At 37.5% G+C, this 288,358-nt stretch overlaps 1 protein-coding gene across 2 annotated transcripts; it reads left to right on the forward strand.

Moving 5' to 3' along the window:
• Window positions 1-82,944: 82,944 nt before the first annotated feature.
• CHRM2 (cholinergic receptor muscarinic 2) lies at window positions 82,945-227,027 on the forward strand. 2 transcript variants are annotated; one of them, XM_014839345.3, is made up of 3 exons: window positions 82,945-83,151; window positions 83,419-83,581; window positions 223,588-227,027. In XM_014839345.3, exon 3 carries the CDS (start codon window positions 223,635-223,637, stop codon window positions 225,033-225,035), a length of 1,401 nt encoding a protein of 466 aa, XP_014694831.1. In that variant the 5' UTR covers window positions 82,945-83,151; window positions 83,419-83,581; window positions 223,588-223,634; the 3' UTR covers window positions 225,036-227,027. The 2 variants fall into 2 exon arrangements, with proteins under 2 accessions (XP_014694831.1, XP_044634997.1); XM_044779062.2 differs by lacking the exon at window positions 82,945-83,151 and adding an exon at window positions 210,302-210,389.
• Window positions 227,028-288,358: the final 61,331 nt, after the last annotated feature.

Here is a 288,358-nt window from a genome sequence, read left to right on the forward strand (position 1 = left end):
AGATAAATAGTAAGCTAAAATTTACTTAAGAGCAGATGGAATATCTGGGGTGGAAACAAAACCCCCGAAGAAGCAAGAAGTGATAGGGTCCGGCATTTAGGGGAGGGAATTCAGCCTAGAGAAGTGAAAAACGTTAATTCTTTGAGAACCGAAAGGATATCTTTGGAGACAGTCATTTACTTTACTGAAGACAAGTGCTTAACAAAGCTCACACAGATGGTTTTCGTCTTCTCAGTTCAATACAAAGCTTAATTGTTAATTAAAAGCTAAGAGGAGAAAAATGGAGACGTTGGAGGAGAAAAGATCTGAAATTGACCTTTCAGGGAATGCTTTTTAGCCAAATAAGACTAGAATTATGAGAACAGCAAAATATTTATAATGCATCACGTGGGGCAGTCTGAGAGAGACAAAGAGAGGGAGAGAGACTGAAGCACTGAATATGAAGAGTAGCACAGCAGGTCCCAAAAAGGCTGAGGGAGGCAGGAAAATCTGTGGTGTAATATGGGAAACGCTAGAAGGGGACTATGTAGTGGAAGGGAACAAGAGGACCAGCGGACCAGTTACAGGGAACTGGAAAATAAGATAAGCTGATTAATATTAATTTAAAATAGACAAATTTAATTAATTAACTAACTAAAGTTGATTTAAAATCGACAAGCTAATTTAAAATAGGCAAAATTTTTCCTCATCTTCACAGCTATTTATAACAGGAAAAAAGAGTATTTCCATTTATAGCAGAGAAAAAAAAATGAGAGTATTTCCAATGCTGTGAAGATCTCTCTCTTTTATAATCTTTTTTGCCTGACCTCTTTCCATGTGGGTTATTTCTACTGCCAAGAGCCCACTTAGCGCTAAAAAAAAATCTTGACCATGGTCAGCGTCCGGTATATATCATTCTGACTCTCTAGTGATTTGTGGCTCTATTGTTGTGGTCCTAGAGTTCATATGCTTTCATGTCAATGTCTATCACTTTCATCGTCATTCTCAGTAGAGAAAATCGCAAATCACCTTTTCCTATATTTCATATCTTAGTTCCCCCTTACCTTTATAGAGATGACAATCCTAATTTTTCAGAAAACTTTGATGCCTCTTATACTTGAAGGATCAAATCTAAACTCTTCAAATGGGTACTTAAAGATTTGCCCTATTTTCTCGCTCAGCATCTTCCCTGTCTACTTCCCCAACCCGGGCCTCCTTTCCAACTTCATCACCTTTCTTTCACGTGAAATGGCTGTTCCAGGCACACTGGTTTCCTCCTTAACACCAGCCTTTCCCTGGTACCCCTTGCACTTGCACTTTGGTCATAAAATACTCTTTACCTCCACATAGCCAGATTAAGCCCATCATCCAAAGTACATTTTATCTCCTTCTCAATGACAACTCCCTGTCTATTGTGACCTGTACAGATTGCTTGTTTCTCTGAATTTTGACAATTCTTATATGACTATTATTAATTTTGTTTTCTAAATGGTAGAAGTGTATGACATTAGTTTGACTTATTTAATGAAACAATTCTTTGAAGTGACTTCATTCAACACAGGTCTTATTTTGTTGGGGAGGAAGCTGCTTAAAAAAAGCTTTTGACTTCAGTTCTCCCCAGGATTCACGGACTACACAACTCAAAGAGAATTCAAACTTCTTTAAGGATTGAAATAAGTCAAACAGTATTTTTCCTCATTCTCAGTTGAAGAAAAGAATCACAAAAATAACCATTTTAAAAAAAATAAGGAAGTACATTTGCAAACTTCTCCTACTTGAAAAACATTTGTAAAAGTCAGCCACTGTGTTTGGGGTTCTATTAATGGAGGATTCTGTAGGGTGGAATCTTGCTTTTTGTTGGAGTTAGAGGTATAATATAATTTCACTTCTTTCAGCCTAAAATTTCTGCACGTGAATTTGATGCAATGGATCAGTTGGAGCTAGTTAATTCAAAAGTAAAAAATATGTTATCTCCATATAAAAAAGAATCATTTGTACTGTTTTAAAAAATCATACAATATGTTATAAGGAAAACTGTACAACATTCGGGGCTATATGGGACTCAATTAATCTGTAAGCCATTAAGTAAATGAAATCTTAGACTGTTTCCATGCTTCTCTGAAGTATCAATACGTTACAGCAGTCTGGCAAGGCTCTCAGCAGCTACAGATAATGGAGTTCGAGTGCTCACATACTTATCATTCTCAGGGACCTCAGCCCTCTGCCTGACTCTTCTCAACTGCAGAAAGGAAATGATGCTCACTATTGAAATGGGGGGAGAGAGAGTGACAGAGAAATAACCTTTACCCTTTACTTCTTTATTCTCTTTACTTCTGGGAATTTGTTCCACAACAAACTATTGGGTCTGCCTGCTCCCTCCAAAATTCACCATGGAAGCCATTTGCTTTGTATGAAAATAGAGTAGCACCTTTTATACCCCTGTAAAGGGCCTTCTGTAGAGAGTAGTAGGTTGAGGAGAGGGGTCTTAAAGGTAAGAGATCTAGAGATGTTGCAGAGGCTGCTGGGAATCCCAGGGAAAGCATCTCATAGTCTGTACTCCATCATTTCATTAGCGATGACATACACTTCCTTCCCAATTTTCTTTTTTTCCTCTTTTCTTTTTTTAAAGGAAGTATACTATGTAACATATGAAGAAGAACTAACTCAATGAACACATTGAAGATGATTTGAACATGTAAGATACGTATATCACTTGCTTTCAATCTTTCAATAAACTGCCTGTGTTATTTTAGTATTTACCAAATCTGATTGAGAATTGGGAATGATAAGAGAGAAATGAAGAGAAACAAGAAGATTTCTAGCCTCCAAAGCACGGGCGACAATTGGCTGTGGGCATCTGAAACAGCATGACCATAAATAAAGCAGGTTATTTTTATAGTGTGCATTTAGGGTATCCAATGCTTTGTTATGATACTACAGAGGACTTATTATTAGCAATGGGAAAAACAGGTTCCCAAATTTAGAGACCACTCAGCATTTATGAACTTGGAAATTCCAGGTAAACTTGAAAGTTCTTGTTGATATCTGAGTAGATTTATCCTTGGCAAGAGACTATGTGTTTCTTTTTTCAGAAGGGTAAAACCGTTGCCTCAAACAAAACTTAAATTAGTGCTTTCTTCAAGTTGTTTTATATATATATATATATATATATATATACACATTTTTTGTAGAAGCTATATATAGCCATTGTAGAAAATTAAGAGGTACAGATAATAAAAACCATAAACAATAATAAAAATGCATACTCAGTGTTACCACTTTAGTGTACACAGTTCCAGATCTCCCCTCCACTTCCTTCCATCCTCCTCCCCTCTTTCTCCTCTTCTTTCTCTTCTTTTTCCTCTCTGTCTCTCTGTCTCTCTCTCACACACACACACACACACTCTCTCTCTCTGAGTTAGGTGAATAAATCTCTTTCACACAGAGTTAGATAAATAACACATACATAAATGTGTCTTTTTTCCTAAAATAAAATCACACACTCTATATATTTCCATAACCTGCTTTTTCAGTCAAAATTCTTCACCTTTCCAATTTATTAAAATGTTATAATCTTTGATAATCACAGAGGAGGTCTTGGAGCAGGAGAACAGATGAAGGTAAGGAGCAATAATGAACAATAAGTTTCCATGTTTAATGTGGTGAATGTATTTAACCTTAAACATGACAGAAACCAAAAGACAGACTGTTTGAAATCAAACGCATTTCATAAAGTGTTGAAAACTAGTTGAATCCATATATAGCTGACATATAGAGGTTTTCTGATTAAGTAACTTATTTTGAGTTTTACAAATGACTCATAAGATGGTTCCTAGAATTGCATACTATTTATATTTTTAAATAGAAAGAAAAGGGGAAGTGCAGAGGGGATTGAGATGTTTTTTAAAAATATTATCTAACAAAAACCAGAAGAGGTTGAGTTGATTCTTGGGTGGTATGTCAGGAAAACTCACTCTGAATATAATCTTAGGATGCTCTTCTCATTTTCCCTTGTGTGCATCCACTATAGTTAATGCTACAGAGACAGAAAGCATCAGTAAGCTACCTGCTTTGTACTTCTAAAATGTGTACTCGTTGGTATTCTCAAACTTATGGAGAATTTCATTCTTTCACTTTAAATACAAGGAATCATGGAGGAAGTATATATATATATGTGTGTGTGTGTATATGTATTTGTATATATGTATGGAAGTGTATATATGTGTATATATAGGGAAAGAGAATAAAATATGTTAGAATATGTATACATATATATATATTTCTTTTGAATTTTCCAAATGATTCTTATGAGACAGCTTCTAGCTTTACATAATATTTGTATTTTAAAAAGAAAGAAAGGAAAAATAAAAAGCGCCATTAGGTGCAGAGGTGACCATTCTTTTGGAGTGTAGGTAGGAATTTGAGAGGTTGCTACCAGAAGCAATTGTGAGGACAAGTCAGGGAAGGAGGAAATACCAATATTAGGGCATTTATCAAGGTTTCCACTGGGGAGGCTATGAGAAATGTACGAAACTGATGAGGGTGATCAACATGAAAAAAGAGGCAGGAGAGGGAAGAGAAGCCTCTGTGCATTGGCTCCTGTCTGCTTTTGGTCGACCCCAGGAGCAGTAACCTTCCTTCATTCCATGCGACAGTTGAACAAGGGCCTGACAAGCTCCTATTGAGGGCACACAAGCAAATCTTGGGGCCAGATGAGGCAAGAGGTTTTGTGTGCCTCTTGAGGTTTGTGCGTCTGAGGGGCGGCCGAGATTTCTGAGACATTTCGAGAGGACTGGAGGGAGAAAGGGCAAGCAGAGAGAAAGAGGGTGTGAAGATAAAAGTCGCAGGCTGGCAGCAGTGCATACACAGGAGCAGCACGTGGTTCTCGGTGCAGTGTGAGACTGCAAGACAGTCCCCGATCCAACACATCCCATCCCCTCCCTATGCCCAGGCTCCACCTAAAGGGTTCCAAGCTTTGGGAAAGAGGGGCTATGGTATAATTGGAAAATGTAAGCCTTTATCACTAGGAACCCAAACAGCTCTGTCGAGGAGCTCTTACCAAAAAAAGCTGGACATGAGTGATGTCACTCTAATAGCTGAAAAACGAGGTTAGTACCAGAGATACAGAGGCCAATGATCCAGGTGATGTCAGGAGCATCACTAGAATGTCTTCATGCAGTAGATTCTGAACATATGTCTGTTGAATGAATGAGTCAACCATGCCAATTTTGTCCAATAATGTGGAGAAAGCATTTATAGAGTGCTAAGCCAATGTGCTAAGCACTTTCATGTTAATTCTCATAATACCCTGTAGGTAATTAGTGTCATCTCTTTTTATCAACAAGGAGACTAAGGCACACGAGTAAACTGCCTGGAATCACACAGCAAGCAAAGGAAAGGCCAAGATTTGATCCCAGGTAGTCAGCTTCAAAGACCAAGAACTTAGAATTCTTCTATTTTATAGGTTGCCATACTCTTTCTTCATTGTATGCATTTGACTCCATGCTGCTCCTTTTGTCTACACTGTTCTTGTATGACTGTTCACTGGGCTGGATCCAATTTATCTTATTTTGTATTTCAGCTTAAACACAACCTCTTCAGAAACATGTCCCTTGATGACATGGTCTAGTCTGTTGCCCTTTCCCCTATGTACTTATTTGTAGCACCTTGTTCTTTCCATTCATAACATTTGTTGATATTTGTAATTTGCTTCTTTACTGGTTTAATATGTGTCTCCCCCAACCCCTCAACCCAGACTGTTAACTCCTTGAAGGTAGGAACCATGTCCATTTTGCTTACCACTGAAAATGCAAACTTGGCACATGTTAAATGTCCCATGAATATCTGTTACATAAATCAATTAGTACAGGTGGCTACTTTGCCCATGGTTTACAGAGCATCTATAAGGAGAGGTGTTGCCTGATTTTATGCATCAGCTTATAAGTTACATACAAGTAATAGTGGTAATGATAATAACAACAGTAAAATATCATTTAGTAAATCCCATATGTCAGACACTGGTATAAACGCTTGACACATAAATTCATTTTAAAAAGAAAACAAAAGGCATGTATATTATTACCATGCAAGGAAAATACTTTAAACACTTTTCTATTTATTTTAGATTTTAGATTTTAATGAATACCATCACTGAGAGGAAAAACGGGAGAAAGACAGCCTTTCTGTCCTTAAGGAATGTATAGTCTGGTTAGGGAAATGGAGTATGGCCAAAAAGTGAACAATGCTTCACGGGCTGCAAAATGCAGGATGGTGTTTATTGCAATCAGTGCATGCCAGAAGCAATGCTCAGATGGCATGCGTGGCAGTGGTCAGACAGGCAGAGGGTGCTGGAGAATGGGAAGGACAAGAATTAGTGGAGATTCTTTAGGTTTGAGCCTCGAGGCAAAGAGTTTAAGCCTCATACAAACCGTTAGTGTCTTTTCCCCACCACCGTTTCTTTAGTATTCCGTGTAGGCCCCTTTACATTTAGTGCTTGATAATGACTTGTTTCAGGGGAAGAATCAGTGTTTGAATATAAAGACTGCTCCCTAGGAAAGAGTTGAGCCGCTTTTTGAAAGTCTGTCATTTCTTTTACATCTTCCTCAAGCTTATGATATTGCATCTGATATTATCTGTCTTGATTTTTAAAAATCCACTAATTTTCCACTTCTCAGCTCAACCTCGATGGTCCTTTATGCATTCAACAATATACTGACTGCCCTCCACATATAACTTTTCTTCCCATCGTTTTTTAGTTTTATACATGTAATATTCCCAGTCTAAAATGTCTCAAGCTATCTTTGTCAAACTAACTCTGTCCCCCTAAAAGAGGGCTTGAAATTAAACTCTTCTAGATCTACCCAAATTAATCTCACACAACAAATGACCTCAAACAACAACCATAAAAACGATGTTACAAGGTGATCGTAAGGAATTGTTATTATTTTATTTCTGTTTTATTTTCTGAATTCCTGGTCCATCCATACTTGTTCATGACAAATAGAAATGGCAAGCGATAGGATATATTGGAGTATACGAGGAAGTCATCTGGTGTAAACCTAATTCAGCATGACTGTTTTTCCAAAAGGGCCTGATATGACCATTGAGCATGCACTGTATATCTGCTTTAAGCATTTCCTGTGTCCCAAAGACAAGGTGCAACTTCCCTCACATTGGCATTTCCTCAAGGATAAGCATCTCTCCCTAGGCTAGGAACTGATTGCTGCACTCACCTGTGACCACTCAGCTCAAGATAACAGACCTGCTCCCTGCTGTGTGCACCAAGACAGAAGACCTACTACCTGCTGTGTCCATCAATCACTGTGCCAACAGAGCAGTCTCATGACTATTGTAAAGAGACATTTCAATCATATGTGAAACATGCTCTTTGAGGTTATATAACTACTACCCCTCTTCTTTGATGCCCTTCCTTCCTTGGGGAAGAGAGGCCCTGGGCTATATGGTCCTCACATTTGGCTCAGAATAAACCGACCTCAATTTTCAGTTATAGATTGGTTATGGATTATTTGCATCAGCATTCAGCAAACAGATATTGGGATCTACTATATCTCAAATGACAGCACTCTGAGCTTGAAATATTAAAATAAATATAATACCTATTCCCAGCCTTCAAGAAGTCTAACATGGGATTTAGCCATATTCAATTTTGATACAAATTTCTTTGTTCGATGTAGTAGATAAAATACAATCACACATTTATTGCAACTCTTCCAGTCCAAATCTGGAGTCTATTTCCCTACTCCTTGAATCTGGGCTGGCCTTATGACTCCCTTTGACCAATAGATGTGGCAAAAATGAGGTTGTGTGAGTTCTGTAGCCTCAGTCTCAAGAGGACGTACAGATTCCATCTCTGACCCCACGGAATTCTTCCAGCATAATCATAAGAAGTTCACCTAGCCCATGAACGATAAAAAACCACGTAGAGAGAGAGCCCAGCTGATAGGCAGCAGCAAAGTCCAGACCTAGGAATGAGGCCATCTTGGATCCTTCCATTCCAGGCAGGAGACTGGCTGACCACATCCACGTGACAAGCCCACGAAAAACCAGCAATAGAGCTGTCCCGCCAACCGCAGAATCATGAAAAATAATAACTGTTGTTGTCTTAAACCAGCAGATTTGGGGTGATTTGTTACGCTGCAACAGATAAATGACATACTTGGCGTTTCCTTTTAAGTCTTCTTCAGTCAGGAAAATGAAGAATCAAATATTATCATCATTCTCCTTAAAGGTGAACTTACAAAGAGGTTTCACAATATTTCATTTTCCAATCTGTGAGCCAGAATATTAAAGTAATTCATTTCTTTTGATATTAATTCTATTTGCAACATTTCTGTATCTTAATGTTACTCCATGTTATTCTGAAAATATTTTGCCAAAATAACGAAAAAAAAAAAAAAAGAAACAAGGAAAGAGAAAGGAGACATCTGGGTGACATAACGGTTTTCAGCAAGCTTTCATAGTGCTCAGGCCACATTATTCACCATCTTACCTGTCGTCTGTCCCTCGTGTTCAAGGATTTGATTTATTTGTGCCAGGAATTGAACTCAGCCAGGGAAACCCAATTAAATCCTACCACTGCAGAAAAGCACAAAATAATTTATCATTTTGGGTTGTTTTCAAATAGAATGAAAATTAGTTTGGAGACGGGATGAAGGGAGAAGGAAACATCCATAAAGCAAAAACAGCCAGAATCACAGGAACCATTAACATTGGTTTCATTCCAGGACACTGGGTCAGCCAGAAATCATGGCGTGCTAATGAAGGAAGGCAGATTTGGTGCACTGGAAGATAACAACAGCAGACGTAGAGGAAATGGAAGGGAATCAAAGCAGATCACGCCAAAGGGGCAGCCCAGCCTATGCTCAGCAAGCACCATAGTTTCTTTAATTGCATTTTCATTTCAAGCTCCAGGTCATGTTTCTCAATTAGAATTAAATTTGAAAACTGAAAATAGAAAGGCCCACCCTCATTAGTTCCTTTCTTGCATCTCTTTCCCATAGTCTGACTTCTACTATGAGAACGGGAATGCATTTGCATCCTCTTTCCTGTTTCTAGTGGGGATTATGTGAGGGCTAGTGGGTGTTTGTGAGGTGAGAGGGGTTTTCTACAATGGTTGTATTCATCTTAGTACTTGGGTTACTTGATTGGAGTCTAAATTTGATTCAAGTACCCCATACGATCTCAAAATGTTTTACTTCTGCAAATGTGAAATTTCTTACCTCTTGCATAAAATCAGATTCACTTTGTAATAAAGTGTGCCAAAATAAATTACCAGAAATGTTCTGTTTTTTCATTAAATCAAATTAAATTAAATTTAAAGCCACATCTAGAAATTTAGTATAAGTTATCGATGGGGTAACCTCTCCAATCAACAATCATACAAAGGTCTTGATATCTGGTTTTGAACAAAATATTCCAGAAGGTGCTTTCAGACTTAGGTCCATATCAATTGCCACTGAGCAGCACATTTTCCAATGTTGAATAGTGCTAATCTCTGGCAACTCTCTATTTGGTGACATACCTAAGACATAGAAATTGTCCAGGCCTAGCAATGCCAGTGCTCAGGCTCCTGTCTTTCCACATGCTCCCTGAAGTCACTACCCTGAAGCCACCTTCTTGGGAACTGGCATAGAGCAGAATCCACCCAAAGTTGTAATTTCATTTCTTTCCCATTGTTCCTCCCCTCAGAGTCATTCTGCTTTCTCTATCCCCTTCTGGACAACTAGCGTAAAAGTTGCCAATTCTTTAGGCTTTTACAAAAACCACTAGAAATGTTTTTAACTGTACATTCTACTTCCTACCCCATAACACACAAAATGAGAAATATAATGACCTGGACATCTGCTTAGAGGTGACAGAAGTGAGGGCAACACAGGGAGAACAGATATTTTCTAATATCACAATGCTTTATCCTTCTTCTTTATTCCTGCCTTGATTATTTGAATTTTTAGAACCTTCTCACTATCCTGCTGGTGGTAAACTCTAAATACTGCTGATAGATTCTTTTCCTGGCTGTAGCATGTTGATAAAATCATTTCAATAGTTAGCATAGAAACAAAAATAGGAGGGTCCCCAAAATGGCCAGATTCATAGATGATTTCCAGCAGAACTTCAAGTCCTCAAAATTATATGTAAGAGTATGTATGTTTGAATTTTTCTGCAGATAGGGCCATAGCTTTCAAACTTTCTTATAGGACTTTTTTACTCTGAGAAGTTTCACGCTGGACTGTCAATCTGTACCTAGTCAAAATTAGTAAAACTGTTAATATAAGTGAAAACACCTACTTAGGGGCAGCATTTTGTCTTATAAAGAAATATTGTGGAGTTCTCCTTTGCGCCTTCTCATCTCTCATATCAGGGATGAAGAAACCCCCTGTAACTAGTTCTTCCTGCTTCCTTATACTCTATTTCCTTGTCTCCCCTTAAATTCTCCTTGACAACTGTTTTATGTTCTATAATTATAGGGTCTTATCATCAGCTCTTTGATAAATGTGTAGAGGTAAAGAGGTTAAGAAAATGGAACTTGGGTGTGAATCCTGCTCACCACCCACTTGCTGTGTGTTCTTAAAGGACTTTCTTAACTTCTCTGTGCTCTATTTTTCTCATCTACATAATGGGAATAATGCTAGTGTCCACCTCATAGGGTAATTATAAGAATTAATTTAATTAATATGTGTAAAGCCCATAGAATAGGACTTGGCACAAAGTAACCACCATATTTGTGTCAGTTATTTTTTATATTCTGGGAATATTTGCATTTTAATAATTAATTCATGAAAACATAATTATTTTTAAAACTCTCAAATTATTAACCAGGAAGTAGAGTTCACTTTTAGGATCTAGTGTCTTGTTCAATGCCCTCAAATCTCATCATCTACTTTTATACTTCCTCTACCACGTTACTGTGAGCTCCTTTAGGTCAGGAGTAATATCTTGATGGATTACACAGTGGAATTAAGCAGAGGGCACAGTGATGAGGTGGGGGGGCCACAGCTTCACCCTGAAGAGACATCCAATCCAGCTCAGGTAACTGATATTCATTCTTCAGCTATTAAACTCAATATCAATTCTTTGAGAAGACTTTCTCTGATTTCCGTGTTTGGTTAGAAACTTCACTAGAAACCTCCTAAAACAATTATTTCTTTACTATCTGTTTTCCCCCTAGAACATAAGCTCCATACAGGGAGAGACTCTCTCTGCCATATTCAGTCCAGCACCCAGCAGAACAACTTTTATGTTTCACCTGCTCAATCACTACTCCTTAACCAATAGATGCTACCTAAGTGTTGCAATGAGTGGTGACTTCAGCTCTGTTACACCTAACTTATTAGTTTGCTGAGAGAATTAACTTGAGTTATGTGTATACGGTGTCTATCATTGCAACTGGAACAGAGAACTCTTGATCTGTGATCACTTTTCATGAATAGTCATTTGTTTAGAAGACCCATTTTCTTTGGATAGAATTGTCAAAATTCCTCTCTTCTCATTTCCATTTGTTCTCATTTCCAGACATAGAAACTTTGTATCTCCTTTCTGAAATAATGCGCTAAAGCAGCCTGATCAATTTTTCTCTCTAGATCTTCTTACATCTGGGAGAGGAACAGCTATCATGTTAGCCCCTACTCCTCAACCAAATGAAGAGAATCAATCACATTGGAAAATGAATTTTATTGAAGTCTGAGTAATCCATTTTCTTCCATAGTGGGTCATGTCAGGATTTTCATAAAGGTGTCAAAGAGAACAAGAAAGAGAATTATAAAAATGTCAGCCTTTGGTAATGGTGGAGAATGGAGCTGATCTTTGCAGGTTACTTCAATAACCCTGCTGGATAATTATACAAAAAAGACTTGTGAAAGCATTTGCTTAAAAAAAAAGTTTATCTTAAATTTATTCTTTTCATTTCCTCTCTCCTCTGAAGGAAATGAACAAATATGAATATAAGAAATAATTAGAAGGGAAGATTTACAAATTTTTTCATCAATTCCTCATTTCCATTTTTACCCAGAATGCCTTTCTCTTTTCCTCCTATTATCTTATGCCAATTACCTGTGTACATCATGTTATATCTCGAGGTCACTTCATGACTGCAGGTATTTTTCTCTTTTGCCTGATAGTTTTCGCAGGGGCCAAGAGATTGGCATCCAAGACATCAGTGGTCCTCATTATAAAACTCATCTTTGCCTCTCCCCTCCACAGGACATCAGATAGAACCATTCCAGGGTGACTTTTATGAACAAAGATTCACTGCATTCTATAGGGGAAATTAAATTTCTGTCTCCTTTTTCAGATTATAATATCTTTAATTTATACTTCACATTTATAAGTGATTTTGATTGTCAGTAAACTGCCAGAAGATGAAACGTGCTGTAGGTGCTCTGGTAGCTGGAAATTCACAGGTGAAACAGATTATGACTGGAAAAACCCAAGAGAATAGGAACCAGGTTCTCATTAAAAGGACTTCTTCAAAATACTTGGAGTTAACGCCATCTGGCTCCATGATATTTTTTATTTAATTTATTCAATAGATGAAGAACATTCTGTGAATTTAGCACTATTGGGTTGCTATCTCTGACCTCTCAAGTTCAAAAGACATTTTGACAACAGGATATGCTGTGTTATTACCTTTGGTGCTGACAGAGGTAAAGATTTCATTTGATTCCTCTAATTTTAATCTTTTCTTATCTCTGTGAATGCTTTTTTTAAAATATAACTTTTTATATTAACGTACAATAGAATTAACTTGTGCATGTATACACTTATATGCGTATACGTGCATATGTATACACTTATATGACTTACAACACATGACAAGCAACAACTATAACCACAATCAAGATACAGAGCAGTTCTATCATCCTAAAAGTCTCTCTCTTGCTCTCCTTTTGTAGTCATACTCTTCCATCTCCTAAACCTGGCAACTGCTGATCTGATCTGTAGTTTCATCTTTATAAGAATGTTACATAAATAGTATGTAACTTTTTGAAAATGCGTTCTTTTAGTCAACAAAATGCCATTGACATTTTTCCAAGACGTTGCATGTATCAGTAGCTCATTGCTTTTTATTGCTGAGTAGTATTCTAGTGTATGAAGGTACCAAAATTTGTGCATACATCCATCCATTGAAGGCCGTTTTGGCTGCTATAAACTTTTGTGTACAGTTGTGTGAATAATAGTTTTCATTTCTCTGGTGTGAACACCTAAGAGTGAGTGGGTGTTTAACTTTATAAGAAACGGCCAAACTGTTTTCCAGAGTGGCTGGCTCATTTTTCATTCCATCCAGCATTGTCCCATTTGCTTCTCTTCCACACCAGCACTTGGTACTATGAGTATATTTTATTTCAGCCATTCTAATAAGTTGATAGAAGTATCTCACGGTGGTTTTAATTTGCGTTTCCCTTTGTACAATTTTTAGAGGTTTCTCTAGGTGTTTTAATACACGTATTTAACTTTACTAGTGTTTTTCTTACTTCAGGTAGAACCTTACTTACCACCATCTTTACCCTCAGCCCTTTGTATTGTGGTTATCTACGCATGACATCCACACACATTGAAAACCTCATCAAACAGTGTTATAATTTCTGTCTTCTGCTGTCAAAACATATTTTATACAACTAAATAAGAGAGGAATAGTCTATTATATTCACCCTGATATTTACTATTTCTGTTGCTCTTCCTTCATTCCTGATGTTCCAAGTTTCCTTTTGGTATCATTTCTCTTCTATCTTAAGAATTTCTTTACAGTTCTATTACAGCATGCCATCTACCAACAAATCCTCTCAGTTTTCCTTAACCTGAGAATGTTTTATTTCCTCTTCATTCCTGAAGGATATTTTGGCTGGATATAGAATTCTGCATCATACTTTTTTTTTTCTTGAGGAAGATTGTCCCTGAGCTAACATTTGTGCCAATCTGCCTCTATTTTTTGTATGTGGGATGCCACCACAGCACGGCTTGATGAGCAGTGAGTAAGTCTGCACCTGAGATCCAAACTCATGAACCCCAGGCCACTGAAACGGAGCACACAAACTCAACCACTATGCCACTGTGCCTGCCCCTGCTTTATACTTCTTTTCCTTTAGTATTTTAGAAAGGTTGTTGCTTATTTTTCTGGCTCTATGATGTTTGACAAGACATCCATGGTCACTTGAATCATAGTTCCAGTAAAAGTATGTGTCATTTTTCCCTGGGTGCTTTTAAGATTTTTTTCTTTATCTTTGATCATAAGCAGTTTAGTTATGATATGTATAGATGTGGATTTTGGGGGTTTTAACTTCTTTGAGATTTGCTGAGCTTTCTGTATCTGTAGGTTTATTTCTTTTGCAAAATTTGGAAAGTTTCCAATTTTTCTTTTCATTTTTTTTTTCTTGGACTGCATTCTCTCTCTTTCCCTTCTCAGGCACTGATAGCATGAATGTTAGACACATGGTATTTTCTCACATGTCCCTGAGGCTCTATTTAATTTTTTCCATCCATTTACTCTTTGTTGTTTCTATTGGATAATTTCTACTGATCTGTCTTCAAATTCACTGGCTCTTTCCTTGGTTTTACCCATTCTGCTATTGAGCTCATATACTGATGTTTCATTTTTTTTTTAAATTTTGGTTATTACATTTTTCAGTTCTAAAATTTCCATTTGCTTCTTCTTTAGATAGAAAATGATACATCTATGTCCTCTCAATGTTGAAGTCTGATTGTTCTTGTTCATGCAAGTTGCGATTGTCTTTGTTCTTCATAGGCTGAGTAGTTTTGGGTTGTATCCTGGACATTTTCAACATTATGTTATGAGACTCTGGCTTAATTTCTGTAGAGAATATTAATTATATTTTTAAACAGTCAATCATCCTGGTTGGGTTCAGGTTGCAAGTCCTGACCAACCTGTGGGTTGCGATTCCAATGTTAGTTCAATTTTTAAATCCTTTGCAGTACTATTAGGATCTGTGCCATGTGTGCACCACCCAGTGGCCAGTCTGGTACTTGAATGGTGGTCCATTCCATAGTTGGGTTATCAAAGTCTGTGTACTGTGTTTAGTTAGGGTCAGATTGATACATGCTCAGCTTAGGGATGAGCCTGAGAGTTTATAAAGGACTTTAGGAGGTCACATCCCCACATTCCTCCCTCTCTGTGATATCCTCAGTACTCCCTTTCAGACGCTCCATCGAGGAAACGAGGACTTTATCCACCCTGTTGTGCTGTGTACTTCCTTGGACTATGCCTGTGTCTGGGGTCAAGGGGCCAGAGGACAGAAAAACAGAAAGTAACAAGAGTTTTCCTCTGCCGCTTAGACCACGGCTTCTCTAATAGGAGGGAAAGTTTCTGCTCTTTCAGCGTTTTAGGCTTCTAAAGAATTTAGGAATTCTTTAGGATTCCCATTGCCTCTGCTGCTTTTAAATCATAGGATTGTTTGGGGCCTAGGATGTAAGAAAACAAAGAAAAGAAGAATTTTTAAAAAAGGAAAGTTGGGAATTTCCTCCATCGTATCTGATGTTAGATGACATCTTTCCTGATCTTTGAGCCAGAACTAGGGAGCTTCTCCAGAACTTCTCTTTATCTTCTCTGATATCCACTTCAGGATTTGGGGCTGAATTGAGTTTCATCTGGGAGATAATGGAGGAAAATCCTGGTAAACTCACCACTCATTTGCTGGAATGTTCTTACCATACATCTGCTGCTATTTTTTTCAATAGATTTTATTTTTTAGAACAGTTTTACATTTACAGAAAAATTGAGCAGATAGTACAAAGAGTTCCCATACTACCCCTCTCACCTCACACACAATTTCCCCTATTACTAACATCTTACACTACTATGATATACTTGTTATAGTTAATGAATCAATGTTGATATATTATTATTAACTAAAATCCACAGTTTATTCATATTTCCTTTATTTTTACCTAATGTCCGTTTTCTGTTCCAGGATCCATCCAGGATACTACATTACATTTTGTTTCCGTGTCTCCTAGGCTCCTCTTGGCTGTGACAGTTTTTCAGGCTTTCCTTGTTTTTGATGCCCCTTGTAGTTTTGAGGAGTACTGGTCTAGTATATTGCAGGATGCCATTCTATTGGAATTTGTTTGATGTTTTTCTTCTACTACTTTAATAGCAGTAAAGGGCCATTTTCATCACGTCATATCAAGGATAAATACTCCCTACCTGATTTATGATTGCTGATGTTGACCTGATCACCTGGCTAAAGTGGTGATTGTCAGGTTTCTCACAGGTTTTTCTGTCCCTTTCCATACTGTACTCTTTTGAAGTAAGTCATCATGTGCAGCCCACACTTAAGGAGTGGGGAGTTATGCTGCCCCTTCTTTCTGGTGGAGTATGTTTTTGTATACTCACCTTGTATATTTCCTCCTTCAGTCCTAGAATCAGTCAATTCTCCAATAAGCTCTGATTCCTTTTATTAGAGAAAGCTGTTAGAAACCAAGTCTAAGAACCAGCTGTGCTTGCTGCTACAAAAGAGCCAGAAACAAAAAAAGAAATTCTCTTTACTGTTTCCCACCAAGGTTCCATCCTACTCAACCCCTGAGTTGTCTTCAATTGAGAAAGGAGGACTATGAAAGGTGCAGATGGTTGTATTAATTAAGTATTACTAGAGCAAATTATCCCTTGGTGGAGGCAGGGGTCCCAGGAGAAAGCAGAAGTGTGCAAAATCTCCTAAGGCCTAATATCTCAGAAATGGCATAACATTGCTTCTACCACATTTTATTGGCCAAATTGAGTCACAAGGGCTGCCCAGATTCAAAGAATAGACTCCACCACTTGATGGGAAGATTGCAAGGGGTGTGGATACATGGAAGGGAAGCACTGTGACCAGGATACGCAAGATGGTTATATGTTTATATAAATATAATATATGTATTATATATAGTCATGCACCACGTAACAACATATTGGTCAACGATGGACCACATATGCGACGCTGGTACCATACAGCCTAAGCATGTAGTAGGCTATATCATCCAGGTTTGTGTAAGTACACTCTGTGTTGTTCACACAATGACAAAATTGCTTTACAATGCATTTCTCAGACCATATCCCCATCATTAAGCAATGCATGACTGTATTATATTATATTAATATATGCTGTATTTATATATTATGTATTATATCAAACTATAATAATATATAATATTATATGTTATATTAATAATTAATTAATTCTATATAATATAAACAATTTACTACAATATGACATATATAGTTATATGTTATATAATATATAGTATGGAAAAAGTAACTAATAAAATCTCAAATTTTCACATATATTAACTCAGAGAAAGAGGCTACTTTTAAAAATTATTTAAATGAAGCTACTTAAATACATTTAAGTAAAATTATTTGGTAAATAATATTATAGGTACTATCTGGGTATAACATGAATTGTCAAAGTTTGAAAACACATCTACTCTCTTATATTATTTTCTCTTTTGCTGTTGTCTCCATAACTATTATTGATAGTTCCTATGGCCCCTTCTACCTGAAGCTGTAGGATTTTTTGGAGATTGTGTGGCCTACTCTATGCTTTATAGTAAAGTGCTATGTTCTGATTGGTCCCTGCATTAGTTAAGTTAAACATACCAGGCCCCCCTTTCAGCTATATTCCAGCACTTCTAGACATGCTGCCATTATCTCTGGACCAGCAGCTACTCTACGAAAAGCCAAGGATACTTGGAAAACAGTCTAGATTTTCATACTTGGATAAAATATGAAGAGTGAATTGGAGTTAAAATTAATCAAAGATTTCATCTGAATTTCTTCAAAGTCCCCTTGATAATTTTATAAGGGACTCTTGAATTCTGTATTCAACGCAAAAGCATTGAAGAGTAAAGCAAAATTGGTTGTGATTATTTTAAAATATTCAACCTGGGTTTATTCCAGTCAGTGGATGTAGAAAGAAAAGGGTTGGGTTGTTGGTTCTCTTCCAAGCCATGTCTGTATGAAGGGAACAATTAAGAACTAAACTTGGGCTCCTGAGTTGCACCCCCATTCACATAAGAATAGCTTATTTCTAATGTTTTGAAAATGGATAAAAGCAGTCGTTTTAGCTTTTCCTGAGAATGGAGATCTTAAAGAGGCCAGTATTCATTTATCTTTAGGACTGAATCTATAAACAACATTTCAACCATTCACTCTTTCCTCTCATTTCTTTTTGAGTTATGAACAGATAATGATACGCCCTCCAAAAATGAACTATAAAGACATAGAATCATAGCATATGTGATCAGAATTTCACTTTGTAATCATTAGAACGTGATCATGTGCTTTACTGTTGGGGGTTCCCAAGTAGAAGGGAAGAGGAAGACGGACAGGAAAGTGGCCTCGGTATGGAGGCAAACCAGTGCTCAAGGCGCCAAGTTTAAGTGTCCTGGTTAGAAGCCAGTAACTCCTGGATACATGCGCCTCCATCTCTCCCCCACCAGCTCAGGGTCCTTGAAAGCCTTCCTTCCTATGAAGTTTGGAAAGGAGTTCAGAAAAATACAGCCACGGCTTCGGAGATTTTAGAGCAACTGATCAGGTTTTGCTCAGGAGTCAGCCTTAGAGGAAGGTATGGGAAGATTTGAGGAGCCGTGGGAAGGATTCTGCTGGGAATTTCCCCAGTTCTATGCCTACATACTGCCTTGATAAGGTAGTTACAATTATTTCAACGTTTTTTCCCCAAACAAACTAAGCTTGGACTTTTTTAGCTCTTTGTGAGAGTACGTTTTGATACTCTTCTCGATCATGGGAGAATGTTTTTGAGGATCAGCGTTCCCATTTATTCAGATTTACCAAAGCTTATCTTCAGCCTCCTAGGTGAGCTCTCAAATTCATTGCCAATGTTTTGCTTGGATTCCTAATCCTGATTTCCTAATCTCTTTGCCTAGATTCTGTCACTCTTATCTGCACTAAGGCTTGGTGTCATCATCTACCTTTGAACATTTTTTTCAAATCAACGTACAGCCTCCTGTACCTTAGAGAAGTTACCAATTACCCAAGAAATATTTCCTCTATGCTTACCAATGCCCACTGTGCCTTCAAAAATGAAGTGTGAAGAGAGGGTAATGAGGAATGCAAGGAAACTCTAATTGCCTGAAAGGGAATCTAAAAGCCCAGAAGAGACATGTTTAAACAAAAGTTAAAGAAGGTTAAATGAAACTTGGAGTACTTCACTGTTTTGCCTAAAGCTAGCTCTTTTTACTTTCAATTGTGAAGACAAGCTGGCACCCTGCACAGGAGTGTTTGAAGTCACGCGCGGCTGTGCACAGTAGCACTTAAGAGGCCACATTGCCAGTCAGGCACTAAATCATAAAATGTTAGAGCTGGAAGGGACTTCGGAAATCATCTATTCCAACTTCCTCATTTTACAGATGAGGAAACTGGGACCAAAAGAGGTTAAGCAGCTTGCCCAGTATCAGTCATAATGACTCTGCATAGAAGTAATCAGCCACATCATTAACTCAGTGCCTCGAGGACAAGCTGCTTCACAACTACCGCTTTGAAAGCTAAAACCATTTTCATTGATTTCAGAAGCTGAAGCATAAGTTTTTCCTCTGGATATTCCTTTCTCTTGCCTTAAAGGCAAAGCATTCCACTGTCCTTTGGACTTCTTGCTAATTCTCTCTGCCTGCCTTCCCTCTGCTAAGAAACTGAGAATCACCCTTTACTCACTGAGGTGTGGAAGCTGATTCAGTCGGCGGAGACTACAGAACTTCTAATCAACATTACCAGAGTGAATCTTTGGCACTAATTTCCCATAAATTTGTTTCCTTCCTTTTGCTTTATGATTTTCCTGTCACTTAATCAATACCTTTAAGTTCACATTAGTATAGAAAAAGATATAAGTATTTATTTCCAAAATGTATGGTAGCTTGGCAAAGAGCAGGCAATTGCTATGGGCTTCTGTCCAGTTTGTTTTCCCCACTTCATAATAACTCTTTATCTACGAAACATATTTCTAATTTTTTAAAGCTTTAAAGGCTAGTATTATCCACTTCTATCGTTGAAACCACATAGTTTACCTAACCCAGTAGTTAGTTATCAGTCTGGAGATGGAGGGTGGGATTGGGAGTGAGAGAGGAGTAAAGTGGAATCCCCCTAGAGAACTTTGCAGAATTACATATGCCCACTCAGATCTCAGCTCCACTCCTGGAGGATTCTGATACATCCTTCTTCCCTAAATCACTCTCTCTCTCTAAGGCGTACTTCTCAAGTGTGGTCCACAAACCAGCATCATCATTACCGCTTAGGTACTTGCTGGGAATGCAAATTCTCCAGCTCCACAGCAGACCCACTAAATCAGAGACTGGGCAGCTGGTGGAGGTCGTTGCGGGGCCGGGGTGGGGGGGCAAGCAATCTGTGCTGTAACAAGCCCTCCAGGTAATTTGGATGCTCACTAAACCTTGAGAACCACTGCTGCAGAGTGTAGTTCCCAAATTAACAATGCTAATTTTTATGTGGAACACCTGGGTTAAAATCACTTTTATGCCCATCAGGTATGTGTCCTGGGCCTTTCACTGGCACATTGAAAACTGCTCATTTAAACTCTTAAACAAGTCTATAGAACCAAAGATTATAGTTTTTATTGCAAAGAGGACATCATCTCCTCAGCATCTTCCAAGGGCACTAGGCAGTTCCCACTGCTGCTTCCCAGCAGCCAGCCCAGCACACTGCTGTAATGAGCCCAAAAGCTCATTACTTTACACTCTCCTAAAGCACCTATGAAATCATTGCATATAACATTAGGAGGGAGATGCAAAAACTAATTTCACTATATACAGTAGTCCCCTGTTATCTGCAGAAGAGGCATTCCAAGACTCCTGGTGGATGCCTGAAATCGCGGACAGCATCGAACCCTGCATATATTATGTTTTTTCCTATACATACACACCTATGATAGTTTAATTCATAAATTACGCAAGTAAGAGATTAACAACTACAGCTAATAATAAAATAGAACAAATATAACAACATACTGTGATAAAAGTTGCCGGTAGATCTCAGCAACCTCAGCATACAATTTTTTTCTTTCCTAATTAAGTCAAGAACTTTCACCTTTTTACTTAAAGGAAGCACTTTATGGCTGCTCTTTGGCATATCTGAATTGCCAGCATCACTACTCTTGTGCTTCAGGGCCATTATTAAGTAAAACAAGGGTTACTTAAAAACAAACACTGCTGACCCAGAAGGCTACTAAGTGACTAACAGGCAGGTAGCTTACACAGTGTGGATATGCTAGACGAAGGGATGATTCACGCCCTGGGCACGATGGAGTGAGACAGCACTGAGATTTCATCACATTGCTCAGAATGGCACAAAATTTACAACATACAAATTGTTTATTTCTGGAATTTTCCATTTAATATTTTCAGACCACGATTGACTTTGGGTAACTGAAACCATGGAAAGCAAAACTATGGATAACGGAAGGACTACTGTAAGGTTTATTTGTAACTTTAAAACCCTAAGTTATTTTAGTGGTGAGTTGGGATCTTTCACACATCTAGATTTACAAGTGCAAAAAAAAAAAAAAAGACAGCGGTACTTACAAAGTTTTAAAAGATTATTGTGAGAAAAACCACTCTTCCTTTCACAAAAACTGAAGAATTAGTTTCAGCTGGTGCAGATACTTCCCCTGAGTGTGGGTGTCAGTGTTTGCATGTCTGTATATTTGGAGGAATACAAATACAAGGTTGTATATGTGTCTATTCGATTGAACGGATCTCTATGTTTAGTGAGCACAAACCTGTGTTCAAGTGTAAATAGGTGTAGAGATGTACCTCTTTTTGGAAACATACCTATAAATATATTCATGACAGGAGAAGTATATGGTGAAACGTCTGGATATGCTTTAGGTCTGATTTTAAACAGGAGTGAAGAAATCCACTTAGCCTCTGCTCTTCTCTCTTCAAGAGCTACTTTGAAATTTTTAAGTACTTTTTTTGTACAATGATATATTCTTCCTTGTGTGAGTTATTTAATTTTCCTATTATGAACATAATTTTTGGTAAAAGACTTGGAAAACACAAAAATATAAAAATTCAAATTAAGATATTCCTTTTTTACATTATCTCTTTTCTTTACCTTTTTATCTCCTCTAGCTTCTAGACATGCTCTTTATATTGCTCTGTCTCCTCTCTCTCTTCACCCAGCTTCCCCCATCGTCTTTCGACATTGTCGTATAGGCTTCTTCTCAAGAATGCCACAGAGAGGAGATAGCAGTCAGGTATTTGGAGCAATTCATTATTTCAGAGAGCAGCTTAGAAGTTGTTTCTGTCCATCATATACTACAGATAGACACACAGCATATCAGAGAAATACAATATTACAATGTATCAGATGAAAATTTTGCATATAAGAGAAATATAATACCAAAGATGCTAAGCCAACTACTTTATTTAAAATGAGTACATTCAGTCTAGATCAATTACAATAATAGCTTTCATTTATCGAGCACATAGTGTGGTCCAGGTACTTTTTATATAGAGTGTCATTTAAAATCCTCAAAATGATCTTATGAGGCCATTCTATTTTCTTCTTCTATAGATGAGGTAAATGAGGCTTATAAGGAATTTTCCCAGGGCATAGCTTTCTAATAAATGATAAGATGTGTGTGCATTCTCAGCTCTGTCTAATTCCAAATCCTATACTCTCAACCTCCACTCTATACCCCCAAAATATATAAGGAGAAAAATTTATAAGTTGATTGTAACATAATGAAGAAAATACTAATTTTGGATAAGAGGAACTGAAAGATCTTCTGGTTCAATTCCTTCAGTCAACAAAGGACAAAAGCTAATGTATTGAGGGGTTAACTTGCCTAAGATCACACAACTAGTTAGTGGCAAAGCGGAGATCAGAACACCGAGCTGTCCTGAGGGTCAAGATCCTACTCCGCCATGTAGATCAGTGGTTTCTTTAATGCACATTTGCTCCAAATCTCCACAGGGTATTGTATCCTCGTAAGTCTACGTATGTATTATCAATGAAAGCTCTTTCAGCCTGGATGAAAATAAGTCCCTCTCCTACGCTCTTTTCCTACTGAGATTCATACTGATTTCTTCTTAGTTTTCTAAGTGAGTTGGGAGGGAGAGGTGGATGGGACAAAGTAAGACGCGGACAGACTTCTCCGAATCGGAAGAAGGCTACAAATTCTGCATGGGGTAGACAAAAAAAGAGACAGAAAAGGGAAGGTTAAGACTTTGACTTTGACTCTCCCACTAAACCTCCTTCAGACATATACTGAACCACCTCTTCTGAGTGGGGGGGTGGAAAGTGCAGCACAGATATGGTAAAAGATTCAGTGTTGCCCTAAAATGTGGCATATAAGCTATTTCGTTGATCATATAATTGCTATATTTGTGCTCATGAACTCCAAATTATTTCTATTTCTGACTATTTAACGTCAGAAAAAATTTATAAAGCTGGTCTGAGATGACCATCTTTCGAAAATGAAGCACCTCATTTCTTTCTGATTTTTTGACTTCGTCCCTCTTTCTAAAAATGCTCCACTATAAACGTTTATGTCTTATCTGAAACTTAATTAAAGTAATTCCATTTAGGACACAGGAACTGGGAATTAACTCCCAGAAATTAATAGGCCATACTCTCATTTTTCTAAATAAAGAAAATCAATGGAACACTGGTTACTGTGCTATTAATGCCATCTCCATGAGAACAGAAACCGTGTCTATTTTTCTTACCACTGTTTATGTGTCCTGCTCCCAAGACAGTGCCTGACACAGAGTAGATGTTCACTAAATATCTGGACAATGAAATAATGAAATGGATCTCTGTACCAGAAGCCATCATCATTTATTTGTTAACATGTCTCTCTCACCCAATAGCTCCTTGGGGGCAGGACTCATGCTTTATTTATTTTTAACAGCTTTATTGAGACAAAATTCACATACAGGTCATCCATTTAGTGTACAACTCAATGGTTTTTAGTATATTCACAGAACAGTATATTTATTATCACGATCAATTTTAGAACATTATCATTGTACTGCCCCAAAAACTCCACACCCCTTTGCCTTTACCACCCTCCCCCATCTCACAATTCTTTTAACTCCCCCATCCTGCCCTAAGCAATATTCTTTCTGTCTCTATAGATTTGCCTATTCTGGACATTTCATATAAGTGGAACCATACAATATATGATCTTTTATGACTGGCTTCTTTCACTTAGTATAATGTTTCAAAATTAGTCCATGTTGTAGCATATATCAGTACTTAATTTCTTTTTATTGCTAAATAATACAACATTGTATGAATATACCATTTTATTTATTGATTCATCAGCTGATGGAGATTGGATTGTTTCTGCTTTGTGGCTGTGATGAATAATGCTTCAATGAATATTCATTTACCAGTTTTTGTGTGGACATAGTTTTCTCTTAGGTCTATGACTAGGAGTGGAACTACTGGATCATATGATAATTCTATATTTAACTATTTGAGGAGCTGCCAGACTGTTCTTCAGAGTAGCTGCATTATTTTACATTTCCATCAGCAGTGTACAAGAGTTACAGTTTGGGGTGGTGTTTTATTTCTATCTACATCATCAATACCTAATACAGTATAAGACATAATGACGCTTAACAAACGTTTGTTGAATTGTATAGTTATTTCGTCTTCAAATTTTCTGGTTTTCCAAACTTCCTTGAAAATGAAAATCAAGAAGGCTAAACCAAATCAAAAAAATAAAATTATTTTGATGACACTGTTTAATTTCATATTTAATTTATTCTTCTCTATTGCCTTGATTGTTTGATAATGTAAATGTTAGGGGCAGGATTCGCGCATATGAGCAAAAACCTATCTCTAGTGCTTCGAAACTTGAATTCTTCGATTCATCACAGAGACTGCCAGAGAGTTTTCTTTAGAATGTGTAACATTACCTACACATGAAGGAGTGGAGGGTAACCTATACCTTTCAGTATCTACCGTCTGCGTGGCACGTAGTGTTAGGCAGTCAGAAATTATGTATTTTAGGAGTGATGAAAGTAAATTTGAAAAGACTAATTTGTTCGTGGTCATATAAACAGAAAGAATTGAAGCTTGGATTTGAATCCAGGTCTTTTTGCTTCAAGTTTGTGTGTGTGTGTATGTGTGTGTGTGTGTGTGTGTTTTCCTAGAGGACATTATTACAACTTCCCATCCTAAATAACTGGCTTTACAAGAATGCCTTCAGCATTTCCTGCTCAAGCATCCTCTACCTGATTTGTATTTGCAAAAGACTGGTGGCTTGCTTACAGAGAAGCGCCTATATGCACAGCACAACAGAATATTTGTGGGACTAAAAGAAGGAAATTTTCTTTTGGCAGAATACCTCAGATTCTGTCCTAATGTACCTCAAGGGTGAGTTTAGATTAGAAACAAATGTGCTGAGTTTTGTTCTATCTCTGTAATTCCATTTGGCATTTGTTATATTTAATATGTTAGAGGTATAAAATATCTCCTTAGAACAAAAGTTCATTATGGCATTATCTATTTGTAGAGCCTATGTAAGCAGAACAACACCTCCTGGGCCATCATTCAGAATGACTAAATAATTGCACTGTTTCCCACAAGCTCCTATCTTTAAAACACACCCGCCTTTTTCAAAGCTGCAATAAGAAATGGAAACACAAATGCACACATAAAAAAGTAACAACTATTTTTGATCCAACTTTTGTTGTTCTGACACGAAGGGGTACAAGAGCTGGAAAGGATAATCTTACTCACCAAGAATGACTGGAAGGAGAAGAACGTAATTGTCACATTTACATTTTAGGATAAAATTTCACAGATGTGGGATGAATAGACACTAAAACTAATACATATTAAACATCAACTCTGTACCAGTTCATATTATGAGGTTTATATTAATTATCTCAATTAAACCACCCAAAGTACTAGAAATTAAAAATCATTGTCATTTTCATTTAACAAATAAATAAAAACTAAGGAGGGAGAAGTTAATTTTGCCCAAGTTCATACAATTAGAAGATAATAGAGATAAGTTTAGATTGCAGCTTTGTCTAACATTAAAATCTGTTCTCTTTTCACTAAAATACTGCCTTTCAAGGTAGACTACTAAGTAAAGTATAATGATTGAAGTATCTTTAAAATAGAAGAGATTTTAGAAAAACAATCTCTAAGATACTTGGGGTTATTCTAGGGAACGTATAGTTGTTTCAAATGGGGGATAATTTGGTGCGTTTTTCTCCAAGAATTAAATAAGCATCGTTTGAAATTAGCACATTGTATGCAAACATCTGCTCCAAAATTAGTTTCTAAAAGAGCTTGAAAATAGCTTGTCAAATTTTTAGAGTAGATTACACCTCATATTCTTGTTTACCCTATTGATGCAAATTAGTTAACATCTTTTGTGAAATGTGATATCGAGTAAAATGAAGGTCAATATATATTGTGCTAGTGGCAAATTATCTTTAAGTATTAAAATTCAATAAGACTTTTTAAGACCAATAACTCCACTCACAACACTTTCTCTATATATTCAATTGAATCCTCAATGGTAAGTGTCTGCTTACACAGCAGTCCCACATCAGTCTTATTGCATAGGTACTGACTTTAAAAGATCAATACCTTGAATTGTGTGTGTGTGTGTCTTTTAAATGTGTATATAATAATGGTAGACATATTTCAAAATGGCAGAAAGAGTTAGTGAGAAAATTGCTTTCCTCTACATGTATAATTTATTGCACTGATAGATATGTTAAAAAACTAATATGCTCAAATTCAAGGTAAGTGTCTCCATAAACTGGAAAGAGGGTGGAAACACGAAGAAGTAAGCTTCGTCTGAAGCCATCCACTTCCTGAAAATAGTGAGTAGTGGCCTGGTGTTCTACTACTAGATTTAAGGACATCCTCATGCAATGTAAACCAAAGCCAAGCTTAAATTTTATGGAGATATAATTTACATAACACATAGCATTACTTTAAAGTGTACAACATAATGATTCAATGTGTGCATATGTTGTGAAATGACTAACAATAAGTTTAGTCAACATCCATCACCTCATATACTTACAAATTTTTTCCTATGAAGAGAACTAAAATCTGGTCTCTTAGCAACTTTCAAATAAGCAATACGGTATTGTTAACTATAGTCGCCATGCTGTGCATTCCATCCCCAGAACTTATAACTGGAAGTTTGTACCTTTTGACCACCTTCACCCATTTTCCCCACACCTCATCCCCACACACTGCCTCTGGCAACCACCAATTTGTTCTCTGTTCCTATGAATTCAATTTTTTTAGATTTTACATGTAAGCGAGATCATATTGCATTAGCCTTTCTCTGTCTGACTTATTTTACTGAGCATAATGCACTCAAGATCCATCCACGTGATTGCAAATGGCAAGATTTACTTCTTTTTCTTTCTTATGACTAAATAATATTCTATTGTATATATATATGTATGTAGGTGTAGATATATATATATATAGCACAGTTTCTGTATACATTCATCCATCAATGGACACTTAGGTTGTTTCCATGTCTTGAATATTATAAATAATGCTGCAATGAACATGGGAGTGAAGACATTTCTTCAACAAACTGGTTTCATTTCCTTTAGAAATATACCCAGAAGTGGAATTGCTGGATCATGTGATAGTTCTAGTTTTAATTTTTTGAGGAAACTCCATACTGTTTTCCATAGTAGCTCCACCAATTTACAATCCCACTAACAGTGGGTTCCTTTTCTCCACATCCTCGCCAACACTTCTCTCTATCTTTTTGGTGATAGCCGTTCTAACAGATATGAGGTAATATCTCATGGTGGTTTTCATTTGCGTTTCCCTGATGATTAGTGATGTTCAGCACCTTTCCATGTATTTGTTGGCCATCTGCATATGTTCTTTGGAAAAATGTCTATTGAGTTTCTCTGCCCTTTTATTTTGTTATTTTTTTCTTTAGGTCATATTGCCTTATAACATTGTAAATTTCAGGTGTACATTATTATGTTTCAGTTTCTGTATAGAATGCACTGCGTTCACCACCAATAGTCTAGTTTTAGTCCGTCATCATACATGTGTGCCCCTCTATTGCTTTTGCCTTCCCCCACCCTCTTCTCCTCTGGTAACCACTAATCCGCTTTCCTTGTAGATTTGTTTATCTTCCAGATATGAGAGAAATCATACAATATTTGTCTTTCTCTGTCTGACTCATTTTGCTTAACATAGTATCCTCAAGCTTGATCCTTGTTGCAAATGGAAGAATTTTGTCTTTTTTATGGCTGAGTAGTATTCCATTGTATACATATATACATATACCACATCTTCTTTATCCATTCATCCATTGATGGCATTTGGGCTGCTTCCATGTCTCTACCCATTTTTTAATCAGATCTTTTTCTGCTATTGAGTTGTATGGGTTTTTATATATTTTGTATATTAACCCCTTCTCAGATATGTGGTTTGCAAATATTTTCTCCCATTCAGTAGATTGCCTTTTTCATTTTGCTGATGTTATCCTTTACTATGCAGAAGCTTTTTAGTTTGATATAGTCTTGCTTGTTTATTTTTGCTTTTATTACATTTGCTTATGGTGTCGAATTAAAAATTTCTTTGCCAAGACAGATGTCAAAGAGGTTACTTCCTATGTTTTCTTCAAGGAATTTTAGGGTTTTAGATCTTACGTTCAAGTCTTTAATTCATTTTGAGTTGATTTTTGTGTGTGGTGTAAGATAGGGGTCCAGTTTCATTCTTTTGCATGTGAATATCCAGTTTACCCAACATCATTTATTCAAGAGACTATCCTTTCCCCATTGTATGTTCTTGGCCCCTTTGTTGTAAATTAATTGACCATATATGCATGGGTTTATTTCTGTGCTCTCTACCCTCTTCCATTGATCTATGTGTCTGTTTTTGTGACAATAACATACTGTTTTGATTACTACAGCTTTGTAATATAGTTTGAAATCAGGAAGTATGATGCCTCCAGGTTTGTTCTTTCTCAGATTGCTTTGGCTATTTGGGGTCTTTTGTGGTTCCATACAAATTTTAGTATTGTTTATTCTATTTGTGTAAAATGCCATTGGATTTTGATAGGGCTTGCATTGAATCTGTAGATTGCTTTGAGTAATATGGACATTTTAATAATATTAATTCTTCTAATTCATGAGCGCGGAATATCTTTCCCTTTATTTGTGTCTTCTTTGATTTATTTCATCATTTTCTTATAGTTTTCAATGTACAGATCTTTCACCTCCTTGGTTAAATTTACTATTAGTTATTTTATTCTTTTTGATGCAATTATAAATGGGATTGTTTTCTTAATTTCCGTTTCTAATATCAGAGATGTCCTAGCCTTCGGCAGACGAAACCTGAAGCAGAATCATTACAATCAACTTGCAGATGCATGAGTAAAATAAGCGCTTATTGTTACATGCCCCTGGGATTTTGTGGATGTTTGTTACAACCAAATAAGAGACCAACACAGAAACTGGTGCTGGAAGCAGGGTAATGCTTTTACAAAAAAACCTGTCTATGTGGCAGGCTGTAAGGAACTATTAGGGAAGACTGTGAAAGTTTGCCCTATGCTACGTAATAGCAAATATTTGGCAAAACCGTCACCTGGGTTAACTTGGGAGACAGAACATGTGAGGAAGCTAAGCCTACAAGAAGGGCATATTCTTCAGGGCCCTCTTCAGAAATGATCGAGGGGCAAGAAGGAAAGAAATGACTCTCACCCCCAGACAGTGGAGACAAGAGTCATGAAGAGCAATTGACTAGGAAGTTACCTCTCCAGAGAGAGAACTTTGTGAACATTTGCCCAGCAGGCTTTCAGAATTGCTATGACCAGTGATCCTATGTTTCCCCCATTTTATCATTTTTGAATGTCAGTGTTAATTGCAGCTATTCTTTCCCTAACTAGAGAATAATATTATGGAATTTACAGAATACTGCTCAGAGAAGCAAAAGATTGAAAATATGAAAAACTAATATGAAATATGTATGATAGCCTGAGATGTTACTGATATAAATCTAATAGGAATTCTAAAATTAATCGTTATAGAGGAAATTGAAGAGAGGCACTATCTGAAGAAATAATGATAAAATAATTGTTCTAAAATTTTATTCATACCTGGTAGGTGTATAAATAGGCACAACAATTTGGGAAAATGTCTCGTGGTGTCCACTAAAGCTCAACATATGCTTACTCTGTGACCTAGCAATTCCCCTTCTAGATAGACACTCACAAGAAATGTGTGCACGTGCCCATCAAAAACATGTACAAGGATGTTCATGATAGATAAAATTGGAAATGACCAAGAAGTAGGAAACCTCCCCTAAGTCTGGGACTACCAGAATAAAGAATTGGAGAGGAAGATTTAAGGATTTTAATTCCTTAGGACTTTGAATTGCAAAAGCAAGGAGATTAAAATTTCAGCCTTTAATTCTTCCTCGATAATTTAATAATGGAAGAGAGTTTATATTGTGCAAAATTGGATATTTTTATGTTGACAAAAAAATCCTTAGTAATTTTATGGAGTCATTTGTGTTCTTTGCATAACTTCTGGTGAGCTGTATTGTACAGAATGGCAGGGAAATGTTTGAAATGGGAATTATAATTGTGATGGATGTCAACTTTGGGGTATAGGGTAGTCTTTGTGTTACCTTAATTAATGTATGGTCCAGACACATGTCAGAATCCTGAGTATGGGAAATAAAATATTAAATACTTTAATAAATGTAAAAGTTCTTACAATAGAGGTTGGCATATGGCAACACTATGTAAACATTACTCGTGTATCAATTCTCTTTCTCTTTATCCCTCTACCATGATCCTTTAGGAGATTTGGGACTGTGGCCTTGCCACAAAGTGATCTCTCTGACAGACAAGCTTAGAGAAGGGCTCTACACATAGGAAACCCAACCAGCATTTCCCCCTCCCTCAGAGCAGCCTGTCCTTAAGATGCAAGGATTCTATGTCACTTCCTGTGGCAACTGTCACCTAAATGTGGGGGAAACTGCAGTTACTGAAGGATAAATTTAATTCCAGGGAAAGTAATGACTGGCTATAGGACAAGCCACAGTCTCAAAGTCAGTTTTACCAATAGCAAGTTAAATACTTTTATCATCCGTCTGTTTGACATCTGTATCTCTCAACGGATCTGTTCCCGGTGGTGGAGAAGCATGAGGAATGAGTATGATTAGTCATCACACTTCAATTTTCAAATAACTTATCCATTTATTATTCTATTTATAATCTTTTTATATTCTGTAAGGGACAGCCTATAAGGAAAAAAGCACGCAATAGAATCATGAACATATACCTAGATTTAGTTTTTTTTAATGTTAGGAGAAATGAAAAACACTGAAACTTTAGATCAATTAAGTGTTAAAATATAACTTTGAACTTCATGCCATCCAAAGCCAAATGCTAACTTCTCAGATAAACTTTCTGTTGTCACTTTGTAAAGCAGGGCGGGGAAGGACCAAGAGAATAGTTCCTTGCTATGATAAAAGAGAAAGCACTAGTGAAGATAAACATCACTGTTTTATATGTAATTTTAGAAATAAATTGTTACCAACAAACCCAGAGGAACATAGTTGTTATATTCCTGAATATGTTGTACAAAGTTGATACATATGCTGGAATTCATTATATGAATTTACTTGTACATACAGTGAAAAAAAAATCCATGTTTGGTTTCTTTTGTTTTTTTAAAGATTTTATTTTTCCTTTTTTCTCCCCAAAGCCCCCCAGTACATAGTTGTGTATTTTAGTTGTGGGTCCTCCTAGTTGTGGCATGTTGGATGCCGGCTCAGCAAAGCTTGAGGAGCGGTGCCATGTCTGTGCCCAGCATCCGAACCAGAGAAACACTGGGCCGCCAAAGCAGAGAGCGTGAACTTAACCACTGGGCCATCAGGCCAGCCCCCATGTTTGGTTTCTGAAGTGAATATAGTGAAAAAGAAAAATCACTTTTTCCTTAAATTACACAGCTGTGAAAATAAAATATTGATGCTTCAGGTGTCAATATCCACCAAAAGACATATAAAAGAATGTTCTTATCAGCTTATATAGGCAAAAACAGGAAAACACCCAATTGCCCATCAATAGTAGAACAGATAAATTTTATTATATTCAGTCAATAAAATACGATACAACAATGAAATACTATACTGGTACAAAAAAGAATTCAAGTAAAGACGGTAAAGAACAATTAAGAAATGATATTGAAACAAGTCAAGAAAAGGCAATTATAGCATATTATTTGGAAATGTGGAGATAAATACCACTAGACACAGCTCAAAGAGATAAACATAGTCGCTTGAAGGAATCAGAACTAAAGGACGGGAAGGGATGAGGCATCTAGTTACAATTTTTAATACAGGCGATCTTCACCTTACACAGTAAAAGCAGGCCATAAAAATGACTGTGCAAAGCAGTATTAATAATCAATGGGGAAAATCACAATTGTTCTATAACTTTTAAGAAAAATGTCAAAACATTAAAAACTCTGAGTGATAGATGTATAGGGAAATGACAAAATAGTACAATTATTTATTTAATAAATATGCATTAATTTTTATAACTATAAAATTATAGGTTTTATTAAATTTTAAAACAATTTGTTATACATCATTATAGATAATATATAATATATTGCTATATAGAATTATAAATTTTATAAATTTAATCAATAAATAAATTTAAAACATTCATTAAGTATTTAAATATTACATTAGATACATATTTATTTATTAAACTATAATTTAAAATATTAGAAACATTAAGAATTAAAGCATTTTCTTTCGTTTTTTCTTTTTTTTTTTTTTTGAGGAAGATTGGCCCTGAGCTAACATCCATGCCCGTCTTCCTCTACTTTATATGTGGGACGCCTACCACAGCATGGCTTGCCAAGCGGTGCCATGTCCACACCTGGGATCCGAACCAGCGAACCTTGGGCCGCCGAAGCAGAACATGTGCACTTAACCGCCGGCCCCTTAAAGCATTTTATTTCTTTGTAAAAAACATATCAAGAGTAATTTGAACCGTGCTTACATTTTTCTTTTCATCATATAACCTATACTACAGAGCAAGTATCTTTTTATGCCTTGGAAAACTGTCATACTCTATTCTAAGTTTGGATCAACTTCCAACATTTTATCCTTTATGCTTTCAATGTTGTGAAGCATGTCTGAGAGATCCTTTAATGTGAAGATTTTCACCGGTGGCACTTCTTCTGGGATGCCTTCATCCTTTTTTGCCATAAGCACTTTCCTCATTTATGACTAGAAGTTGGCCTTCACTATGCTCCTTTGGCTGCATATCTAGGGACTCTGGGTTGGCGGCAGTGTGAACATTCCCACGGTCTGCTATTTCTTCTATAACTCCACTTATGTTGGATTTGAGTTCCCCTTTTAGCATTACCCTTGTTCACTTCTTTGCTGCACTTTCATCTATGTTGGCAAATTCCCTCTTTCAATTATCCATTTTTGTATAATGTTATATGGGTTTATTGCTGGGAGACTGGGAGATGGGACTACGACACAACTGCATGGTTTGTTGTCTGTGTGTGAACTGAATAACAGATACACAGTGACCAATCACCAACAGATTTTGAAAGAAGTGACAGGATTGGTCACTGATGATAATGTGCACTTGTGATTTACATAGTGCTTCTGGACTAAAGAGCTGGCGGGAGAGTTTGTACTTTACACAATTACTCACAGTTAATATAGCATAGTAACTGAAACTTTAATCACACTGTTGGGAAGCTGGTGTTTAACTAAACCATCGAAATTTAACTACATAAATGTTCTGGTTGTGTACTTTCTATATCTCTGTTGTAAACACAGTTGCAGCTGTCTTTGGCTTCAGTGTTTTTCGAGTTTTTCTGTGAAGTTTCTTTCCAATTCATTTCTCTTGTGAAGAAATTACTGAAGAGACACAAAGGAGAGAAGCTATTTTTTTCAAAACTTACAAAATCTTTGAAATTCTCCGATTGAAATTCTCATGTAATGAGCTAAAGTAGAAATGCCAGTAGAGGGAGAAAATGTTTCTTCCTATAGTGTAAGTTGGAGTTCATGCTCCATGGTCGTACATGCTATTAAATAGCAGTTTTCTAGAGAAAACAAAATCCTTCTACCTAAACTCAATTAAATTGCTCTAATAATGGGAGCATGAGGTCAGGTGGGAGGAAATGTTAGACAAGAGAACAGTAAAGAGTAGTACTTGGAGTAGTAGATCTTTGCATTTACTTTCAAAATGATGCATCCAGTTTTTATAAAGAGAATAGTACTTGTATTGAGTAGATACTGCTGTTGATTGTATATGTCTAATACATCAGCTTATGCTCCAAATGTAACATTGATTTTTTTCTCCTATTGTTTGTGTAGATTTCCCATGCTTTGATCCACATCTGTACCCCCTCTCTCTTTTAAGGTTAGCAGCAAATATTTGCACTTTGGTATTTCCTTGACTTCCAAAGAGCTGTTTGTGTGTGCTATATAATGAAAATGGGCTAGATCTGTGGTCCTAATCCCTAATATGGCAACTGTGGTGCTATTTCCTGATTCAAATTTGGGCAGACATAAAAACAGAGCAGGTAGACAGCAACATCAACTTCAGCATCTATTTCACTCCAGATCCAACTTATTATACCTTTTAGAACAAGTTCATTAAAGGATGGCACAGTCAGAGAATATTTTAGGCGAAAAGAACTATAACATTCCTCTTGTTAAATCCTCTCATTTTACTGATGGGGAAACTGAACTCTGAGCAATTATGAACCTTTCCTGAAGTTAGTAGATTAAGCAGGACTACAATCCCAGTTATTTGACTCCTAGATCACTGATCATTCTGCCACATTGTGCTTCTATAGGCTGGCAACAATAAAAATAAGTCCAAAGACTGTTTTAAAACAGTCTGTAAGGCACAATGAATACAGTGTTGAAAAAATTATCTCCAAATAGATTTCCTCTAATGAGAAACAATTCATGTCTAATAAGACTATAGAAATTTACAAGCTCTTGAGACAATTGCCTTGTGCATCTCCCAGACATCTCAAACTGTGTCTATTGAGCTAAAACACATCAAATTGAAATCCAATTGAACCGATCTCTTGGATAACTACAATGACCGCAGAGGTTTAATTTGCCTGATCAGTTGAGTGAAGATGAGTTGCTGAAGAGAGCCAGATAATTTGCCTTGAAAATGGGTTCAGTTGTAGATGTGGTCATGGTTAAAAGACAGCAACTTTAAAAACTACTTTTAAAAAGTCTATTTTGAGTTCCAAGAAACTGTCTGAAATCAAGGTCCACCATTTATATATAATATATATATATATTCCCAACTCCAACTCCTTTGGAAAATCAAGATTATATGTGATTGTTTACCATTTGTAGAAATGTATTTATAATTAATCTCACACATTTCCTTGTGAACTATTTGTGTTTGGGAGTGGTAAGGACATAAGGGCAGAGAGATTCATATTTTGTATATCTTTCTTTGTCTTATAGCTAAAATAAGATAGAATCTTAGCAGGTTGGAAGCAAAAGAACCTTTGTTCTTTCTGAGCCCAGACTAAAAGTCATACCTCATAATTCCCAACTAAGTGCTCTTTCCACTACATTCTATGAATTGTTGGTTCTCTTTCATGAATATCCTCATTGATCAAACAAGAAAGCAATTGTGTCCTTAATCTTCTGATCTGTCTTAACATGGTGTCCTATTCAAAAGAAATGACGATCTAATATCCAAAAATAACTGAACAGCTATTTAAATTTTAATTAGAGTTTAAATGAAAATCCTCTCTAGAGTTCCATTCACACACAGTGTAATACTTCTTAACTCTTCTTTTTACCATCTGTTTCCCCAAAGCTCCCCTCATTAGAGCTCAATTGTCAATTGCTCCATATCTGACTTAAACCATTCTCCACTTTAAAATTCAGCAAACGAAGACTTTTGTATTTCTCATCATTCCCCTCTCATCTTATGGCCCTTTTCTCTGCAGAGAGTTACTATCCTTTTCCCCATATAAATCAGTCCAGCCAATCTACCCCTTATGCTACTTTGCACAAATTCAGGAACCAACACATGATGATAGAGACACTCCTTGCATTGTTTTGTTTTTGCAAAGGGAAGAGATAGGACTGTGAATGCTCAACATTGATGCCTTTCTCTTTCAGATATCTTTTTGACAATTCAAGTTCTTTTCTTGGAATGAGGCAAAGTATACATTCATACATAAGTTATATGATTCTCATTTTATCTGACATTTTTTGTGTTTTTTCGTGTCTTCTTCCAGCTATTTGTTCCATGGTATCAATACCTACACCCAGCAAACCTTGTGTGAAGAAGGACTGAATGAGTTCTGTAGAACAAGGTAAGATATAAATTCAGACAGAAATAAATATGATTATATATTTGAGTTTCTGTGTCTCTGTTCTCAATTCTGTTTTTCCCTACAAAGCTACATCTGTGCCCAGAAAATTCTGATTGATGAAAGTAGCAGGGTGGATGAGGACTGTAAAAATAGTCACTTTGTTTACATTTATACAAGTGACAATTCTAAAGCCATTGTGTGATATTACTAAGTGTATCAAAGACAAATATAATTTATTCAAATACAAGATCTGAGATGGACATGAAAAAGGATTAATAATTCACCAGAAACTATTGGTTTTATTGTTCAACCACCACACGTCTGTTATTTTACATATCAAAAATTCTTCCATTACATAACCTTTATTTTAAATTTGGAGTTCAGAATGATAGTACTGTTACCACATTATGTCCTATTGTGTTTAACTAAATGATCACAAAAATATCTCCCATATTACTTGCTCTTCTTAAGTAAGACAATGACAAGGTGGGGACTATGTTTCTTCCTCTTGAATTTGGTTAGAGTCCTTGACTGCTCTGACACATAGAAGGAAGAAGTGATACTATATGACTTCTGAATCTAGGACATCAAAGGGATATAGTTTCTTCCTGGCTCTCTCTCTCATTACATACAACTTTAGAGCCCTTAGGCTCCAAAGGAATCTGACTATCCTGAAGCTGCCATGCTGGAGAGACCATTTGGAGAGACTATAAAGAGATAGAAATCCTTAACTGCTGTTTTAGCTTCTGCATTTCCCCAAATCAAACATCAGGCATATGAGGGAATAATGCTTCTCATGACCTCAGCCCCAGGCACTGTCTGTAGAAATCAAACAAAACACCCTTAAACAACCAATGGAAAAAGGAAGAAATCACAAGGGAAATTAGAAAATACCTTGAGACAAATGAAACAAAAACACATAATATCAAAATTTGGGGATGCAGTGAAGGCAGTGCTCAGAGGTAAATTCATAGCTATAAATGGCTACATTAAAAAAGAAGCTATAAATGGCTACATTAAAAAAGAAGAAAGATCTAAAGTCAATAACCTAACTTTGTACCTTGGAGAACTAGAAAAAGAAGAGAAAAACTACATCCAAATCTAGCAGGAAAAAGGAAATATTAAGATTAGATCAGAGATAAGTGAATGGAGAATAGAAAAACAACATAGAAAACTAACAAAAATAAAGTGGGCTCTTTGCAAAGATTAATAAGTTTGGCAAATATTTAGCTAGACTGACAAAGAAAAAAGTGATAAGAGGCAAAGAAATAAAATCAGAAATGAAACTGGGGACATTACTAATGACCTTACAGAAAATAAAAATATTATGAGAATACTGTGAACAATAGTATGCCAGCAAATTTGATAATCTAGATGAAATGAGTAAATTCCTAGAAATATACAATTACTCAAACAGACTCAAGAAGAAATACAAAATCTCAACAAATTGATAATAAATGGATTGATTCAGTAATCAAAAATCTCCCAAGAAAGAAAATTCCAATGCTAATTAGCTTCACCAGTGAATTCTAACTAAGAATTAAAGAGATTTAAACCTGATCTTTCCTAAATTCCTCCAAAACATAGAAGGTTAAGGGATACTTCTTAACTCATTTTATGAGACCAGCATTACCCTAGATACCAAGCCAAATAAAAACATCAAAAGAAAAGAAAATTATAAACCAATATCTCATGAATACAGATGCAAAAATCATCTATAAAATACTAGCAAAGTGAATCCAACGGCATATTAGAACAATTACATAGCATGACCAAGTAGGATTTATCCCAGGAATGCAAGGGTGGCTCAACACAAAAAAATCAATGTAATGTACCATGTTGAAAAAAAAATGCAACATCTCAATTGACACAGAAAAAGTGTTTGACTAAATATAGCATCCTTTCATGATAAAAACACTCAGAAAACTAGGAAAAGAAGAGAACTTCCTCAACATGATAAAGGGCATATATAAGAAACCCACAACATCATATTCAATGGTGAAAGACTGAAAACTTTCTCTTTAAGATCAGGAATAAGACAAGAATGCCTACTTTCACCAATGCTATTCAACATTGCACAGGAAGTTGTCATCATATCAATCAGACAAGAAAAAGAAAAAAAGGAACCAAATTGAAAAGAAGAAGTGAGATCATCTCTATTCACAGATGACATGATTCTATATATAGAAAATTCTAACGAATCCACAAGAAAGCTACTAGAGATAATAAACACGTTCAACAAATTTGCAGAGTACAAGATTAACATGCAAACCTCAGTTGTGCTTCTATATATCAGCAATGAACAATCTGAAAAAAAATTAAAAAAGCAATGCCCTTTACAGTATCATATAAAAAATAAAACACATAGAATAAATTGAATCAAGGAAGTGAAAGATTTGGACATAACAATGACAAAACATTGCTGAAAAAAATTAAAGAAGACCTAAATAAAAGGAAAGACTCCCTACATTTACGGATTGGAAGACAATAATAAAAAAAAAGAATGAAAGATTAGAGTTGGGAACTGAATTGAATTGAAAAGTTTGGAACAATAGGAAGTCAACAAGAAATAAATAGAATTAGTGAGCATCAGCAAGAGTCCAGTTGAGGTTAGAAAATATAACTTTTGCCCCATATTTGATCTAAAAATTAATTTTTAAAAATTAGTGGACATCTGCTCTCTATCAGAAAGTTAAGTTCATGGTATTCAAAGTAGAATAAGATAATCTTCACCTTCAAGGTGAAGAGAGGTGAGGAGATATACTTAGGAATTTCTTTACACTAGTGATTACCAAAATTTAATGAGCATTAAAATTAAAATCAAAGGCTTGTTAAAACACAGGCAGCTGGGTCCCACCCTCAGAGTTTCTGATTCAGTTGGTCTGGGGTGGAACCCAAGAATTTACATTTCTAACAAATTCCCCAGTGTTGCTGCTTGGAGGAACCACACTTTGAGAACCATTGCTCTACAGAAACTGTTGGAAGTTGCTCCTGCCGGTGATCTGCAGACTCTTCTTTCCTTCATATTCTCTGTTATGTTCCTATGCTATTTATTACTCTCCCTCACTCTACCACCACTCCTTGTCTTGTCTGCTTGAAATACAACACCTGCTCCTCTTCCCCACTGCCATCCACGTGAATTTAATTGCATCCACTTGAAGCAGGAAAGGCTGGTGTTTTTCTCACCTGAGAAATAAGAAAAAAAAATTTACTGTTTTTCTCACTGTAAATTTTAAATGGCCTGTCCAAGATTACATACTCTGATTGTTGACACAATTAGAATTTGGATCTCTTTACCCCCAGCCTCAAGCCCTTGTCGGTAAAACACAGAGAGAGCCCATAGCTCTTATTCAGCTAAAGCTCTGGGAAAGGGCAGACATCACAGGAAAGCAATGCCTTATGAGTGCAAATAAGGCTTTTGAGGTTCTTCCCTGATTTTCTTCTCTTTAGCAAATGATAATTAAATTATGACACTTGAGTGCAGATGGACTGTGTGTCATAAAATCAGGCGGACTTCCGGATTAGGATGGTGTCTGACCAGCACTGCCTGACTTGGCCTGTCTGAGATTTCAACAAAATGCCTGTGAAGACTTAAAATAAGAAAATCTGTAACGTCAAAAATTGAAAGTGAAAAACAAGTTACTGATAGAATCCTAGAGGAATTAACACTAATATAAGACCTATAAACTGCAATAAGAAACCATTAATCCACAATTTATATTGACTGCAGTGCTGCTCAAGAGAAAATCTTCTGACCGGTGTGAAGGACCACATGGGGGTGCCTATTCTCATTTATAGTCTGACACTCAGATTAGAAGTCCAGAGCAGTATCAACCAGAAATCCAAGCAGTGGTCCCTCTGCTGCCTTATTAGCTGACTGAGTTAATTCTGTTCCCTACCTTATATCCTCCCATCATTCTCTCCCCACATCTGTTTCTGTATAAGAATTTCCAGTATCAGAACACAGATGAATGCTGAAGTGGGAAGTGCTGCATTGCATTGAGACGTTGAAGTCAGCAGCAGAAAGGGCAGAAAAGGGTTAGGACTGGAGAGGCTGAGTAAGCAATATCTCTTTGGAGGTTACAGCAAAACAATAGTCTCTAGAAAGAGAAAAATCACAAATAGCTTTAGATCATTCCCGAGAAAATTCTTTTCTTTACAGTAAAAGGAACATGTACCATATGATGGTTAATTTCATGTGTCAGCTTGCCTGGGCTAAGGGATGCCCAGATAGCTGGTAAAACATTCTTTCTGCATGTGCCTGTGAGGGTGTTTCCAGAAGAGACCAGCATTCGAAGCAGTAGACTGAGTAAAGAGATTTGCCCTCACCATTGTGAGTGAGCATCATCCAGTCCATCGAGGATCTGAATAAATCAAAAAGGCAGAGGAAGGGTGAATTATTTCTCTCTTCTTGTCTCTTCTTGAGCTGTGACGGCCGTCTTCTCCTGCCCTGGGACATCAAAACTCCTGGTTCTCTGGCCTTTTGACTCCGGGACATAGACTAGTGCCACCTCTTCTCCCTGTTCTAAAGCCTTAGGATCTTAGGTGTAACTGGGAGTTACACCATAGCTTCCCCTGGTACTCAGGCCTTCGGACTGATACTGAAATAAACCACTGCCTTTCCTGGTTCTCCAGCTTGCAGGTGGCACATCAGCAGATAGTGGAACTTCTCGGCTTCCATAATTGTGTGAGCCAATTTCTGTTACAATTTGCTTCTTATATATCTCTTTCTATATATATCCTATTCGTTCTGTTCTGCTGGAGAACTCTGACTAATGCACACCAGGTCCAGGATGCTCTGTTTCAGAATAGTTTTCACCCTAGTAAAATTTGTCTAGGCTGCATATTTATCTATTAGTTCTCTCGTTTGATTTCTGCCAAGAGAATTCTAACGACAGTTGAGGTACAGTGATAACAATTAAGAAGAAGCTTTGTTTTTCCCTTCATCTTTATCTCTCTCTTGGTAAATATTAAGCTTTGCTAGAAGGTAGCTCTTATGTGAAGGATAACTAATAGAGTGGATAACTATAACACAATCTGCAGCATAAGAGCAAAATAGCATGCAGGGTTAACATACTTTTGAGAAAGTATTTCAGGAAGCAAGATATAAAATTTAGAATGCATCAGTTCTTATCTTCTCATACAATTTAAGAAAATATGGCCTCTAGGATATGAGAAATGAACAGTGAATTGATAAGACTACAGTTTGAGATGAGAAAAAGCTATGAGAGGCAGATATAAATAAAAGTCTGATGAAAATGATATAGTAGCTTGAAATAAAATTAAAAATAAAAGGGCAGAAGTAAAATATGTATGAGAACAATAAGTGCAGAGAGGCACTACAGAAAATTAAATTAGTGAAGAGCAAGATGAACTTGAGATATTACTTAAGGAAAGGCAGAGGAAATGGAGGAGATGAAACATAGTATTAAAAAGTTGAAATACTTCCACCTTTGGCAGTATGACCCCAAAATAGAATTATATTTTGGATAGGACACATTTAAAAAATTTATTTCTGTGTTCACCATTCTACTCGGCCCTTCAGAGAGTAGGGGGATTTTGTTGGGAATGATAAACAACAGAAAGTCCAAGCGACAGGTTTGTGCTGAGGATACTTGGCTATAGCAACATTACCATTGGGATATTGAGCCTTGAGCCAGCTAAGAGGCACAGGTTTGAGCCAAGAGTCCTGTACTGAGCCCAGACGCCCCATGTGCTAGACTCTGGCTCCTGGCAGAAGCTGAAGCAAACTTTCCCGGGAGGAAAAGCATCATGAATTTAAACTCATAGGAGTTGCATAGATTAGCATCAAACAATGATATCCTATCAAAGATCTAAAATGCTCAAAGAGACAGAAATCATAAGTAAAAATCAGCAAAAACAAGAAATAACACGTATAGATGCCGGGAACGGAAGATACTGTAATTGTCAAATATAAATTGTAGACTTCCAATGTATGAAACATTTAAAGAAATAAAGGGTAGAAACAAAAATGCACGGGGGCTGGCCCCGTGGCCAAGTGGTTAAGTTCGTGCGCTCCGCTGCAGGCGGCCCAGTGTTTCGTTAGTTCGAATCCTGGGCGCGGACATGGCACTGCTCATCAGACCACGCTGAGGCAGCCTCCCACATGCCACAACTAGAAGAACCCACAACGAAGAATACACAACTATGTACCGGGGGGCTTTGGGGAGAAAAAGGAAAAAATAAAATCTTTAAAAAAAAAAAAAAAAGAAACAAAAATGCACGAGTGATGAGAATAATAAGGTAGCTCTTTAAAAAAACAGAACTTCAAAAAATGAGACATAATTGTGAAATCTAAAACTTGATGGTTTGGACATCAGGTACACACACACACACACACACACACCTCTGAGGGTTAAAATTTTAAAAAGCACTATATATCATGATAAAATAGATAACATTAAAGGCTGGAAGAAGATATTGAAAGCAGACAAAGAGAAATGATAGACTTAAAAAGAATGACAATTAGACAGACAGCAGACTCAAAAGCAACAATGGAAGTCAGATGACAGTGAATTAATAAACTCATAGTGTTTAAAGAAAATGACTGTCAAGTATAATTACATACCCAGCAAAATAACTTTTGAAGAGCAAAGGAGAAATTAAGACATTTTAAGCAAAACAAAATGAGAGTTTGCGAAGTACTGGAACTTCTCTAAAGAAACTTCTATGTATCAATGAGAAAACAATCCAACAGAAAAATAGGCCAAAATATGAAGAGACCCTTTACAGATAGGGATACACAAATGGTATATAAACATGCAAAAAGATGCTGAAAATTACTATCAAAGATATAAATTAGAAGTATTTAATGAGATATAATTTTGAACCAATTAGATTGACCAAAATGATAACCTTGAAAATTTAAAAAGAGGTGTGGATCAGCTTGAATTGTTATAAACTGATAGCGGAAGTATAAATCTGTATAAGCAGATTGAAAATAATTTGGAATTACTTTGAAAACATGAGTATTCGCATTACCTATGACAGCTATTACACTCAGGTGAAACTGTAGAGAAACACTTGAAAATGCAGCAGAACGCATTCAAAATGTTCATTACAGCCCTAATCTTAAAAACAAAAACTGCAAGCAACATATCTGCCCCCACTGTTAGGACAATGGATAAGTAAAATAATTTATCAAACAATGGATTATTTCACAGCAATGAAAATAAGTGAACTCTAGCTACATGTAACATGAAGAATTTTAGAAAACGTTATATTAGATGGTTGGGGAAAAAATAAGGATCCCAGAAATCTATAAGTAGGTTGATACTATTTTTATAAATCTTAAAATTAAGCAAAATTAATAAATGGACTATCATGAATATGAATGTATATACATATATTTGTGATTTTTTAAGACTATTTTTAAGATGCAGAGGGATGATGAAAACGAAATGAGACTGGCCCCTCCTTGGAGAGAGATACAGGATGGGATGATGGGGAGTACACAGGGAAATCCATTAGGATCATAGCGTTGGTCATGTTTTAGCCATGGAGTAGTGTGACAGGATTGCTAGTATTTGTATTATGCTTTATAACTGACACTCATGTCATCTATAGTTTTTTTGCATGTCAACTATTATATTAAAATATAAAGAAAAATAAATATAAAAAAGAGCAGTTGACAAATGTTTCATTTTGGATATAAATTAAGATAGTTTGACTTTCTGAAGAACAGAAAAGGACAAATGGAAGTGAGGCAGTAACCAGAATAGAAAAGAAAAAATATCCAGAGCTGAAGAAAACATGAGTCAGTTAAAATATAATAAAAAATTTTAAAAAAATTAAAATCGAAAATAAAATATGGTAATATTTTTTTCTCTTAAAATGTGCCCCAGTAAACAATCACAGAAACACTGAGACCAAAAAAAAAAAAAAAAAAAAAAAAGAGAGAGTAAAACAGAACATAACAAAAATAACAGCTTACTTACAAAGAAAGACGAATTAGATCCTGGATAGAACATAATTTATATTTATTTCTGAGTTCATATAAAGAGGGTTACCTGCCTAGCCTGAAACTTCAAGGTGGGAAGATGAATGAGGGTGGAGTGTAACAGGTTACTAACAAAAAGAGAGCTGGCTGACTTTGAGTTATCCTCTGCAGTCAAGAAGACAATGAAGCAATTTTTTAAACAAAATTAAAATTTTAATAGTGAAAAAATGGAAGCAATTCAAATGATCAATAATAGAAGAATTGTTAGATTTGGCTATATCCATACCAGGAACATCATCTATGCCCTAAAAATAAGATTGCAACCTGACTAGTACTCCTCAAAACTGTCAGGGTCATCAAAAATAGGAATATATGAGAAACCGTCACAGCCAAGGGGAGACTTAACCCCAAGCAATAATCAAAGATGTGAAAAAAAAATTCAAACACAATTGTTTATTCAACACTATTCATAATACTGAGGGTATGAAGCAATCTAAATATTTAGTAATAAGATACAAGTTTTAAAAATTTTGATACATGCATACTATGAAGCACTATTCAGCTATCAATATAATTTTGTGACATTATGAATTAAATGAGATAAGAACATTATCAAGTAAAAAAGCAGATTACAAAACAATATACTGCACAATTTCTGAACAAATCTGGTCTCAGAATATCTCACATCCACTTTTAAAGGTTTCTTTTCTCCCACCTAGGTCCCCAGGATAACCTGGATACAGCAGATAAGACCAGAGTGGCCATCTGGCCTAACCACGCTCTCTGCTAGCCAGTGGCCTGGGATGTGGTTGGGTAAAAATTTTGGCCACTCAAGGATAATGGAGACTATTCAGAACAACTGGATTCAATCTATTAAGGAACTGGAATTTTTTTTTTTAAGATTTTATTTTTTTCCTTTTTCTCCCCAAAGCCCCCCAGTACATAGTTGTATATTTTAGTTGTGGGTCCTTCTAGTTGTGGCACGTGGGACGCTGCCTCAGCATGGCTTGATGAGCAGTGCCATGGCCGTGCCCAGGATTCGAACCAACGAAACACTGGGCCGCCTGCAGCAGAGCTCGTGAACTTAACCACTCGGCGATGGGGCCAGCCCCAAGGAACTGGAATTTTTAAACAGAGAAAGAGTTGAGCAGTTTTTGGTAGATATGTAAGTCAAAAAAACAAAACTAACACCTGGAAAAGAGCCTTGATGTGGAGACACCATCCAAGCTACAGCAGTGATAGAGCTCCGGATCAGGAAGACACAACATTTGCTACTAAAACCTGATGAGTAGACCTGCTTTAGAGTCTGGATGACTTTCCGATCCCCAATCTATATTCCTGTCTCCATAAGGACAAATTACATTAATATTCCCGAGTACCTGCAAGATGTTGTTTTTTCCATATATATCCTTATGCTAAATCCTATATTACCTCAAGTCATTTTGTTCCTTGTAACGGAAGAGCCCCATTTTGTAATTGTCCTTTTTTTGGATGATAAATCTATGTACACATGTCCATACACACTAAAGATAAACAAAAATGAAATATAGCAAAATCTTAACACGTTTATTGAAATATGCACTGAGTGCTTACGATGTGCCTCACATGATCCCAAGCACAGGAATATAGCAAGTGAACCAAACACCTGCTCCAGAGATTGCATGGTGGTGGGATTCTGCCAGTAATTGTTCTTTGAATGCTGGGGCTTTGGGAGACTTTGGTTTTATACTTCTTTATATATTTCCAAATTTTCTACAATACACGTTTTTTTTTGTTTTGTTTTGTTTTACCATGAATCAATGTAAGTTTAAAATATATGAAATATGTCTTCCCTAAGATTTGCTTCTGATTTCCACCTCTCAAGGGAAATGCACTAAGAGGAAACAAAAGCCAGAGAACTAATATTTTTTTCCCTTGGATGAAATCAACAAAGAGAATAGCATCCTGTGAAGAAAAGATTTTATTCCTCTGATACAAAAAGGCAATAGAAATAGTTTAAGAAGAACAACAGCATGGCTTCTGAACGGTACACTACATTCTGATTCCTGCTATCATCACTGTCACACCAAACATTTACAGAAATTTGCTGTTTTTCAAAGCATTGCCTTCTCTTATTCTCCCCAAACTTTGGGAGGCAGGCAATAATGGCAGATACCATTATTTCTAGCATGCAGAGCCATCATAGGTTAAGAGAAGTTAAGTCACTCTCCCCTAGTGACACACTTTAAAAATGGCACAGACTCGATGGAACCTTTGAATTCTCACTTCCTGTAAGTGTCTTTCCGCCACACCCCCATGCACCTTGTCGTGGCGCTGGCCTTTGTTATCATTCATCATGATTATACTACTTCAGGGAAAATCATAGTTACAGTGTTAAGAATTACTTCCTAATGAGGTTTCAGACTTCAAACAGGCTCTCTGAATCCCTGAGTTTTGGTGGAATACAACAGCGAGTACATTGAGAGGCACGCTTCCTTAGGGTGCGGCAAAATATAACTTTACTCCTTCCTTTCATTGTTCTTCTAAACCCACTATTTGGGCTCAACATTTTTGTTTTCACTGTCTTTGGGCAGATCTAATAACTCTTTTACTCTCTGGAATATTAAAAAATTCCTCTAGTCCCATTTATCACAAGAAAATCTCCATTTCTGTAATTAAAATGCTCAATCCAGTCTAATCACAGCTCCAAATTTGATGTTAAATAGTCACTCCTTCCCAGCGTGATACGCTTCAAGCCGGGCAGCCTTCAGTGAAGAAATAGGCTGTGCCCCACAACGTCTCCAGTTCCTTGTCTTTTGCTGTTTCTTATGCTGACCTGCTTCCCCCTACAGAGTGTTCTTGTTGGCCCCTGGCTGGATGTATGAGCGGGGCAGTATGGAGTAAAATGGGAACAGAAAAGATTTTATTTAACGTGTCAAACTATGGTCTGGTGTTGGTGTTCTCTGGGTTTACGGAGCGTTTAAAGCTGACTTTCCTGTATGGTACTTAATGGATATCTTAGAGGTTCTCCATGGGAAATATTTGGTTGTATCTCTCTCCACATGGGCAACAATCCCTCCTCCCACCAGACACCAATGTGGCCATTGGAGACAGTCCCATCTGCATGTGTATCTGAGGGTACACCTTCAGCTTCTTTCTGCTGGGATAGCGTCTCCCTGGAAGGAAGCCCTCTTGGAAGTGTTTCCTTTAAAATAACCTGCAGACCAGCTCACTGCTGCACGGCTGTCACCTATCCAGAGGAAAGACACAGTCTGCCTTGCTGCTAGTGGATGCTTGCGTGACTCCTGTGGAGACTTCGTTTTCCCTCTCCCATTAGCTCCAGCCACAACTTTTGCCTTTAAATTTCTGAGACATGGGACAAAAATCTGTCTCTTGTGTTCCTCCAAATTGCAAGGGATATATCACAAGCTCTCTGAGTGACCCTCTTAAAACCCCTTTCCTTTGACTAGAAGTGAGAATGAAATACCCTTTCCCCTTTCTCTGGGGGTTGGGGGATGCGGGAAAATATCACAACTCTCTCAGAATTTGACCCCTAAAGTCCCCTCTCTAAGAAGAATCATGACTTCTCTTCTATAGCCTGGAGGTAGGTGAGTGTCATGAAACTGTCTTTGTACATCACTCTTGCAGGTCCTCCATGAGTGGTCTAACACTTCTTTGAATGGTATAATTAATTGGCCCTTATTGTTTTCTTTCCGACTTTGGGGCCATAATAAAACCTAGATGGAAAAAGCCCTGCTTTTTCTGTTATTTGGAAGTTCAACTGAAGACTTGAAGATGTAGCACCTATGGGTTCTAACTCAAGAGTTTTTAGAAACTGTCCAAGGGAAGGTAGTGAACTCAAAGACAACTCTCAATAAAACTGAAATATGTTCACCTGGTTCCATCTACAGCAACTTGCCAAAATGACACTATTGAATGTTGCTAGGCATTTCAGTGTAATAATGTGACTTTCTTTGTAAAACGTAAACACATGTCTCTACCTCTTCACACATCACCAACTGCCTCTCCACACGTTTGCTTCTGCTCATTACCATTTATCTAGAAAGATAACTATAAGCTACCTATAAACCAGTGGTTCTCAAACCTGGATATATTACGTGAGGAGCTTTTGAAATATACCTATGCCCAGGCCCCTCCCTAGACCAATTAAAGCAGAAACTCTGGCGATTGAAACTAGTCTTCACATTTTTAAAAGCTCCCAGCTGACTCTAATATGCATTTATGGTTGAAAACTGCTGCTGTAAGCTCTCAAAGCTGGAATGCCACTTAGAGCTAATCTGCATTCAATCTTTTCATATCCATACATAAGGAAGGATAAGCTACTTCTTTCTTAAGTGATTCTGGTTCTTCTCTTGACCTCCCAACCCAGATGGGGTCATGGTTCAGTAAAATACAGAAGCGTGGATAGACAAAGAGGGAAGCACCCCAGCTGCCTGGCTCCTGGCACTTCTACCTTTTCACCTGAAGATTTGCATTTGACCCCTGCAGGAGGAGAGGGACGACAGAAATCAGATTAATTTTTCTGAGTTTTAGCCAGTGGGATATGAATGCCTTTCATATCTGAGCTGTAAAAAGCAGACGTTTGCTGGATCCAGGTCATAATAGCTCAAGAGAGACAACTGTTAAATTTTCAGGAATTTTGGAAGCCAGTGTTGTCACATTAGTAGCTTGAAACTGGCCGTGATGGGAATATTTACACCATAGAAATGAGCGAAAGCAACAAATCAGGGCTCCTTCCTTTGCCTCCAGAGAACCAACTATCAAACATTTACCAGCAAAGCACTGAATGTAAGCATTGAAAAGGTGCTTCTCAAACTTTGTCCTCACTATTGAAGTTCAGGGCAAAGGATAGGTGGCTTTGCAGCTCAATCGTTCTTTTCCTCAACAAAACTGATAGAATTATCTCAATAAGATATTATAGGACTGGAGAAGAGAGGACCATGAACCAAAGTCCGTTCTAATAAACTGTATGCTAGTTTATGTAGATCTACTAAAGTGTATTTAACATAATGAAGATAGAAATGTACTGTAGGTGTTTCTCAACTTATTAAAGTTAATTGGTGCCCTTGCAACAGTTCAGCTTTGCTAATTAGTACCCAACTTGTATGTTTTTCCAACCTATGCATAAGGAAGCAGTGTTTTTGTTTTACTAAATGCCATGTTTATTGCCTTATCTTGATGTGCGGATATGTTTAGGTAATTTAAAAAATTGTTTCTGTAAATTATGGATAAATAGCATCTCTCTTTCTCTATAGAGTAAGGATTCACTTTAAGTGGAAAATACTTTATGCAGGATTGTATTACTTTGCAAGAACATGTTACTGTCATAAATAGGTGACATACAATGAAGACTATGGTGGAAATATCCTGAGATAGCTGATTTTTTATCTACTATCTCTGTATCTTCTCTTTCATCAAATAAACTAAAATCTTAAACTTAACCCAAACATTCATGAAGACCAGCCCAGGTAGTATCAGCTGTTTAATGTGTAAGTAATGTTATATATATGAGTAGCAGATTCTAAATAAACAAACAAGTAAATATCCTGACCTTGACTTTATTAAACTTGAATGCTTCATAACTCCTATAATTTTCCACGTCTAGCAAACCTCAAGCAGCTTCCATGTCCACGTCCTCCCATCTACATGTTCCTCTCTGCATGACATACAGTCTCCTTCTGTCTCTATGTGTCCCATATGTCCAATTTTCAAAGGACTACCCATGACCCCCGCTTTCCTGGCCCCCTCCTCTTAGCTAACCTCCGTGATTCAGAACTCCATTATGAACTGTACTACCACATCCTTTATTCCACCTTTCAGGCTTCATTAAAATGCATTGTGCCTGTGATTCCCCCATCCCTTCAAGGACTTATGTTGTGGTACTTACATTCATAACCGAGGACTTCCTGGAAGAGTCAGTGTCCAATCCAAAACATCCATCTAAATACTGAGAGTTTCAAATAAAATGTAGAAGAATGTTGGGGCAATTTGAGGGTAAATGGTCATTTGCCAGCTCCCGGATCCAAAGTGGAGAAATGCCTCTCACTTTTCCCTAACGGAAATCCTTGGTCAACCCACAGCTGGGATGGCAGGAACTTTGGTAAGATTAACTCTCACCAGTAAATATTTTTTGGCAGTTTATCTAAACCACTACATCTGTAGCAGTATTTTCAGCACTTGAGCTTGGCATATGATAGGAGAGAGAAACTGGCATCTTGTTAGGTAACCTCACCCAGTCCCTACTCATCACATGTATTAGATTGTGCCTAGAAACCTCAGAAAGGTTTGAGTCTTTTTTCTTTTATTGTACATTCAGCTGATGTACTGTTGTACACCCAATCCCTTTTGATGTAGGAAGACTCATTCATGATATTAGAAAATTCTTAAGATATAGTAAATGAGTTAATAAAAACAATGTTGATAATTGTTCATTGTGATTATAACTTAAAAACATGCAGGAAGAGAAGGGCTTCTTCCTGGGTGGTGTAATTATAGGCCAGTGATGTTTATTCTCTCTGCTTTGTTTCTAAACGTTAACATAGTATGCATGCGTAAATGTCTTTTTTGTCGAAAAATACGTTTATTGGAGAGAAATTCCTGATCATAGGCTCTTCATAATCCATTTAACAGGACTTATTAAATGAGTCAAAACTAGTCATACAAGAGACCAGCTGAGCTTTACAAATCAGGGGAACACTTGTTATTGGAAATTTTTCCTATCAGCTCATTAATACCTGATATTCTTCTAATTAAGAACCAATTATTTTGATCTCTATTGAACAACTAATGTCCAGTAACAATCCCACAGAGAGTCAAATAACAAAAGCCACATGCATATTGAGATATGAAGAGTCTATCCTGAGTGCCAGAAGGAAGCGAGTTCCTCTACTCCTTCCCCACCCCCCACAAAGGAACTTTAGCTACCTCAAGAAATTAAATCAACATAGAGGACTCCCATTCTCAGTAAGTTAGCCCCATGACAAGCGGCACTTCAAAATCCAAGCCAAGAAAATGTTCGCATCCCTTCTCTTCACACTTCTCCGGCTCTCGATTCCCTGGTGCAGGTTTTAGTTCCAAACAGCAATCTTTCTACTTTTTTTGTTGCCTGTGCGACAGCCACTTTGTTATCTTTCCGGAATTCATTTCATTGTCTCCCTTTTTAACTATGCTGTTCCATCTGCTGTCACTGAACTGGAATGTCCCCAAAATGTAAAGTGAGTCCCACAGGGAATTGCCTCAAAGAATCATTTGCCTGATAAACAACAAATTGCAAAATGGGTTTTAAGTTCTTTCAATTAACAAAAAAAAAGGAGAGTAGAAAAAGAAGAAAGAAAAGAAAGGGAGACAAAGCCTTGCTCAGCTGTTGCAGGAGCCCAAGACTTCACACTTCGTGGCAGAGTAGCTTGAAATTTTTCTAGGGTGGGGGGTTGGACAGAGAGGAGGATAGGAGTGCTGTCACATTTCTGCTTCTTATTATGAAGGAGCTCAGAGCACTTAAAAGCTCGCCCCTTTAAGGTTCCTCCCCACACAATATTTACAATGAGGATGTTTCGTCTGCCAGCTTGATGCTTGATGCTCCATGCTTGATGGAAATGGAAGTGCTCCCTCCTCTTTTTGTGGGAAAGTAGTAGTACAATTTTGGATGCTTCAATATGTACAACTAGATCATTGGTTCAACAAGTATTTATTGAGTGCCTAATGTGCAGAACCTATGCTAAGCACTGGGTAAATTAAAGTATATACAGTCCCTGACAATTGAGCTTACTGTCTGGCGGAAGAGACTAATACTAATAGATAATCATACAAACAACTGAACAATTGCAACTGCGACTAGGGCAATGAAGGAGTGGTACATGATATACGAGAGTCTGTAAAAGGATTTGCTCTAGCAAGGGGTGCCAAAGTGAGATGCTTGATCGGAGATCTGAAGGGTGAGTAAGTACACTCAAAAGGCAGGTAAGGGCTTTAATTAAAGCCAGAGGAAACATCTCTGTATGCTGTGCAAAAACCCTGTGGTAGGAGGGAACATCCCAAGTATTGGGGGCTAGCAGACAGCCATCCTGACTGAGGCAGGAAGAGTGAGAATGACAGAGGTAGGTGGGGTCCATATTTTGCCATGTAGACAAATATTAAGGAGTTTTGCTTTTGTAGTTTTCATTTTGAAATAATTTTAGTTTCATAGAAGAGTTCCAAAGATAACACAAAGAGTTCCTATATTCCCTTCACTCAGGCTTCTCTAATATTTACATCTTATATTGCCATATTATCTTGGTCAAAACTAAGAAACTAACATTGGTACAATAGGATTAAGTAAACTACAGACTTTATTCAGATTTTACCAATTTTTCCACTAATGCCCTCTGTCTATTTCAGGACCCAAATCAGGATGCCATGTTACTTTAATTACCATGTGTTCTTAGTATCCTTAGTGTCTTTGACAGTTTCTTAGGTTTTTCCTTTTCTTCCATAATGCTGACACTTTTAAAGAGTACTGGTCAGGGATTTTGTAGAGTCTTCCCTCCATTTGGTTTTGCCTGATGTTTCCTAATAACTGGAATGAGGTCACGGATTTGGGAGAAGCATACTACGGAGGTGCAGTGTCCTCATCATTACATCATATCAGGAAGTACGTGATATCACTAGGACTTCGTACTGATGGTATTAACTCTGATCATTTTGTTAACGTAGGATCTGTGAGGTTTCTCCACTGTAAAGTTACTATTTTTTCCTTTCCATACTCTATTCATTAGAAGTGAGTGCTAAGTCCAGCCAAATAGAAGAGGATGAAACTCCACTTCTCGGAGACAGGAATAGCAAATATCTATGGACATCTGTTAGAACCACCATAGAAATGAATATATACTGGGGGGACATACTTTGAAGCTGCGTAAATATCTTGCTGCTTCTTGAAATTTCACCCATGAATTTTAGCATGCATTATTAGATCATGCCTGGAGCAATTATTACTGAGGTGAATTTTTATTTCCCTCATTCTTTCTATTTTTAATATTTAGAATTCTTCTGTAAGGAAGATTTGTCCCTTCTCCTCCATTTATTTACTTATTCAATCATTTACTTATATCAGTACGGACTCCTAGATATTTATTTCATTTGGGGGATTATAATCCAATGCTATGATTCCTTATTTTGTTGTTCAAATGGTTCTAGCTTTTAGCCATTGGGAGCTCTTTCAGGTTGGTTCCTATGTCTTTTGACATGTTCTGACATTGTTTTTTGAGTAATCCTTGCTGTCTGGCCCCAGAAATGTTGAACCAACTTTGCATTTCTGAGAGAAACTCCATTTGTTTGTGAACATATCAGCCTTTTTCTACGTTGCTGGATTTGACTTCCTAATATTTTGGGGTGGCAAGGAAGTGGGTGTAGCTATAAAAGAGCAACATGAAGTATTCGTGTAGTGATGAGCTGTTTTGTATCATGGCTATGTCAACATCAATGCCCTAGTTCTGATACCGTACTATACTTTTGCAAGATATCACCATGGAAGGGGAACTGGGTAAATGTTACACAAGATCTCACCATAGTATTTCTTATAATGATGTAAATCTACAGTTATCTCAAAATAAAACTTTTTGTTTAAAAAAATGACAATTGTACAATGACAAAAGGAGGAACAATAGAAATACACTGTTGTAGGATCCTAGCACTATACCTGACGTAGTATATTAGAAAAGAATACTGTAAACTTTAAAGAATCTACTAAAAAATTAAACAGTCACACATATGTGTGTGTGTATCTATCTATATATAGTCCCAATTAAGGATATATAAAGCTAATTAAGGATATGAAACGAAATCATGAAAGATAATCAATTAAAAAGAAAACATACAAAGAGGAGAAGGGGAACAAGGAATAGATAGAGAAATAGAAATCAACTATTAAGTAGGTAGACTTTCATCTTAAAAAAAGTACATTAATATAAATTATCTAAACTCACTAATAAAAAGGCAAAGATTTTCAGACTGGATGAATAAGCTATACTTCACCATAATCCACAAAAAACCCACTTAAATATAAATATAAAGAGTATTTTTATAAGTATATTATGTATAAAATACAATTAAAATATGCAAATGTAATATTTTATTAAAAATAAAAGGATGGAAATGTATGTTTTGCTAATATTAATTTCAAAAAAGCTAGTCTAGTTTTGTAAATTTCAAAGTATAACTCAGAACAAGGAATATTACCAGCGATAAAGGATATCATTCATAATAATAAAGTCATAAATTCATCAGGAGGACACAACAATTCAAATATTCAGGCACCTATAACAAACTTTCAAAACGCATGAAGCAAAATGAATAGATCTGGAAGGAGAAATAGACATATCCATAATTACATCTGGAGGTTTCAATAGCTCACTCTCAAAAGTTGACAAGTCAAGAAAATAGACAATCAGTGAAGACAAAGATATAGGGAACAATAACAGATTCATCAAGTAAATTGACCTGATAGAGAGTTGTAAAAAATTACATCCATCTTCTTTACAAGTACACATGGAAAATTTCCTAAGATAGACTACAATCTTGGCCATCAAATCTCAATAAATATGAAGTGATTAAAATCATACAAAGTGTGTCCTCTGACCACAAAATAAATTATAAGTTAATAACAATAAGATATCTGGAATACCCCAAATATTTAGCACATTTTTATAAAATTTATAGGTAAAAGAAGAAATGTTATAATGAAAAGATTTTGAATGTAATAAAAACAACAATGTAACATTTCAAAATACATTGGGTGTAGCTAAAGCCGTGCCTCTATCCAGTGAAACTTGAGAAAAATCCACTTTCACACCAGTCTCTACATTAAGCACAAGATGACACAAAAGGAATTTGAAGCCAATGGTGCACTGAAAACAATCATAAAGATAACAAACCCCAAAACAGAACAACATTTGTCTTGATTAATTCAACCCTCCACACTGAAGGTCTGGCAGCAAAAGAAGCATGTGCATCTCAGGCATAAATACTAATTATCTCAGTTATACTACCTTACAAACTATGTCCAGTAATCAATCAAAATTATAAGACATCCAAAAATGCAGATAGAAAACAATACATGGTCAAGAGACAAAGCCATCAACACAACCAGATTGAGGAATGATTGAGATTCTGGAATTTCAGACAGGCATTTAAAAATAACCATGATTAATGTGTTCAAGACTCCAGTGGAGGAAATTGACAAGACGTCGTAATATGGGACTTTTCAACAGAGAGGTGCAAACCATAAGAAAAAGTCAAAAGGAAATACCAGAAACAAAATCCGCAGTAACAGAGACGAGAAATCACTTTGACAGAATCAGCAGTAGACTCAAAACAACTGAGAGAAGAATCCGGGAATTTGAAGATTTTCCCACAGAAATTACCCAAACTGATTTCAAAAATCATAACCAAGTGGAATTCTCTCTGCCTGATTCTCTCCCTCTCCTCACCCCTTCAATCCACGCTCCAGACCCCTGTCTCTCACTCAATAAAACACATCAGCCATCAACAGGGAGGGTGGTCGTGTGCACCACGAGGCCGTTACAAAAGCATCACAGTTTACCTGTTGATATCGAATTCTGATTTTAGACAAGTGAAAAGAGGTGGCAGTGTTCTGGAAAAATCAATAAAATAAAGCAAATGCAGGACTAAAGCAAATTTCTTTCTAAAAAATTACATATTTTAATTCTTATACTTTCTTGAAAATTAGTATAATAAAGAAAGAATATCCCACCACGCCACCAAAAAGGATAATCACAGTCACTATTTTGGTATAGCTTTTCAGACATTTTCCCATGTAATTATGAAAACGAATATGAAACACCTTATAAAAATAAAATCAAATATACATATTGTTGATTTTTCCCTTTTTTTGCTCCAGTGTTCACTTTTAATTACAATTTTTTACTAACAGTTTTTAGTTCATTTGTTTTCACTATTTGCCTTGTTTTTCCTTGGTCAATGATCTTTCATTTAGTTTTATGATTATTATTGAAAATACTTTTGTTGTATTTTAACATGTTGAATAATAAGTTAAAAATGTTACATTAAAAATACGTTATTATATGTTTAAAATGATCCACTCTAGATGTTATATAAATATATGATATATTCTCATTTATCTGGCTACTTTTGCTCAGAATTATATTTGGGAGATTCAATAATGCTGTTGCTGTGTATATCAGAGCTCATTTCTCCTTGTTGCTGAATAGGAGTCCATTGTTGAATGTTCCAGAATTTTTTTATCTTACATTTAATGTTTTGATAAATACTTTTGAAAGACGAAGAGGAAACTGGAAGAAAAGTCATTACTACTTATTGGGCATTTGTTTGACAAGCACTGTGCTCGACAATTTACATGCATTCTGGCAATTACTCCTCACAAGGAACCTGTAAAGTGTATCAAATTGCTAATAAGTGACTGATCCTGGACTTGAACATTTACCGTATTTATTCAGCACCCTAAATCTTCACAAACATGAAATGTTCCTTCTTCACCTACCTCCAAAAGTATGTAAAACTGTTTCCTTCTACAGTAACCACCACTGTGGTAACAAATGGTTAAAATTCTGCCATATTTGTAACATCAAATCTTACATTGATAGCAAAAATCATAAATCTGCAGAGTGAAGCCATATTTTTCAAGTGTATCTAAAAAACACTTTGAAATTCTTTGATATTTCTAGGGTGCTTTAGTTTACCTTTCTTCTCTTTTCTTTTTATCTTTTAACTGTTTATATCAGGAGTTCCTTGCTTCTTACAATAAGGACTTGTATAAAATTCCAGAGACAGAGGAATCCACAGTTGGTTCAATATTGATATCTAAAGTAGGGTTGCCACCGTTAGTAAATAAAAATATAAGAATACCCAGTGAAATTAGAATTTCAGATTAAAAAGTGAAGGCTTTTTGTATTTAATGCTGCTGTGAAATTTTTGGAACAATTCGTATTAAAAAATTATTTGTTGGGGCCAGCCTAGTGGCACAGCAGTGAAGTTCGCATGTTCCACTTCAGTGGCCCAGGGTCTGCCAGTTTGGATCCCGGGTGTGGACCTACACACTGTTTGTCAAGCCTTACTGTGGCAGGCGTCCCACATATGAAGTAAAGGAAGATGGGCGCAGATGTTAACTCAGGGCCAGTCTTCCTCAGCAAAAAGAGGAGGATTGGCAGCAGATGTTAGCTCAGGGCTAATCTTCCTCAAAAAAACTTATTTGTTGTTCATCTTAAATTCAGATTTAATTGGGTGTCTTGTATTTTACCTGGCAAGTCTGATTGAAATTAAAGCAATGTAGTTTTTGAGATTTTCCCCCCTGATGAATGATAATCCTGTGTGGCCCAGGCAAATAAAAACAGAAGACATTATCACAAATGTTGCTTACTGGGTTTGTTTGTATAAAAACAACATCTAAAGTCTACAGTTAAAAATGCTTTCTCCCCTCCTCCATACTAAACCCCTCCCAAATACTTTGAGGGAAAAAAACAAACAAAAAGCAAGGCACTGATAGCATGCGTGAGGTGCCTTAAAATAAACAGGGTCCACTATTTTGTTCAAGGGACGGTGTTCTCATGGAAGTAAGAACTCATAAATACAGGCAAACATTCCTGTAATGAAGATGATTAGTTGGGGAGGCATCCTCTTCTCCCACTTCTGTCCCATTTCCCACTGTATTGCAATCTTGAAACAAATCTGGAGACAGCAGCTTTGCAAATCCAGTGAAATCATTTGCAAGCAGCTATTATGAAGCACCTAGAGTAGGGAATGCCTTCTCCTTTTCCCAACCATAAAACTGGTGAAGATATTGAGGGTAGGCAATTGGAGACTCAGACTCCATTAACTTCCTCTTTAGCTAAGAGCTGGGCAAGGACTCTGAGAGTTATCGGCTCCCTCTGGCACTAGCCTCAAGCCCCCATCTGCCAGAATAAGAATGAGGCTCTCCTGGATGGCACGGTTATTATTCAAAGTTAGCATGCCATTCAATACAGTCTATTTAAAACTTTGTGAAGAGCTTGGATTTTTTCCTCCCTATAATTTAGAGGGCAGAACAGAGAGGCAGTTTGCTCTTAAGACAATGCAATTGTGAGCTCCTAAGCTGTTGTCAGACCGACTTCTCCTCCATGGAAAGTAAGTCCCTTGACGTGCGCCAGAGACCTGTGTACCCCTAGATTAATGAGACAGGGTTCATGTAGCTTGTGCTTAATTCTGGACCTTAAAAAATGGTGAAGCGACAGTAGTGGAAAAAATAGAGGAAGGAATCTAAGTGGCAAGTGGGAGACTCGAGTCTAGTTAACCTTTTTCTCAATCTTGCTACCCATTAGTTGTATGACCTTAGGTAAACTACTTGTCATCTTTGAGCTGCAGTATCCTCTTATATAAAATACTGAGGCTTGACTAGATTATTGTAAAGATCCTTTTGAAGCTAGAGGTTTATGGCATTTTATGTTGGCTTTTTGCTTCCCTGGAGATTCTTGTGTTTTGTTCAATTCTTCCAGCTATGCCACTGCTTGAGCAACAGTCATAAATCACAGAGCTCACTGGCTCCCTAACAACTCTTTTAGAAACCTTTATGTAACAAACTAGCATAAGAAATATCAAGGGCTGCAGCCTAAAGGGCCTCTGGGAAGAAAGGTAAAGATGTATAATTCTTAAAAACAAAATGAAAACAAAAACAACCAAAGCACTGAAGTTTAAATGAGAAAAGGAATAAAGGGAAAATACATCTGAGGTGGATATTCAGATAGTTGGACAAAAGAATGAGTAGGAGAAAAACACAGGGGAGCAATCTAGTAGTACAGGGTTAGAATGAGCTCCTGTTGTTTCCATGGGGTGGTAAAGATATTACCCAGGAAAAGAGTGAAAGAGATTGCAATGCAAAGGAAGGAAGAAGTTCAGGCTGCAGAAGCAGAACTGTGTTCGTTCTTCTGGGGAGTAGAAGGGCTATAAACCTTTCCTAAACATTCTTGAGAAATAAATAAAGCATGTAGAATCACACACACAACTACCAATTTCTATCCTTGGATTGTTGGGCTATATGACAGAAAGGGGCCAGTGAGGCAAGGTAATGAGTGGGGTGGAGTAATTGGGTAGTGGTTCGTATTATGGAATGGAAGAAATTAGTCTTGTGGGAGTGGGGATGCAGAGGAAATGATGGGGAAGAAGAGCAGTGATGTGTGTCTATATTGCCTGAGAACACTGAGAAACAGCATCCTACTCAGGAACTCTTGACAGTGTTGGAGAGAGCTCTGAAAGTTGAACACTTAAGGAAAGATGGAAATTTCTTCAAATTCTTCCTATACTTTTCATTGAACAGTATATAGTTCAGTGACAGAACAGAAAGAATATTTGATTTGACAGACACTTAAGTTTAGATTTCATGGATTTTTTCCCTTGGGCAGCTGATGGGTAACTGCTTCCTCAAGCTGACTAAAAAAGTAGGTTTACCCTGAGCAGCAGAGGCAGCTGGCACCATGAGACTAAGTCTCTTCCTGAGATGGATACAAGCTTCACAGGAAAAAGATACACACTATGTTCTTCCCCCTCTCTTTCTACCAATTATGCCTATCCATTTTATTGGTTTTTTTTTCATTCACCTGGATGTAAACAGTGGAACATAGTCTCATCTGATCAACAGAATGGAAATGGATTGAGTATATGTCTTTGACTTTTACCAGTTGATGTCAAGCGTAGTTCACATTTTCTACCAAAAAAAATGATATGAATTTAAAACATGAGGACACAAAATAGAAAGGAGCCTTAAAATGTGCATGACTTTTGAGTAAAGAGGGATATAGACAGTGGAATAAATAGTGAAGTGGGTTATTGTTTTCTAAGCAGCACTGTCTCACAGGTCAGTAAAGGAGATGACTATCCCTAATTCCATGAACCTTTTAAAGCTGACCTCCTTCTATAGCCCATTATGTCTATAACCATGGTATCCAGTCAGTAGGCTCTGCACTCCTGGATCTACAGCCACCATGTTGGATTGAAGAAAGACTTTGTCACAGACATTGTCCTCTCAACCCCATCTTTCAAATGTATCTGTCCTCAATTATCTCTTGTTTCTGTTTAATTTAGTTTTCAAACTAGGCAGCTAGACAATATGTCATAGAAAGCCAAATTGCAGTTACTGAACACTTACTATGTGCAAGCTCTGTATTAAAAACTCCCAAGAAAACAAAGATGAAAAGAAAAATCTCTGCCTAAGATTCCCCTTCTAGCTTTAAATAAGGGAAAAACACTGAACAAAGCTAATTCACAGCAAAATATTTTAAAAAAACAACCTCAGAAAAAGAATGGAAGAAGTGTTGAAAATGAGGAAAAGACAGGAAAATGTACAGAACAAGAAACATGGCTTAAAAGCAGCTTAAAAGATAATAAATAAATAACAAATAAATGCAATGTATGTACACACATACATATTCTAGTAACGTTAGCATTTTTATCGATCAGATTGGTAAAAAATGGAAACATCCAGATTTGTTAGTATGAGGAAAAATAAATTCTTGTATATACTGTTGGTGAATTTTGGAGGGGAACTTATAAAATTTTATCTAAATTTTAAGCATATTTACATTTAACACTACTAATTACTTTCTGATAAATCTTTTCTATAAATGTTATGTAAGTATTCTATGTATGAGCAGAAACATTCATCATCAAGTTCTTTGTCATAGTAAAATACTGGAACAATCCAAAAGATGTACATATATATAGATAGATATAGATATATGACCACATTAAAAACGTGTGTGTGTGCACATGTGCATATGCTCACTTTGAGAAGAGAACAAGAGAGAGATAGTGAGGGGGAGGATTGAATGTGAGCTCTGTGGAGCAGACTGATTCTTTTTCTGGGTACACTCACTACATATGTTATTAGATGAGTAAAAAAATAAGTCTAAACATTAATAAGTTCTTAGGAGTTACTACTTTGGGTGGGGAGCTTGTGGGGAAGTTAGTGGTCTTTCCATTTTTTCTTTGTCCATCTCTGTGCAATTTGAATGTATTATAGTAAGTAGGTAGAACTTTTGTAATTTAAAAATCAATAAGAAAAATTGAGATATCACAAAGCACCATATGGTTAATATTCAGGTGAGTTACAGAGACAGTAAAAGTGATGTAGGGATTCAGAAAAGAGAGAGAATGTCCAAATGGCTTAATCATGCAGGATTGACAACAAGGGTCACATTTAAGTTAAGTCCCAGAGGATACTGCATTAGAATCCACGGAATCTGAGTATTAGCATCGTCTTAGGTGCCAACTCACTGAAAGTTGCTGAGAACAGTGGAAAAAGCACAGATATCAGATTTCTGAGCTGTGGATCTAAGATATGGAGCTTTCACTTACTGAAGGAATTGGGTCTGCCTAATCTCTCTGTATCTCAATTTAAAATAAATGACTTTAGGTATCTCTCAAGATTCTTTACATTCAAGAATCAAGTAATATTTGGGGAGGAATGAGCATTTCTAGGGAGGAGGAACAAGATGGCAGAAAGATGCAATTGTAGTTCAGAAATTAGTGAGTAAACCAACTTTTCCCACAGAAAAAGGTTAATAGAGAAGGATAATGGCAAATATTGCTGAAAAGGTAGAGTGTGAATCAGATTGTAGATGACTTTGAATGTCAGGCTAAAAAGGATGAACTTCACCTAATGGGAAATCACTGGTGATTTCAGAGTCGGAGACTTATATTGCCAAACTACTGCTTTAGGAACTGTATACTTTAGGAACTTTAGGCAGTGATATGAAGAAATAAGAGATTAGAAGTAGGGGGCAGGATTTTCTGGATGTCCTGTCAATAGACAAATGTGACGTAAAAATAATTTGCTTTGCACACTGGCCATAAGAAAAGAAAAAAGGAGAAATCTTTGACCTGGTATTAGAACAGATAACAGAGGCCTCAGGGTTGGAAGATGTAATTTTGTTGCTGGTATTTCAGTTTGAGGAATAAAAATATTAGACAGAAACGTGAATGTCACTATTGGATCCTGTTGTGGAAAAAAAAGAAAAGGGATTCAAATTTAAGCTCTGGGTAATATTCATTAGGGCCTTGGTCACTGACTTATAAACTATAGGGGGTACATTTAAAATCTTTATTCTTGCCTGTGAATGGAAGTGGGATGATCTACCCAACATTAGCTAACACAAACGCAGTGCATTAAGATTTGAAAACCACAAGGGACGTGTGCCACACATAGGACAGGGCACAAGGAGCTCCCCTCCCCCCGTATTTAAATTGTACAATTTTTATTCTAACAAGTGAAATACTGGGAGGTTTAAATTTTGCCATTTTATGATGCAGACTTCTTTTGTAAAGATAAAAATATATTTTATTCTTGCATACCCTTTCTAATTTACATAGCCCTTGTAAACTCTTTGACTTTACTGGATACGCACAACCCTTTGAGCAAAGGATGCTGGTGATTACAACATTGTTTGCATGAGGGGACTTTAACTCAGAGAGGCTATGATGATTTACCCAAAGGCCAGGGGCTGATTAGCGGTGGAGCTGAAGTTAATCGCCCAGGTCTCTTTCACTGCAGTTACTCTGATAACAATGTTTCCTAAGGCGCAGTGGCTACCAAAGGGTAGTTTCTCATACATCCTTATACAGAATATCAGAGTAAATATAGACGATTTCAGAAAGAAAAAAGATTTATTGATGACTGCATTTTAAAGTTTATAATGTAACTAGCTATATATCAAGGAATAAAGCTGTTGCGTGTGTCCATCACTGAAGATGAAGATTGTCACTCAGAGGAGACATTCCTCCCTCCAGCATGCTCAGTAGGGACAGCTGTCTGGTGGTCATCACAGTTCTTGCAGACTCTAACAGTGGACGTGGACTCACCATTCTCCCATATCTTCTTTCACTTATCTAGAGCTCAATATCGTTTTTTCCCTCTCAAACTGAGAAAGTTTACATTACTTTTCTCCATTTGGATCTATATCACACAACAATTTCTAGAAATCTCAGCCACAGTTATTTTTCCTATTGTAGCCATCCCAAAAATTAACCGTGGAGAATTGCCACATTAGAAAAAGTATCCCTTTTGCACATCACGAGGATGGATGTAACCTGTGAGATTCCACTGGCGGGATTTTGGGATATCTTGTGGACACTTAATGAGGAATTCTTAAAACTTCGGTTATTTTGAAAGTTATGTTGAATCTTGTGTTTGAGTATAGTAAATGGTGAGATGGAGGTGGAACATTCTGCAATACAGAAAGTCTTTATCCTTTGTATTAATTTGAATCTGCTGAGAAGCAGATGCCAATATGGCTTTAGATATGCATATGAGATTTGTTTAGTGGAGGAAGGAATCGTACAAGGCAGGGAGATCCTTTAGACAGCAATATAAATCTAACATTTTTGGAAGGTGAGAAGCAAGGTAGGAGGATTGGGCAAAAAGAATCCTGGACTGTAGCACAGTTCCAAGAACAGTCTAGCCAGGTTCCTATAGAGTCCTTGAGCCAAAGCCACTAACTGGAGAAGTCCCACATCTCACCAGCTTGGCCTACCTTGGCACCTTGCCAGGTTTAGTCATTCACTGGGAGCAATCCGTGGGAAGTATGGCTTCCATGGATCCAGAGGGATGGCAGCTAGGGTCACCAGTCAGCTGTGCTCACCACAGCAGGAGATCTGGGCAGGGCATTTTCATGGCTGCTACATATTGATATTATTCATGTTTCTCTAAAACAGCTTTGATGTCTTAATACCATTAGATGTTCTTAGCTTGATTTGCCATGAGATTCAAGTGGCCCATTGTGAAGTCAAAACTACTGAACGTATTGGGCTTTTAAAAAACCACTTAGCTGGAATTATACATGTCTTGGTTGAATCTATTTTTTGTTTTGTGTATTTATGCATGGATGCATAAAGACAGTTTTCTATGTTAAAATAAAATATATATGTAGTATATTAAATATTTTGTGCATATCTCCTATTCAACTTTAGACTTTATATAAGAAAGTTATATTGACAAACCATATTGATTTCTCGGTAGTAACAGAACTAATTGGTGGCTCTTAGAGGGAAGACTTCTGAAGATCAATGGCATAATGACTATATTCCCCGCAGTGTGTGTTAAGATCTTCACAAAAGAATCTTAAAAGCAATAGAATACTTTCTATTTAATTTTCTACTTGTTTCAACTCTACAGAGGAATTTGTGAGTTTTAATCAAAGAGGAATATCTGGTCACTTAAACAAGGACATTAAATTTTAAATAAAGCTTGGGCAAGTCACATGTGTGTGTGTGTAAATGTTTATACTTATATGAAATTAATATAGTCATTAATGGCTGGATTTATTCTTAACGAAAGAATGAAAAGGAACATAGGCCAAAAATTCAGATGACCTGAGTTTGGGTGTTAGTTCTGTTGTGTCCTAATATCAAGTGGCCTTACGTAAGTCACTTTAACCTTTCCAATCTTGTTTCACTATTTAGAAAATAGAGATAATTGCTCAAATACCTTCTTCATATAGTTTTTAGGAAGGTCAAACGAGCTTTGAGCTCACACTGGAGTGGCTCTGGATATTTCTGTGAAAACATTAACAACTGGAATTGTGATATGCCGGATAAATTATCTATAGGAGTTGTTGATAGTGTGGCAGCATCCTTCTTCAAAGGAGTTTATTAAATCTCCTGAAAGCTGCTCTGTATTGTCTCCCAGTAAAAATATAGAGAGTCCCTCCATGTCCATAAATTCTCCTCCACGAGGAGAGATGAGTGTCTTCTCATTCATTTATTTGTTCAATAAGTATTAATCAAGCACCTTTCAGGCACTGTTCTAGACACTGAGGGATGCAACAGTGAATAGGAGTGAGTCAGATGTTAGACAGAGTCCCTGTTCTCATAGAGCTTACCCTCCATGTAAATCCCAGGAAATAGAGATTTGCGTACAGGAGGTTTATCGGGGATCAATATATATCAGAGAGTGAACGAAGCAAGTTTGGGCAGAGGGAAAGGCTAAACTGAGAATCAGTTGCAACAAGGGCCTCAGAAAACCCCAGATGCAACCTGGAGCTGAGGTGGCATTCACACTGACCATGAGCTTGATGTGGTTGCCCTTAGGGAGGGACAAAACCTTGAGCGAAACAGCTTCCTTTAGCTAAGGGCAATGTCGAGGGGAGCGGGTTTATCACACGTGACCTGTGAGCAGGCAACACTCTCCACAGCTTGGAGAATGAGTGTCTAGTTCCTGAGGGGCTATCTGAGTGGTTCATCACAGCATCTAGTACAACCAATAAATGTGTGCTGTCAGGTGGTGACTGGTGCTATGGAGGAAAATAAGGCGAAGCAAGGCATTAAAGTCCTAGAGGCAGAGGGGGCCTTTACACATGAAAGACAATAGAGTATATTGAGAAGAGACATGAAAGAAGTGAAAGCATGGGGCATGCAGATTTCTGTGGTCAGAACTTTCTAAGTAGAGGAAAAAGGAACTGCAAAGGCTCTGAGGTAGGACATGATGGTTGATGTGTTTGAAGAACAGTGTGGAAACCATTAAGGCTTAACTGGCATGAATAGAGGGGAGGTGGGTAAGGGATGAAGTCAGAGAGCTGGTTTGGGGACACAGGGGGTCATACAGAGTCATACTCACCAAATGTTGAGTTTCTACTCTAGCCAAGCCTGATGAGTAAGATATCAGTAAGCAAGAATGACAAGGCTCCTGCTGTTGTGGAATTTATATTCAGTTGCAAGGCTGGGGAGTACAGAGCAGTAGATAGCAAAAGATATAAAAGATTATATTCACTGGTGGTCAGCACTAAAAAGAAAATTTCTAAAAGGATATAGTTATAGAAAATGAATGAGGTAGAGAGATATCTTTAGATTGCATGATCTGGAAATTACCTCCAAAAAGTGATATTAGAACTCAGACTTGAATCATCTAAAATGACATTAGAACCTATACATAAACGAGTGAACAATGTAGAAACTATACACAATTCACACGTATTCATACTTTTTCTCTCATTTCAGCTAATAGCGTGTGGCGTTTGCGTAAATTCTATCAGGTATGATTAACTTTAATTGTGCCAACCTCACTAGCCGGGTACAAGACGCCACTGGACTGACTTTTGAAGACAGGTGGGCCACCAAATCCTTGGATTCATTGTTTTAGGTATGAGACCAGAGTCCTGATCATCCCAACTCATTAAAATCACTCCTGGAATGCAAGGCTAATGAACGTCCGGAGAACAAAATGGATAGAATTGGTCTAATTTAGCCACCATTTGTCAATTTTTCATTACCTTATGTAATTAGAATGTGGTGAATGAGACTAAGGCAATCTCTTATGTGAGTCAGTTAACTTCACACAGTTCTATAGTCACTTAAATTTATTATCTCAACTAACACTTCAATTCAATTCACCTCAGAAAATGCTTATTCATGACTGATCGTGTACAAAGCACCATGCTAGATGCAACAAGCATACTTAGATGATGAATGTATGGTCCATGCCCCCAGGAAGATGACAAGAAAATTAGAGGAGGTGATATTTATGGAAGAAGAAGCACCAGGCTGACTGTGATCAGTATTATGAAAGCACAGTGGCTAATCATTAATTATTAAACACTGCTTTTGATCATGAAGCAGATAAGGCAAGTGAACTTAAAGCAACCCATCAGCAATACTAAAATAAACTTTAAAGAGCATGCCTTTGACCAACATTAGCAGCGGGTAGAAAATAGAACATTTATTAATTTACTTATTCATTTTTCTCAGATGTAATATGTTATGGATTATATTGTGCCACCTCCCCATTCATATGTTGAAACCCTAACCCTCAGTACCTCAGAATGTGACCTTGTTTGAGAAGGGGTTTTTCCAAGTTAAGAGAAGCCATTAGGATGAGCTCTAATCCAATATGCCTGGTGTCCTTATGAAAAGGTAAATTTGGAGACAGTCTTGCCAAATTTGGAGAACGCCATGTGAACATGAAGACAGCATTTTACAAGCCAAGGAGAGAAGCCTGGAACAGATCCTTCTCTTGTAGCCTTCAGAAGGAACTGACCCTGCCAACATCTTGTTTTCAGACTCCTAGCCTCCAGAACTGTAAGACAATATTTTTCTGTTACTTAAGCCACCAAGTTTGTGGTACTTTGTTATGGCAGCCCTAGCAAGCTAATACACTAAATTTAAATATGCTCTGAGTTAATGTTTAAAGATGGGAAAGACGATAGCTAATACATTGATTAATTCATGCTTATGTATTTATCTAGCTTACCTGGAAATTAGAGGTTTGGAAAATGTTTATTTTTAAGATGACTAAAGTTTGCTCACTCAAGTGCTGCCATTGTTTTCCTGTCAAAGAAATTAATCTAAAATGTGCATAAGCTTTTCTGCCTTTTTAAAGAGTGGAGTTAACATAATTCAACCACAGGATCATCAGGATGACTCAAAATATTTAGCCAACTTGTAAGATAGCAAAGGCTTCAAGGGTTGTTAGGGTGCACGTTCTGGCTGTGGCTCCAGAAAGCTCTGCTTCTTGAGGTCTTAGGATGATTTTTTATTATTTTTTCTTCCTTTTACTCTTGCCAGATTTCTAGCCATCCATTCTCCTTAGTGTCTGAATGCATGTTCCTTAATTTTTATAATTGGATACAGTTAATCTTCTGTTGGTTGAGAAATCAGATAACGGAGTCCATAAGAGTTATATAAAAGAAAAAAAAATTGGATCTGTGTAAGTGTCTGAGGAATTCCCTCACAAAACATATCTTGTAGTCTTTTTTTTTTTTTTAACATCTATTTTTAAAGCAAAGGAGACGTCTGTTTTCTTGTTTGCTCGGAACATATAGATATGTTCCAAGTACTGCATTTGGTGGCAGTCTGTCTTCTGACTAAGTAAGTGATTGCTTTATTTTAGTCTTAAAACATAAGGCTTACTGCCCTGTTCTCACGGGTATGTTAATCATCTGCACGTTCCTGAGTGCACTGTACTGAAAGAGTCATGTTCTTAGAATGAGTCTCTGATTTATAAACAGCTAACTTTGGGACAATTGTAGGGAAAAGATTAGTAGCTGATTTCAGAGAAGAGAACTGTCCTTTGTTCTCTAACTCAGATGATCTGAATGCTTAATTTGTGAAGTAAATATTCTTATAGAGAACTTGTACTGGAAACTCTTTAAACACTTGTCACTGGACCAAGGTGGACAGAACCCAGATTTCATGATATTTTCCCTGATCCAGTTCTAGTTCCAACCCTGCATCTTCTGCTCCTTCTCTGCTTGCCCTGCTAATTTTCCATTAGTCCCCTTGCCTTCCCCCCATTTTTCCTCCTCATCCTACGATCTGTCCCTAGGCAGTCTCAGCCTTGCCGATGGTTTCAATTACCACCTAGGAGCAAATGACTCACAAAGTTATATATCTAGCTTAGACCTTTATTTGAGTTCCAGATCTGTTTTTTCAACTGTCTATTTGTCATCCCCTATTGTTTGTCTCAAAGTTCCTTCAAATTTAGTATGTGCAACATGAAACCTCCTCTGAGAGCTTTGTTCTCTTCCATTGGTTCCAGTTTTAGTCTATAGCATGATCACCTCAGATTGCAAGATGTCACCCTCAAAACCCCCCTCTTCCTCCACCATATCCACTCTTCACCAAATTTCATAAAATTCACCTCATCGAATACTTTGGAATTCATCACTTTTCTTTATTCCAACCACAATGCTCCTAATCAAAGTTGTCATCATCTGTTAATTGGTCTTAGGCAATGGCCAAGTTGACTTATCCACATTTACTCTTGCCTACCTCCAATCCTTTCTCTTCTCTGTGGCCAGAATTTTTTTAAACACATTTGATTATAATCATCTTTCCCCTCCAATAGTCTCTCACTACTTTCATTATAAAGACATTTTTCTTAAACATGGCTATAGTTCTGTGCATAGTTTCTCTCCACAGTGCCTGCCCAACATATCTCCTCTCATGAAAGACATCCCATAAATCTCCTCATTTCTCCACACTGGGTTCCTTTCATTTTTTCTATTCTCCATGCTCTCTCTGACCACAGAAGATTTGACCTGTGATTCCTTTTTCTTAGCAGACATTTTGTTCCACTCTTCACCTGATTAATTTCTCCTCATCTGTGAGATGTCAATTCAAGCTTCACTTCCTCAGGCAATCTTCTCTGACCTCCCTGGGAGATTCAAATCCCCCTATTAGGTACTCTCAGAGCAACATGACCTTTACTCCCTTACATTTATTGTAGTCCTCATTTTCTATTGAATTTGTGTGATTATTTGCGTAATATTTGTCTCCTCCACTACAGTGCAAGTTCTATCTTTGTTCACCATTTTATCCCAAGTGTTTTGCCCTGAATATGGCATATTATAGTTGCTTAATAAACATTTATTTAATAAATGAATGAATGAAAAATGATTACATTGCAGTGATTCAGAGGCCATCCTGACTCCTAAGCATTGTCCCAGGGTTACAAAGAAAATTATGAGAAGAACTTGGGCTAGGGTATAAAGATAATGGCAAAAAAAGTGACTGCACCTAAATAGTATAATTGTATAGGTAAGAAATAAGTTAGGTCCTTAGCTATATTTTTGGGGTTATATTTTTAAGAATTGGAGATACTGGTTCAAACATCTACTGTGTTTTTCAAAATAAATATTAACATGTGAAGAAATAGACATTATTAGGCAAGAAAAAAAGTTGTCATTGTTCAGAACTATGATCTACGTCCAATCTTGGTTCAGAGTTGTGTAGCACTTTCTTGGACCCTGGCTTATGCCTATCTCAAAGTCTTTACACTAGCTGTTTCTTCCAGCCGAAATATTCTTACTCCAAAACATAACAGTGCTCACTTCTTATCACCATTCAGGTTGCCACTGAAATTTCAGCTCCTTAGTGTCATGCCTTCCTTGACTATCTTTGTCAGTCAGACTAGGATAGATTATGCTGTGGAGAGAATGACAAATATTTGTGGCATAAAACAACAAAGTTTTATTTTGCACTCCCACTGCATATCCATTTTGGTTAGCAGGAGTCACTCAGGGACCCAGGCTGCAGAGCTGCTACCATCTTGAATATTGCCAGTTGCTATACTAGAGAGAAGGAGAGTCCTGGAGGTTCTCACAATGGTAACTAATGCTCATCTTTGAGTCACATCAATGCAATTCACATCTCATAAGCAGAACTAATTGCATGACCCTATCCCACCACAACTGCAATCTAACCTTATGCCTGTAAGGAGAGAGAACTATAAATATTTGGCAAATGGCACAAGATCTTTTTACTTGCTTTTGCATTTTATAGTAATTATCTTTGTTTGATGTGACTATATAAATCTTATCTACTATTTAAATTTTTAAAAAATTTCCTTTTTTCCCCAAAGATAGGCCGTAACATCTGTTGCCAATCTCTTTTTTTTCTTCTTCTTCTTCTCCCCAAAACCCTCCAGTGCATAGTTGTATATTCTAGTTGTAGGTCCTTCTGGTTGTGCTATGTGATACACCACCTCAGCACAGCTTGATGAGAGGTGCTAGGTCCATGCCCAGGATCTGAATTTGTGAAACCCTGGGCCACCGAAGTGGAGCATGCGAAGTTAACCACTCGGCCACAAGGCCAGCCCCCATATCTATTTTTTTATTTCTGTTTACTGCCTGCTTCCACCCTCAAGATGCCCATGAAAACACGATTTTTGTCTTAGTCAACCTTTATCTCTAGTACATAGAACCATGCATGGCATATTGTAGGCAGTAAATAAATATTGTTTGTTACATGAATGAATAAACAATGCGTGGTGGCTTTTCTTAACCCATACCTTCTTCTATCCAAGGCTTCTAGTACTGAGCTCAGTTTTTCTTTATTATAAGTGAAGAGCATTACTGGACTTCAATGATGGGTTATAAGCAAGGGCTGTGAGATTCAAGGCAGAGATTGAGACTAGTACATGCGCAGACAAAGGGAAGGAAATTCAGACTGAGGAAGTTCACAAAAGCTGCATGAGAAATGCAGCATTGGGTCAGAGAAAATCTGACATTCTGGCTTTGCCAAAACTTGACTCGGGGCACTTGATGGTGAGGCAAGAGCTACTTTAAAATGGAGGCAACTTTATACTTCTTTCTCAGGTTGTTATCATCCCAATCACTCCACAAATCTCAGAAATGTCAATACCACAGAACATTTGACCATTCAGACCTATCCTGATGATCAGTTACGAAAGAATGTGTTCTGTCCTCTCTCCAAGGTACTGATTCAAAACTGGTAAATATGGCTGAACTGTCCTAAGTGCTGAACATTTAGAATCAATAAACTGCTTCCTCAAAACTTTTGTACTTCTCCCCTCCTCACCCCAGGTAAGTTATTGTAGCCACTACACTTGACTGAGACGTTTGGGAACAACACTTGGCACAATTATATAGCCACTAACATAAGCACCCATCTGGAAATGTGGACAAGCTAAGTTAATGCTATACCTACAATACCTAAATCACTTTCTTTGACGCTAGTGGAAAACTTAGTATATTAGTTTCTTAAGGCTGATGTAACAAATTCCCACACACTTTGTGGCTGAAAACAATGCAATTTTGTTATCTTATCATTCAATATTTCAGAAGTGCAACACAAATGTCAGTGGGCTAAAATCAAGGTGTCCGCAGAACTGCATTCCTCTAGGAGAGAATCTATTTTCTTACATTTTCCAGCTTCTACAGACTGCCTACAGTCCTTGGCTCATGGTCCCTTTCATCTTCAAAGCCAGCAATGGCAAGTTGCGTCCTTTTCACATCACATTACTCTGATACTGAGTCTTCTGCTTCAGTCACCCACTTTTAAGGACACGTTGCATTGGGCCCAACTGAGTAATGCAGGATTATCTCCGTATCTTGAAGTTAGCCAGTTAGCAACTTAAATTCCACTCCCCATCTAAATTTATTTTTTGCCATGTATGATAACATTTTCAGAAGTTCTAGGGCTTAGGATGTGGACATCTTTGGAGAGGGAGGCATTGTTCTGCCAAACAAATTTAGTACATATAAACATTGAAGATTATAAAAATCACCATAAAATTGGCCAAAGGTGTATTATATATACCTGGGTTTCTCAAAATATAATATAATAAATATTGAAGTATTAAAATATTTTTTAAATAATCTGGAATCATTAGGAATTAGGATGGACACATTGTCATTTTGCAGATAAAGAGAGTGAAGCATGGATGAGTTAAATTACTTATCCAAGGCCAAAACCTTGGAAGAATTGGGATTAGGATCCAGGGCACTTTCTACTAAGACATTACTGTTGTATTCCATTTAGGAAGCCAGGTTATTTTGTAATACATTTTACAGCAAATCTATCAAGTGGCTAACATTTGTTCTTAAATTCATGAAGCCAAAAATCCTAAATTTACATTACTAGGGTAGTTTGAAAATATAGAATGAGTTCATCCTTTGATGTTGGCCAAATGATCATTCCTCTAAGTACATGATGCAAAGGGGTATTCTGATGCTTATGGTGACCTAGTTACAAGAGGCTGATGTTCCCAGATGTAGCCAGGTGCTTATTCACTCAATTCATTCCATAGTGAGAGGGCAATATTGTGTACAGGATACATCCTTTCCTTGACAAACTGAAGTTTGCCATTTGCTGATCTCACCACATAAAATTGTGCACGTAAGTAGACAAACATTTGGCAAGTTATTTTTAAGTGAGTCAAGATGGTCACTATTAAGGAAAAGTATAAACATTGGTAATGATGGGGGCAAACTTAGGAGAAGGTGAATGGAGACTTGAGATCGACTCCAAAAGAACTATTCATCTACAAATTCATGTTTAAAATTGTATTACGAAATATTATCTATACTAGAGAGTCACTTTTATGTTTCAGGGCTAGCTGAAAGCTAAACACTCTGGGTGTTTATACATAGTCACACAGAGATTCTTAAAAAATGCTGTCTCCCTAGCACTGCTGTGCTTTGTAAAACTGGCATAGGAGATGCTATTTATATCTTTAATAAAACACTTAGATTAATTTTTCCGGTTCACCACGGATCCATTTTAAGAGCCAGAGTGGCACATTGGTTTTGGGTATTAGACTCTGACCCTGATCCTTAGAAGCTAGATTGCTATACATCTCAATTCTTCCCTCCACCCTGTCACCACACCCCCGGTCTCTTTTGAATAGTTCTTTTTGTCTATGCCATCAGGTTTTTAAAGAGGCTCACAGAAGACTGTCACCACACAAGGGAGAAAGCAAGCAAAAGCCAAGAAAAGAAATAGAAGCTTTCTCCAACTATTTTTGTTTTTGCTACTTATTTACCTTAAGAGCTCAGTGGAGTGCGTTTATAAGCTGCATTTGAGAAGCTGAGAACTTTCAGCTTACTAGGAGAGGCATGCTATAGTTTCTAGCAGTTTAGCAAAAGAGCACAAAACCGTGGCTTGCTGCCTTTTTCTGACACTGCTTGTTTTAGTGTCTCATCCTCACGGGGATATGTTTTGTGCTGGACATAGGGAACTAGCTCTTGGTTGTCTTTTTTAGATTATGAGCATTGGCTCCATTGGGATATCTAATTTCACTAGGTAAGTGCCTTTTTCACATTTTTTTCCCCACATTCCCTCTCTCCATCTTAATCACTTTCCATCTACAGCAATCATTTTTAGAATTTATTCCTATTTTTCTCTCTCCTCATTAGTCTGTTAATTTGATGTTTTCCTTTTAGTTCACAAGTTAAATTCACCAGGGATATCTCCAGATTATAACAAAAAACAATAATCAGGAGTTCTGGAGAGGAGAGAGAATAAAATAAGAAATTTTGCCACTTCTAGTATTGCAGAAATAAGTCATGGTCACTAAGCAGTCACAGTAAAAAAATGTTTTTAATGTGTTGGGATTACTTTTAATAATATACAGATAATACATTTATGTTAATATGTATATTACTGTTCTGGCCAAAGATAATAAGCTTAGTGTCAAAGACAACTCATATTTTAATACGTTTTAAAATTCTTTCATGAGAATCATCATCATATTCATATAATAGCATCCTGAGAAATGATAGTTGTTTAAGTTGTGTGCAATTGATCACATCAAAATAAAGTTGAGATTAAATACATTTAAATGAAACTGACTTGATAATTGGAGGAAGGGTCTACTATGCGTGTTACTCAGCTGCGGTGAAAACACTGATTTTTACAAGAAATGTTGTCAGGTTTAAAAGAGACAGCAGGAGCATGGGTCAGGCCAGAATTTTTTTCTTTTTTAAATATAAGAAGGAAGAGTCCAAATCTAAACTCACACAGAAGCACTAGGCAGTAGAGAGTTTGGGTCAAGATTTTCTGGTGAATCTCAACCCAATCTGTATAGGATGCATAAGAACAGAATAATTATTGGGCCTGGGAGAATGTTTAAGGACAAGAAGCCTTGGAATGAAAGAACATTTGTGAATTTAAGTGGATCAGAAAGAAAATCTGAGTTTCTTGAGGAAAGGCATAGATTCATAGGGAGTTTGTCTGTATCATTTTACTATCAGAAAGTATTTATGGTCTAGAGGATTAGAAACTAGTTCCTATAGTTAAGAGATATCACTGCTCATAGTTTTAGAAGCCAGAGCAAAACAACTGTTGGAGTCCTATAATTGACACAGGGCAGGGCAGGCGTCTTTGTTTCAGAGTAGAAATTTCATCTTTATTTATTGAGAGCCGTATAAGGAGAAGGGGTACCTAGATTTGATATTCCAAACCAGGAGCTGATTGACGAGACTAAGAGAGTAAAGAAAAAGAGACACAGTGATTTCCTCATCTTTCTGGTAAGGATACACATATATTCTTTTTCTGGTGTAATGTGAGTGGACAAGATTAACACCTGCCCAAAACTTTGCCTGTTTCCAGCCATATATTGGCTAATATTCTCCTAAGTAGACATTATTTTTAATTAAGAAGGAAAAACTTGCCTGAGGGAGTTGGAATTGGGCAAGGAGAAAAGAAATCAGTCATTCACATCACAATTTAATTACATATCCATAGTCAATAATAATTCACTTTTTACAAAATGATTTTCACATATAAGATTTCATTTAATCATCATGATGACTCCGAGGCAGAATTTACACATTATTTACATATGAGAGAACTGAGGTGTAAAGGGATGAAGCATTTTGTCCAAGGTCACATAGCTAATAAGTGGTGAAGTGTTTGCTCTGCTGTGTGGAGAGTTTTGGACCCCATCTTTCCCACGTTTTGGTCCTAAAAGCAAGTCTACTGTTTATACTTTAGCAATTTTCCACCTTCTTTGCTCTCCTAGTATTGTTTAGGTCATCCCTGCTTCTGAGATGATGATAAAGAAGCTTCTATAAGGCATTGCTCTTCTTAGATACTGGGTAGCCTATTCTCGCTTTCTCCTTGAAAGCTTACATCCTTTGCCCATTTTCATTCTCTCATTCATCACCCTGGGCCCACTCTAGGGAGAGATATAGAAACAGAGAGAACATTCCCAGGGATATGTCTAGTATTATTCTGTAAATTGAAAGTTTAAACTATGGCTCAAAACAGGTTTCCATTCCTTTAAGTCCATTCTCTGAACAGGGACTGCGTTCCAGTTCTTAGTAACATTGCCCTCATCCCCAATGCCATTATATAATTAGAATAAGCTGTAACAACCATGACTAAGAGTCTTCTTCTCAAGAAATTATGGAAATTTCCATGTGCCAGAGATACTCATTGCTAAGTAAATTTGTAGTCACCTTATTACTTCCAAAACACAAAACAAAATTAGCAAAAGAAAAAGAAAGAGCTACAGAGAAATTGGAAGTACATCCTAGAACATAGTGCCCTAGACAAAAAGTGTATAGGGATGCTTCTGTCCCATTCTAGCGTGAAGGTATTAAAAGAAACCTCAACTAAATTGGAATAGGGAAGGCCTCTAGGAGGAGCTCTCGTGCCCTATCATACCTTGTCAGTAAGTCCAAATAGGAAGAGACCTGTGCTTGCATCTCTGACAGGAAGGTGTCTACTACTTTACTACACAGCAGAAGGAAGATTTCTCTCTTTGCTGGGCAACAGTTCGGCCAATGAGAGACTGTGGCAATCCAACCAAAGAGAAATCTTTACACTTTGGACTCATAGTTTCCTCCAATGGACTCTTGGTTTATTAGAGCTTGTCCCCACTCCCCCTTTTCTTCTTTAAAAGCAAGCCCCTCCTTTTGTTCCTTTGGATTTGCCTATGGTCCACCATAGCCTGCATTTCCTGAATTACAATTCCTCTTGCTATTCCCCAATAAACTCATTTTGCAGGTAAAACAACTGGCCAATTTGCTTTCTAAGTTGACACTAGGCTTCTCCATTAACTAACTTTGGAAATTAGACATTAGTTACATTTGTCCACCTTGAAAACTATAAAATATGAGTCTGAGGTTTTAGTAGATGGTATGGGAAAGGAAAAATAATTTTCCCTCTACCCTTCTAGGTTCTGGGCTGAGATCTCCCTGTAATAAAAGATAAATTAACAGGAGAAAAACAAATAAAAGTTTAAGAACATGTATAACTCCAGTATACATGGGAGAGACCCAGGAAAACTGAGTTACTCTCTGAAATGGCCCAAGCCACCACCTTTAAAACATTTTCAGCTAAAAATAAAAGAAGATATTGGGGAAGAGGTGGGAAGAAACCAGTTATGGGAGGTTTCCAGGAAAAGCACAGTAAAGAAGGGAAAAGTTGTTAGGCAGATTTAAGCCATTGCTTTCTCTATTGGTAAGAGTTTCTAGAGATTTAGAGTTATTCTTCCTTTCCTGGTACATATAGAGAGGGAGACACCCTTACATATGTAGATTTCTCTTACAAATGTAAATGTCTCTTACAAAAGGGTAACTTCTACTCAGTTTTCAGAGCTTCTCCTGTGTCTGCTGTTTCTTAAAAACAACCAGCTCAAAATAATCAATGTGCCAAAGAGGCATAGTTTGGGGTGGCATATTCTGCTCTCAGAATATGGTCATTAATATGTGTCTTCAGTTTTGCTTTCCTGTACCTTCTGGTGATGGCTTTAAATATGTTAAGTATTGTTTCATCATCCAGAATATCTAACTCCCAAGACCTAACTTGTTGTATGTACCTTACAAATCCCAGGTAGAGTATCCCTTAGGCAGATTCCTCCTCTGGAATCAGCTCCCTGATTTAGTGCTAAGGCACTTTCCTGAATTTCCAATGGGTTATGACATCCAAGATTTTATCTCAGGTGCCTAAGAACAACATTTCTGTTTATTTTGTTCTCTCCAGCTGAGTTAGCTTGGGGAGGACAGGAATCTTTTCTTATTTTGGTGGTTGCCCTAATATCTAAGAGAATATTGAATGATATATAAATATTTGTTGAGCCAACCTCTAAACTTCAAATTCAGTTTATGGTAGGCTTCTGAGAAACGCTCAGCTCTCAGAGGTGCAAGCAGGCCTTCTCTGAAGCGTCCCTGCAGTTTACAGAGCTGCAGAAGGAACCACGGCAATGGCGGCTTGTTTACATGAGACTTGCTCAAGAAAGAAACGTTTCCAGTGAATTACCATCACGTGGGAGAATTTGTCTCTTCATATCCTGGCATCAATAAAGGAGAGCACATTGTGTCAGTTGTGGAGCTCTAAAGGTAGATTTTGAGTGGTTACTCTTGAAGACGTTCAATGATTACCAATACACAGTTATTGGGCATCATTTTTTAATTTTTTTTGAGGAAGATTCGTCCTGAGCTAACTGCTGTCAATCCTCCTCTTTTTTGCTGAGGAAGACTGGCCCTGGGCTGACATCCATGCTCATCTTCCTCTACTTTATATGTGGGTCACCTACCACAGCATGGCTTGCCAAGCGGTGCCATGTCGGTACCTGGGATCTGAACCGGCAAACCCCCAGGCCGCCAAAGCGGAACGTGCGCACTTAACCCCTGTGCCACTGGGCATCCTTTTTAAATTAACTCACTTTCTAGGAAAATATTTGTCAATAAAAGCCTTGTAGGAACGTAGGACATGTATTGACTTTGCCTGGGGTCTTGCTTCCTTCCTTTCTGCAGGGATTTATAGAACACTGCCCATGAGATTTTGCAAATGAGGGCCTTAAGCCCAAACGCAGTCACCTTGCTGGGTAAATGAGGAAGAAAGGACAAAATGTCCAGGATCCGTCTTATTAGGCACAGTAAATCAGGGAATGCTTTAGAAAACGCTTCTTTGGGCACACTAGTAGGAGAAAGAATCTGTTTTTAAAGGGAAAAGGTCTGTAGGGGGTGAAAGGATCAAGACACATTCAGCTGAGTCTTGCTTGGCAAAACACCTCTTTGTGTATCACAATTACCTCAGTCACTCTCAAGAAATAGAGGGTAGATCAAATTTAGTGAGGAGGCTGTCCTATGTTGTGGTGGCTCCCAGGATATGTTTCTTTGGAATATGTTAGCATTTCCACCTGTCCATTGAAAAGCCATTTCAGTTAGCTTAAGAACCAGGTGGGTATATGATCTGAGAAATTATGTGAATTCCTAGGGGTAAGTGGTTAATTCACTCTTAATTCTAAGAAATTAGGTTTCCCTACAGACTAAAAAGGTTTTGAGTATTCCTAGACCACTCTTTCCTGCACAAGCATCATAGATTCAAATAATTTGGAGCTTCCTGTGCAGAGAAGAGACTGATAAGACTTCCAGTTTCAACTTGACAGAATCTTATCTCCATCTGAGATTCCAGCTTCTAACTTGGGGTGTGAAAAGGGGAAATCTAAGCTGTTTGTCAAAATACACCCTGAGGTAGATGTGCTTGAAGTGTTTTTGCTTTCGTTCTCCCAGTCTAAGAGATTCATCTCTAAAGGGAAGCTGGGCGTTTCCTCCTGGAAGGAGGAATGTGCATACAATAAATGCTTCTCTAAGTAAACGTGTGTCCCCTGTGGCCTTTTTCTCCTGCTTTCTTAACGCTGATTTATCACCACCATTGCAGCTGCTTAACATTTTGCAGGGCGGTGTTTCACTCCTGCCCCCCCCCCACCCCAGCTTCTTTGTATTCCCTGTTTGAAAAAGAGCTCTGTATTTTAAATGTTTTAGACTCAGCAGCAGTAAATGTTTCAAGGCTTTGGATAACACCATCACTGCTAGGAGGGGATGAGTTTAAAACAGCTGTGATGCCAAACTTCAAGAAAGAGGAAAAGAAAAAAATAGCAAAGCATTGTTAGACTGTCACCAAACATTATCACTCAGAATCAGTCTCATTTGTGTATGGAAACTCCTATGGCAGGCTCTGAAAAAGAAAAGCTTAGGATTTCCTCAGAGAAAAAGAGATAATCTTTTTTGGCTGAAGAATAGAAGCATTTAAATGACTCTCAGGGAAGGTTTGTAGGGAAAATAAGTAACTCTAAGAAGAATAGTGTGTCTATTACAGGGCTGTTATTAAGATTTCAAAACAGTGAGGGAGACTGAAGAATCCATTTTATGCAGTGACTGTAATCTAGCTGAGGTGCACTTTTAACCCGGGATTGTTACATTTCAAACTGAGGTCAAGGAAAAGAACAGTTCCTTTGGCCTACATCAGATAAGTCAGCCCACCTTTTCCAAACCTCCTGCTGATAAATGCTGTGTTTCCGAGTCCAACTCTCAAACCATTTGTGTGAGTGGGAGATGAAGAACAGGCAAGATCTTCTGCTCTTGGCTCATCTTCCCCATATACGCAAAGTCCTCGTCTTCATTTTCTTGGTTCTTTGAAAGCAGAAAATTAAGAAAATGTTATGGCTGCCATACCTGGTGGGAGATGACTCAGGTTGAACTTGTTACCCTCTTAATCCACTTATGATGACAGAGTGCTGATTTGTGCATCTAATTATTGCTGCACTGAAATTAATGTGACACAGTACCACATGCACTACCTTCCCAGGAATGAGACCCCTCACTCCCCTTCTCCTCACCTTAGCGGTGACCTTATTTACAGCCTTGTTCAAAAGCAACTTTCTCAAAGATTCAGAGCTCTTCAGTGCATGCCCAAAAGTGGCTTTATGAGGTTGCACTAATGAAATTTGGCTTCACAAGTGGAAATTACTAATTTATTAGTGTTCTTTGAGGTGGAAAATAGGCTTGTAGATAAAGGGAAACCCATAGGTGCATTCTATAAAGTCTTCACAAAGAACTTTTGAAAGTGTTCCACACCATGGGTTACTAATAAATGTAAAGCTATATTCCTGGGATGGGGGAGTATTCTTTTATCTCAGAAAGTAAACTGGCTTAAGACGTAAAAATAAATGCCAGAATATGCATGATCTTTTCTTGTATAGAAAGAAAAACTAGAAGGGGAAAAGAATGGGGTTTCTTGGGGTCAATATGATGATGGATGTTTAACACGCTTCTTGCATGATGTTGATGAGCAGTATGGTTTTCACCAGCAAAATTCACTCCTAAATACTCTGATTCAATAGGTCAGAGGTCTGGCCCAGGAATGTGTGTTTTTAAATCCTCACTGACAGACTTACAACTATAGTTAAGTTGCTATCTGCTGGACACTCTTCTGAAAAGTTTACATAAATTAACTCTGTTATTCCTTACAACAATCCCAGGAGATATTACTATTATTATAGCCCTTTTATGGATGAAGAATCTGAGGCACAGAGCAATTAAATAATTTCTCCAAAATCACACAGCGAGTGGCACAACTACAGGAATATACATTTAAAAAGTCTCTTCTGTGATGACCTAAAAGAAGAAGACGCACATCATTGCGGATTGTTTGCTGAAAACGCTGCTTCCGTTTGCAGCTTCTCTCTAAACGGCCATAAGTATAGTGATTTCTATTGAACATAGCAGTTCAATTACTCATGGACCCTGTTTTATTCAAGCTTAAGAAAATAGTAGTTAGTTTTCATTGGCTTTATGCCTTATTGCTCTTTTTGGAGTACGCAGCCCTGTTGGTAAGAAGGCACTAATAGCATGAAAGAACAAAATAGCAACAGATCACTGGGTTTTCTTTTTCTCCATTGCTGGTCCAGGCTCCATTCCTGTTTCCTCTTCTGCTTTGTTTTGTGTGTGATTGTGTGTTTTCAAAAATACTCAAGAAACTCCATGGGTTTATGGAGGCTAATAGACAGAAATAATGGAGTAAGGAAGGACAATGTGAATTTATTTTCAAAAGAGCACCTAAAGGAGAAGAAATGCAAAATCAGATATTTAGTGTAATGGCCCAAGTGCTGGGGGAGGTAGAGATCAGGACAACGCAGAGCTGTCTTGATTCTCTAAAAAATATCTTATAATCTCCCAGAGATGGTGGGATGCAAGGGTGTGGAGGCTGAAGGCAGAGTCACAGTATTATAATGCATTATTTCAGGATGACTTCAATCAGGCAAAATCAAGTTTGTGCTATGTCCTGCTTGGTGATAGCTATGAGTTATCAGACAGAGTAGAAACTTCCAGCTACAGGATTTCAAGTTATCAATGAATTTATATTTCTGTATAATTAATTATCTTGATTGCCAACTGCTGTATAGATGTTCCATATGAGTGCCTTTCCCTGCTAATATGCTTGGAAGCTTAGAAAGAACAGGGGCAGTGACTTTTTCTATTTTGTATGCTCTTTGACAACTAGCAAAGGCCTGGGCATTGAGAATTGAACTGAATTTAGTTGGATATATTAAACCAATGCATGTTTAACTTGCTTTTTTCCTGTCTTTGTGATCTAAAGGTGATGGATCTAATTCTGTGTTATTCAGTTTAAGGTTTTAAGTTTTTTCATCTGATTGTCAAAGGTGGATGAGAGAAAGTGAAGCCTATACAACATATCATATATTGATGTTATCTTCTTATACTTTCACAAAAGCAAGTCTTGCCCTCAGCTATACTTTAGAACCATATCATTGCACCTTCATCAAATGGGTTAGTACCTAAAACTAATGAGTACTCTTGTTGGAAAGAACTTAAAATGAAGATATAAAAACCTAAGGCTGATCAGAACACAAAACGTTTGCATCCTAATTTTTTTCATAGCTCAAATTCCATAAAGCACCATAAATATTTTATAATCCAACGCCTGTTAGTTGAAGAAAACATGGTCACTGACCTTTATAATAAACCAAAATTAACTTTCCCTCTAACACATTTGCCGATGTACCCAAGTAACAATCAGTGAATGGTTCAACACGATTATATGTTTACAAAGCATTGTGAATTTATTCTAACATTTTCCCACCTGGAAAGATTGAGTTTAAGCATCTTCGGTAATCGAAAAGCAACACTGCGTTCTTCCCAATAGTCACGTCACCTTTATAGCAATCATATACTTGTAGGAATGGGACTGAGTAGTGGCGGTGGTAATTGTATAGGTTCTGATGTAGAAATTGCAGATGGAGAGCTGGGCTCTGGGGATGGCCATGGAGAGGAGCGGAAAGGAGCCTGGAGAAAAGGCTGTCATGTTTGCTCAGAAGAACCGCCAAATCAGAGAGCAGAGAAGATTTCATTGGAGGAGCGCCTTCAATAGCAACTAATCCTGTCATATTGAAAGAAAATTGTAAATGTTCTCTCCAGAAAGTGTCCGCCCATTGCAGCTAATCGAACACACACGCACCAACACAGACACGCTCTGCTGCGATACCAAAGGCGCCCGGGAGCAGAGACTTGCTCCAGCGAGCGCGCGCGCGCGCACACACACACACACACAGGAACACAGACACGCGCGCGCGCGCGCGCGCACACACACACACACACACACACACACACACACACACACACACACCAGGCTGTGGGTTGACCAGAGGCTTGAAACTGCAGATCCCACTAGGAAATTGCCAGAGGCATAGAAGTAGGTGTTGCCTCCCACACTGATTACTACTTCCCCAGCACTTTGGTGAAGAAATGAATCCCGCCCAGCTCGCCGGTCCATCCAGGTCTCGGTTCTCTTTTGCTCTCCAAACTCGTCTTCGTGAAAGACAGGTTTGAAAGTCCTTTTTGCTTCTTCTTTGGTGGTTTGGTGTGGAGAGCTGGGGCAGCGTGGGTTTAACTCCAGTCCAAACCGCGAAGGAGATACAGATCCGCCAAGTGACTGGGACGGGTGTTGGGTGAGCGACTCTGTTCGCGCGCGCGCGAGCCCCGCAGCTCTCGCCGGAGCCTTTGGGTCCGCTCTCTCCCCGCCCCCCCCCCCCCCGCCCCACCCCTCCAAGTGTCGCGGCACCAACTAATCTTTTCCCTTTCTCTTGGAAGATCAAGGGAGAAAGCGAGCCAGCGGCTAGCTTCAGACACTGAGCGGTGCGCAGCTCGCTCCCGGGCGGGTCAGCCCTGAACCCGCGAAGAGCTCCGCGCTCCTGCCAGCCTTCACCAAGGAAATCGCAGCTCGGGGAGGCAAGTGGAGCTAAACCGGCGGCAGGTAAGGGCACCGCGCTGCCCAGCTCTCAGCTTGCCCGCGCCAGGGGCCCTGGCACGGCGGGGTCCCTCCCAATCCCCAGAACCCGGGGCCGGGAGGTTGGGAAATTGGAGGATGGTCCTCCACAAGTGCAGATTCTCAAACGGAAACTTTGGCTCCTGGGGCTTGGAGGGTTGAAGGCAGCGATGGCGGGTGGGCAGGATGGGGCAAGTGAGGCACAGAGCGGGACGAGGGCGCGATTGCGCGGGTCACTGAGTCCGGAGGAATGTGGCGAAGGCAGCCTGGGAGCCGCGCCTGCCGAGGCATCGCTCCCTCTTCCAGCTTGCCATCCCCTCCACTGTCACCCGACCTCCCTCCCCCTCCCCGAGATGCCGTCATGGAAAAGACAGGAGAGCTTCTCCCTCTCCTGCCTCTCACGCTCCTTCCTGCCCGGGGTCTGGCCCCGTCTTCCAGGCGTTTGGGGTGGAGGCCCGGCCCTCTCCGGCTCGGCGCGGTCCCCTAGTTTCGCCTTCCGAGCAGCCCCTCAGGTTCTTGCGCCGGGTGGCTGGAGGGAGGCTTGGTGCCGCGCTCCGAGGACTATAGCCAAGAGGCAGGAGGGATAATAATGAAGAAAGGGTCCCAGGACAGAGGAAGAGGAAGCCTTTTGCAACCCCATCCCATTTCGTCCCCGCAAACGAGGTCGGCTGTCCGCCTCGGCTTGGGAACTGGGTCTCAGCTCGGGGCTCGCGAGGTCCTGGACAGTGCCTGGGCTTCGCGGACACCCACCTCGCCATGGGCCCTGAGCCACCTCGTCGGCGCCCAGGGTCGTAGATAGGGGGCCGCTGCACCCAAAATGTCCCTCGCCGTCCGCGCTTGCGGACCTGGGCTACCGCCGCTAACTTGCAGCTCTCGGAACCCGGGAGGTGCAGTCCAGGGTAGATCGCGCAGAAATTCCACCTGTGCACCTGCCCTGCGCCCCTGGGGCGCCCCCCGCGGGGTAAGAGGAGGCTTGTCTAGGGGAGATCTCAAGAGGTGAAGATATTCCCCCGAATTATTGACACAGAGAGTGGCACATCCTCTCTGCCTCAGTCCCCCTCCAGCGTCCCCATCCCTTTCTCTATCCTCCTGCCCGTCGCCGTCCTCAAGGCTGCTTTAAACCACAAAATCTTCCAAGGGAGGGTCCACCGAGCTCCCCAGTCCCAGGCCATGAGACCAAGGCTGTTGGCTGTGTGGAGATATGTGGCGAGTCGCTCGGCATGGAGAGGCAGCGGGAGAGCAGAGAAATGGAGGTAAACACCTAAGGCAAGAGGAGCCGCCCGCTGACTTCTCACCCAAGCCGCCCTCCTGTGTCCTTATGTCAGTTCATGGCCATGGCACGTCTGTGACTGAGGCCACCAAGGGTTCTAAGTCTGCCAGCCCCGGCGCGGTGAGCCCAGCAAGAGCACGGCGCCTCCCAGTCCTCAAGCTCTGGAATCCCCCACATTGACTTTCTATTTCCCTTTCATCTTCTCTTTTCTTTTTTTGGTTTGTTTTGCTTTTCTTGCTCTTTTTCTTAGCACTGGGTGGCAGTGGGTACGTGGCAGCCAGCCGTATGGTTTTTCCGTCCCCTAGTACACGCAGCCAGCAGCACAAACACAAGTCCCCACACTCTACCGCGCACTGGCCGGCGCTCAGGCACGCAGCCCCCCTGGACGGCCCCAAGCTCCTGCGGCCCCGGTCAAGGGCAGGGCCGGAGGAGAGGGGAGACAGTCCAGTCTCCTGAGACAAACCGTGGGGCGACAGGAAAGGCCTGCGACAAACTCAGATTTGGGTTGGACGTGGGGTGGGGGGAGGCTCAGGGCGAAAAGTCCTCCAGAGCTCAGGCTCCAACTGAGCGGAGCTTAAAAGGGCCGAGGTTGGGGCGCCCCAGACCTCCGCCCCCGCTGTGCCTCAGGCCAGAACCCACCCGTCGTGCGCAGTCTTTCTTCAGCCCGCCTAGGGAAGTCCAGACGGCCGGGTCCTGGGGTGTGCCAGCACCTCACTTTGCTCCAGACATTCTGATTTACCGGGATTGAGAGGGTTCTGAAAGTGAGGCAGCCACAAACTCCTGATGGTCAACCCCGCATCGTGCGGCTGTTGGCAACCTGCATGTTCGTGTACACTGTATTGAAAAACATCTGGCAGAGCACATTTTCATTGATAAGCAAATAATAAGGATGATGCTACACTTTAGAAACTACAAACAATTAGGCGCGTGTGTGTGCGATCTTTGGGGCCATAACAACAAGGGCATGGGTGATCATAGAAGTAAACCAGTTGATTTGGTCGAGAGACAGTTCCCTCACCCCCCACCAGGAACTGTATTGGGCTGCAATTCAGAAAGTGGACTTTCGAAACTCTTGTCAAATGGATGGAGGAATTTTGTGCCAACAATGTCGCAGCTTTGCAGGATTTGGCAGCTAAGGACTCAAGAAGTAATAAGTTAAAGTGAGATGAATGTTTATTGTTATTACTATTATTAGTAATGTGTCCCAGTTGTGGCAGTACAATAGATAAGCAACTTCTATTGACTGTAAAAGCTTTACTAGGCTAAACAATTCTGCCAGTAAAAAAGGAAAAATAAAGCTTGAGCCTAAAAAGGAGTGGAAATTCCAGCCAAATCAGCTTACTGTTTTAAATCTCTGTGAATGAGGTGGGGTGGGAGTTGGGGAGAGTCCTGGGACCTGAAGTACAGGGTGGGCTTCCTGACAGATGCTTGGTCTTCCTATAGAAGAAAGAGGTGTGTTGTTTATTAAGTGTGCCTGAGGGTGTCTGGAGGGGGTTGGAGTGAGAAAACAGGCAGGTTGTAATATCCCTACCATTGTTCAAGAGAGCCCAAAGCACATGTTTGCAGCTCTCAACTGACGTCAGGTGCAGATGTGGAAGACACTAGCAGTCAAACTTAGGTAAAAGTCCCCGTGGAATGAAGCCCCACAGTCTCTCAATTTTGGGGTCAGAGATTGCTATCTTCCCATATGTGACCCCATCCCCTTCTTTGCCCAGATACTCCCCCGGGCACCAACATCAGGATGTACATTCAGTGGCAATTTTCCAGGTCCAGCTCCAAGGCAGGCAGCCCCCAGGCCGAGGGCACAGGAAGGAGGGGCAGCATCAGAAGTTTGGTGAAAACAGCAGTCCCCAGCCTGCTGGCTGGCAGGGAGGCATGGCCCCCGCTTCAGTGGAGGAGGGTAGGCACACTGATTAGGAGGCACATGGCTCTCTGACCCACAGCAATGAACAGAGGTAAAGCAAGTACAAAAAAGGAAGAGAGGACAAGAGAACAAAGGAAATGAAGAGGGAATAGGAGAAAGAAAAAGAGTGAGGGCAAGAATCTGTGGGTATGCCTTTAACAGCCCCCAGAAGTGTTGGGTTCACCCTACGTGACCTGTGTCAGTCTGTGTTTGGAGTCTATATGCCTGTGAGAGAGTGCCTGTTCGCAATTGTCTGAACACCACCACGCAAGCCCCACTATTCATCTTATCTTCATCTTTCTTCACTTTACTGAGTAGTTTCAGAGACTAACAAACATTTTGCCACATAGTTAGCTTGAAGAACTATTTTTCTTCTTTAAACTAATAATTGAGTTAGTTGAGCATTTTGTGATGCGGACTCTGTGTCATTTTCCTCAGTGAGTTCCTGTATGTTAAAGACTGTCAACATCCTCCTTGTGACTATTACCACCACCTGGCTGTCATTCCCTATCACCTGTCTCCACTTGGTCTACCTTTGGTTCATTAGCAGGTGTTGAGGCTGCTTGCATTAAAGGGTATCAGAGCAAGTGTGCTGATTGCATTCTCCAAAGCACAGCGGGGTCACGTGGTGGTGGTGGTAGCGGTGGTGTGTGTTTTGTTTGGGGCAAAGGAAGCAGGTCATTTTAGTTTGGGATGGAAGATAGAGTCTGTCACATCCTAGGAGCTTTAAATGTTTGTTGCATGAGTGAATAGACGAATCCATTTTCTCATTGCAACAATTCTATCAAGTGGGTGTTATTTTCCCTGTTTTACAGATGAGGAAAGCAGCATTCAGAGAGGTCAGGTAATGGCCCAAGATCACACAGCTAGTAAGTTGCAGTCCCTGGATTCAAACACAAGCCTGTTGGACTCCAGTCTTTGTCTTATGCTGTGCTGATGGGCTCTCTATGAATAGTCACAGTGCTTGTTTTCCTGTGTTTGGGGAAATCAAAACCGTGGTGTTCGGAGTTTAATCATGTTCTCCTCATCCTTTAATTCAACTCTGCATATTCTTGTTGGATCTCCCAAACAGTAAGCAGGGAAGATTCAGTGCCAACTAGGTTCTTAGTTGGCACAACATGCTTGTTCTGCTTAATCAGTGATGCCTCTGGCAGAGGCAAACAAAGGCACAGAAATTACCTGATATTTTGGCAGATGTTATTTCCACCTATAGCTATACCAAGATTCTCTTTCGTCTGGTGCAAAAGGATGGAAGAGAATTTTGATATCTTCTGGTTTAACTCATAATGGGTGTTGAAGTGGATCAAGAGGCTTTTACAACGTGATTCAGCTCACCAAGAACTGCCTAAGGACACACGGATCTCCCTTCCAGTCTACTTGTCTCTTCGTTTCGCCATGCTGAATGAGCTGCACTTTCTTTCTTAAGATTGCTGGCACTGAGGTTCTAAATTTCAATGGAAACTTGTAACTTTAGTTATAATGTATTATCCACCTTGGCTCTGAAAGGCATAACATGACTTTGCGAAACTATTAGCCAAGGGTGAGGTAGGTTCTGGCTGGTTTGCCTTCTTCCACACTTTATATATTCTTGTCTTTATTTCATTTCCATTTTTTTCCCCACATGTTCCAGCTCCTTCTTTTATACTGTGACCTAAATATGCAATCATCTTAACTGGTGCTGTTACCATGGGAATGTTTCATGGTGGATAAGGTTACATGCTAAAAAATCGGTTTCTTTCATTAGCAATGGAATTCCTTCTCTCTCCTCCCTCTCTCTCAAATCCAGGCTTCCACTGAGTGATGCCCTCTGGTGTTCAATAACAGAAAGCACATTACTCTGGAGCACATCATTTTTAAAACTTTGAGAGAATTTCAATTTTGATTGTAATTTGAAATGGACAAAACAACAAAGACTTTTAATTAGTATATTTTTAAGCAAAGAGATTAATAGAAGATGTTCATTGCCTGGGCATATTGACTACTGTTTGCTATGAAGAATTCTAGAAAGTTATAGGTGAGGGGGGATATTTATAGCCTTATGTGTTTAACGTTGTTGTGAAAATGTTCCTATAGGAGACAAAGAGATTCCATTGAGATATCTCAGGAAGAAGAATCTAATAGAGGGGCCGGCCTGGTGGCTAGCAGTTAACTTCATGCACTCTGCTTTGGTGGCCCGGGGTTCGCTGGTTCGGATCCTGGGCTCGGACCTAGCACCACTTATTGAGCCTTGTTGTGGCAGGCATCCCACATATAAAATAGAGAAAGGTTGGTGGCAGATGTTAGCTCTGGGTTGATCTTCCTCAAAAAAAAAAGAAATCTGATGGAATCTTCTACATGTTTAAGTCTTTAAGACTTCAAAATAGAAGTTTTCAGTCTTTAGAATGGGAACATTTTCTTGCTGGATAGGATATATAAATATTATATATATTATATTAAATTATATATATAATTCCTTGTTGTGTTATGTGATAAACTTGGCAGTTTTACTCTGTATTATTATGTGAATAGTAATATCAATCTGCACATTATTAGTAATCAGAAATTACATGACAAATTAGAAGTGAGGCTGATATGCTACAAACGTGCCTTCTTTCCTTCTCCAAATTCTACTGTCACCACCTATTGGTGTCACCAAGACACACCTGTCTCTAAGACTTGTCTAGAATTCATCCCCTCCTCTCCATCCACACATCTTTTGCAGACCTTTAGCATCTCTCACATGAACTATCACCAGAACCTTATGTTTCTAACTAGTCTCCCACCTCCAATCTTTCCCTAGTACAATCCATGCCTCACACTGCCAGAATGACCTTTCTGAAATGCAAATCTGAACATGTTATTCTCTTGTTAGAAATTCTTCCCTCTCAACTATCTAGGATAAACTCTAAAATCAAACCCACATGAGATCTTCCATAACTGATCAAAGCCTTTTTGCCAAGCCTTACCAGCCCTTTCTGCCTTCCCCCACAGCTCAAGGACGTAATACGTAGAAATAGCTTAGTGGAATGACTAGCACAGAGTAAATGTTATTAATTTGTTGGCTAACGTACTTCTTTTTCTCTTTATTCTTTTGCTCCTCTTCATCTAATTTACTATTATTACAATACTAAAAAGCAATGATAAGCACGACTTACACTAGCTATCCACCAAACTAGTAATAATAGCTAAGAAAGGCCATGATGTGGCAAATGTTTTGCTGAATATTTTACATCTTATATCATTTAATCTCCCACAGTCAGGGACATAGGCTGATACATTCTAGGTACTCAATATATGTTTGTTATTGTGGTATGCACAGTCAATATAACAATAAAGACATTTTTGGCACTTAATATTCACGGCAAAGTTCTTTGAAAGGTGAAAACTTTGTTTTTTCATTGTAAAGAGCTCTATGGGGCTGGCTGAACTGTTTTCTTGGATATTAAACTAAACTGTTTACAAAAGGGTTAACCTGTAAAAGTGCTAAGCAACTTGGATGATCTTACCCAGTCCTGGTAGTAGAGTACCAACTAGAACTTGTTAGGGATGCTGATGAGGTCTGAGATGAGAACAAAGGCCATATTTTTTATAAATATATACAGTTCAAATGTATTGGAAATATGGAGCTTTGTTTTCTCTAATATTTTGCACAGATAATATGTTACCCTGTAAATATGCCTAGTCCCCATTCCATTTTATTGTATCAAAGAAGTTGTAAGCATCTCTATAGGCTAAACACCAATTTAAATTCAAATTTCCAGTCCATGGATAATATGTAACAACAAACATAATAACAAAACTAAGGATCTATGTTTTTAAGATCAGTGAAAATAAATAGCAAAGAGTGTGGTAGCAGGGCAGTATTTTGAAGTTGCCTGTATATACTGGGTTCAGAAAAGCAGAACTTCTCTTTTCTGAGGTTGAGGACCCTATATACTGAATGTTGATCTCATGGCAGAGATGAACCCACTTTTTCAGCAGTCAATATTCATAGTCATGAGGTAGAGTGCTTTGAATAGCCAGATTCTGAATTAGTTAAGTCACTACTGTCTTCTAAGAAGTCTCTTAAAAATGATTCATTCACTGGCTGAGTTCTTGAAATACTCTACTCCTCTTGCAAAGACTTTGAGTCAGCAGGTTTGGGGTCAGACGTAGGAATCTCTATTTTTAACTAGTACCTCAGGTGATACTGAGGTAGATAATCACGGGACAACATTAAAATAATACCAAATTGAAGAATAGGCATATAAGGGGCATTGAAAAGGAACGAAGATAGGATGCTCAACCCACATCTTGCTGCCAATATCATCACATGAGCTTTCTACTTTGTGTGGGCCATCGAGACTGAGAGCTTAGCTGTGGCCAGAGACTTTTTGATTGTCCAGTGTGGGTGATGAATAACAATTCAGGAGGACAGCCATGGATAAAGATGCTTCTCTTCCATGTCGTATGATACCTGTACCTGTTTGTTTACATGGGGTAACCCCCATCTGTGTAATTAATGTTCTTAGAGTTAAATCAGTCCTGGCCATTTAAGAAATAAGCATGTGATTTCTTTTCTATGCCTTGTTTCATTTTTCCCCTGTCCACAAGTCCTCATTCTCCCTGATATCTGCCTGGGAAGATAGCTTCATGAGTCCAAAGTTCCTCTGTGCTCCCTCCTATCTAGTGTTCTGTCTAGGCTTTTCATTACTAATCTAGTGGGACCAAGAGCCTGGCATTCTTCCACTCCCTCTCTCACGGCCCTAGTGGAGCCGTTCATGGGAGTGAGGGAATTGTCATGGGGATACATTTCACTGTTACTATTGCAGAATGTTGGTGCACTGTGCTGATCCCCAGTCACTGACTGATAGAATACCTCTTCTAGAAATTGGAAAGTTCTAACGATTTTTCCTGATGCTATTCCTCACCCTTGGTCGTGAAGATGATTCTTCCACTTTGAATAAAGCAAAGAAGCTTTTTTTTACCTCCACAACTATTCCAAGTCGACAAACAACACAGAATAATATAGAGAGACGAGCCCATTTTTTCTTGATTATTTAATTAACTACTGAGGAGCTCTTTAGAAGGCATGAGATAGAGAGCTAAAGAATTACCTGAAGGCTGATTTTTCTCACTCTTCAGAAAAGTTAAGCATATAATAATTTTATTGGTAGAGGGAAGAACATAGTTTTCACACGCAATTTCGTATCGTTGAACACAAGGAAGCTTTTCTAATACTCCCTGCCTTCCTCGGGACTGCTACGCGGAAGAGGCTTCCACCACACAACTGGCATGAAAAGAGGAAAACGCTACATCTTTGTGTTCTTTGGAGAGCATCACGGCATTTGGTTTCATTTTTAGGGAGAAGGTAAAGAGCAGCCTCAGGGCCAATGTGTTTCCCAGATCTGTCAGCTGTTTTCTTGCTTCATCCTCAAAAGTACTTTTCTATCCGATTTTATCAGCGGAGTGGCCAGTTATGTGTTCATATGTAAGCCCAACTAGTACAGACTTTTTTTCACCTTCTGTCTTGTGTTCTGGGAGTACTGAAGGCGGGGAGAGTGGCAGATGCTGTAGGTTTAATTTCTGTTGTCTCTGAGCACTGGGTGTCATTCAAAGGTAAACAAGAAGTCACCATTTTTCTGCTATTTTAAAGTGAGCATGACTGGATCTTTTCCACGACTGGATATTTCCACATTAAGGAACGTTTCAGAATTTTGGCTGAGATACTCTTCCGTGGCAGTAAGAACAACAACAAAAACAATGAAACAACAGCTGCTCTTTCTTGAGTGTCTACCAAATTTTAGGACCTGTGCCATTTCTTTACATATATTATTCCTATACCTCACGCCAACCCTATGTGGTGGATGTTTGTTGTTTTTTCTTTGAAGTGTAGAAACTGGTGTTTCTTGACACTGAGTAGGTTGCTCTGGGTCTAAGAGTGAGTTTATTCCTTTGGGCATCAGTCCATGTCTAAAATCGATGAGTTTAAAAATTTGGGGTTTTTTTGTTTGTTTTGTTTTACTATACCGTAAGCACTTTCTTTAAGAGAATATCCATTATGTTATTTGGCATCTAATTCTGATAAAGCCAAGGAGAAAGAAATAGGGAAGAAAAAGAAATAGAGGCTCATCACACTTTGAGTCACTGTTCAGAAAAGGGAATCATGGAAACAGAGTTTATGTTAGAGAATCAGTCTCAGATGAGATGGAATCTGTCTTGGCCACTTACCTCCTGGCTTAGCCACATTATAACCTTCACGTTTGAAAATGCTTGATCCTTCACAGTCCCCGGGGAGATCTTTTTAGGCACAGAGGGGGAAAGAGTCTCAGCAAGGCTTCCAGGTATAGAATTTCTAAGGCATGATATGTAACTTCATCAATATCTATAAAACATTGATATGTTGGCTGTGAAAACACTATGTGTTAGTAAAATGTTATTTTTTAATCTGCTTCTATTCATATTGTTTTATCTATTCCGTTCCTCTGTGAAACAATTGCTGTTACATTAACCTCTGCATTGCAGGTAAAAAACAAAAGGCCAAAGTAGTTAATTATTCCAAGGGATGAACCATCAGTGGATTAATTCTGTTCCTGTTTACATGTCCATTGTCAACTCTGTTTGTATGTCTCAAGTCTCCTGAGAATCATTAGTGTCTATTGGTAAATGATAATACCAGCTAATTTTTTACAATTAATTGAAATTTCACACTCTTACATTTTAATATCAGTCAATATTTTTATATACTGACACTTTTAATCAAGGATTATCTTTCGCAAGGGAGCTACAATAGGGCTCTAATTAATTAAAGTGATAATTGCTCCTCTCCCTTGCAATTTGTTAGTTACATAACACATTCTTCAGGAAATTCACATCCTCAGCATTCTTCTTTAAAGTTCCTCCATTTATAAGGAGATTCCTTGGCTTCTATCTCTGTTGGAATTTACTAAAAATGCAAATTACTTTTATTTTCAAGCAGTGATACAGAAAGGAGGTCATATTTATTTTCCAGCAAGTTTCTATATTCAAACAAAATAAAATGACATCTTTCTATCATTGAAGTGTTCAGATAGAATCCCAGGGGTCATTTTCATGGAAGAAAGGTTGTCAGATGTTTCCACTTTGATGTGCACTGGCTTATTTTGGCTTCTTTATCACAATGCAAGTTCCCATGGTTCATTCCTCTTGACTCTTTCTTCCATTTCTCAATCCTCAGCTACGTAATTGCTCCTGCCTCTCTGCAGCGTTGTCAGTGCCCAAGGTTTGTTATATTTTTCCCTCTGGTTTAGTCCTGTTATTTTAGTAGACATTGAATCTAGACTGTTGGCTATAATTGGCAGTCCTGCTCTCTTCTCCTTTGATAGATATTGCTCCAATTTCTTTATTTTGGCACCTCTTGGTGGGAGATGCATTTTCAGAAATAATTGATGGTGGCTGTAAATCCTTTAGCTGATTTCCCTAAAACTTAGGAATTGCAGATCATGGAAATCATTGCAACATATACTGGTCAGATCTTCTAAAGGTCATTATCCCTATTTGCTTCTTTTAATTAAATTAATGTGACTTATTCACTCCACTTGCAGCAAATATTTGCCTACTTTTTAAAATTATTTTTTCCTCCCAAGCTCTCGTGTGTTCTTACTTTACTTTCCCAATATAATTGAAAATGAAGTGATATCAACAGTTCAATTATTTAATATTCAAACTTATTTTTTCATTACTCTGTATAATTATCAAAAGATAACTTTTCTTACTGCATTAGTTTGGTTTTTTTTAATGGATTTTATTTTTTAGAGCAGTTTTAGGTTCACAACAAAATTGACTAGAAAGTACAGGGAGTTCCCAGATACCCTCTTCCCCCCAAAACTGACAGCCTTCCCCACTATGAACATCCTGCACTAGAGTGGTACATCTGTTCCAATGAGTGAACCTACACTGACACATCACAGTTGCCCAAAGTTCATAGTTTACATTGGGGTTCACTCTTGGTGTTGTATGTTCTTTGAGTTTTGACAAATGTCTAATGACATGTATCCACCATTATAGTATCATAAAGAAGAGATTCATTGTCCCTCAAATCCCCTGTGCTCCTCCCAACTTATCCCTCCCTCCTTCCTAACCTTTGGCAACCACTGGTCCTTTGACTGTCTCCATAGTTTTGCTTTTTCCAAAATGTCATATAGCTGGAATCATACCATGTGTAGCCTTTTCAGATTGGTTTCTTTCACTTAGTAATATGCACTTCAGTTTCCTCCATGTCTTCTCATGGTTTGATTTCTCATTTCGTTTTAGTGCTGAATAATATTCCATTGCATTAGTTTTTCTTTGGTATTTTCATTAAATCAGTAAATGTTTTCCCTTACTTCTTGAAGGTAAATTTTAGCTACACGTTAGAGAAATAGTCTTTTCATTTTGTCGTGTATATTATTTTACTCTTGTATTGGATTTTCTCTACTCTTACGTTTCCATGTTCTTAAATTCTGGAACTTTCCAATAATAGCCAAAGAACTTATATTCTGAATATTTTATTTCTATCTCTTTTTTCTTCTTCCTTTAACCCACCCTACCCTTATTTCAGCACTTAGTGAGAAAAGAGTATCATTACTTGGCATTTGTGGGTTTTATTTAACTATTTTTATTTTCCCATTATTAACTTTTTCATAAGATGCTTTTTTGTAATTCAGGCCACAAAAATCTTCACCTCTTTCTTGAGAGATTTAAATGGTTTGCTTATCCATTTTGGAAACGCTCGTGCTCCCTTGAGTCTTTAAATACAAGGAGAGGGAGAAAAGGACATCCCAGAACTGTTCTTTCCCATTTCTCATTACCAATTGGTCTTCCAAGACTTAGCAGTCATGCTCATGATGAAGCTAAGTAAAAAAGCTGAAAACTTATTCAAGATATGTCTACTGACCCCTAAATGGAACACTATAAGCACTAGAAGTAAGAGAAGTCTGAGAGGTTGTTTCGTATGCCTCTGGGTTGTGTGCTTTTCTCTGTTCTCTGCTTTTAGGAAAATTGATGCTGTTCGATATATTGGTCTAGTCATTCCAGCCGCTTAGATGTGGCCTTGCACTGGGCAGCTAATAGTACCCACTTTTTTAACTTGACTTTTAGTATCTTTGCTTGGACCCACTCTTCTACTTACACACATCTTATATTCAGCTTCTTCACACGATGAAATTGTCATGGATATTCTTTGGTTTTATTAGAAGAAACCTGCTCTATAGGGGCAAGATTTCTTGTTTGTTTGTTTGTTTTAATTCTTCTCGGCATTGAATCTTATGCCTGGCTCTAAGCTTGGCTCATAGCAAAGCTCAATAAATATTTTTTAGTGATGATTTTATGCCACTAGTCTGCTAAAAGTCCAAAGTTTCTTTCAACCCTAATCTCCTTCTCTTGGTTTCATAACAGCAAGTCATCATTGTCTGAAATATCTCAAAGAAACTCTCTTTCTAGGTAAAGTTTTCCTTTCAGTATAAAGCTTCCCTTCTGACAAATCTTCTCACTTTTGAAACCAACCCTTCATTGAAGCCTAAACAAAATGTCCTATGGGCTATCTTTTTAGCTATATAGTATTATTACTTTATTTCAGCTGAATCTAATTAATATCTAGCACATGAACTTTTAAAAGGACCCAACTTGTTTGTTTTTATATGTAAAATGATTGAAACAAATTTTAGCTAGGACAGATCACATGTGATTTAAACAGATCACTTTTTTTCCCCGACTCTAGGATGGATTTACAGGACCACTGACTCTTTTTGTTTGATGCTATCTACAAGATATATGACCAAAGATGGAGATTAATTTACATCATGAACCTACATACCATTCTGGATAATTTGCCACACTATAACTTTGGTCTTACACACAGAATTGGAGTATTCATTTATTTGTTCTTTTATTCATTCCTTCATTCAAGAGATATTGGCAGAACACCTGTTTTGTGCATAACACTAACCCTTGTGCCCTCGCTATCCCTCTTACCTGACTCATTGTTATCATCACACAGGAGTATCCATGGGGGAAGGAGAGGTACTACACTCACATGCCCACTTTCCCCCTCTGTTATGCAGACTTAGCATCCCTCCTAACAGCACTGCTGCAGTCTCCGCAGTTATGGTGGAACTGTGCTCCCCGGAAGTAGGAAGACCACTGACTGACCTTCACCACCTCTTCACCACTAAGAAAGATAAGGTTTCAACCTTTTCCCCTGATTTGAGTTTCTGGTATACTCCACTGCCAGGTAGTATAAAGTAGTGGTTAAGAATATACACTTTGGAGACTACTGTACCATTGTCAGTTTGCCTTTAGTTCCTTCGACTTCACAGATTCAAGAATTTAGTGAAATGTTCAACATCATCGAGTCTGACACCTTTATTTTGCAGTTAAGGAGACTGTGAGCAAGAAACAGTAGTGGTTGTCCTGTAGGTGATAATGAGTTGAGGTGATAGAACCATTCAGCTTTGGGGTCTGAACATCCTGCCCCCCAACCCATTGTCAATATCATTACCCTACCATGATTACTCCTATGAAATGTTCCACGTGATTATTTTTAATCTTAGAGTTTAATTCCTTCTAAGAAAGATCTGAGACTATAAAAACCCCCTTGTTATTCTTCCTCATTTGTATGGAACTTCTGATTCTTTTTCCACCTCCCTTCCTCTGTTCTCCTGACGTTTTACAAAGGGGTCTCATGATTTAATGGTAAGATTTTGTCGGAAAGCCTGAGGTTCAAACATGAGTAACCATGAAAACTTTAATGACGGATACGACATGGTGCCAGCCTGTCAGAACAGAGATCAACCATTATGTCGTTCTTCTGGGTCCCTGCTGAGAATCAACTTTGGTTCAATGAGCTACTCCAATCTTGAGAGTATCTACTCTCCTGATTTCCAGAAGTTTGGGAGACCTCATCCATTAATTTTTGTTACTGAATTGCATGTAGATAATTACGATTTTACTAATCCTTGCAGTATCTTTTTGGATCAATATTTATATTTTTAAATAATATTGATACTTATAAAAAGATATCAACTCAACCTTTTAATTTTATGTAATACAAAATAATTGGAAATAAATTACACAATGTATTTGTTCCTTAGAGATGTATGACAGCTTTTAAAAAGCAGAAGAAAGTATGATGAATAAAGCCTTTTAGAAATAGAATCAAAATCCACTTCTTTCTTTTGCTTCCCCATTTCCTGAGGTCATTGGCAAACTCTGTTGTCACCTCTACTGCCAAATTGGCAAACATTGTCCATGCAGTGTCTTCAGAGCAAAAAAAAGAGACAAATAGAAAAGCTGTATTTTGATGTCATCTCTCCTAATTCTGTCAATGTACTTTTCTTCCAAATAGCAGATTACTTCATCCTGAAGTCCTGATAAACATAAATGTAATTAGCTTTGCCACAAATGTTTTCGGAATGAAGTGCCCATTTTTTTTGGTTGTCTTTTTGCTTTGTTTTATATCAAAGGAAAGTGGAGAGGAGAAGCAATTGGTGGCGAGTTGAGGAGCTGGTGTTGCCTGGGACACTGGGCATTTCGTGGTCCAGAGAAATTCACAATGAGGTGACAGAATGCTCTCTCAGACCACTGTCACTTACACTGGAATGTGATGTACTCCTGGGGAACGTGGGAAAGGCACTTGCAAAGCTATTTTAAGAGGCATTTGCAACTATGAGAGGACAAGGAAGTACAGGAGAACATCCCAGAAGCCTTGTTTGTAAATACTGTATTCTTTTTAAGGGTTACTCAGTGGCCAAAGCAAAAGGATGTTTTGCCAGGAAATAAAGCTGCTTCTCTTGCCTAACTAGAAGAGATTTTTACACTAAATGAAGACTTAAAATTAAAATGGAAACATTTCAACAAAAATCACAGGAAATTGTTTGTTTTGTGTTTCTCCAATGTGAGCTCCCAAGCTTATCAACGATCTGTTGCCATTAGTTAGTACCAGTAAGCAATCCATCAGAAGATGGATAGGAATTTGTGTTCAGAGAAACCGTATTTGAGAAGGCTGAAGGCTAATTTCCCTCCACGTTTTTAGAAAATGTTTCATTCATCTTCATACAGGCTCAGAGAAAATAATTTGGACATAGATGACAATCTTTCTTTGGCAGATGGCGCCTCCTTAATGATGGAGAAAAGGGAAAAACAAATTGGACGCCAGTGTTTCCCACCTTCTCTGTCTGTGGAACCCCTATGGATTCCCAAGAAAGCTGGAGTACAGCTTGCTCCCAAAGATGAGCAGGACTGGGGAAAATCCTTCAACTCCAAATTCTCCCAGAAAAAGAACTCAAATTCCAGAGATATCATATATACAGTAGTCCCCCTTTATCCACAATTTTGCTTTCAGCGGCTTCAGTTACCTGCTGTCTGAAAATATTAAATGTAAATTTCCAGAAATAAACAATTTATAAGTTTTAAGTTGCACACCATTCTGTGTAGTGTGATGAAATCTCCTGCTGTCCTATTCCATCCAGCCCAGGATATGAATCATCCCTTTGTCCAGCATCTCCATGCTGTATATGATACCACCCATTAGTCACTTAGTAGCCTTCTTGGTTATGAGATCAACTATCATCAGATAGACTGTCCTATTGCAGTGCTTGTGTTCAAGTAACACTTATTTTACTCAATAATGGCCCCAAAGCTACTATTAAAAGCCATCACAAGAATAGTGATGCTGGCAATTCGGATATGCCAAAGAGAAGCCATAAAAGTCTCACTTTATGTGAAAAGGTGAAAGTTTTTGACTTAATAAGAAAAGAAAACATTCTAACTTTTATTATTGTACATTGTTATAGTTGTTCCATTTTATTATTAGTTGTTGTTAATCTCTTACTATGCCTAATTTATAAATTAAAATTTATCATGGGTATGTATGTATAGGAAAAAAACATAGTATATGTAGGATTTGGTACTATCCACGATTTCAGGCATGCACTGGAGGCCTTGGAATATATCCCCTGCAAATAAGGGGGGGGGGGGCTATTGTATATTCACATTATCCATATTTAAAACTGAGAAAAAAAAGCCACTACTCCTGTCAGTATCATTCTCATCATTCTGCATTTTAAAGTTTACCTTGCTGTCTCCCTGCAGTATTCAGTGGGTTATTGTACAGAAGGCACATGTAAGTGCTTTGCAAGGGATGGACTTGGGTACACTGCAAATACTTGTTTATTCATTTATCCTTCAACATTGATTGCTGCAAAATTAGGTCCAGCCAGGTACTCTGCTGGACATCTAGGACGCAAAGATGATTAATCATAATCCCAGCCCTCCCAGTCTATCTTGGGAGGTAAGGTGAAGAACAAACAAGGATTCACAATAGACTCCAGCAATCACAGAAGCAAAGGGTGGGAGTAACCCAGCTGAAGCTTGGTTTAAGAGAGCCTTTAAAGAGTGAGTAGGGTTTACCAGATTGATGGGGGATGTCTTAGTCAGCTTGGTCTCCTATAACAAATAAACCATAGACAAGGTGGCTTCAACAACAAACATTATAACTGAGTACTTATATGCATATAAGGTGTTTTGAACATATAAATTTATATACAATTCTAAATGTAAGTGCATGTAAAGTATGAAGAGAATAACTACACTTTACTATAACTTAGCAAGCAATGGCAGTCTCAATAGAGTAAACAAAAAGTATCAAAATATGTAAAGTACACATTGAGAGGTCAGAAAAACAATAGTGCGGATTTGAGCAAATAACCCCTTATATTTGCATGTTGCTTTAGAGTTCCCAAAGCCCATCATTGCATTGTTTTAGAGCAGGGGTTGGGGCCAAGTACAGCCTTTGACCTGTTTTTATATGGCTTCTAGTCAAAAATGTTTTTTGCATTGTTAAAAGGTTGTTAAGAAAAAGAAGAAGAAGAAGAAGGTGCAGCAGAGATCGAATGTGGACTCCAATATGTCTAATATATACTACCTGGCACTGTGCAAAAACTTTTCCCGGCCCCCCTTCAAAAGAAGCTGCATAGATAATTGTAGTGGTTCTCCCAGTGTGACTAGTTCTACCCAGTTCCACTCCTCATGGAGCTAAGGCAAGATGGGTAAAGCATAATGGCCCCGCTTCTTGTAGTTTAGGTTAAAGACTTAAAACTCAATTTGTTGTGGTGGTTCTAACTGGCAAATTCTGTATTCTATTCTCTCGTAAATGTGCCTAGTGAATCAAGTGTCTCAGTTTGGGTTTCAGAACTGTCGACGAAAATAATCCATAACCAATCTATAAATGAAAATTTGGGATGAGTTTATTCTGAGCTAAAATCTGAGGACCATGGCCGGGGGCCTTTCTCCCCGAAGGAAGAAAGGGGACCAAAGAAGTGAGGTACACAGAGTGGTTGTATACCCCCAAACAGGATGTTTCACGTATGATTGAAATGTCCCTCCCACAATAGTCACAAGATTGCCCTGAAGGCACAGCGCTTGATGGACATAGCAGGTAGTTGGTCTGCTATCTCCGAGGGCGTAGCAGGAGGCAAGTCTATTGTCTCGAGCTGGGTGGTCACAGGTGAGTGCAGCAATCAGTTTCCAGCCTAAGGAAAGATGCTTAATCCCTAAGGAAATGCCAACGTTGGGAGGGGAAGAGAAGTTGCACCTTTATCTCAAGGGCCTTTGTTCTTGCCATAGGGAATATCTAAAGCAGACATACAGTGGGTGCTCAACGGCCTCCATCAGACGCTTTTGGAAAGACAAGGTCAGGCCAAATTAGGTTTACACCAAATGGCTTCCTCATAGTCTCCAATATATCCTATTGCTTGCCATTTCTATTTGTCAGAACACAAGTCCATCTCTTCATCTTTGTGCTTGATTCCCACTCTCTTGACATCATATTTGTGGATTATTTAATGCTTGTTTAAAATAAATAATATGTTGTTAAAAAAAAACTTTACAATTTACAATGGATTCTCAGATCCATCACCTCATTTCATTTTCACAAAAACTCCAAAAGGATGATAATAACAAGTTGAAGAAATTCAGAATTAGCAATCTCAGATGACTTGTCTAGGGCGATACAGCCTGCAGGAGAATTCAGAATGCCCCACTCCCATCCAGTTGTGTTTTCCATCCTTCTCTCAGAAAACCCATTGTCATTGCCAGACATGCCCTTGAGTGTGCAGCAAAAGTCAACTGCAAACTCGTCTGTGATAAATCCTCTAGATGGGTTACAGAGAAGTAAATTAAGAATGATGGGTACAAACTTTTCTCTTGAATCAACTCACCCTCAAAAACAGGCAATTCATTGTGGAACTCAAAACCCCACTCACCCTGCCTCACAGGAATGACTCTGCCTCTCTCTTGAGGAAACCAAGTGTTCCCTCAGGGGAGATGAGGAAGAAGTCTGGATGCTTGACCTCTGTGGAGCAGCTCCCATTTGCAGGACACTTAGGATGTATTTATATTTTAATTTTACTTGGAAATCCCTCCTGACCTGACTGTGTCTTCATTTTACTTTTGAAGAAGCTGAGGTGGAGAGGAAATGTTCTCCGTCCTTGAAGGTGCTTTGACGGCCACGCTTGATTCACTGAGAGACAACCGCAGCTCCAGAAATTTTGGGAAGACAGATCTGAGAGAAAGCTACCTATAGGAATTTAAATCCTCTGGGTGGGACATAAGGTTTCTCCTGGGAGCCCTGAGGAGAGCATTCCAGGACTCCCTGATACACTACAATTTCCTCAGGGATGGATTAACATCAACAATCCTCATTCTCTTTTCTTCCTTGTCATGGCTCTGCTGGATGTCTTGCTTTGCCCTGCTGTATTTAAACATTTGAATTTTACCCATGCACCGCCATTCGCCACAGAGGACTAGAGCATCAAGTCATAGCTTAGTCCATGGGCCCCTAATACGAAACCTAAGAAAGGTCTTCCTATCTTAAAATGGATAGGATCCAAATTCCCTTCTTTCCTGTGATGTCATGCCCATGTCTGCACTGAGGAGAGGAGAGATATGAGGCCTCCAAGAACTTTCCTGGTCTAATCCTTGCTTCCGCCTAAAGTGAACAGTGGATCCGTGGTGTTGGAAGCTATGGGAATTCAGTGAGAAATATTTTAGCAGGCTTTCAGAAAGAAATTACATATATGAGTAGGAATAACATTTTTCAAGTCACACCAATCATCAGCCCTCAATCTTCAGGGCAAAAGGTCTCTCTGCTAGTGAATGATTTTTGAGAAATGAGGAATTAGCATTTCCTGCTCAGACTGTTTGTTGATGAGACTTATGCCTCACACTTTCCCTTAATTCAACCTGGGGCTAGGATCTGATTTATTTCCTCCAGTGGGAAAATCATAAGAACAGTTATTCTTCTTAATAAAGTGACTTGGGAGCTTCAAAGAAATGTTGCTGTGATTATTCCAATTAAAAGAGATCGCCTATTCAAAAAGGAACTTTTTTTGTCTCATAGCCCAATTTGCACTGTCCTCATTTCCTTCAGAATTATTGCTTTTGAATATTGATAATATTCAGTGCTGGTGGGTAGGTGTGTTCTGAGATAGGCTGGTGTGAGGTTGCATGCTCAGCCATCACTGAGTGCTAGCCCTTTTCAGGGAGCTCTGTGAGTGCACAGGGAACCACTCCTCCTTCCGCAGAGGGCACTTGACTTCAAAGCACGCCTAGCTCTTCTTGGGCTAAGGAAAGAGAATAACCCGTTTATACTTGTTTAACATTTACTGTGTTCACATTTATGTTTGCTTCTATTGCTATCCTTACCATCTTGTGAGGTGGGTGTTATTATTGATTTCTAGGTGAGCACTGTGAGTATTTTAAGAGTTTGCCCAATCTCAACTTTAAGTATATGACAGAACCAGGAAAAAATTAATTTTCCCAACTCAAGTGTGCCACGCCTCTTTTCAAAAAAAGTGACTCTCAGGACATCATCCAAGCCTGCAGTGTCTTCATTTCTATAATGGATATTGCTAATACCTGTACTTCTGACTTCATAAGATTATTCAAGAATCAGAAGAAATAAATTTGGAGGTATTTTGTAAACACTTAAAATGTTATATAAATGAAGTGTACTAAAATTGTTATATGCAGACATGAGAACTTGGCTACCTTCTCAGTCAACTAGGATTATCCAGTGAGGATGAAAGACTTCTCCTTGCCCTGGCACACCTTATCATATCCAGCTGTTCATAACTGTTTTCTGTCAAAGTCCAGCATGAAACTTACAATTAATTGTCCTATGGGAATTTTTTTCTAACCTGGGGTCATAGGTTCAAGTTATTGCCAAATTTTCAAGGAAATTCCTTCAAAACTGATATAATATATTCCTAATCTTGGGGAGAGTTAAGGAATATCTAGTTTGCACTTAAATATGGTTTTTGAAAGTGCTGACTTGTATCCTGCCGAGATGGATTGGGAAGGAGGTAACTGAAATATAATCTAAGGGAAGGTGTGGGCACATGGAATTGGAACAAAGCTGTCACTTCAAAGCTCTCTCGTGTCACTGCCTCTAATACAAGGCAATGTACTGCAGTGCGTACACAGCTAAGAATAACCAATGATATTGATCATATGGTCTGAGAAAAAAGGAAGGTTCTGAACGCAGTATTTTGTGACCATTAGCTACCTTTTAAATTAAGCAGTTTTCCTTTGCAGAGTCCCAAAAGGATGTCAGTACTCAAAAGAAAATTGCCATGTTCTGCAGTAGTGAGAACTTGTGACTCAGAGGCAGAGAGATCATGAATAGAAACAGTCTGCTTCTCAGGGGTATTCTAGGGAGAAGCCCCAGAGGACTGGCTTCATCTTAATAGCCAGAAACCATGGCTTCTGCTCTAGTGAGTAATAGAAGCTTCCAGCCCAAAGAGGGGGCAGGGTTTGCCACTTTGGCTTTGCCAACTTGAAGTAGACTATGACAGTGCCCCTATCCAAAGATGCTTTGTAGTTATTAAAGCTGCCGTTTACTGAGTACATCTTCAGATCTAATTGCCATAAACGTATGCGTATATATATATATATGTATACACATATTATATACATATGAAGCCGTATATATGCATACATATAACCTTATTCAGTCTTCACCAAAACCTTCAAGATAAATATTATCCCCATTTTACAGATAAGGAAAAAGAGGTTTAGAAAAGTCGAATGACGTAAACAAGGTCACAGTGCCAGTAAGAGCTGGAGCTAGGATTTAAATGCAAGCCAATGTCTTTGTCTCTAGATCACATTATCATCCTTAGAAGTTGTCATAGAAGTCATAGAGGGGTCAAGGGTGTTTAAAGAAAAGAGGTTTTGGGAAAGACATATAGAAAAAAGTCAAGCAACTGAAAGTCACCCCTTCTGAGACGCTCTCCTTGACCTTCCATCTAGAGCAGGTCCCCCTCTCAACCTTCAGTGTTCTTTTCAGCACTTTTTGTTTTCGTGTGTACACTGGTGTTCTTTATTATTGCATTTATAATACAGAAAGGGATAATAAAATAAGTACTTGTGTTCCTGCCACCCAGAAACGTTTACTTTTTTTATTGCAGTAAAGTAAAATATATATAATATAAAATTTACCATATTAACCATTTTTCAGTGTACAGTTCAGTGGCATAAAGTACATTCACATTGCTGTGCATAATTACCGTTCTTTATCTCCAGAAATTTTTCACCAAACCGAACTGAAACTCTGTACCCATTGTTCTGTATCCTCCGCCATCTTCTGGCAACCACCATTTTACTTTCTCATTCACTTGTTAGGTATCACCTAGACATCCATTCCCACCTACCTAGCATCTCTCTTTGGATGTTTCACCACATCTTAACTTAAAGTACTCCGAAGTAAAATTTTGCAACCTCTTGAAACTTGTTTCCCCTTCTTCCTGCATTCATCCACACTGTCTCCCTATCTTCCTCATTTTAGGAAATGGCACCACCATCAACTAATTTGCCAAGTCCAGAAATGTAGAACTCATTTTTTTAAATAAACTTTATAAATTTTAGCACAATTTTAAAATTAACAGAAAAGTTACAATGATAGGACAGAGAATTCCTATATACCCCTCAACTAGTTTCTCCTGTTAAGACCTTACATTAATATGAAACTTCTGACCCAACTGATGAACCAATATGGACACATTATTATTACTTTATTGAGATTTCCCTAGGGTTTTTTTTTCCCTGAGGAAGATTTGCCCTGAGCTAACATCCATTGCCAATCTTCTTTTTTCTTTTCTTTTTAATGTGGGCTGCTGCCACAGCATGGCCACTAATAGATGAGTGGTATAGGTCTGTGCCCAGGATCCAACCTAGACCACCAAAGCGGAGCATACCAAATTTAACCACTAGGCAACTGGAGGTGGCCCAGGATTTCCTTAGTTTTTACCCAATGTCTTTTTATGTTCTGAGATCCCCTCCAGATACCACAATAAATTTAGTTGTCATTTCTCTCTCCCGAGACTATTTGACACTGTGACAGTCTCTCAGACTTTCCTTATTTTTGATGACTTTGACGGCTTTGAGGAATCCTGGTCAGATATTTTGTAGAAGGTCCCTTAATTTCAGTTTGTCTGATGTTCTTCTCGTGGTTAGACTAAGCTAAGATTTTCTGGGGGGGAAGACCACATAAGATCAAGGGTACGCGCTATCAACATGACATCATTGTTGATGTTAAGCTGGATCACCTGGCTTTTTAAATTCTTCCCTCGTTACACTCCTTATCATGGTCTTCAGTGCATGATCTAGAAAATCTCACCTCTCCAGTCTCATCTTGAGCTGCTGTCTGCTCCAATCAAGTCTTACCCACATTTGTTTGTCTTTCATTATTTTGAAAATGATATGCCCTCTTCTGCTGTAATGCTTCTGCTTAATGTATGCCATATACTGTTCCCTTCATGGAGGACCTTCTCATACTTAACATGGAAAGCATCTTCTCATTATTCAGTCTGATTATCTGCCACTCCTCAGAAAGCCTTTCCCTGTGAATCCAGTCTAAAATAATGGCTTGGATTATAAGCCATTTTAGCACCTTATCTATTTCCTTCCTAGAATTTAATGCAGTCATTTATGTAACTTTTACTTTATGTCTTTAATATCCCACTAGAAGGCAGGGACAAGAACTCACTGAATCACCAGGGCCTAAAATGATATCTCATATCCAGTAAATAGTAACATTGGTTGAACAAATGAATGAATATATTGTCTTAGATAAACACCAAGCTTGACTTTGAAAGATGAGGGGAAATTATCCACATGCATTAGGTAAGTCTAATGACAATTTATATTTAGAGAAATCTCTTTTTCTTAAATTATTGGTAGCTGGTAAATTGTGCTTCATTTAATTTATTTAATGTTATCTTCCTTGCTTTGATACAAGAATTAAGAGTATATTTTAAGAAGATTGAAAGAACAAGATTTACTTTCTGTGATGAATACAGGAAAACTTTCATCTAAGTCTTCAGTGAGATGATATTGGTCTTGTGAGACCCTAGCTGTGTTATCATGCTTAATGGTCCCTGAATATCAAGATCGTGCAAACCAATGGACAAAGCTCAAGGGTGAAAAAAAAAAAAGATCCATGGCATGAGCAGAATGGAGAATTATGGCTTAAGCCTAAAAAACAATCAAGCAATCGAACAAATAGGTGTCAATGAGTTCATTTGGGCCCAAATATGATAAGGGCTTAAGCACCAAGATGGAGAAAAGTTGTGCATATCTGAAGATGCCTAAGGGTGATGGCAAGGAAGAAAAAATAAGGTACTCACCAAAGTACTTTTACAGTGAAGTTAGATTAAGAGTGCATGTCTCTTCTATCCTCCATACTATGAAACAATAAACAGAAGTCCCTCTATCCTGCTCTTCTCTCTTCTTAAAGCTGCCATTCCACCGACCTCTTTGAAATTGCCATCAGAATTTTGGGAGTAGTCCTCCCCTCTGCTCACCACCCCCTTTCTATCTGATCTCTCCTTCCCCACTTTACTGACAGTGGCACCCACATTTTCCCTAATCCTGTGGTCTTTCTAGGGCTGGTCCTTCTTGACTGGGGAGGGGTGCTGCAAAGACTTGCAGCAACGATTTGTTTGAGGATGTAGGAAGCAAATATCATCCTTGCATTATGCCCCAGCACATCTAGAAGGACTCATTGGAACCATCAATTTGCCTGAATTAAAATAATCTTACCATTGGTTGATCATAATGACATAGAGTCAAGATAATGGTGCAAACTCTGTCTTTCCTTCTACCCCTGGTTCACCATTTAGGCCACAGAGTCATCAGTTAAACCAAGGTTACATTGGGCTACCTTCCATTATCCTGAGCTGCTCCCTGATAAGGTTTTAGATTCATTCTTAGGTTTTGTCTCACAGTCAGGCTCATTGAGGTTACTGAAGATCATGGCTCCTGGATCCTACCTTGAAGCCAGATAGGAGGATCTCTGCTATATTGGAGTCTTTCATAAGAGGAAGTGTAGACATTTCAATGAAGCCTTTTACCTGAGAATATAACCATATTGGATTAATATCCAACTGTTAGTATGCTGATAGACTGCCTTCCTACCTGAGGCAAATAGGGGATGGGCTGAGGGGTTGTGTTGACCTGGAAGCGCCATCCTCCATTAAAAGAAGGGAGATCGTAGATAGAGAGGAAAGAAACTCTTGGGAGCACGAGAGATGATTGTAATTGATTACTAGGCCTGAAGCACTCCTCTGTAAATACGTCTCACATTTTATTCTGCCCTTCTTTTATTTCTATGTCCTCAATTTTTCTTTTTTCATTTTTTGTGGCTATCTGCTCCCTTTGCTCTTGACCAATTCATTCCACCTTTACTCTCACTCTAAAGTCAGAGTATTTCCCACCCAAAAGGCCTCTTGGCTCTTCTTGGTTCTATCATCATGGAATTATGCTCAGCTTGGAGGTGACACCCGTTCATATAAATCATTATGTAAAATCATAGGAGATTACAAAGTATTTTATAATGATAAAAACAGAAGCATCTCATCTCAAAATATCCTCTCTGATCACTCTCTATATGAATGATACCAACGATGTCACTATTATCATCATAGAAGGTATATAAAGGATAGCATATGAATAAAAACAATCCCAAAGGATAAGTAGAAAACGCAATGTTGGTTATCCCTCAGAGAAAAACGTAGTGAATTTTTATTTTTATACTTTATGGAGTTGTATTTTAATTTTACAATGTGTATACATTTATTTTTCAATGAGAAAAAAGTTCTTAATGCTTTCAAACGATAAACAATATGTAAGCTACTATATTCCATAAGCATCCAATGTTTAGCTGTGGTCAGTCATCAATCCCCGAGAATTCTTCAGAAAGGGCAGTATTTCTTCAAAAGGACCTGATTGTCATTGCTGTCAATGGGGCACAGCGTAACTAACAAATTGAAGGCTATCGTTGAATGGTTTTGTACATTTGCACTTGAGCTTGCTTGAAATGGTTTTTGTTTCTTTTTCTGAGTCAGTATTCCATAGTTCACAGCGCTTTGGAATATCTAGGCATCTCTTTGCATCTTAGAGTTGGAAAATTTTTCTAGGATCAGCAAAGGAAATTAGGGCAAAATGTTTTATCTGTATGAATTCAAATATTCCTGGAAATAATAACAATATATTTTCACAATGTTATAGAATTATACAAAATATTTTCACAATATTATTCTTTATTTGATCTTCATAATGTGCCTGTGGGTAGAAATATAAAGCTGTGTGCTTAAAATAGCTCCATTTCCAGTTTGATGAAATTTATATGTGTCCTATAATGTATAATTTTGAGCCTGTATAATGAGAATCTAAGTCTTAACTTTGCAGAACTCTCTTAAAATAAAATATAATTTGAAATCCTCCAGTTTTTAGCAAATCAATACCCCAATTTTTCTTTTTGATGTATGCTTGGAGCTACAGCCTTTTTTTCCTTGTTCCATTCCCATCTCTCCATTAGTCCAGAAGTTGTATTTAAAATGCAGAATTTGGGGGTTGGCCCATTGGCATAGTGGTTGAGTTCACACATTCCGATTCAGCAGCCCAGGGTTTGCAGGTTAGGATCCCAGGAACAGACCTACCACCACTCCTCAAGCCACGCTGTGGCTTGCAGGCATCCCACATAAAATGAAGGAAGATTGGCACAGATGTTAGCTCAGCGGCAATCTTCCTCAAGCAAAAAGAGGAAGATTGGCAACAGATGTTAGTTCAGAGCCAGTCTTCCTTACACACACACACACGAAAGCAGAATTAATAGGCAAGTTCTATGAACCTTTTCTGATGTTTCTGCTCTTCTGGCCATGCTGTTTTCATCCATGACTCAGATTACACTTCTTAGCATAGATTCTCTGAAATTAAATTTAATACCTCTGTTAGTAAACAATAGGAGTTTTAGTCTTAATTTGCCCATTTCCCCCGTCTCCCTTGGTTTCAATGGCAGGATTCACCCAGTTTAAACTTTCCTGCTACTAAACTCTCCTCATCCTGCCCATAGCTCCTGGCATTCCTTTGGTAGATCTCTTCTTCCCTTTTATGGAAAAAGTCTCAAATGCCAAGTTGTATTTGATGGATTAATATGCCCTTTTGCTGGTGCATTCTATTATTGATGTGATTCTGTTTTGTTGCAGCCTTGCTTTGTTTAATGAAACGTACTTGAAAACCTCTTTTGCACCTTTAAAAAGTAAAGAATCCACTGGAATGCTCAGGTACCTGTAAACAATTTTCTCAACCTATTAGATGTTCAAATAAAGAACTAAATAAAAAGAAAGTACAGTTACCATCACACAAACGTGGATTGGATTCCAGGACATTTAGGAACATAAAGCTCTGCTCCTGGCCTTGCAAATCTTGAAGGTGTAGACTGTCAGTGAGATCAATTAATGTGAAACACATGTCAGGGGGCTGGGAGAATGTGTGGTGTGTGTCAAGTTGGGAGGAGTTCTTGGGTGGACTGTCTTTTTGAACATAAAATTTCTGTTACCTGTTCCATGCTTCAATAGGGTAATAAAGATTCATCTTTCTATTTATTCACATATAATGCAAGAGGAAAATGAAAACATTTGAGTAGTCGGAAAATTACCTCTAAATCTTTTTAAAAGAAAAAACCCTCCAAAACAATAGTAGACCTGTTCAGAGAGAGTGTCACATCATCTGGGCGTCAGTCCCCTCATCTGAAAGTGAGAGGGCTGAACTAGATGACCACTGAAAGATCTGTGAGATGATGTCCATCAGAGGCATTTGGAAAGTCAGTCTTAGTTTCCTATTACAAAGAAAGGCCTTGCCCCACAATTCTCTGAGAGACGGAGCATGATTTCTAAATGATTAAGAAGGCTTAAAGTAAACGTTGCTTTCCTGAATTCTCATGAGTTCCCTGAATTCCTTCTCCTCGTCTAGGTCTAGGAAAGCATTATAATGCAGTCTTCTAGTGTATCTAAAGGCAACATTACTTTTCTCACTAGAAGGGATTATTTTTCTAAGTAGAATGTGGTACTCTCCAGGCTGGAAGATTGATTATTCAGTAAGTTGTAAGCCCATACAACCCAGAGAGATATAAGGCCCGACTGCTTTTTGAGTTAGTAAGTTTGCCTTGCATACGTGTGCATGTGTGTGTGTTCACGTGCACACTCATGTGTGTATTCAGAGTGGTTGTAGCTAAAAATGAAAAGTACGCAAGAACATCTTTAGGGTCATGGAATGAATCTCAGATGAGGTTGAAGAATCACCAGAGAGGAGAACATGACATGTTTGCTAAATTAAAGTAGTTCAGAATGACAAGACTAAAGAGTGGTGGGGAAGGAGTGGTGAAGATGTGGCTGCCTAGGTTGGCAATGACACACTATCAAGAGCCTTGGATATTGCCTTAACAAGGCTGAGTTTAGGAAAGTGAGGCATCATTAGAGGGTCAATCAAGGGAGAGAAATGGCTGATTTGTGTTTAAGAAAAATGAATGAGATTGAAGAATGCAAGGTGATTTAGAAAGAAGAAAGACTGAAAAGAGGGAGGCCAGATAAGTGACTCAGATAAGAAAGGGTGATGACCTCTGACCCAAGTCAATGTTGATGCAGGTGGCAAGGAGGGGACGGATTGGAAGCATATGAAAGAGGCAGGGTAGATTAGCCTGGGTGATTTGGCATATATGGTGGCGGTCGGTGATGGTGGTAGGTTGGCCCAAAAGGATGAGGCCCAAAGAGCAGTTAGCGTTCTAGGTGCGTAACTGGGCAGATGCAGATGGAACCAGTCTTATAAAATTGATAATTAGTTCAGTTTTGAACTTCTGAGTTTGAGGAAATCAATGCGTATTTAGACAAGTATAGGGGTAATGCTATTGGATATATAGGTTTTAGTAGAGTGATTTGGACTGAAGATATACATTGAGTATTTACCAGCATATTCATGGCAAACTGTTACTGCATATGTATATTCACATATAAACCGTTTATTTTCAACTCAACATTTGTTCCCGACTCAAAAGCTCTCTTGCCGTATCCCTTTATGGAGTAGAATTGCCAAGTGGCCATAAAAAAGGTAGATTTGTAATAAATGAGTACCTAAATTGGAAAGCAGTGTTAGGTCATTTTTCTTATTAGAAAATACTTTATCTTTTATGTATTTGCTTGCTTTTTGTTTTCTGTTTGCCTTCTGAACACCTAAGTGTAACTCAAATTATAGTTAAAGGGTCATGGTTGCACCACTGTTAGAGCCATTTTTAGTAACTGTTAATAGCAGTCATTAAAAGTCAAAACAGATGTGGCTTCTGTGTATTTCACAGAGGACAGCTCATATTTGCACACCTGCGTGTCTTCATTTTTACTTTTGTGTAAACCTAATCACTATTTCTCCCCACTTTTTGTCTTTCATTTTGTGTCTCCCCTCAATGTGTTTTTTAGCAGGTTTTTAAAATAAGAATGCTGGCCAAAACAAAATAAAATTTTAAATGTCTTCTCTTTCTAAAATCAACATCCTATCTGATTTTTATGCCTGTTTCTGTAGTGGAATCATAAAGGCCGGCTTATACTGGGTATACATTCCTCTCTTGAATACTTCGAGATTGCTAATGATGTCAGCAATGGCCACATCGTGATGGCAATAAATAAATTCCAAGTGATCATATTTCTTCTTATTAGATACTTCAGCTAAAAAGTTGAAAGTGAACTTAATGAAGAGCAAAATGTTAAAATTAACATTGAAGACTGTGAAATATTTTTCCTGGGATTTATGTATTTCTCATAGTCCATAAAAATGGTTTCTTGGAATGCTTCTGTGATAAGCTCATGTTAGCATCATGTGCTTGTAGAATTAAAAACAAAAATTTAGCAGTTGTTAAATGCTTCGTGTAGTGCTAACTGGAGAATATTCTTAATTTGATGACAAGCTATCTTTATTGACAAGCACTAGATATAACTAGTAGAAGAGATAGTTTAGGTCCTATCAATAACCAGTTTTTTGGTACATTGATTTTATCATTCATGCAGTTAATTATTTCACATTGTTAAATCTCTGAAGACTATGGATTGAATATTCAATAGTGTGTGTCTGTGTGTGTATGTTTTAATTAATAGATTATGTGGAGCCCTTTCTGTGACTCTGTTAGAGAAAGAATGAGACTAACTGTTCCACTGGCTAATTCGCTTTCAAGGTTAGAGAAAGAAGCTGACCAAAGAGGATGAGCCATATCTTGACACACAGTAAATAGAAAGTAGGATAAAAGATGTATTCAGTGTACACTGAGTACAGTAGATCCTAAAGGAAGAAAGATTGATGCCACGACATGGCTACACAAAGTGGTAAATTAAAAGGCTAAAATGAACACTATTTGTTTTGATTTGTTAAAGAAACCTAACATTGTTAACTATCAGGACGGACACAATAGTGAAAGATTTCAAAGGGCTTCAAATCTTGTTGCTAATATAAGAACACACGTAAAACAGTTACAGAAGAAGAGAAAATTCTAAAGAATTAATAATCAAGAGTTAAATTATCTTGAGCAAATCTTCTTGTGCTAAAGTGGAGTTGGCGCTTTATGGCTTATGGTGAGTGTGTTGTGCTGTACAAATTCATTCTTCTTCTTCGGAAACTTACCGCTAAGGAATATTATGTAATTCTGAATTTCAATATTTTAATTATATTTCTAGTGATTTCTCATATCTTATAACCTGTAGTTTCAATACTAAACTAGTGGGCATATTCTATCGCCCTCAAAACAAGCAATTTCATTTTAGGAAGTTCTCACGCATATGTTGCTTATTTATTAATTTAAAAGGAAAGCTAACTCTGTACTGAAATCTCATCATTTAGCAAACTGAAAATGACCCCACAATTAGGCACCCTGAGAGAACTTCCTGTTACAGCATAGAGCACAAACGACTGTTCGTTAACTTTGTAACGTGAATAATTGACTTCACCCCCAAAAGAATCTGAGCCACTGATTCTAAACTGGGTGGGTGTTTGTAGGGCTCTTGGGGGATTCTTACTAACCTGCCTAGTTTCCGTCTACTACCCAAATGAGATAAACAATACGAAACTTGTTTTTAAGATGTCACATCTTTGCATATCTGTTGGTTAAGAAGTATATGATACTTAAACAGCTAATTCATGTCACTTAGAGCCAGAATATATGTCACTCAATCAAATTAAGAAATTAAGGAGGCATTAATACAGGAGGCTTAAGAAGTATTTCACTATTCCCTCTAGAAAGAATGCAGTAGATGTACAGAGAATGTTAAATTCTGCATCCTCCTCCCTGATGTGTTTATGTGCATTGTAGATGTAGCAATCCATTTCTTGTTTTACAGTTCCTTCAACTAAAAGACCTATTTTTGAGAACATCAGAATCTTCTTCAGAGTTAATATTTGGAAGAAAAGATACAGAGTATTATGAATTAGCTGACACACAGTAGATGTGGGTGCACTTCAGAGTTTAAACAGCATGTTTTCATGCAAATATCTATAGCAAATTCTTGAGGGAAGATAAATACTGAAAAGTGTATGATCAAGAAAAATAGTTTCCTCTAAACAGCAGTGCTAAGTTTTTATTATTGTCATTATTTTTCCTTTTGTTTTCCAGGAGGCATTGAAGACTGTTTAAATAAACAAAAACATGCACAGAAACCTAGTGAGCCATGATTGTGTTTGCATGAATTCATAGGAGAAAAGCAATTTCACATAAACAGAGGCAGGGTTGTTTCTGATACCATCATCTCCACCCACTGTGATATCTTCCCCATCCCTCCACTCCGAACCTGAGAACAGCCCAGTGTGGACATGGAGATACTGGTGAAAGGAAACAAGGACCCTTCAACAAGTCTCATACTGACCAAAATGTTTTGCTCCCAAGTTCGGGTTTTTTTTGGGGGGGGGGATTATACCACATTGCAACTACACTACAGCACAGAGAGTGGTAAAACAGGACTGACTTTGCTGTGTCAGTGATTGGGAGCAGATTGCCTTGAAAATCCATAAAATAGGGCCATGGTTTGGAGCAGTAGCATCTGAATGACTCTGACCCCACACTTGTTCTGGTTTTGGTTCTCCCAGAAACAAGACCCTACTTCTGCTTGGAAAGTAAGTGCAGGGAGCTATGCAGGGAAGAGGGCATGTAAAACGGGAAAGGACAGGCAGCCAACAAAAGGTTTTCTAGTAAGCTAGGCACCTCGAAGTGTTACTGGAGCTTGAACAAGTGGGAAATTCTAAAATATGGTGACAAATCACTAGGCTCATAATTATCTTGCCTGAAGATTGAGGGAGCCGGAGTATTTATATACCAATGGCTGAAATAATCATTATTTGAAGGCTGCTCCTAGGGGCTATAAATTCCTGGGGCATTTCCAACTTGACACAAGGGGTGGGCAGAGCAGACTTCCTAGGTTCCTAAAAAAGCTTTCAGACACAGAAGCAGATATGGGCATATGGAAGCCAGCAGGAGGACGCTGAAAGACGTGAGTGATGTGGGTGGGTACTGAGAATGTCAGCTACATAGCTCTAATAACAATATTTTGAGCTCTGATCAGTGTATGGATATTTATTTATAAATTATATGGATGAATGCGCTATCACTTCGTTATATATTGTAATGGTAACATGCACAATTTTTTAAAAGGATGAGTTAAAAATAAATTCTTCCTGTAAGCCTGTGGATAGCCTTACACAGCCCCTGGAGTGTAGACACCGCTGTATGAAGATCACTCTGCTGGGAAAGTGAAACGTCCTTTCGAGATCCAAACAATAATGAATTGCACGAAATTAAGGACATAGAGTGGTGAGCCCTAGTTCTTGGAAAAGTAGAAAGGTATAGTGGGTTTGCAGCAGTAATCAAGGTAGAAATGGACTGAGGCAATTTGGATACAGAGGCCCTTGACAGGCAAGATTCCAATATCACTGTGGTTATGGCACCTAGGCAGATTTGAAAACAGACACACTAAATACTGACCAAAAGAGAAGAAAAACAAGTATTTCTTCATTCAGTGGATACTTATGTTGCATCTCTCATGTGCTGGGCCCTGTGCTAGAGTGAAACAGACAGACCAGCAGCTGCACGCTTGAGCTTGTAGTATAGTGACAGGAATACCAATGATCTTCCATCTTGAGGAACCCACTGTGGCCATTCCCTTCTGTCCTTTTTTCTCCTTTCCATTACTATTGTTAGACATATATGGATGCTTTCGATCCTTTTGTTGTAAGGACCTAGCCCTGTAGTTTCTTGATCATTGCACTTATTAAAATAAGAATATTAAAAATTTCTTAAGTGTGTAAGCTTTACAACTTACAAAGAACTCGCACACACATTATCTTATTCATACCTTACCAAACCTCCTGTTATTATTTCCAAACAGTACATGGAGAAGCATGGAATTGGGGTCTAAGTGACTTGCCAAGATGTTGCTGGTCATAAATTGTTAGAGCCCTGAGATGAGATGAAATCCAAGTTTTCGGACACCGGAGTGTGTCCGTCTCTGATTATGTTAATCTATTATATTGCTGGAGAGGAAGAACTGTCAATAGATGTGGTCATTCTCTCCTCCTATAATGAAATGGTATTCTTAGTTAAACTAGATTAGATAAATTAAGAGCTATCTTTAACTCTTCAGCCTCCCCTTACCAGATCATTATTCTTTCCATGGCTGTCAACAGGCACCAGGGTCCTCTCTGATCCATCAAAGCCTATTCACAGATCAAAATATGAAAATATTCATTGACAACTAACATTCATACTATGATCTTTCTTTTAAACTCAACTGTCTATCTATATATCCATCTATCTATTTTTGTAGTCAGTTGCCAGTAATTAAGATAATTAGAATCATTTTTGGAATTAATAATTGATATAAATTTCAGAAGAGTTTGGGTTTGGATAGCAACTTCATAACAAGTGAGAAGTTAACCTATAGTGTCTTCCAAGAGTATGCACCTTTCAATTTTTCTCTATCTCTCTAGTTGAAAAATACAGACATAGCCCCAGTTAAATGCACCTAAAAATCAGAAACAGGTAGGATACATGTGTTTAAACACAATCCTCCCCTGGTCCTATGACCTTGCACTATATGTGCCAGCACTTTCATTGCCTACACCTCAGTTCACCCTGGGGACAGTGGCTATGTTTGCAGAAGATATAACTGCAAGGCTCCGGTGCAGCCAGTGTGCCTACCTGTGAGGAACTGAGGAGCACAGTAGAAGTAAGCAGGGCAGAAAAAGATTTCAAGGAACCCATAAAATGTAGCTCCAGGGGCACCAGAAGCAGACCACAAGGAGGATGGAGCAGCTTAGACTGGGGACAACCATGAATGGAAAAGGGAAAATCACAGAAAACTAGGCCCTTAAAAGTTGGTTGCAGTTCCAAGTGATATCGAACCTGAAGTGAGTTCGCTCACCCGTTGCGCAGCAAGCCAATCTCTGAGACCGAGGGTAGTGGAAGAAAGTAAGAACTTTATTATTGCACAGCACTGAGCAGGGAGAGAGGGCAGCTATTGCTGAAATCTCAAACTCCCCAAACAGCTAAAAGGAAGGGTTTTTATTTGGGGTTTTAGGTACGGGATGGAGAGCCTATGGCCTTGCTGGTCAGAGCTTTCCCTCCAGCCTGTATCTCTTTACAAGGACGAGATAATGAATCCAGGTGATTGTCCTTGGCTGTGTCTGTCTCCCTGGAGGATAATGGATTCTGGAGCCAGGAAGCCAGCGAGTAAGCAGGGAAAGAGTGTTTGGGTTTTAACCCCATACATGCTGGGTTTAATGTTGGGAAACCAATATTAGTGTCGGTATCACAAGCCCAGGACAGTTTTTACATGACTGTTAGCTGACCATCCTTTCTCTGCCTTGTAAGTATAGATGACAACCATAATCAGAAGCACTGTCATTGAACTTTGAAATTCCACGGCAACATGTAAATACGGCCACCAAGCACAATTTAATACGTTTTGTTATACAGCAACCTAAATTTTGTACTCTCTGGACCTTTAAGATAAGGCAGACACAACGTGCAATCTTTTGCTAGTTTACTTGTTCATTTTTCTTTATCAAAGGCAAAATGTCCACGCCTGGGATTACTCTGGAGTCTAAAAAGTATGCATCATGGCTAAAAGCTTAATAATGGGCCAGAAATGGAAAATGGATGGAGAAAATCCTGACAGAGAAGACCAAGGACAGAACCTAATGTGGGCTAGTGTAGATCTAGGTTGTGAATTCTCCAACCAACGATGGTGAAGAGGAGCTCCCTTCACTTTATGGAGACCTTGCTGGTTTGCAAAGTTCATTGTTCGACACCATGGATCTCCAGGTGGGTCACGTTTAGAGATACACCAACCTGGAGGACTCCATGCTGTTGAGCTGTTCACAAGCAGCGGACACTTCTAACCCGCCTTCCCAGGAATTAAATTGGTGTCTTCCATGTATGTGCAAATCTTCTTCATAAAGAAATCTTACTCTTCCCTCTTTCAAAACTGGAGATAAACTTCCCAACTCTGCGTCAAAATATGTTATTTTGTGGATGTTATTAAAGCTGGTGTCTCAATGTACTCTATTAAAATGGAAGCAAATATAAAAATTTATTTTTGTAAAGGCTAATTAAAAATAAGAGAGTAAGTAAAATACTTATTTGTGGATTTTAATTATGTATAGAAGGATTTTTAGTGATAGGTAAGTCTAGTATATAAAACATTGAATTTTTTCTAAAGTTTGAATTTATTGGACTTAGGTTGTATGTAAGTATATTAGTCATAAATAATGAAAAATTATCCCTTGCTTTGCAATAAATTAGTTCCTTGTTTTTATTTAACATCTTTTTGAATTGGGTAGATGTTTTATATTAATGTTATAAAATGGTCAATATAACTATATTATTTTTATAAAAAATAACAAGGTTGAAACAATCTTTCATGTTATATTTTAATAAGAATTCTGTTGTCTTTTACCAGTAATATGGCACTGGGGTTTGGTTTAAAGTAAGTGTTATGTATGGTAGTAAGGAATTTAATTTTATCAAATATTTTCTTTTTAATGCATTGGGATTATTTTATATGCCTATATTTTATTTATTTATATAAAAATAGGTATATAAAAAATATATACTTTTATTGGGACTGTTATATGATGTACCAAATTTTAGTTTTCCTAATATTAAGACATTTCCAAATTCAATGGCTTTAATTGTCATGATATGTTACTCTTTTAATGTACTGTTGAATTCTATTTGCCAATATTTTATTAATACTTTGGGCATTTACATTTATAACTGAAATTGATTTAAAGTTTAAAAAAATTTTTAAGTTATATTTGTCTCATATTTATATCAGAGTCACACTGATTATATAAAATTAATTGGTGGCTTATTTTTCCTTATGCTGTTGAAAAGTTTATATAGCAGGAGGGTTGTTAATTCTTTAAATATTTGAATGGCCCACCTGTAAAATATTTTGTACAAAGCTCAGTCTTTTTTACAAAAATTTTAAAAATTGATTATAACAATTTTAAGCCATTTGCTTATTAATATTTTATGTTTCTTCATTCATTAATTTTGGTAAATTATGAATTCTCTATCGATTATCTATTTAATGGAAATGCTTACAATTTTTATCAAATAATTGTGTATGATTCTGTTAAACTTGATTAGTCTTCAAATCTGTTAGTAATTTTCTTTTTCTAATTTTAGTTGTATTTTTCTCATGCTTTTTGGTAAAGTTTGCCAGGTTTTGTGAATTTTAAACTTCTTAATTCTCTTGGTTTTGATTTTATAATTTATTACCTATCTTATTTTTGCAGTTCTTTCTAATTCCATGGTGATTTTTGTTTTCCTTTCGTTATAATTTCTTGACTTGAACACTTAGGTCCTTCTTCTTTTTAAGAAATCCTTCTTATATAGTATTGAGAACATTTATGACTATGAATTTGTCTCTAACAAATGCGTTGGTCTCATCTAAAAGTTTGATACAGAGTCTGGTAAATAAGAACATCGGGCTAGAATGAGGCCGGCTTAAGTGTGATTTCTGCACATGTTGTGAAAGGAGCTTGAACTCATCAAGAACTTCATTTTAATTTATAGTAAAATTACTTACCTTACAGTGCCTTGCAAGATTAAACGAAATAATATATTTGTAATTGTAGAGAAGAAAGACAGCAAAATCAAATGCTCAACACAAATAGTAGTATTTGTTGAAAATCATAGTTTGGTTTTTCTGTTGACTAATAATCACTTTAATATTTAATAGCTAAAAACTGTTGAGTATTTGTTGCTCTTGTTCTTCTTGTTTAAAATTTCCTTATCAATTTCTAAATTTATTACTTTTTAGTAACAAATGTAGTCTTATAATATCTATTTTTTGAAATTTTCTGTTTTTCAGTTTTTGATTACTTGGATAATTGAAAAGAAGTTGTCTTCTTTATTGAAGAGGACCAGTTATATACACACACATATGCACACATTTTATTTATATTCATTCCCCATATTCACTCTATTGTTTATTTCCTTTTGTTCTTACTTATTTTTTTAAATCTACCTGATCTATGGCTGAATTTGCATTTCTTGCGCCTATTATGTTTTGGTCAAATTCTAATAGCTTTTTTTAACACATTTTGAATTTTATAATTCAAGTAATCATAATTCATAATTATCACTATTTTCTCTCTTCCATTTAAAATATTTTCCCTATTATTCTAATTTATATGAAACTAATATTGCTACCTCCTATTTCTTCTCTTTTACTTTGTCTGAGAAACATTTGCTGTACTTTTATTTTTAAATTCTCTGTGCCATTTTGTTCAGGTCAGTTTCTTTTAAGTATCATATAATTGAATTTTATTTATTTTTGATCCTCGAGTATTTGCTTTTAAATTGGTAACTTAATCCTCATATTTTCTCTTCTCACATTTTTTCTGCTTTCATTTTATACTTCCTTTATGTTTCATTTCATCTCCATCTTTTGCTTTCTGAACTCTCTTTCTCACAAAATAGTGATTTGGAGAATATATATGTTTTCAAGATTTAATTAGCCCTTAGTTTTACTTAGAAAAACTATATTTTATCATTATTTTATAGTAATTATCAAAGCCAATAGTGGAATGTAATATATTTTGAATTAGCATTTGCTTATTTCAGACTCAGTTTCAGATCTTTTGTGATATAATGTAAGGATTTAGAGTGAAATTATTGCTATTAAGTTTTTGTATTTTCATTGTTTATTCATATCTATCTATACGTATTCTCTTTTATTCCAATGTTTTCAATCAGTTGTGCTGTACGGTACAATCATTACTTTACTACTTCTTGTTTCACTGGTTTCTATGATTACAAGTCCTTGTAGAGCAGGATCTCTCTATTTCTAAATTATTTATTCTGATTCAATCTCTTGGAAAATTGATTTAAATACTTAGTTTTGTTTTAATGAACTTAATATTTCTTGAGCCAACACATATTTATGTATATCTTTATATTGCCTTCACACATGAATATCTTAGGTGACTATAAAAATCTCAAATTCAAAATCTTCTATCCCTCAAGACTGTAAGTGCTTCTTAAACAGTCCATAAATGTGGAGGCAAGAACAACAGTTGCATCACCTCCCTGGGTGAGAACTAGGATGCGTTGCCTTGATAGAACCTGAGAACCCAGCCCTCAACTGGATGGATATTTTTGTGAAATATTCTAAGCTCTTTACTTATTTCACATTCATTCCGATTATTAAGAAACACAAAATCAGGAATGTTCTAGTACATTCTAGTTATGTTTATATTGCTAAATTTCACCCTGAATCCCTAATTTTTTCATATTCAGGAAAGAGCAAATTTTTTAAATGAAATTCACATTGCCCCTTTGTGCCTTTCTCTTGAGCGTATTGACAGTCTGTGTAGCATGCTTGTGTTTTGTACTCTGTCTCATCCCAAGGTACCTACAAAATAGGCATTACCAAGCCAAAGAATAAAAGAGAGAGGGGAAGATTCAAAATTTCCAACAAAAAGATCTCACTTCTAAATTTTCTGAAGTTTTGTAAACCCCTCATTTCCATCCTCGAAGTTTCATCTCCTCAGACTGTGAAGGTGCCATCAGGGATTCAGGAAAGAGAAAGCAGAGCTCGCCAAGCTCTCAATCCAGGGCAGGATGGAGTCCATCTCTTACCTAGTTTTTCTTGTTTCTTCTGCCAGTATCCTTCTGCCTTCCCAGAGTGCTGCTTCCCTGTTTCTCCATCAGGTAAATCTGCTTGACTTCCTGGGAGATGCCATGAAGCATTTACAAAGGAATCCTTTACATTCATGTTTGAAGTATGAGTATCAGTTTCTACTGGGGAAATAGGAAAAGAGCATCTTCAGCATAGAGAATAGGAAAAATAATAACTACTAAATGTTTGAGGACTTAATATATGCCTGTAACTCTAAGCCCTTTATATTCATTATCTCATTTAATTCTCAAAACAACTGTATGAGATTAAAGTTTTAATTATCATCCTTCTTTTAGGGAGCAAGGTAATTGAGCCTTGTGTCATTTGCTCTTGATCAAACATACAGGAAATGAAAGGACACGGTTACAACGTGCTTATTCTTAAGTGCAGTGCAATATAGCCTCCATGCTTTAGCATCTTTGGACTAAAGGCAAAGTAAGATAGGGCATAAGTAATTGCATTTATTCATAAGCAAATATATTTTCAGATTCTATTATGATAGCTTTTATAAATTGGTGTTTGTTTTGTTTTGTTTTGTTCTGTGAGGAAGATGGCCCTGAGCTAACATCTGTTGCCAATCTTCCTCTTTTTTACGTGGGATGTCACCACAGCATAGCTTGACAAGTGGTGCTAAGTCTAAGCCCAGGATCTGAACCCATGAACCTTGGGCCACCGAAGTGGAGCATGCAAACACTACGCCACCGGCTGGCCCCTAAATTGGGGTTTTTAATATAGACTGTGGTAAAGACTTTACAAGCCTGTAAATTAGAAAACTGGGGCAGTCGGGTAGCAGAGGTGAGGTTACTTACCCTGATACATCGGTAGAGTCGAGCATTCTGACTAACAGTTGTTGAAGAATTTTCATCTCTTCTCTCCTCTTTGGCCGTAGCAGTATGCTTACGTGTATTGACAAAATTGTGAATGATCATGCTTTTTTTTTTTAACGAAATGAACAAGCCCATTCTGATTTTCAAAGTGGAATTTTTGACAGGATCAGTATGTTTATCTGCAAATCTAAGTTATTTTGTTGATGAATATCCTGTAAAACATCAGCAGAAAATCTATTTTGACTATCTACAAATCTTATGATATATCAAGGAAAGGAAGAGGTGAAATATATATGAGAGAGTAAACTTGGAGGATCAAAGAGAAGTCGGCACCTCTAATATACAGGAGATTGCCTTAACATACGCAGAATTTGAAATGCTAGAACCACTTATACGGGCACTGAGCAACAGGGAAATTTTTAAAAGATTTTGAATTACGAGTTGTCGAGTTGACGTCTGCCTAGTTTTCTGCTTTATTTTTATGTGTGCTAATTGTGTGCTAATATGTTTAATTATGCTGATCGGCGAGGGTCACACATGCTTCTCACTGGGATTTCATCTCATTGACTCAGGCATTACTCTGGGCTCAATAAATGCTTCCAATTATTCTGAATATTACTTTATTCTAATGAGAAGCCATCAACATTCGTTGGGGGAGAAAAGGAGAAAATAATAAATACGCACAAGGCATAGACAGTGTTGTTCTCTGACACGGAGTCGGCAAGCACAGCTATATTTATTGGAGCATGTATCCTTTCTTTGTAGGGGAGATAATACTAGACAATAACATTTACTGATTACTGTGTACCAGGGCTATGCCTTTTGAAAGATTCCTTTATTTAATCCTTATTACAACATGAGGTAGGTACAATTTTATGCCCACTTTGTAGACGTGGAAACTAAGGCAAGGAGAGTTCAAATAACTTACTCAAGGTCACACAGCTCACAGCTTATAAACGTTGGCCTTAGGATTTGAATTAAAAAAATTCAGCTGCAGAGTTCAGGTTCATAATTATGCTGAATTGCACCCCCCAGGATCTTCTATATGTATACCTATGCATGCACAGGTATATACACATATACTGCACATGCAGAATAAACACCTTCCTAAAACACACACCGTTCAAGCATGTCTACAGAGACTCTCAAACACAAACCTGCCTCAGTGTACCCCTTTAGGTGCACTTCCTTCTTCAATTCACACACACATTTATACCTATTTCTCACATAGCTGACACAAATCTATACAAATATGCATAGATAAACAACCATTTTTGTCAAAGTTGTCAGAGAAGGGCTGACTTTAAGGTACTGAAATCATCTTGTACTAGGTCATTTGCAGAGCATACCCAACAATGGATGAAAGAAGTGTTACTGATTGAATAAACTTTCTCTCCAAGATAAAATCCCTCCAATATAAAAAACATATATATTATATATAACATACTCTAAGAGCCATTTATCTTTAGTAATTGGGTGACTAACAGTAAGTGTGATTTTTAGCCAGGTAATAGGTTGGGTTGGGGCTAGGGCTAGGAGAGCAGGTACGTACGTGGGAAAGAGAGCAAAGATAGCATTACATTCAGATTATTTAGTAATTCAAGCAGACAAAAAGATGCCTCCCTAATTATTTTGTTCTTCATATTTAAAGTATTGCCCAGTTTTGTATATAGTATCATAACTTTATAAATACTCAGCAGATATTAATTAGTTATGATTTTCACTAGCATAGTAAACATACGTATTGATTCTTTTAGTAACATTCTATGTCCATATGATCTTAATGCTTCTTTGTTTTCTGGAAGTTTGAAATAAAGCCAAGTAATTATTGTTGGAATAAGATAGACCCTCCAACAGGATTTTGAATCATCTTTCAGAACTTTAAAGTCCTTCTATGAAGGCACCAAATGCTCTATTGGCTCAGCGACTACACCTGTCACCTTTGTAAGATATGAAGACTGCAAATCTCTTTTCATCACTGAGATGCCCAGAATAAAGCCTTTCATGTTTACTAAGGGAGGACATACAAAGGAACGTGATTGGAGGTGTGCAGATGCTTATGCACAGCTAAATCTGCCATCACTCTCTCCTCTCATCTTTCAACAGCATGTTGCTATCTTTGAAAATTTGAATCTGACTTTTTCATTATTGTTACTATTTTTCTGTGTGACTGATGTTTTGCTAATGATGAGTAGTTTCTCACTTCTGACTGTATCATTCTTAGGTTTAAGTGTGACTAATTAAAATTAAGTGGGGTGTGTGTGAGTGAGAGAGAGAGAGACAGATGATGTCAAATTAAATCATTCAAATTTTAGTCACTCCGCTGTCTTTCCAAGTAATGTGTTTTTAACTTAGTTTTTGCTTAATAATTTAATTGTTCCAATATGCAAGTTCTATTCCTGAGTAGTGGAGCTAATGTTTCATGGTTTCTGTCACTTCCAGAGAAAAGTTTAGCTATTTCTGATCAATCTCTTCCAAATAGCCTTGGTTTAAGAGTAAGTGACAGAACTAACAACCTTACTGTACAATGATGTTAAATTATTCATTTGGGGAATAAATTATTTTTTATTTACTTTTTTGCAAGGAAAGATTAGCCCTCAGCTAATATGTGTTGCCAATCTCCCTCTGTTTTTTTCCTCCCCAAAGCCCCAGTACACAGTTGTATATCCTAGTTGTAGGTCACTTTAATTCTTCTATGTGAGCCGCTGCCACAGCAGAGCAACTGACAGACAGGTGGTGTGGTTCCAAGACCCAGAAGTCAACTTGGGTTGCCGAAGTGGCAAGAGTGTGGAACTTTAACCATTAGGCTATCAGGGTTGGCTCAGGAGTAAATTAGTTTTATTTAGCAAACAAAATGTTGGATTTCAGCAATGATACAGATTAAATATTAATATTTTTTCATTTGACATCACTAAAATCATAGCTGAACATATAATACCAAACAATATATCTAATATAATATCTTAGATTGATAGCTCCTAAACATTACAGCAGCAAAATCACAACAAAAAGAAAACTTAACCTTTACTTAATTCTTACTATACATTTAGTACTTGCGTAGGTATTCTACATATACAACCTCTGTGTAAATTAGATGCCATTATTTTTTTCCAATTTACGTTTGAGGAAACTAACGATCAGAGAACTTATGAAGTAACTTGCCCAAAGTCAGACAACTAGTTTCTGGCAGGGCTGGGACTCAAAGCTGTGCCCCTCACCACCACACAATGCTGACGCTAATTTATTTGCATCCTCAGGCTATATCATCACATACACACTAGTGTGTGGAGGAGGGAGCAAGTGGAGTGATTGCATTTGGTTACAAACAACACTTAGCAGCTAGTTACAACCTAGCTATAAAATGTCTCACTTCAATCAATTGCCTTCTTTTCAAACCAGTTTATGTATTGAATTTTCTCATCCTTTTTCATGTAGGTGAATCTGATTTTCTTCTCTTTTTATTTGCTTTTTTTCTCTATCCAGATTATGATATTCGTATCAATGTGGATTAGAATAAATCTTAAGGCAGCTTTTTAGACACTGTGGAGAGGGGATCTGCTTTATCAATAGATCCAAGTGAATTCTCAAGGGATCATCCATAAAATTCTTCCATTTCTTTTTTACATATTAAAACCATATTAAATATCTCTTCTTATAGACAATGCTTTCAAAAAATAAATTAAATCAAGAATAGTAGGCTAATGGCCATTTCTCATTTTCTTTATAATAATATATTTGACTGTTACGATTTTGTCTTTGCAATAAAAATGTGATTAAAACACAGTTATTACTTTTTATATTTTCCTATGAAAGTCTCTTTATAGGAAAAGGAATTTTTTAATATTAGAAAAAAAGATAACTAAATGCTTCTGACTCCCTCCTCCCTCAATAACATTATGGTTTTCTTTAAGCAAAATATGCTTAAATATTTACTTCTTTAATATTGGATGCTATCAAAGAATAACATAGTTGTTTCACTTCTTTCCTCCTAAATGTATTCAATTCAATAAATATTTATTGAACACGTACCACAAGTTACCTTAGATTTCCTGTTGTGTTTCTATCAATTTTTGACATGTTTTACAAGTAATTTGTTCACAATAATATTTAAGGGACAAAAATCTGAGAATGGTTTATTTTCTTAATAAGTTAGAGCAGATCTATTTTAATCTTAGTCACTTCCACTTTAGTGTACTCACTTGGGTGAGAGAAAAAGAAGTAGAATTTTAGTTATTGCTTGTTAATTTCCGAGTATGCCCAAGGGAATGTCCCTTCACTGCCGCATGTATATCACAGCAGGGAAAAATATTGGTTTGAGAGATATAAAGATGATAAATCCTGCTTCTTGTCCTAAAGGAACCCAGACGCTGTGCCCACTTCCCATCCTTTCCTGCGCTCTCTTCATCACACTTAACAATACTGTCACTCTATTCTACTCTTAAGTACATGTGGATCTTCTCTTTCTCAGCAGTGGAGAGCACAGCAGAGACTTGAACCCAGAACTTTTGACTCTTGGCATAGTTTATTAGGAGGTAAAGAGTTTACCACCTAAAGTATTGCTATTTTAAATGAGAAATAGGACTGAAGCCTAAATCATCCCATGGAAATAACCATATTAATTATAAAAGCATAACTAAAATGGATAAATATTTGTCATTACTACCACAAAGCTGCTGACTGACTTTAAATAAATCTATTACCAACATACATAATATTAACTTATCTACACCTTAGTTTCATCCTCTGTGAAATGGGGTAATAAGAATACCTGTCTCATGGGGTTGCTGTGCAGGGTAAACATGGGAATTCACCAGACAGCTTGCTGTGATGCTTGGCACATGGTAAGCCTCAATAAGTGTTATTATAGTATTGTTATTATAGTTTTATTTAGTTCCTTACTATTACATAGAAATGAAAAGAGGGGAAAAAACCTAGAATGCAAGCGGAAAACTGACATTTATATATTAATTTATGATAAATATAAATTTGTAATTAATACATTTTAACAAATTAAGCTCACGATAAAATGTTTAACTTAATGAGTAGTCAATATCTATCCAATAAAACAGTATTTTATTAATTTATATGATAAATGTTTTTGAGTTCATACCTTCTTCATGGCTGGCATCATTCTGATCGAAAGATTTAGAATAAAAATAAAATAAATTATGGATTAGTCTATTTATTATTCAAGGTGGCAGAATATCGGCTTTCTGTTTCTACAAAAAGGAGTTAAGGAATCATTTTTCAGAAGCAAAAAAAAATCTTTGGAAATCCTGCTGAAGTAACCTCTCATATTCTGGAGGAGGTCTCCAGAGCACATTTACCTATTTTGAGGAAATATTCCTTCTCAGCTTATGCCCACAGCAAGCAGAGCTGAACTGTCTCCGCTCTCCAAGACTGGAGACCTGAAATACAGAGTAGCTTTACTGAAGACCTAACAACCAACTGCCATTTATGAGTGCATACTAATTGTGTATCACTTTGGCGACATTTAATTTTCAAAACAATGCTTTGAAGTGGGTATTATTTTTTAAAGACAATGAGGCTGAAGCCCAGAGAAATGACAAACCATGTAGATAGCAGGTCTGGGATTCTGAGTGCAAACGCCTTTCATTTTCCATTATAGCGTATTGCCCACTTTAGGCTATTTCCCAAAACTCATTTCCAAATGCAGGAACTATTTCCATCCGGATTGGTGGCACATTGTGCCAAGAAGAGTGCCATACTCTTCATTTGCTATCTGGTCATTCATTAAATGCCATTTTGGTATATTGAATGAAAAGTCTGGACCTTATTGCAAAAGATCACACAAACCATGAGAGTGAAACCTAACTTTAATGCCTTCCCTCTCATGCTTCACTCAAGCTCCTGTCTTGCATCAGGATTCCAAAAATACACATGCAATCGCTTACCTCCGCTTCCTTTTATTTCATTTCACTATTGTTCCGATTGTTAGTCTTGTTCCCGGTTCATGCAATTTTTCTCAATTGATTATGCAATCACTGAAGTGGCAACCTCAGACTCACCTACCCTCCAGTTGATTGCAAAGGATTCATACAGCAGTGTCTGAAGAAAGGTTATATTTGGAAGAAAAACAATTACAGCTTTCATTCGTTATTGCATATTATAGTGGTTAGTAAAAGAATAAATACTGTCAGCCTTCTTGTTTCAGAAAGGCAGAGCTGGGCTCTTTGGAGGGTGCTACAGGGCTTTCACTTTCGGTCCCCACCTGGGAATGACTTCACCTCTCCCACTTCTGGGAGGAGGATCACTTAGGAGCATCATGACCTGCACCTGGAGCAGCCCATGAAAGGAATCAGGATAAGCACCTTTAAAATATGTAAAGAAAAGAAAGCAGAATTATATAGGAGAAGGAGCATGGCATTTGCTGATTCAAGTGCCACCTTGATGGTGTGTTGGGTAGCTCTAATAAGCAGTGGGATTTTGAGCCTCAGTTTCTTCATTTGTAAAATAGAAATATTAATCAAACCTACGTTATCACTCATATAGAACTATTGTAGGAGAACAAAAAAGGTAATGCAAATGACAAGTTTTAGTAAATTGTAAGTTACAGCCACATGTTTGTTATTATAATGAAGTAAACTCTGTTGAGTGAATGGCAGATTAAATCCTTGGGCACTTTTAGTTTTTAGATAATTGCTGATTTCTTTTCAGAACAGAAAGAACTGAGGTCCTGTGTGATACCCTAGTGGACTAGAGGGAGGGGTTAATGCATCCACCAAAGTGTCCACACTGTATCCAGAGTATGACTTACAGGCCTTTAAAGAGTTAGTATTGTTAATTAACTTAACAGACCTTCACTGCAATGCTCATATCATTCCTATAAGAAATATACTTGGGGAGAAAAGAAACGTATTTGGAAAGAGAGATGTATAGCTATTGCAAGGCTCATTTTGATAATTTAGGGAAAGCAGAATACAAGGAGATATGCCTTAGTAAAGTTGTTATATTACTTGCTTAAAGTCACAGAGTACATTCATGCATTAGCAATCGCAGGTTCAACGGGACTAATTAATTAAGGCTGTGCGTGCACACCATAAGATTAATTTACTGAATAATTCACCGAGAAAAGTCTGTTCAATTTTCAAGTGCTGAGACTATAATAAATCATTGATGTGACTAATTTACGTTCCTTGAATTGACTGGTAGGTTTTAAATTGAAGTGATCAGTAATTTGGACATATTGATCCCACTTCATGTCATATATATTTTTAAGAAATCTCAAGACTTTTGAGGAACTGGAACATGTTTTTCTTTATAGGGAGATTGAGGAGTCTCGTAACTTTTCAATTAGGAAATTCTTCTTTAGACCCACATATATCAACAAGTTCCAACTTCTGGTCACAATTGATAAATCAGGAGAGAGAATGTTGGTAGTGATATGCAAAATTCCCAGGAACTCAAGGAGAGAGGCTGACAGAGAAATGCTTGCTATTATTCTTTGTGACAGAATTCTCGTCTATGCTGCCAATGACTAGCCTCGGTGAATTCAGTACAGCATCACACCAAACGATAGAAAATGTGGCAAGCACAATTATGTTTTCCAAATCAGGAGACATTTTGAAAAGAAGAAACTCATTTTTTTTTTTGGTCCTGTGAGACAGTCTAAAATGTGTATTGGACAATCACACTTTCTTACTTAGAAACAGAAACCAGGCAGAATTGGATATATCTTAAAGGCTGTGTCATATTCATCTTTATAGAAGTTCTGTCCATCTCCAAGCCTGGCCCATTGTAGTCGCTTGCAGATTGTTGTTGTATTAATAGAGTAATGATCTAAAAAAAAAAAATAGAATAGTGGATGATCTAACTCAGTGGTATAGGTGCTATCTACAGGAACCATTACTGTATCATTCTCACTATTTTATCAGACTAGCACCTCCTATTGGGGAGAATGTTCTAGCTTTCCTTTTACACCATCACTACAGTTGCCATCTTAGTTTTCATATCAGAATTATTATGATTGGGAGCGATGTAAACATATAAATTAAAAATGATCTTACTTCTGTAGTATCTCAATTTGAGAAATAGCTGCATAACTTTGGAATCTATTTTTATATTAGAAAGAAGTATAAATGAAAATAAGAACACTTTACTAGTCTTTGGCTTGTGTTTCTTCATGTTTTCTAATCCTCATTTGAGATACTATACTATTCTCTACAGAGAAGAATTCACTCTATATTGGGTTGACCTTGGACTTCATTGAAGAAGGTTTGTTTTTTTTTCAAGAATTGAAAGAATTTCATCTTATCTATAAGGTTCCCTCACAATATGGATTCTGAGAATCATATGACTTTGTTCAACTGAAGATTTATTTTTTTGTGCTATTTTCTTTCTGTTCTTTTCTTTGAGTGGGTATTGCTACATTTCAAGTTCTCAAAATATTTTCTTCCATATTTCTCTATTTTTTTCCTCTAAATGTACGTTCCACTTTAAAGTTTGTCTTTTTATCATATTTTTCCCTTTTATTTACTTACTCCTTTTCTCCTTAAATATTCATTTCTTTAACTTTCCTCATTTTTAATATTATAGCATATTATGTACCTGTGTTTTTTTAAACAACCATTGAAAATGCTATTCACTATATTATATAAGGATCTTCCTATATAGACACAAAAGCCAGATTCCTATTACCGTTTAGAATCAAGATAAATTGACAGTTCATTGTATTGTTGCCTCTGTGTGTGTGAGTGTAAATGTGTACATATGTGTAGTTTCTTCAGCTATCAGGAAGCTCAACTTTAGAGCCAAGTTTTGATTTCAGTTTAGAAGTTTCCTTTGTTAGATACTTCTTATGTCTCACTTCTGCCCTTTTTCTTATGAATCCTGTTTGCTTGACCCTTGTATTGATGGTTCTAGTATATACCTTTGGTTTATTATAAAACGTCACCAACTGCTTTTCAGAAATAGGTATGTCATGAATTTAAAAGAAAGACATGATAGCTTCTACATACAAGTCAATCACATTCACTATTTTTAACTTTCCTCATCTTTTCTTTGCTTTCATTTGAATTTTTATTAGGCTTGTCCACTTATTATCCTCTTGTCTTCCTCTTTCCTTACATCCCTCTTCTCCTCTCTTCCTTTCTTGGATGTTCAAATCTTTTCTCTGTTTGGCATTAGTCACCATATCCTTAATTACTTTATCATTTTCCATGATCTGATGTGTGGAAATGTGTAAATAATAACCTTTGTATGTCTCTTTGCTCCTGTCAGTTTATAATACTAATATAAGAAGATATTACTGTTTGACCCATTGAAAGGAGAGGCTGGTTGCTGGCTGTCCATAGACTCAAAATCGTAAAGGGATCCTGGGAGTTTAGTTGGTTGTGCCTCCTGTGGTTCTACTCTGCATTACTAAACCCTTAGAGCAAGTTTGCACACATTTATTACTTTTTACACGGAGAGAATAAGATAAACATGCATGGATGGTGGATTCCTATTAGCTTTCACCCTAGCTAATGGGCAATCTTCAGCATAAACCAATCATGAATCAGTGTCACCATCTTTCTAGAACATATAGGATAAGCCCAGGAAAAACTTTGGTGTAGAATTTTTTTAAAAACTTTCATTTCATCTTTCCATTGGAATATTTCTCCCTTCATAAGAACTCAGGTAGTCAGTAAGATCAGGGTTAAGGTTAGGAGTAGGTGAGTCCAGCCGACAAAAGGCAAGTAGAGTCATATTGGATATGGATTATTTTGGTTTGTTTTCCCAGGGTCTTAAACACGTGCATAATCTACCTAATGGAAAATCCATCTTAGAGTAGAGGTGATCAACTTTGGAAATTCACTAAAAGCAGACATGTAACATAAAGGCCTTTGTTTTAAAATAACTGTGATTTCTGCTGAGAAAGAAGAAGAGAAAGCTTTTAAGAAATATGGAAAATGGATGAAGGGAACAGGAAATAAATAGAAAGATCCAGCGTGTGCATGCGGAACAAAATGCCTTGTCTTTCCACCCAGGTTGTAAACCACTGAAGCGGGGCATTGTTCACCTTAAAGCTTTCTGTCCATTGGTGCCTTGGAAGGGTTTATCAAGCAAAGGAATTAAATAATGATTATTTACACCTCAGGAGAGAGAAACCTGAAATTCACTAATGCATTATGCCCTCTATTTAACATAGATATTTGATGAAATTTTGACCTAAAAATTACTAGCTAATAACAACTGGTGTTTTGTTTCATCCTTTTTAATACTAAAAGCAGTAAAAAGTTAGGTTATGGAATTTTAAGATTACACGGAAATTCTAAGATTTATATACCACCTTTTAGAATTCGTACCCTGTGTTCAGTCATGTCGCTGTTGTTATCCTCTAACTTCCATGCTCATAAAGTGGGATTCCTAATCATTTGGTGAAAATATTTCCCTGAAATGACAGTTTTGACATTGTCAGCAAGACTGTTGATTCTCAAGGCTGGTGTTACAGAGATGTTTCCAGCTGCCCAGTGACCTATCTTTCTGTGGGAACTTTATGACCCTGTGCTTCATTCCTGGTCAGTGGGAAACGCATGACTTAAAGCAGATACCATGGGAAAGGTATCCTAGGCAACGCTCACAGCCCGCGTCACTGCTGCTTCCTCTTCAATGATGGATGAATAGTTTTCGTCGGTGGTGGTCATTTTTTTTGGGGAGATCCACACACTGAGGGCCTCTAATGTCATTGTATAATGAGATACGAATATGAGAAAATCATGTTGAGTGGCTTCTTAATAAAGTGGAAATCTGTAGGTATCTGGAGAAATAGCTATTATGAATGGTCCAACTAGTTTTCCCAGGCAATGGACATTTACAACTTCTGTGTAGCTATCTGTTTCTAAAGTGCAATGTGGCAGAAAACAGTTGGCCATTTCCTTTATATTATGCTGAATGGATAACGTTTTGAAGACCCCCTAGGACATATCATAACATTTTATCTTACCTGTTCTCAGTTCAAAGCCCTATATGAAAACAATCATCTGTCTAGCATTACTGGGGAAAAAAGGTGCTTCTATAAGTGAATTTTCACACAATGGTAGTACATTCCTTTAAACTTAAAATTTTAAAATGGGATCATTTTAGGATCAAGATGCTTTCATTAAAACTTTCAATCAGATATAAATACTTCTTTAAACATCATACATTCCCATATGTTCTAAGACTCTAACAAAAATGGTTTACCTTAATTAAAAATCATTATGAGAAACATCAATTAGTACTAAGTAGATTACTTCAGATCTCATATTAATATTCATAATGAAGCTAGTGTGTTCTTTCCAACTTGCAAATCTAGTCAAGTCATTCTGCTTAGAATCCTTCAATAGTCTCCAGTAGTCTCCATTACCTATAAGATAAGTCCGTATTCTAGTAAGTTCTTCAAATCATGTCTCTTTTTACCCCTTCGGTTTGTTCTCTCTCTCTCCTCACCCTTAATTCTGGACCCGTAGGAGACTACATACAGTTCCCCTAATGTACCACAGTGTTGCATGGCCCTGGTCATTGATGCTGCATTTTTCCAGAGAGCCCGTTCTCTCCATTTCTAGCCGGTGATCACCCACTCAACTTTCAAGATTCTGTTTCACCTCCTGACGTGTTGCTCACTTCCACTCTTATTACTTTGCCACATTCAGCCCGATTGTGTTATACAGACATTTCAGTCACAGTAGTCATCAATTTTTGGATTGCTTATTTGTCTAGATGTTTAACTCATGGTGGCTTATTCACGTTTTTTGTATTTCTCAGTGTTCCTCAATAACTGGGGTTTCCTAATGCTTTATACATACTTATAGGATCAGTGAATGTAATGCAGTGGTGCTCCCGGGGGATTCAGAGACATGTGGGACACACTACCGCTAAATAAATGACCCCAGGTGTTCTGATAGTTTTATATTTTGTGCCTGATTTTTATGGGTTTTTTTTTTTTCATTTCTTCCCATTTTGTCAGTTCTTGCTGCTGTCAATGTGTACTCTTAGCTGAGATGCTGAAACCTTCTGCACCTCAATTCCTTCCTTTTATAGTGATTAATAAAATAAATTGGAGGAGCATAACAAAGTGATTAAATGGTTGACCACCAATGTTTGCAAGTGACTCAGATTTTGAACTTCAATGAGACCTCACATCCATTTACAGAGCTTGAGAAAATAGTGTGTTCGTAATCACTGCGATGAATGGAGCTCATCAGCTCCACATTGTAAATCCACACTGACCACATCTGTGAGGCTCTTCAGAGCATTTCAGACCTTCATCTTAGAACATTTCTGGGGGAAGTGTTAAGGTGCTGCTCCCCAGGAGGCTGTTGCCCTACTGCCTTTTGCTCTTATTGACTAGAACACACTCCTTTCATTCCCCAAACCCTGAGCATAGATAAACTATCTTCGCATATTAATCATTTTGGGAAAAAGTATCATCACCTTAAATCTAACATGCTTGAGATCCTATTGTTCCTCAAAGCCCAAGCTGGAAAACCCTCTACCGACTCAGCTTTCCCTGTGCTCTCCAACTCTTGGCACCCAGTGTTTCCCCTTCCTGGACACAAACTCCTCATCTACCCACTTCTACCAAAACTTTCCACCATCCCCTCCACATTTCTCATCTCTATCATGAACAATTTTGCTTCCCCACAGCTTCTTCCTTGAATATCTCTCAATCTTACCTGACACCTTATCTCCCTTGGGGGTTCCTCTTTCCCTGCAGCCATCCCAAATGGGAGATACTTACTTTTGCACAGCCCAAGAACCTCAGGATCTAGATGTGGGTATTGGAATCCTCCAATCTCACCAGTGAATGCTTCCAGACCATTACTCCTACGCAGTGACATAAAAGCCCTGCTCTCCTGTGGCTCATGCTGCTGCTATATCCAACCTTCACCGTTCTCATTTCTTTTACCTACCAACCTCCAGGTCACCCTGTCTCCTTCAATGGAGCTTCAACGCCTGGCCTACACTCTTTATTTCCTCTTCAAGTCTTCTAACCATCCTGGATGGCTTTAATGCCCACCTATCTAGTAACTTAGTCTTTCAGTCTCTTCTCATTGTCTCCAATGAAGTTTGCCTTCACCTGTTTCAGTTACCAAAACCCAGAAGATTGTCATCATCTAGAGCAGTTCCTTCACTTCTTAAAGTCCCAAATTCAAACATTCCACTGTCTATCTCAACTTTCTACCCTTATAGCTCTCTTATTCCAATTACATGCTCTCCTCAATACTATAAGCACTTTCAAACGTGTTGCCCTCTAACTTAACTGTATTGTCAACCTTCTCTCTTCACTTCTTTCTCTCATTGGTTTAAATTCCACAACCCATCACTTCAAATACTCTTATCACTACTTCAAATCACTTTCTTTACTGCGTTCTAGTCACACTCATTCAGAAAACCCCCTTTCCTAATAAAAACAAGTCTGCCTTCTCTGATGCTACATCCTGCCCCCCAAGTGATGCTGTAGATATGTCTCCTCCTGTAGATTGGGGTCACTACAAAGTCATGGTCTCCAGCTGCAATGGGGCCCTCAGAGATGCTCAGGAATCTTGTTTCCAGAGTCAGCATTGTTATCTGTTCTGTACTCTCCTGAACCTCATTTGCTCAAGCAGCAACTTTGGTGTCATCCTTTACTCTTTGCTTTCTTTCATGCAACATATCTTATCAATCAGAAATCCTATAAATTTTACCTCACAATTTTACTTCTCAGATCTCTTTGCATTTACACTGCCACCACCTCAGTTCAGTCCCACATCATATTTCCTCTAGATTGTTATAAGCACTTTTTTTTTTTTTTTAACCAGGCTACCCCTCTGGCCTTGTTCTTCTCAATATAGTAACTAATAGGATCACTTGATCACTTGACAATGCAAATCTGTCCACTGGCTTAAAGATGTGCTTATATTTCTTAGCAAAAAGCCAAAGCTCCTTTATGTAACATTCAACATTCCGTGGGGTCTTCTGCCATAGCCTATTATCAGTTTATGTCTTTCCACACTCTACTTCTACACACACTCTCCATCTACAGTTCCTTTACATTCCTGCCCTCCTTGAACTCTACAAGCATCACATTCTGGCTCCTCTCTGTATCCTGGCTACTCTCCATCACTGCCTCCGACAGGCCAGAATAATGACAATTTATCTTTCAATTGTTGAATTTGATGTCCCTCCTCTGGGATGCAGTCCTTAACTCTCTCCTCAGCAACTGGGAGCAGTTAGGGAGTTTTACTGGTACTCTGATCTGATTAACAAAGACCCCATATGTTGAGTTGTTGTTTCTTCTTTCCCTGCATTTGCATGCTGAGGTATAACCTGACAGACGACTGTTTTGGGTTTTTTTCAGAGACAAATACTTTACAAAGGGATAAGAGAAAGTGACCCTCTCAGATACTTGCGAAATCCTCTGAGCCTCAGTTTACTCGTCTGTTGAACAGAGATTACAATAGGACTTTTGGAAGAGGAGTACTGTTATGATCAAGTGATTAAATGAACTATCATATGTTAAATGCTTGGACAATATTAGCCCTTAAGTAAATTTTAATTACAATGTCATTTTGTAGATTTATTAGAGCAGAGGGGTTTTAGATCATTAATGCGAATCTGATGCCATATTTTATGTAAGATGTTTCTTTTAAGTGATCTACCCAAACATCCGGCAAACACAAAGAAAATACTAATGCATCTTAAAAAAACAGAGGTCCTAAATGACAAAAAAAAACCCAAAGCCACTCAGGTAAACCATTTTTTTTAAACTATAATCAGTAAACATGTGAAATTTCCAAGCCAGATTTTGAGTTATGGGATCACAATAGGCAGCAGGGACTGTGTAAGCTCCACACGTTGTCCCAGGAACTTGCTCCTTGCTCTGTCTACACAAACTGATTGGATGAGTCAGTGTGAAAGCTCCTTTTCAGTCAAGTAATTTATGAGTTGTTTCAATCTAATCAATTGGCACCTTCATTCAGCCAAAGTTAGGCACTGAGAGATGAGTGGCTTCTTAGAAAGAACTGGTCATGAATATAGATTCAACACAAAGAGACTTGCATTGTATTAAGGAACATCCAAAGAAACATGGTAGGACCTATATGCCAATATCTCTATCAGCATGTGTATATACCATGTATTCTAATGATTTTTAACTAGTGTTGCAAATGACTTTTTAATGTTTTCACTAAAAATGGTTTTCATAATTTAAAAAACAAAATGAAAGGGATTGCAATTATTTTCTTCTCATCTCTTGCAAATAGGTAGGGTACAAAAAATTTCTCATCTGTTCACCTGAATACGAGGTCTCTAAAGGACAAATGTGTGTATGTGCATGCATGGGTGTGTGGGTGTGGTATATACACATTATTTCTGAGATCCTATGGAATTCTGCCCCATTGATGCCCTAGCAAGAGATTCTAGGTTTACAATTACTTTCGCATGTTGAGATCAGTTATCATAACATCATAGTTTATCAGTGGAGTAACCCAGTTATTTTCGCAGACTCCCCACACTCTGTCAACTTTGACCTGTGGTCATTCCTGCTTGACACCTCCGATGCAGTTTCACCTCTGCCCATATTCTGCTTCAGACAGCTCTAATTGTTATGAAGCCCCTTTTTACAGCAAGCCAAATTTTGTTTCTCAGAACTTCCATCTATTTTTTATGGTTCTATCTTCTGTAGTAACACAGAGACCTGGAGAAATAGAATTAATATTTCACATACTCTTCTCCAAAACCAGCTCCTGTATTTGCATCTACTTTGTTGTAGTTTTATAATCATTTGCTCACTCATTCGGCCAGCATTGATCAAGCTTTTACTAAATATGGGTATTGTGTGTGGTGCTATAAGGGATGTAAACATACATAAGACATGATCTCTTCCTTTAAGCAGCTAATGTACAGCAATTTGTTAATGTCTCTCTTAAAATGTGACTGGCTGGATGGGACATAACCCTCCAGATGTGTTCTGAACAATGAAGACTACAATCAGACCACTATTTCTCATGGTCTGAACTCCATGTTTCTATTAATGACGTCTATATTTGTTTTGGCCTTATAGCTGTGTCAGATATTGGGTTTCTGGTCAAACAAAAACTCAAGTCTTTATCTCAGCTACCTGAGCTAAGTGCTATTCATAATTGTGTCTACTCAGGTGTTACTAGCCCCATGTTACATAGGGGAATTTAAGGCTCAGTGAAGCTGTGTAACATGCTCAAGGTCACAGAACAATTAAGCGAGAAGTAAAAGGTTTAACTTCCCAATGAGTATGTTAACTGATGACTCTTATTTTTTCCCTAAAAGCGGTACAATCTGAAAACATAAACAGATTCAAAAAAGTTCATCATTGATAGATCCTTAATAGAAAATAGGGGTGTTTTGAGATACAGCCTTTCATGACCCTCTAGCATCTCCTACATACGGCAGGATCCCTCCATTGGCTGTGTGTCGGGAAGCTAATTATTGGCACTTCTTGTATCTGCAAAAATATTCAGGGATTTTTATCCAAGACAGCCTTTGTTTCACTCTCAATTATCCTTGTCTTTGGCTCATTGCATCTCCTTTTCCTCTCTCGATTGCATGCCTGGTACTGAGTATTTCCTCATTGTGATGTTTACTGACTTCCTCTACATTGACGCTTGCTAGATGTGGCTACACTTTCTATTGGCCTCCTGGGAGGAAATTGCCTGCAATTTTTAGATTCCAATTCCAGACTTTGATCTGGTTCATCTTGCTCCTGCTTATAACTCAACTCAGATTAATCTGTTCAACACATTTCTGAGCACCTACTATGTGTCAGGGAGGGATAGACTGCTGCTCCTTGACAGGTAAATTTGTATACACTTTGTGCCAGTATCTGGGATGGAGTACTAAGTAATATCTGTCCCAGCATGAAAATCCATACATTTTATCCTGTCACATAAATCTATCTTTATAACTGTCAGATCTTGAACTTTGCACATTCGAGTCCTTGAAACTTGAGATTAAGGTAAATAGGTTAAATAAGGAGCCCCATTATTCCATGTCTCTTAACTGAGGCAGTCAACTTCAAATTGCTTATGAAAGTTGTAGGATGAAACATTTCAAAGGAGGTGATGGGAATGGATGGTATGAAAGAAATGAGCTCTTTGTGGAAGAGAATTGAGTCCCAGGAGTCTATTGTATCTGTCTCCATTCTGCTGTAGACTGTAGTTTTTATTTTGCTATGAGAATCCAGGAACAAGGCAGTTACTGCGTTTGCAATGCCTCCTGATGGTGTTCCTGCTGCAGCTGTCAGATGTATGGAGACATAATTGATGAAATTCTATTTATATCCAGGGATAAACTTAGAAAACCAAGCCATGCCTCTTAAACTGGCATATTCAGTGGATCCCCTTGCCGCAGTCTCTATCATCCAAGTGTCAACAGTACACATTTTCTGTTTGCCTTAAAGTCACTAATTGGTTCACACCTTTGAATACACTAATCTTGTAACAGGAGTGCAGCTTCTGATGTCAGAAGGCCTGGATTCAAATTTTGGCTCTATTCAGGAATATGTTCTCGAGCAAGTTTATCAACTACTTCATCAGTAAAATGAGAATAATGAAAAGTGTCCACTTTACAGTGTTGTACCGAGGATTAAATAAGCCTCATTATATAAAGCTCTTAAAACAGTGCTTACGTTTACAATAAGCACTCAAAATTAGTTGCTATTTTATCCTCATTATTACTACTTTACCTCTACTTCAGACAGAGGAATAGATTGTGTGCCAGAAGGTGCTCTGGACCAGGAGCCAAAACACCTGGGTCACAATATCAGGTGTGCTACTAGCAACCTATGTCACTCTTTGATCTTGGACAAGTCACTGAACTTCTCAGAGACTCAGTTTCTTGGTGTGTAAAATGGGTGTATGTGGGGAGAATGTTGCAATGTTTTAAATGCAGATTTCTTTTTCTTTTTTTTTTTTTTTTGAGGAAGATTATCTCTGAGCTAACTGCTGCCAATCCTCCTCTTTTTTCTGAGGAAGAGTGGCCCTGAGCTAACATCCGTGCCCATCTTCCTCTACTTTATATGTGGGATGCCTACCACAGCATGGCGTTCCAAGCAGAGCCATGTCCGCACCTGGGATCCGAACCTGCGAACCCCGGGACGCCAAAGCGGAACATGTGCGCTTAACTGCTGCGCCAGTGGGCTGGCCCCCTAAGATTTCTTTTAGCACCAAAAGTGATCATCATCACCATCAATTGATGGATCCCTAGAAAATACAGCTTAAAAAAGAAGATAAGTATTATTGAGGAAATTATATTCTTGAAGACTCTTCAGGGAACCATTAAGGCCTATAGGAAATGCTTATGCCAGAATATACAAATTATAGACTAAATAATCCTACAATGCTCCACCTAAGGACAGAATTTCTAAAATAAAGTTTTAACTTAGGTGACAAGCTATTTGAGGTCAGTGTGGAAGCAGGATCAGTAAAGTTTTATTTCTCAGAGGAATCAGGTACACCCTCATTTTCATTCTCATCACTGGTAGGGAATTTCAATATGGGTATAGGAGTGGAAATTCTTAAATTCTGTTCAGAGAGGTTCACCAAGTCACAAGGATCTTACTCTAAGTTGGTTACTCCTAGGAAGTAAGCTCATGATATAGACCTTGAAAACAGACTTAGAAGTTTAAGGTATTTCTCTGATATGCTATAGTGCTGGGGTAGAGAAGATTCTCATTAGTCTGAGTAGGAATTAAGCCTTACATTTCATATCCCAGATCTTTTCTCAGAAACAAAACTGTTGGGGCCGGCCTGGTGGCGCAGCTGTTAAGTGCACACATTCCGCTTCTCAGATGCCCGGTGCTGGTTTGGATCCCGGGTGCAGACATGGCACCGCTTGGCACGCCATGCTGTGGTAGGTGTCCCACATATAAAGTAGAGGAAGATGGGCATGAATGTTAGCTCAGGGCCAGGCTTCCTCAGCAAAAAGAGGAGGACTGGCAGTAGTTAGCTCAGGGCTAATCTTCCTCAAAAACATTAAGAAACAAAACTGTTTCTTGTTCTATGATGTTGCTGAACGAAACCTTGCACTGGAGAATGGATCAGAAAAGGGAAAAGCAAATGTGTAAGAATAAGAAAACATGAGCCAAAAAAGATGAAGTAGGAGGAGGAGAAAGAGAAAGAAAACGTTGCTATAACGGTGAAATCTAGGAACAAATCCCAGCTTGCTGACTGTGTGACCTTAGGAAATTTATTTAACCTCTCTGAGACTCACAATTCTCATGAGTAGTTTGTGGATAATAATGTCTTCTTTGATGGATTTTAAAGTAAATGAAATATGGAAAGTATCTAGCATAGAGACTGGAAGGTGGTAGATGTTCAATGGGTTGTAGTGATTACTATCTGAATGCTAAGGGGGGAGGTTTGAACACCCCATGCTATGTTGATCCTGGAGCACAGTCACATGCTTTGTAATTCTTCAAAACATCAGAGGAAACAATGTTTTTAATATTCACCCACTTTACTTGTATTCATTGTAAATAATGGAACTGATTGAGTTAGCAGGGTGGCTATTCCAGCTGCTATTTCTTTCTAAATGAGATTATTTAGTAAATATTCTTCAGAGAAGAATTCACTCATGATTTCAAGACTATAGAGCAAAGAGGCTGCAGCTATACCATTCTTGACTATGTTATAGACCGTATTGGAAAGAGCTCATGATTTTGAATCAAACATTTTGTTTGAATGCCAACTAAACCACTTATTGGCTTCTGTTTCAGGGTAAAACATTTAACCACTGAGAATAAGATTACGTAACTTGAGATGGAAATGGAAACAAAAATAGCACCTATCTCAAAGGGCTGCTATGAGGATGAAATACAGATGTATATAGATGTATTTCTTGAGGAAGTATAAAGCACTGTAAAAGTTAATGTTAATTATTGATTGTATCTGTTACAGAACAACAAGGCAAAGAGCTTCCCTTCCTCTTAGATTCATTATGTGAATGAAACACAGGATGAGGTGAAGGATTTCTCTTTCCTTTTTGCAAATGTTTTTACTTCCAACATCTTGAAACTAAATGTAGTTGGGGATTTTCCCCCACACCACTCAATTCTCCAACTCTCCAGACACCAACAAGGTGTCCTATAATTCAATTCAATTCTGACACTAACTACCCAGAGTTAGTACAGACCCCACAGGTTAAGGGCTCAGTCTCACAAGACTTCCTCCCACTTGAGATGCCAATCGCAAGTCCTGGGCCTCCTGTATTTCTGACTGGCCAGCTATAAATTGGAGTTCTCATGGCCCCCTCCTCAGGTTCAATAATTTGCTATAGCCACTCACAGAACTCAGGGAAATACTTTACTTACTACGTTTGGTTTTATTATAAAGTATATTATAAAGGATATAAATGAACAGCCAGATGAAGAGTTACACAAGGCAAGATCTAGAAGGATCTCAAGCACAGGAGCTTCTGTTGCCAAAGAGTTGAAATAGGCCACCCTACCAGCATGTGGATGCATTCATCAACCCATAGGTTCCCCAAACTGTGGTTTAGAGTTTTTTAATGGAGGTTTCATCACATGGGCATAATCAAATATTAACTCAACCTCTTGACCCTGTCTTCTCCCTGGCGCTTGGGAGGTGGGACTGAAAGCTTCAAGTTTCTAATGAACATTTGGTCTTTCTAGGTACCAGCCCCCAGTGTGAAGCTATCTAGGGACCCAGCGAGAGTTGCCTCATTAGAACAAAAGATGCTCCTGTCATGTCCATCACTTAGACAATTGCAAAACTTTTAGAAGTTCTTGTGCTGAGAACCAGACACAAAGACCAAAACTATGTTTATTATATCACAATATCATATCTTTTTCCAGGATCAATAGATAGAAGTATAGAACCCTTAGTCATTTTACTTTTTTTCCCCTACCAACTTGTTCTGTGGAAGCAGCTTCAAACTTACTAATTGAATGAAGGCAAACTTCTTAATTTTTTTTCAGCTTTATTGAGATGAAAATCAAAACCATAATGAAATATCACCTCACACTTGTTAGAATGGCTGTTAACAAAAAGATAAGACATACATGTTGGTGGGGAAGTGGAGGAAAAGAAATACTTATGTACTGTTGGTGTAAATGTAAATTGGTCCAGCTGATATAGAAAACTGTATGGAGGTTCCAAACTTCTTAATTTTAGACCAAATTAAAAACTTGGAATTCTTTCTTTGCCTCCAAAGTCACAATAATTTTTCTGAATAGAGCAAGAAGAAATGTGCATCTATCTGGCCTCTTAATTTTTGTAGACACAGCTATTCATATGAGAAGGAGGTTATATGTTCTGCCTCAGTCCACCTAAGTTTTCATTACCAACCCAAGGAAGCTGGTGATAAAGATATATAGTAGCCATCTCCTCACCTTTACCAGGTTCCAGGGTAGCCTCCTCCAAGATGTTCAGGCCCGAGGAAGAAGAGGCAGTCCCACTTTTGACCACTCCTGCTTTTTCTAATCCCTTTATTTTCTCCCTCCTTCTTTCCAGTCCAAGACTTGTCTCTCTCCCACAAGAGTTGGATGAGAGATGAAAACCTGTGGGTTGATTGAACTAGGAAAGGCTGAATCGTAGAGAGAAGAAACATACTCATGGAGAATGTAAACAATTGTAGAACTGATGAGCAGAGCAAATTGAGGGAGGAGTGGAATATTTGGTACTGTGTTTTCAAATAATAGTGAAATAATATGTGTCTTTATTGAGGAAAAAAGAGTTACTAATTAGAAAGATGTAATGAACCTCTAAGTTAACAAAGACAAAAACAGAATGAATAAAGTACTCATCAAATCAGCAAAAATAAGAAAGAAGCTAAAGAAGAAATCACAAAGGAGAATAAATAATAATAAAGTTAAATGGAAGGATTAATATCAAGTCTGTTAGTCATTACACTAAATATAAATGGACTGGATGTTCCATTAAATAACAGAGATTATCAGATTGTATGTTAAAGAGAAAGCTCAATACATGCTATGTATGAGAAACAATTAAAACAAAGAAATAAATGTTTATAATAAAGAATGGGCCCCAATGTCAGTGCTAATCTAGCTGATTTTTACTTCTAAAAAGTTATTTCTGTTTTTATAACATAGATTTAAAGGAATACAACCCTGGATTATCTGGTCTGTACATTTTCTGAACTATATGTTCCATATTTTGCATTGATTTATTTACTTTTTATCCAACAAAGAAATAATGACTTCTGCCATTCAGTGATAAAGTTGCATACTGCAGCTAAGTGAAAGCTTTATTTTGTCAGTCTAGAATATTCTTGTGATTGGCTTAGGCTTTCAAGCCATTGCAGTTTTCCTCTTTGTCTGCTACTCTGGCTGATAGATAGAGCTGCAATCTATTGGTTTGAGTTGATATAATTTTTTATGTGGCATTCCTATTGTCTATTATTTTTTTGTACTAACCATAATTGAAAATCTTATGTTAAAGACTGAAATGCATTTTGAATGAGAAGAGGCATTATTAATTCTGTAATTAAAATTCCAGATTATTTCCTTGTTGCTTTCTTTTTATTATCTTTAATTTTAGAGCTACATTTTCCTTTTGTTGTTTAAAAAGAGAGACAAATATTGCTATTGTCCTTTCCTGATTTGCCACATGCGTGTGTCAGCAGTAAAGGTTTCAAAAGGATTATATTGTGCCTCAACTTCATCCGTGATCTAATTGAAAATGCCGATGTTCAGGCACTGGACATTCTGAATCATAATGTGCATTTTAATAAGATTATTAGCTGATTTGTTTGCATATTAAAATTTGAGAAACACTTCTCTAGGAGGTTCTTTTTTGGCTTATATATTAATTCTGCAACTAAAATTATCATTGGTCATACAGTAGAAAATAATGGCCAGAAAAGTCTTCATCCCATATTCCCACTTTGCTTTATCTGTAGGAGTTTGGGATTTGATAGGGTGTTTAGTCATGAGAATTATCCTATCCTAATTTTTCTGGTATAATTATTTCTTTATTTGTATTACTAGGATCGTTTTAATTCATTCTTGGTTTCAGTGGCTTAGATATGTGCATGGTTAATGTTTATAAACATCTTCAGAAACTTTCTGGAATTGTGTATAAGTAACAAATAGAAAAAAAATCAAAAATGTGTCTTTTCTCATAAGAGCATTTATGTTGGGAAGTGATGACACTTTAGCTTTCAATTCAGTGGAACTACTTTGGGCACAAAGACAGAAAGGGATTTTTGTTCCAGCAAATGCACAGCATGAACAGCTGAAACCAGGGAGAGATAGTGCACTAAGTATAGCAGTTAAGTGATAAAGATTTTGATTCCTAAAGTGGCAAGCTCCAGGCATCAAAGCAGCAGGAGCAGCTTAAGGCAGCAAACAGAAATGGCAAGAAATTCCTGGAGCTATGAAGATGCCTTTGGGTACTGTCAGAGAGAAGGCCAAGTGAGGAACATCCTAAAAGGACAGATAATTACAATTGCTGACAGTTGATTCTAGATCGTACAAAGCACCATGTTTTACTAAGATACCCAAATCAAAGACATTCTCAAAATTATTTCTTGTTTTCTTTATAAGGATGTTCATTCCTGCACACTCTTGATTCCCACCCCCCCCTTTAACTTTGCATACCTGCCTTGCACTGTCCAGACTTGCCTCCTTGACGTGATCCTTTGAAGATTACATTTCCTTTCTTAACCACTTAAATGTCTTGCTTCAATTTTCACTTCCAGAGAAGTGGCTGAAAAATACATTTCAAGTCCAGATATCCAGATCCCAAAACAAGAATATCCTGATAGACCTAAAATTTGATAAATCTGAATGCAAAAAACAAACAAATGTATGACATTTAGTCCTACACACAAGACTTTCAAATTGTGTTCCATAGAGTCGTGGTTTTTTTTAAGGATTGCTTTAGGAGCCCACACAGAGTATAAGGAGATCAAGCCACTGAGATTTTTGGAGGAGCTCCCTCTTTATCAGCTTTATACATTGGTGATCTGTGTGGGCTGCATTTGGTAAAATAAGACCACTACTAGTAATAAAAATAAAACAACCATAGAAATAATAAACTACTTCAAAATTTACATTATAGACATTATAGAAATAAAAAGGACTATAAAGGAGTACTGTGAACAACTGTATGTTACCCTGTTAGATAACATAGATAAAAAGGACAAAATCCTAGAAATACAAATAATGAAACTGACTCAAGAAGAAATAGAAATTTTGAATAGACATGTAATAAGTAACAAGAAGGAATTAGTAATTTAAAAATCCCCACAGAGAAATGCTGAGGCCCAGATGGCCTCACTGGTGAATTTTACTGAATGTTTAAAAGGAGATTTAATACCAATTCTTTATCAACTCTTTAAAGAAAACAGAGGAGGAGACAACACTGACCAATACTTCTTATGAGGCCAGTATTATCCTGACACCAAAACCAGACAAAGACATCACAAGAAAACTATACCTAATATTTCTTATGAATATAGACATAAAAATTCTCTATGAAATACTAGCAACTGAATCCAATAACATATAAAAATGATCACACATCATGATCAAGTGACGTTTGTCTCAGGATTGCAAAATTGGTTTAACATCTTAAAAATCAGTTAATGTAATACACCACATCAAAACAATAAAACACACAAAAAGCACATAATCACCTCAATAAATGCAGAAAAAACATTCGACAAATTTCAGCATCCTTTCATGATAAAAAACACTTAACAAAGTAGGAATGCAAGGGAATGTCCTCAACCTGATAAAGGGCATCTATGAAAAGAATGCAGGTTACATTAAACTTAATAGTGAAAGACTGAATGTTTTCCCCCTAAGATCAGGAACGAGACAAGCATGTCCATTTCTATTCAATATTTTATGGGAAGTTCTGACAAGGACAATTAGGCAAGGGGAAAAAAAAAGGGTATCCATTGTAGAGGAAGAAGTAAAATTATCTCTATTTAGAGAGTCCATGACCTTTATATAGAAAATCTTAAGGAATCCACTGAAAAACTATTAGCTCTAATAAATGAGTTCAGCAAGGTTGCAGGATACAAGGTTAGTATGCAAAAAAATTACACTCATATATACTAGTGCAATTTTTTTAAATGAAAAACCCGAAATGAAATTAAGAAAATAATCCATTAACAATGACATCAAAAATAATAAAACACAGAATTCAATTTAAGAAAAGTGCAAAATTTGTACTGTGAGAACTATGAGATATAGTTGAAATAAATGAAATGAAATAAATGAAAGAAGGTCTGAATAAATGGGAAGATAACCCGTATTCAAGGATCGGAAGACAATATTGTTAAGATAGCAATACTTTCCAAATTCATCTACTACTTCAGTACAAACTCTGTCAAAATTCCAGGTGTCTTTTTTCAGAAATTGACAGGTAATCCTAAAATTCATAGGGAAATGCAAGGGGGCCCAAATAGCCAAAACAATACTGCAAAAGAAAAGAAAGTTAAAGGAATCACTTTTTTTAATTTAAAAATTTATTATAAAGCTAAAGTCATCGAGACAATGTGGCGCTGGCACAAAGATAGGCACATAAGATCATTGGTAATAGGTTTTTGTGACCTATTAGTTAGGCAATGGTTTCTTAGATATGACACATACAATCCATTTCTATCATTTTCTCAAGGCCCAAGACTTTATTTCTTATCTCTGTTATCCCATTGGCACTTAAGTTGTAGAGTCTAAAGATGGGAAATGTCTTAATTTATATGCTCAGACACCCTAACTCAGTGGTTCTCAACCTTGCCTGCACATTGGAATCATTGGGGAGCTTCAAAAAAATACTCCCTACATCTCACACTCATAGCTTCTGGTTTCATTGGTATGGGGTTCAGCCTAGGCATCAAAAGATTCTAAAGTTCTTCAGGTGATGTTAATATGCAGTCAAGTTTGAGAAACTTACCCTAAGTGAGTAGTAAATTCCTTATAACTAAGACTTATTTTATGATTCATCATATCCCTAGCACTTGTGAGAATACCTAAAATGAAAACGATGATTAGTTAATCATTGCTGAGCAAGCATTCTTTTATTATAATTCTTTATCCTATGTTATTCCTACATTCATTTCTTGAAGAAATAAAAACGATCAGAGTTTTTCAAAAATTATGTTGATGTAAAAGTAAAGTCAAATGTTCTAGTCTTGTATTACTCTCCTGAATCCATTAATAGGAAGACCTGAATAGCCACAGTTCTGTCAATACTGGAGGCACCACCGACATTGGTTACCCATGACTCAGTTTGGAGACATCATCACTGCTACTGGACATTACTGGCTTAGAGGTCATGGCTGATTCTGTGAACTCTTTTCCCCTAAGCCATGCAATGTAGAAATAAGAACACACAAGAAATAGCAGTTGTCTTTAAAGAGGGTGCAGTTTAGTAAAAGAGATAAAACTCAATGAGCCAGGTACCTGGTGACATTCTATTTCAGAAATGATGTACTTAACACTAGAAGTGTTTTCCTTGATATCAGAAATTAAACCAGGATGTCCACTATCATCACATTCGCTTTAACAATGTATGGATGTCCTGACCAGCATATTGAACAAGATAACAGAAATCAGAAGGATAAGATTTGGAAAGGAGTAAGTAAAACTGCCATTATTTACCAATAATATGATTTTTTTACACAGAAAACTCAATACAATCTCCATATAAATTATTACAAATAATAGAATATTTCGTAGTAAGGTGGCTGAGCAAAAAGATCAATATGCAAAAAGGAAATTGCCTTTCTATGCCTCAGTAACAAATAACCAGAAAATACAATTGCAAAGAGGGCATTATCTACTGTAGTATCAGAAATTACCAATAATCTAGAAATAAATTTTAAAAAGTAATTGCAAGACACAAATAAGAAAAACCATAAAACTGTAAGAAGCGTTAATGACCTAAATTAAGTGGAGATTGGATTTATATTCAAGATTGGGGAGACAGTATTTTGAAAATATCAATTCTCCCTCAGTTGTGCTTTAGATTCAGTGAAATTCTAATTAAAATATCTAATAGGAATTTTCAAGGAATGTTATAAGCCAATTCTAAAATCTTCATGAGTAATGAAAAGCCAGAAAAACTGCTCAACCAGATGTTGAGACTTATGAATTTATATTAATTAAGACACTATGCTTCTATGCAAGGATAAACAAATTGGCCAAAAGAATAAAACAGAGACCTCAGAAAGAGACCTGTACATATATGGAAAACTGTTCTCTTATATAAAGCACACAGCATCACTTACAAAAGAAGTCGGGTAACACAGAGGCTAGATGAGATACAGTCGGTTCTCTGTATCTACAGATTCCCCATCTTCAGATTCAACCAACCACAGATAGAAAGGCCTACAGTGGTTGCCTCTGTATGGAACATATACAGACTTTTTTTTTCGTCATTATTCTCTAAATAATACAGTATAACAGCTATTTACATAACATTTATATTGTATTAGGTATTACGAGTAATCTAGAAATGACTTAAAGTATATGAGAGGATGTACATAGGTTATATGCAAATACTATGCTATTTTATATAAGGGACTTGAGCATCCACGTATTTTGGTATCTGTGGGTGTCCTGAAAATCTCCTCCTTGATACCAAGAGACGACTGTACCAGAATGGGGTGAGTGCATAGCAGTGATGTGAAACAGTAGATCAGATGATCATTTGAAATCAAGCTGGATTTAATTAAAATAGTAGGTAGTACCAGGCAACTGAAACTTAATGGTGAGGTTTAAACACTCACAAAGAGGAAATTCAACTATAGGGACCAAGATTTACAGATTGAGTCTTTCTTGAACTCTGAGTTGTCCTCTGAGTTGAATTAGCAGCTGTTCCCATTGAGTCTGAAGTCCTTTGGGATGCTGTTCCAGAATGTACTGTTTGCTTAGGTGACTCCACCCTGCAGTTCTCCGTTACTTTTATCAGGCTGTTACATTAGAGGCAGGCAGCCATCTTCAAGCTTATAACATCAATTGTTATTTTTATCAAAAAGTAGCACTACCCCTTTAAGGCTGGCTCAGGTATCCATGTCAGTGTTCACATCCTGGGAGAATACAGTGGCCTTGGCTAGATTAGGAAAGGGAACAGCTCATTTCCTCTTCACCTAAACATTAGTCCTCTGGAAACTTTGCCTGGGGAAAGCAGAACGGACCTAACCCGAAGTCCAACCCTCCACTGTTAACCCTTAGTGAGATTTACATTAAAAATACTTACCCTGTGATTGCTCCCTCTGTGCTGCCTTACCACTGACCCCACCTCTCCTCTACCACTGGGAGGGTGGTGTTAATTTCAGTAGATATCGCACCTTCACATTCGGAACCCCTGACAAAGAACTTGTTTTCAAGATTCAAATTTATGTTTGGGTTCAGTGAGGACTTTCCGTCATCAGTCTAGCCACATGATAGAAATGATTGGCTAATACACTAACTTATATGAAGTAACATCCCTTGCCAATGCTGTTTACTCTCCTAACAGCAAGTAAGTGATTAACTACTATTGTTGAGGGTCTGAATGATGCCCTTGCCTATGATATATTTTAGATAAAGATATGTATGTACTCACATGGAGACAAGTAGAGAAATGGAACGCTTAAAATGCCACCCAATCGCTGAATTTCCCATAGTCAGGAACAAAGGTGGAAAGTATAAATATCACAATGCGTTGTACTATAGCTGGATGTCACAGGTGATTAATAAGCACCTACTAATAGGTTTGTTCAATGTTAATGTAAAAATTACCTTAAAATGAATGACATAATTCAAACTATAAATCAGTCATCACAGATTACAGATCAATCGTAGCTAAATTGTTTAAGATCCTCTTCTGCATGTGTGTCTGAGTTTTGTGTGTACACAGAAATGAAGAACTGATGTAATACAGGCCTTAAGTGCAATAGTCATTCTTTGTTTTCCTTCTCTGCATTTTCTAAGTTTTCCCCAACTACCTTGTAATCAGAACCAAATCAATTAATTTTCAAATATGAGTAACATTTCTATACAGGTTCTAATAGGACATTTGGCATTTTCTTCCATATTACCCCTTTATGTCTCTACTTGCTTTCTTTATAAGTTGAAAACGCTCTAAATTGAGGTGTCTGGATATAGCTGGTGACTTTATGTTACTGCTCTCCTATAATCTGCTCTATTTCAAACAGATCAAGGTCACATGTGCCTTCAAGTCCCAAGATCAAATGATTTCTATCAAACTAGTCACCATGAATAGAGTTTCTTATAGGCCCCCTGATATAAACTAGGAGTACATTGTACTTCATTACATTCTGAATACTAATATACTCCAGCTTTTCTTGCTGTCTCTTGGCCTAGAGCATAGGTTTTGACTGGAATGAAAATAGGTAGAATTTGCTAATTTTTTTCTGATTTATTCAGTGTTCTATAGAAAGAATGATCATGGTTTTCAATGGCCCCATAAATGAAGTTACAATTCTCAGTGACTCAAACATACAGGTTCAGGACAGCTAGAATAACTGTAGGTTAGGAAGAATTTTCTCTCTTGTGAAAATTCCTTTTTTCTCGCTTTAATTACTATACATAAACAAGAAGCCAAACTGAAATAAGAATTAATTTCAGAATTTAGTAAGACTGTTTTCTTTCTCAATGATTTTTGAAAATATCAGTAACGTTTCTAAGATCTGTCTTGCATGCAGATGCACTATATTATAGTATGTTCACCACTTGGTCATCCTTTTTATTTAATAAGCTAAAAATAAGAAGCAAGGCAATGATGGTGATGGCATTGGACTCCAGCTCCCAGGGTGGAGTTTGAGAAGTTTGAATTGACGTTGTGTCATTGTCAAAAACCGACTGCTTGCCACATCCATTGGTGTTAAACACAACATCTGGTTCAGTATAATTAGGTTTTCAAGTAAGTTGATGAGAAAATGAGTCTTATGTGCTTATCCAAATGGAGAAGCATGAAGAATTTTCTTCTGATTGACATAAATATACAAGATGGGGTTGAAAAAGTAGAGAATCAGTTCTTAAAATCACACTTCTGACATCAAACATGACCATGGCACATCACTTGGGAAGGGGAAATAGAGCCCAAGTTTTCTCTCATCACCAAATACGTGGTCGATGATGACTTTTCTTGCATGAAGTGTAATGGGAGAAGATCTCCTGTGATTGTTCTCTAATTGAATTTGTCCCCAAAATAAAGAGGAATTGAGCCCAACAGCTTCATGACAGTGAGTGCAAAAGCATTGGCACTGTCGCGAGCAAGGCTATGAATATAACTGGATCACTGGACTTCACTTTTTCTGAGAGGAGAATGGAAGGCATCTCCAGAATTGGGAAATGGCCTGCTGGGTGGTGTGGAGTTTGGTGGCCTGGCCCTTGCTTCCTCATCTTGTCAGGATCTGAATACTACTCTGGAATAGTCCATTGCTTGGAAGGTTGCTTCTCCCTCAGAGTGGCAGTGTTATTGGGTCTTTGGTTAATGGCTTTGGAAACTTTTAAAAGAACAGAGCTTGAGAAGCTGTTTAACATTTAAATAATTACAATTCTAAGAGCAGGATCACTAGAGATCATGATTTTAGTTTAAGGAAACTTCTTTGCTGGTCTCCTTTCACGACTTCATTCTGAAGTTACCTCCTAATTTCAACTCCACTTAGCCATCACAGACAACAACCTATTTCTCCCCAGGAGGAAGCAGCAACAAAGGGAAACTGCCACACAGGTCTTCTTACGAGACAATACAAATCCCACGACTCTTCCCTCTCAGAGAAGTAGTTCTGTTTCCCTTTAGGAAAAAGTGACCATTGTGTCTCTCCTTTTCTAGGCTTAGACGGGTGTGGAGCCTATTTAACTTGTAATTCATTCAGGGCTTTACTGGTTTTAATAACAATAATATGTACTTGAGTTAAACATGCTGAGATGGGCCTCTTTCAAGTTTCGTGGATTTCAGAAATTAACCTCTTAAGTTTCAATGTTTTTTTATCTGTAAAGTGAGAGCAATTTATTTCTTCTACCCAACTAATGAGTTGTTGTGAAGACTAAATGAGAAAAAAATATGCAAAAGGACATTTTATTTGTTAGCATTCTATGAATTTTATTACATTTTCCTCTTTAAAATAGAATTATGGGATTGAAATATCAAGTAAATAATGTTAGATGTTCTTTAATCTGACTCTAACAAAAAGTAATAAAAATAAGTGTAGGGAGACTTACTTTCTACATTTTTCACCAGAGGAGACAGTTTCACATATGTTAAGTGAATTGGGGAAAGGTGACACAACTGGTTCAAAAACTCACATTTTAGGATATTTTACATTGACATTTGATAAAGTTACACAGGAGAAACTATATTTGCAATGAAGATTAAATATTGTGAAATGTAAGAGGAGTTATTTAAATGAGTTCCTAGCTGGTTACACAGTTATATCCAGTGAAAGTTGATTGTGTATCAATGTTTGTCTAGGAACAGGCCACTAGTTGTGTTTTATTCGGTACTTGGTTCTTACACTTTGTAATACATTTATTAATGGCTCGGATGAAACCCAGAAAAAATACTTAACATATTGTAGATAATAATAGCTGAATAGGATAGTTTTAAAATTTGGAATCAGAAATTTAAGCAACATCAATAGGTTTAAATAATGAGCCAAAACTAACTAGATGTTATTTAAGAGAATAAGTACAATATTATACACCAAGCCTCAAAAAATAAACCAAATAGAAAGAAGATGTAGTTTGTATGAAAGAGTGACTTAAGTTGATGACAAAATCAGATTACCTGTGGTGTAATTCACATGCTATAAAGCCATGAATACAATCTCAGGAAGTGACCTGAACCAAAAGCAGTAACAGTACCACCCTCTTGGACAGCCCATTCCTCGAGAGGAATCTTTATATAGTGGTTGAAGACATAGACCAAGGTACTAGATTGCCTGGTTGAATCCTGGCTTTGTGACTGTCTTCAAGTTGTGTGACTTTGGGAAAGCTACTTAATTGTCTGATCCCTTGGTTTCGTCAACTCCAAAATGGAGTTAATCATGGCTTATAGAGTTATTATGAGGCTTATTAGCACAGCCCAGGTGCTCAAAACGAGGCCAGGCACGAAGTTAGGTATCCATTATGATTATCACTGTTAATTCTGAATCACAAACTAAGAAAGGCAATCACGACCTAGAATATTTCCAGAGGAGACAAATAGGATGGCATGAAGATAATAATGCATCCCTATTTGTTCAATATTTATTAAGTTCCTAACCATGAACTAAAGCATTTATATTTAATCCTTTTAAAAACCTTGGGAGTTAGGTACTATAACTTTCATACTGTATATGAAAAAACCTGCAAATTAGAAAGGTTATATATAACACAACCAATAAGTGATAGATGTCTGCTTGACTTTGAAAAACCTTTACCCATCAATTAATGCTCATTTCAGGATCAGCTAACACAACTGAGGAAGTTTGAACTGGACAAGCAGGGACCAAGTAGAAGCATATTGTCCCCTAACATTTGAAGGACTCTCAAGTAGAACAGAGATTTGACCCTACCCAGCTAATAATATAGCCCTACATAAAGATTCCAGGACAGAGTTCAGGTTCATCTCCTTATCTGCTCAGGCCTGCGTTTACTGCATTAACCTCTTATCTGAACTTCATACCACTAAGCTTTTCTTAGTACAATTCATCCTGCATCCTGTTATGAGATTAATCTTCCAAAAATACTACCACTGTTATATCAGCCTCTAGCTTAAAACCCTTCAGTGCTTCCTCCATGGTATGTAGGATAAAGTCCAGATACCTTAACTTGACATTCAAAATCTTGCATGACCTGGTTGCAACCAACATCTAGAATCACTTACTTTTAAGACCAAATGGTGCCTAAGACATTATGTAGTTCTGCCCCATCATTATCATATGAGGAAAATGAAGCTCTGAAAAGTTACATGATTTATCAAGAGCCTACAGCTAGTTAAGAGAAGGTGGATCAATATCCAGAAGTCTATACTACTCTTGCAAACAAAACAGTCAAACCAATGACAATAACTGAAACAAAGTAAAGTATGTTGTCCTGGACCGTATAGTAGGCTTCCCATGTACATTTCTTCCATATACTCCAGAGAGAGGTTTCTCTTTCTTCCCCCAATTTTAAAAATTTCATATTTTTAGAGAAGTTTTAGGTTCACAACAAAATTGAGACGAAGGTACAGAAATTTCCCATATATTCCCTGCCCCCTCACATGCATTGCCTCCCCCATTAACAACATCCCCTCCAGAGTAGCACATTAGTTACAAATGATCAACCTACATTGATGCATTGTAATCACCCAAAGTCCATAGTTTACATTAGGGTTGGTTTACTCTTGGTGTTGTACATTCCATGGGTTTGAACGAACATATAATAACATGTCTCTACCATTATAGTGTCATACATACAGAGTATTTTCACTGCCCTAAAAATCCTCTGTGTTTTGTCTGTCCATCCCTTAACCCCATCCCCAACCCCTGGAAGCCACTGATCTTTTTCCTGTCATCATAGTTTTGCCTTTTCTGGAAAGTCATATACTTGGAATCATACAATATGTAGCCATTTCAGATTGACTTCTTTCACTTAGCAATATGCGTTTTACCTTCCTCTATATTTTTCTCATGACTTGAAAAGTTTGTCTTTTTACAATTTGTTATTAATATCTTCCTGTAGTTTTTTTTTGAATCTATAAATATGTCTGGACTGATTTGTTAAAAGCACATATATATGTAACTCCAGTTTGCCTGTTAAGTGCCATGTTGTAGTCATTGAGGTTCTTTTGCTTTTCGTTTTAATTTATTACTTGTCGTTGTTAACTTTGAGCCCAGTGTGAGGTTGAAAAGATATCCCAGTAGTCCTGGATGCTCCTGTGTAGTTGCCACATTTGTGGTTTAGAAAGAAAATTGCCATTTCTGGAGTCAAAACGTCTAGTACTGACACCTTGGCTCTGTCCATTTCTGGCTGTGTGACCTTAGGCTAATAAGCACACCCCTTTGAGCCTCAGTTTCTTAGGCCTACACATGGAAATCTGTATCTTACTTTTGACACTTGTGAGGTCTTGTTGAAATAACGAAGTGAAAAAACTTTGTCTGCCTTTAGAGATTGAGCTGAATCTCAAGAGGAGGTGAGGGTACAAGGAGTCCAGCTATTCTTCATAGCAGTCTTTCTTTTGAACACCTCGTGTAGGTGTTTGCACATTAACCTAGTAGAATAATGACATAATAAAGTGCAATATATTTCTCTCATTGGGACCCCCTGTCATCTCCCTGAAGGTCCCCAGCCTCTGCCAGAGCTGGAAACTTCCAAACCACAACCAGTGTTTTCTTCGCTTCTGCTTTGTGCAACGGGAAACACAGGCTTTTGTGTCCCGGCAGCTCCTAGAAGCTCATCTTCCTCCATCCCTCAGGAAGTGCTCCTGGCCACTGGTCCTAGAGGACCAACGTCAGTCTTATAATTAAAACCCAATAACAAACAGGGCATCCCTGCAGGACCCAGTTTTCAAAGCACCTATTTTGAAAGATAAAACACATTTTTGTCGGGAGGCCCAAAGTGCTGCTCTCTCATTCTTTCAGAACGCACATCCTTTCTCTGTGATGTCTGACATTTTTAGTTCTCTTGTCCCTTTACCCTTTCATTTAACACGTCACTCCTTGACAGAGGCTCACCTTCACTGTCGGGGAAGAATAACCCCAGGGTAGGCTGTTTGCTCATCATACTCTGTGATGAAGAGGAATGCAGAGCAATAATTTAGTTTTTCCCAAATCTCTTTATCCTCTTTGATTTTTCTCATGCTTTCCTGGTTTGCAGGCACTCACTGGGGCAGCCACAGACAATACACTAGAGACTTTTTTTGTTTGGTTCTTTTCTTCTCTCTCTTTTTTTTTCCCCACTCCTTTCAAAATCTGTCTTTGTCCTTCACTTCATTGTCTAACCTCTTACTGTCAGAGTCTTCATTCCATCCTAGGAGATGTGATGTATTCACATTTCCATTTTAAGCATAGCCTCTAGGATTAGAAGGGAACTTAGAGGTCACCAAGCCCAGCTCACACAGGGGCTCTGTCTTCAGCTCATGTAACAGACAGCCATTTAGCCTTGCTGTGGACACTTCCAGTGCTGGGAAGCTCCCTGTTCTGCAGTGCAGCCCATCCTGTTATGGGAGCACAGCCATCATCAGGAATCTTTCTTATTTTTAGCTGTCATCTGTCTCCTGGTGACATCAAACCATTGCTGAGGTTGTCTCTGGAGCTGTACAGAATAAGTCTATCACCTCTTAGACATGTTATCTCTTCTCATGTACTCCTTTTATTCTATCTATGGCTTCAGCTATTCCTAATAGAGTGCAGCTTCCTGATTTGTTTCTTTAATCTCTGGTGGAAACAATTTAGCTTACAACTGCTGTTTTCTCCCTAAAACTGAAAACAAAGAACACAAGAGGAACATAACTTTCTGTCACTGGAATAACATTTTTGTTTCCTTTACTAATGCAACCTAAGACCCTTTGCATTATATATGAATTCTCCAATTATGTTAATTTATTCATCTATGGTACATGCTGTTCTTATTAGGCTGGTAACAGATGCCAAGCTAATATTTCATTGACCAAAAGTCAGGTCCTGACTCAGTGATTCTTTAACTTGTTATTATCCTTTGGGAACATTTTAGGGCAAGAGAAAAAGAAGCTCTGGCAAAGAACAAAAACTGAGGATAGGACCCAACAAGATTTTCAAGGTAGGATCATGTTTTAAATTGATGTAGTGTCAGATGGTATCACAAGACTCAGCAGAAGAATGGAGCAGAGATCAAGACGGTTCATAAATTCACTCAAGGAGAACACTAAGTATCTTGAAAATACCACAAAAGGAGAGAATGTGCACCCTCGTAAATACAAACAAAAGCATTGATTAATAGACTTCTTTCAGAGAGTTGAATACATATAGACACCGCCTTCTCATATGTACAAAAGGGGATATCTGAACACATATTCATAGACAAGGGCAGAACCAAACGGAAGATCATGCCCAGCTCTCTGGCAGGTGGAAGGACTCTCAGATATGTGAACGTGCACTTACTGACCACAGAAACAATAACAGGACAAACATGACCTTGCAAGTTGGTTTTCTAAGTGCAAACAGGGGCATCTGTCAGCAGGGAATGAAAGAAGCTGGGAGAGAAGCAACTACATCCACCAGGCCATTGAGTGGGCTATGCAGTGAGAGTTACCTTCAGACGGGGATATTGGGGTACAGATAAGCAAGCCCTGAGAGAAAGATGCATAGGGTTGAAAGGGCAAGAAATGGTGTATCGGTGGCTAGGGAGGGCAGGGTAAGACAGATCAACTAGAAGAAAGGGGAGGATTAGGGGAAAAAAATTAAAACTTGACCTTGTTATCAGTCACATAGATAGTGTGGAAAATGTTCCTGGAGACTTTCTCATCTCAATTTTTGAGAGCAAGTTTCCTTAGTTTTACTAATATTAACTGTTACGTTTCAGCAATCATTTATTGCGCAGTTACTATGAGCCTGTCTAAATGCTATTCATTTCCTGTAGTATCTCAGCTAATTCTCACAACTTAGTAAGATGGATATTATTATTCTTTTGTTAGTGAAGAGGAAGACAAAGATCAGAAAAGTTAAATAACTGTCCTAGATTACACTTCTAGTAGTTCAAGATTCAAACCCAGCTAGATCAAAGGATTTAAGCACCAAGACATTATGATGGATGGTTATTCTTCCATATCGAACCAAATGGCCTCCAGGAGTCAGCTCAATTCTTCTGATCTTGTATAGTTTGTAATATATGGAATGAAAAATAGCAGTATGTTGAAATGGAAAGAGACCCAAACTGGGAACTTAAAGGTAGAGATTCTTGTCCCAGGTTTGCTCCTAGCTAAATTCATATCATGCAAATCATTCAGCTCTTGTGATCAGCAGCCTCAGCTGGCAAATAGGGATAGCAACCTATCTCAAGGGTTATTCTGCTTTGCTTGTGAAAATATTCTTAATATAAAAAGTAATGTATAACGCAAAGTATTTGGATCATATAATCAGAAGGACTTCAGAGACTTTGATGTTGGAAGCAATATCAAAATCCATGATATAAACTGATCAAATTATATTAAATCATTTCTGTATTAATATGAAAAACACTTATGGAATGCCAACAAATCAGGTATTGTGCAGAGCATTAGGAGACACAAAGATATATAAGACATAGCTCTTCCCTCAAATGTTTACTACCTAAAAAGTTTTTACTTATGTTACTTGCTATATTTCAAAAAATGTAATTTTAATTCCAGTGTATGATTACTTGTGTGACAATAAACTATACTACTTTTCTTGGATCTCTTGTGACTGAAAGCACAGTGGAGGAAATCAAGATTTGTGGTGTTGGTTTTGTTTTGTTTTGTTTTTATTCACTCCCAATACTGAGTGAATACCTTTGCTTGGTACCCCTATTCTCTGTGCTATATTATATTCAAACTTACTGCAAGTAGAATGATGTTCCTCATTTGTAAATATATTTATAAATCACCTGAATCTGGAGAGGCATAGCAATTTTAAAATGCTCACATAGTGATCTGTATCTAAATCAAAGGCAGAAAGGTATGAAATTGTTTCTGGAGGAAGCATTTTCCTCTAAAAGGACCATTTCCTGACTCAGTAGAACTTTCTGGTTCAGTCTGTCCACTTCTGGGTTCTCAGTTACAGACACAGGGAATGGCGATTATTAGACCTATTGTAGTTACTTTCTAACCAAAGTGGACTGTATGACTGGGGTAGCAAAAGGTTTAATCACTGGGTTTGTTCTATAGAAATTTCTGCCTCAAATCCTCAATTTTATGTTAGCCAAATTGTTTTTGCTTCTCATTTCCAGTTGATCAAACCATCCTTGTCTCAGTAGAGTGAGGAAGGATTTGGCCAGTCTTATGTCTATGACCAGCAAGTAGCTGGAACATCACGAAAATACCAACTACACAAACAGTTTAGGATGATGTGTTTTTCAGATGATTTGAGAAAGGGAAAAAGTAAAAAGAGACACATGTCTGATCTAGTAAAAAAGTCTATGTGTGCTTCTCTAAGTTATCCCATTTTCTTAAGATCTAGGGATGGGGAGTTTTAGAAGGGTAGAAATAATGTTACAAATAGTGTGTGAAATTAAGGAGAAAACAATACAGTAATTGAAGTAATTTGCTTTTTTTCTACTTTGATAATAACAAAGCTTAGTATAGACCTGCAGTAAAGTGATTATTATGGATTTTTATCAACTTAAGTAACAACACAGTCTTCTCTGTGGAAAATTTATTATAGCTCTTTTATCATGGCTGGTTTGGCCATCTGCCCGGGAGACGTCTTCAGTTATGTCATGTACCTGTTAACCTGATAAGGATTCTTCCTGTCTGGACTTGCTGCTAAGAAGGTTTGCTTCTTTAAAGAGAATGATTGTCCCCAGTAACATTATTATCATTCACAATTTACAGATCAAGAAACAGAGGTTAAGAACCTTAAGGAGGATGGAGGTGATGGGTCTGGTGGTGGGGTTAAATGCAGCCAAGAGAGGTTGCCCTCTATAGAGTTAGGAGAAAAGATTGGGTACAGCTGGAGAGAAGTCAATAGGTGGCAAGGATGGGTGGTTTCTCTCTTAAAAGCATTAATTCCTGACAACGTAGGAGACAAGAAACAATTGTGAGAGTTGGGGAAACTTGAGAAGAGTAGTGAAGGTTTGAAATAGCTGTTGAGGGAGTTTGGATAGAGAGATGACTAAAGAGGACACTTGTGAGGTTGGGATCTTGTCTTAGTTATGGTTCTAGTCCTCATGGCCAGGAGATTTTATGTAGCAGCAGGTAATAGATAAATCTGCCACCAGAGCAACTAGAACGGTACAGTTCACAAAAAGATTCCTACAGGATGGCAAGGTTCAAGAGATCTGAGTCTACCGATGGGTAAAGTAATGGACTATGGAGTGTGGTATAGATAGGAATGGAAATAAGAAAATGACATTAGGGAGAAATTATTAACTAACAGGAAAATAGAGGGCCTAGTAGAGAGACTTTCTATAGCTAAGAAGATAGTATATTGGAAATAAGAAATGTAGTGAGCCAGAATACTAAGTTGGAGTCAGAGAGTAGAAAATTAAAGTTTAAGACTTCAAAGATGGAATAATTTGAGTTATAACAAGATTAAACTTGTGTCAAATGGGATTGGATCACTGAAATCTAGTGGAAATGAAGGCAAATGGAGTTGAAGAGGTCAAGGAAATGTGAATCTAGGACATTCAGTGGGTTAACTGCGTAGACATTTAAATCACCCAAGTGGTTAGTGGGATCAGAAATGCAGAAGATCATGAGTCAAGAGCTAAAATCTTCTGAGAAAGTGAGTGAGTGAGCATGGATTTGGCTAAGTGGCAGTGGAGGTAGGATTACATGGCAAGAATGTCAAGTTGTTGTTTCTTGGTTAAGGGGAAAGAGTTTGAACAACAAAAAGAAGTGAGAAGACTCTCCACTACAGGCTCTGTGGTGCACAGAGAGGGGAAAAATTAGCAGCCTCCAATGTGTAATCCAGGAAGGCAGCATCCTTGGGGATGGGTAGTAAAGGCAAGTCAGTTCACAGTGGATAGACAGAGGTTGCAGAGCAGGAAGGGAAGCGGGGGCAGCCATGGGAGGCAACCAAGGTGGAATGAAAGAAGGCAGTAAACAGAGAAGCTGTGATTTGGGGCAATGGTGAAGGACATCAAAAACAAGTGGGAGGATAGAATTAGCCAAGTGAATCAAAGAATTAAAGATACGTCCATACTTAGTCACAGAGACACTGAGCTGTGTCCTCGGCAAGACGGCTTTGTTCTCTGTGGCTCATTGCAAAGAAGCCTGTATTACAGAAGGTAAAGAAGTCAGAAAGTCATACTTATCACACTGCAGATAAATCATCTTATTTAATCTTCATAAAAACTCAAGAATGTAGACATAATTATCCTCAGTTTTTAAAAGATGAAGACAGAAACTCAGAGAGGTGAAATAATTCCTCCAAGGTTATTAATGCCAACGAATGCTTAGTACAAAAATCCAAATGCAGATCTGTCTGAACATTCTTCCTCTTGTACCAATTTAGAATAGGCACCCTGCTCTGTGTCCACAATTGCTTTGGGTAAGTCACCTAATTTCTAGGTCTGATACTTTATCTAAAAAAAAAAACATAGCAATAATGTCAGCTCTGTCTAATACTGATTGACTTTTCAAATGATCAAGTGAGATGTTTGTAAAAGCAGTCTGAAATAAACATATAAAACTATACATGCATATATTAACTCCATTCATGAGTCTACTCTTTTTTTGTACTCTTAAATCTCTACAAAGACAGGTGAGTAAATTACTCATTTATTCATTAACTTTAAATGTAATCGCGTTTCTATAGTATAAACCTATACTATAAGGAATCACTAGATGCAGAAAAGGGAAATATTCACCTTTATAAGACCAGATTGTTTTCTATAAGGAAAAATTTCCCCAGAAATGTAGAAGGGATCATGCTCACTCACACTCTTTTCGCCACATGCTATCACAATATTTTGTTGTTGTTGCCAATCTAGTGGGATTTAAATGGTATCTCATGGTGGTCTTCACTTGCATTTCTCTGATTATGAATGAGGCCGAGCATCTCTTTATTTGTTTATTGGTCATAAATGTTTCCTCTTCTGTATGTTAATATTTTTTGCTTATTTTTCTATTGGCGTTATTGCCCTTTTCTATCAAGACCCTCTCATTTTATAAATGTTGAGTTTGCATCAAGATGAAGTAAGGTGCAGAAAGGCACACAGTGAGTTGGTAAAACAGCCTGAACTAGGACTGAGTGAGTCCAGTGCTTTTACTCTATAGGCCTGGCCTCCTTTCCACTGAGATTCTTCCTGCTCAAACAGAGGCACCGCCTGGGTGAGGCCATTTGCACGAGACCATGTGGAATATTCAGCTGTGATGGTTCCTGTTACTTCAGCTTTAGTCTTCCAACAGAAATGAAACAAAATGTGGCAGACACATCAATTACAAGGGAACCCTGTCAATTTTGATGATACATGGAATTTGTTGTAAAGCAACCGCTAGCACAGAACTCCCAGTCTGGAGAAAGGTGGGGGTCAATGTAGATATGATTTGAAATCTTGTGTGAGATATATGATAGGCATTAGAGGAATGACAGTTGGAGCAGAAAATAATAAAATGTGACTTGCTAGAGAGGCTGGCTGGCTGGTCAGAAATTTAGGAGGTTTTATCACTGCAGCTTACTTCTCCTATGTTTCATGGTATTTATAACACACTTGATAGTTTCTCATTCTTCTCCCTCTGCACATGAGAAAAGAGGGAGTGGGGGATTGGCATATGAGAAGAAGAGAAAGAGAAGTGATTTTCTGACGTTTCTTAATGATATCCTCAGATAATAACTTTAGATCTGAAATGGGAGAATACTGTACAAGCACGATATTTTAGTGGATTCATTCATTCATTGATTCATTCATTCACTCATTCCTTCCTTCATTCTCTCACTCTTTCCCACCCCCTTCATTCATCGTTTTAAGCACTGAGTCATCTTCCTTAAACAATACGCTGAGCTGAACTACTGAGGAAATTATATTTTTCTATGAAATGGTGTCCGGTGGGCTACATGAATTCTTTGCCTCTCCTCCTCCTATCAGTGTCCCAGATTTTGCCTCCTCATCTTTCCTTCTTGTTCTTTTCTTTCTCCTCCTTCTTCAGTGGCACTCAGATTGAGGAGAAAATAGTGTCCCTGGAGCTGTTTGTATGCAACTCAGATTACTCCCTGATCAGACTCACAGGATCTGGCGCCCTAACCCTTTAAACATTGAACTGAAACCCTAGATCTTTAGGGTGGGTGGGAGCAGAACACTGATCATTGGTTGGTCCCAACATGTGTTCTGTGAGATGAACCCTATGACTGGCGGGCTGATTGCCATGACAACGGCATAAGCAGCTGGGAGGGCTTGTGGGGATGTAGAAAGGTAAAAGAGTGGACAACTTACAAGTGAAATTTTGAAGACATCCAATGATTTCTTTCCAACATTTTGTACGGGACAAACAGTTCTTTGTTTCTAATATGACTATATAAAGTATTATATTTGCAACTACATCATGTTCTATCACTACAGAGTGCAAAATGTTCTTTTAAAAGCAATATTTTAATTACACTCTTACTTCCCTTGTTTTTTCTCCCCCTTCCTTTTTTCTACTATTATTCCCATATTCACTTTATTGATTTATACAATTAGTTGAGCTATTATTGAGGATCTTATAATCTCTAACCCTATCATTTTATAGAAGAGGAACATTGTTTAGCCCGCTTAAGTTCTTAAATCCTGAAGCTCTGGTCTTCCGTCTTCTAGACTAGTATCCTCTATTCATTCTGACCAGAGGTTATACTCTAGGAAAGTCCCTCTCAGATATCTTTTGACAGCCTGTAGACCAGCCCCTTTTTGTTTTGGTTGTCAGTATCAATACAGCTGACTTTGTGCCATTGACAAATGGACCTTGCAGAGACCTTGTAGAGTTATCCTTTATGGTAGCTTACCAAAATACAATTCAGTATAGAGATAACTTTTCCAGTGCATTTGTTTTCTAAGATTCTCCAAGATCACAAATATCTTGGTAATATGAGTGGTTTAATTTATTTTACCTATCCTTAGGAACCCATATTTAATAAAATCTCACATCAAATGGGACATTATAATTATGCCACATAAACAATAATTCATTCAACAAACATTCATTGAATACCTGTCAAGTGCATCAACTGATAGGTAGAGAAAATATAGAGGACAGATATGATTTTTGCCTTCAGAGAGCTCACAGGCAGTGGCAGAAACAAACATGTAAACCAAATATTTAAATCCTATACCAGAGCAAGCGTTGTATGCCCTAAAGAAGGAGCCAATTTTTTCAGGATGACAAAGCAAGCCAGGAGAAGGCACAGCAGAATCAGAGAGACAGTGCCTGTTGGCTCCTAGTTGTACCCCTTCTTCCCCCTCAATGTGGGTCCATCAACATTGCAGACTGATGGTGGAGGCCAGAGATTTATCTAAGCAGCAGGATACTGCCTTAGACAGGCACAGGCATTCTGTTTTCCCTTCCAGTGTCCCTTCCAACCTCTCACCATGATAATGAGAGGGGAGCTTAGCCAAAGCTGAACTAGTCAAGTGTATAACAAGACATGAATCTTGGTGGAGAAATAGCCTTTCTCATGTGGGAAGAGTCTTAAGAGCTCAGCTACTTATATCAGTCAAAACTCTGTGCTCTTCCTTTATACTAACACAGACTGAGTGACATCTTGATAAGCTACCAAAATGGGGGAGGAAATGATCCAAGGCCAACCATTTTGTCTCTGCTATTTTTTACTTTATTACATGCACGTATATATTTTCCCCCAACAATGTCATTATTAAAAATTGATGACCTGTTGTCTGAGCAAAAAACCAGGTACACATGTTTAGCTTTGTGTGAAATCTCAATCTTTCACCATTCTCTCTTTCGTGTATTGTTCACCTTACTTCTAAACTTAAAAAAATGTAAGCCATTCCACAATTCTGTCAGCTTCTCCCTCCATATTGCCTGTCTTTCCATGAGGTCCCATGGACTTTATTACTTGTATACTATCTTTTATGCTTTCATTCAACTTATTTTGATTTCTTTTGACTAACCTTTGCACATTTTCCTCTTCATATTCATGGATTTCCTATCTGAACTCCCTTTCTGATTATTTCTCTCCCCAAAACAATAAGTTCGTGGAACTACAAATAACATAGGAAGACTAGAATATAAGAAAAATACAAAGGACTTTTGAAAAGGTTTGTGTGCTGGGTATATTCATTCTCCACTCTCTCAGCATGCTTAGTGCCCCAGGAAGCTGACCCAAATGGACTACAGTCACACGCTGCATAATGATATTCCAGTCAATGACGGACCATATATATGACAATTGTCCCATAAGATTAGTACCAGAGAGCCTAGATGTGTAATAGGCTACACCATCTAGGTTTGTGTGGGTACCTTCTCTGATGTTCACACAACAACAAAATTGCTTAATGACACATTTCTCGGGACGGTATCCCTGTCATTAAGTGACACACGGCTGTGCATCAACAGTTCTCTCCTCCTTTAACTGCCAGTTGGGTTCAACCAATAGGAGGCACCAGAAGATGATCAGAAGACAAGAGGAGAAGTAGATTAGAGTATTTATCACCTCATCTCTCCTTTGGCCAGGTCACTACAGATTGCCGCATCCCTCTAAAGACCAAAGTTCCTGTTAGGCAGCCCTCACCATACTTACATTCTGGTTCTAGGAATCTCTTTCTTCTCTTCCCCCTTCAGGCCTAAGATATTAATCACCCCTGCTGGTCTTGTATGCTAGGTACTGCACTTTCCTTTGTTGGTCCCTTTAGGGCATTCTCGTAGATTTGTGTTGGGTGGTAGGATATACGAGCCTGAGGATCAGAATACAAATTCTTAGGATAAAAGTATAGATTCGTAGTTGAAGTTGGGGGTGATGTGCAGAACGAGAAAGGAAAATGGCTGAGGAGGGATGCTTAGAGGGTGCTCATAGGTACCCCAGGCGATTTTTCTCTTGGCGTTCTTGCCGTATTATCCTCTTCCTTTCTCTTTATCCATGAATATTTCCTTCATTCAAGAATATACAATGGTTAAATTATAGCCAGGAAAGGAATGAGTGATTCTTTAATGGGCAAAACATAAGTAAAAATCTTTTCAAAAACTTCTGATATGTAACAATAAGTCTGTATAATAACAAGTTGCACTATAAATTCTTTTACATGGGCTCTGTATTTATAAAAAGAAATGCTTTTGTTAGGCTTCCTTTTCGCTAATAACATTTCTCACTGGCTCTTTCAATTGCTTTCTCCTCTTTACAGCACATTAACTTAAATGGAGCAGGTCTTGATCTCTAGGATAATTCTCATTTTGTTGGATGTTAATTATTTTCACAAGTAGCGGAACAGCAGGATAAACCCTTTTTCACAGTTTCCCTTATTGCTCCAGTTGTCCCAATTTCCATCTAGCCGTAAAACAGTTTTAAATGTGTGCTTTCTTTAACACTAGCAACTCATTTTTGAGAAACGCATTCACCTTTCCCTTCAATTTCTCATGACCGAATTCTAAAATGTGTCCTGACTGCTTCCTTCACTAGCCAAGATATTTTATTCTCCAGTCATATCAATACATTATTAATTCATTTCTTATTAATTTTCTTGCTGATCCAAATTATAATAATATGAGTGAAAATGGCACTTTTAGTAACTATTCCTTTGATGTGTCAACTTGGTATTTGTTTACTTCCTGGAATATTCCTGCCTTCACCTCCTACTTGACCCCTTAGTACTTCCCCCATGGTAAAGTCTCAATTTTAATAGCAGAATAAAATGGGCAACATTCTACTGTATGCATTATCAGCATATTATTCATCAAATTCCAACCATGAGTTGCATATCCACAGCTATGACAGAACACGGTTTGGCTTACCATTTCATCTCCATGAGGAGTCTCTTGGCCTTTTTCTTTCTACGTTCTTAAGGAGACAAATTTGGCCCTGTCAAGCTGTTAGGGTCCTAGAAAGCATGGTCTTTAGTCTGACCAGTTTGTTTTGCACAATTTTGGATTAAGTACTGTCACACACTGATATTTGGGGAATTGTCTATGCCTTTTGGGGCTCGTTTTTTTTTTTAATACTATCATAAATCTAAGTTGATAATAATTAACGAAGACCTATTCTCTTTGTGCCTGAATTTCAACTTGGCACATTCAACATATGTTATAAATTACCATATGAACACTAACTACACTTGTTGTCTGCATACATAATGGTTTTTTTTTTTTATTAATGTTATGATGGATTACAACCTTGTGAGATTTCAGTTGTACATTTTTGTTAGTCATGTTGTGGGTACACCACTTCCCCCTCTGTGTCCTCCCCTCACCCCCCCTTTTCCCTGGTAACCACCGATCAGATCTCCTTATCAATATACTAATTTCCACCTATGAGTGGAGTCATACAGAGTTCGTCTTTCTCTGACTGACTTATTTCGCTTAACATAATACCCTCGAGGTCCATCCACGTTGTTGTGAATGGGCCCATTTTGTCTTTTTTTATGGCTGAGTAGTATTCCATTGTGTATATATACCACATCTTCTTTATCCAATCATCAGTTTCTGGGCATGTAGGCTGGTTCCACGTCTTGGCTATTGTAAATAATGCTGCGATGAACATAGGGGTGCAACGGACTCTTGAGATTTCTGATTTCAGGTTCTTAGGATAGATACCCAGTAATGGGATGGCTGGGTCATAGGGTATTTCTATTTTTAACTTTTTGAGAAATCTCCATACTGTTTTCCATAGTGGCTGTACCAGTTTGCCTTCCCACCAACAGTGTATGAGGGTTCCTCTTTCTCCACAACCTCTCCAACATTTGTCGCTCTTGGTTTTGGATGTTTTTGCCAATCTAACGGGTGTAAGGTGATATCTTACTGTAGTTTTGATTTGCATTTCCCTGATGATTAGCGATGATGAACATCTTTTCATGTGTCTATTGGCCATATTCATATCTTCTTTTGAGAAATATCTGTTCATGTCCTCTGCCCATTTTTTGATCGGGTTGTTTGTTTTTTTGTTGTTAAGCCGTGTGAGTTCTTTGTATATTATGGAGATTAACCCTTTGTCAGATAAGTGGCTTGTAAATATTTTTTCCCAATTAGTGAGCTGTTTTTTTGTTTCAATCCTGTTTTCCCTTGCCTTGAAGAAGCTCTTTAGTGTGATGAAGTCCCATTTGTTTATTCTTTCTATTGTTTCCCTCAACTGAGGAGTTACAGTGTCCGAAAAGATTCTTTTGAAACTGATGTCAAAGAGTGTACTGCCTATATTCTCTTCCAAAAGACTTATTGTCTCAGGCCTAATCTTTAGGTCTTTGATCCATTTTGAGTTTATTTTGGTGTGTGGTGAAAAAGAATGGTCAATTTTCAATCTTTTGCATGTGGCTGTCCAGTTTTCCCAGCACCATTTGTTGAAGAGACTTTCTTTTCTCCATTGTAGGCCCTCTGCTCCTTTGTCGAAGATTAGCTGTCCATAGATGTGTGGTTTTATCTCTGGGCTTTCAATTCTGTTCCATTGATCTGTGGACCTGTTTTTGTACCAGTACCATGCTGTTTTGATCACTGTAGCTTTGTAGTATGTTTTGAAATCGGGGATTGTGATTCCGCCAGCTTTGTTTTTCTTGCTCAGGATTGCTTTAGCAATTCGCGGTCTTTTGTTGCCCCATATGAATTTTAGGATTCTTTGTTCAATTTCTGTGAAGAATGTTCTTGGGATTCTGATTGGGATAGCATTGAATCTGTATATTGCTTTAGGTAGTATGGACATTTTAACTATGTTTATTCTTCCAATCCATGTGCAAGGAATGTCTTTCCATCTCTTTATGTCATCGTCAATTTCTTTCAAGAAAGTCTTATAGTTTTCATTGTATAGATCCTTCACTTCCTTGGTTAAGTTTATCCCAAGGTATTTTATTCTTTTCGTTGCGATTGTGAATGGGATTGAGTTCTTGAGTTCTTTTTCTGTTAGTTCATTGTTAGTGTATAGAAATGCTACTGATTTATGCATGTTAATTTTATACCCTGCTACTTTGCTGTAGTTGTTGATTATTTCTAATAGTTTTTCTGTGGATTCTTTGGGGTTTTCTATATATAAGATCATGTCATCTGCAAACACCGAAAGTTTTACTTCTTCGTTACCTATTTGGATTCCTTTTATTTCTTTTTCCTGCCGAATTGCTCTGGCCAGCACCTCCAGTACTATGTTGAATAGGAGTGGTGAAAGTGGGCACCCTTATCTTGTTCCTGTCCTCAGAGGGATGGCTTTCAGTTTTTGTCCATTGAGTATGATGTTGGCTGTGGGTCTATCATATATGGCCTTTATTATGTTGAGGTACTTTCCTTCTATACCCATTTTACTGAGGGTTTTTATCATAAATGGGTGTTGGATCTTGTCGAATGCTTTCTCTGCATCTATTGAGATGATCATGTGGTTTTTGTTTTTCATTTTGTTGATGTAGTGTATCACGTTGATTGACTTGCGGATGTTGAACCATCCCTGTGTCCCTGGTATAAATCCCACTTGATCATGGTGTATAATCTTTTTGATGTATTGCTGTATTCAGTTTGCCAAAATTTTGTTGAGGATTTTTGCATCTATGTTCATCAGTGATATCGGCCTGTAGTTCTCCTTCTTTGTGTTGTCCTTGTCAGGTTTGGGGATCAGAGTGATGTTGGCTTCATAGAATGTGTTAGGGAGTTCTCCATCTTTCTCAATTTTCTGGAACAGTTTGAGGAGAATAGGTATTAAGTCTTCTTTGAATGTTTGGTAGAATTCTCCAGAGAAGCCGTCTGGTCCTGGACTCTTAATTTTGGGGAGGTTTTTGATTACCGTTTCTATTTCGTTACTTGTGATTGGCCTATTCAGATTCTCCATTTCTTCCTGATTCAGTTTGGGGAGATTGTAGGAGTCTAGGAATTTGTCCATTTCTTCCAGGTTGTTCAATTTGTTGGCATATAGTTTTTCATAGTATTCTCTTATGATCTCTTGTATTTCATTGGTATCTGTTGTGATTTCTCTTCTGTCATTCCTAATTTTATTAATTTGTGATTTCTCTCTTCTTTTCTTGGTGAGTCTGGCTAGGGGTTTGTCAATTTTGTTAATTCTTTCGAAGAACCAACTCTTTGTTTCATTGATCCTTTCTATTGTCTTTTTTGTTTCAATATCGTTTATTTCTGCTCTTATTTTTATTATTTCCCTCCTTCTACTGACTCTGGGCTTTGTTTGTTCTTCTTTTTCTAGTTCCGTTAGGTGTCGTTTGAGGTTGCTTACGTGAGCTTTTTCTTGTTTAGTGAGGTGAGCCTGTATTGCGATGAATTTCCCTCTTAGGACTGCTTTTGCTGCATCCCAAATGATTTGGTATGTCGTGTTCTCATTTTCATTTGTCTCCAGATAAAATTTGATTTCTTCTTTAATTTCTTCAATGATCCATTGTTTGTTGAGAAGCGTGTTGTTTAGTCTCCACATTTTTGCACCTTTCTCTGCTTTTTTCTTGTAGTTGATTTCTAGTTTAATAGCGTTATGATCAGAAAAGATGCTTGATATTATTTCAACTCTCTTGTATTTATTGATGTTTGCTTTGGTTCCCAAAATATGGTCAATCCTTGAGAATGTTCCATGTGCACTTGAGAAGAATGTGTAACCTGCTGTTTATGGATGAAGTGTTCTATATATATATCTATTAAGTCCATCTGGTCTAATTTTTCATTTAATTCTATTATTTCCTTGTTGATTTTCTGTCTGGTTGTTCTGTCCATTGGTGTTAATGGTGTGTTGAGGTCCCCTACTATTATTGTATTGTTGTTGATGTCTTCTTTTAGTTCTATTAAGAGTTGCTTTACAAATTTTGGTGCTCCTGTGTTGGGTGCGTATATATTTATAAGTGTTATGTCTTCTTGGTGGAGAGTCCCTTTTATCATTATATACTGTCCCTCTTTATCTTTCTTTATCTGTTTTGCTTTGAAATCTACCTTGTCTGATATTAGTATAGCGACACCTGCTTTCTTTTGTTCATTATTAGCTTGGAGTATTGTTCTCCATCCCTTCACTCTGAGTCTGTGTTTGTCTTTGGGGCTGAGGTGTGTTTCCTGGAGGCAGCATATTGTTGGATCTTGTTCTTTGATCCATCCTGCCACTCTGTGTCTTTTGATTGGGGAGTTCAGTCCATTTACATTTAGAGTGATTATTGAGACGTGGGGGCCTACCACTCCCATTTTGTGTCTTGTTTTCCGGTTTTCTTCAGTTTCCTTTGTTTCTCGTCCCATGGTTTAATCTGTTCTGATGTAGAGCTGCTACTCTCTGTTGTTGTCCTTCTACTTATCTCCTCTGCTCTTGGTTTTGTAGCCCCTTTCCTTTTTTGGATTTTTCAGGAATGAGGGTTTTCCTGAGGATTGCCTGAACAGGAGGTTTTGTGGCAATGAACTCCCTTAATTTTTGTTTATCTGGGAAAGTTTTTATTTCTCCATCGTATTTGAAGGATATTTTCGCTGGGTAGAGAATTCTCGGCTGTAGATTTTTGTCCTTCAGATTTTTGAATATATCATTCCACTCTCTTCTAGCCTGTAAAGTTTCTGCTGAGAAATCTGCTGATAGCCTGATGGGGGTTCCTTTGTAGGTTAGTTTCTTTTGCCTGGCTGTCCTTAGTATTCTCTCCTTGTCGTTGACTTTTGCTAGCTTCACTACTATATGCCATGGAGTTGGTCTTCTTGCATTGATAAAGTTTGGAGATCTATTGGCTTCTGTCACCTGAAGATCCACCTCTCTCACCAGATTTGGGAAGTTCTCAGCCATTATTTCTTTGAATAGGCTTTCTGCCCCTTTCTCCTTCTCTTCTCCCTCTGGTATACCTATAATCCTTACGTTGCATCTCCTAATTGTGTCTGATAATTCTCGGAGAGTTTCTTCATTTCTTTTTAGTCTTGCTTCTCTCTCCTCCTCTGCCTGCAGCAATTCTATATTGCCATCTTCCAAATTGCTAATTCTTTCCTCCATATTATCGGCCCTACTGTTCAGAGCATCTAGATTTTTCTTAATCTCCTCTATTGTGTTCTTCATTTCCAATATTTCTGTTTGGTTCTTCTTTATCGTATCAAACTCTTTTGTGACATAGCTTCTGAACTCGTTGAGTTGTCGGTCAGAATTCTCTCTTAACTCATTGAGTATTTTAATGATGGCTGTTTTGAAGTTATCATCATTTAGGTTATATATCTCATTTTCTTTGGGGTTGTTTTCTGTGTATTTGTTACTTTCTTTCTGTTCTGGAGATTTAATGTATTTTTTCATATTGCTTGATGTTGTTGATTTGTGCCTCCACATAGAGATAGAGTTTAGTTGCTGCTTTCACTTGTTTCAGCTGCTGCGGTGGGGGAGCAGCTGTTTATACTGCACCAACCAGGAACCCTGTCCAAGTTGCTAACTGGGCCTGGGCCCCTCGTCGTAGCCACAGTGGTCCTTTGGATTCCCTCCTCTGCCGTGGGGGCCGTCACAGTGGGGCTTCAGGCTGCTGGTGCCTACTGTTGCAGGCCACCTAGATGTGCTCCCTCCTTGGGGTCTGCAACGGTGTTATGGGCTTTTCCAGCGGCCAGGGGTGGGATCACTTATATTTGTCGCTCCGTTGCTGTCGGCACTCACAAAATCTCACTTGTGCTCTATGGGTCACAGGAGAGCTATTGGCATCTTCTACAGTCTGTGGTTAGTTCACTTAGCTATGCTGCTTTTGCCCTGGGGTCTTCCAGCCTTGTGGCTGCCGGCTGGGTGCCTTCTACTGGTGCTGTGCAGAGGCTTTCCCTAAGGCTGCTGTGAGCCTGTAGGGTTTCCCCCTAGGCTACGGAGCTGGGTCTCTGGAACTCCCCCCAGCCCCAGTCCTCTCCGAGATCTCCGGCAATCCCTAGTCCCACAGGGCGGGCAACGGCAGCTGGGGGTTGCCCCGCCCTCTGGGATTCTCTCCGGGCCTCTCCCGGAGCCGTGAATGCTGGGTGTGGCCCGTCTGCTAAGGGCAGACAGAGAGTTTTGTCTGCTGCCCGGGCGGAACTCCGGAGCTTCCCCTCCGGGTCGCAGAGCCGGCCTTTGAAACTTCCCCCAGCCCCAGTCCTCTCCGAGATCTCCGGCAATCCCTACTCCCACGGGGCGGGCAACGGCAGCTGGGAGACCTCCGTACCCTCAGCGACTCTCTCTGGGACCCTCCAGGCGCCGCGAACACCAGGCGGGGTCTCCCCGCCAATGGCGGGGAGAGACTCTCCCCGCGGGCTCAGGTGTGCAACTCCAAAGTTTCCCTCTGCATTTAGGAGTAATTGCGGGGGGTTTAGGTAGCGTTCTGGTCACCTGTTTCCACCGTCGCTCCTCTGTTGTGTGCTCGCTCCTGCCCTAGATGTGTGTAGATCCTCTGGGGGGCATCCGTTGGAAGAAAGCCGCTTGCGGGTACTAGGCTGCTCGGTCGGGGTCGGAGAGTTTTCACCTATTTCCACATCCTCCCGGAGGAAAGTCCGTCCGCCTTCCGATGTATAGTCGCATGGGTATCTCAGACGTCCTGAGATGCTGTCTGGATATCCTTTGTCAAGTGATAAGTGTCCAAATAATTGTAGACTCAAAGGGGGAGAGACAAAGAGGACTACTCACGGCGCCATCTTGGATCTTCCCCTGCATACATAATGTTTTTATTTTAATTTCTTTGTTATATATTTTACTTGAATAAATGGTGATAAAGCATTCACTGATATTTATTGAGCACCTTCTCTCATCCTTATACAACTGTTGATGTTAGAAGTAAGTCAAAAGGAAAGATGTTTAGATTCTCATTCCACCCTGATGTAGATTTTTGGTGGGAAAAGAAGAGACACTATAATTGTCATCATAGATAGTAGAATTTAAAAAGAATTTTGAACAAGAAGGGTGATCTCGTGTAAAGATGGAGTCTATTTCAGGATTCTGGAATGGAATAGAACATAGCATATGGCCTTTACGAGAGAAGAAAGAGAAAAGATTGTTAGTCAGTGGGCTTTTTGTTTTGATTCTTCTTTGGTTTTTATGCATTCTTTTTTATGTACTATTTTTTTTTTCTGTTTGAACAGTTTTCTAGATGATTCTTAATATAAATATACTGTTTAAGGAGAAATGCCAACTCTTAGTCATCTAGAAAAGCTGCTTCACTCTGACCTAAGATTAATGGGTATAGATAGTAACAGGAAGCCCAGATTGGAAATAGATCTGGTTTTGGAATCCTCCATTACTGAACAGCAATATGTAAAATATATGTACATAGAGCTCATCAGTTGCAAAAGGTGACAGGAAGCCTCTACCCACATGCTCACTCCCCCTCTGCCCAGAGGATTTGAAAATTATTAGTATACTTCTTTTCTGTTGTTAGAGCATCTTCATATTACCTTTCATTATTAAGTAAATGGCAACTGCTGACACATGAGCCTCAACTCAAGTCCCTTTGCTCGTGGCTATATATTCAGTTGCCAAAAAGGTTGTTTAATGTAAACTTAAGTAACAGATCAGTGCAGACAGTGAACAGAGACAGGGAATGGGAACGTAGGAAGATTTTTGCTTTTGCTTTTGTTATTATTATAATATCCATTCTACCAGAGGATGTGTGCAAGCAGTAGATTGATGAGCTCTTTTTCCACTGACCCCTCAGCAAACACTGAACATGCACTCCTTGGAGGCTAGATTTGAGGTGATATGAAGTTAGCCCTGGGACTCACTGCTCAAGAAAGCAGGGGAGACTCTCCCTCCTCCACGTCTCCTCAGGAATGCCTAATGAAAAAAGTAGGCATTTTGGCCTGGGTTGACAACCATCTTGGCTGGCCCTATAGACCATGTGCCAAGACTACACTTCAATTTGTGTTGGGTAGGCAGAACAATAAGCCAAGAACTCAGCCAGGGCAGGAAGGCAGGGCTTTGAATGCCCATTTCTATGCCTTTTCCAGAACATCTTTGGGGAGGCAGCCCATTCCTAGCGGGCTGGGCAGAGTATTTGGGCTCTAGCACTCGTAGCTCTGTATGGCACAGTGGGAACAGACGTTTTCTTTAATTCACCTATATTTTCTCATTGTAAGAACAAGGAACAAGGTCATCTGCTGAGACTGAGCATGAGTAAGTAAGTGTTGAGGATTGGAAGAGACAAAGATGACATGAAATAGTCCTGTAATGGAGATAGGAAGGAAGTGGGCCGCCAGCCCTGTCCTTAACATCTCTTCAGTTGACAGTAATATTATTCCAGAGTTTTAAGAGTTTGAGTGTATCTCTCTGTATAGTTTGCCAGAGGCCCACCAATTGTTTCCTTGCCTTCAAAGGGTGTCCGGAAAAGATGGCTGAGAGACTTTTGATGTTTGTGCCCTGGAGACTCTGAACCTCTTCTTGGATAGGCACTGGTGTCACGTGAACGATGGTGATCCACGTCATCCTCTTCACCTGTCTTCCCATCTCTTTCCTCTCCTCAAGTCCCCTCTTCTCTCCCGAACTCTCCACGTATAAATGACCAGCTCTTCTCCTCTGAGGTCCTTTCCTCTTCCTTCTCTTCATATTCTCTTCCATCTACCTTCCTCTTACCATCTTTTCCCAGATTTTTTCCCTGCCTCTTACCTCTAACAGTGTTCTCTATACACATCCTTCAGCTAAAAAAAAATAATTTGAGAATTTATCCACCAATAAATTTATATAATTTATAAATAAATAAATATGCACCTACTACTGGACCAATTTTTACATTAAAATATATCCCAAAGTATAAATTTTAAAGGGGGCTGTGCCCTTCTGCCCAAGATAAGTGATTTCAGTGAGGGAATAACAAGAAATTTGCTTATTGAGATAAGGGTGCCTGAGAGACGTGAGTACCAACATCCAGTTCCAAGATTGCCAATCTGGCAGGCCCATACTGAGCTCCATCAGAGTGGAAATGTGGTCGTGGGTGAGAAAGTTGTTAGGAGCACTTCACAATATCCCTAGAATTTGGAGGGGGTGCTTAAACATGGAGACAGAAACCAGTGCCCATATTTTTCCATTCTGATAAAGGACTGGGTGAAAAAGGACTAGGACATACACTGAGAATTAAATTAAGGGTAGGGGGCTACCCCACCCCAGTTCCTAGTAGCCTCATACAGTACAGATACCATCTCAGTGGTTTCTGAGGCTCCAAGTGAAGGAGAACAGACAGCAGAGGAAGAGCAGGGGCTGTGTGGCGGTCCTGGAACCTGGTCACAAAGCAGCTGTGCCCCAGCCTGAGACGAGGTTGAAGGAGTGAGCTGTTGCCAGTGGCCAAAGACAAACAAAACTGCTTCTCTGTAACTGGGTCTTAGGAGATAGAAAGGACTGGAATAAGACTGCTTACCATCCTAAAAAACCATCCACATTATCCATATAGAGACTGCCATGTTGACATAGTGGCCAGCAGCCCATGGAATGAATGAGCTTGCACCTAGGGCTGCCTATACATAATAAAGATGTAAAAAACCCTGCCAGAGGATTTCCTCCTTCCTTTTTCCCTTCTCCCTACTCCCAACACCAGAAGTGCTAGACCCTGGGCAAGGAGGGAAACAATGTTCCAGGGCCAGAAGACCCCACTCACTCACTCCACAGCACTTGAATAGGAGGAGGGGTCAAATAGACCAGGATACATCTCACTCAGGAACCAGAGAATTAGTCCCTGCTTGTGATGGGGGATGTCTTAATGTGGAGTAGACTGCTATAATAACTAATAATGGCTGGGATCTCCTCAAAATAACATTAAGGAGTTATTTGACCAAACATAGTTGAAGCCAATGGTTAATAAAATATTTACAATATCGTGTTTGTAGCTCACTGTGTTAGATGCAATAAACCAATCTCACAAGAATAGAAATAAACTGAGCTTAGAACCAAACCTACAAATTACTGTATTTTAAAATGTTACCATAAACATTTAAAACCATATTTTTAAAATGTATTCAATACAATTCCTCTCACTGAAAATATTTTTAATTGTACATTTTTAATAAAAACAAAGAAGTTTCTGTTTAATTAAAAAAATAAGTAATCTTTTAAGATATTGTTTCTTTGGTTTTTTGTCATTCTTTGAAATTTCTACTTTGGGGTATATATATATATTTTTGAGATTTTAGTTTTCCTTTTTCTCCCAAAGCCCCTCGAGTACATAGTTGTATTTTTCTTTCAGTTGTGGGTCCTTCTAGTTGTGGCATGTGGGATGCCACCTCAGCATGGCCTGATGAGTGGTGCCATGTCCACGCCCAGGATTCAAACCAGCACAACCCCGGGCGGCCGAAGCAGAGCACGCGAACTTAACCTCTCTGCCACAGGGCCGGCCCCTTTGGGGTATATTTTAATGTAAAAATTAAGACAGCAGTAGCTATATGTTTATTCATTTATTTATAAATTGTGTAAAAATCTTGGTGAGTAAATTCTCAAACTTTTCTTTTTAACTGAAAGAAGTATCTAGATGTATTTTGTTAGCAGAAAGAGGTAGGAAAAAGAGATCCAGATAAAGAAGAGAAGAAGGTAGAAGGAAAGAAATATGAAGAGAAGGAAGGTAAAAGGACCTCAGAGAAGAAGGGCTGGCCATTTCATGTGCGGAAGAGAGGAGAGGAGAGAGAGTTACAGACAGGAAGGGGATGAGGAAAAGATAGGTGCCAAGACTTGGGTCATCATTGTTCACATGACATCAGTGCTATCCCAGAAGAGGTTCAGGGTCCAGGGAACAAACAAAAATAGCTTCTCAGCCACATTTTCCAGACATACAAAAGGTAATGGAACAGCTGGAGGGCCTCAGACATACGACACTGATGGGCATATAGCCAAATTTTTATAGCTCTGGAGTAACAACATTATTGTCAACTGAATGGGTGGTAGAGGGTGGAGTCGTGGGGTGAGGAGAAAATTAAGTAAACTCTAAATAAGAACAGAAAGCCATGCTGTGGTCTGTGAGGTCATCTGCTAGACTTTTCATATTCAAATACGGAAACATCCTTTCAATTCAATGTTAATGGAGACATATAACTTTTGGAAAGAGTGAAAATTTCATTTACTTAGAATTGGTTTGGAGCAAATCAGCACACACTTAAACGATATGCTTCACCTGCTGGAGAATAGCATTGTTTTGGGAATAAACAGCAGCATTCCCATTACAAGAGCCAGGAAAGGTCTAATGAAAATATACATTTATGCAAAGTACTTTCTGTATTACTAAAAACCACCTCAAAGTGACTTAGAGTTCACTTATAGAAAATAATTAAACCCCTGGAGATCAACAAGTATTCATTAAGGGCTTAAAATATGTTCTATACTGTAGTTAGAATTATGGTGGATATAGATACAGTCCTTGCTTTCAAAGAACGTATCCACTGGTAGGTAAATTGAAGATAGGAATTACAATATAGATTTGATACAGTTATAGTTAAGCACTTATGTTAGTATTTACAAAAAAAGAATGCTAGATAAATTTAATAGAACTTTAAATTAAATTTCTAAATTTAAATGTAATAGTACTGGATTTAATAGAACTGGATTTAATTTATCTAAAGTTTAATAGAACTGGATTCTGTTAATAGAATTTAATAGAAACTTAATTTAATAGAACTGGATTTAATAGATTATTTAATTTAATCTATTTAATTTTAATAGAAATTTAATTTAATAGATCTAATAGAAATTTAATTTAATAAAATTTAATAGAACTGTGATATTAAATGGAAGAATGAGAGGAGGGAGCAGATGTGTGAAGTGGAGAAAAAAAGAGAGAGAAAATTACTTTTGAGGCAAAACATTGTCCCAGAGTTCAAGAGGAGCAAAACAAAAAAGAAACAGAAGGGAAAAGAGCAGGAAGTTTAGACCAGAAGAAAAGAAAGACAAGATAAACTGAGGATAGCCAGAGTAATGGAGACCACGGTGCCTGATTGTTTACCCATTCCATTTTTATTTTCTATTAATTCATACATTATTGATCAAGTGTTTATCTCATAGGCAGCAGGCATGGTGATAAGCAATGAAGAAATAAAGAAGACATGATCCTTCCCTTGAAGAACTTGCAATTCAGGGGGAACCAAGTAGTGAAGCATTGGTTACATTACAGTGGGTCATGGCTGCTTTACCAGAAAAAGAAGGCGTTCACAGGAGCTCAGGAGGAAGTTAATTTACCTAGAAGAGCTGCGTGCTCCAGGATCTATGATGTTCTGTCCTCAAGGATGAAAATTGAAGGAAGAATATGCTGAAATTAATGTATGACACTGAACTTTCTTTATTCAAGCCATACTTCTCCACTAATCTAATTTAGTCAAATAAGCTCTGATTCACCTCTTCCCACCCAGAAGCAGGTTTGGCTAACCAGCGATCTCAGCTCTGATTTCACACTGGAATCCTCTAATACTGATGCCTGGCTCCCAGGCTGGAACAATTAAATAAAAATCACTTGGGAGGAACCTGGGCAAAGGAACTAATTAAAACAACTTCTCCAGATGATTCTAATGTGCTTCCAGAGTTGAGAACCACCAGCGTATAGGTATATATAGACTTGGACCAACTCCTGCATAGCAGAAGCTTGTCGAATGTCTCTGGCTTGGTTCCAGATGTTATAACGGAAACGGCCTCTTCTGTTGGTGGCAATTATGTTCTCTCATTGTGCTTTGCATTTGCACACTTCACTGTTTGGTTGAGCTCATATGACATTTGGACATTAATGAAATAGATTTTATTGCAGAACATTCTTGTTTTGAAAATTTGGCTCTTTGCTGCTGGGCCATACATGTTGGCCAAAATGTAACTAGTCAAATAATTCTTTCCCAGGTGTATCTAGTGAAAAAAGTAAATTCTGACAGAATACTACTTTCATGAGAATATAATTTTCTAAAAATATATTAGTATTAATCGCAATCTTTAAGAAATGGGCATACATATATATATCAATATATTTTAAAAGAGAATTAGAAACAAATTAAGAACTTTTATATTAAATACATTTGTATATTATTGCTATTTAGCACAAAACTTCTACTTCAGCTTGTTCTCATGCAAGTTTTAACTCTTGCTCTCCTGCAGATTTTGTAGGCAATGAAGACTAACCCAAATCTTGACATTCTATGACGTCTATGAGCCTTTTGAACGCTGCCTGGACTTTTTGTATTATGGTCTTCAGTTGGCCTTGGCAGTTTAAGGACTGAGAGCAGAACAGTTTTCAATTGTCTGCCTGCAAAATATCAGAAGATATTACAAGACTAGTGAGCATTGCCAAAATGCTTTCTTCTTTCTTTGTCCAGTCTCCCACAGGAAGTATTGGATTCCTACATCCTTTTCTTTGTAGTTAGAAAAAAAGGAGCTGAAATGCCCATTAAAACAGAATTGCCCCTGCCTTGATAGGCTCTTAATCAAAGCATACTGTCCATAGGTGTCTGTAGCACAGGCAGCCATATGCCTAGTCTCTCTTCTCTCTGTGACATCTACTCAGTTTTCTTACTCTCTTTTCTGACCAACGGAACAACTAAATTTAATAAAATAATTGGTAACTGTTTATTAAAAGTGACTAAAAGTAACCAGAACCTTCTACTTACCTTAAAAGGAATTAAGTTCTTTTCCCTTCTGAAGCTTTAACATTTATTTATTTTTTTTAACATTTATTTTTTTAAACTTTTTTTTCCTTTTTCTCCCCAAAGTCTCCCAGCACATAGTTGTATATTCTTAGTTGTGGGTCCTTCTAGTTGAAGCATGTGGGACGCCGCCTCAGCGTGGCTCGATGAGCAGTGCCATGTCTGCGCCCAGGATTCGAACCAACGAAACACTGGGCCGCCTGCAGCGGAGCGCGCGAACTTAACCACTCAGCCACGGGGCCAGCCCCCCCTTCTGAAGCTTTTAAACACAATTTGAACAAATTATTTTCTGGGTATTATAGAGTCTTACAGATATTGGAAAACTATAACAAAACAGATGTAATATAAATGGTAAAATTTCTATGTCAAGAATTCTATTAAAATATGTGCAAATAGCAAACCATTATGTTGTACTACAGAAATAACGTAATGTTATATGTCAATTATATCTCAAAAATAATTATGTTGAAGTATAGAAATCTGTAAATTCATGCAGAGAAGCATTGTCATAAGCTTAAATTATGACAAATTAATAGAGAAACAGAAGCAATGGTGTTTAGGGTGATTTGTTCAGACCGTCTTGTTACAATGCTTTCTTAAACCAGGTATCCAAGCTGATGCAGAAACAATGTGTATTAAGGGTGAGGGAATTCAAACATCTACATATTGCTTAGGAATCCATTTTTGCTAAACAGAAACAATCTAAAAGGAAATGTCTTGTTTTACTGTCAGTTTCATTCTTCAGAAGCTGAGGAAGTAGTCAATGGAATTGCTACTATGGATTTACTTCTCATTGACGAAAGCAAGTTGATAGGTGAAATTAAAGCAAAAAGAAATTGTCAGAGAGAGTGGCCACACCATTTTATTGTGCACAAAAGTACATTTTGCGAAAGAAATTTCAAATCAGAAGAGGAGGCATAAGTAAAATTACATGTGCAGATACTCTAAAAGAAAAAATAGCTCAAAATAAACGGAAGGGTTCAGAAAAAAATTAGAACAATAGAGTTAAAACAGTCATGATGAGCAACCTAGGTGCCCATCAAGGGAGGAATGGATAAAGAAGATGTGGTGTATGTACACAATGGAATACTACTCAGCCGTAAAAACCATGAAATCTGGCCATTTGTGACAACATGGATGGACCTTGAGGGTACTATGTTAAGCGAAATAAGTCAGAGAGAGAAAGTCAAATACCATATGATCTCACTCATTAGTAGAAGATAAAAACAACAACAAACAGTCACATAGAGACAGAGATTGGATTGATGGTTACCAGACAGGAAGCGTGGAGGAAGGAGGGTGAAAGAGGTAATTAGGCATGTGTGTGTGGTGATGGATTACAATCAGTCCTGGGTGGTGAACATGATGTAATCTACACAGATATCAAAATACTATGATGTACACCTGAAATTTATATAATGTTATAAACCAATGTTACCAAAATGAAAAAAAAAAAGAAAGTACCTTCCCATCAAAAAATAGTAACCATCCCCTCAGGACTCCCAGAAGTATATGGGAAGAGAATTCGGCAAAAGACTAGAATTAGTGCACTCAAGCAGGAGCGAGGCTGGATCCACTGTATGTTTGGTCTTTAAAAGAGAATGTGTCCTCATTTCATCAACAAAATGAGACACACCTGGAACATTTGACTGTATCCTTTTCTAGGTTGTAAGCTCTTTCAAAACAGGGACCTAGCATGTAAAGAAAGATTCAATGATTATTTCTGAATGAAAGGCTAAAGACATCCTTGAATTAAACCTTTTAATTCAAACCACTCAATTTAAAGCACCACCAGATCACACGTCTTGAATTTTTATACCGTGAATTGTATTGCTGTTAATATTATAAGGTAACCACTTTTCTATGTAGTCGTAATTGAAGAAAGAAAGGGGTTCTATGTGTTTAAATCACTTAGTTGAAAAAGATGTTCACAGGCTGTTGTTCTTTACCAATCGTGCCAGAAAGAGCCAGCCACGGGGGCCCAGAGGCTTTCTTAATACAATGCAATCGTGTAGCAGGGTTGTGCGGCTACCAAGAATGAGAGTCAAACTACTTTAAGCAGAGTAACCCAGGGACTAACCGATGTTCCTTTTCCCAACGAAAAAAGTAGGGATCGTGATGCTAGATCTCTAATTACTCTTAGAAAGATTAACAAGAAAATAATTTTAAAACCTTTGTCTTTGGGAGGAAATTTAAAAAATAATTTTACAAAACTGTCTTGATGATGAAGAAAGAGAAGCTTCTACAGAAACAGAAATGAATTCAAAAAGAGCTTTCATCTGAGTTGATACGGCTGTCCTCTAAGGTCCAGCTCCCAGGGGTCAGCTACAGAAGCCGTTATCACGATGAGTTCATGTGTTCAGGGGATACACATGCACAGACTGGGATATGAACCACTAGACAAAAGCATATGCAAAAGAAGAACGTGTTGGAAGGGTAGGAATAATAGTTGGGGGAAAATACCTAAATGAGCTAAAACATGTTTAAAAGAAGAGACTCAAGTGGGTGGTAAAAATAATCTTAAGCCTTCATTTGGAGAAAGAGCTCAAGAAAAAGCTGGGTCGCCCGCCTTTAGAATATGGTATAATTTTAAAGATACCCAAAAGGCAATACAACGCAGGAAATGTTGTTTTGCTTCCACATTTTTCTAGGAAGAAGAACATACCGTAAACGAGAAAGGGCAGAATAATCATTGATGCCCAAAAAGGGAAAGTCAACATAGAAGAGTCTTGGTGTTTTAAATTACAGGCTCTAAATGTTTGTCTTCTGCAAACTAAGAAAAATAAAAACAATTTAGTTGAATTTATTTTATAAAACTCTAATTTAGAAGTGCATCCGTTATTCTATTATTTTTTCATTTGTTTTGGCAGCTTTCCCATATTTTTGCTTTAGTTTTTGTTTTAATGAAATGATGGCGATCGTAGATGTAAATTAGTCGTCATGTCTTTATGTAATGAAATAAAAAGTTGGCAATGTTATGTTAGTTCCTGTTTTTAAGTTTTGTTGGCTCACAAAATTCAAAAACCTGGGAGTCACTAGATTTTATTTTTCAGTTTTCAAAATTCCTTTGAATAAGGAATAAATGCACATGATAAGTACATATAGTCATGCATCATTTTGCCTGCTCTTGTCCTCCAGCCTCTTGTCCTCTCAGTTTCTCTCCAGAAAAGCAACTATTGTAATTAATCCTGTACGTAATTCTGCACAAGTTCTGGAATTTGCATAAGAATTGTCTGTGCTTTTTAAACAAATGGCAGTGTACACAACTCACCTGTAACTTGTTTTTTTCACATAAACTATATATACCCCAGGACATGGGCACCTTTAAATTGTATTTTGAGTTGAAACTAAATCTAGATGTTAAAATAATTTATTGATGTGTTTGTGGAATCAGTGTTAAAGTTCTTGGGAAATGCTGTTGGAGGAAAGGAATGTCATAACACAGGAAAGATGAAAATGTTGCCTCTGTATTTCACAAAGCAGCAAAAGAATAATTTAAGAACTTATATACTGGTGAACTTGACATCAGTAGTGAGCAAACTTTATGTTTAGACCGATGGCTTAGGTACATATTGAAAATTAGCATCTAGTGATGACTGGGAATAATCCTGAATTCATAAGACTGTATAAATAAAAACTTCATCAAGGTTTCTGAACTGATATAACAGAAGATGTCATGTATTTTTGTACATTTGGATTATAGCTAACCATTTGACAATATTTTTCGGGATCTGTTTTGGGCAAAACTATAGACGGTAGAGACAATAAAGTGCAGTTCAAACCTCATTGAACAATTTCATCCAGAGGAGATTAATTGAGTACTTCTTAGAGGGACCTTAAAGGTTAACTTACCCAACTAGAGTGTTGCAAGGTTTTTTCTATTAGCATTTTGTCAATCCATCGATGACAAAGTTGGCATGATTAGCAAATTTGTGAATAATGCAACCATGGAATGAAAAATATTGAAGGATATGAAGGAGTATCATATTGGAGTCAGAATTCAAAAAGATCTTGACATTATGGAACAATAAATAAATTAAACCAAAGTTAAATTTTAAAGGGGTTCAAAATATCAACTATCGAAGTACAGGGAAGTAGATCTGGCTTAATAATTTATATAAAGAAAAGCTGAGCATTTTATAAGTTAACTTCAAAGACATCCTTCTTAACACACATTAGGCCCTTCCAACTTAAAGGCAGGAAACTTATTTAGATCTAGGAATCTTTTTTTTTCTTTTGTTATTTCCTCCCTTATGTTATTCCTGTTCTCTGTTTCTGTAGTATCTATTACGTTTTTGTCTCCAACCTTCTCCCTTTCTGTTTCTTGGCCCCATTTCACTCCCTGTACCCGTGCTTTAAGCTTAGTGTTCCCTGGAAACTACACTGACGTTCTGAGTAATTTGATCCAGTGATTTCCTTTCTTTCATAATCTGATCCCAAATATTTCTGTCTTTTAAGAATTTTGTAAAATGCTGGAACTACTGCTAGCTTTCTAGCTCTGTTGTGGACTTCCTTCACACACACACACACACGCACATTTATGTTACATCATGAGAGTTTGAAAGGTATAAAGGGTAAATATTGTGTTCATTGATCTAGCTTGATCAATATCCATTCACATAAACCAGTAATACAAGCGTGTTATACAATCATATGAGCATTAATGGAAATCTGCTCAGGGAAAAGAGCAGTAATAATTCTACTCATCAGAGCCTATTTGAATATTATATGCAGTTCCATGTATAATAATACAGAAACCAAGTTACATGAGGAATGTTTGAAGGAAGTAGAGATATTCTTAGAAAAAGGCACGGGTAGTCATCTTCAGTTATTTGAGGAGATGTTACGTAAAAGTTAAACATATTTTACAGATCTGCAGAAAACAGACGTAGGATCAATTTTTTTTTTGAAGGATGGGTCGTGAAGTTCATTTTAGAATAAAGAATAACTTCTTAATGTTTAGGCCTGTACAAAAGCAGAATGAGCTACTCTCATAGTTGGAAGTTCCCCAGCACCAGAAATGTTCAAAGACTAAGGGATGACTTATCATGAATATTTTAAAGAATAAAACATTTGCTTACCTAATAGTGCCTCCTAACTTTTCAATGTTTCTTTGGGATCTTTACATTCTATCTGACCCTCACTTAAAGTTTATTTCTCTTCTCTGGATCCATCTGATTCCTAATTATCTGCCTGGTAACTACCCTGCTTTGAACTCTGATTTCCATGTGTCTCTGAATTCTTGACCCACTGCTTATCCAATTTTGACCCTGTGCCTTGTTCACTTCTAGACCTTGAAACCATCCCACCTCAGATTTCCCAGGTTGTTTTAAAATCTCATTGCCAAACCACTTATCCGGTTTTATGTGCTGTTTTGACTAGGCCTTGCTCTCATGCTCATCCTGTGTTCAATGCTTTCTTTTATGTCCTGATTCCCACAAATATTACATCATAGCACTTCATCATTACAAGAGTCTTCTACCTGGGCACTGCCACCAATTTATCTTCCTTCGCTTTGGGCCTCCTCATTTCCCAGAGACTAACATGCACCCTTCCAGCACATTAGTCTTCAAAATGCTACTTTAATTATTGCTTATCTTCCCAAAATTATTTCCTCAAAACCAGTGTTTCCCATTAGCTGTGGGATGAAGTATACATTAGTCAACTTGGGCTGCTATAACAAAATACTGTAGACTGGGTGGCTTACATAATATAGTTTTTTTTCTCACATTTCTGGAGGCTGAGAGGGTCAAGATCAAGGTGCAGGCCAATTCGGTCGCTGATGAGGGTTCTCCTCTAGCTTGCAGACCGCTGCTTTCTCACTGTGTCCTCTCACGGCAGAGAGAGAGAGAGAGAGAGAGAGAGAGAGAGAGAGAGAGCAAGCGCTCAGGTGTCTCTTGTAAAATCACTGATTCCATCAGCAGAGCCCCACCCTCATGACCTCATCTAACCCTAATTGCCTCCCAAAGGCCCCATCTGAAATACCATGATTTGGGGGCTAGTGCTTCAAATATGAATTCGAGGGGGACACAAACATTCCATCCATACAAAGTGTATGTTTATGGTCTGGTTCCAAACCCTATTTCTAGCTTTATTTCTTTGTCTTCCTTTACATAACCCCTCTCCTTCAACTAAATCTGCTTATTCCCCTTTCTTCATGACACCATTTCTGCCCTCATGACTCCCTTACACAATATATCCCTCCCCTCCTTTTCAAATCCTACCCATCTTTAGCTTATTGTATTTCTTCTATTATTCTCTTAAACTGTTTCAATTCTATATTTTATTTAACTTTCCATGACTACACTGTGGGGGGTAATTTTTCCACAACTACCTTGTAATTCTTGCTGAATGCAGAGACCATGTCTTAAACTTCTTTGTACTGAGTACACAGGTCTTTAAAAAATGATTTTTAGTTTGATTCACCTTCACTCCTTCATTCATTCAGCAGCATTTAATGACCGCCCACTTTATGCTAGTAGGCTAAATATAATTCCCCACCATGTGATCTGATTCTCAAAACTTGTTACTCACCCTCAATCTTCCATGTCAATCCCTTAGAGGAAAAAGGCCATTCCTCTTTTCACCTTTTTGTTGATAACTTTACACAGTTAGGCTGCCTCACTGATGACTCTCAGAGATTTTGTTTGTGCCATAAGCCTAAGGTGACCATTTTTCTGAAAGTTGCATTGCAAAACAGAGAGAGAAGGTGAATTCAATGTCCTTTTAACTCAAATTTCAAAACATCTGAGGAAAATAATTGGAAAAATTGGGCAAAAGAAATTGATTACTCTTCTTCTCCATCCCCTCGGTTAATCTGAAACTTAGCCCAGTGTCTGGCAATAATAAGAACTGAAGAAATAGACTGAGTATTCAATGAAATAATCCTGAAGACAATTGCTGAAACCTGCCAGCATAGAAACTGGAAACATTAGAATTAGGACCAGATCTCAGAGATCATCTAGATCAACTTGTTCATTTACTAGATGATGGAACAGAAGTCTGTAGAAGCGAAAACATTTGCCCCCAAGTCACACAGAAAGTAGCCACCCTAGATTAGAACTCAGATTGTCCCACTCAGCACCAGCACTCCGTCACGTCTATCTCACACTTTAGACCACGCTACTTCAGTGAGTTTGGGTGGATAATTTAAAGATGTGCTGAAGGAGTTTGGGGAAAAGACGACAGAAAAGGATAGTTATAAGAAGACTCAGGAAGAAAAACACAAAAGGGAAGAAGACAGATTTACTTTTAAAAAAGCAATTGGTGATTGCTATCTTTTTTTTCATGACGTTGGTAAAGTTCTGCGTTAGAACCAAAGGACAAACTAAAAGAGTCTTGTGTTCCTTACAAGCTACAGGATCTGTTTTTTGCATCTACTACTGGCATGTGTATTTTTGGTGTTTATCTCTAAAGGGAGGAGACAGTGGTAAAATCTTTGAACTCTCTGTTTAACTATTTGAAAACCTCTGCTTTGTTTCTATGATTCTAAAAAGGGCAAAATGATTTGACTGTCTTGGTACTGATTGATCTGATATTTGGACATTATGCATACTGAGCCTTAGAGGAATAGAAACACAACCATTTTGGGAATGTCAGCATGACTCTTTTTTTTACCCTGGCTTCTCTCCTAAAGTTCAATAAAGGCCATCTTTCAAAAGCACATAAATCCACTTACAGATAAAACAAAACCAAAGGATTTACTTCCTTTATGTGAGGGTAAAATCCTTATTTATGTCTTAAACATCTCTTCTACCTTCCACCTTGGGGAAAGCTTCTGGTATCTGTGTTCATTTCAAGCCTGTCTCATCTGTCCTCCTTCTTTGAATCTCTGCCTTGTTTTGTCCAACCTGGAGGATAATAGCGTCTATTACTTTATATATCTTGTTTCCAGAAACAATAGCCTGTGGCGCTTCCATTATTTATTCTCTCTCCTTCTGTCAGTGACATAACGGTCTGCTGCTTGCCAAGAACTCGGCTTTTCCAGGCCAGTGATTCCATTCCCTCTAGCATTTTCTCAGATTTAATTCTTGTGAAAGAAAAAAGAAAAAAATTATGACTGATAGTGCTACCAAATGGAAACTCAGGTTTGAATGAATTAGGCTGGACTTTAATATGTGCTTATGGCCAGCATTTGAATTATTGATGAAGGTGTGGTGATGGTCATAATGGTGGTAGGTAATGATGATGATGCTGGTGGTGGTGGTGTTGTGGTGATTGTGATGGTGGTAGGTAACGATGGTGATGGAGACGGTGGTAATGATGGTGATAATGGTAGTGGTGGTAGTGATGGTGGTTATTGTGATGATGGTGGTGGTGGTGATGATGGTGGTGTTGGCAGTATTGGTATTGGGGGTGATGGTTGTGCTGCCTATTTGTTGATCTGCCTTTTTTTCTAAAAAGTCATGTGGTTTTGGGGATGATTTGATCCCATTGTAGAAAAATGGATAAAAAATACAACAATAATTTAATAGGCTAACATGACAGTAAATAATTAATAATCAACGTTATACTGTTTGATTCTCAAGAATGGAAAATAGTTAAATTGCCTCTCTTAAGAGTAAAACATTTCATAATATTGTCATTCTCACTGCCTCCTTGGCTGCAATCTCATATTTTTGTTAATTTTTGTATGGGAGATCCAAGATAAATATAAGAAATAAAATTGGAAAGTATCTTATGTTTATGTCACCTGAATAAATCAGACTACTTACCAGAATGTATTTAATACGCTTCTCCCAAGCACTCAGGACTGATTTTTGGGGGGCCGGCCCAGTGGCGCAGCAGTTAATTTCACACGTTCCACTTTGGCGGCCTGTGGTTCACCGGTTCAGATCCCGGGTGTGGACATGGCACTGCTTGGCAAGCCATGCTGTGGTAGGCGTCCCACATATAAAGTAGAGGAAGATGGGCATGGATTTTAATTCAGGGTGACTCTTCCTCAACAAAAAGAGGAGGATTGGCAGCAGATGTTAGCTCAGGGCTTATCTTCCTCAAAAAATAAAAATAAAAAAATAGAAAGATTGATTTTGGCACTGAGAGGTTTTCATGGTCTTTGTTATCAGGTCAATATATTTTAGGTCAGAAGATATGGTATTTATTTATCTTATAAATATTTGTTGAATACCTTTTATTCACGAAGGTAGGACATGAATTTCTTCTACGTCCTAGACGCTGTGCTAAGAAGAGGAGATACAGTGTTTGCCCTCAAGCTCCGAGAATATAAAATTGTAAATACCATTGCATAACAAGAAATTTGTTAGAGTGGAAATGGAAAAGTGTACTGGAAATCAGAGGAAAATACACCTACATTTCACTGGAGTGGTCAGGGAAGGGTTTATTTGAGAAGGAAACATTTTAGCTAAGACTTGCAGGGAAAATTTAAGCAATGAAGCATTCAAATAGAAGGAACAGAATGCAGAAAAACACACCAGCTTGAGTGCATCTGCCTTACTACAATAACTGCAGCTAATTCCGTGTTGCTGGAGTATATTATTCAGGTAAGAATGTCGTGTGGGAGAATACAGTACCAGCTTGAGACGAGGCTTGGCAACAGGCGGAAGCCACTGCATGGAAGATCTTGTAGGCCATTCCATGTGAGGAGTTTATTCTCTGTTGACTGATTTTCAACAGCAGATTGCCATATTGAAGTTTGTAAGTTAGAAAGACCATTGAGAGGTCAGAGTAGAGGGTATATTTGAATAAAACTGAAGGCAGGGAGACCAATTGGGCGGCCTTCAAGGGAGAGAACTGAGGAGACTCCGATCTGATATAGTGATGGTAATTGTGCAAAGGTGGTGACTAGTACACAGTATAGAAAAGAAGCAGTATCTTAGGGAGTTAAAAATTTTTTTAAATGTGAGAAGATTTAAGGATGTTTTCCATGTGTGTGGCCTACAACACAGGACTGAACAATGCAATACAGTGTATAATTAGAGGCTAAAGTATGTAGTTTCAAAAATAAGTACTTTAAAGCTCACAGGAGTGAGCAATAATTGAAGATAACTCCTTGCAGAAGGTGTCAGGATGTAAGTTGAGAGATCAGAGAAGTGGTAGATATAGCACTGTAAGAAAAATAATTTTCCTCAGTAACTTTGAACTCACTTTCCTGTTTCCTGCTGGTGTTCCGTAATCATTGACTCCCAAAGAAGAAACTCTCCCCATCTCCTTACTCTGAAAAAGTAGGGTAAGTGGGTTTAGAAATGGTTCACAGCCCTTTCCCAAATAAAATTATATTTCTAATTGGAGAAATATGTAAATTCTCTATCACAGATCCCAGTAGAGAGGGACAGAGGGGGAGGAAAGGAAGAAGAAAGGAGCTAGTTAGTAATTATTTTAATACAAGAAGGGGAAGGCGTTAGAGAGTAAGATTTTACTTTTTAGTTTGGGAAAAACTAATTTGCAATGCCCCAATAAAACAAAATAAAATTCAACAATAAAATAATCACATTGGCATTCTAAAACATGAAAATGCCATTTTTCGTTGCTTTCAAACAAGGTCTATAATATCAAGGAGCAGATATTTGCTTCTTTATTGGCAGTGCTATAATATTTCCATTTATTCTATCTCTTCCTATAGACTTCACTTTTGCAAGTTGAGTCAGTGTTTGTAACAAAGCGTATAAGATCAGTGCCTGTAATATAAGACAAAATGACAGAAACAAAACAAGAAAATAAAATAGGACAGTTTATTAACTTCTCCAACCACACTGTGGGTAGATCAGGAAATTCCAATGTTCTCAAGAATGATGGTGTTCTTGTTCATGTTTTCAAGGCGAATGTGTTGAGAAATATCTGAAATATACCTCAGTGTCCGTGTGTGACACAGTACTGTTTTATTTTAAAATAAATTATCATAACTATACAGATGGGAGAATGATCTTCCCAATGAAGTTCCATTGGAACTAGACCCTGAAGAATGGTTAGAAATTGACTAGTTGGAAGAACATATTATGAAAAGGGAACCACATGTACAAACCCGCAAGGTTGGTCTAAGGGCTAAGCATGTTTGGGGTATACTCAGGACATCTCCAGGCTGAAATTTAGACTGAATATCAAGGAACTGTGGGATATAAAGTATTACATGAGAGAGAATATTTTCAAGGTTAGGAAGTTAGGTTTGGGAAGACCTTAGAAGACTTGGAATAGGAGAAAGAGCGAGTGACATTACTGCTTTATGAGTGATAAAATATTAACATTATTCACGCTAATGAAATTAATAGCTAACACTTAGTGAGTGCTTATTAGTATAAGTGCCAGACCTTAATAACTAATTTAATCCTATCATACCCAATTATGTAGATGATCTATTATGGGTTCTGATTTTCCAGGTTTGTAAACTGAGGAAGTGGCCAGGGAATGTGTGCAAGTAACACAAGTAGCACATGAGAGAGCAGGTTTGTGAACTGGGCACGGTCTGGGATCTTAACCTCTGAATGCAGTTTGTTATTTGTAAGACAAGATGAAGAGGAAAAGGAAAGCTGAGAAACTGCTTAATAGTCTAATGTCATGTACCGGATCTGAGATTCTGAGATACTGAACATTAGTGACTACAGAGGAGGTCCATATGTGAGCCTTTGGTTTTACTGAGTAAGATGTCTATTCAGGCCAAATTCAAGCTTATGTAAAGAGAGAAACTCTCAGTCCCTGTTGCAGAGATGGATCTTACAACCAGGCCTGAAGCTACTTGGCCCCTGGAACAATGCCCCTAATTGTCTAATTGCAACCACTAGCCATAGTTTCTTAGTTTCTTTCCCTCAAGGGCAGTCATCTCCTTAATTCCATTCATAGAGTTTTGTTACTGAAAATGTTGCAGTCTATTGACTATTTAAGTGGTGTGGTTGCTTTTCCATGAAAAGCATGAAATTCCTGTTGTACTATGTGTACTACTATTGGCTTTTAGGAAAAAAAATGTAAGTAGCTTGGCGTCGTTGTGGGAGACAGAACATCTGTTTGCTTTGGAATCCAAGAGAAGCTCTCCACATGGCTTCCCTCTAAAGCAGATTAGTAAGCAACTTGTGAATAAATTATCCCAAGGGCTTTCTTGTCCACATGACTAAGAGTTTGTGTCCCCTAGAACTGATTCCATCGTTTTAATGGTTACATAATCTCCGTTCTCTCTGGGATACATTTCTAATGGTAAAGGGACGTCATGGTTTCCTCTGATTCTCCAAACCTCTCTCCTTTGGATATTCTGTCTTTTCCTGATCAGCCAAATCTCTCTGCGAATATACTTCCCTGAAACTTTTTTTGTTTTCCCCACTTATCCATTTACCAAATATTCGCTTACCATTTCTCATATAGAAGGTCTTATGATAGGCACTAGGTTTACAACAGGGAACAAGGCATGGCCAATTTTTTCAAATAGCAAAAGGAGTAAAAAGAGTTGTCGGTGTTAATATAGAGTTAGTTAACAGTGTTAGGAAAGATCAGAGGAAGGATACCTCATGCATCTCGAGGTATTGGGAAAGGCTTCCCACAGGAAATTACTTTTGGGACTTGAAAGGTCTTGTCCAACACGGTGACAGGGCAGGGGAATGAATGGGTTGCTAATGATAGACTGTCATTCCAGAGAGATGGAAAAGAATGTGCAAATGCAAGGAGGGAAAAGAACTATTGGAATGTCTAGGACTTCCATTATTTAAATTCAAAGGGCCCATCCATTTCGTGATTCAGTTAATGTAGTATTCCCAAACTGTGTTCCATGGCATATTTTTTTTCTATAAGATATTAATCTATATCCTGTGAGAAGTGTTCTCTGGTCAAATAATTTTGAGAATTAACTGAAATAATCTAAGTTAAAATGGTTTCTTTACTGCAGAATTTTTAATACATCAGAGTAAACGGTGATTTACCAAAAGTAGAATTGAGGGTGCTACTTTTCCCAAACTTAATTTAGAGCGAAACGGTTTATTCCACAGAACATCCTTTAACAACTTGTGGAGCTAGTGTTCTATAGAACAAACTTCGTAAACGCTGGTCTAGAATCATAGCAAGGTGCTGGAGACCCCGATTCCAAATTTTCTCTATGCAGTATTGTGATGAAACATGCAGGTGTTAAAACATGTGCATTTCAACCATATTATTTTTGACTAGCCACTGAGATTTTAGAGATTGCCAGAATTAAGTTTGAAAGCCACCTGTAGTATCTTCAATGTCCTGAGTCATGATATTGAAGAAACCAATGGAGTTTGTGCCAACCTAAGCAGGATTACATTTCAGTCTTCTGAGAATGTTTCCAAGAAAGGACCTAGATGAGCATCTTAGAGACAGTTCCAGTGTAGCCTAAATTTGCTTGTCTTAGATTCAGGACATATTGTAACGTGAGCATTTCCTCAAGCCCCTATGTGGTATTCCACTGGAGAGGGCCAATGTTAGGGTAGGTTTGCTGAGTTATATGGAACTCAGTTGCTCTGCAAACGTCTTTGGGTGAAGGACACGTATGGTTATGTCAATACTTCCCATATTCATTTGGCAAAGAGCAGCTTTGACACTGAGCTAATTTTTAACCAGTGAGCGAGGCAAACAAAATCTTCTAATAGCTTTTCCATAGCACAAATGGTTAGAGGGGAGGAGGATCTTGAGGACAGATGACACCTCTTGTTTGTTCTCTTTGATATAAATGGACGGATCCTCAATAACTACATCAAGTGGCCTGTCCCTTCACTATTCTAGAAATAGATGAAAATCCAATCAGCTGATTCAAGACTCATTTAGGCAGTGATGGAAATGGAGAGGATCGCCCATTTCAGCAGGCCTGGAACCCACTCCGTAACTGTTTTTTCAGTTGAATCCATGTCTGTGGGAGCACCAAAGCATGTCCTTCTTTTGGCAGTCTTTTTAAAAATCAGTATGAAATACCTTACTTTTTAAAAAAATTTCTCTAGGTACTCCATCTTTTTTCCCTCAAAAACTAAATTATTTATATTGATATTTTCCTACTATGACATTCATTCATTCTCCAAAAAAGTTTAAGTAATGTGCATATGGGCTCAGTCCTATTCTCAAGAGATGCTAAGCTGCAAGCTCTCACTCCAATAGAAGAGCAAAGGAAAGCAGACTGTGTATACAAATGATGCAAGGTCCTATTAACAAGTTAGTTCAAGTCATTGTAAACTGCTCAACTGCCTGCCAGACACAGGCCTTTTTCTTTCTCGTGTCTTTAGTTCACCTATCAAGATATGTTTGGCCAATTAGGATCAGCTGTTTTATTTTATTATTTATTTATATTTTTGGTGAGGAAGATTGGCCCTGAGCTAACACCTGTTACCAATATTCCTCTTTTTGCTTGAGGAAGAGTGGCCCTGAGCTAACATCTCTGCCCATCTTCCTCAATTTTGTATGTGGGTTGCTGTCACAGTGTGGCTTGATAAGTGGTGTAGGTCTGCGCTCGGGATCTGAACCCGTGAACCCAGGCTGCCGAAGCAGGGTGTGCTGAACTGAACAACTACTCCACCACCCTGGCCCCGAGGATCGGCTATTTTTGCCCTTTCTTGATTTGCCTGATCATAATTTTGAAAATGTTTATCTTGTTAAAAATTTGGTCTGAGGGGCTGGCCCAGTGGCGCAGCGGTTAAGTGTGCACCTTCCCCTTTGGCGGCCCAGGGTTTGCCAGTTCAGATCCCAGGTGAGGACATGGCACCGCTTGGCACGCCATGCTGTGGCAGGCATCACACATAGAAAGTAGAGGAAGATGAGTACAGATATTAGCTCAGGGCCAGTCTTCCTCAGCAAACAGCGGAGGATTTGCAGCAGTTAGCTCAGGACTAATCTTCCTCAAAAAAAAAAAATTTGGTCTGAATGTCTAAAGACATTTAGTTAAGAAAATGTCAAATAATGCTTCCCTCAATCCCTGGGGCAGACCCATCCTCGAGCAGGTTCAATCAGAAGCATCTGCATAATATATACCTTACCTGGGCCTCCCTTATCTGCAGGGACCCTTTCCAATGGTAGACTGAATAGAGGTTTTATGTTGCTCAAAATCACTGATTGTATATGAAATGTACCCATCCTATATTAGACTCCATTCGCTTATTAGGATATTCATTCTTTCATTCATTTACTAACTCAACTTCCGTCTGTAATCCTATGCAAAATATCTCACACCCTTGAATTGAGTAAAACCAAAATAAGCAGGCAAAACCAGAACAAACCAAACAAAAATGGTTTGCTCTTCTACTTGAGAAAATGTACCTTCAGTGTCCTTGACACAGTTTCTTACTGCCTTCAGGTAGCCTTTCTTTTTGTTTCTCTTTCTTTTTCTCCTCCTCCTTTGTCCTTTCCTCCTTTCCCTGAAGTCCAGGTTCACAGCCCCTTTTCCAGAGTAGCATCAGGGGTTTGTGTTAGAAGAGCAGCAGCCCACATTCAGAACTTCTTTCTTCTGCCGCGGACAACCATTCAGGCCCCTCTCTCGCTTCAGACACAAACCCAGCCCCATCGCCACTTGGCTTCTGCTTCTTTCCTCACCTGACCGGGCCTGTACTGGCGGCCTATCCATTGTGACCTGCACTTGCACATTCTGAAACCAAGGACTTCCACTTGCCATCCAGAAGTAAAGGTCAGAAAATGGATCTGGAGAAAATTGTCTCAAAGCTATGCCGAGTCTCCTTTCTGGCCATTTATTCAACTTAACACCAATTATTGCACACCCAATGTTTACCTCACATGGTCCTAGAAGTTGAAGATATAAACACTCAAAGCCTCTTGAATGAGTACATTTACCACTGCACTTCACAGTGATGACAGCTGTGCCAATGGACTGGGGTAGGGCAAATGAATAAATTGTACGCAGGCAAGGACTCATCAAGTAAGCTACTGATGACTATTTCCAGATGACTATTTCCAAGAGATTGGCCTTTTAAATTTGCATCCTTCCTTTTTTAGTCACAACAAAATTGCCCTCTCTGGGGCCACTTAAGTACTCTCTTAAACACATTCAGGCTTTAATTAAGTCCTTCTCTCTTTCAGGGACTATGTATAACACTTTTTATTGATCCTAGGATTTCTAACATTTTCATTTTATTGCATTTTTTAACAAGAAAACAGGTAGGGGAAAAAAGGTGCATAGATTAGTATTGTATTAGTATTTTTCCATTCTAGAATGAGAAAGAATATTGTGTATGTAAATCATACTTGCAAAAATATGTACACAGATATATCATCCTCCCTCAAATTCAAAAAAAAAAATATACAACATTATATTGTGTTGCAGGAAAGGCTCTTTTTATAGACAGATATATCCAGAAAAATTCAAGTGTGGACAGTCAGAGTGGTTCCTCACTAAAAAGGAAAGGAAATTGAAGGAAACTGGAGGAAGGGAAAAATGGGAAAGAGAAGGAAAGTAAGGTCAGAAAAGGAAATTAGGTGTATGCCCAAAAACGTAAAGCGATCATCTGTAGAAAATGGGATTTAAGTGAATAATTAACAATTTGTGTACTGAAAGCTAACATTTTGAGTGCTCACTATCTGCTGACTTCTATGCTATGTGCTATACATACATTATTTCATTTAATACTTATAACAATTTTATGATTTCTTCATTGTATAGAGGAGGTAACTGAGGCATAGAGAGCTTAAGTAATTTGTCCAAGGTTAGTAAGTCTAAGTTAGAATTCAATGGTCTTGTCTGCCTCAGCCTGCACTCTTTACTGCTTCTCTTACAATTATAACAAATAGAGGAGGCAAACAGTAATTTAGCAGTCAATTAATCGAACTCTTTTCTGAGCCATTGCTTGCCTGAGAAGATGAGCAAAAAAGAGAGAAGAAAGCAACTAAATACATGAATTTATATTTTATACATATGTTAGATTAAATATTATTATTGAATACAGTCCTGTGTCACTTAATGACAAGGATGCAGTCTCAGAAATGTGTCTTTAGGCAATTTCATCATTACGTGAACATCACGGAGTATACTTACACAAACCTAGATGGCATAGGGTACTACACACCTCGGCTATATGGTACTGATCGTATGGGACTACTTTCATATGTGCAGTCTATTGTTGACTGAAATGTTCTGTGGTGCATGACTTATTTTATATATATATAGATGTATAGTTCAATTATATATACCTATATAAATTTAATTCAAAATGGCTGAATATTGACAATTTCATGTGGTTCAAACACACACATGTATTTTATATATGTAGACATAAATTTATGTATTCATGATAATAATTAACACATTCAGTGCATATTAAGTTTAAGGGAATATTCTGAGTGCTTTACATTTATTATTTCACGTAGTCTTCCTACCAAACCTATGAGCTTGGCACCATTTTCTCCATTTTATAAAAGAGGAAACTAAGATGTGAGGAGGTTATATAACATTGAAAGTCACACAATTAGGAGATGATACAGCCAGGATCTAGTCCTCATTAGTCTGATTTTAGACCTCATTCTCTTGACCACAATGCTATGTTGACTCCATATTTCACATATTTATTTCTATATGTGTTAGGGGAAAATCCATACTGGAGTAAATTAATTATTAAGGACTCAATAATATTTACTTTTATAGCTTTCACTTTTTGCATATTGCCTTCATCTATCTCCTCCCATTTAATAGATCTTTTCTATTTTTATTTAATATTTGAAGAGATGAAGTTCAAAGTAGTTAAGTAACTTATTCAAGGTCATACAATAATTAATGACTGAAGTGGGGCTCAAACTTAGGTTATCAAGATCAAAGGGCTCCGATTTTTTTGAGGAGGATTAGCCCTGAGCTAACCTCTGCCACCGATCCTCCTCCATTTTCTTGCTGAAGAAGACTGGCCCTGACCTAACATCCACACCCATCTTCCTCTACTTTATATGTGGGATGCCTGCCATAGCATGGCTTGACAAGCAGTGTGTAGGTCTTCACCTGGGATCTGAACCAGCGAACCCTGGACCGCCGAAGTGGAACGTGTGAACTTAACTGCTGCGCTACCAGGCCGGCCCCTCAAAGGGCTCTTTCTATCTCAGTGTGATGGTAAACACAAATCTATGCTAAGCCAGATGCTTAATTGAGAAGCAGTTTACTTAATGAGAATAAAATCTATCTTGTTTTGCAAACTCATTGCTAGAGATGTGCATCTGTGATATCCACTGTGGTCTCAATAACCTTTTGTAAGGGGTTCAAGTCCCTCTGCTGTTGAGAATTCACCCTAATGACAGAAATGTGTATGTTATCTTGACTCCTCCTCCTTCACTGCCCACGTTCAATCACACATTTTAAAATTAGCATCTCTTTTCCATCCCTATCATTTTTTCCCTAGGTCCATTCTTTGCCACGGATCACTGCCGTGACCTAGGTACTGGTCTCCCTGCCCCTGGTCCCGACCCTTCAAATCCATCCTCTACACATTGGTCCCAAAGATCTACTTAAAATACAAATTTATGCATTGTACCTTGCTTTTCAAAATCTCTCATCAGTTCTCCATCCACTATAGCATGAAAGTCTGAATTTCTTAAGCAGGGCTCATGAGCATTCCACAATTTAACTTCTTTTTGACTCTCAGTCACCTGCTTTTACCTTCCCAGACTCAATTGTGTATTTCCAACACCACTGAACTTAGATGCACTGCAGTTTCTGGCCTTTCTAAATGTGCTCAGATTGCTCCCTACCACATTACCGTGATTATCACGATCATGTTTAATTTTTACAGCAAATTTTTGAGATGGGTACCATAATTATTCCATTCAGAATATTGCCAGGCTTGAGTTAGCTTTCTATAGCTACCGTCTAGAGGTCTGAAGACGGGTGGTACTTTTTCAAAGATATTTATGCAAATCAATAGTCTTCTCCTGATTTTCTTTTTCTCTGATGGAAACTCTTTTTTCTGCCACGTCTACAGCTGATAGAATTACAAGCATAATCAATATCCAATGATGCCATGTGAGGGGAATTTGGCAAACACACTGTATCATGAAGGCAAGACACGGCTGCTAAAATTAATAGATTTTATAGACACAACTTTAAGTTGCTGTGAAGTCACAATAATCCTTTGGAAAGGTAGATCTATCAAGTCAAATTGTACATCAGATACTGTTATGATTTTAAAAATAGCAACTAATTAGTTGTTATGTTAGGACATTTTCTTAACTTCATCCTAAGGAGGCCAGCCATAGAGCAGAGACAAGCTGTTTGTGAGGAGAGGCCTGCTATTCCAAATCAAGTTAATTCAACTTCTCAAGAAGGGGGTCCATACTTTACTTTAAGCACCTTGTTTAGTATGTCAACATTTTCTGAGTTTGGACATTCTTCCTGATATCCAAAAACAAACCTCTATTCTGACTAGTTCATAGGCTCCTCATCCTTATACTTTGACTACTTAAGAAATATTTTATTTCAGTCCTAAAGAAGGAAGAATCATGGGGGAAGAGGAGGCCAGAGGAACACATAGCAGAAACTATCATTTCTGTAAGTAAAATGTAGAGAGGAGGGAATGAAGAAGAGGGTAAGGCTGAGACTGGGAAAATATTTTAAAAAATTATATTCTTGGTTACAAAATTGTAGATCACAGATGTATAACAATATGCATATATTTAAGTTCTAGTCTACGTATAATAATAATATCTGTGCAGCCACATATATAAAGCACAAAAAAAACTTTCAGCATGTTAATGCTTACCTTAGATGCAATGCTCACAATTGGTAACAGAACTAAGAGAAATGAAAGAAGCGATACAAATCCATTTATCAGTATGTGTAGTGTCCATAGGCACAAGCCAGTGTAAGTGGATTCAGTATACTCAATGATTAAATGCAGCGTAGCAACCAAGATTTTGAGCTTACATCTAACAAATAACTTGAAATGTTTTCCCCAAATGATAGATTGAGGCATAATAAACACAATCTCAGTCTCTCTATATCTTGTCTTAATTCAGGCACACATTTGCAATTATCAAATTAATTCTAATAAGCTCTACTCTTAATCTGGGCACAATACTGATATTTTTTAATAGCTTTTAGTTTCATTCTCTATCTGGACTTAGTTATTCGTAATTAATAAAAATGCCAGTTTCTTTGGGGTGGTGTTGATATGGTCATTGCATCAGTCATGGTTCTCCAGAGAAACAGAACTGAGAGGATATATATAGGGATATACATATACAGTTGATATTCATTATGTATGGATTCCACATTTGTGAATTTGCCTACTTCCTAAAATTTATATGTAACCCTAAAATCAACACTTTCTTTGGTACTTTCTTGGTCATTTCCAGACATGCATAGACCAGTAAAAATTTGAGTCACCTGACATACATGTTCCCAGCTGAAATCAAAGAAGGTGATGCTCTGCCTTCTTGCGTCCTTTTTGTGGTCCATTTAATGCCACGTTTTCCACTCGTGCTTTTTGTTGGTGATTTTGTTGGTTAAAATGATTCTCAAGCATAGTGCTGAAGTGCTGTCCGACATTCTTAGGCACAAGACAGTTTTGATGTGCCATATGGAGAAGATACATGTGTTAGGTCATCATTCAGGCATGAATTACAGGCTGTGAGTTCATTGTTAATGAATCAACAATATATATGTGTTAAATAAGAAGTCTTTAAATGGAAACTCATACATACATAAAACAAGGTTATGGATTGATTAATTCACAAAAATGTAGTGACCAGAGGCTTCCAAGTACCTAACCCTGTAATTCCCCTAGGAGCAATGGTTCAGTATTCACTAATTCAGTGTTCATGTGGACTTTAAAGAATATAACTACTATGAGTAACAATGATGTACTGTATCTCTCTCTCTCTTTCTCTCGATTAATTTTAAAGAATTGGCTCATGCAGTTGTGGGGACCAGCAAGTCGACATCTGTAGGGCAGGCAGGCTGGCAGGGAACTCAGACAGGAGTTGATATCCCAATTTTGAGGCAGAGTTTCTTCTTCTCCAGGAGACTGCAGTTATTGCTCTTAAGGCTTTAACTGATCAGATGAGGCCCACCCGAATTATTGAGAGCGATCTCCTTTACTTAAATGCAACCAACTGTAGATGTCAACCTCATCTACAAAATACCTTCACAGCAACATCGAGATTCGTGTTTCATTAAATAACTGGGTACAATGGCCTAAGTTGACCCATAAAATTAATCATCACAGTTTTGGTAGATTTTGATGAGCTTATAGTGAGCTGAGTTCCCTGAGTGGTGTTTTTATTTATAGAGGCAAGTTGTAACCATATATTCACACACATACACATACACAAACAAACACACAAAAAAAGAGAGAAAAACAAAATATTCCTGCTCCAACAGGTGAGAAGTTAACACAATTAGGAGCAAAAGCTTTGCTACCAGACACCCTTGGCTTCAAGTCTGAGCACCACCACTAGCTGGCACTGGAAAACTTACTGACCTATAAGTTTCGTCTATCTGAAAGAGAGGATGACAATATTGATTAATATTGGGCCTATTCTTTTCAGATATTCAAAAACTGTTAGCTCTTCTGTGATGGCCCCATGGCCTAGTGGTTAAGTTAAGCATGCTCCATTTCACTGGCCCATCTTTGGGTCCCGGGAGCAGACCTTATCACCATCACCAGCCATGCTGTAGCAGTGACCCACATATGAAATAGAGGAAGATCGGTACAGATCTTAACTCAAGGCAAATCTTCCTCAACAAGAAAAAAAAAATTAGCTCTTCTCGGCACTAGCTCCCTGGGGAATGTGGAGAGAGATGTAAGGCTGTGCACATGCACAACCTCCCTTGAAGAGGAAGCTGCAGCCCCTTGGCAGGCATATGGAGAAGCGTCAGGGATGGCCAATGAGGGAAAGCAGCCAACTCTGGCCCAGTGGCTTTCTGCTTGTCACTAAATAAGCCCAGCTAAGAAGAGCATAGACACAGGGTAGTTGTAAGGTTTTGATCCTATTTCATTAATAAAGAAAAGCTTTCACATACATTAGCCGTGGAATTCTTATTCCAAACTTCCATGATCAAGGAACTAAACCCGAAATCAGAGGGAATAGGTGAGATGGGTAAAAATACAGACCCCACACACTTTCCATTCCTGATCTTTTTTTCAAACGAAGAAAGCACTAACAAAATCTGTCCTCATAGATGTCACAGCCACCAATGGGAAAGTGAAAAATTCAGTCAACTAGCTCACAGACACAATGCAAAAAATGAGCGTGCCCATGTTGCCACTGTTTTTTTTTTAAGGGTTACTTGCTTCTGTGTGATTGTTGAAATGCCATGTAAATGCAGAAAACTCAAAGATGAAGGGTGAGATCAGGACCTTGCTGTTCCAAATGCTCTCTCTGGTTCTCTGAGTGTACCTGCTGCCAGGCTCCAACCCCTTCGCTCACCTCCCCATCACAAAGTGACAGACCTTGGGCAGCTTGAGGGGACATTCTCAAACAAAAATAAACCTGTCGTTTTTATAGTCAAAAAAGTGTCAGAGCTCAAACATCAATGGTGATTTGGAGGAGTCAGTAATGTATTTCATGTCCGAGCTTGCTGACATTTAGTGGTTACTCCATATGAAAGTTATTTTCGAGATGCTCTTGCATTGTAATCGAATCAATAGATATCTTTGGCTTAAAAAATGTTATTTCCACTTTGCATTTTACTCGCTGGGCCACACTACATAAGCCACATCAGTTCCTTACTCAACACAGAGGTATTTATTTGGTTATACAGTATTCACTTTCCTAAGTACCTTCTGCTCCTTTCCAACAAAAAGACACATTGAGATTCATTGTCTTTACTCAAATAACTGCCACAATTATTAGGTTATCTTTCAAGTTATGTGTGATTAAAGCAAATATATTAAATATTTTGGCTATAAATTTTTAAAATTGATAAGTATCAAATTATGTGATAAAAAGTAGCTACGACGAGGGGCTGGCTCCGTGGCCGAGTGGTTAAGTTCGCGTGCTCCGCTGCAGGCGGCCCAGTGTTTCGTTGGTTCAAATCCTGGGCGCGGACATGGCACTGCTCATCAAACCACGCTGAGGCAGCGTCCCACATGCCACAACTAGAAGAATCCACAACGAAGAATATACAACTATGTACCGGGGGGTGTTGGGGAGAAAAAGGAAATAATAAAATCTTTAAAAAAAAAAAAAAAAAGTAGCTACGACGACTACTACATTCTCTACAATCTCAGCTAATTATAGAGTGAGATAGTTGGTTTAATCAGGAAGAGGGGCTGTGCAGATTGATGCACTGTATTCATCATTTTGGAAAACTTTCATTACTATACAGGATAAATTTGGAAGCAAGAGAATAGCCACCAAGTTATTGTAATAATCCTCATTCGAAGCCGGGAAGGCGGTAGAATAATATGAACTTTAATAAATATATAAACATACTTTTTAATCAATATAGCAATTATTTGTACATGGAAAGTGGCCACATGTAAAATTGTTTTCACATAAGAATGTATCTTACAGACATTAAGTAGAGGTGGCCAAATACAAAATTAATAATTTTATTTTATTAGCAAATTCCCTATAGTCTATGAATTGCTTACATATGCATCTATCACAATTAGAAATATAGTGACAAAAAAATTTATTCATTGTGAAACTAAAAATAAGAAAGGTCAATCTTAGCTAAATATATAGAAATATACATAAACAAACACATATCTATAAAAATGTCACGTTAGATATCTATGAAGAAAACTAAAAGACGTCATAGAGGGACAAAAGAGAAAACTTGAATGAATGGACAACATTCCTAGGTGGGAAGACTTCAGGCAGTCATTAATTTTTTCCAAGTTAATTTATAGCAGTCCAAAAAAAAACTGCTTAAGGATAAAAGGGTTCACAAAATATTCTAAAGTTTATATTAGTATAGTATGAAAATATAATAAAGATAACTAAAAACAGAACACTAATAGATTGGATTTACAATTAGAGCTTCTAAATATATTATAAAATAACTGAGGAAAGATAACGTTACTGGTACAAGAATAAAACAGATAAAACCATGGAATAGAATGGAAAGCCTGGAAATAGACCCATGTTTATGGAAACATTTAGCTGATATGAGAATTACTTTTCCATATTTGTGGAGAAAGTGTAAGTTGCTCAATAAATGTTCCTGGGTGATTTTTAAAGTATTTGGAAAAAAGTAAATATTAGATCTCTTCAGACATTATTCTAAAATATAGGCCATATAAATTACATTTTCAAGTATAAAATATGTGAAATAGTTAAAGGAGATTATCTTAAATATTTACTTATTCAGAGCGGAGAGTCTGAATAGTTGAATGATACCATAAAGTTAAATATTAATAGATATACACATATCCAAAAAAATCCCCTGTAAAAAGGGAAAATAAAAGTGGGTCAATGGTCAATAATATTAAAAATGTAAAACTTCACAAATCAATACAGTGATGGTTAAAACTTCAAACAGAATATTTTACTTATCTGACAAATTTTTTTTTTTAAGATTTTATTTTTTCCTTTTCCTTCCCAAAGCCCCCCAGTACATAGTTGTATATTCTTCGTTGTGGGTCCTTCTAGTTGTGGCATGTGGGACGCTGCCTCAGCGTGGTTTGATGAGCAGTGCCATGTCCGCGCCCAGGATTCGAACCAAAGAAACACTGGGCCGCCTGCAGCGGAGCGCGCGAACTTAACCACTCGGCCACGGGGCCAGCCCCCTGACAAAGCTTTTTAATGATAATTCTTATTTTTATTAACAGCTGTAGGAAAAGAACAATCATCCATTGATGGTGGGATTTTACAATCAAAAATAGCAAGTATGTATAATTTTGGCCAATGTTTCACTTTTGGGGGATTTATGCTAAAAAGCAACCAGAGATCTATAAAAAAAATTATGTACAAGAAAGTTCACTGCAGGATTGTTTGTTAGAGTGAAAAACTGGAAATGACCTGTGTCAGAAATAGAGGATTGCTTAATTAAATTATAGTGTAGCCACAAAACTAAATGTAATGTACCCATTAAAATGATGCATTAGAACATTATCTAATGTCAAAGCAAAATGTCCATGATTATCTTTACTTGAAAATGTTAAAAGCCAGTAAATGCCAAAGATCAGAAAGTGGGGGCTTACAGGCCAATTCTGTCCACACACACAAGTTTTGCTCACTTATCAGTATTTTATAATGTTGAACCAAGATTTAAAAAGTAGGAGAATACACATAAAAATCCAGATTTCCTGTGTATCTTTACAATCCTTATTATCTGACAACTTTGCATCCACGTTCCCACCTCAGTGGGAGCTGAATGCACTTATACCCAACCTGCTTCTGTCACTTTTCAGTTCTTGCCTGACCTCAGTGAGACAGTGAATTGATGGATACCCTGTGATCTAAAACTTTTAAAGTTTATAGGTGTATATATAGGTGAGTGCATTTACTGTGTGCTCATATATATATGTAGGAAGACGTATAACAAAATTTTATTACCAGTATAAGTTCGCAGGTGCCTCTAACCATACTGTAAGGACTTTGACAGCAAGAAACAAGTCAATATTGTTCACTACTTTCTCCCTTGAAGTTAGCTCGAAGAAAATTATCTGTTGAATGGCCAGGTAAAGCGCATAGCTCTTGTGAGCCAGGCATAAATGATTCAAAATCTTTTTTCTTTTGGTTTACTTTTCTAATGTTCTAATGTGAAAAATCAGAAGAAAATTCACGATAAATTTTACTTTTTTAATGTCCAAAGGCAGAGGGAAATGTGTAAGCAGAGCGAAAATGTATCATTACTCAATGCCATGTGTTTTTAAATAAGAAAAACATACCGTTCTTGGTTGAGACCTGACACAGAAATCCCTGGCACTGAATTCTGCTCTATAACACAAATCATGATACAAAAGCCAATTGCTTCCTGTCTGATCTTTGTAATTTTGTTTAGATTTTGGGCCTCCATTGGAAATTGTCAAAATACCCTTCCTTACGCTTTGCAAATTGTTGCATATCTCAAACACACTTTCTCCAGGAGCCTTCCTTTCACTTCCCTCCCTCCTTGCAGTGATACTTAGGCAACGATTGTAATGATGCTATAAAACCAGCATGTAAGTCACTGAGAGACTATTTCCAGTCTGTCCACTAAATAAGTCCAGGATAAAATCACTGGCACAGAGGTGTCAGTTAATTGAAGAATCAGACAGCTGGAGAGACCAGACTAGGCAAGAAAACTCCCTTATCCCAAGGACAAACCTTTGCTCTGACGTTGGCAAGAACACGCAAATGAACTTGCCAAGTAAATTGCTTTCCTTCCCTAATACATGATCTCTTGCTCCAGTGCTAAAGCCCCTTTTTAATGAGTTGGTAGGTAAACATGGAGCTAGATTGAGAGAATTAGAGTATGTTTTCAATATTGAGGGTGAAATGAAGATACAGATAGCAATTTGAATCTAATTTTCAAGCTTGCATGGATGAAGGGTCACAGAGGGAAGCTGAGATGTACCAGGATATTGGGGGTGGGAGGCATGGTGATAGTGACAAAGAAAACTAGCTGACACAAAGCAGAGGCCTCTTCAGTAAGACCAGCACAGCCCAAATAGTATGAATTCAAGAGATATGAACAGTTTTCTCTCTGCAGGTGCACGCAGTACAATAGTTAGGAAAATATAGATCTAAGGCAGAAGTCAGTGACGGTCATTTCTGACCTCTCAGTCAGTATCATATGGATCCTAAGCGAATTAAAGTAAAATTAGAATCCTAGAATGCTTTTAGAGCTGAAAGAGACGTTAGAGTTGAACATCCTCACTGCCGCAGAGGGCAAAAATCAAACTTAGGGAGGTTAAATACCATCTCCTGGAGGAGAAGGCAGATATTTTACCATCACAGACCCCTGCTCTTTGCATGAGTTTATACCAACATCCCTCTTCCAAAACAAACAGATCCGCAAGAGAAACGGAGTGGATGGAGTGATTCTGTGTCTACCGTCCGTAGGCTTGAATTCCTGAAGATGCAGCCGTCTTGCATAATTAAACATTTTGGTTTTGCAATGAAACAGATTCAAAATAAAAACCCCTGTCAGATAGCATCTCCAAGTTCCCAACTTAAAAAGAAAACATGAACATTTGCTCAGAAGGAGAAAACAATAGAACCAGCTACTAGCCAGCTAAAAGAGAGCAAAATAGGTGGTTTGCATGAAAGTAGGCGCAGCAGGAAAATCCCCTCAGATTCATTCAGCGGCTGACATCAGACGGTATCAAATCCTGAAATGAGAGGAAAATGCTTCCTTAGAGAAAGTGATAATTTGGGAGCTGAGGCTTATTTCACATGGTAGGTTTGTTTAATTCAGTCATTAAATTGTCCCATGAACAATATTTTATATTTGTATCCCCCTTTCTTTCCCATTTATTTGGTTTTCATCGTATAGCCTAAAAATGGAAAACATTTGAGTCATGATTAATAATGACATTTTGGAGCTGGCCCCGTGGCATAGTGGTTAAGTTCCTGTGTTCCACTTCAGCGGCCCAGGGTTCTCTGGTTCTGATCCCGGATGCAGACCTATGCACTGCTTATCAAGCTATGCTGTGGCAGGCGTCCCACATATAAAGTAGAGGAAAATGGGAACACATGTTAGCTCCGGGCCAATCTTCTTCAGCAAATCATAATAATGCAATTTACTGTTTATCATCCTTCAAAATATATTAATAAACAGAAGTAATACATGGTATATTTTTGCTCTGAATATTTATAATCTGATTGCTCTTCTTAACAGGACATGTAAACAGAACACATAGCACATGCTGCCTTCCCAATATGCACACTGCCACTATCTGGCAACTTAGGATCCATTTCTGGTTAATGTTAGTGAAGAGGAAGCAATTATTTACTATAAACTTGTACAGAGTTTAGTACTAAATGGTGATTATTTAAGAGAGATTGTGACTCCATGAACATTGTGATCATATGGGATATGTAGAGGAAATCTATGCAATTCACTTGAGCTTAAGAAATTAAAGAACATACTTTCCAAATAACAGAAAGCAGTTAAACGACAGTTCCAACAGATCTATTGTACAGTTGACAATTTTACAAAGTATGAAAGTAATTCTCTTTCTGTTTCTACTCCAAGCCTAGCCAGAGCCAACTTTAAGCTTTTGCTTAAGTCTATGGATAAATGTTGCGGAGCCTGGACTGGGAAGCTTGGTTTAAATTCCTTTGTGAGTATTATCTCATTTAATTCTTGAAATAGATCTGCTGAGCAGGTGTTATCACTACATAAGTAATGGGAAAATGTATTCCTGGAGAACTTAGAAACTTCTTAAAATTTGGAGTGGGCTTACACACCCTGACTAGAGTTTGCGGTTGTCAAAGGGAAGATACTCAAACAGCTTGTGGTCAGAAGATCAGGTCAAGCCAGGGCCGAATTCAGAGACAGAAAATGATTCAGGCAATTGAGGATGGTTGATTTGAAATTGAAATCGAGTTAAAGATCCTGCTCAATAAGATGGCTCTTGATACCAGTTTGGTCAATGACATTGATAGTTTATTATAGTTTCTGACTTTTAAGTTGCATAGAGTCTCCATTCTTCAGCCTCCATTACTCATGAAGTCCTTTGCCATACACTACCTTGCTCATACTCAACACATGGCCTTTAGGAAGTTTCCTGAACTCTTTGTTCCTTGATAGCTCCAAAACTAATTGAATCTACTCTCATCTTTAACCCCTTCCCTTCTGTTCGTGAGATTAACCGAGGCCATTCTCTCTCCATGTCCTCCAAATACCATCCCGATACCATTCTTTTCTGCTTCCTTAAGCTCTTGCCTGATCAGTGATACCTCTTGCTCTTAAATGTTTAGATCCTCACTCAGCAGAGTTTTTTCTTCTTCAGCTTATGTCATCCTTATTTAAAAAAACAAAAACAAAAACAAAAAACAACTAAACCAAGTATTTTCAAAACCTCACCTAACCTACTTTTCCTTCAAATCACCTTTTTTTCCACTTTACTTTACCCTCAAGTTACAAATAGGGATCTGGCTGTCCACCTTGTTGCTCTATTATCTATCTCAATCCTGAACATGTACAAAACTACATTTCATGACTTCTTATTCCCTGGCTTTTATATCCAGAGGATTTCCATTTTATGGATCCAATTTTCTAATTCATTTAAACTCAGGATAGGAAAATATTATTGTTTGGGTTCTGTAAATCCACTGAGCCTTTTAAAGGAGCCATTTAAAGGTTTGTCTCTGTTTGAGAGGGAATGTGCAGTTCACTAAGAATAAGGAAGCTAGTTATAGGTTGGGTGCTTCTAAAACTTGGAATTATACCCATACAGAAATTAAACTTTATTCAAGTGGCTCTTAACATTTATTTTAAAACACAGTTTGGAAATCTGAGGATGTACAGGGCATTGTGCCAAACATAAGGAAAAATCACCCCACCCCATTTCACGATCCCTGCCCCCATCATGCCTGTTTTTGATATTTCTGTAGTCCAGCTACTTTCTCCTCCTCCCTTAGACTGGGCTATACCACTGTGACTTACTGCTTTGTGCACATAGTCATTTGTTATTTTAACAACAATACCAAAGAAAAAGAAAAAAAAAAAACATGGAGCAAAGCAGGTCAAGCTGTCACCTTTCAGCTTTATAGTGGGCTTTGAAAGCAACCAAACAAGGGAAGAGCCAGAGACAGGCTGCTCCCAAGTTACATTCCTAAAGGCAGACACAGAGCTGAGGATGTTATATCATGAAGAACAGACTGACGCGGCCTACAAATGAGTCTTTCCTTGGAACACTTTTAAGTGTTCCCATCCTGATAGTCACGCATGAACCAGAGTGGAGGCTGACTGCAAGATGCATAGTCCTCATCTCCAGGGTTAGGATGCAAATTGGGCCGTGGCACACTGGAGAGAGCCTGCTGAGCAGGATGTGGTGGGCCATCTGATCCCCAAAGGACTATCAATACAGTAGGTCTGAATCCCTTGTCTTGCTATTGGAGTTCGGTTCTAAAATGATCATAACCTCTGGATTCTAAGATGGTGAGGCTTTGTCTGCTGTCAGTGGAATAGTGTTTCCAGATACACTCTAGAGTCACCATATTATAAATAAAGTTAAGTTTCTCACTCCTAGCCAGTCATGATAGAAGAGTAATCTGACAGCAGAGATTGGGAAATTGACCTCTTGTGGTGGTTCCTCAGACAATCTATGTCATCTCCTACAGGCTACACTGAAGATAGAATGGGTGAGGGAGAGAGTGAATAAATAAGTAGAAGATAAGGATTTGGATAAACAGTTTGGAAAAGTCAAGAGAAGTAAGCAGGGGCCTGAAATAACTCACTCAAGAAAACTAGCGTTTGGCAGAATGAATGCCCTATTTTTTTTATAGAGTATTTACTTTCAATTCACAGAACTTCTAAAATGAAATTTTAAAAATAGTTGTTTCGTTGAAAACAGCATTTAGAGTAATATGGTAAATGTAAGTCACAGATTAATTTTATGCATATTCACAGATCATGTAACCATATTGCTCTAAGCATTCACAATTTGACACAGAGTGGAATTTTGCTATTTTTATATTTAACAACAAATCTCTCTCAGTTTCATTATTTGTTCTAAATTTGTGTAGAGGCGGAAATTTTTTTAGTTCCCCAGAAGGATCATGTTTTCCTCCAAAATAAACTGAGGTTCTTTCAGCTAAAATGTAAATATAGAATCACTAAATAATCTTTCGTTATTCTGTAGCCTAGGAATTTAAAATGGAGGCTTACTTGTCTGTGACCTTCTGACGTTTTGGTTAAGAAGAGAATTAGTTACTATTCTTTAGATGGAAGTTTCTTGAAGTTTAGACTGAAGATTCTTACTATCTCAGTGTAAGAATCAAGATACCATAGAATGATCATGGGGTTTCCCAAGTCCTTAAGATGAATGGAAGCAAATAATAAAAGCAGCATAGAATAGACTTATATAATATAAAAATTACCTTTTTATTTTCTTGGGATAAATACAGAGTGCCTGCTTCGTTCCCCTTTCTTTTCTTTTCTTTTTGTAATGCTCTACTTTTTGGTTAGAATCACTTGGTAATTATAATGAACTTAACAGTAGCGACTACTTAATGAGCACCTGATAAGAGCCTTATGTATTATGTATATTTTTTTTTTAAATTCTGAATGATAAATTTTATTTTCCATATTTTTAAGATTGGAAAGGGAGTCAACAGACTTATGTTCACACAACCAGAAAATAGCAAAGATAGGCTTAAGTCTCAGGTTTAACTCCAAAGTTTTGTCTACTGCATCCACAGACAAGTCATAGTTATCTGTGTACAAAAGTTACAGAAAGAAGAGCAAACATCCTTATATAGCAGCAGACCAGCCCTCTGCTGGTGTGTCTCTTAGAAGGACATCCAGACCCTGGGGGCCTTTGCTACTCTTTCCCTAAACAGGAAGTGATATTTCATGAAAAATTTTCCTTGGACTATTAAGACTTTCCTTGGACTTAGAACTTTTTAAGAGCAGAGACATTATTTCTTGCCTTTCTCCTTCAATGTGTTGTTCTCCCTTCTTCTTCAGCTAATACTCTTGGCTCACACTTTCACTCAAGATGTTTAGGTGAAGGAATCCAGGGCAAATTCTCTTAGCCTCCTATTTCCTTTCATTTTCCGTTGTTTGGGGGATTAGTTAATTACTCACAGAATCCTTCTGTAACATGTTCTCCTACAGGTCCAGTTATGAATATTCCTGTCCCAGCAGAAAACACAAACTAAAACTGCTAGCTGATGGTGCAGTTGTGCTTGAAAGAAAAAGCATCCTGCCTAGCAGATTTGTGTACAAGTCCCAATCCACTTACAGTCTATCTATTGGAAGGCTTTCCTTTCTCATGCATTATTTGGGTACAGAAATTAAATTTAAATGCCTCTATAATGTGAACTGGTCAAAGTTTACCACTTTTTACTAGATAACATGGTGAAGAGGAACGCACATAAATTATGCTGGGGATATTTACCAACCAAGATGGTATAGTTCCAGAAGGGAAGTGTCATTTTTGTCATAGCTTTCACTCTGGGCTCAGTGAACACAGAATCTGCCTCCTGGGGAAAGGTAAAGACTCACATTTGTAATTCTAGCTCAGTTTGAATGAGATCTGATTTTTTTAAGTGTTTGGGGAGTCTGAAGGTGAACAGGAGTTGGAGTATTTAAATATTTAAATAGATTTGAACTAACAGTATAGGGAGGCAGTTGAGGAAGTGAAAGTTTGGTGTAGCGTTTGATGACATTTAGCACATATATTAAATTATGTTGTGATTCCCCGTGGCTATCACCAAGAAAGTGATTTTATTTCAAGCAGATAGGAGAGTTGATTGTCCTGATTTACCACATAAAGCTCTTCATTTTCTCTGACCACTTGCTTTATTTTAACTCTAAATTAGTGCTTTAGATACAAAAATCTTTGCTGAGTTGATGCAGCTTTTTATGTTTCCTCATCTCAATCGCCATTAGATCATTTAGTAAAGACTTTAATCTTCTCGCTGCTCTCGTTTTTCACGTTTTAGTGGGATAACACTGTGGTCATTTTGCTCGGTTCCAGAAATAGGCTGCAATCAGACTCTGAGGAAACAATCATTTTGTCTTTCAATTGGAAACAATAAAAATAGTTGCTGCCCATTACACTCTACTTCATTACTATTTTATATTTATAGCTTCATTGAATCTGATATGAATCATAAATACATGAGGCCTGTGTCATTTCTCGCACTGAAAAGTTAAAGGACACAAGATGTACTCTTATGCAGGTGAATTAGTTTCTTTGGACTCTATACCTACATTCTAGATATTACTACCAGAAGAATGATGGTGTCTGTTAAGCTTATATGTATGGTTGCATTTATTTTAAGAAGTGATAACCAAGAGAATTATGTCTATAAAACACAATCCACATATGTTTACATTTTCATATGTGTATTTTTATGAAAAGAGCAGCACATGGATTGATTAATTTTTCCTTTCTCTCCCTAAGCAATGCAACCTTAAGTAGAGACATGCTTATAATAAGCATGGGTTTCTAAGTACAACTAAGTGTCTTTTTCTCTACTTACTGTTTATAAGATATATTAATTTGTATTTTATACTTACTCAGAAGAAGAAATCTTTTCATCGCATTTATTCTGAACTAATCTGGTTACTTTTCAGAGGAAAAATATTAACTTACTCTTTTTCAGCCTTTCTCTGAGCCTTAACTGAGTTTCATTCAAAGCTGTCCTTGGTCTGCCTATCCAAAGTTCCATGCTGCCTTGTGCTCTGTCTCAGCTTCCAATGGAAGGCACGTGCACCATTGAAAAGGATTCCTAAGGGGATGCATTGTTTGGAATTGCTCAGCTTCTCTAGAACAACAGCTTTCATTCTAGAATTTTCTATCAGAGTCATAATGAGCCTCAATCTCTCTGCAAATTTGATTCACATGTTTAATTCAAAGCAATGAATTAACTAATTTAGAGTTATTAAACCAACAGACTGCCAACTTTAGGGGAAAAAAAACAAAACAAAATTTAAAAAAAGCCGACTATACAAATTTGCAACTTCTCAAGATGGTAAGAAAGACTCAGGCATTGATTCAAATACAGCTGTCTAATCATATACAACGTTCAGTAGCGCTCTGAGGATTGCTTCCGTTTTCCTCTCGCTCCTCTTCTTGTGAGAGCACAACCTTTAGACAGAGGGCTTCCTGCACTTTTGCAGCTGTTTGGCCTAGGTCACACTATTTAGCGAGCACCATTTACTAAATTATGTTCGTCGTCAATATTGAAGTTCTGTCAAATTCCTGGAACAGAAAGGGAAGGGTGCTGCAGTGCTTATTCCAATGGAAATTGATTCTTAATGTCAAAAGAATGCTTTATTCCATACTGTGTTTTGTTTATAATTGTACAAACCTCTTTTCGTCTTTGGCAGGCTGTGTATTGTGTGGAAAAATAACTAAACGTGCCACAGACATAGAGACAAGGGCAAGGGTATTAATTAAGTCATTTTTAGGCCTCTTTCCATTTTAGTCATGAAATTTTTCTAGAGTTAGTGTTGTTTAAGCCAGCCCTGGTGGTCTAATGGTCAAAATTCCACGCTGTCACCACCATGGCCCTGGTTCATTCCTAGTCAGGGAACCAGACCATCCATCTGTCAGTTGTCATACTGTGGAAGCTGCATTTTGCTGTGATGCTAAAAGCCATGCCACTAGTATGTCAAATACCAGCAGGGTCACCCATGGTGGACAGGTTTCAGTGGAGCTCTCAGACTAAGACAGACTAGGAAGAAGCACAGAAGATGTTCACAATAAGATAAAGAGTTAGTAAGGTTCTATGCATGAAAATATATGACATTTAAGATTTGAAACTTTTCCCTCAACGTGTGAACTGATATATAACCTTTCACAAAAGTATTCACATCAGTTACATAGAAGTTCTGACATCGACAATAACTGTCAGAGAGAGAATGCCAAAGTTGCAGTATTGGCCTGGACACAATGATCCTCTGTTGTCTAAAGCAAGGATCCAACTTAAAGTTGGGGCATAGGGATTAGTCATGGCAAATCAAAGGAATAAATTTTGGGTGCACACATTTTCTACTAGGTAAGACTGTTCCTTAGAGAAATGATAAATATTTATAGCAGAGTCTGGAGTCAGGCATTCTGGGTTTGAGTCTCAAATAACTTAGTTCTTTGACATTTAGTTCAACATTGATAGAAAAGCATAGAATAATAATTACTCCAGGAGTTACGGTGGAGAGTAATCATGCTCAAAACATGTTAATTATTATCAATATTATTATAATCATTGAAGATTTAATATTATTGATAATTTAATATCATTGATCATGATAATATAGTATTATCAGTACCAGTACACCCCACACCTCCTCACTCGTAATCTGTTTCATACACACACACACACACACACACGCATACAAAATTTCCTGTTAACTACTAAGAAAGGTGATTGATTTATACCCATTTAACAAATGTGAGTATTAATAGCATTTATATAATGCTTAACACTTATAGATCACGGTTCAGAGACACGATCTCTTTGATTCTTACCACAATCTCCAAGAAAAATAGGGTCGTTATTCCTTTTTGAGCAAAAAGAAAATTAAGCTTCCTGGAAGTAAAGTGACATGATCAGACTCACAGCTAATAATTACGAGCAGAGATTAGCACCCACAGCTTTGTGAGGATAATATTACACCATGATACATTCCTCACTGCTTTGTACAGGGACTCACGTGATGGAGAAACTAAGGGCAGAAAAGTTTTTTTCTCATAAGTTTCCATAGTACTTTCAGGACATAGTCATAACCTAAGGTTGTGAAATACCAAATGGATTATTATACACTTGCCACATTAAGATGCTGAGTCCTTTGAAGGTCATCTTCATTGTTTAGTCTGTTGTGATTATGTTATTTCATCAATGATGTAACTATTGCTTTAATAAAATCCTATGATGCCACATCAGAAGTAAAGACTTTTAAAGAAGTGTAAACAGCGGAGATGACAAGAGGTTAATGAAAGGAAGCCATTCTCTCTAATAGAAGAGGAACAGTCTGTACATAGCTTGTGTACCACATGGGCTGAAAGGAATGCCATCCTTCAAACTCTTGTACTTGCTGCCAAGTGAGATGTTTTCCATTTTTACAAAGAATGTTGGTATAAATAAGCAAATATGGTAACTAAAAATTTAGAGGATATGATAGCAGCTAAGTATGTTAACAGTATACAAATTTACTATATTCTACCTGGGTAAGAATTTCAGGTCCCCCAAAATGGAATGTGCCTTCCTAGCAACCTCTTGGTATAGTTCATCATCATACAAATACTTAACAATTTCACATATTACTGGATGAAGTATGATTTCCAAACAGGGAAGGGAGAGAAAGCGTGTCTAACCAAAAGGTAAGGACATTGGTTTTAGTTGCAGATCTTTACTCACTAGCCTTGAAACCAAGGACACTTCGCTTAATCTCCTCTTATAGCCTCAGCTTCCTTCTTCAGATAGAGGGGATGATAGGACCTGTTCGGTATATTTTATAGAATCGTTAATATTAAATGAGACAACATATATTTGAGAGTCCTAAGATTATGTTTTCTTGGTTTTTTTTTCAGTTGAAAATTTAATGCATGCTCATGGTAGACAAGAAGGGAGAAAACAAATTAACAAACAAATAAATAATATGAAAGAAGTAGAGTGAGAATCGTGCAGCTCTATTGTGTTGCAAAGTTTTAGAAGAATAATAGTTATTATTATTAGCATAAGTTATGGCAAGAACCAGATGACCATGGACAAATCACTCACTCTTACAGTTTCTTAATCTATAAAATAAGAGATCAAATTAAATTTATTTTTTAACATAAATATTATATTTACACATTATTCTTAAGAGGAAGTCGCCAAAAAGTTTTTTGAAACTAAAATAAATATAGTCCTATGATGTATTGAAGTGTATGTGAAGAATAAAGTGTCAAACAGGACATTCAGAAAATAAATGTTTGGTATTTTTCAATTAAAATTTATTAAAATGAACATTGCATGAAACAGATAGATAGATATATATATATATATATATATGTGTGTAACTCAATTACAAAAAGGTCCATGAATTTATCTAATGAATAGACAAGCAAGTCAGACTTCTTGACTTATAAGCAAGTCAGAATACTGATCTTACAGTTACCTTAGCGAATAAGGAATCAATAGAATAATGAGCGGATTAGTGAAATTATTTTGTTTAATTAAACTACATGAATAAACAACTGTATGAATGATGACCAAAAAAATTCTGTTAAAGAAAAGTATTATTGAAACAATTCCACTGATTAGGTAAATAGGAGTTGAATTGATAATATTAATTGTTGATCTTGTATTAATTCAACATTTTTTGAGCACCAGTTATACTTGAGGCAGTGAACTAGATAGTAGAGCTATAAAGACTAAGTCAAAACTCACTGTTTTTCTACTGAAGGAGGAAAATACATAGACAGTTGTATCAATCCGTGTCCTATGGGTCCAAGGTATGAACAGGGGATCTATGAAAATAGAAACCTGAAAGACTACTAACTACATGAAAACAAGTGCTCAGCCTCTCTAGTAATCAGAGAAATGCAAATTAAAACAAAAATCTACACTTTCTCTCTCTTGGATTGGCAAATCTTAGGAAGTTGCATAATAACAGTTGTTTAAAGGTTATTGAGAAACAGAACTTGCCTGATGACAGCAGGATCTGCTGCAGCCATCCAGGAGAACAACATGGCAGGAATCAGAAGGCTTATATCCATACCTTGGTTCAGTGGTCCCACCTCTGGGCACACATGATAGGGAAATTTATATGCAAGTCCAAGTTCTTATATCGTGTCATTTTACATTAGCAAATTAAGATCATAAGGGAAAAGAAAACCATTATATTTCCAGAGTTGCAGCCAAAGAAATAGTCTAAGCAATTCGAGCAAGTGCTAAAGGAGAGAAAGGATAACGGAACGTGAGAATTAGAAATGAAAAGAAGCAAAATATTGTTAAGATAAAAATAAGAGAAGGATCTTGCAAAGACTGGTGAGGATGTTGGTCATAGTCTAAGGAATGTGATTAACTTGGCTTTCCACTTGACTTTCAAAAGACTCTAACTCAAACAAACAAGCAAATAAAAATGACAGACAGAATAAATTGACACAAGCCGTGCTATGGAAGCAGAGTTGAGAAAAAATTGGCTAGGCCAAGAGTTATCAAAAGGGTTTCTTAGAGTTCATGATGCCTGCAGGCAAAATAGGGGGCACGGGTGAGAAATGTGAGGATGAAAGGATAAGAGGATGAAAAGAAGGTGCTTTAAGGCAGGAGACAAGAATATAAAATGGCATAAAGTCATAAAACACAATGATATGTTTGGAGAACTGCATATAATTGCTTTATATTTGGGATATTTAGGAAAGTGAGATACTTCTGGAAAGATGCAAGGAGGCAAGATTATAAATTTTATCAAGGACTTAATTATGTCAAGAATATCAGGAGGCAGGGCCTAACATAAGGAAATGGTAGTAAAAAAATAGGAACAAAGTATAAATTCAAACAATATTTAAGAGGTAGCATTGACAGGTCATGGTTACCCCTTGGCCGCTGGAAGTATGGATGAGGCAGAAGGTCAGGACATGGCTCAGAATTTTAACTTGAGCACTTAAGTGGTGATAACATGATTCACAGAGATGGTTAAAACAGGATATGGAGAATTTTGGAAGGAAATATGACAAGTTCCATTCAATCAAAATTACTCTCCTGACTAAACTCTTCAATGTTTCTCCATGACTTACGGACTAAAGTCAAACTTCCTATGTTTTCCATAAGGACTTTATGATGAGACCTCTACCTCTGTATACCTCTTCAGCCTTATGTTCAAATCAGTCGTGCTATGCTTTAATAAAACCAAGCTCCTTGTAATACCTGGTGAGGAGTTTAATAGTGAAGGAATATTTCCTCCTAAATTTAATACACAAGAGACACTGGGGATGTTCATGTGGTGGATGAAGACCAAGCCAACAGAGATAGGTTGTGGTGTACGAGGGTGGGACAATACATAATGAACCAAATTTTAAAAGAGATAAGAGAAGAGAGACTTTAGGAGTGTTTCCAAACATAGCTTATGGGTTCTAAATCAGGATGTCTGGAGTGAGCCTGAGAATCTGCATTTGCTTTCATTATACAAAGCTATGTTCATAATGAAAACATTAAACAGTACCCTGAAGCATATAATGTCAAAAGTAAATGACCCTTTTTAAGCTCCTTCCTCCTGGCCCTGTAGCTGACACCTCATGTATAATTTTGGAAGGCCAGCTGGTGAGTTGCATTCCGTTAACATCATTCCCCTGATTAAACTCTTCAATGTTTCCTCTGATCTGAAGATTAATATATATATAATCATCATTCTGAAAAAAACAGAATTAGATTCTCTAATATTCTGTGCCTTGCTCTGATCCTATTATCTTCTAAGTTTGCACAACAATGCCAGAACACATATGTCTACCTCTATCTTTTAAAGGCTGTGTACTATTCCATTGTAAGAGTATTCCTTAACACATTTAACCAATCCTCTGTCAATGAATTGTTTTAATATTTCTAGTTTTTTTTTTTTGCTGTAACATTTGTGAATGAACATCCTTGAGTAAACTTCTTTGCACATTTTTATAACTATAGCTGAAATATAAATTTCTATATGTAGTATTCTTGAGACAAGTGTTTCTTCATTTTAAATTTTTAGAAATGTATATAAATTTTCATAGGTATAGATAAGTTGTCCTCCAAGGAGGTTACCCCAGTACTCCAACCAATAATGTCCAACAACTTTAACACTGTGAATGGGGAAATGGTTTCCATTGCTTGTGTTTGCATTTTTTTTCTCAGTCTAGATTAACAGACATCTTTGGGTGACTTGGATTGTCTTAAGGTACCTTAGACTGATGACTTAGGGACAGAATGATGGGTCATGGAAAGACTAAACCACCTCCTGTATCTCCACTAATGTGTTTGCATTTTCAAATTGTGAGGTTTATGAAAAACATAAACTTTCCATATGTTTAAAGTTATTAACATTTAATTTGCCTTTTATCTAACTAATATATCAATGTTTTAGCTTGTTAGTCTTCTCATCTTTCCTCATTTATTTTCAAAAATCTTTGATGTTAAGGAAATTAGGTAACTTTCTATTATGTGCTTTACAAATATTTTCCCAATTTTTATTTTTACTTTTATTTTTTCTATGCAAAAATTTCAAATAATTATGTAGCACTTCCATATATATTTCTTTATGGACTCTGAGCTTGGGGTCTTATTTATTAAAGCCAACCCCCTCCTAAGTCATAGTTTTTTAAGAATCCTTGAAGATAACTTGCTTTCTAAGCTGAATAACCTTTTTGTTTAAATGCTATTTGTACTTTGAAGGTGCTTAGCAAATTATTTTCTACATGGATTTCAAGGGAAAACCACTGCCCCACTTGTATCTCTTTGTGATTAGAGGGACGTGAATGAATAGACATTTCTGAATTTTGAATGCCCAATAACTTCTCAACAATGCTTCCTTTTTGATTCACACAACTTGCATAGATTTTGTCAGTTTAGGCTAGTATTTCCTACAGATGCTGTGTCTCCAGAAACGTGTCATGACTCCTTTGATGAACTTTTAACTTTCTTTCCTATGTCTCTTATAAAAGATCACTCAATGGTTGCCTGACTTCAGTGTCATTATCTGAAAAATGATGATTATCTGTTTACTTAAACACAACCAAGATGGGTAGCAGAAAGTACACTGGGGTTTAATAATTGCTTCTTTACCCACCCATTGCTGCCACCAGAGCATATGCCTCTCAAAGGCAGGGACACTGTCTTAACGATCGCTGAATGCCCAGCATTTATGATAATGCCTAAGACAGAGAAATTGTGCGATAAGTATGTGAGGACAAAGTGAATGAGTGAATGATTGAACAAACTAAGGGTCGTAGTCTTCTCTCTATCATTGACTTGATATGTGACCTTACATAAGTTATTTAATCTTTCTGGGCTTCAGTTCCCTCTTCTGCCAAACAAATATAAATCCTAGCCTGACTGTACCAAAGATTTGGCAGGAAGAACAGTAACATAATAGACTTGGCAGTGATTTGAAAAATAAAACATTCAGAAAATTGGCATAATCATATCAATATGTATTTAATAAATAACTTCTTTTGCAGGATATGCAATATTGGAAGTGCTAACCATGTGACACTAACTACAAGTGTAAAATGGAGATCAGAGGAAAATAATAGTCATTGGGAGAAGTGTATTGGCTAATACAGTATTATTATTATCTTATCTTTATTATTATCATTTTCAGTATCATTATGGAAAACGCTTAGAGCTACCAGGTGGAAAGATGCTACTGACTATAAAAGTCACACATTCACTATAATAAGTTTTATGTTTTCTTTTGTATTTTGTCCTCCTACTGGCTTATTAATTTTTATGTCCATACCAGAAGCTCTTGATGCTTTGGAAAGTTTATGTATAATTTTGGTTTATTTAGTTCAATTCATCAATATTATGCTCAGTTAAATTGATTGATGACAGACAGATAGATAGATGATAGACAGACAGATAGACAGACAGATATTCATGTCTAGGTGTGGACACGTTCAGAATGTTATCAGACTTCAAATATATTGCTAGCCTGAAAGGATCTTTTGACCCTTCCATTTGAAGTTTTTGCCTTTTATGTGGAGAACTGGGGCAGGTAGGCACAATAAACATGTAGAGGAAGGAGGGAAGATTTTGGCCAAAGAAAATGAGGCTCAAAAGGAAAAAATCTGATATATTTTAAAGCAATGTTTGTATTACATTTGTTAATTTTATTCTATTTCTCTGCAGGTTTAAATGTTTATTTGGCTTCTTGGCTACTGATTAGAGAACACAAAATGAATAACTCAACAAACTCCTCTAACAATGGCCTGGCTCTGACCAGTCCTTATAAGACATTCGAAGTGGTGTTTATTGTCCTTGTGGCTGGATCCCTCAGTTTGGTGACCATTATCGGGAACATCCTGGTCATGGTCTCCATTAAAGTCAACCGCCACCTCCAGACTGTCAACAATTACTTTTTGTTCAGCTTGGCCTGTGCTGACCTCATCATTGGTGTTTTCTCCATGAACTTGTACACCCTCTACACTGTGATTGGCTACTGGCCTTTGGGACCTGTGGTGTGTGACCTTTGGCTAGCCCTGGACTATGTGGTCAGCAATGCCTCAGTGATGAATCTGCTTATCATCAGCTTTGACAGGTATTTCTGTGTCACGAAACCGCTCACCTACCCAGTCAAGCGGACCACGAAAATGGCAGGTATGATGATTGCAGCTGCCTGGGTCCTCTCCTTCATCCTCTGGGCTCCAGCCATTCTCTTCTGGCAGTTCATTGTAGGGGTGAGAACTGTGGAGGATGGGGAATGCTACATTCAGTTTTTTTCCAACGCTGCTGTTACTTTTGGTACTGCCATTGCAGCCTTCTATTTGCCTGTGATCATCATGACTGTGTTATACTGGCACATATCCCGAGCCAGCAAGAGCAGGATAAAGAAAGAGAAGAAGGAGCCTGTGGCCAACCAAGATCCAGTTTCTCCAAGTCTGATACAAGGAAGGATAGTGAAGCCAAACAACAATAACATGCCCAGCAGTGATGATGGTCTGGAGCACAACAAAATCCAAAATGGCAAGGCTACCAGAGATGCTGTGACTGAAAACTGTGTCCAGGGGGAGGAGAAAGAGAGCTCCAATGATTCCACCTCAGTCAGTGCTGTCGCCTCTAATATGAGAGAAGATGAAATAACCCAGGATGAAAACACAGTTTCTACTTCCCTGGGCCATTCCAAAGATGAGAACTCTAAGCAAACATGCATCAAGATTGTCACCAAGACCCAAAAAGGGGACTCGTGCACCCCAATTAATACCACTGTGGAGCTAGTTGGTTCTTCAGGTCAAAATGGAGATGAAAAACAGAACATCGTAGCTCGCAAGATTGTGAAAATGACTAAGCAGCCTGCAAAAAAGAAGCCTCCTCCTTCCCGGGAAAAGAAAGTGACCAGGACAATCTTGGCTATTCTGTTGGCTTTCATCATCACTTGGGCCCCATACAATGTCATGGTGCTCATTAACACCTTCTGTGCACCCTGCATCCCCAACACAGTATGGACAATTGGTTATTGGCTTTGTTACATCAATAGCACTATCAACCCTGCCTGTTACGCACTTTGTAATGCCACCTTCAAGAAGACCTTTAAACACCTTCTAATGTGTCATTACAAGAATATAGGCGCTACAAGGTAAAACATCTTTGTAAAGACAGAAGGTAGTCAAGGGGAGCTTGGAATGAAGAAAAGGGATAAAAGAGCTCCTAGTTTTAAAATCTCTGCCATTGCACTTTATAGTCTTATTATGGAATGTGCAATTAAGGAGCCCAAGAATGACACTCTTATGGTGCCTATGCTCCAATTTGAGAAACTTGCACCTTATAAACCCTAGCCTTTTAGGAGCAATGAGGCCATGAAAGAGATGTGTTGGAATTGTGGATTTAAGTAACGATCTACGCTTTCTCGTTCTCTCTTGAAGAAGGGCTTTCGAATCTGCAATTTTATCTCTGCACAATGAGATTAATAACCTTGCTCCCTTTTTTTTTTGTTTTTTAAAAATTTCCCCGTGTTCCATATGAGGATGAAATGCCACAGTTACAAGCTAACATGGAGACTTAAACGTGAAGAAATAGACATACATTGGGGAAGTGAAGGAATAAAATCAAAAAAGGATGTAGAAATGGTCTCCAGAGTGTTAAGCATATATTATTATTTTGTTATGGTTTTATTTGGAGAAATGCAAAGTAACAAATGCCTATTTTTTTACCTTTCCCTTTTCTCACCACCAAAAGAAAAAGCAAACAAAAACAAAAAACCTGAGTAGATCACATCATTATTTTCTCATTATGGCATTGGTTTTGGCAGTTCCCCATTCTACATTGTGTAAGGGCAAAATCTGCAGGATTTTCATTAAATACAGCCAAAGACAGACATGAAAATGGGCATTTCACCCTTTCCCACCTTGTCCTTTGCGTTCTTTGAGGGTATAAAAGCCTGTAAGGATTTAGTTCACTTATGATCCTCTATGTGAAATGTTTTCACCCATCTGGTTTTCTTCTAAACTAGCCTCTTATTTTAATAGAATAGCCTACCTAATACATAAACACGATTGAGAAACCAAGTCATTTTCTAAACTGAGATTTCGTCAAATTAAATAATGGTCATTCTAGTTGGAGAAAGTTTACTGAGGCCAGATGAATTTGAGATAAGAAAATAAAAGTTTGAAAGGGCATTCTCTTTCACCCTGAATCTGCCTGACCCATGTATGAAATGTTAACTTGTAAAACATGAACCCCTGGCCTTTGTCAGCCTTATTCTTTTGGAATCCTAAATAGGATTAACATACTCACGTGTCACCCGTGACTTCTGGGTCAGTCCCAAGAGATTAAGACCTTCTCTTCAATGCCTGCTAAAGGATAGTATTTAATTTATAGTCAAGTCAGCTTGTGTATAACTATCCTATGACCAGTGCAGGGGGAAAAAAAGAGTAATTCAAAAACATTTACTGAAACCACATGTTCCATATTCCTCAAATTGTCAATTATCTCCAAAATTTTTTAACTTCAAATTCTATCAATAGAGGTATAATAATCTTTGTGATAGAAATGTAGTTGATAACTAAACAGAAGCTAAATGAGCTCAGCAGAATCTGAAAAAAGAATGTAGGTGGCTCTACCTGCATCGCTTTTTAGCATTTGTCTAATTCTAGACCATAAAAAAGTCAGGTCAGGAACTATTACCTAAATGGTGGCTTTATAAAGAATCTTGCCCATGTAGAAACTTTTTATTTGGTACCCCAAATAAATATATGATTATATTGATTCACATTTAGCTAGTTATTTTTATCCCTCAACTTTTTTCTTATTACCTTTGTTATAATCTTCCAATCAGATTTTCTAAAGATGGCCCAATTAATAGAAATCAAATTTATAAAAGCCTTTTCAAATTTCATATTTTGCATTTTAGATTTATGGGCTTCATGATACCTTGACCAGTAATATCAATGTGATTTGCATGATGAATTTGTCAGTATTAGACCTTAGCATTTAATTAGAGTTATTTTGTGTCACTTGGCTTATTGACGGCATTTCAATTTTGAGAATTAAAAAAAAAAGCACAAGGTAAACTACAACAAAAAAGAATAGTTAGTAAGAAGCAAATTGCCAACAATATTTGTATGTAACTTATCCTACATAAAAATAATTTCTTGTTTGAATAACTTGTCACCCCCCCCAATCTTCTATGTGTGAACATACAGCATCAGTTCATAAAGATTACTCTATAATTACTTACATGTAAACTTACATTTTAAATCCATATTTATTTTTATTTTTATTTTCAAATCAATGTGTCACTTGAGTGGAGGAGACATCAAGCCAATGGACTCTTTGGTTTGCTGTAAACAAAACAACTGACTGGCTGAATATTTCACTTATTAACTTGTACCATTATGATGTAGATTCATCTTTAGTTGAGATGAACTCTTTGGATTCAAGGATTCAGGATTCTGGATTTGTTCTTTTTTTTATCTGCTGTAACAATCCAACTCACCATGAATCAAACTGGCTCTTACTGTCCATTTCTACTCTATCCTACCTTCCTTCCTTCTATTCTTGATCTTCACCTTAGCCACCATAACCTTATTGAAAGGGCAACCACCAAGCAGGAAAGGAAGGAATTGAATATAGACTGACATGTCATGGAAGCTTTGTCAACTGGAATCAGAAAAAAAGGAAAGAATACTGAAAATGGTAGATAGTTAAAAGGATATGGAGATTGTATTCAAAGTTTTGCGTTAACCGTTGCTGGATTTGTCTATTTCAGTGGCTGTCAACTAGGGACATTTAACAATGTGTGGAGACATTTTTGGTTGCCACGACTGGGGGTAGGGCTATTGGCATCTAGTGGATAGATGACAGAGATGCTGCTAAACAGCTCACAATGCACAGGATAGCCCCCCACAACTAAGAATTATTTGGCTCATAATGTCAATAGTGCCAAGATTGAGAAACCCTGGTCTATTTTAAGAGATTCTAGAGCTTGCTTTGTATAAGTGGGAAAATAATCTTGTATCACTATTAGAATGTCAATGCAAACAGCTCACTTGTTTGAAAAAGGTAATGCTCACCAATCATGTATCAGACACACTGTCATCCACTGAGTTTGGCGTATTTGTAACTCACAGATTGGGAACACAGGACACATCTACATATACAAAGTCACCAGACCGTGCACATAGCACATTGTTTCCACCATCTTAATGTCCGATGATGATTGCCACAGAGTCCAGTCAAGTGAGGTTATAGTAGTTGGCCGTTAAAATGGTTGCAGTCAATATGGTAAGTTTCTATTGGAGCTGCCATTTTTCCTTTCAAAAACGTTAAGGGCCTCTTTCAGAAATAATGTAATTCATCTCCTTTGTTTTCACTGAAAAGGTGAATATCAGTCAAGAAATTCTGCTCTCCTCATAGCAATAATGTAAATATCCCAGAGTGGTCTTATTAGAAGAGGAGATTAAGAATGTGAAAAAGCCAGTTCATTTCTTGAAAAAAGAAATCATTGCCCTTTTATCAGTTCATTATTCAATTTAATGCTATCTCCCAAGTGTTAGGACAAAGTCACCAACATAACAAGTCACGTGGGATAAGTTTTCTGGTTTGAATGTGGAAGCTAGAGGTCCCGCATTCTCCTGCTCTTTCTTCATTCACTGCTTTTTTGATCCGGAAAATCTGACACTGAGGGAGATGGGAGTTCAAAATGATGGCAAGACATACTTAGAAATGCAATCTACTTTTATTTTCTTCTACTTAGTTCATTGGTAGTTACCTTTTCTCCAGTTTGATAAGATCCCTTTCAACAACCACAGCACTGGTATTGCAAATAGATTAGGGAAGCACCCAAAGCTGGATGAACTGTGCAAAGTGTATTTTCAGCATGTATATACAATACCACGCCTCTTAAATATGCTTCTCTTAAAAGGGTGCACGCTGCAGCATGAACTGTGTGCATATTTAATGTGTCTTCCTGGAATATGCTGTATGCTTAATATACATATTCTATAAATAAAGTAATGAAATGTATAATAGAAATACATATTTCTGTATGCAAATAAATATATTATACACAAAAATCTTAATATGCTATATGGTATCTGTTGCTTCAGAGTAACAAGAGTAGATTTTATATGCCCAATTTTAAAAGAAAGTCATATTTGCTTTTGAAGGAAGAGATTTAAGAAAACAGCTAAAATCCTACCCATAGTAATGTTAAACTGTTTTATAATCTTTGAAAGCATGGCACTGATTTTAAATGGCTCTTGGAGGAATATATTAATAAATCTTTGCTGGTGTCATCCCACGTGACAACAATGCTTTTTGCTCCTGTGCTCCTGACAGGCCTCTGACTAGAATCTTCCTGGCTGTGACTGTCCCAACAGCTGTGTTGATCTCACGTCTGATTGCCTGATGAGATTGCAACCAATTCATTGACACACAGCTTTCCTCTCCTCCAAATTAACTGATTTCTGTCAAATAAATAATCATACTGGGAGGAAAGGATGACCTTCAAAATGTTTTTCATTCTGAAAGGCAAGGTAAAAATTGTGCAAGCACTGTATTTTGTAAACCACTCTTTTCAGTTTGAGTCCAATACAGCATCCCACACATTAAAAGCCAAACATTTTTAGTGTGGCATGATATTGCAAGTGTCTTCAAGAAATTATGAAATAGGTGGTTTATTTCTGAGTGTTCTACCTTTTCTCCACAGCATTTCTCTTCCTTTCCTTGTTGTTCCCTCCACTATGCACATTCCCTGACATTTTCTTTTGCCCATTAGCATGAGGTCTTTGTTAGCAAATATTGTTATGATATTGGTTAATAATAGGCACGTGATCCCAAGAGCTGTTTGCATTTTAATAGAAAAAGCATAAACACTGAACATTTGCAAGATTTCTATTACTCTTTAGATATCAGGGCTTGCAATGGGATACACATTTTTCAATGAATTCTAGTTTTCTTCAAATTTTATGACATACACAGATGTCTATCTGCTTCCTAAATTTTACCTTTTCTGCCACGATTCCCCCCTGTGAATTGCTGTCCCTTATTTGAACCAAAATCATTTCTTGAAAAAAATTGAGCTTTCTATCAATTCTCATTTGTTTCTTATTGATCCAGCGAAATGTTCTCATTTCATTTTTTTAGAATTCGAATCGAATATTGCATCGATGAATTGTCCAATGCTCTTTCTGACTAGGTGGTTGCAGATACTGAGACAGGAAAAACATCTTGCCATCATAAAGGGAGAATTTTGTACTTCACAACATATATCAATCTTTTTCAGCCAAAAATAGAAGCAGGAAGTGTTAAGTTGTGGAACGTAGGTATTTATTAAACCGGTGACATTCTGGAAAATCTTTTCTTTGGCTTCCTAAACACACATTTAAACAGTAAGTCAAGGGAAACTGCAAAGAAAAAGAAGGCATCCGTCTTCTGTACTTGTACCATTTACCCAGCAGCTCATCTGAATCCTTAAATTATACTCTACAAAAAATGTGGCTATCTTTGGAGGTTTTGTTGAAGATTTTTTTTTTAAAAAAAGAAATACTCTTTTCAAGTTATTATTACAAAATAAAGGATGGTATTAGTGAATAAATTGTGTGTCTGTGTCCAGAAAGATTTACAATGGATTGCAGAGGTGGCTAATTTAAACATGGATAATAGTTGGACTATTTGTATAAAAAAAAAAGAAGTCATAATTCACTCTATCCTTAATTTTTTTTTCCAACATCGTAAGTCTTATTCTCCTTGCTGCCTGTTTGTAGAGCAGGTGCTTACATTTGTGATGGTGTGATTATCTTTACTAGAGCCATATTGTATCACACCATATGTCAGTGATTCTCAAACTTTAGGCTGCGATAGGATCACCTGCAGATCGTTGGGCCCCATCTGTAGGTCTGAGGTGGGGCCTGAGATTGTGTTTCTAACAAGTTCCCCAGTGACCCTGATGCAGACCACACTTTGAGAACAACTGACTTTTATAGTCTAATGGAAATTTTCGCCAAAGCATTGTGATAATTAGCAAGACATTTATTATTGATGACAAAAACTTCACATTTAAAATACTACCCACAGGCAAGCAAAGTTTTTCTTAGACGTAAATTTTGTTGCTTACTTACAAATAGGCTCCTTATATTTTCTACCTCTCGGGAAACTTCTAGGCCCATGATCTGAACACCAGAGATTAAAAATAACCTTATTGATAAATTTACTTGAAGAACCATTAGCACATCAAAGTTTAAGATAACAAATAGAGCAGATGCTTGAATTCTATCTGCAATATCTCCAATAAAAGATACTTTAAACATACATTTTATTGATATCCTACATTATATATACTTGCATAGATCATGTATACAAACACATTCTCCTCATATGAGTATTCACAATGAATCTTTCCATTATTTCACTGTTTAAAATTAATGCTAAGTAAAAAATATTTGCATTTTAGAAGTAATTCTTCAACCTCTCCTTAATACACACACACATATATACAACCACACATCCTCAGGCACATAAACACCCAAATGCACACTCATACACACATGCACACACAAATAAATACAACACAGGCATGCATAAAAACACATACAAGTTTCACCATATATATCTTGATAGTCCCCAAAGGCATAACCTTTCTACTGCTTCCAAAAGCTTTGAGAACTCTGCTAGAGAAGACCTTGAACTCTCAGGTCAGCCAAGTGGTATTGAAGAAGAAATTCTACTGTCTCCTTTGTGCTCTGATCAGTAAACTGTAGAACTTTCTCACAGCTCCTAGGATCATGGGAGTTCCAGCTTTGTGTCTGCCACCAACACATCACGGTCATCTGAAGACCATCTCTTTGGTACATGCCAGTGATTACGTGAGTTATGGTGAGAAAATATACCTGAAATATATCATAACACCCAGAAGACATACTTATAATTACATATCTTCAGGATGGGTACCCCCAAGCACTATACAGCTAGCTATACAATATGGTGCTTTTAACATCAACATGACTATCTAGAGAGCCAACTACAAGAAAAAATTAATGATTTTTTAGCACATTCCTTTTGAAATCTGAGGTACAAGAGGTCATTTAAAAGCCAGATATTCAATGGGCTGAATAAAACCATTTTATCTTTTTTCTCGACTTTATTGGGTAACTTAACCTACATAGAAATAATCATCTGAACAACTTTGTATTTAAGCAGAAAAAAAAATAACCATAAAGAATAAAATTAAGAAGGACACAGGAGCATAACTGCATGACATGCCAGTGAGGAAAAGAAAACATATCCCTAAGCTCTCTCAAAGAAATAACAATAAAGATTTAACAGATCTTTTCTTTTTTCAAGTTTTTTGCATTTTTCTGTGTGTTCACTTCTCTCATATCTTTTTAGTATTTTTGCTAAGGTCATTACTAATGTTTTTTTTGGGTTTTTTTTTGTTTTTTTTTAAAGATTTTATTTTTTTCCTTTTTCTCCCCAAAGCCCCCCAGTACATAGTTGTATATTCTTCGTTGTGGGTCCTTCTAGTTGTGGCATGTGGGACACTGCCTCAGCGTGGTTTGATGAGCAGTGCCATGTCCGTGCCCAGGATTCGAACCAAAGAAACACTGGGCCGCCTGCAGCGGAGCGCGCGAACTTAACCACTCGGCCACGGGGCCAGCCCCATTACTAATGTTTTTTTTTTTTTTCTATTGTTTTTTATTATTTTTTTTATTTTTATTTTTTCCTTTTTCTCCCCAAAGCCCCCCAGTACATAGTTGTATATTCTTCGTTGTGGGTCCTTCTAGTTGTGGTATGTGGGACGCTGTCTCAGCGTGGTTTGATGAGCAGTGCCATGTCCGCGCCCAGGATTCGAACCAACGAAACACTGGGCCGCCTGCATCGGAGCGCGCGAACTTAACCACTCGGCCACGGGGCCAGCCCCATTACTAATGTTTTTTTTTTTTTTCTATTGTTTTTTATTATTTTTTTTATTTTTATTTTTTCCTTTTTCTCCCCAAAGCCCCCCAGTACATAGTTGTATATTCTTCGTTGTGGGTCCTTCTAGTTGTGGTATGTGGGACGCTGTCTCAGCGTGGTTTGATGAGCAGTGCCATGTCCGCGCCCAGGATTCGAACCAACGAAACACTGGGCCGCCTGCATCGGAGCGCGCGAACTTAACCACTCGGCCACGGGGCCAGCCCCATTACTAATGTTTTTTTTTTTTTCTATTGTTTTTTATTATTTTTTTTATTTTTATTTTTTCCTTTTTCTCCCCAAAGCCCCCCAGTACATAGTTGTATATTCTTCGTTGTGGGTCCTTCTAGTTGTGGTATGTGGGACGCTGTCTCAGCGTGGTTTGATGAGCAGTGCCATGTCCGCGCCCAGGATTCGAACCAACGAAACACTGGGCCGCCTGCATCGGAGCGCGCGAACTTAACCACTCGGCCACGGGGCCAGCCCCATTACTAATGTTTTATTAAAGGTAATTTTCATAAATGTTTTAAGAGGCAAACACAAAAACTGCTGTTTCCCTAGAGCTTGTTTTTTATTTTTTTAGTTTCGTTGTTTGTCGATTTTTGTTTTGTTTTTGATTTTGTAGCTGACATTGCCACTGCAGAAAGCAAAAACAATAAAAAAAAAAAACCCCTGCTGATAATGACACATATGCTTTAAACATGAAAACAAAACAACACAGCAAAGATATGGACAAAGGGTAAAAATACAACTTTAAATGAAAAAAAAATCTATGTAGACAATGGTTTCTATTTGTAATTATTTTTGAACAATATGGCATTGATTTCCTCTGTGGTCTTGTGGGCCCCCCCACAGATGTTGACAGCGTGGTGGACACTGGCCCTCGGTCACCCTGAGAAGAATTCTGGACGTAGCCACATGCTGTTGTAAACCAGGCCCTGTGGGGACATGAGCGGGCTTGATTATCATGATTAAATCTTGGACCTAAATCAAGGAGTTAAAGCCTGCCAAGCCCTTTGTTGAACACGGAGTGTGTGAGAAATTCCACAGTATCACAGCCTTGGGAGAACAGAGGAAGAATAAAATTACTGAAAGTTTCAGACGTAATGAAAAAGGGAGCTAAAGCTTATGCTCAGTGTATACACACCTACTAGGAAGCACATTTTAACAAACAGTGTTCCTTGGCTGTGCACAGGTTAAATATTTTATGTAACTAACAAATTAGGGTTCCAAGCTTACGTTAGCTGTAATGATTCCTAAAAACCTGTCATGACAAAGGAATCTAGTATCGTTCTTGTTTCCACTGCTTTGCTTGTTATTAGAGTAAGAAATGTAACATTCCTTAGAGAGAAATTACACACATAGTATAGTCCTAGTCTTTTTAAAGTTCTATTTAAAAAACAGTTATTTGAATGTGTGTGAATTCTAAATCACATAGTGATATTATTTAATAAAGGCAACGTACACACTAGAATAACAGAAGACTGTATATTCTTTAAAAACATTGCTTATTCTATAAATTGAATGAATGTAGTTTTGATAGAGTCTTTAATGATAATTGAATTTATGTGTAAATTGGATTGGAGATATATATAGTATTGGTATAAATTACATATATTTATACAAGTCTATATAATTACACATTTTATTTATAAAAGTAAAATAACACATTTAACTGCATAGTAGTAGGAATTTAATGGACAGTGATTCACAAATACGAAGAATGAGGTATGTACCAATGGAAAATATTCAACATACCAAAGGAGTCTTGGCTTAAGTGTTGATGATGTACGTATGCAAAGACATTCCAACTTCCAAATTCAGGGCTGAGGAGAGAGTGGTGCCAAATCCCAGAAATAGTTGGAAGAGGATAATAATTACATGCCGTGTCCTTGGATGTGTTTTTGCCAAGCTGTATTCTTAAATGAAGCATTATACCAGTCAGAAAATTCAACAGTAAATTTTTTTCCATATGATTCACCATATTTAGAACACATTTGTAAACATTTTGGAAGTCAGACTCTAGGTATTCCTGAGTACTCTTTAAGAAAGAATACCAAGTGGTGCACGTTCTTCACTTGATAAATTACTAATTACAAAGCAAATTAGCGCAAGCTCTGGTTTACCCTTGAAAAATTTTCATTTCACTTTCTCTGTCTCCCAGATGAAAACTGCTCCACAGCACTCTTTCTATCCTCTGCTTTCTGTTTCTCAAATATCTAAAATATTAGATAGAGGGACTTCAGATTTGCTCAGGTTTCTAGAAATACCTGGTGGGTTCGGTATTTAGGCAAGCTTTCTTTTTGTGTGTTTTCCCCAAATAATTGACTTTGAAACATTGATCTGGAATTCCTTTCCTCTTTCCAAATGAGGAGAAGTAAGTCAAAACTCACACAAACTAATTCCAAATGTTCTCATGTATACATAGGCCAAGAAGTACCATGATGAATGGGCTTCACTATGGTAATCTCAAGTCAAATCTCAGGTCAGGGATGGCATCTTCTGGAATGTCTCTCCTGACTTTTCTGACTACACCAAAACCTCCACTATAGCTCCCATAGCATTTTTCACAATTGCAATTTTATTTATGTTTGTAGGATTATTTGCATAAATTTTTGTCTCTGCCTGTAGACTATAAGCTTTCTAAGTATGAAGACCATGTCTGCATTTGTTCACCTGAGACAGTGCCTGATATTTGGTCACTGTTCTCTCTCTCTAACATTTTTTTCTCCACCCACTAGTCGTGAACCTTGAGAAAGTCATTTAATTTCTTCCTATCTAAAGATACGCAATATTGCCATAACTTGTATATATTTATATAAGCAATATTTTGAGGATTAGAAGTAACTATGTAGAGTTTGGAACGTTCCTAGCAGAATACCTGACAAAGAGGGGCATTCAATAAAAGCTGTATATTTATAACACTTATTGTAGTGAAAGACTGTAATAGAGTTTAAAGATTCTAGGGCTTTTCAGACTGTGCTTTGCAGAGCCCTAAGTTTCCCATCAACCCAGCCAGTGCTTTACTGGGACATGTTGACTTCTGGCTCTCTGGACCACTTCCTCAGAATGGAGAATTAACTTTGAAACACCCAGGAGGCAATTATGCTTTCCTTTTGCAGCACAGCTTAAATTCTTTAATTTAGTTTTTTGCTTAAATAATCAGATATATCACAGTAGTAAGATTGTTGGTATCTTATACAGATCTAGCTCATTTTATATGCCAGGAATTTTATTACTTAGATCTGGCTATGATCATATGAGATGTTGTTGTCATACTCATTTTATAGAGGAGGAATCGGAGGCTCTGTGAGACTAAGTAATTGCCCAAGGTCACAGCTGGTGTGTGCTACAACCAGTAGTCAAATCCTTAAAGAGATTTATCACAAACAGCAAATACATAGAAGGAGCTTGATCTGGTTTCCTGGGTCCAGACCTGGTTGACACCAGTTGGACCGATGTAATTAATTAGGCCTCTCATACCCCTACCCCAAAAGTACTGGCTTGGATAATATGATATATAGTCATCCTTTATTTTGGTGGAGTGGAAGGAGCTCTAGGGCAGCCATTGGAGGATAGTTCCTGGTCCCAATTCTACCATGTCCTACCTGTAAGATCTCAGGAACTCTCATCTGTCTGCTTTAGCCAAAATATTAAGTTACTCCAAGCACTTTAAAGATTAAACAAATCACCATCAGAAATATTTTACAGAAGATTAGAATTGACACTAAGGGTTGAAACTTGATATCTACAGTCCGTGGATGCTTTAAGCAGCTTCCCAGAGCTCATCTGATCTAAGGATTTGAGATTAATCTGTCTGTGTTTGGGATTAGAGTGGGCACACCAATAGGTAGGCATTTCAGAGAATTCACGCTAGGTAGAATCTTATTTTTTGTATTAAGTTGAAAGATGTAATTTAAGAAATTAAATGAAATGCCTCCCAGAGTAAATTCACTCATACAACTTTTCTGCCTAAAAACATGATATAAGCAAAATCTAAATGATCTCAGAAAATGATGAATGAAGTTATGACTATTTCAACTAAATAAACTAAAGAGGAAGAGAAATGAAGGTAAACTCACTTTACACTATAAACAAGGAAAAGCAGAGCAGTGCACCATCTCCCATTTTAGCCAAAGCTAATTTCATCCTCTTAGTTGTACTTAGCAGTGGAAGATAAGTGCATTATGACCAAGCTGCATATTTTGGTAGAATAAATCTGTTTTGGGGAAGCTTGTAGGTCATTACTGAAAATCAAAAATATGGATAAATTGTACAAGAAAGAAAAAGAGAAAGTCTCTATATATTTATGTATTCTTATATTGGAATTCCCTTATTTCCTTCCAGGAAAGGTACAAATAAAATACATGACATATAATACATATTTGTGTCTTCCTGTATTGACACCACAACCAGTATTGTCCTACAACAGTGCAGCTCTCAGAAGTTTGAAACTTTTGATAAGACAGAACAGGTTGTTTTTGTTTAAACTCTCCCAAGTTTCTTACAGTGATTGAAATTTTTGGAATTTCTATTAAGATTGTCAAATACTCTGACATTAGTCTTCAAACACAACAGTTTCTACTGCCTTCAAGCAAAACAGTGAAATTGTCATGAATGGAACAAAATGCCCCTTCATAAAATGCCTACTGACTTCTTCAGTGAAATTTACACATTTTACCCAAGGCTATTCTTAGAAATGTGCAATATTATTCCCTTCTTCAGATGAAGAATTTGTGACTTACGCAGTTAAATGATTTGGCTTACACTGGTTTGATCGTCTTTAAATAAGGAAACAAATTGCTCCTTCACATTTAAAAGAGCACATTCTGGCAGGAGAAAATTATACACAATAAATAGTTTTCATATGTGCTTATGGTAGAGGATATTGTATTTTCCTTTCCTAATAAGTTCGAGTTTTTAAGGAAAGTCTTTTAGGGGATACTTTCAGGTATGAGTCAAGAATTTAGGCATTGTCACAAGGTAAGTAAATGCCACTTGAGGTCACGGCAGTGTAGACTAGTTGGCTATGTCATCCCAAAATGGTGCTTGGTAGAGCAGGCTATAGGACCCAAAGATTTAATTTTTTAATTTATTTCAAAATGGTCTCCCTATTCAAGTGACTACTATAATTGCTTTCCAAAATAGTTCAAGTATCACCAAGATTTTATTATGTATTTTCCCTGGAATCCAACTTGCTAAAATTAAAAACTTCCCCCTTTTTTTTTTTAATGAGGATAAGAGGGTGAAAAAATCATCATCATCTTTAGAAATAGTCTCAGGTAAATTCTGATGAAGCTGCTTGAGGTTTTCAAAGTATTGACTATGAAAGCTGAAACTTTGGTTTTCTATTTCCCTTATTTACTCCTAAGAGTTCTAATCATATTTCTTACTCCAATTGCCTCAAAAGTCAGAAACAATTTTTCAATTCAAAGTAAAGTCCGACCTGCAAGGAAAATTCAGATTGACGAGAAAGATTGGAACTAAGGACTGTAGCAAACTATCCAGAGAGATCCCAATAATGAGTGACAGACCTAGAACAGCGAGTTGAAGGGAGCAATAGATGGATATCTATCAGGTAGGATGTTGGCCTCATACAGAAAGCACAATAAGAAAAGGACTTTATCATTGGTCATTAGGCAGAGTCCTAACATTTACATCCTGACAACATGTAGCAGGGTATGCCAGATATTTTATTTAGGCCTTTGCAATCCACTACCTTCTCCATCCTGATCTGTGGATTATGGGATGCTGATCTGTATGCACTGCATTACCCTGCCCCTTTGCCCTCTAGTTTCTAGTTGGAGGAAGCCAGGGGAACTTGCAGGATGTCAGAAGATAGGAGAATGAGATCATAATATTTATTCCCCTGGGCTACCTTTCTTTTGGTCCACCATAACTTGACTGAGCCCTTCTACAAGAGACTTGTTTAGGTGTCCTCTCTGGGTACAATAACTTACCCTTCCATTGGTGTTCAGGCCTAGGGATGGTGAAGACTCTTCATCATTACTAGCCCCCGGACCTTGACTATTCTCTGATGGATTTCCTAAACACTGCCCTGACCTTTGTGTATAACACTTTTATTAAACTTTCCTCAAAGTACCTAATTTTAATGGACTGTCTGTTACCTACTGTGCCCCTAAGTGATAAGCAAGAGATATTCATTAAAGTAGCAGAGTGAATGTCTCTAATTTTCATGAAATGCTTAAAAAAGTAATTTAGGACTTCAGTTCTTAAGGAAAGGATTCAAAAGGCAGAATATTAAGACAATGACTAAAGAATAATGGAACGATTAGGGATTCATTGTTTTCTTCAGAACTACAGTCTAATTTGATGTGTTGACCAAACAAATCAGGAGCCAATTATTATTAATTCTTTCATTTGTTCATAAAATCAGTTACTCAGCCAATATTTATTGAGTGGGAATTTTATGCCTGGCTCTGCACTAGGTGCTTGAGTACAGCACAGGGAAGAGGCAGACAAGCCTCTCCAGCATGGAATCTATGTGGCTGAAGAAAAATGAGTGGACGGAAGTCCGGGAGATGGTCTATGGAGGGCTTGGTCTGTGGAGACATTGGTCAGGCCATGTGAAATTTTTTCAACTTCATGCCAAGCTATTAATGAGTTTTGAAGAGGGATGGCATACGACCAGATTTGAGATTTTAAAATGCCACGCTCGTAGTGGTGTAGACAATGGATGATGACGGACACAGAGAGATCAGTGAGGGGATTATTGTAGTAGCTAAGATTTCTACCTTGAATAAGTGAATGGCTCAAAGTGCTATTTGCTGGCATAGTTAATATTCTTTCTTGTCAATGTTTGAATTTCACAGAAACATCTAAAGTTTAATCACTAACTGTGGTGGCGTCAACTCTCTGTCTTGTGCCAGAAATGTATTACTTAAAAGAAGTGAAATATTTGCTTAATTTTTTGTTGTTTCTAATGTTGTTTTCTGTGAACATTTTTAAGGAGCTGTATAGAAAAAGAAAAATTTACACAAAATGTCAATGATTATTTATGTGACTATTTTGAAATATTCATTCACCTTTATAGTTTGAAATCACATAACATTAACATACCTTCCCCAAAACAGACGATAAAGAAGCTCTACATAAATAGTTAATAACAATGAATAAAATGAAAGAACGAATGAACCATCATTCAAATCTTTCTAAAATATTTACCGTGATCTAAATATCATATTACCAGCTCTTTTGATTTGAATGTTGAACAGAACAATGACAACCGTTAGAAGGAATCCACTAGGAAATTTACATTTCGAGACTTGGGAGTTACTGTAACAGGCAACAGAACTAGTTCTTACGCTACGTCGGGGGTGAATTTATACTTTTTATCTAAAGGCAAGGACAATAGTATTAATATTTTGGAATATTTGGAAATATTCCTCTGAGTTTGGAGAAGTCTCCTACATTATTTAGATGTCAAATAATCTATGAGACAAACTTAACTATTCTGACATTCTTGGATTTTCCTTAGCTCCTGCTTCTGCTATTTTTGGCTCCTTTGTCAGGTAAAGGAAAAAAACAGTGTCAATTTTAATATGCTCCTTTCTGAATCAAATGTAATAAAATGTCTGGCTAATTTTTTGTCTTATTCTATTTAGTTAGAAAATGCTCAAAGTCTAGAGGCTACAAACACATTAGAATGCCCATTTATTTCAAGAAAAGATAAAGTTCTTTATGGACACTGTCAATTACAAAATACCCTGTGATGTGAATGGCTTCATTACTGTCTGTCCCCCTTTTTCATCCCACCTATCTGAGAAAGAGGCTTTAGAAATTTAGGGCTTTGATATACAAAGCAGAATTCACAAAGGAAAAGATTTTCATATTTGTCTTCAAAAATTTTTTAAAAAAAATCTATGTTACAATAACCCCCTTAGTCAAAGCTAAAAGACAAACTGGAAATTGTTCACAATATATATAACATAAAAAAGTAATATTCTTAATATATAAATAGCTTTTGAAAATCAATAGCAAAAAGACAAGCCTTACAAAAGACTGGCAAAAGACATGAAAAGCTAACCCTCCAAAAATAGAAATATAAATTAAAGACCATTAAATATCCTCATTATTAACAAAAAGGCAAATTAAAACAATAGAGATTCTACTTTTATATTAAAATTTTTTAAAGAGACAATGTTTTGTCTCAACAAAAGCATGAATTATTTGTAGGCTGCTGGTGAGCTTGTTAGTAAATTTTTGTTTTCATAAGAAGTTTGAAAATTTACAATAAAACCCCAAAACTGAGCATTTACCCTCCTCAATAGAGAAAAACAACAAAACAAAGAGCAGATTGTTTGAAAATCTCAATAAAATTGACAAATCTCTAACAAAATGGACAAAGAAAAAAGAGAAAAGATACAAATTATCAGTACCAGGAATCAAACAATATATCACTCGAGACCCTGCAGACATGCAGAAGATAATTACGGGGTGATACAAACAAAACCATATATATAAATCTTCATATACATAAATTTGATAACTTAAATGAAATAGGAAACCTTCTTGGACCACAAATAACCACAACTCACCAAATATGAAATAGATAATTTGAATATCTCTATTACTATTAAGGAAATTGAATTTATAATTTAAAAATATCCAAAATAAAAAAGAAATCTCCAGGCCCAGAAGCTTTCACTGAAAAATTCTACCAAATATTTAAAAAAGAATTAACACCAATTATATACAATCTCAACCAGAAAAAAGAAGAGAGGGGAACACTTCTGAATTCATTCTATGATGTTTTATTTCTAAAACCAGACAAAGATAGCACAAAAAAAGACTGCAGATGTAGAAATCCTTGGAAAATTATGAGTAAATAAAAAGTCATCAATTTATAAAAAGAGTTATTCACAGTGATTAATTGTGCTTTATTTCAGGGATACAAGATTTAGTCATTATTTGAAAATCACTCAATGTAATCTACCATATGAACAAGCTGACAAAGAAAAACCATATGATTAAGTGATGCAGGAAAAAGCATTGGACAAAATTCAACACTGTTTATGATAAAAACTCTCAGGAAAATAGAAATAGAGGAAACCTCCACTTCATAAGCAGCATCTTCAAAAACCTATTGTTAGCACCACATTTAGTGATGAGACTGACTGTTTTCCCCATAAGATTGAGAACAACACAGACTGTCCCTTTTTACCACTCATAGTCACATAATGCTGAAAGTACTAATCAGTATAACAATGCAGGAAAAGGAAATAAAAAGCATATGGATCCTAAAGGAAGAAATAAAGGCATCTCTATTTGCAGGCAACATAATTATCTATGTAGAAAATCCCAAGGAATGTACCAAAAAGCTTCTAGAGCTAATAAGTTAGTTCAGTAAGGTTACGGTATACAAGATAAACAGACAGAAATCAATTGTATTCCCGCATAATAGCAGTGAACATGAGGACCCCAAAATAAATTTTAAAATGCAATACCTTTTACAATTACTAAAAAAAAGTCAGATACTTAGGTGTAGATCTAACAAAATGTACAGGATATACGTGAAAACTAAACAAGGCTGTTGAAAGAAATTTTATTAAAATATCTAAATAAAAACAGAGACATATTGTGTTCATGGATTGGAAGACTAAACACAGCAAAGATGTCAATTTTTCCAAGTTATATACAGGTTTAACACAATTCCTGTCAAAGTCCCAGCCAGATTTTCTTTTAGATATAAACAAGATTACACTAAAATTATAGGGAAAGGCAAAGGAATCAGAACAATAAAATAATTTTGAAAAAAGAGAATAAATTGGGAAGAATCAGTCTACCTAATTTCAGGACTTAAATAGCTACAATAATCAAGACTATGTGGTATTGGCAGAGGGATAGACACTAGATCAATGAAACAGAACAGAGAACCCAGAAATAGACCCAATACACTCAAATGATTTCCGGCAAAAGAGAAAAAGTAACTCAATGGAAGAAAAAGAGTCTTTTCACTAAGTGGTGCTGGATGAACTGGGCATCAAAAGGTCCAAAAAAAGGAACCTCAACTTAAGTCTCATACCTTAGACAAAATTTAATTCAAGTGCATCACAAACTTAAATGTAAAACAAAATTATAAAACTTTAAAAAATCACACAGGAAGCATATCTTTCGTACCTAGTGCTAGGCAAAATGTTCTTAGATTCGACATCAAAAGCATGAGCCATAAAAGGAAAAATTGATAAACTGGATTTCATCAAAATTAAAAACTGTTGCTCTCTGAAAGACTTTATGAAGAAGGTGAAAAGACAAGCTATAGACCAGGAGAAAATATTTGCAAACCACATATCTAACGAAAGAATAGCATGGAGAATATACAAAGAATTGTCAAAACTCCTCAGTAGAAAAACAAATAATCCAATTAGAAAATAGGCGTAATACATGAACAAACTTTTCACTGGAAAGGAGATACAGATGGCAAATAAGCACATGAAAATTTTTAGCATCATTAACCATTAGGAAAATGCAAATTAAAACCACAGTAAAATATCACTATATATTTATGAGAATGCCTGAAATATACGTATGTGTGTCTATATATATATATATATATGTATATATATAAATATATACACAACACTAAATGCCAGTCAGGATGTGGAAAATGTTAGATCACACATACGTTATTGATGGAAATGGAAATGGTACAGCCACTCTGGAAAACAGATTGGCACTTTCTTAAAAACCAAACATGTATTTACTATCCAACTCAGTAATTAAACTCCTAAGTATTTATCCCAAAGAAATGAAGAATTATGTTCACACAAACTCCCATACACGAATGTTCATAGCAGCTTTGCCTGTAATAACTCCAAAATGGAAACAATTGCGATGTCCTCCAACAGGTGAATGGTTAAAGGAATTGTGGTATGCCTATACCATGGGATGCTACTCAGAAATAAAAGGAAAGAAATACTCGAACATACGACAACCTAGATGAATTCCCATAGAATTATGCTGACCAAAAAAATCCAGTCCCCAAAGGTTATAAACTCATATTTATATAGCGTCCTTGAAATCACAAAATTGTCGAAATGGAAACCAGAGAAGTGGTTGCCAGGGTTTAAGAAGGTGGTGAAGGAGGGAGGGAGGAAAGTGACTGGGGCTATACAAGGGCAACCCCAGGGATCCCATGGGCATGTCAATGTTCCATCTTGTCTGTATCAATGTCAATATTGTGGTTGTGATATTGTACTATGGTTTTATAAGATGTTATCATTGGGGAAAGTGGGTAAAGGGTACATGGGGTCTCCCTGTTTTATGTCTTACAACTGAATGTGAATCTAAAACTATTTCAAAATAAAAATGTTAACTTAAAATATTATAAGTGGTATATTGACCGTCTGGTCACCAAATGTTCATTTCCCCTTCCCTTCCTTCCTTAAAATCTACCAACTTCCCCCCGAATGAAAACAACCATGCTTTCAATGCGGCCAGCTCAGAAACAAAGCTTTCTGTGTGATGGGCAGTTCTCCCTCTTTGCCTGGCAGCCTATGAACTAAAAAGTCAAGTTGTCTGTACCCACACTCCTTTACTCCTTCTCTCTGCCGCACACACCAACATGTGCAATGGTGAAATAGGGACAGGATAACCACAATAACATTCCCATAAGAATGGGGGCTAGTGGGAAGCACACAGTATCACTGGTCCACAGCAATGCTGCAGTCCCCTTGAGCAGCATAAAGGCTCTCTATTTGGGGAGCGAGGGAAGTTCCTCATTCTGTTCTAAGGGAAAAATTCCCTTGGGCATTGTTCTACAACCTACTGATCCCATCTTCAGGGATCTGCATCCTTGTCTATTATTTACCTGGCCCCATGTAAAACGTAGAGGAGCCTGCAGAGTGTGCCCTCTTGGGAGCCTGTCTCCTGCCAATAAGGGAGCTTAAGGTCTTTTGTTTCTGTTCTTGTATTTTTGCTTTGAACAAAGAATTTTTGGTCTGGACTCATAGTCTCTTTGGAAATACAATTCCTTCAAACACTTACAAGGCTTCTGCTCTGTAGGATAGTCATTTCCATGTCACAGTAACCATACTTGGTAATGTTTTTTGGTTTTTTGTTTTTTTTGAGGAAGATTATCCCTGAGCTAACATCTGTGCCCATCTTCCTCTATTTTATATATGAGACGCCTCCCACACCATGGCTTCATAAGCAAGGTGTAAGTCTGTGTCCGGGATCTGAACCAGCAAACTCAGAGCCACCAAAGTGGAGCACACGAACTTAACTGCTATGCCACCAGGCTGGGCCCCCTGGGAGTATTTTTGAGACAATGTCTGTTCTGGTTTTTTTTCTTTCATTCTTACTAATGTTATTTAAGTTGCACCTAACTTTAAGCTACCTGAAAAAAATAAGTGAAAAGATTACATCTTATCTTTGTCCTGAGTCACTTTGTGTAGGTGAGACATTTTACTGGGGCTTCACCATGCAAAGCTTTTAAAAACGTATTTCTTTCCATTTGGGGCTCCAAAAGCAGTCAGCTTTTCAACCCGCCAAGTCCTAACTTCTACTCTTTTTTTCCTTTCATTTTTGCTTGCACAGTGGTCGATCATTTTTTAGTTCAACCCTTTCCTGAAATAGTTCACTCACAATTGCCAATACACTCTCTTTCCAGAATCCCCTAGAGTTGTGTGCTCAAAAGGTGTGCCTTCTGCCTCCCAAGTTACTGAAAGCATCCATTTTGTCATTGTTTAACATGAACTTCCCTCTTCCCAGGTGCTGAAAACAATTTTTTAGCCACTTAAGGTCATATATTTTAGATTATTGTTATCCTTGCACACCAAGGTGCAAGTCTCTGTATTGGTAACTTTGGTTGCTGTAAATCTCAGTAGCTTAAGACAGACACAGACTGGGTACTTCTCTTGCTCAGTTCATTTCCAAACAGTGACGCAGGTATCCAGATTCTTTTTAATTTTGTCATGTCACCAATTCAGAATCTTAAAATTTCTGGCAAACGGATGGTAGAAAGAAAGAGAGAGAGAGTCAAGGGTCTGGTGGGAGAATTTAGAGACAGACCTGAAAGAAGGTATACCAGTGTTCCTTGGATCTGAATACAGAAGAATCAGCTTAAGGTTTTGTTAAAGTCCCCACTCCATTGACCCAAAGTAGTTACATGGCCATAATCAAACTTCAAGAGGAACTTGGAAATTTAATTTTCAGTGTTCCTAGGAGTAGGATTTAGATTAATGAGTAACTGGGCATTCCCTGACATGCATGCTTTACCTAATATCAAGATTTATTATAAAGTCAGATGGTTAAATCACTGTGGTATATGTAGAGGAAAAGACAGTTTAACCGCCGGAGTATAGTAGAGAATTCAGAAACAGATCCATGTATATGCAATATGGAAAATGACAGTAAAGGCATACCAAATCATAGGTGAAAGGATAGACTATTCAATAAATAAATAATGAGATATGGAAAAAATATTGTTTTTTTCATAAAACACAATACTATAAAATTGGTAGAAAAAAATATAGAATATCTTTATGACATTAGGGTAATAAGAGACTTTATAAACAAGTGCTCCAAGACATAAGCAAAAAGGGAACGCAAGGCAAGCCACGTAAAGGCAAAGTTGAGAGACAAGCCCCCATTGGAAGAAGATATTTACAACAAATATAAGCACCAAGGATTAGAATCCAGAGTACTTAAAAATCTTCGTAATCATTAAGAAAAACATAAATGATTAAGTAGAAAAGTTGACCCAGGATAAAAATAAATACAATGACCAAGAAACTTATGAAAAGGCATCCAACTTCTATAAGAATCAGGGAAATAAAAAACAACATAATATCCTTTTTTTGCGTATTAGATGGGTAAAAGTTCAAAATATAAAGTGTGGGTGGATTAGAGGGAGATTGGCACACTCATTCACTGCTGGGAGATGTAAATTGTAGCTACATGAGAAAGCACTTTCACAGCGGTTATCAAAAGTAAAAATGTGTTTACCCTAAGACCCACTCGTAAGCATCATCTGAGACTAACACTTGTATATACGCATATGGAGGCATGTACAAGAAGTTTCATTGCAGTGTTGTTTGTAATTGTAAAAGTTGTTGAAAATATAAATATCTAATAACGGAAATGCAAAATTTACCACAGAAGTATGAAATGTTATGCAAATATTTAAAGAAACAAACTAAATAAACATGTGAAAAAAGCAAGTTGTAAAGTAAATGCACAGAATAATAAAAACTTATATTTACAAATATGTTACACAGACACACAGGCAGAATTATATTTTACAGTTTCCATTAGTACCTATATATGTATGCAAATGTATGGGGAACATTCTGAAAGATTACACAACGAACTAAAAACAGCCTCATTCCAATGACTGAAAAATCAGGTTTGGGAGTGGTTGTCACAGGCGACTTCAACGTTCTTGGTAATGTTTCAATTTTTAAACAGAGAAAAAATATTACTTGTGGGGATTTAAAAATGAAGCAAACAATAGCAATAATAAAAATTGGAGTGTAAATACATCAACATGTTAGTAAAGGACACTGGGTGGTTGAATTGTGACTGCATTTCATTTTCGTTGCTCCATTTAGTATTTCTCTTGTGTCTCTCAGGAACAGATTTTCATATTTAAAATTTTAAATCACACAAAACATTTTAGTGAAAATAAATTATGATGCATGCATAAAAGGGGATGCTATCTCATCAAAACCTAGACGGATTTTGTTGACATGGGAAGTTGTTCACGCTCTCTGGTTAAATAAGGCTGCGGAATAAAACATTATCTTAGTTATAGATTATCATTTATTTCAAGAAACAGAAACCCCTTCAAGCCAGCCTAAGTGATGGAGAATTTATTATAAAGACTCATATCTCACAGATATATGCCAGAAGCAGAGGCGAGCCTTGCAGGAAATAGAGATGAACAACATAAATTTTATGAAGGATCAAAGCTGCTATTGTCTTTCTCCCGTTTTCATAAAAATAAAAGATAAAGGAAGGAAAGTAGAAAGAAATAGAGGGAAGGAAGGATTGATAAATACTTTCATTTATTCATTCTTGGAAAGGAATGAATGAGGGAAAGAATAAATTAAGGAAGGAAGTAAAGAAGAAAGGAACACAGGGTTAAAAAAGGAGGGAATTATTGACCGACATTATGTCTCTTTACAAAATGATAAATCCCTTAACATTTCAAGACCATAAGATCCTGAACTAAATAAATGATGTGCTATCATTTTCCCTGAGTATTTTAGAAAATAAGATCACGGTTCTGGATTATTTTTATTGCATCCCTCAGAGGAAGCAAGGGGTTTCATGAAATAACCTTGGGCCTATTTCCTGTGACGTATGGTTTCCCTCAAAAGCATTCACTACAAGAACTCCTCCATAGAGACGCACTCTAGAATTTAAGCCCTGAATCAAGGGACTGTTCCCCTTTGCCTTCTTCTTGGAGTGCTTTCTTTTCTGGCTAAAAGTGAGGGTGGTCAACTGTACGAGACCAAGGACATTTAGGAGACACCATCTGCATCCAATGTCTAACTGCCCAGAGATACTCAACTGCATTTTCTGGTGCTATGTTTTATTTCACTATTTCATGACTCTAGAAGCCATTATCCCATGAATTAATTTTATGATTTCAGCTAGTTAGAACCCACCATTTTCAGTGATATTACAGAGTTTGAGATACATCATGCATGTCAGAACCCTCTCTACCTCTTTCATAAAGAACACAGCATATAATTTTATCCAGATAACCTCAAACACTCCATCTTCACAGACGATTCAGAAGCATAATCCTCTGGAAAGAGAATTATATAATTAGATATAAAAACTTCAGTTATGTTTGGATTTAATGATAAACAAGCCTCAACAATTTTTGAGTAGATTTGCTCCTTAAGGGTACTACAACTTTAATCTGAAGAAATTTACTTCAAACAGAAAAGTACCAGATACTGTTAAATGTCTTCCTCAAAATTTTACTATGAAATGTGGAAATAATAAGAAGTATCTAATTCCGCCTGTCCTTCACACTCTAAATATGTAGTCTAAAAGTGGACCTGAGTCTGTATAACCTGTGAAATAAAGTTCTTTTTTCTACAGATTTTTGACATTCTCTGCATGAAAATTCTGCTTAAGTTTTTCAAATAAATGCCCTCAGCTATAAGGGAATAACTCTGCATTTTAAGCATTTTACTTAGAGTCTGATAGTAAACTCCTTAGGTATAATTAAAAAATTAATTGTAAATGGCTTTACTCTTTAAGGAACAAAACCAGGACAATGATCCTGTAATTTAAAATTAGGATAAATTCTTGCCTCACTTTACCTTCCCATAAAAGGCCAGAGACACCGTTCCTTACTTTTAAATTCTGGAAAAAGCCAATCATTAAGATGGTAACTTCTTATAGCACAGGGATCTTCATATTTCCTTTCTGAGTGTATGAGTAAAAATATTAATTTCAACCCAGATGAAAGATGATTTTTCAATGTAACCTCAGGAAAAAATAACAATGACAACAAAAAATGAATGAAAACATATCATATTATTAGAATCATAATATAACTATAAGTAGCTCCTTTTTCAAATTCCCACTAAGACAATCTCAATGATTTTTATCATTCGAAGATTTAGGAGAATTCTTTGGAGGGGTGTTTGGAGATACTCCTGCAGAAACAATAATAATCGGAGGAAATACAAATACCTATGAGGGAGACAAGACTCAAAAGGACAGTAAGAAACAAACAAAAACCAGTTAGCCAAGGCAAGGAGCCCAAACTGCTGATGGAGATTCGGACTCTGCCTTCATATTTGTTAATCCAGTATATAGCAAATACTCAATCTCGTCACATGTATTCAGCATCTCATGATATATAGGGCATTGTGACATGCACAGGGATAGAAAGAAATAGTATACCATACTCCATGCTCTCACAAAGCTTTCATTCCTCTATCAGAAGCTCCATAAATATTTCATGAACACAAGTTCTCCACGAAGGAATGAATGAATAAATGAATGAGTAAATTGATGAATATTCTATAATAAAATCTTTACACGGAGAGTGATCATTGAAACAATCATCCTAAAGCACGAAATTTAGACAGTATCTCTGGAATTACTGATAACCATTGTGTGAATTAAAAGTTCCAGTTTTATTTGATTTGGGCTATAAATATAAATATCTAGTGATGATCAGAACCCATGAAAACAATTTGTCATTGCAGCACAGTGCTGAACCCTCGAAACTAAGAATAGGGCTTGGCACATAGCAGGTACTCAAGAAATATTGGTTGCGTAGATATAAAATGCATGTAATACAGTAAATTAAAATAGGTTTTCTTTAAAGAAAATCACCCTGTCATCAAGCTCTAGGATCAAATCATCAAGTCAGTAGTAGAAACCAAGTACTGGGGCCGGCCTGGTGGCAGAGCAGTTAAGTTCGCACATTCTGCTTCTCGGTGGCCCGGGGTTTGCCGGTTAGGATCCAGGGTGCAGACATGGCACTGGTTGGCAAAAGCCATGCTGTGGTAGGCATCCCACATATAAAGTAGAGGAAGATGGGCATGGATGTTAGCTCGGGGCCAGTCCTCCTCAGCAAAAAGAGGAGGATTGGCAGCAGTTAGCTCAGGGCTAATCTTCCCCTCCAAAAAATTAAAGAAACCAAAGTACTTTTTGAGCTGTAAGGATTCCCAACCCATGTTAACCAAATGAATCCATTCCAAATTGTAAAACACAGAGAAAGCAAAGTTGCCTTCCCATTAAAAAATTTTAAGGCTGATTCACATGGGTTTGAGAATAAGGAATGTTGCATGAAGATTCTTTTCCCTTGATCCCTGCCTCCTCTCCAGGAGCCAACAAGAATATTTCTCTGTTTTTTCTCTTTCGCTCTCTCTCTAGTCCTTGATATTCAGATCGCCATGAAGTCAGCTGGAAATGGAAAGAACACAAGTGTAAATTCTTTCTGACAACACTTTGCCATCGCTCTGAATTAGTATGCATAGTAGCTAATATGCTATGAAAGTCACTTACCAATAACAATGCAATCTTTGAATACTAATCTGGATGGACACCGGCCGTAAGGGAAAGACTGATATTCTGATTGGATGAGGTTAATAAAGGAGCCTTGGGCAAAATAAGTGACAGAAACTCATTTTCATGCAGCTCCTCCACCCTGCTTTGACTCACCTCTCCCCCTTTCTTTATATTCCATTTAAAGCAGAAAAGCAGCATCGATTTATGAAGGCGATTCTATATCTCATCCTGATATTCCTGATACTCCTGATACTTCACATATCTATCCTGCAATTGTGGTACATGAGTAATTAGTCCAATAGTAGAACAATCATATTTGACTTTTTTTCTCCTTGAAATTAACCAATAGCTTTTTTAGGGATTTAAGGTAACATTTAGTATTTTTTTTTCCATTCATCTCTTTGGAAACCCATTTCCTGTATACCTCAATAGATTAGACACGGTGGGTCTCAAACCTGACTACATAATAAAATCCCCTATGAAGATCTTAAAGCAATACTGATGGCTTGGTTTCACCTCAGAACAGTGGAATCTGACCCTCTGAGAATGTGGTCCTAGCCTCTGTTTTTTTTAAGCACCCTCGGTGCTTGACGTGAGCTAACAGTTAGGAACACTGAGCTGTGGTTATTGGTTCAGTCCTGGTAGACCTAAGTACATTTGTGAACATTTTTAAGACCATAAGCATCAATTCTGTCCTTGGAATAGGTATCTTCTAGCACACGAGGAGAGTAGGAATAAAAGTTACTGGAGAGCAAATACCTTCCCACTTCACAGAGAAAACACTTATTCTAATATAGGAACCCAAAATGGAATCTGTATAAGGATACTATCCTAAGTTGTTTTGAAACTTTTTATTTTGGAATAATTTTAGATTAACAGAAAGTTACAAAGATAATGCAGAGAATTTCCACATAACCTTCACCCAGCTTCCCTGAATGTTAACATCTTCCTTAACCATAATACATTTGTCGAAACTCAAATCCTAACAGAATTCATACTATTAATTAAACTACAGACTTAATTTGGGCTTCTCCAACTTTTCCACAAGCGTCTCTTTCTGTTCCAGGATAGAATCTAGGATACCACACTTGGCACTCAGTCAACACGTCTCCCTAGTCTCCTCTGTGAGAGCTTCTATCTTTTCTTGTTTTGTATGACTTTGACATTTGAAGAGTACTCATAAACTGTTTGGTGGAATATCATCAATTTTGACCTGCTTGATCCTCCCTCATAATTAAACTAGGGTTATGGATTTAGGGGAAAAAAACCTGAGAGGTGATTTGTCCTCTCGTTACATGATACCAGAAGGTGTATGATATCAACATGACTGATAAGTGACTATGTTAACTTGATTGCTTGGTTAAGGTGTCTGTCAGGTGAAGGTGTCTTGTCTGTCAGGTTTCTCCACTATAAAGTTACTATTTTTTTTCCTTTCTATACTTTCTTTGGAACTGAGTCAGTAAGTCCAGGACATATTCAAGAGGAAGGAAATTGCAATTTGGAATTCTGTAAGGGAGAGTTGTTCCTTCTTCACTATTTATTTATTTCTTCAATTATTTATTGTCATCAGTATGGACTCATGGATTTTTATATTATTCTTTGGGATATAATACAATACTATTGTTACTTTTTTGGTGCTTGAATTGTTTCAGTTTGGGCCATTGGAAACATTTGGAAGTTGACTCATGTCACTTTGATATGCCCCATTTTTGTTTGTTTGTTTTATTTTGTTTGAGCATTTTCTTACTTTTCGGCTTCAGAAGAATCTCTGGGCTCCTCTTGCATTTTGCATGCCTCAGTCCTAGAATCATCCCCAACTGGTTTCTTTTATTAGAATATGATCTTTAGAAACCAAGATCCGAGTACTGAGTGTGCTCATTATTACTGGAGTGTCACTATGGTGAGTTTTTAAAAATTGTTTTCTTTTTTACTCAGCACTCATATTTAAATCCTGCTCTTTGAAGAACTACAAAAATTCTCAGAATCTGCACATTAAGGTAAAAATAAGATCCACTGTAATTGTGAGGCATAAATTCTGTTCTTTAATCTGGTGCTACATACCTGGACGTTTTCATGATCTTGGCTTTCTTTTTCTAGATATTTTCATTATTGGTTTAATAAAGATATTAATGACCTCTGTGGTTTTTTCCACATACATGGTGAATGCTGCCTACAATCTTTGCTTGAAAATGATAATCACATAGTCCTAGAAAAAATATTCTACATGTGAATGACTTTCTTTGGTCTTATTAGTGGTTCTCAAAGTTGACAGACATCATCAAATTTCCGGAACACCTAACAGCTGACAACTGAGTTATTTACCCCACCTCTTACATCAACTCTCAAGAGCACCACATTTTAGTGATTAGGTTTTTTAGAATCATTTATCCCTTTTCTGTTTGTTTGTTTCAAAAACCTAAAGTGCTCAACAAACAGCAGCTGTTTCTAATTAAGGCTTTCATAGGAGGCTTGATGGATTTGGATATGGGTTAGTTTTAGTCACATAGCATTTGGAGCTTCTTCTCCAACAGTGAGACTATCAGAAATTGGCATTAAATATTGATCGTTAAATCCCAACTTAGAAATAACAGACGTACTTCAGAGACAAAGGAAACAAAACAAGGGAGAGTCTCGTGAAACATTCAAATTCAGTGCAACTGTGCTGTCAGAGAACTTCATTAAATGTCCACAGCAATTCAAAGGTAAGACTCACACAAAGCCAGAGTGATTAGTCCTGGCTCTAGAGCCACTGTGTCCGCTTTCCCTCTTCCCAATGACACCACATGGAAAATAGGTTGAGTAGGAATGTGATGTACAAGCTCCAAGGAAGACAAGATGTCCGAAGGTAAAATGTCATTTTCCTTGGTGTGTGACTAATAGCAGCTGTGATGAACAGCTTATAAGTTATTCAGTGGCCTTTGTTTCAGTCATTCAGTTGTTCAGAGAAAGCTGATTTACTATAATTTACTGCTGTTGAAAGCATTTACATGGATCTATGTAACTGTGAGATGGAGGGGCATAAGTCTGCCTAGAAAATTCAAAAAATGCTGCAAGCAACAAAACTGAGTTTTCAAAAGTCAATGAACACACAAAGAGCATAAACAAAATGAGTAGAATAGAACTTAAATGTTCAATCATTTCTCACAGGAAGAGAACTCCAATCTTGAAAATATACTACTCTGAAAACAAGGAAAGAATTTTTTAAAATATCAGATTATTACTATTTTTTTTTTTTTTTTTGGTGAGGAAGATTGGCCCTGAGCTAACATCTGTGGCAATCCTCATCTTTTTTTTATGTGAGATGCCACCACACCATGGCTTGACAAGTGGTGCTAGGTCCATGCACTGGATCCAAACCTGCAAAACCCTGATTTCTGAAGCAGAGTGCACAAACTTAACCACTACACCACTGGGCTGGCCAAGATGTCAGATTTTTATTTCAACTTGATCTACAGTCAGTCTCTAAGTACTCTGGAAATACTCGTTCCCTGAAGGACAAACATGGACACTTACTACTTATTTACTGGAGTTCCTTTCAGGACTTTATCTATGGTTTCAAAGTCTTTACTGTGACATGAAAAGAGGAATAGATTACACGTACGCACACTCTCTCATGAAACCGATTCATCTGCTCCTGCTGAGAAGAGGAGACAATTAGTGTCATGAAGAATCTTTTAGTCCAGCATCAAAGTACCATTACTACAAACAAAACAAGAAGACAAACAAAACAAGAAGTAGCATAATCTCATTATGCTTTTACCAGAAAGAACAATCCATTCTTGGTTCCTTGTTTTTTTGTCCATATATTTCCTTCCTGTTGCATTGAAAAGGTGGGTTTTGCTTTAGCAAGATCCTGATAAATGAAAATAGAAAATAATCAAAATAAAACAGAGGGGCTCTGTTCCCTTTCACAAGGACTTTCCAGGAGCCTCCCTTAGTGAGTGGAATTCCCTAGCGCTCTTGGAATAGAATTTGATGTTCCAAATTAATTGACATGAATCTTTTCAGGAACAATTCCGTTTAAAAGGTGATTTCCTTGCATCTTAAACCTTTCTAGTCCTGTGATTCCCACTGTGTGATCTTCTTTCTATTGATGGAACCACTCATGATGCTAGATTAATTGCAATGCTGTGGCAGTTAATCAGTCTTGCTGTTATTTTTCCATTCTGTGCCCTGAAAGATGTAAAAGAAATAGAAAGTCTGGTTCCATATTCAAGAACGCCCCAGACCTAACATGGATAGCCAACACTTCCTATGTATCGGCATGAAAGAAAAATGGAACTCATAATTTATAACAGGATAAAATAGAAAAAGAGTAATGACTAATCTTCATTCTGGCAGAGAGACTAGCAAAAGATGTCTTGAAGTGAGACGAGAATCCAGTAGCCCTCAGTCCAGTTATGATCTTCTTTAATACCTTCTTCCTGAGGCTGTTAGAGGCCGTGGGAGCCTGGAGGGCACCTGACTCTAATCAGCTCAGCATAGCTTTGTTCAATTTTAAATATTAGAATTCTGAGTAAGATTCCTTTTGAAAATAATGGTGTTGCTGCTTAAAAATAAGTGCAAACTCGGGGCTGGCCCCGTGGCCGAGTGGTTAAGTTCGCGCGCTCCGCTGCAGGCGGCCCAGTGTTTCGTTGGTTCGAATCCTGGGCGCGGACGTGGCACTGCTCATCAAACCACGCTGAGGCAGCGTCCCACATGCCACAACTGGAGAAACCCACAACGAAGAATACACAACTATGTACCGGGGGGGACTTTGGGGAGAAAAAGGAAAAAATAAAATCTTAAAAAAAAAAAATAAATAAGTGCAAACATCAATGGACATTTTGATTTTAATTCCATTTCCAACTCTAGAGACCAGCTTCCTATACTCAGACTAGAACTTCCAGGATCCACTCTAACAAGAATATCTTTCAACCATCCCGTTCGATGCCATATATCTCACTAGAGCACTTAGCACACTTTACTTTTATCATTTTTTAGACGTATTTATCCAGACACGCTTTAACAAAAGATGTCTATGATTTACAAAACAGCAAAATTTTAGGCAGATATTTTGACAGCAAAATATTTGTCTCCTAAAGAAATAAACGTCCATTTGCTTATATATTTTGGGAAGAAATTGTTTTCTTTTGAGGATTCTCAAATATTACTTAAATATTTCCTGTATTTTTCAATGATCGTACTAAGAGTCTGAGTTATTAAGGGTCTGAGTACAGAAAGCTTTGGCTCAAGCCTTTGATGATCTTTTCCCACATGATTTGACCAGAACAAGATAAATTTTGAAAACTTCTGTTTGGCAAAAACGAACTCTAACTAATAACTGTTCTTTCTTTCATTTTTCCATAGATTTCTAGGTTTATAGGACACAGCATGACCTTAGATCTGCATTTCCTCAAATAGGTTCTATTCAGTATTAAGGTCTTAAAACATATTCATGGGTTTTAATGTGAAAACAATTATTATGGCAAACTATTTGGAAAGGAGTTTGAAAGTGACATAAGTTTGTTTACTGATGACTTCTTGGAGTGTGTTAGTATGCGCTGTGAATCCCCAGAGGAAAACAAAGTAAATTGCTTAGGGACCTCTTTCTGTCAAGTCTTACCTCCTGGGATTACTATTCTGCAATATACTTTTGGAGAATCATTCACCGAGATATTTCCTCCATTTTAAAACTTTGATGATATTAAACACAAATACACATACTGCAGAAAGTGCTGATGGGGTACGTTCAGAAAAATTCATTGGTTGATTTACTGGAAAAGGTAATTTCTTTTTCAAGACTGATAAATTATAAATTGTCTAAATATCTTACATTGTTTTAGTTTGGTCATTTAAAAAATAACCTCTTTTTCAGGCAAAATCCATTTATTCCTACTAATTCTCAAATTGAATATCCTTCAAAAGAGAACAGATTCTTATATTCCTGAGGTAAGTAAAAAGTATGGATCTAAAAGTTGGAAAATGGAAAAAAAATTGTCTCTGATAATCCATTTTAGGTTTGAGAGTCCATGGTCCTTAACACTGCAATTTCTCTGTTATCTGATAGTCTAGAAAAAAGAATTCTCATCTCTGCCCATCATTTAAGTATTACCTGACTGTCTTAGTCCATTCAGGCTACTATAACAAAATACTGCAGACTGCTTGACTCATAAAGAACAGAAAGTTATTTCTCACAGTTCTGGAGGCTGAAAGTCCAAGGTCAGGGTACCAGCATGGTCTGGTTTTGGTGAAAGCCCTCTTCGGGGTGCCAGACTGCAGACTTCTTGCTGTGATCACATGGCAGAAGGGGCAAGAGAGCTTTCTTGGGCCTCTTTTATAAGGGCACTAATCTTATTTATGAAGCCTCTGCCCTCATGATCTAATAGCACTGATTATTATCACCATGAACCTAAAGTCCGGACAGACTCTCATGGACTTATGCATGGATAAATATAGATTAGAGCATGGTGGGGTGGAGTGCAAAGAGCAGCATGCTCATTCGAGACTCCATGGTCAGTTTTTCTTTGCCTCGTTCTTGAACTTGAATGGACGATCAAGGAACGCCAGATGTTGGAGTAAAGCCAGAAACATAGAATAGAAAGACTAAGCTAAGCAAACAAGGAAAAAAAATACCTGAAGGAATCAGAAATAACTTAGGGAATAAAGGAGAACTAAAACCACAAATTAATTACTTCCTTCCAAGTAATTCAAGGAGATATTACTTCCCTATGTTATGAGGAAAGCCGTATCTCCAAAACTGACGTAGGGGCCACAAATCCCTATTTCTTTGCATGTTTAGCAATTTTTTGTTGAAAGCATGTTAATTGTGTAATATATTGTATTGACTTAAAGCACTGTTTTGTTTTTCTGAGGTTATTTTTTTTTCATTGTGATAACAGGCAAATAGACAACTAACTCGATTTAATTCAATCTGTGAAATTTGTCTCATACGCAGTGTGCAGCTATCTATATCTTGGCTTTTTTTTCTTTGCTCCCCATGACTTCGTAGCTCAGATGCCTGTAGCTATTAAAGTATAAGTCTCTGCACCTAGATAAGGAATAGATTCAAAAACAGAAAGTTTATAAGATTCCCTAGACTTTCAGGTTTTTTTCAGGCTCCATGGGATCCCCTACATGAGTACACAGTTTATCAACCAGCCAGAAATGTGGAGTATCTGTTATCTTAGCTTCCAGAAATTGCCCCCTTACATTAACAGCTCTGCTGCCATCTGTCATGAACTGTGTCTGCCACCTTCAGCTCAAGCTGTGGTGTAGAGAACACCCCAAGACAAGAGGGCATGATTACATTTTTACCTAATACACAGTAGTTTGCTAATTTTTTTAAATGAGTAAATACTTATCATGTTGCCATTTTTCACTGTTCTTCAATAGTGGTTGTTAGCAAATTTTTTTTTTGGTGCATGATATTTCTCTGCAGAAAAGAATCACACAACTTTATCAAGCTGCCAGAAGTAAAGTCACTTCTTATATTTTAATTTTTCTGACTATTATGGACTTCAGCATCTTGTTTTTATATTGACCTTGAATCTTGTGACCTTTCTAAACACATTTAGGATTTTCTACATAGACAAATCAAACAAATAACAAAATGGCAGACCTAAATAAACATTTAGCCATAAAAATACTAATAATAATATTAAATGTAAAGGACTTAAATATTCTAATCAAAAGAGAGATTGTTCAACTGAATAAAAAACAAGAACCAACTATATGTTTTCTATAAGAGAGATACTGAAAATCAAAGATAGTATAGGTTGAAAATAAAAGGACAGAAAAATTACTTAAGAACCATAAGCATAAGAAACCTAGAAAGGCTATATTTATGCAGAAAAATAGACATTAAGAAAAGGCATGCTACTAGTAACAAAGGAGGACATTCCATATATAAATGAATTCTGCTATAAATAAATTAAGAAGAATTGAATTCATATGGAATAAGTTCTGAAAATCAACAGAAGTAAATTAGAAATCAATAACAAAAGAAATCTGGAAAAGTCTACAAATATACAGAATTTTTTTAATAACAAGCACATTTTCTAAACAACCAAGAAGTCAAAGAAGAATTCACAAGAGAAGTTAGAAAATATCTTGAACTAAAAGAAAATGAAAATACAGCATACCAAAATTCGTGAAATATTGCTAAAACAGTGTTTATAGGGACATTGAAAGCTATAAATGTTTATATTAGAAGACAAAAAACCCCAAAAAACAAAGATCTAAACATCTACATTGAGAAGCTATAAAAAAATTTAAACCTAAATTAGTTTAGTAGAAGAAAGAAGAAGAAATAATAACATCATAAAGGAAATGGATGCAACAGAACATGGACAAACGTGGGGGAAATTAATGAAAACAAAAGCCAGACACAAAAGACTATATACTTTTGCAAATGTCTGGTGCCAGGGATTAGCCGGAAGGGACTAAAGGAGCTTTTTGGAGGTGATGGAGCAGAGTGAGTTTCCTGAGTGTGACCTGTGCCGTCTCACAGGGCCTCATGCTCAGAAGGGCTGTGCCTTTGGGTTAATGCTCTGCCCTCACCATTTTGAAATTTTTAATAATATTTGACCAGACACCCACATTTTCATTTTACACTGGGACCCACAAATTATGCAGTCAGCCCCAGATCGAACTTTGTTTTTGTGGTGATTGCATGACTCTATGCATTTACCAAACTCATCAAAGTGTACTCTGAGTGATTTTATTGTTTTAAATTATAAAACAATATAACAAAGCTCTCAAATATAAAAAGAAATAGAAGGAACAATAAGATTTTACTTTGCAAATCATACTAGCAAAATGCGTACATAAAGATCTATAAGACATATTGCCAGGAGGTGTGTGTATATGCAATTTCATTCGGTGATGAAAGAAAAAAGTGCTGCAGGTGGTTTGGACGACTACTTGGAAATATCTATTAACATCAGTATCATATAGGTATTTTGACCCAACAATTCCACTCTTGTGAATCTATTCTATAAAAATAAAAGAAACAATTTTCAAATCTCTCTATCTGAGAATGATTATAGCAGCACTGTTCATAGTAATCAAGAACTGGATACAAAGTAAATGCATTGATATAGGAATTCTTTGATATATGTTCACACATATATACATAAAATATTTTGCGGCAATTAAAAATGACTACTACATGACATAATTTAGAATGACCTCTATAAGACTTGTTGAGTGAGAAAAGGAAGATGCGTAAAATAGGCTGTGATATCTTTTCATTTTGGTAAAACAAGCATTCACACAACATAAATCTATACATATGTACAGGATTAAATTAGTATAGAGAAAACTGTGGAAGGGCCCTATGGAATTGGAGTGGCACTGGTATAGAGATGTGAGGAAAAGGAGAACACGGCTTTTTATGAAAAGATCATCTCAACAATTAATTGTCTTTCTCATTGCATCTCTGTATTTGATGCGTTCTTTTATAAATCAGTAATTTTAATAATCATCAAAAATCTCTGGCTTTGAAGGCATACGCACTTAGATTTATATTCGATCTCCACCATGTTCCAGGTGCACTCATTGTTTAAGTTACTCAACCTCTTTTTAAATTCACTACTTATTTAGCTTGTTTGTAGTGAGAATTAGGATAATGTCGAAAAGACTCTCTTTTTTTTATTTTTTGGAGGAGGATTAGCCCTGAGCTAACATCCACCGCCAATCTCCCTCTTTTTGCTAAGGAAGACCGGCCCTGAGCGAACATCCATGCCCATCCTCCTCTACTTTCTATGTGGGACGCCTGCCACAGCATGGCTTGACAAGCGGTGTGTAGGTTCACACCCAGGATCCGAACCGGCAGGTCCGGGGCTGCCGAAGTGGAACATGCGAACTTAACCACTGCGCTGCTGGGCCGGCCCCAATGTCTAAAAGATTCTTGACAACTAGAAAGATAGTAATCATAAGTGCAATGAATATTTATTTTATAATGATAAATACTTGGCAATGCTTCTGAGTATAAGCCCCTTTGACGTGTCCATGTTAGTTTTATATTTATAGAACACTTCAGTACCCAGAAAAATGTTTTGAACATTAGAAGGATTTCAAATATCTGTTGAAAGAAGCATTAAACCTTGAGTAATACATCATCATCTATCTATTAATCAGAATAGTTAATTAATCAAAATCCTCCAGACTGGATTATAAAGGCAGATCCCAGCTTCATATTTATTCTAATAATGAATATTTCCTATTCTTAAAGCATAGCAAGACAAGTCATTACATCAGAGCTGCAATTCAGTAATCAAAGCGAATCCTTTGGTTGTTTACACAAAGGAATGAAAATAAGGTTCTATAACAAGAGTGATCAGATAATTTATCATCCAAATGAGGATATTTTTAAGAATGAAGGTAATTGGCCAAAGTAGGAGAAGACAGTAAGGCATATCGTTAACTGAACAGGATGTTGGGAAAGTGTTTGTTACAGGTGAACTAGGTAGGACCATGTTTTCCTAACTCTACATAGCCCTGCATAAGGACCAGCTGGAGGGGAATAGTTCATCCGGAAACTTAATTGAGTTGAGGTCTCAAGGATCTGCGTAGAATGCTTCCCCAGTAGCTTCAGCTTGCGGCCTGTACTCTAAATTTGAGAGAGATTAAATACAGTCTATAAAGAACACCCTCTAGGAGCTGAGAGATTCAAAAACATATAATCAAGAGAAATACAAGTAGGAGAAGAATTACTCCAGATTATTACACCAAGGAAAGAGATGCTTGCTTGCTTTCTTCTGAGTTTACATATGAGATTTTACATGGAATATACAAAGGCAACTGGGACTCTGGACTTGATTAGAAAGTCATTGGCAGAGAGTGGCACTTTTAGCAGAGGTTCAGTAAGCAGCACATCTCTAGAATTAAGTTGAGAACAGGCAGCTAAAAGAGAGTAACAGGTGAATAAAATGAGTTTAAGTCTGTAAGACTTTCAGAGTACAAGAAAATGGTAGCCTGGATTGGGAACCACAGTAGGAGAATGGAAACTAAAAGATTAGCAACCTTACAGAAAATTTGGGGCAGGAAGTGATCAGATGCTAGTTAAGAGGCTTCAGCATAAAATACAGGGCATCAACAGGTAAAATGGAAATGGATGCTAAGCTGAAAAGTCTGTAAATTAGAGTTTTCCTCACTCATTGAAGATCCAATTGTCTGAAAGTGGAGATGCAGAGGAACATCTGACCTTAACTTTGAAAGACAATAGGGGAGGAAGCAAGATATTTCTTGACACAGGTCTATACAATCTATGTTCCTGGCTATCTGAAAGCTCGATTTCCTGGCACCCTTTCCTCTTGGAAATTTACAATTCACTAAGTGTCATATCATTATCAGATTTTGATGCAGACTTGAAATAATGAAATACAGTAGCAAATTCTTTAAACCTCATATCCTATCTGCCTGTCTCCGCTCAGGAGAGAGGGCAAATGAACACGACTTCTGAGGCCCCCTGGGATTGGCATCTTGTTGGCAGATAATCAGAGAGCAGAACCGGGTAGCATCAAGCTCTCTGAAAGCTTTTAAATAAAGGTCTCATGATTTCCTTCCGCCTTCCAAGAGTGTTGCTGAATTCATTATGGATGGAGATATATTCAAAATTAGATTTTGCTATGCCTGATGGACTTACACTGACACTGCTTTTGTCTCATCTACCTGGCAGCCATAATTTGGAATCTCTAGTTTGCATAAGACAAAATGCTTATTGCCCATTAAAGAAGGAACAGTAAGCTAGCCTTCTTAGTTAGACTAGACCTTTGGATTATTGTCATGGTGGGGGATGGCAATTCATTCTTAGAACAGAGTTATGAAGGATTTTTGTTTCTTTGTTGCAGTCATGCCACACATTCTCTAGTAAGGAAGGGACTTGTCATTCAAGAATAACATAATGGTTAAAACTGGGAACATTATTTGAAGTTATATGAACTCTATTTCACATTACCAGTAATTTTTTTGAATTCTGGCATTCTTGTCATCTATGGGAAACCAATTAAAATGTGCGGGTTATTTGCTATTTTTTATTATGTAGCTTCTATATATTTTTTCATTTTTAAAAAATAAATATTCTTCACTATAAAAAATTAGCAATAGAGATAAGCAAGAGAAATAAAATAAAAATTAACCTGAAGTCCTACCCAAGCAATTTTTATCAGTATAAATTTGATGTATATCCTTTCAACACTCTCTCTATGCATATATAAAATAACCTTGCAAAACTGGGGTTTTTGAATACTAGCTTTTAAAAATAAAAACATATGTTGTTTTCTGTAGCAATATATCTTGAATGCTTTTCTATATCCATATATATTCAAAGGAAAGTTGGTTACAAAAGATGGGTTATACACACATATATACCCTGGCTTGCCCCCAAAATTTTGAATACTAAGATAAGAGTGGAGGAATAAAAAAAGCCATCAGGAATCTACAAGAGTAAAAATAGCTGAAAAAGAAGCAAATGCAGCAAACTTTTGGAAGCTGAAAGCAGATGGATGAGTGGTAACTGATTTAACAAATACAAGAAAGCAGAATCCTACATTGGCAATGGGGAATCCCAGATAAACACAGGAATTGACAATGCCAGCTACCTCTGAATAGAATAAAGGTGTAATTAAAGCAAGAGGTTTGGGTAGGTCTGTTATATGTCCTCAACTACTTGCACATTCTTTTTTTTTTTTTTTTAAAGATTTCATTTTTTACTTTTTCTCCCCAAAGCCCCCCGGTACATAGTTGTATATTCTTCGTTGTGGGTCCTTCTAGTTGTGGCATGTGGGACGCCGCCTCAGCGTGGTTTGATGAGCAGTGCCATGTCCGCGCCCAGGATTCGAACCAACGAAACACTGGGCCGCCTGCAGCGGAGCGCGCAAACTTAACCACTCGGCCACGGGGCCAGCCCCCTTGCACATTCTTAACCAGATAACTGTCTCTTCCTTGCTTGAGATTTGTGCTCTGAGGGGATAATTAGAGTGTGTCTGCACTAGGGGGCTGGGGCACGATGTATTTGGCAGTGTGCCAAAGTGAAAATGGAGAATTAAGTGTAGGTTTACATAAGAAATGTTGAGATTCTTGACGTTTTTCTCCTACTAGCACCCAGGCACCCAAACTTCAACCCTCCCAAATGGAGACTGAAAAACTATTTTCTAGAGAATCTGACCAGCTTCATGAGGAAATATATAAGAATATTTACAGTAGGATTGTCTACAAAAAAACAGCCTAGACGGATAATACAACAGTTAAACGATAGGAAACAAGCCCTACCTATATTCAGAGTTTAACATCAGTCTTTTAATCCTCTTCTCTTAAACATTAGCAGACAACCAAGGTTACCCGCCTTCTGAGGAGATCCTCTAAACACGAAAGACGGAAAAAAAGAGGTAACTCAGAAGAAATAGACTCTACAGGAAAAGAACACCTTTCCTCAATTTTTATCCTGAAAAGTGTCAAACCTAAAGAAAAGCTGAACGAATAGTGCAATGAATGTTTTACCACTTTTGTGCTTTCTGTCTCTCTCTCCTTCTCTCTCTCTCAAGTGTTGAATCATGAAATTTCACTCCTAAAGAATTCAGCATATATCTTCTCAAAATAAAAGCTTTCCCTATACAATGTCATTTTACTTCTAAGAAAATTAATAACGATCTATATCATTTACTGCCCACATTATCTCACAAGTGATTTTTTTTTTTTGAGGAAGATTAGCTCTGAGCTAACATCTGCCACCAATCCTCTCCTTTTTTGCTGAGGAAGGCTGGCCCTGAGCTAACATCTGTGCCCATCTTCCTTCACTTTGTATGTGGGACGCCTGCCACAGCATGGCTTGCCAAGCTGAGCATAGGTCCACACCAGGGATCTGACCTGGCAAACCCCCAGCCACTGAAGCAGAACATGAGAACCCAACAACTAGGCCACAGGGCCAGCCCCTCAGAAGTGATTTTTACTGATGCTCTATTTTTATTCCACGATGCAATCAGATTTCATAAATTGCACTTTGATTTTGTGTCTCTTTAGATTCTCTACTACAGAACAGTCCCTCTGTCTTTTGCTTTTCATGATGTTTAGTATTTTGAGGAGTCTAGATCAGGTGTCTTGTAGATAGAATACCCTACATTCTAGATTAGACTGACTGTTTCATCACGATGTCATTTAACTTGTTTCTCTATTTCTTGTAGTTCCTGACGATAGATCTACTCTATAGATGATAGTATTTTGTGCTCTTATTATACCACGTTAGGAGAGTATACAAATTTAGATTAGGCCACCAATAAGCATAATTAACGATGCTGAATTAGTGATGCTTAACCACTTGGTTAAGGTGGTTGCCACCGGATCCGAGAGGAGAAATCTTAAAGAAACAGGCTATCATTGGTATCATAAAAGAGACAAAAGAAAATTTTGCAACTATGAAATAAAAAGAAAATGCTTTTACAAATATTGAAAGAAATCAGATAATAACTCCTTAAAAATATATGCATAATAACAGATATTCAGAAGTCAGTTGAAGATATGGAAAATAAAGGTGACGTGATCATCTAGAAAACAGAGGAGGGGAAAAGGCTGAATAGGAAAATCAGAGAGAAAATATCAGAAGGTAGAGGAAGAGTCCAGGAGATCTAATCCACGGCTAGAAGCACTTCCATACTTAGTAGAAGAAAAATGAAGGAGATAAATTATTAACAAATAATTCAAGGAAATTTCCTTGATTTGAAAGATATGTTTCCAGATGAAAAGCATCACTAAGGAGCCAGCATAATGCACATGGATTTTTCCTCTATATTTGCTCCATTAATTTGCTGCTTCTCTTCCAGCATGTAACTTCACTTATTATAGCAATATATATTAATGCTTCATAGGGTACATCCCTGTCCACCCTTCTTCTTGTTCAAAATTTTATTCATTATTTTTTTCATTTAAATTCATTATATTTAGTATCATTTTGCAAAATATGCCCTTCTCTAAAACCTATGTATATTTTGATTAGGATTGCATTAATGTATATATAAATCTGAGTCCCAATTTTATGTTTAGAATGGTAAGGTTTCCTACTTGAAGTCATTTGTTTTAATTACACGCAATGGTCATCTTTTATCTCCTCTGCTATTTTCAATTAATTGATTTGTCTATAAACTCTACAGTTTTTTGCTATTCATAGGCGATTTGTGAATTTTATACTATTATAATAAATGGGATCTGTTTTCCATTGCATTTTCTGTATTGATACCTCAGACATAGATTTATAAGAAAAGCAGAAGAGGCCAGTATTGGTGAAGATGCAAACAGCCCTGCTGGGTGGATGCTCCCTGAGCAAACCAGCGTAAAATTCAAACTGCCCAAACCAGAGCCCAGATCTGATCTGGACTGGTATTGAGGTCCCAGGTGGCTCTAGACTGGGGTGCTTCTGTAAGAATGTCCAGGCAGAGATGATTGGGTAGCCTGATTGTGATAACGTCAAGGATTTCATGACTGGCTTAGAGGCTGGATTGCAAAAGTAGTAACTGAGATAAGACTATTTTCCTATTAAAAGACAGTTGAAGTATGTCCTGGCCTTCTCTACCAAGTGCCTTCACTTAGCTTAACATGGAAAATTATAGCTCTACAAATCCACATCTTCTATTTTGATAACCTTCTGTGCAACTCTTTAAAGCAAAGTGATGTGGTATGTCCGAAGGACATCTCTACTTTTGGGGATGTGCAAAATCATCTTAAAAATCTATTTTTAATATTTATTAAAGCAATTGAATTTAATACTACTGAGCTTCAAAAACAAAAATATATCGAAAAAGCTCTTAGAGAAAATAGCACCAAGTAACAATTGCTCACTAATTCTAAACTGTAAACACTCCAAGTTTTCCCCTTTTCCTTGAAAATTCCAAAAAAGGGAAACATTTAGCTTATTTCTTGCTTTTTCACTTAAACTAGAGGATTAAAAGTCTCTTAACTTTGGTTATCTCAATTGCTCTCTTTATTCAAATATTTCAGGGCTAATGCACCCAGAGGGATATCAGGTTTCTGAAGCCACAGGTATTTCATTTCAAAGAGCCTCATTGCGCATAAGCTTTGAGCTTTATTGCAGCATGATTCTGTGTGAATAATTTCCACTTTGTACAAGGAGAAGATACTCCTGGCAGGGAGTCTATCTTGGCATGGATATTCTAATCTTAATCTCTGTTCAAATCTCTTGTATGAAACTGATCTTTTGAGCTTCCTATTTCTACCTGGGTCAATTTTTGCTAAATGACGTTTTCCTATGAAATTATTTCCTTTAGGTTTTCATTTCTTTCTTTTTTTTCCTTGGTGAGGAAGATTGGCCCTGAACTAACATCTATTGTCAATCTCCCTCGTTTTGCTTGAGGAAGATCATCCCCATGCCAACATCTATGCCAATCTTCCTCCACTCTATATGTGGGATGGCACCACAGCATGGTTGGATGAGTGGTGTGTAGGTCTGTGCCCAGGATCTGAATCCATGAACACCAGGCCACCGAAGCTGAGTGCATGAACCCAACCACTACAGCACCAGACCAGCCCCAGCTTTTCATAAGTTTTGCAATATATTTGCATAAAATATTTTGTGTGCAGCTAAACCTATAACTTCTTCTGTATCTACGGCTATGTCTCTTTTATTATCCTAATAGTATTTTTGTGTCTCCTCTCTTTGTTGTTCATCAGACTTGTTAGGGTCTAAACAGAGAAGGGCTTTCTTGCCAGAGAAGCAATTCCAGAGAGCTCTGGATGAGGATCAGACCCTTCCTCCACAGCGCTAGGTAGGGTCTACAGACTTTTCAGGGTAAACAAGAATTCTCTGCACTGCCACGCTGTTATTCATATGGCACAGCTCTGAAAGAGGTTCACAGATATGCCCTCCTCCCATGTTCCTGTCTATGGGAAATGAAACAATGAGAAAGAGGGACATAGCCTATCAAATACTGAATGAAAATAATAATGGAATGAGAAATTAACTCAACGGCCCAGGGTTCACAGGTTCAGATCCCTGGCACAGACCTAGCACTTCTCATCAAGCCACCCTGTGGCAGAATCCCACATAAAATAGAAGAAGATTGGCACAGATGTTAGCTCATGGACAATCTTCTTCACACACAAGATATATATATATATATATATATATATATATCTCACACACAAGATATATGTATATATATCATGGCCAATCTTCTTCACACACAAGATATATATATATATATATATATATATATATATATATCTCACTCATCAAGACTGAAGATGTCTACAAGCAGGTGATACTAGTTTCTAATTTTCCAAGTAAACCTATATCAGGCAACATGTTTGCTTAACTGCCTTAGGAGCAAAGCTTAGGAGATAATTGGAGAGACATTGCTGTGTAAAGAGAGAGAACAGTAGTGGATAGCCTGCTTTCTTTTTCTTTGGTACATGAAGGGTGTATGACATTTCCATGGTTGAAGTGGGCAGTGAGTCGTAATACTATGAATGCAACAAAGAAGAGTGCCTGTCAGGTAAGGGCATGTCAAGAGCTAAGAGAGTGAATATTCTGCCAGTGGTGGGATTTATGAGGAAATCATAGTGAAATAGGTCAGGCCAGATAGAGATCTCTCACATGACATGAGAGAATTGTGCAGCTCTCCATGAAGGATCAGCATGTAGACACCTGCCTCCCAGGACCATCACATGGCAGTCAATGTTATGCAGAGGGATGACAACCATGGGAAATTATGTAACTGGCATCACTCCTTTTTCATTATTCCCTAACATTGCCTTCAGCTCCAGAGGAGTTAGGCACTGATACAGGAAGATAATCCTGGTCCCAAAGCAGAACAAACTCTCTTCAACCCTGACTCTCCCCTCCCCTCTCAAGGACTGAGGAGGAGTGAAAGAACATCTTGCCACTCCAAGTCTCTCAGGCGGAGGCTTACCTGGTACTCGTGCGAGAGGAGGAGATGACACTTAAGTAGGAATGTGAAAAGTGTTTTAAACAGAATGTATATTAATTGAGATACTTGTTAGAGCAGGTTTAAAAAAATAATGAGAAAATATAAAAAGAAAACATCTTCGTACTGTTATGCCTGCTCAATATCCTAATTACACACACAATATAGTTAGGAGTGACTATTACTACCATGTATAAATAAGACACCAGCTCCCAATTCCCCAGTCATATAGAAATATGTAGGACACAAAAGATGCTCCAAAATAAGACATATCTACAAAACTTAGATAATTTATCTATAGCTTAAAATCAAGAATTTGGGGGGTTGGTTTATATACAGTTTTGAAAAATTTGATTAGATTTAAGATGAAATCTTCCCATCAAGTATTTGGTAAAAAATAACTATAATGGGCTGAAAATTTATGTATACAGCAAAATTTAGAGATTTTTTTTGTAACTGTGATTAACACAAAACCAGAAAATGTTGATGAAGCTATTAAAAAGAGAAGCAGTCTCAGGCCAAGCCAATAGCAATATTGTGTAGCTTAATCATTGGAAGTCATAGTCCCACTGAAACCTGACCTGATCCATCCCCGTTTGAACAATCACATTCTCCTCTTTAGAGGAGAGTGACCAGCCTGATGAAGGTTGTGGAAACCATGCTACCTCTGGAACAGATGAAGAGGAACACATGGGTTTATCTTAGGATGATAGTAGGGCAGTTGTTAAAGCTCTTCCATTTATTTGAAGGATTCTCATGTAGACAAAGGATAAGCTCGCCCTTACATGTTCCTGAGAGCAAGAACATTTGGAAGTGAAAAAACTTCTATATACGTAAAAAAAAAAAAAGGTTATCAACGATAGCATAGGGTACAACAAGCCTTATTCCTCATGGGGGTGGTCGTGGGAATGTGCTGAGTCTCTCATGGCTGGGATTTTCCAGCAGAGGCTCAATGACCATATGTCAGAGATGCAACAGCGGGACTTTCTGCACCACATAAGAAGATCCAAAAAATAATCCCAGTAATCCAGCAAATAATAGTTCCAACTCTAAACTCCATGTTTGTAATTGGACCATATACAATGGCGTTCTTCTCTTGGTGGTTTGGGTACCTCCAGACTTTTCTCTTTCCTTCTTTCTTTCTCTTTCTTTCATTTTTATAGAGGAGTAGAAAATTGATTTGAGATTTTTCAGTCTTCTATAATTATATCCACAGAAATCACTTTTAGTACATTGCAAAATGGTGTCATTATTTACCTTTGTATATGAATATTTGGAGCAGACCTAGTATAATGGTATGTTTTGACATGTTCACGATTTTATATTTACTTGAACGTATGTACATATGAATCTAAGGACAGGTCTGGAGCACTTCCTAACCCTAGAATATTGGATTCTTTAGTGCAACAATTTATTTGGTTGAATAAATTTCAGATCAGCTTTATAAACGTACATTTTCTCTATTTAGTATGTAAAAGTCTACAAATGCCTCAAAACATTTCATTCATGCCTAAATTGGCAGCAGTTTTCTCCTTCTTTTTGGCAAATATCCTTCTCACTGGGGTTTGTGCAGAACTAATGCCAGACTTACTCAGTGTGGTTAGCTTGTGTTTGTGCAACAAACTTATCATCCACAATGAACACATGGCTTTTAGACACAGGAATTAATCAGTGCTGGAGAGACACGTTCCTGGCATAGATTCTGGGCTGCCTGCTTGCATAAGCCTACATTTGGGATCTATTATACAAAGCAGGCTGCAGAGCACAGAATCCTAATCACAGTTCTCTGTCGGCCTCAAACTTTGCAGAAAATGTCTGTTTCAGAGAAACATAGTGAGAAACAAGGACGGATAGTTAAACTCGCTCTAGTAATATGCCTATCTCACAGGGCTGATCGGAGAATCAAATAGAATATTATGTGTGAACACACTTTAATAATGTATGTCCTGCCTTATTTAAAAATGAGTTAAAGTAGCTTATAGTGACATAAAATATGGCAAGACACCATAAATTTGAAATAGATGAAAAAAAGAAAGCACAGAGACGAGTAAGTTAACCAAGAATGAGGCTAATGTAAACCCTATGTCCTTGCTTTTGGCTTTCAACAAAATTGGATTTGATCATTTTATCAGTTAACACATAGAGGGACATTTGATCAATTCCATAGTGCACAGTGTCCATATGATTAAATTGCTCGAGAAAAGCATTCCTATTGCCTGGATTATGGTAGAAAGAAGTTTCTTCTATGGGTCTTTCAAAATAGAACACTCTTTGTTATAGTGAACAACATACGCCCCTCAACAACTTACCAACATTTTCATAGCTTGGTTGTACTGTATTGTGATACATCCAGAGCAATTCTGGAGGAGCCAATGACATACACAAGGTTTGAGGTCTCTGCTGCTTTGTGTCCATCTAGACTGGGAATGCCAGGAGAAAAAGAAATGATCCCTGTTAAAACACTTCATAAAATGCAAAACAGCATGTAAATGCAAGGTATAATAATTTTCATTATCTTTATGACTTTGAAAGCCAGGTGGTGAACTTGAGACTTAATGCAATAAAAATTGAAAATATAAAATATTGACAACAAGCAAAAGCTATTGGAAATCTTATTTCCCTTTTGTTTCTCTTTTGCTGGGAAACAATTTTCCTCTCAAATATATTTGACTCCTCCACAGAAGTACGCAAACTAGGAGAGCAATCACTGATCTACAAACAACTTCTATGTTGTAATGGCTCAGAACTTCTGGATTTCTTGCCTATCGTGGATGGCAGATTCTCATAGTAAGGAGAGATGATTTATTTGCACAACAAAAGCAGAAAATGGAAAATGTGAAATATTGAATACTTTAAAATGCATTCTGCATATTTGAATGTAGGTATATATGATATTTTAGAAAGCACCAATGATTCAAACCAAATACAGATATTGCACCATAATGACCTACAAACAGACCTCTGTCACCAGGGGTCCTTGTTACAAATTTTTATGGGAGTGGTCTTCATTGCATTTACATTAAGCCAACACACATCTATTTAATTTGAATGTCTTCTTTCTCTAAAGATACCATTCATTTTACTCTCACATTTACTAGGAGCAGAAGAGAAGGGTTTTGTTTGTTTTGTTTTGTTTTGTTTTTTGCTTTTAGAGTTTTTTTTTTAAGTTAAAAATGACTTTTTCTTGGTTACTGAATAGGAAGGGGACAAAATAAATGCTTCTTATTTATTTGTTAAATATTTTAGGCCTCTACTATGAACCAGGTGCTAGGTATAAAACGCAATTGCTGTCCTCATGAAAAATAATGACGATAGTAAAAATAGCAAAAACATTTAGGGCCATTTACTCACTCAAGGCCTGTACTTCGTTCTTTATATGCCTTACCTCATTTTATCATCATGGCAGCCCTATGAAAGAGTCACTGTTAAATGGAAATAACAGATGAAAAATTGATCCCTAGAGAGGTTAGCTAACTTTTCCAAGGTCACAAACTTAGTGGGCTGCAAAGTAGACAAGTATATTGTGACTCTGGAGCTTTTAACTATGGCAGTATAGAGGCTTATAGCTTCTTGATAGAAACTCAGAAATAAACAGAGGCATGGTTCATCAGGTGGTAGAACGAGAAACTTGGGGGTTATGGCATTTTGAGGGAGGAAAATTCCAGTATCATAAACAGACTTTGTGGAGGAGATTTAAGCTAAGTCCAAAAGAACATGCAAGATTTAGTCTGGTGAAAGAACTGTGGGGAAAGAGGGAAGTGTATTCCAGACAGAGCAAATGGGATATCCCTGCCATGCCCATGAACTAAATTCAGCATAAGGTACAGAGGAGAAAGTGGTAATGTAAAAAAGAAATAAGCTAAACAATTCACTGTCTACAAAGAAATGTAATACATTGTCAGCGCACTCATTGAAAACAAAACAGAAGTCCATTAGTGAGAAAAATAAGATGACATTTGATTATATTGAGATCTAGGGACATAAATTATATTTAATTATTCTTCTCTTCTGTGATGTATATTACAAATTTCTTTATTCTCCGTAGAGCTTAAAGTGCCTTCAAGGACTTTCTCACCTCCACCAGCTTATCCTTCTGCTTTATTTAGTAGTCTTATCCACTGACACTTGAAATATTGTTCTAATTAAAGCGCTGGCACTTTAGGGGTGCTGTGAAATTTCTCCTAGAAAAGCGCCCTCTTGTCTTTCTCATCATGAAACCAGGGAAAAGGTTTAGGGACTCATCAAGTTTCAAATCTTTTTAAAGCCTCTAACAATTCATACTGTAATCTCTCCCATGAATGATTGTCAGATCTGGGGTTAGAAATCACCATGCTAGACCGAAAGGTTAGCTTTTTCAGCATTTTTATGCTTTTCAAAATTTCCATAAGAAGATAAATGCTAAAGGATCAGTAAGCGCAACAGCTTGGACACCCACTGCTGCCACACAGGAGTGTGAAATGCCTCCATCTGACTCAGAATTAGAGATGTAAAATTGTCCTCTAGCTCAGGATTAGAGCTTGGCATTAAAAGTATTTATAATGTATGTTAGCAGAAACTGTGGGTTTGGAAAATCATTGCTGGAAAACTGGAATTCTTAAGAGAAATTCCAATAAGCTTCAAGGGTTCTGGGCAGAATATGTAAATATGGAGGAAATAGTCCATCTGCTGGATATCTTCAAATTATCTATATATAGCAACACTTATTTTAGTCAAGAGTAAATAATATCTTGCATCTTTATTTACATGTGGAAATAATCCTACACTTTTTTTTTTTTTGAGGAAGATTAGCCCTGAGCTAACTACTGCCAGTCCTCCTCTTTTTTTGCTGAGGAAGCCTGGCCCTGACCTAACATCCCTGCCCATTTCCTTCTACTTTTTATATGTGGGATGCCTACCACAGCATGGCGTGCCAAGCAGTGCCATGTCCACACCCAGGATCCAAACCAGTGAACCACGGGATGAGGAGAAGCAGAACGTGCAAACTTCACCACTGTGCCACTGGGCCGGCCCTAATCCTATACTTTTATCTCTTCCTATTTTACACTGTTCAATCTCCATCCTTATTTTTCATGTAATCAATTGTCTAGTTTGTATATTGATGTATATCACATTCATTTAAGAAACATTTATGATATGCCTATTATGAAACAGGCAAACTGCTAAAAAGTGAGTATACAATTTTGAAAAAAATATATGATTCAAGCAAACTGAACAGCACTATGAAGAACAGATCTTGGTATAGTCAAGACCATGAAAGCAATCCCATGCCGCTGTTGCCTCATGATGCTGGTAAAGATTGACACGAAATAAAGCTGGTGAAGAGCCAGATCCAGAGCCAGACCATAGCAGCTGGATTTCTGTGTGGCTCTCCCTACCAGTGAAACAAAATACAACTTGTTAATCAAGATAAACTTTTACATAATTTTTTTTTAAAGATTGGCAACTGAGCTAACAACTTTTGCCAATGGTTTTTTTTTTCTGCTTTATCTCCCCAAATCCCCCCAGTACATAGCTGTATATCTTAGTTGCAGGTCCTTCTAGCTGTGGCATGTGGGACACCCCCTCAATGTGGCCTGACAAGCTGCGCCATGCCCATGCCCAGGATCCGAACCTGCGAAACCCTGGGCCACTGTACTGGAGCGCAGGAACTTAACCACTTGGCCACCGGGCTGGCCCCCTACATAATTTTTTAAGCTAAAAAATGAAGGCTTGCCCAAATTCTGGTTGTTTTATATGTATGTTTCTAATCAGTTACATTTCAGGCTTTGATTTATATTTAGGATTAATTTGTGTAGTTTTGAAAAGAAATACAGTCAGCTTTGAAGTGCAGTATATTGGGAGAGATGGCTCTTCCTGTCGTGGTGCAGTGGACCAATTGTCATCAGGAATTTAAATTTGATATTTGAAGAATGATGTATGGTGGCTAATTTGTTTTTCTCTTTTGGCAACTGAATTATTATTCGGCTGAATAAGGTCATTTCAAATCAAACAACCAACTGTATCATTTCATAAAATGAAGGAAAATTTTACAACAAAAATTGGGAAAGGTATGATTTCAGAATCTTTAAATTGGACAAATTTAGTGTTATGGCAAGCTAATTAAATGTCCTTATTTGTCTCATTTCCCTCTAAACTGAGGTTATCTTCTCTATTCACCAAGGGGCCAGCACTTAGTAGCCATTAACATACATGACATTGCATGAGAATTCAGGCAAGTAATTTACAAATTACATATACTAAATTCTGACATATAACTTTTAATATGATGAGTTCACATAAAATTCTAGCAGTGAGTCAAGGGGCCAATTCCTGAAGTAGACTTGAGAATTGGAGGAGGGCTGGCTCACTGGGCATGGTGTTCCAAGCAGCTTTTAGAAGGAGATAAATTAGGAAGTTAGCCTGAAAAATGCCACCTAATAAGAATGTGCTCCAAAGACATCAGAATAACTAGTTGTTTGCTGTGAAATACATGGAATTCAGCAGGTGACAGGAATCCTAAGACATGCTGAGGCTAGTGGAGAGCGGTTGGTTCAAAAGAACGTAATACGATCAAGAGCGAAGTTGATCAGACAGGATCTTAATGGGCTTACACAGGGGACCTTGTAAAGCTGTCAGCTGGAGGCTTGTCCACGGTTTTCTCTATTTCTGTGTGTAATCACTGCAGCCCAGTATTAGGTGGCTGGAACCACTCGTAGTGTGACACTGACTTCTAAACTGGCTTTGTTATTCTGTCTGTTATTTGTAGTGTCTTCTTGAGGAGAGTATCCATACTAGATGAGACTATCTTCCGACTTAAGAGAGAGCCTGGTAAAAAATATGGCTCTTTGGACTTTTATGAGGTTAGACTAATTGGGAATATATTGTTGTATTTCTATACTTTCTCAGATTTCTTGTACTCAAAGCTCCCTGTCTATGCAGAGGAATTAAAACCTTGAACATCACTGCAGTCCACGGTTCCTCCTCTCTGCAGAGCAAAGAATTTCCTCCTCCTGGTTCTCTCTTTCTCTCTGGACATCCAATTGTTTGGATATTTTAGCTTGATCTTACGAGTATCTTATTTTTTTTTCCTCCCATCTTTCTTCTCTTTGTCATTGGTTCTATTGGAGAGTTTCACATCAAAAATTTATAAATATCCTATTGAATTATAAAAGTCTGCCATGATATTATTTATCTAAAGTTCTTTTTTTAAAAAATCTTTGATTTTTTTTAACAACATTGTGTTCTTATTTCATGGATCCCATGTCTTTTGTTTTTCTCCGTCTCTCTGAGTGTCTGTGATGCTGTGATGCTTTCGTATTTTCCATTAATCTAAGTTGGAACTATGTTTCTGAGAATTCCCTTTCCCCTATTGTCCTGGGTTCGAGTTCACGAGTGTAGGGCACCAAGTGCAGCTCACAAATGTTGCACTGATCTGCTGACTACTCTTGGTAGCCAGGCCACGAACCCTCCAGTTTCTGCCAGATCTCTTTCTTCAAACTCTCTAAGTCCTGGGCCAGGCACATCTATGGTATGTGGCAGAAAGTACCTGTTTTTCTGCAGAGGATGAGTCATTGAGGCCAGAGGTGATTAGAGTCAGGTTACATTTCTTCCTTATGGGTTCTGGTTTGTGCTTGCTGTCTTCCGCTTCTCCTTCAGCTTTTCTCCCCAAGTGCTAGCCCTTCTGACCTACAGCAATCCAACACCACCACGTGGTGCAGAGGTAATAGCCTTCCACCAACACCTTCACTGGCTCCTGCAATTGTATAAGACCTACACCCTATAACAAAGGCCTATTCCATATCACTAGTAATGGTTCTGCTTCCCTGCATGAACTCTGTGCCCTTTTGGAAGTTAGAAAGGAAAAATAAAAAGAACTAAGTCTGGGAATTAACATAGCTGACCAGAGAAAACTGAAAGCTATGTGTTATTCAAATATAAAGAGCAAATATTGATTTAACCAAAAGATCTGTTAACTATATTCCGAAGATAGGGAACGGGCTTCTAAATTCTCATTTTTCATATTAGGACATTAAGAGATAATATCTAACTTGAAAAATAGAAAATATTAATATAAATGTTGGATAATAAAATAGTAAGCTGGTAAAATTGACCATAAACCAAATGAAGTGGGAAAGATTTGCACACCCAGAAAAAGTAAAAGCCATGAAAAAATATATGACAATTTAAAACCAATCAGTGCCTATAAGACATCACAGAAGGTAACTATTTGGTTCTTTGCATAATTTCGATTACGGACATAGAGTTTGGCTTGCACAAACTTGGAAGAAAATCAGCACATGCCAGAAAAAATCCAGTGAAGCAAAGATATGGTAATACAAGCAGGGAAGTTAACGAACCTAATGTAGTCATGAATGTGAGCAGGACCATGAGACCATTCAGATTGTAGCAAAAATTAAAGAGGAGTCAATACAAGGAATAATGGAAAAAAGGGAAGCTCTTTGTTATTGCTGCTGTTGTTTTTAATAAAGTTGGAGCTCTAAGCATGTAAATTTGATTATTTCTAGCGTGCTCCAGTCTGTTGTTTCTCTAGGTCAGTTCCTTGTGTGTTTAAATAAATCAGTGTAGGCATATTTGTGTTGCTTTGCCTCTTCTATTTTTCCACCAACTAATATCTATGTAGAAGCTGGTTCTTTAATTAGGAGTCATTGAAATTCTCTCCCTTGGCAATGCCAGATGAGGTTCTAGTGATTACAGCAGTCCTAACTGAACTGCTTGCCCTGGTCATTGTGGTCACAAAAGTAGCCTGAGACCACCTAGTGTAGGGAAAATTTTTATAAATACCAGAAGAAATAAGTCAATGAATTGAAAGCTGCAGACTGTGGAGAGTAGGAACTGGGTGGGTGGGGCAGGAATGGAGTAAGGAAATACTCTTTTTTGCTATGAGATGTGTAAAATTATATATTTTAAATTATTATGCATGTGTAGTATTTTGTTAAAAATAAAAAGATAAAGAGACATATAAAAATATAAAATAAACATGCCAATTGACAACCCCTAACAACAAATAGTAGGCCTATATCTTAAATATTCTGGGAGAAAACTGCTTTCATCTAGATTCCTATTCATAATCAAACTACTAATTAAGTTTGAGGGCAAAATAAAGATATTTTTAGACATTTAGGTATTTATAAAATTATCTTCCCATAAATCTTTCCTTAGGAAGATACTAGAGGTTTACCAAACCAGAAGAGGCAGAGAAATGAGGTGCAGAAAAGGATGAATCCAGTTCAAGAGGGTGGAGGAGAGATGTCTGAAGATGGCAGCTGCACAGCAGGTCTAGAGAAAAACCAGTCTAGATAGGAACAGGAAGACAGAGGAAAATAATTGTGAATATTGACAAAATGCAGACTACAGATGCTCTAAATTAAACACTAGAGAAGCTTATCTATAAATTTCCAGGAACCATACACATGACATATTAAAAGCCCAGACCTGCCCTGGAGAAGTTGGCACCATTAAATGCATCTACATTATTGATCAGCTTCCGAAATGCTGTCTGGAAAGTAAACAAATTTATCTGGCTGAGTGCCCATGCTGCATCAATACAATGGAGAACTATGTGGCCATTAAAAAGAATGAGGTGTATCTATATTTACTGACATGAAATAATAATCTTAATACACTAGGAATAACAACAAACAATAGTAAACAGCCCTGGCAAAATAATTTGAATATAACTTGATTGGCTATTAGCTATTGGCTTCTAGCCAGCCAAAATGGGAATGGACTAAAGTCCTTACTTTGGGAAGGAAGATGTGAGAAAATAATACGGTCTGGAACAGAAATGGCAGGCAATTCACATCTGGGATGGCTCCTAGGTTGGCCAAACCCCACTGGACCAGGTTGACAAAATAGGAGCCAAATTGATTGCTGGAATGCCTGCCACTTTACTGAATAGTTTAGCCAGCAGCAGGGGCCAGAATTTTCCCTTAGCTATTTAAGTGAAAACAAAAAACTGCCACCAGCATAGGGACAAACTCCAACTGAGACCAGGAAAGGTTAAGACCTTGCTCCCTGAAGGCTAATCTGTATAGTCTCACCCCAGTCATTTTGTTAACCCCTCCAATAATGCAGTACTGAATTTTATTCGATTGAATTTTGTATCCTACTCATCATGCTGTAATGAGGGTTTCCATATATTTTTAAATGAAAAATTCAAGATACTAAACATTATATATAGTATGCTATCATTTGTGGTATAAAGAAGAGTATTTGTACTCATACACACACACACACACACATCCAGGTACAGTCCATATATGCTCCCAGCTATATTTGGGAGAAGATAATAAGAAACCAATAACAGCAGGTAGAAGTGAAGCACAAAGATGGGGAGGAGACTTACATTTGTTGTACACATTCTAGCCCTGTTTGAATTTTAATTTACCAGTTATCTATAATACTTATTAAACATAATTTTACTTTGAAAGGAAAGGAAAAACAAAGTCATGATAATGCAACATTTATTTAAAAGAGTCAATACGAAAAGGAGTGGTGGAGAGTTGATCCAGGATAGCCCTAGACTCCTATAAGGAGGATTAGAGTAATGACGGTACAAAGCAGGTCGCACGAGATGAAGGAGATGGAGCTAAGAGGAAATTCTTACCACATGAATGAAAACATTGTGAGTAATGAAATTTTATATATATATATTTTTTAAAAACTAAGAGCTGAAATTAACCTACCTGGAGAGTATACAGATTTCACAGTAAAAGTAAGGATAAAGAAAACAAAATTGGGGCTGGCCCTGTGGCCGAGTGGTTAAGTTTGTGCTCTCCACTTCAGCAGCCCAGGGTTTCACCAGTTCGAATCCTGGGCGCAGACATGGCACCACTCATCAAGCCATGCTGAGGCGGCGTCCCACATGCCACAGCTAGAAGGGCCCACAACTAAAATATACAACTATGTACTGGGGGGCTATGGAGAGAAAAAGCAGAAAAAAAAGAGAGAAGATTGGTAACAGTTGTTAGCTCAGGTGCCAATCTTTATAAAAAAAGAAAGAAAATATTTTACTTGGATTAGAAAAGTTTTTCTTTATTTGAAAATTTTCTCTAATTCTACCATATTGTAGTGAACCTGCTTTTCAATTCTGTAAGATTATTTCATACCTTCCTTTTTCTAATTGAATTTCTTCCCGTACTCCACTCATGACATTCGCCTCATAACCCAAACTTTAGATGATAATTCCGTTCTGTATTTTATTGAGTAAAAAGAATTTAGTAGGGAAAAAAATGACCCTCATCTTCCAACCACTCGGGTAGAAATCCAACTGTATTTCCACTCATCTTATATGTGCTCCTGCTAAACTCTCAAACCTTCCGGAATAATCCATAAAGAACTAAAATGGCTTTGATGACTCTCATCAGACTGCTCAAGATCATTCTGCTGCAACTGGCCTCTTTGCCAGCTACAAATATACAAAAACAAAATTCACTCTTCCCAGACTTTCCTTCCCGTCTTTCCTCTTTTTCTTATGTGTAACACTTTTGCCATTGTTATTGACAGCAGCCTAACATTCTCCTTCATATATGTAAGTCAAATATTAGCATGCATATAACTAATTCAATATCTTGAGTTGCCCTTTGACAATTTATTTCTGGAGTTTCCACTGAATCGTTATTGACCTGAATCCTAAAATTGTAGCAAAAAAAAAAATTGTGTACCCTAAAGTCTAAATTGTGCATTTCAAGGAGGTCAATTTCTCTTGGTTCCTTTGGTAAGTCTCATGTGCAATAATTCAATACCTCAACTCTACCATATTAAGCATATTTCTTAGTTAAGTTTGTTTCTAGGTATAATTCTGATTTGTGCACAGTTGATTATTTGTTCCCATTGAGGGCAAAAATAAAGTCATCTGGCGATTTCTGTCAAGTAGCAGACAACAGAGGTTAATTCTGATACTTTGGAAATTTGGAAATTTACAGGTGAGAAGCCATTAGCATTTCGTCCTTCCATTCATAAATAGAATCTGTGTTTGTTTTTGCTCTGTTTGCACCAATATGTATTTCTCTAATTTTAAAATTCAGAGCCCTTTTTGCTCCTCAAACTCAAGACATTTTTTAATGCTTTCTCATTATGGCCATAATAGTTGTCAATATTTATAAAAACAGAGGTTCAATATCAAAGATGATATTCATTTACAATGGCCTCTTTTAGGAACTTTTGATTTTGGTAAAGTGTTACACCTAAGTGGAGCCCTAGAACAGAAAAGAAAGAATAATCTCTAGAATGAAAAAAAAAATCAGCTTTCTTTCATTGGTTAGAAGTCTCTAAACAATGGAATCGTTCCAAATTAAGGTCCCTTCAGACATTTCCTAATAAGGCTATACGAAAGACAGAGTAGAAATTGTCGTCATTGAAAATTAGGCAACGAAGTTAAAAAATTAACACAACAGCCATTTAAATAAAAACATTTTAACAGCTTTATTAAACTATAATTGACATACAGTAAACTGCACATGATTAAAATTTACAATTTAATGTTTTGATATATGCAAATACGCATGAAACCATCACCACAATCAAGATGGTGAATATATCCATCACCCCCAAAGTTTCCTCATGCCACTTTTTATTTTTATTCAGGCTGGAGTGAAATGGCTCTTCACAGGCACGATCCCACTACTGATCAGCACAGGAGTTGACTTGTTCTGTTTCCAACCTGGGCTGGCTCATCCTTCCTTAGGCAAGCTGGTGGTCTCCCACTCCCAAGAGATCACCATATTGATGCCGAACTTAATGTGAACATCCGACTGGCATAGGGCACAGCAGCCCAGAACTCCCGATCCCAAGTGACCCTCCTGCTTCAGCCGCCCAAGTCCAACAACAACATCCCTTGGCAGATGATCTTGTGTATTGTAACTGGCATCGTAATCGGACAGAACATCAAGAACTTCAGAATACATGTCAATCAAAGATTTCTTAAGCTTTTTCTGACAGGTGCCTTTGTCATCTTTCTGCAATACTAGCATTCTCAACTCTTTGTTCTCCTCTTCTAACCCTTCCAAGATTCTCTGGTACTTTGAGTATGCACAAGTTCTTCTTGAAGTTGCTCAATTTTCTCTGACACGTTGCGCTTCTGTTAGGCATAGCTCATGTTATATTGGCCAGTGGTTTTGCATGCTTCCTCTTCATGCTCTTGCACTTGCTGTTGCAAGAGAATGAGCTCACCCAACAGACCATTTCTACAATGCTTCTCACTTTCGGATCCGTGATCTCTTGCTCTAAATGCTATTTCTCCAGGTGACCCTGCCTGGAAAAGTTCTTCACTAAGCTGAGGCTTTCAACAATCTTGTCAAAGTTGGATGCCAACTTTGCAAGGTCCTCTGAATTAGGAAGGGCTTTTCTAATTTTCTCTAAATCAATAAACTCATCAATCTCCCACACAATGTCAGGCACAATCCGTTTATAGTCACTAAGGTCAAGTATCACGTATTTCCAGTGATCAAAAAGTCTTTTTGGCTGTATAAACACTCCCGACAGCAGATCCTAGCATGAGACATATAAGTTTTAAGAATCTTGGAGCTAATCTCACTGGCCAAAAATTCCTGCAGAACTGGTAGCCATATTAATTAAAGTTTCAGTTTCTATGAAGGAAGGTTAGTTAGAGAACAGAACTGCTGAAATGATATCCTCAATTGGGGTCTTTGAAGCTTTAAGGTAAGATGATGTGAATGATAAACACTTCATGAAACCAGATGCAGTTTTGTAGCGATAAGCTTCCTTTTATTCCAGAGCTATGTTTCACTAACGATTGGCAGACTTCACAGGCGACGGCAGTCCAGTGAAGTGGCTACATGCCACCGGTGAGGAGGTCACACAGCCGCCAACATGGCTAGGTGGCAGCCCTGGTGGCAGCCCCAGTCAGGCTCCTGCTCCAGGAAGACGTCCTCGGCAACACGGGCACAGCTCAGCCATGGCGGCCCTCCCAGTGGCAAATGGACTTCCGCAAGAGCCCACCCGGCACCCGTACTCAGTCCATCAGGCAAACGACTACCACAGCTTTCCTAGGCCGGCAGCACAAATGGTCCGCGGGGAAAGTAACCTGTATACACAGAGCCTCTCCTCGTGCCACTTTTTAATCCCTTCATACCATACCTGCCCATTCACCGAATGCAGGCAGCCATTGAACTGTTTTCTGGCATTGTATATTAAGTTGCATTTTCTAGATTTTATATAAAGAAAAACTGTATGGTATGTATATAATTTTGTTAAGCTTATTTCACTCTACATAATTATCTTAACTTTCATCCATATTGTAGTTTATGTCAATAGTTCTTTTTTGTCACTGAGTAGTATTTCACTGTATGGACATAAAGTTTGTTTATGCATTCTTGTGTTGATGAACATTTATACTGTTTCCAATATTAGTTAGTCCAAATAAAGCTGCTAGGAACATTCATGTTTAAATCTTTGTGTAAATATATCTTTTTATCTCACTTGGTCCAGTATATTTCCATAAGCAGTGTGTGAGAGTTCCAGGTTCTCTCCTTCCTTGCCAACATTTGGTATGGTCAGTTTTTAATTTTAGACATTTTTATTTATAAAATTTCCACTTAATTTTCTTTTGTATCCTCTAGTTCTTTGCTGAGACTTTCTTTCTTTTTCATTTGTTTCAAACATGTGTATAATTGCTTGTTAGAACATTTTTTTATGATGGCTGCTTTAAAATCCTTGTTAGATAAATCCAACTGCTGTCATCTCAGTATTAGTATACATTTATTGTCTGTTCTCATTGAGCTTGAGATCATCGTGGTTCTTGGTATAACAAGCAATTTTCGACTGATACCTGGATATTTCGGGTACTATGTTTTAAGACTGGATTTTATTGAAATATTCTGTTTTAGCATGCTTCCTGTAACACTGCTGCTATGGTTGAAGGTAGACAGCACCTCATTACTGCTAGGTGGGGGTGAAAGTCCAGTTTTTCTCATCAGTCCCTGTTGATGCCTGAGGTAGTGGGACTCCTTGTTAGTTCTGGGTGAGTGGGAGTTCAGGCCCCACCCTAGGCTTCTACTGCCACCAATCTGCTTAGAAGCAGGATGCTTCATTAGTTTTCCTCACCTATTCTCCCCTAACACTGCGGGGTGTCCTCGTTACTGCTGAGCAATAATGAAAGTCTTGACTCTCCACTAGGTCTCCTCTGATACCCCTCCTGCAGAGAAGAGGGACCCTCATTACCACCAATGGGATGAAAGTACAGCCTCTCCATGTGGTCTCTGCTCACACTTCCTAGGGGAGGTGGCCTTGTTGCCCCTGAGTGGAACGTAAGTATTTACCCCTGACTAAGTCTCCACTGTTGAGAAAAGGGGGAGGTGCCTTGTCACTACTAGGTACAGGTGGAACTCCCAACATGGTTTCTGCTAACACAGTGGAGTTGCAACATTTCTAATTGTGTTCTCTTTTTCAATATCAATATAGTTACTTTATGTCTTCTCTCATGAATACAGTGAATTAGAATGCTTTGACCTTGACCATCCTTTGCCAATATTATGTGCATTCTTGTGTGGTGGTGTTTAACACTTAATCATAGTCATTATTATTATATGTTGGTATACCTCAAATTTAAGGTTATCTCTCCTGAATGTCCCAGTTTTCACTTTATGGCTTCTACCATCAGTAAATTTTTCAAAAAATCTTGAAGACTATTTTCTCAGCCTGTTTCATCTTTTCATACAGTGAGGCCCTAAGTTTTAGACTCACTACTTTTTTTCTAAGATTCTTAACCCCAACCGTTTACAAATGCATGATCACAAATTCTGGGCCAGCAGGGATATTTAAGCGTTTTATAAGGTTAAGTAAGTAAATTATGATCTAAATTACATGTACTGTACATCCTAAATTTTTCATACTTGGAGTCTATGGATAATAATACTGAATTCACAGGGAAATGAAAATTATAATGCTTAAATTTAATAGTTTCTCAATAAATATTAATCCACTTTCCTTCATTTCTAAATTTTGTAGGTCTGAAAATTTTCAAGATATGAGAGAAGGCTGAAAATTCATGTTTAGTTTGAAAATATATAAATTGGTGGTTTAATCTCTCTATTCAGTCAGTAGGCTGTTTTTATCTTTCTAATTATTCTGTTGAGGAAGCTCTTAATGAGCATGTTTTAGATATCACAGAAATAAAACTTACTAAGACAATAAGCCCTTAATCCAATGCAATTCAACAAATATGCTTTGAGTGCCCATTAAGTCTGAGGCCCTGGACTAAGTACTGAGGAGGTGCACATCTGAATAAGACCCAGTTTCCGCCCTCTAACATGGCAAGAATGAATCATTGACAAGGTCAAGAATAGAAAAGAAGTCTATTACAGAGTTGTTGCAAAGCACTGTAATCTCATGCAAGCGCACTAAAGGAATGGAGAGATAGAGCAACAGAGAGAAAAGGGAAATGTGGCAGAATGCTGGGAACTTTGCACATGGGGTTTTATAGGTTTCTATGGAAACAGTTAGACATGAATGCATGGGTGCATAAGGCAGTCTTACCAGGTGCCTCTTATTGGTTTGGAGGAGGGAAAAATTAAATTTCCATGACAGTTACAGATTAGCTGAGTAAGTAGCTTTCCAAAGTGATGTACTTGCAAAAAACAGATAAACACTGTCCAGAGTGAAAATGTTTGTATTCTCCAGCGCCAGCTGGGTAATTAGATCTCCCCTTAGAAAGGCCCAGATTGCAGTTTGTACTTTCTGACCATTTTACCCAAGATAGCAAGATCTTCTACACAGAAGCAATTTTCTGGGGGAAAAAAATCTCATAATATGTAGGTAGACAGTAGGAAAGAAAATTGAAAATGGGAGAAAAATTGTACCAAAGAGAACTCTGCAGACTTTTTGGAGGTTACTAAAATAAGGCAAGGAATAAAAGTGTGTGTACACATAGGAAGTTATGAAATATTTATAATGGCATTGAGACGTTGAGGCATTTGGCAGTGTGGTGAAGCAACAGTTTCTGTTGTGAATTGGGATTTAGGAAATCAACACCCAACCGTCCATCACAGATCAAGAGGTGACAAAGAAAGAAAAGACAATGTTGCAAAAGGAATCTAGCTATCTAGGTATAGTCTGAGTTTAGAAAAGATATGGTTTAATTTCACTCCTTTCAGGGACACAGAAGACAAAACATAATATTTGCTCCTTCCAAACAAGATAGGTAGATTTGATAGGTAGGTAGGTAGGAAGTTAGATACATACATACATATATACATACATACATACATAGACATAGTCAAATGCTATTTCTGCAATGATTGAGTTGTTTACTGAATCTGAATAGTATAGATAACAGTGACAAAAGTCAACACAAGCCCTCAAGGAAACATAAAAATAATAATATTGGTAGGCAAAAAATTAAGCATAAATTAAGGATTATTTCTTAAATCCTAGGGCGGGTGGAACAAAGTATTCAGAAGGGAGAGGTTAATTGGAAAAATCATGAAAGGAGGTTATTTTTGAGTCATATTTCAAAGATGTGGTTGACTGTAGATTGATAATATGAAGGTAAAGACCATGTCAATGTATGGAAATGTTGTTTGCAACCCAAAATAAAAGCTATAAACTTTGAGCAAACTTTGATGATAGGTAGATTGTAAGTATGGGGGCAAACATGCAAGTCAGCAACAGGAAACTATTGGTACTGAATTGTCCAGTTTAACAGATACAGTCATTGCTAGGCTGCCTTTAAGTAGTATGCTACCTCTCTCGTCTGGTATTTTTAGTACATTCCACTGGCTTGGACATTCCACTTGGAACTTCTATTATGGAACCCGGAAAGGTAGGTCCTGGAATAGATACAGGAAGAATGATGCTGAGATAGGTGTAACCAGTCCTTAACCTTATGTTGCTTTTTAACAACAAATAAATTATAGAAGTAATATAGCAATATTGCTACAAATGTATAAAATATAGAAACATATAGAAATAACTTATGTATCCAGCATCCTTATATAATTACTACTGTTTTGTATATTCTCCTTTCATTTCTACAGTTTCTTAAGATATTCACACTATCTTTTATTGAATGAATGTGTGGAAAAAAATAAGAACATAACCTATCCTTCTTTAAGGCCTATGCCAAGAAATAAGATGTAGAAGCTCAATGTTGAGACTCAGAAGACCAAGGAGATGGCAATTAACTAAAATTAGGCTCTCTGAAGCCGTGGAACTGACTACTGGCTCTTATGTTTACTAGCTAAGGGATCTTGGCTAAGCTATTTAATATTGATGAGCCACCATTTCCTTAAGTGCAAAGTGAAGATGATAGTACCAAACGCAAAAGGTTATTATGAGGACAAAATAGTCATACAAGTCATTTAGCTCAGTACCTGATAAATATTAAGCAATCAATAATTGCTAGCTATTATTGTGTTTTAAAGTATGTCCAAAGTCACAAGTTATTTGTGACATCCAGAAAAACAATACAGAATCATTTCCTGCCTTAATAGTTTTAAAGTTAAATTATTTTAATATCAAATGTACTGAGGCTCCAAAACATTTCTTCTTGATCCCTTATGGTCATCTCTGTCCCCACCAACAGCCCAGGAAAACCACTAATTGGCTTTCTATCACCATAAATGAGTTTTGTCTTTTATATTATTTCATATAAGTGGAAACAATTTGAACCGTTTCATGTCTAGCTTCTTTGACTAGGCATGTTTTGAGACTCATGCAAGTAATTGTACATAACGGTAATTTATCCCATATTTTGGTTCCAATATTATCCATTGTTGAATAATATTACATTGCTTGGATATACTACAACTTGTTTATCATTTAATTGTTTATGGAAATTTGGGTTGCTTTCCGTTCAGGGCCATTATTATTAAAGCTGCTATGAATATTTGTGTACAAGTCTTTTGATGGATATATGCTTTTCTTTCACATGCATGAATATCTAGGAGCAAGATTCCTTGGTTTTATGTTAAGTATATACTCAATTTTCTAAGAATCTGACAAACTGTTTTCCATAATGGTTATAATATTTTACATTGCCACCAACAGTTTGTGAGTTTCAGGAGCACCACATCCTTGACACGACTTGACGTTGCCTGTCTTTTTAATTATAGCCATTCTACTGAGTGTGTATTGTATTTTGTTGTGGTTGTAACTTGCATTTCTCTAATGACTAAAGGTTTTAAGCATCTTTTGTGCATTAGCTATTTGTATCTTCCTTAGTGAAGCATCTGTGCAAACTTTCTCTAAATTTTTGTTGTTTTTGAGCATATGCCTTCTCCTTATTGAGTTGTAAAATTCTGTATATATCCTGGATAGAGGTCAAATATGACTATTATGGATATTTTCTCCCAGTCTTTCGCTTCAATTCAATTTCTAACAACAATCCTTCTGGAAGTTCAGAGGTTTTAATTTTGTTGAAGTCTAATTTATCAATATTCTAATGGTTTGTGCTTTTGGTTTAACATTTATTTGTCTCAAGGTAGCAAAGATTTCCTTTCTCCATTTAATTCTAGAAATTTAGTGGTTTTAAATTTTGCATTTATGTCCATGATCTCCTTGAGTATTTTTTCTGTATGGTGCATATGTTATATGATGTTATTACATTTTTGCCATATGAATATTCAATACTT

Source organism: Equus asinus, chromosome 1 (assembly GCF_041296235.1).
Source record: "Equus asinus isolate D_3611 breed Donkey chromosome 1, EquAss-T2T_v2, whole genome shotgun sequence".
In the NCBI taxonomy this organism is placed as follows: domain Eukaryota; kingdom Metazoa; phylum Chordata; class Mammalia; order Perissodactyla; family Equidae; genus Equus; species Equus asinus.

Bases quoted from the DNA above. Each gene is read 5' to 3' on its own strand.
- CHRM2 (XM_044779062.2), top strand. From the start codon at position 210,347: ATGTTGCGGAGCCTGGACTGGGAAGCTTGGTTTAAATTCCTTT. The intron at 210,390-223,587 runs GTGAGTATTATC...ATTTCTCTGCAG, and splicing joins AGCTTGGTTTAAATTCCTTT to GTTTAAATGTTTATTTGGCT.